This window comes from Pelobates fuscus, chromosome 2 (assembly GCF_036172605.1).
Source record: "Pelobates fuscus isolate aPelFus1 chromosome 2, aPelFus1.pri, whole genome shotgun sequence".
Lineage (NCBI taxonomy): Eukaryota > Metazoa > Chordata > Amphibia > Anura > Pelobatidae > Pelobates > Pelobates fuscus.
In genome coordinates, this window is record NC_086318.1 from 236466274 (window position 1) to 236754631 (window position 288358).

The 288358-nt window shown below is 44.2% G+C and overlaps 1 protein-coding gene across 1 annotated transcript; it reads right to left on the bottom strand.

The window, feature by feature from the left end:
* Positions 1-53812: 53812 nt before the first annotated feature.
* Positions 53813-194617, bottom strand: LOC134585739 (NXPE family member 4-like). The gene is made up of 6 exons (XM_063441200.1): positions 194533-194617; positions 138147-138262; positions 134625-135361; positions 134435-134496; positions 114918-115136; positions 53813-54382 (listed from the first exon to the last, which is right to left on the bottom strand). The coding sequence occupies exons 2-6, from the start codon at positions 138240-138242 to the stop codon at positions 53835-53837; spliced, it is 1662 nt and encodes a 553-aa protein (XP_063297270.1). The 5' UTR covers positions 138243-138262; positions 194533-194617; the 3' UTR covers positions 53813-53834.
* Positions 194618-288358: the final 93741 nt, after the last annotated feature.

The window sequence follows — 288358 nt, forward strand, 5'->3', positions numbered from 1 at the left end:
AAAATATACGTATATATCACTATATATATATACCTATATATAAATAAAAATATTTAAACAAAATTATATATATGTAAAATATTACATATATATATATATATATATATATATGTAATATTTTTACATAATTAGGTATCTTAATTAATTACAATTAGCGGGACCTGGCTGACAACCCATGCCAAAAGTATAGGGAATTTCATTTGCTAGCACTATAATTAACCCTATAACTTTCCAAGACACCATAAAACCTGTACATGGGGGGTACTGTTTTCCTCGGGAGACTTCGCTGAACACAAATATTAGTGTTTCAAAACAGTAAAATGTATTACAACGATGATATCGCCAGTAAAAGTGAAGTTTTTTGCATTTTTCACGCACAAACAGCACTTATACGGACGATATTATTGCTGTGATACTTTTTACTGTTTTGAAACACAAATATTTGTATTCAGCGAAGTCTCCCGAGTACAACAGTACCCCTCATGTACAGGTTTTATGGTGTTTTCAAAAGTTACAGCGTCAAATATAAGGCTTGTGTTTCATTTTTTTCACATTAAAATTTGCCAGATTGGTTACGGTGCCTTTGAGACCCTATGGTAGCCCAAGAATGAAAATTACCCCTATGATGGCATACCATTTGCAAAAGTAGACAACCCAAGGTATTGCAAATGGGGTATGTTCAGTCTTTTTTAGTAGCCACTTAGTCACAAACACTGGCCAAAATTGGCATTCTTTGCATTTTTCACACACAAATACTAACGCTAACTTTGGCCAGTGTTTGTGGTGTCGGTGGGAACAGACAATTAATATGGGAAAATATTTACTTCCTATGATTGTAAGTCATAATAACAAGAGTAAGCATTGCACATTGACACAGGAGTATTGATAGTAAGACTTAGATCATACTACAGGCTTAAGGTAGAGTTAGGATTGGAAAACAAACCACTGGGTGCTCACATATAGAGAGAGCCATTGTGATGAACCGCCTGGCACCCCCGACTGGGTACCTCCATCAATCACTGCTTCCTAGTAATCCTTGAGTACCATAAGCACCGCACCGGACACCATAACCACCGTAAACCCCACGAACCGCCACAGCTTTGTTGGGGGCCACCCACCCAAGACCAGGATCCAGCTTCCAGTGGGTAGTAAAAACACCCCAAAAGTATCCTAAAAATACATAAAACCCCATGTTATATCCCCTGATAGCCCTGATCTGGGTGACCAACATATCAAAAAATCATAGGAAACAACAAATTGGGTTTAGGGAGGTGCAATCAAAATAGGTGATAAACAGATTATACTTATACTTATATTAGGTGAATCTTGCTTTCAACCTAAGATAAAAAAGAAATACATAGCATAATACTGTAACACTTGAAAGCAAATAAAATCGGAGGTAGTGGGTCACTCACGATCTGCAGAGCCTTGGAAAGCAGGCTCTAGCTGTAAAAGCGTGTGAATAATAAGCTTATTCAAGCTATCTCCACCGGTTCCTGGTAATCGGGCACTTTTCCACACCACAAAAAAACACAGCGGAATAAATTAAAATAGAAAAGTTTTACTTGATAAAAAGTAGTATAAACAATATTTATACTACTTTTTATCAAGTAAAACTTTTCTATTTTAATTTATTCTGCTGTGGTTTTTTGTGGTGTGGAAAAGTGCCCGATTACCAGGAACCGGTGGAGATAGCTTGAATAAGCTTATTATTCACACGCTTTTACAAAATCACTACCTCCGATTTTATTTGCTTTCAAGTGTTACAGTATTATGCTATGTATTTCTTTTTTATCTTAGGTTGAAAGCAAGATTCACCTAATATAAGTATAAGTATAATCTGTTTATCACCTATTTTGATTGCACCTCCCTAAACCCAATTTGTTGTTTCCTATGTATGCTCGTTGTGCTTTTTTGGTGATTATATAGCACTTGGGAGTTGTTGCATCTTTTATTAGTAGCGCCAATCCACCCACCTATTTTTTCTGGTTTTCCAGGAAATAATAGTTTTGTCTTTCCACATATCAAAAAATCACTCAGATTAGTTCAGAGGTTCAGGATTTCCTGGAAGTCTTATTCTTTACCCACCGTGTGTCAGGATCGGGACAGGGATCCAACACGCAGAGTACAAACAGTAGCCAGATACGTATACCGGACCTTAGAATGGCCGGACTAACGTAAGTAGTACAGTATAGAATGGTCAAAGACAAGCCGAGGTCGAGGGTAACAGAAGACAGGTAAGCGAGAGACAAGCCGAATCAAGGGTAACAGAGATAAGCAGAGTAAGGTAAACAAGCCGGGTCAAAACCAAAAGGGATAATAGAATACACAAGCACTGAGTGACTAGAACAAGCTAGAACCACGACAGGGCAATGAGCTAATGAAAGAAGCTCTGTTAAATACCCTGTTCAGAGCAGTAACCACGCCTCAGAGGCGTCCTGATTGGTCCTGCAGCAATTGAGTGACAGGTCGTTCCGGAGGAGTGTCCTGATGACAACTTCCTGCCTAGATGCTGTAAAAGGCAGTCACTCCCTCGCGGCCGGCCTTGCATGACCGGATAGACCGTGGGGAAGGGAGCCATCAGGCCGTCTGGATGGAGGAACAGCTAAGTCTCTACCTCTTTCGGAGGTAGAGACCACAGGTACCCTGACAGTACCCCCCCTCTCAGATACGCCCACCGGGCGGAATACACCAGGGCGAGAAGGGAATCGAGAGTGAAACGCCCTGCGGAGACGGGGAGCATGCACCTCCTCCTGAGGTACCCAACTTCTCTCCTCAGGACCATAACCCTTCCAATCGACCAGATATTGCAGTTTCCCCCGGGAGATTCGAGAATCAACGATGGAATTGACCTCATACTCCTCCTGACCCTCCACCTGAACTGAGCGGGGAGGGGCGATCGTGGAGGAGAACCTGTTACATATTAATGGTTTTAGCAAGGAAACATGAAATGAATTAGGAATGCGTAAGGCATTAGGCAACGCTAAACGATACGCAACTGGGTTAATTTGAGACAGTACCCTGTAAGGTCCAATATATCGAGGAGCAAACTTCATGGACGGCACTTTTAACCGAATGTTTCTAGTACTTAACCATACTCTATCGCCTGGAACAAACACCGGTGCTGCCCTTCTACGTTTGTCAGCGTGTTTTTTAACCAGCGTAGAATTGTGCAGAAGGATTTGTCGAGTTTGATCCCACAACTTTCTTAAATTGGCAACATGAACATCCACCGACGGTATCCCTTGAGAAGAAGACTCCGAAGGAAGGATGGAAGGATGAAAGCCATAATTCAAGAAAAAAGGGCTAGAATGCGTAGAATCACAAATGAGATTGTTATGTGCAAACTCCGCCCAAGGAATCAAACCGACCCAATCGTCCTGGTGTTCTGAAACGAAACAACGTAAATATTGTTCAACTTTTTGGTTAGTGCGTTCAGCAGCTCCATTGGACTGAGGATGATAGGCAGAGGAGAAATTCAATTTGATGCCTAGTTGGGAGCAGAATGATCTCCAAAAACGGGAAACAAATTGGGAGCCTCTGTCAGAGACAATCTGGGAAGGTATCCCATGCAAACGGAAAATCTCCCTGGCGAATATCTCCGCTAATTCGGGCGAAGATGGGAGTTTAGGTAAGGGAATGAAGTGAGCCATTTTAGTAAATCTGTCTACCACAGTGAGGATGACAGTCTGCTTTTTAGAGATAGGCAAATCAACAATGAAGTCCATTGCCAGGCAGGACCAAGGCTTTTCAGGAACCTCTAAAGGGTGCAGAAATCCGCATGGAAGCGAATGGGGTAGCTTGGTCTTGGTACAAACTTCACATGCCCCGATGAATTCTTTAATATCCTTGCGTAAGTCAGGCCACCAAAAATCTTTAGAGACCAGCGCATAAGTCTTGCGGATGCCAGGATGCCCAGCCACCTTGCTGTTATGGAGACAGCGTAGCACCTCCAGCTGGAGAGCGGCAGGAACGAAGTGTCGATCCCCAGGGGTCTGTTTGGGTGCCAAATGCTGAAACTTCATGATCTCAGAAAGCAATGGAGAGTGAATCCTGAGATTCGTGTTCGCGATGATATTCCCCTTAGGAACTATGGAGGACAGAAGTGGTTCAGTTATAGTGGATGGTTCATATTGACGAGACAATGCATCGGCTTTAGAGTTCTTAGAACCAGGTCTATACGTAAGTACATAATTAAAGTGAGTGAGGAACAAGGCCCAGCGAGCCTGCCTGGCGGACAAGCGCTTCGCCTCCCCAATATAAGACAAGTTCTTATGATCCGTTAGAATAGTAACAGGGTGTAGTGTCCCTTCCAGTAAATGTCTCCACTGCTTTAAAGCCTTAATGACCGCTAACAGTTCCCTCTCCCCGATGTCATATCTGCTCTCAGGCCCAGAAATTTTTTTAGAAAAGAAACCACAAGGGTGTAACGGTTTATCCACCCCTAACCTTTGAGACAGAACAGCCCCAACTCCTGTCTCAGAAGCATCGACCTCGAGCAAGAAAGGCAGAGTCGTATCAGGATGAACTAGAATGGGAGCTGAGGCAAAAAGTTCCTTGAGAGTCTTAAAAGCACCAAGAGCTTCCTCAGACCAGAACTTAGTATCAGCCCCTTGTTTGGTCATATTGGTAATAGGCGCAATGATAGAGGAGTAACCCTTAATGAAGCGCCTATAGTAGTTGGAAAAACCAATAAACCTTTGGATAGCCTTGAGTCCTTTGGGCAAAGGCCAGTCTAAAATAGATTGGAGTTTACCAGGATCCATTTTAAAACCTTCCCCAGAAATCACGTACCCAAGAAAGTCTACCTGAGACTGATCAAAACTGCACTTCTCCAATTTGCAGTATAGACCATGTTGCACAAGTTTGTGTAACACCTTTCTGACCTGTCTATGGTGAGTCTCAATCTCCTTAGAGTGTATTAGTATGTCGTCCAGGTAAACAATAACACAATCATGCTGAAACTCCCTAAGTACCTCATTAATCAAATCTTGAAATACTGCAGGAGCATTGCATAGTCCAAATGGCATAACAGTGTATTCGTAATGGCCATACCGGGTATTGAATGCCGTCATCCACTCGTGACCTTGCTGGATTCTCACCAAATTGTAAGCCCCTCTGAGATCTAACTTGGTGAAGATTTTGGAGCCCTTAAGACGATCAAATAACTCGGTAATCAGTGGGATAGGATAGGCATTTCTGACAGTTATTTTATTCAAGCCTCGGTAATCGATACAAGGTCTCAGCGTGCCATCCTTCTTCTTAATGAAAAAGAACCCCGCCCCGGCCGGAGAAGAAGACCTCCTGATAAATCCCTTTTCTAAATTCTCCTGAATATACTCCTCTAGAACCGAGTTTTCCTGAACAGACAAAGGATATACATGGCCCCTCGGAGGTATAGTCCCGGGTAGAAGCTTAATTTTACAGTCAAATGACCTGTGTGGCGGCAAAGAATCGGCATTCTTCTTGTCAAACACTGCCCTTAAGTCTAGGTAAAGGTCTGGTATTTGTCTCTCTGTGGACTGAGTAGGATTCTCCTGTATGTTAATATTAGCTAATGGAGAAACCTTGCACAAACACCGATCCTGGCAGCCCTGGCCCCACGAGAGTATCTCCCCTAACTCCCAATCGATAATAGGGTTATGTTCTTTCAACCTTGGGTACCCCAGAACTATGGGAATGGAAGGAGACGAAATGAGCAGAAGAGATAAATTCTCCACGTGTAGGATACCAACATTTAACTCAATGGGTATGGTCTCACGAAAGATAACAGGGTCTAGTAGTGGTCTACCATCTATGGCCTCAACGGCCAAGGGTGTCTCCCTTAGCTGGGATGGGAAATTCTTTTTACTAGCAAAGGCTTGGTCGATAAAATTCTCAGCAGCACCGGAATCTATCAAAGCCATAGCCCTTACTACTTCCCTCCCGCAAGTTAAGGAAACTGGTAGCAGAAGCCTGTGATCTTTATAATTAGGAGTAGAGGACAAAATAGAAACACCCAAGGCCTGTCCTCTAGAGAGACTTAGGTGCGAGCGTTTCCCGGGCGGTTAGAACAGTTCGAGAGTAAATGACCCTTAGCTCCACAATACATACACAAACCCTCTCTTCTCCTGTACTGTCTTTCCTCCTCAGAGAGGCGGGTATACCCTATCTGCATAGGTTCAGGAAGCAAAGATACCGTGGAGTCAGGACTTGGAAAAGCGGGGGCTAACCTAAAAGAAGGTCTCCGGTTCCTCTCTCGAGTGTTCTGTCTCTCTCTTAAACGTTCATCTATACGAGAGACGAACGAAATTAAATCCTCTAAATTCTCAGGGAGTTCTCTGGTAGCAACCTCATCAAGGATTACTTCAGATAAGACATTCAAAAATACATCCATATACGCCTGCTCATTCCACTTGACTTCTGACGCCAGAGACCTGAACTCTAGTGCATAATCCACCAGTGTTTGGTTCTCCTGTTTCAGACGCAACAGTAATCTGGCTGCATTAACCTTTCTACCTGGAGGGTCAAATGTTCTTCTAAAAGCAGTTACAAAGGCGTTATAGTTATAAACTAATGGGTTATCGTTCTCCCATAATGGGTTGGCCCATCTCAGAGCTTTCTCAATAAGTTGGGTGATAATAAATCCTACCTTTGCCCTATCTGTAGGATAAGAGCGAGGTTGCAATTCAAAGTGGATACTAATTTGGTTTAAGAAACCACGACACTTCTCAGGAGCCCCACCATAGCGTACTGGGGGGGTAATGCGAGAAGAAGCACCCACTGTGGCTACCTCTAGACCTGAACCGACAGGAGAAACAGGGGTATTACGTATCTCCTCTGGTGGGTTATTGGCACGAGATAATAGAGCCTGTAGCGCAAGCGCCATCTGATCCATTCTGTGATCCATGGCCTCATACCTAGGATCAGGAGAAGCCAGCCGACTGTTTGTACTTGCAGGATCCATTGGCCCTGTCGTAATGTCAGGATCGGGACAGGGATCCAACACGCAGAGTACAAACAGTAGCCAGATACGTATACCGGACCTTAGAATGGCCGGACTAACGTAAGTAGTACAGTATAGAATGGTCAAAGACAAGCCGAGGTCGAGGGTAACAGAAGACAGGTAAGCGAGAGACAAGCCGAATCAAGGGTAACAGAGATAAGCAGAGTAAGGTAAACAAGCCGGGTCAAAACCAAAAGGGATAATAGAATACACAAGCACTGAGTGACTAGAACAAGCTAGAACCACGACAGGGCAATGAGCTAATGAAATAAGCTCTGTTAAATACCCTGTTCAGAGCAGTAACCACGCCTCCGAGGCGTCCTGATTGGTCCTGCAGCAATTGAGTGACAGGTCGTTCCGGAGGAGTGTCCTGATGACAACTTCCTGCCTAGATGCTGTAAAAGGCAGTCACTCCCTCGCGGCTGGCCTTGCATGACCGGATAGACCGTGGGGAAGGGAGCCATCAGGCCGTCTGGATGGAGGAACAGCTAAGTCTCTACCTCTTTCGGAGGTAGAGACCACAGGTACCCTGACACCGTGCATTTGGTCCCATGCCCAAAACAGTTCCAGAGAATTAGGGCTAACGGTCGGTTTCTCTGTCTGATGTACGAAAGTACATACTTCACATGAACAGAGCCTTTTAAAGTGCATTGGGCAAGGTATATTGCAGAGCCCAAAGTCCTGAGGCAAGAGGCTGTCCAGCAGGCCCTTCCAAGAACCCATTACGAGGTTCAGTTCGTCACAGGGCTATAATCACAGTGTAGGAGGCTGGCAAACAGACCCCCCCAAAAGCCAGTGATGACGTTACTTTCGTCACAGCCACCATATATAGTAAGAAGATAAGCAAGGAGAAGCATAGAAATAAATGCCTTGTAGTCAATGTAATGTGGTAAGTCAGCCAATTCCAACTCAACAAGGTACGCCACAGAAAATAGTGGTAAGTCCAAAAGTCCCCAGCATGTTATTTCACCAGCCTCTGACTGCTCTCTGATCCATACAACCTGTCTCACAGCTCCAGCCATTTCCATCAACTAGAGCAAAAGTCCAGGGTCCTTACTAGGCTGTGAGCTGTGTGAGGGGCACAGACCCCTTGCATATCGTGGTCCAGGAGAAAGGTGGTGCAACCAGGATCCAGTCCTCCAGTAGTCAGTCTCTCCCTCGGTGAAGCATTATGCAACATAAAGCAGACTAAGCCAGGCGGTGCCGTCCTGCAGTCAAGGGTGAGTACGGTAAGGACTGCTTCGGTTTCTGGCTCTCTGTAGCCAAGGTTTGAACTCGTGGGCTGTCCGTAGCTGGAGCAGACGAAGCATAAGTGTGTTAGCGGCAGATCACCCAATGCCAGAACTTGTGGTACAGCTTTTCAAAGTTGGCTTCAAGGCATTCCCTTCCAGTCAGACTTTCAACAGAGTAATGCAGGGTTGGTGTCAGGATTTGCCCGCAAGTATGGAGTGTGTCAGCCTTCTTGCTGAGTATGTCTCTTTTAAGAGAGCAAGTAGAAGCAATTACTAGATGGTATTATAGGTACGTATGTCGGTCCAGTGGGGACGGTATAACCTCTGCCAATCCACATGGGGTTAGGGGTGGAGAAGAACAGAGAATCACATGAGGATGCTGTGCTTCACCGTTCTGGAGAGCATCCATCTCTCCAATCCATGTTCACATGAGGTGGTCTGGGTGCCAGGTCCTTCTAGGGTTAACCCATTTTTTCATAAACATAGCAGTTTCAGAGAAACTGCTATGTTTGTGAATGGGTTAAGCCTTCCCCCTATGTCCTCTAGTGGCTGTCTCATTGACAGCCGCTAGAGGCGCTTGCGTGCTTCTCACTGTGATTTTCACAGTGAGAGCACGCCAGCGTCCATAGGAAAGCATTGAGAATGCTTTCCTATGTGACCGGCTGAATGCGCGCGCAGCTCTTGCCGCGCGTGCGCATTCAGCCGACTGGGAGGAGAAGAGGCGGATCGGAGGAGGAGAGCAGGAGGAGATCTCTCCGCCCAGCGCTGGAAAAAGGTACGTTTTTACCCCTTTCCCCTTTCCAGAGCCGGGCGGGAGGGGGTCCCTGAGGGTGGGGGCACCCTCAGGGCACTCTAGTGCCAGGAAAACGAGTATGTTTTCCTGGCACTAGAGTGGTCCTTTAAGGCCTGTATTTACCAGACAATGCCCTTTAGGTGAGTTTGAAGCAAGCTTGGTGTATTCAATAGGGTACTTTCAGGATGGTTTCCTAGGAGTTCATCCAAGGTGCCTCTAGCCAGCTCGGCAGTCAGGCGCCGAACCCCCTTCATTTAATTTTATACTCCACGACTTTTCATTTGACCAATTATGTATCTTAAAGGGATACTATAGGTACCAAAACAACTTTAGCGTAAGGAAGGGTTTTGGTGTATAGACCTAGGTAAATTTTCTTCATATAGACTGTATCAGTCACAGCCATGGGAGGTATGGCTAGAGCTACATAAAGATAAACAAAAGTGATTTAACTTAAATGGCAGATGGTATAGCAGAGATACTGCATGGGCATTATCTTTGTTCTCAAACTGCTTCATTAAGCTAAAGTTGTTTTGATGCCAACAGTATCCCTTTAATTTCTAATAAACAAGAGGCTACTCACACTGTTTGAGTTGTTATGTATGACATTTCCAATCCTGATCATCTGATATTGTATACTCCAAAACCAAACCAAAGGAATTGTAGCTAAAATTAGAAGACATTTTATGTTGAATGATATGATTGTTCCACCAATTTTCAATAAGTAACACATATCAGATGAGCTACAAACCTTTACAGGGGTATTTACTAAAGTGAGAATTGTTGATAGTTGAAAGATAATTGAAAGTACATTTTAAATTTTAGACCAAAATTTAGTTGTATTCAGGGCCGGCCTTAGGCCATTAGGCGTCCTGTGCGACAAGGCTTCACTGCAAACTCCTCCCCCCCCCCCCACCGCTATCCCTCCTCCCCACCATGTTGCCTGTATACAGTCACACACACAGGCAAAGGCAGACAGTCACACAAACAGTTACAAGCAAACAGTCAGACATGCTCAGTTACAGGCAGACAGTCAGACACGATCAGTTACAGGCAGTCACACACACACACACACACACACACACACACACACACGTACAGGCAGACAGTCACACATGCTCAGTTACAGGCAGACAGTCACAGAGCCAAACACACAGTTAAAGGCAGACAGTCACACACAGTTACAGGCACACAGTCATGAACAGTTACACACAGCAGACAGTCACACATGCAGGGAGGCAGTCACACACACAGGCAGGCAGTCACACACCCCCCCCCCCCCCCACACAGGCAGGCAGTCAGACACACACACACACAGGCAGGCAGTCACACAAACAGGCAAACAGTCACACACAGGCAGGCAGTCACACACACACACAGGCAAATAGTCACACACAGGCAGTCAAGACAGTCACACACAGGCAGGCAGACAGTATCACACACACAGGCAGGCAGGCACACACAGGCAGTCAGACAGACAGTCACACACAAAGGCAGGTAGTCACACAAACAGTCACACATACAGGTAGGCAGGCAGACAGACAGACAGACAGACAGTCACACAGGGAGGCAGTCACACAGACAGACAGTCACACACACACACAGGCATGCAGACACACAGGCAGGCAGTCACATACACACAGGAAGGCAGACAGTCACACACACACAGGCAGGCAGACAGACAGTCACACACAGGAAGGTGGGCAGAAAATCACACACACACACACACACACACACACACACACACAGGCATGCAGACAGTCACACAGACAGACAGTCTCTCACACACACACAGGCATGCAGACACACAGGCAGACAGTCACACAGACAGACAGTCTCTCTCTCACACACACACACACACACACACACAGGCATGCTGTCACATAGACAGACAGTCTCACACACACACACACAGGCATGCAGACACACAGGCATGCAGTCATACAGACAGACAGTCACACACACACACACACACACACAGGCATGCATTTACACAAACAGGCAGACAGGCAGTCACACACACACACACACACACACACACATACATACAGACTTACCTCTTTTCATTTTGGCTAGAACGGGGAGTGGATGCACTTGGTTGTTTTCCTTCCTTCATCCCTCTTCCTGTGCAGGGGCTCCGGGTATGTATTTGCCCCGCCTCTGCCTCGCGATAAGCCCCGCCTCCAACGGCAATTAAGCCCCACCCCCGCTGCTAATAATTAATCCTCCACCAAGGTACCTGTTTTAGCTCCCCTGACACCGGTCATGTGCGAGCGATGTCGGCCACATGGCGCCCCCTGGTCCATGGCGCCCTGTGCGCCCGCACAGCTCGCACACCCCTAAGGTCAGCCCTGGTTGTATTCCTGACAATTCTTAAACTAGTAAATAACCCTGCTGTAGTGAGATCATATTAGACACCTCATAAACTCCACCAGATGTTTAACTTCCTTGAGAGAGTGCTAGAGATTTGGAACCTATCCCAGCATATATCATATATACTGACTTTGCGGCAATGTTCCAAACCATCAGCAATTTTTGGCCATGTCCACAATATTAAGGACTTCTCATTGATACAGGCTCATAAAGAGGCACATCTACTGCATACCCTTATAATAAGAATTAGTATTCTGTAATTAGGGATTATTCTAGCCTCAGTGAGGGAATAATCAAAATTGTATTAAAGACAAGAGGCGGATATTTGCTTTACCTTCTTTACTGAAACCTCCAGCAGCAAAGAAATAGTTAACAGAACTTTTCAAAACAACCAATCAGAACAAAATAACAGCAGTATAAAATCACTTAGGCAGACCCTCCCACTACCACTTTCTTTGATGAGGTAGAGCAGGAGAGCAAGGAAAACCAACAAATCCACCTTGTAGCAGGCACTTTTAGAGAGACAATCGCCAAAACAAGAGGGAAAACAGTTTACACTGCAAGAAAAGAAACATTGTAAAATCAAACTGTCAAAGCAAGATATCATATCCACACAATATTACTTGCACATCATAGTACATGATGAATAAAACGCACACGGACAATCACCACCATATAATAGAAATAATATTTATTATACAAGATATTTTACAAAAAACATTACAATATCCCTAATTAATCATAAGAGAAAAAAAAACAATTCCAGGGAGGGAAACGTAAAAAGGGGGGAAATATTCGCCTCCTGTCTTTAATAAAATTTTGATTATTCCCTCACTGAGGTAAGAATAATCCCTAATTTTATGGCAAGACAGGAGGCTTCATATTTCCAATTTTAACGCCCAAACATAAAAACAGAAGAAACATGAGATTGAGGACCGAAATAAAAGGAACGGAAAGTCGATTTCCTAGACCAATAGGCGTTGCAGAGAAAAATCCAGAAGGGAGCCACCGGCTTCAAGAGCTGCTGAAGCTGCAGCGCCCCAAAACAAATGTGTCCCAAGGGAACTCGCAATGCCAGCCGATGAGAGAAACCACCGAATCCAACGAGCGAGCGAAAGGTGCAGAAACACCTCTAAACGGTCGGACGTAGGAATTCAACAGCTGCCCAAGAGCAGAAGGACAAGGTCTTGAATCTATACGACCGTAGGCTACGTGCCATACAGACACATGGCCTATCTGAAGATTAGGGATACAATAAAGAAGACGAATAGATTTGGTCCTGCTGCGGAATAGAAACAGACACACCGTCCGGTGAGAAGGAAAAAGATTCTACATCAAAAGCACGAACATCAGAAACGTAATGAAAAAATACAAGACCTAACAGGAGAGCCGCCCAAGCGGAAAGCTGGCGCAAAGACAAATCCTCAGCATCGGGCCACTCCTCAAGGAAACGCAGAACAAGTGATAAATCCTAAACTGAGGAATAGCAAGAGCTAGGGGTCCCGAAAGGCGTACCCCTCGAAGTAATCTGCAGTAGTCTTTACCAATGTCAGAATCTTGAAAAGGCACATGAGCCATGACCTAAGACGTAGCTCGGAAAATACAACTTACATTAAGTCCGGCTCATTGTGTAATACATAGTTCTGCGTGTTGGGTCATTTAGTAATCGTGACTAGAGTTGAGTGGACACCTGGATGTTTGGGTTCGCGGGTTCGGCCGAACTTCGGCAAAACGTTTGAGTTTCGGACTCGAACTTGACCCCGAATCCGAACCCCATTGAAGTCAATGGGGACCCGAACTTTTGGGCACTAAAATGGCTCTAAAAAAGTCCTGGAAAGGGCTAGAGGGCTGCAAAAGGAAGTAAAATGTATTGCCTAAGTACTAATATACTTACCCAGTGGAAGAAGAAGAATGTTACACTGTATACAATTTTAAATAAAAAGTATACAAACATAGCCAGGATTCAGCTGTAAGCATTTGCAACACTTACAACAATCAAGTAACACACATTCATATAAAATGTGAGTTACTTGGCCAGTCAATGTAATGACTGAAATGAATAAGTAGATAACTCCCTAATTCCCACGGTATTAAAGAGCTGTCTATTAAAAGGCTGAAAGACCTGAATTGGTCTTTCAGCCAAATTTACTAATACTAAGTAAAGATTACTTAGTATTAGTAAATTATGCCCTTAATCGCTATACCGTGAGTAGGAGCATGTCTATAAAACAGCCTATTGCTGCTCACTGTTAAAAAAAAAAAAAATTCCCCCCTTCTGAGCCTCCAACCCTGAACGGCGGGTGGGATCCCTAAAGTAAAATAAGTGGGGAATCTATTGTCCTCTTCCGGCCCCCACCCATGAGCGGTGGGTGGGGGCCCTAAATTTAAATAAGGGGGGGACCTATAAGCCTTCCCCCGCCCTGCAGAGCTCAGTCTGTGCGGAGCCCTCCATGGGTGAAGGGTTATTATGAATTTTTATTTGCCCTTTTTTGGAAGAAAGAAGACATCAACTGGTAAGTTTATATATTTATTTTTTACAGGTATTTAGATAAGGTTCCCCCCTCATTATTTTTAGGATGAAGGGGGTAGGTAGGAGTTATATTTTTTTGGGAGTGGGGTGACTAGGGGTTTGGGGACCCCTAATCACCTGAGGGGATTACATTTTTATTTAGGGCCCCCACCCACCACTCAAGGGTGGGGGCCGGTGGGGAGGACAATAGGTCCCCCCTTTATTGATATTTAGGGCCCCCACCCGCCGCTCAGGGATGGGGACCGGGGGGAATGACAATAGGTCCTTCCCCCATATTGATATTCAGGGTCCCCACCCACCGCTCAAGGGTGGGGGCTGGGGGGAGGACAATAGGTCCCCCCTTATTGATATTTAGGGCCCCCAACCGCCGCTCAGGGGTGGGGCCAAGGGGGGCAATAGGTCCCCCCTTTAGTTTAAAAGCCCCCCACTCGCGCGTCGCAGGTGGGGGCTCAGAAGGGGGGAATGTTTTTTATTTATTTTTTAACAGTATAGCGAGCAGGGGCATACTTTAATGATACTAAGTAACCAACCTATAAAAAGGCTGGGTCACATGCTGCACTGGCCAATCACAGCCATGCCATTAGTAGGCATGGCTTTGATGGCTTCTAAGGGCACACGAGTCAAGCGCTTGTTGATTGGCTGCCCTACAGCCTTTCAAAACGCGCCATTAACTCGCCGAACACCGAACTCTAACCCGAACATACACTGAAATGTCCGTGTTCAGGTCCGGGGTCCAAAAAACGTAATGTTCGGTACGAACCCGAACTTTGCGGTTCGGGTTCGCTCAACTCTAATAGTAATGTGTCAGAGTTTATAAACTGACCTTTTCAAATATATACATTGTATAAACATGCATATTAAACAACATCATAATAAAAAAAAAACATAAATAGTAATCGATTCTCAGTCTTGTGCAGTCTTTTTTAGTAGTCACTAAGTCACACACCCTGGCTAAGTTAGTGTTCATATTTGTTTTTGCATTATTCACAATAAAACTACCCTTTTACCAATAATATAATCTTTGTTATAGGTGTTACTGCTCTAAAACACTTATATCAATGTTTCAGTCCTGATCTTATATATCTATGTTTCAGTCGCGATCTATATTTTTATTCTAAGTGTATTTTAAAATATGTACAGTCATGAATAAAACTTCTTTGAATTTTAATGTATAACATATCACAACATAATAGCAATCATCTTTACCTTAGGTCTTAAAATTAAGTAAATGTAACCTCAGATGAACAACACATGACATAGTAAACTGTGTCATAATTTATTTAACAAAAATAAAGCCAAAATGGAGAAGCCATGTGTAAAAAAACTAAGTACACCCTTACTGTTTCCATGGGATTTAAGAGGTTAAGTAGCACACAGGTGCTGCTAACCAAATGCCTTTGATTAATTGATCATCAGCAACTATAACCATCTCTATAAAAATCACATATATTAGAGCACAACAGTCTGTCAGACTCCTCCCAAATCCTCTTTCTGATGCAGCTGATCATAAGTGTAGTCAACCGTGTAAACTTGAGTGTTCAATCAACCATGTAAGCCAGAACGCAGCCGATACTAGAGACCAGAGGTGGAGGGGGAGACCCCTGTAGAGGGTCGTTCGCAAAATCTATACAGAAACCAGATACAGTTTGAAGGATCCATGGATCCTGAGTTAATAAAGACCACTGTTGGAATAAAAGGGTTAACCAGCCTGCAATAGGAACTTGAGAATAAGGAAAGTCGATTACCTGTAGCAGTGTGGCTCCGGAGGGAAGCATTGCCTTCCTCTGATGGAACGTCTGCAGGGAAAGAACTGCTTGTGGTACAAACGGGTATTGCCCGAATTCCATGAGTCTGATGGTTGAGGCCTGTAGCCTGTGAAGGCAGCTCTGCCAGACGTTTGGCCCCTGTATCGACCACCTCTCCCAGAAAAACGCTGGGTTCTGAACACCCTGCGAAGGTTCCATTGTGCCTTATTGGGGGAGGTAAACACGGATACGTGTTTATTCAGGTCCCGTATGAACCTGTCCCCAAATAACAGTCCGTTAGCCTCTGGACCAAGTTCTTTGGTGCCTAGTTCTGCTAACTTGGCGTCAATTTTATATAACAAGGCTTTACACCATTCAATGGAAACAGCTACATTGGCGTTGCCCAGCAGGCATAATGCACTTTGTGCCCATTCACGCACCATGTGTGGGTCAAAATTGCCACCTGCTAGCGTCTCGTCAGCGATTATAAAAATCTGGATAAGCGGGCCTGCTATATCCATCAGCTTGTCCTGAGTGGCTCTTAAGCCAACTTCGATTCGTTTGCGGGGATCTTTACCCGTCTTAGTTAGAAAAGTAACCAGGAGTAGGTCAAGTTCAGGGGTGACAGCCACCTTATCAGGGATTATAGGCTGTGGACATTCTGCTCTTATTTGGCTCTTATCTCCTTTTCTAAAGGTTTACAAAGCCATAATCTGCAATATTTGGCAATGTGATCAGGGGGTGTCAATTCCGCTGAACAAGGGTGTCTGCTACAGCATGGGTCAAATAGAGGACAAACATTGGTATCCAGTAGGATATCGTCCTTAGTATTATCTAAATAGTGGACATAGGATCAGTGTAGTGGACATAGGATCAGTGTCCTGAAAGCCTTGGGTCAATACAGGCAAAGTGTATTATTCCCAACAACGGGAATATTATTATTATTATAATTCATAATATAAGCTCATATAGTCACATCGGGAATAATATCTATCCCCTCTTTGGACCAGGGTCTTGGATTACCAGTCCACCCAGTGATCTGGGGCCAGGTCAAAAAACCCAGTGGCAAAAACTCATATTTGAGGAAAAAAGCACATCTGGAAAGACTCTGAGTGAGGGCCATGACTGTGTAGACATGTCATCCCCTCACGTTGACAGCATTAGTGACTTATAAAACCCGCACTTGTAAGTAAATAGCTCGGGTATCGGGATTGGGAAACACTTCTTCATTAGTTTAAAAAGGCCCATTTACATATTAAATCATGAGATAACTTATAATCAGTTTGTAATTCTAACAATAATCCCAATCATGACCTTGCATCCTATGTCTCCTAATCACATCCCTATTTCGACGGTCCAGTCATATCCACACTTAATACATGGGAATCCATCCTTGGTACACTCAACATACATCAATGTCATGTCAGCTTCCACATAATTCTTCTGTTTGCTGGATGTTCACCACAATGCTCTGTGCAACACCCCAATTGTTGAAAGGGTTAATACAGAAATAGCGGCATTAGAAAGCACTGCACCTTCAGGACTTTCCAAGTTAGTTTATGTCCTCATAAGTAAGCATCTCAGTTTCTTCGGCCAGCATGGCAGATTTAATTGCAAAAAAGGTAGGTAGGCAGGTAGGTCAGCCAGAGAGATTAGTGTGTAGTCCCAAATATCAGGCGGCACAAATACTCCAGTACGGTCTCTATAATCATACAAACACAAGGACCAGTACGACATAAATAAATTAATTATCTAGGCTAAACTCAAATTAGAGACTAAAGTTAAACCCTTAACTTGTGTAACATGTACATTTCTCAGTGTTGCTTATAATTCATTGAATTTGTCCTTTATAAAATTTTAATACATAATTTCCCTTTAGAATGCCTTTGCATGGATGGGAGAAGCACTCATTCTATATAAATGCTTGTTGAGTACTAAAACACTAACATATACATACTGGAATAATTCCCACTAAAATACTGTTCTTAAACTTAAACCTTAATTTGATAATCCCAATTAATAGAATTGGAATGCTGAATTCTGTCAAAAATTTTGTGGACCCCCAATTACATTTTTTTGAAACCAAAACAGATCCCGATGTCCAAAAAGCCACCAGTTCTGTATGTGTGTGATCATGTTTAATATTGTAGTTATCCCACTTTTTTTTTCATAACAACTAGGAATGAAATAGGAGAAACAAAGTGAATTACTAGTATTCTAAAGTGCTTTGTTTAATACAGAGTTGTCTTGCTGTGTTAAGGTTGCAAGTGACCTCTGATAAGGAAGGGGCAGCAAACTGTAGACATATGTTATATTAAGTTGCTCTCATTTGTCAGGTCCAGGAAACCCACTTATTTTATTGCAGATGTCTCTGTGATACCACGTTACAAATTGACTAAGCATACTTATTATTATCCTATTTGATTTTAGTTATTTCACATTGCGCAGCCTATGCAAACATTGTCTAGGTCCCAACTTCAGCTTGTACATCCTCTAAGAGCCAGCATTAGTACCTTTTTATCACTCAAAACTATATATAAAGTATTAAAACCATGAACCATCTGTGTATTAGGCTGGGGTTGTTGGGTGTGGGTATAGGTTGGAAGCTGTGGTTGGTATTGAGGAACCTGCCAGGGTGGGTCCTTGAACGCCAGCTGGGCCAGGTTCTCCCTTAGCACTGGGTTCTCCTTTGTTTCCTTGAGCACCAGGTTCACCATTGTTACCCTTAGGTCCAGGGGAACCTCCGGGGCCTTAAGGTCCAGGAGCACCACAGGCACCAGGGAAGCCAGGGGCACCAGCAATACCAAGAGTACCAGTGGGGCCAACTTGACCGGGAGAACCGGGTTCACTATGAGCACCTTGGGGTGAACCCCTGCTATCCACAATTAAAACAGTGCTGAAGTTACCACCTCTACAAAGGTTAGACCCTTTGATCAAATCCTCTACCTCTGCCTCCAAAACGTTTCTGATTCAATCTCCTATCACCTCCCAAATGTCCTTGTCTCGCTTGCTTGAGATCACAATCCTTTGTGACCGATACAACATACTCGTTTCCCTCTTTCTTTATATCAAAACAACTTGCTGTATCTTTCTCATGAATCTTCCCAAGAAAATCAGTTGGGGTCAAAGAGGGCCAGTCACAGACCAACAGTTTAACCAAAAGTGAACAAGGAGGAAGCATATTCCATATGCAGGTCGAGATTACCTAACTCACACCCCCCTCTTGTGTACCACTCTTTGTGTACCACACAGATATAATATTAATAAGCTTTTGAAGATTTATTGTGTATGTATAGCACGGTTGTCTAGGGGTGTATACATAAACAGTGAAAGCAGAGTCTTCATATAGGGTTTGCAATACTGACAGTATGGGTCATAGGATTAATGCAGACATACGGTTAGGTACTTTTCCATTGTCAGAATACATTGAAAACACTAATATATTGCAAATAGTAAAATCATATTGCAGCTGTTTCCTATACCTGCAAGGATATGGTTGTAATACTTCAATTGAGTTTAAATTGAGTATCAAAAGTCTAACCACAAAAACTAAATTTGATATGCTCATAAAAAATGAGTTTAATCCCTTAGCGAGTTAATAGGGTGACCTTTTCCCATAGTATGGTTCCTTTTATAATTATTATATTATTATTATATTATTTATTCTCATTTATTCTCATCTCATGCTTTCAATTTACCAATACAAATATAATACAGTAGTTTAGAATTGCCTCAAAATAAATTATCTGATCTCTATTAAAAATACAATTTCATAATTTTGCTATAATCAATGAGGCATACTAGATGAATCTTAATCTTGAAAAAAACTATCCTATACATCCATTTATTTTTCTTTTTATATAACATAACAATTGTTTATGTTAAAGATAACAAAATGTTTCTTTTACTTTGACTTAAATAATGCAATGCACTTTAAAAGTAGAGTTAACTCTGAATACTCCCCTAATAATACGGAGAAAGAGAGAGAGCCATTTAAAATTGGAAACGTGGATCCACGATTTTGAAAAGCAGATTTTTTTCAGGGGCCCCTTTTTCGTGAGTTGATCAGCATTTAATCTGTTGTAAAAAGACACTAAAGGCTTGCATTAATGACTTGCAAATATTCTTTAAATATTCTTCATACTCATTGTAATATCACACATGTCCTCTTATAACACAGAACACAACAAATGTAGCAGATATCCAGCAGACATGCCAATACAAAAAGCATATTAATGGACAGGCAATTAACTCAATCCAAAATAAATGAATAAACGTCACACTCAAAAGAAACACAGACATAATGTAGGTTCCCATGTTTGTGCATTATGCATTTCTGCAAACTATGCAAGCAGTACTGCTTTAAGATTAGATCAGAGAACCTGGCAACTGGACAGGAAAGTCAAATTTTGGCAAGAAGTCCATTATTGCAACAGAATTTTGGAAATCAGCTAAAACTTACAAAAACAGTGTTTTTTTTCTTCTTATGCTTTAAGGATTACAACTCATATTGCTCTTGGACTAGTATTTAATAATAAGTTATTTAATATATTATTGCGTTGCATTTCCATCTGTATCAATACTGAGACAAACTTATTCAAATATAATTTAAAATAACACAGCAAAATACACATTAACATACATGACAATTAAACTGCATACTTCAAAATGAGTAACCAACACACATTTATCACAATCACCATTTACACAGAATAAACTTATAACAGCTGTATTCAGAACATATTATTGTAAGGTATACCAATTTTAGTTTGTATCAAATTTATTTAAGAGTTCTGGTACCAAAGGTTTACTTTTTTTTTCTTTTTAACCCTTTAAGGACACATGACATGTGTGACATGTCATGATTCCCTTTTATTCCAGAAGTTTGGTCCTTAAGGGGTTAAAGAAGGGATCCCGTACGGCCATATAACGCGTTTGACTTAAACATTTGTATAACACTTGCATTAACCAGTTGCAACATATGTACCCGTCAATAGAATTTCTCTCTTATACGCTTATAGAACATTTGGACCAGATTACCCAGACATGTTATCACCTGCATTTGTCAGAACTCTCAAAGACTCAAAATATTTATACTACTCCATGTTAAAGGCATGGCAAATTTTGACCGGTCAATTTGAGTTCCCAAAAGTCATAACAACACAGGTAAAAACCTTTGCCCATGATTTTCTGATCCTACATTCCATGACCAAAATGTCAAACCCACTTCTGCACAGTTTGGGTCACAATCAATAAAATCTCAGCATCCCCATACAACAATTGTAAATTTTGAAACATCTACATTTACAACATAAATTTTCTGCAACAAACACACAGGGCAGAAAGAATGTGGTGTTTGACGTTTTGAACATAAAGGGCTCATCATAGAAACAATCAAACATCCCACTTCTGACCAATTTGTTGGGATAAAATCAGCCTGTGCCCTGTGTGGATGATGGATATTTGCCAACTCATTCAGAGCTCTGGAAATTGGAAATGAATAGCAGAGACGTGTTCAATAACCAATTCAAATTCCTTTATTACGCAAGTTATATTTATACCCCAGTTTCATAGCAGGATGGGAGGGGGGGAAAAATGACATAGATTGTTTTTCACAAGTTATGAGCAGCTGTTTATGGTTATCCTACGTTATATAACAGATATTTACAAATACCGAAATCTTGGACAATTAACAAGAACATTTCGAAATCAGTACTTTTCCCGTAACTAGGATTTTAGATAAATTGGATCTCCGAGAATCGGAGATACAATTCCAAATTTATTCTTGGTTCAAATTAACCCTTATATGAACAGCTAGGATAGATAGCGAAATGGATATTCGTATCTACAGTATATATATTATTATTATAAATTATAAATAATAAGTATATAAAAATAAATTTAAAAATGTAAAAATAATTTTTAATAATTTAAAACAAATTATATATATATATATATATATATATAGGTAATTTTATTCTAACAGTATTTTGATATTAATGTATATATATATATATATATTTATATCAAAATACACTTAGTATGAAATTATATATATATATATCTTTGTATAAATAAATAAATAAAGAGCGCAAAAACAAGCGACAATAATCGCGCAAACAGACCATCAGCAAAAAAAAGTTACAGGAACTAATTCCCGACACCCGGCGGCACCCGCAGATGCCTTCTTTCAGACATCGGGCACGAAACGCCGCAACAAAGGATCTGGGGCCTACCGCACACGCGACCAATACCAGACCAGGGAGCTGTCGTCGTGGCTCGGGGCAAGCTCCCAATACTCCGAGGAGGATTTCTACACTTCAGAAGAAATGGGACGGAGATCCCTCAAACAGACCTCGAGCGCGCCCAAACCGCACCGGGACATAGGCAGCATGCTTCAATCCCCCCCTCCAACACGGACCCGAGCCGCTGAGGCGGTCTCGCCCGAGAGGTCAGAAACAGGGAACTCCACACATAGCATGGCCGCGGCAGGCACTGACGCCGCACACATACAAACCACTACTGAATCACAACCAGCAACTAAACAGGACATACAGAACATGCTGGCCGGACTCCAACAGAACTTACAACTGATGTGGCAAGCTGACCTGAAGGGGCTAGCAGCGGAGGTACAAGCGGTGTCAGCCCGCACCCAAGCCGCAGAAAAGGAGGTGAGAGAACTACGCCAAGACCTCACTTCCCTTAAAAACACGGTCACTCAGATGCAAATGGCGCAAGCTACCACCAGCAGACACATTTCCATACTAGACGACAGGGGTAGAAGAAAAAACATTAAAATCATGGGAATAGCAGAAGCGGTGCCACTGGACGAATTGCCTCACTTTATAAGGCGCTTAGTGGCCTCATTCCTCCCCAACAAGCAGGCAAAATATTTCACATTTGACGGTGTATACCGCATCTCCAAACCCCAGCAAGCACCAAAGGCAGCCCCACGCGACATCATCTTGAGATGCCAATCCTTGACGGATAAAATTGCCCTAATGACAGCCATCAAAGGAAAATCACCATACGACTTTGAAGTGCACCAACTTACCTTTTTCCAGGACTTGAGCAGAGACACTCTCTTGTGGCGCAAGAGCTTACAACCCCTCACTGCCACCCTGCAAATAACGGGCATCACGTACAAATTGGCAACCCCCAGAACACTGTGGTTGACCAAGAATGACCAACATTACAAGCTCTCCGCTCTGAAAGAAGGCCCAGCCTTATTGACCACGCTGGGAATACCCAACGATGACACAGTGCCAACCACTGCCCACCCGGGGCCCACGCCCTGACACCCATACCAACTATACTACTAGCTTAACAGTAATGTCATTACCATTGTTTATTTTGTTTGGCTTCATTTGTTTACGGCCACGCTAAGTTACTGACGACCTCAAGAAATCTAGTCCCAACCATTCCGGTGGGCATTAGTTACACAGTCACATAGCTATAGGAAAGTTACTTATAGACCAAAATACGGGCCTCTTCTCCCCCCCCCCCCCCCTTAATGCCTGAGGTTAAAAGGCATGGTATACCAAGGAGCACCCCCACAAAATAGCCATTGAGCCCAGCAACCGAAATAGACTAAACCCTATAAAGGCACAGACGCATAAGCTCCGTATCATATTATATTCTCACATAGATGAAACACAGACGCCTAGCCCTTCACTCGCTACTAAACCCAACATAATTCAAGCCATGTACAGGGCCAGACACGGTATGAGTCCACACCCTGTACCAGGGTCCCAACACTGCTTAAGTGTCCCATTGGGACAACACTAGACATACCCGCCTCACTCACCACAGGTACAGCAAGACACCTCACTAGAACTACACATCCCTTGTTTTTAAAAATAAAAAAAATTTGTGCAAAGTTGAACATAGCCCAACAAATACAACAACTAAACTGTGATTGTACCAAATGCATACGCTGTTGTGGCGTCTTTCAACATGTATGTATTACTGCAAAAGCACGAAAAATTAAGATTTACAAAAAAAATAATAATAAATAAATAAAAATAAAATTAAAAATACATTTGTCCATATACATAATTACATAAATAATTTCAGAAATATACACTTAGACTTTAAATATATAAATATGTATATATATTTAAATTCTACGTGCATATTTATGTAATATTATTACATAATTAAGTAATTTTATTGATTGCAATTTGAGGGCAATGCCTGAGAACCCAGGCCGAAAGTATAGAGAATTTAATTTGCTAGCACTGTGTTTAACCCTGTAACTTTCTATGAGACCCTAAAACCTGTACATGGGGGGTACTGTTTTACTCAGGAGACTTCGCTGAACACAAATATTAGTCTTTCAAAACAGTAAAACTTATCACAGCAATGATATTGTCAGTGAAAGTTTTTTGCATTTTTCACATACAAACGGCACTTTCACTGATGATATTATTGCTGTGTTACGTTTTATTGTTCTGAAACACTAATATTTGTGTTCATCGAATTCTCACGAGTATAACAGTACCCCACATGTAGAGGTTTTATAGTGTTTTTGAAAGTTACAGGGTCAAATATAGGGCTTCCTTTTACTTTTTTTTTTTTATTGAAATTTGTCAGATTGGTTATGTTGCCTTTGAGAGCGCATGGTAGCCCAGGAGTGAGAATTACCCCCATGATGGCATACCATTTGCAAAAGAAGACAACCCAAGGTATTGCAAATGGGGTATGTTCAGCCTTTTTTAGTAGCCACTTAGTCACAAACACTGGCCAAAGTTAGCGTTTCTTGCATTTTTAACACGCAAACAAATATAAATGCTAACTTTGGCCAGTGTGTGTGACTAAGTGGCTACTAAAAAATACTGGACATACCCCATATTGAATACCCTGCGTTGTCTACTTTAAGAAAAATATGTACATGTTAGGTGTGTTTCGGGGATTTATGACAGATAATAGTGTTACAATGTCACTATTGATAAAAAAAAAAAGCAAAAAAGCATGTAAACACTGGGTGTTTTTAACCCTTTCAGGACCGCTGACGGTTCAGGACCGTCAGCGGTAAAACATGCGTTTGGACCGCTGACGGTCCTGAACCGTCATAACGGTCTGGGGCTACTTACCTGATCGCCGTCGGTCCCACGGCGGCGATCAGTGCTCCACCCGGTCCAGGGGGGTTGCCTGTCTGCCCGGGCAGTCCCCCCTCGGCAGATCAGGACCCTGCGGCCATGTGATCACTCGATCACATGACCGCAATAGGTGTCTGTGTATCTGCCTGCAGGGGGACTGTCTGTGCTGACAGGCAGTCTCCCTGCAAGTGAAAAATCAAAAAAATAAAGTAAAAAAAAAACAGTGTAAAATCAGTGTAAAAAAAATAATAATAATATGTGTATATATATATATGATATATATACATGTATTATATCTATATATAATATATGTATATGTATCATATATATAATGTCATATTAAGTGTATTTTTATATTTATATATACGCATATTAATATAAAAATACACTTATATTTAAATTACACACGAATATATACAATATATATAATTGCTATATATATGGTATATATATATTATTATAAAATACAAATAATATGTTAATAAAAATAAATAACAAAAAATAAAAATAATTTGTAATAATTATAAAAAAATATTTATATATGCAATTTTATTCTAACAGTATTTTGATATATATATATAAATATATATTTATATCAAAATATACTTAGAATGTAATGATATATATATCTATGTATAAATAAATAAATAAAAACAATACGAAATATACATATGTCCATATACATAATTACATAAATAATTTCATAAATATACACGTAGACATCAAATATATAAATATGTATATATATTAAAATTCTACATGTGTATTTATGTAATATTTTTACCTAATTAAGTAATTTTAATGATTGCAATTTGAGGGACCTGCCTGCCAACCCAGGCCGAAAGTCCAGATAATTTAATTTGCTAGCACTGTGTTTAACCCTGTAACTTTCTATGACACCCTAAAACCTGTACATGGGGGTACTGTTTTACTCGGGAGACTTCGCTGAACACAAATATTAGTGTTTCAAAACAGTAAAACATATCACAGCGATGATATTGTCAGTGAAAGTGAAGTTTTTTGCATTTTTCACACACAAACAGCACTTTCACTGAGGATATTATTGCTGTGATACATTTTACTGTTCTGATACACTAATATTTGTGTTCAGCGAAGTCTCCTGAGTATAACAGTACCCCACATGTAGAGGTTTTATAGTGTTTGTGAAAGTTACAGGGTCAAATATAAGGCTTGATTTTACTTTTTTTTTAATTGAAATTTGTCGGATTGGTTAGGTTGCCTTTGAGAGCGTATGGTAGCCAAGGAATGAGAATTAGCCCCATGATGGCATACCATTTGCAAAAGAAGACAACCCAAGGTATTGCAAATGGGGTATGTTCAGCCTTTTTTAGTAGCCACTTAGCCACAAACACCGGCCAAAGTTAGCGTTTCTTGCATTTTTAACACACAAACAAATATAAATGCTAACTTTGGCCAGTGTTTGTGACTAAGTGGCTACTAAAAAAAACTGGACATACCCAATTTTGAATACCCTGGGTTGTCTACTTTAAAAAAATATGTACATGTTAGGTGTGTTTCAGGGATTTATGACAGATAACGGTGTTACAAGGTCACTATTGATACATTTAAAATATATATATATTGAAACAGCAATTTCCTACTTGTATTTATAGGCCTATAACTTGCAAAAAAAAGCAATAAAGCATGTAAACACTGGGTGTTTTTAAACTCGGGACAAAATTTTGAATCTATTTAGCAGTTTTTTTCATTAGCTTTTGTAGATAAGTAAAATATTTTTCAAGTAAAAGTCCAAAAACATGTTTTTTTTTTTAATTTTTCACCATATTTTATTATTTTTTTTAAATACAATATTGGACATAATACAAATAATGGTATGTAAAGAAAGCCCCTTTTGTCCTGAAAAAAACAATATATAACTTGTATGGGAACCGTAAATGAGAGAGCGGAAAATTACAGCTAAACACAAACACCACAAAAGTGTTAAAACTGCTCTGGTCCTTAACGTACAAACATCGCAAAAACAGGCCGGTCCTGAAGGGGTTAAACTCTGGACAAAATTTTGAATCTATTTAGCAGTTTTTTTCATTAGCTTTCGTAGGTACCGTATATACTCGAGTATAAGCCGACTCGAATATAAGCCGAGGCCCCCAATTTTACCCCAAAAACTGGGAAAACTTATTGACTCGAGTATAAGACTAGGGTGGGAAATGCAGCAGCTACTGGTAAATTTCTAAATAAAATTTGATCCTAAAAAAATTATATTAATTGAATATTTATTTACAGTGTGTGTATGAATGCAGCGTGTGTGTATGAATGCAGCATGTGTGTATGAGTGCAGCGTGTGTGTATGAGTGCAGCGTGTGCAGGGGCGGACTGACCGGTCGGGCACTTCGGACATGGTCCGAGGGCCCGGCCGGGAGGGGGGCCCGCCATCAGGGGGCCCGGCCGCCCCTTTAAATGCTGCAGCCACCTGAGCGCTCTCTTAAGAGCCTCAGGCGGCTGCAGCTTCTCACCTCCCCGCCCCTGTAGCGTGGCCGAGCTGCTCTGCGGTCCGCGGTGCCCGGCCGGAGTGATAGGAAGGTGCACACTGAGTGTGCATCTTCCTGTCAGTCCGGCCGGGTACAGGAAACAGAAACTCCTGTTCCGCGCGGAACAGGAGTTTCTGTTTCCTGTACCCGGCCGGACTGACTGGAAGGTGCACACTCAGTGTGCACCTTCCTATCACTCCGGCCGGGCACCGCGGACCGGAGAGCAGCTCGGCCACGCTACAGCTGGGGGTGGGGGTGGGGGCAAAAAGAGAAAGGGGGGCAAAAAGAGAAAGGGGGGCAAAAAGAGAAAGGGGGGGCAAAAAGAGAAGGGGGGGCAAAAAGAGAAAGGGAGGGGGGCAAAAAGAGAAAAGGAGGGGAGGGGAGGGGGGTCAAAAAGAGAAAGGGAGGGGAGGGGGGGCAAAAAGAGAAAGGGAGGGGAGGGGGGGCAAAAAGAGAAGGGGAGGGGGGGCAAAAAGAGAAGGGGAGGGGGCAAAAAGAGAAAGGGAGGGGGGCAAAAAGAGAAAGGGGGCAAAAAGAGAAAGGGGGCAAAAAGAGAAAGGGAGGGGAGGGGGGCAAAAAGAGAAAGGGAGGGAGGGAGGGGAGGGGGGCAAAAAGAGAAAGGGAGGGAGGGGAGGGGGGCAAAAAGAGAAAGGGAGAGGGGGCAAAAAGAGAAAGGGAGGGGAAGGGAGGGGGGGCAAAAAGAGGGAGGGGGTAAAAAGAGAGGGGAATAAGGGGAGGGCATAAGAAGAGGGAGGGGGGAGTAAGAAGGGGGTAAGAAGAGGGGGTGGGGGAGTAAGAAGAGGGGGAGGGGTAAGAAGAGGGGGGAGTAAGAAGAGGGAGGAGTAAGAAGAGGTGGGAGTAAGAAGAAGGGGAGGGAGAGTAAGAAGAGGGGGAGGGGGTAAGAAGAGGGGGGAGTAAGAAGAGGGAGGAGTAAGAAGAGGTGGGAGTAAGAAGAGGGGGAGGTGGGGTAAGAAGAGGGGTAGGGGGGAGTAAGAGGAGGGCAATTGCCCCCTCCCCTGTCCGCAGGCACCGTGCGGGCAGCCGGCAGGGGAGGGAGGAAGAGAGGACCCGGGAGCTCAGCCTGCAGCTACTCTGGGTCCTTCTTGCGCGAGCACAGATCGTTGCCGCAGTTACCACGGCAACGTTACGGCTCTTGCGAAAGTAAACTCTAGCCCTGGAGCTACAGGCTAGAGTTCACTCTCAACACTGTGACCACCAGGGATTCCTGGTGGTTGCAGTGGTGAGAGTGAACTCTAGCCCCATAAACACACTACCCCCACACACCATACACATTCACACACTGCCCCCCATACACACACACTGCCCCCACACACACCATACACATTTACACACATTGCCTCACACACACACACACATACACTGCCCACCCATACACACACAGCCCCCCATACTAACATTGCCACACACATACACAGCCCCCTCATACACACATTGCCCCACACACCCTACACATTCACACACTACACCCCCTCACACACACTGAACCTTTCACACACACACTGCACCCCTTACACATTGCACCACTGCTCCTATACCCTACAACAGCCTCATATCCCAGCAGACCCCAGGTAAGTTGTCAAACTGTTCTTAAACGGTTTGACTATTTACTCTGGGAGGGGGGCCCGGCCCTCCTGGCACCATAACGACTACACAGAGCAGTAGTGGTTATTGTGCATGTATTATTTCTTTAAATAATCTCCAAGTGCCCCAGTAGCCAGCAAGCCAGCCAGCCCACAGGCCGGCCAGCCAGCCCATAGTCTGGCCAGTAGCCAGCCAGCCAGCCCACAGGCCACCAGTTAGGCTTACAGCCAGCAAGCCCACAGCCTGCCAACCGCAGCCAGCAAGCCACAGCCTGCCAGCCAGCAAGCCACAGCCAGCAAGCCAACAGCCTGCTAGCCGCAGCCAGCAAGCCCACAGCCTGCCGGCAGTAGCCAGCAAGCCCACAGCCTGCCAGCAAGCCCACAGCCTGCCAGCCGCAGCCAGTAAGCCCACAGCCTTCCAGCAAGCCCACAGACTGCCAGCCAACAACAGTAATTAAGGTAAGAGGAGCCAACTTGGCCTAGGTATCAGCGAGCTATGTTGTGTTGCTATATTGTGAATAGGAACCAGAGTGTTGGAGAGACCCCCCTCCAGGCCCCATTAGACTCCATTGTAGTCTCTAATGGGACCTGGAGGAAATTCTTTCTAACACACTCTCTAAAGGACACTGAGATAGCCTCTGCTAGAATACTCCCCCCCCTCCATGGCCCATTAGCCCTCAATTGTAGTCTCTACTGGGGCCTGGAGGCGACTGTTTCCAGCAGGGACACTGAGATGGCCTCTGTTAGAAAGACCCCCTTCCAAGCCTATTAGACTCCATTGTAGTCTCTAATAGGGCCTGGAGGGGATTCTTTCTAACACACTCTCTAAAGGACACTGAGATAGCCTCTGCTAGAAAGACCCCCCTCCATGGCCCATTAGCCCTCAATTGTAGTGTCTACTGGGGCCTCGAAGGGATTATTGCATTTTTGTTCCTTGTGTCTAAAGATTGTGTAGGGTGTGGCTGGAGGCGGTGCATGGAGGCGGGACATGGGTGGCGCTTGCTGCGGAGTATGGGTGGGGCCTGTAAGGGGGCCCTTGATTTATTTTGCCCGGGGGCCCTGAGGGTTCTCAGTCCGCCCCTGAGCGTGTGTGTATGAGTGCAGCGTGTGTGTATGAATGCAGTGTGTGTATGAATGCAGCGTGTGTGTATGAGTGCAGTGTGTGTATGAGTGCAGTGTGTGTATGAATGCAGTGTGTGTATGAGTGCAGTGTGTGTGTGTATGAGTATGTGTGCAGTGTGTGTATGAATGCAGTGTGTGTGTGTGTGTGTGTGTTGCAGAGCCTTGGTGGGGAGTGGGCAATTTTTTTTTATTTTTGTATTATTTTAATTATTTTATTTATTATTTAATTATTATTATTATTTAATTATTTTATTTTATTTAATTGTTTTTATTATTTTAATATTTATTTTTTATTATTTTATTTGTAATATTTTTTATTTTTATTTTTTTTCGCTCCTTCCCTGGTGGTCTAGTGGCATTGGTAGTTCAGTGGGGGGGAGGAGGGGGCTGTCAGAGAGTTTACTTACCTCTCCTGCAGCTCCTGTCAGCTCTCTCCTCCTCTGCGCCGGTCCGTTCAGCACCTCTATCAGCTCACACTGTAAGTCTCGCGAGAGCCGCGGCTCTCGCGAGACTTACAGTGGGAGCTGACCGAGGTGCTGAACGGACGGCGCGGAGGAGGAGGAAGCTGACAGGAGCTGCAGGAGAGGTAAGTAAACTCTCTGCCAGCCCCCACAGCCCCTGTCTGTATTATGGCAATGCAAATTGCCATAATACAGACTATTGACTCGAGTATAAGCCGAGTTGGGGTTATTCAGCGCAAAAAATGTGCTGAAAAACTCGGCTTATACTCGAGTATATACGGTAAGTAAAAGCTTTTTCAAGTAAAAGTCCCCAAACTTCTTTTTTTTTTCAATATTTCACCATATTTATTTATTTATTTTTAAGTAAAATATATGGCATGATACAAATAATGGCATGTAAAGAAAGCCCTTCTTGTCCTGAAAAAACAAAATATAACTTGTATGGGAACCGTAAATGAGAGAGCGGAAAATTACAGCTAAACACAAACACCACAAAAGTGTTGAAACTGCTCTGGTCCTTAACGTACAACATCGCAAAAACAGGCCGGGCCCTAAGGGGTTAACAAACTTGTCACAAACAAAGCAAAAGCAGGGGCTTTCTTAATGGGGTTCACCCAGACAATATGCAGTCACCTTTAATGGGACTCAGTGGGGTCCATCCACATTTATGGCAGTTAAACTGTCAATATAATAATGACAAGGGTAACCTGTGTAATCAATAAAAACATAAGGGGTCACCCTGAGAGATAAGGCACAAGGGGGTCACCCGCAATAAAGAGGCATAAGGGGGTCAACCTCAATAAAAGAGGCAAGAGGGGGTCATCCTCTAATAGGCACAGAGCTGTTTTGTATAGTTTGAGAGCAATCTGAAAATAAAAAAAAACAAAAAAATAGGCTATGATAAGCAAGTGTTCTGTAATAGTTTAACAGTAACAACAAATGTACCAGCAGGGGGCAATGAATACTCACAGTTTAACAGAGCTGCAAATCCAGTAGCAGAGGGCAGTTCCTAAAAAGTGCGCAAACAGGAAATCTAACCACCGACCAGAAGATGGCCGCCGGCAAGAAGGAGGAAAAATTTAGTTGCCAATATTCCCAGGAGTGAACGTCACCTGAAGGTCAGACCGTGCAATAAACAGGAAAATTGCAAAAAAAATAAGAGTTATCTCAGACTCTACAGGCCTCAGTTTATATGTTAAATGTTAAAGTTCATGAAAGTATAATTAGAAAAAGAACAAGTATGGTTTTTTTGGAAGTGTTTCCAGGAAAAAGCCTATTTTCTCTCTAAAAAAAATGGCAACATAGCTTAGGTTTGCAAAGTTGCATCTGAACAATCCTCAATACTTTTGGAATAATGTCTTATGCACAAACAAGGCCAAAGTGGAGATATTTGGCCATATTGCTACATTTGGCAAAAACTAAACACAGCCTATCTGCACAAATACCTCATACCAACTGCCCCTCCAACGTTGTAGGAATTTGACTGTAATAAATAACAGAAAATCATCTATAATTAGTTAATAACAGTGATGAATTCCCATATAAGCAGGGTATTTAAGTATCATCACTTAAAATTACTGCATAAGGATAACTGGGGTGGCTACTGCTAATACAAATTTTAGTGTAATGGCAGTATCCAGACTTGACTTGCCTATAGTGTGCGTATATATCTACATGAGACAAACCTAATAGTAAGACAACGAGTGTGCATTTGTACAAATTATTGTATAAATGTGGGCCGAAACTTAAGTCCGAGTTAAAATGAGACAAGAAACAACTAACCAGATCTGCAGTCCTTCCCCAGAAGTTACAACCATAAGCATAGTATGTATGAGGGCCAATTGAGGACCAAACGTAAACACATTAATAAATAAGCAGTGTGACCGAATGAGGGCCGTATGTACCTCAGTACTTCTATGGCCAAACGTGGGCTGAATACATGCGTGAAGTGTACCAACAGTGAGGCCGAATGAGGGCCAAATGCAATGACTTTAATACGTACAACTGAATATGACTTATGCAAACATGCTAAATGGCCGAATGAGGGCCAACTATGCACAATACCAAACATACTATATGTACAAATGAGGGCTGAATATGTACAATACCAAACATGCCAAATGGCCGAATGAGGGCCGAATATACACAAAACCAAACATACTATATGACTGAATGAGGGCTGAATATGAACTAAGCAAACATACTGTATGGTCAAATGAGGGCCGAATATGAATAATTAAAACATACTTTATGGCAGTGTGAGGGTCAAATCTGAAGCATTAAAAAATACTATATGGCCAAATTAGTGCCGAATATGCAACATTTTAAACCTACTATATGGACAAATGTGGGCTGAGTGTATTACATACCAACCAACTATATGGCCACATAATGACCACCTATGAAAAATGCAACAAGTATTCAAGACGGTAGACTTATTTAAGTGAGCATAAGGAGGAACAACTATAGATGCAAAAAATAGATTGTGATTTTGAGAATTATGTACATAATGAGAAATGATTGTAATTTATTCTGTGGATTGAGAAATAAGTTAGGAGGATCTTGCTGGTTAGTAATGGATTAGCCTTAGTGTTATACCAGAGCAATCCCCTTCAATCTGTAGCAATTAGATTACTAAGCGACAGAAAAATCACCTATAATTAATGCATAATAACAGCTATTAAAACAATTGTAATTAAGGTATGCATTGGTAAATTGTAGGACATTGAACAAGGGTAGTGATGTCGCGAACATAAAATTTTCGGTTCGCGAACGGCGAACGCGAACTTCTGCAAATGTTCGCGAACGGGCGAACCGGGCGAACCGCCATAGACTTCCATGGGCAGGCGAATTTTAAAACCCACAGGAACTCTTTCTGGCCACAATAGTGATGGAAAAAGTTGTTTCAAGGGGACTAACACCTGGACTGTGGCATGCCGGAGGGGGATCCATGGCAAAACTCCCATGGAAAATTACATAGTTGATGCAGAGTCTGGTTTTAATCCATAAATGGCATAAATCAGTTAACATTCCTAAATTGTTTGGAATAACCTGCTTTAAAACATCAGGTATCGATCAGGTAGTGTAAGGGTTACGCCCGCTTCACAGTGACAGACCAAACTCCCCGTTTAACGCACCGCAAACAACCGCAAACAGTCCATTTGCACAACCGCAAACTCCCCATTTGCACAAGGTTGGATACCAAGCTAGCCATGTCCCGTTCCTTGTCCTCACTGATGTAATTGAAGGTCTCTTCCTCCACCCAGCCACGTACAACACCAAGGGTCCCCGAAAGGTGAAAACAAGCCCCCTGGGACGCCTGCTGTGTTTGGTCTTCCACCTCCTCAAAGCCACCTTCCTCTCTGACTCCTCTTCTTCAGACTCCTCTCTCTGCATTGCCTCTCTCTGCGTTATTATAAGGTGTGTTAAGTAGTATTATTCCTATCAGTTTACTCCCTGTTATGTCCCCTATCAGGGGACGTGTATATAAGGCATCGATTTTAGGAAGCGGGAGATGGAAATAGATGCTTGGTCGGTCCTCCTACTTCAAATTTGGGTCACTGCGCGTGCAATCTAATGTGCACCAGATAGAAGAGGTGTGTTAAGTAGTACTATTCCTATCAGTTTAATCCCTGTTACATCCCCTATCATTGGACGTGTATATAAGGCATCGATTTTAGGAAGCGGGAGATGGAAAAACATGCTTGTTCGGTCCTCTTACTTCAAATTTGGGGCACTGCGCGTGCAATCTAATGTGCCACCAGATAGGAGTGGTGTGTTAAGTAGTACTATTCCTATCAGTTTAATCCCTGTTACGTCCCCTATCAGGGGACGTGTATATAAGGCATCGATTTTAGGAAGTGGGAGATGGAAAAAGATGCTTGGTCGGTCCTCCTACTTCAAATTTGGGGCACTGCGCATGCAATCTAATGTGCCACCAGATAGGAGTGGTGTGTTAAGTAGTCCCCCTCATCAGGCCTTTTTTAGTCGAATGTATCGCCCACTGTCAGTCCCTTCGGGATCCATCCCTCATTCATCTTCAGAAAGTTGAGGTAATCTAGACTTTTTTGACTTAGGCGACTCTTCTCAGTGACAATACCTCCTGCTGCACTGAAGGTCCTTTCTGACAGGACACTTGAAGCGGGGCAGGCCAGAAGTTCTATCGCAAATTGGTATAGCTCAGGCCACAGGTCAAGCCTGCACACCCAGTAGTCAAGGGGTACATCGCTCCTCAGAGTGTCGATATCTGCAGTTAAGGCGAGGTAGTCTGCTACCTGTCGGTCGAGTAGTTCTCTGAGGGTGGATCCCGAAGGGCTGTGTCGATGCATAGGACTTAAAATGCTCTGCATGTCCTCCATCAACAACACGTCTGTAAAGCGTCCTGTCCTTCCTGGCGTGGTCGTGGGAGGAGGAGGATTACTTTCACCTCTTCCCCTGTTAGATTCCCGTTGTGCTGTGACATCACCCTTATGCTGTGTAAAGCATACTTTTTAATTGATTTTGGAACTGCTGCATCCTTTCCGACTTGCCGTAATTCGGTAACATTTCAGGCACTTTCTGCTTATACCGGGGGGTCTAGTAGCGTGGACACCAAGCACAGGTCGTTCTCCTTCAGCCTTTTTATACAAGGGTCCCTCAACAGGTACGACAGCATGAAAGACCCCATTTGCACAAGGTTGGGTTATTTCCACCCAGCAGCGTACAACACCATGGGTACCAGATAGGTGACAACGAGCACCATGGGATGCCTGTTGTGGTTGGTCTTCCTCCTCCTCCTCAAAATCCTCTTCCAGCGTTGCCGCAGGTCCAGCAAGCGATGCTGATAAGGCTGTTTCTGGTGGTGATGGTGACCACAACTCTTCCTCTTCACGCTCATCTACGGCCTGATCCAGCACTCTTCGCAGGGCACACTCCAGGAAGAAAACTAAAATGGTATGATGTCGCTGATGGTGCCTTCGGTGCAACTGACTAGGTTTGTCACCTCCTCAAAAGGACGCATGAGCCTACAGGCATTGCGCATGAACGTCCAGTAACGTGGCAAAAAAATTCTCAGCTCCGCAGAGGCTGTCCTAGCACCCCGGTCATACAAATACTCGTTAACGGCTTTTTCTTGTTGGAGCAGGCGGTCAAACATTAGGAGTGTTGAATTCCAACGTGTCGGGCTGTCGCAAATCAAGCGCCTCACTGGCATGTTGTTTCGCCACTGGATATCGGAAAAGTGCGCCATGGCCGTGTAGGAACGCCTGAAATGGCCACACACCTTCCTGGCCTGCATAAGGACGTCCTGTAAGCCTGGGTACTTATGCACAAAGCGTTGTACGATCAGATTACACACATGTGCCATGCACGGCACATGTGTCAACTTGCCCAAATGCAATGCCGCCAACAAATTTCTTCCGTTGTCACAAACCACTTTGCCGATCTCCAGTTGGTGCGGAGTCAGCCACTGATCCACCTGTGCGTTCAGGGTGGACAGGAGTGCTGGTCCGGTGTGACTCTCTGCTTTTAGGCAAGTCAACCCCAAGACAGTGTGACACTGCCGTATCCGGGATGTGGAACAGTACCTGGGGAGCTGGGGGGGTGCCATTGATGTGGAGCAAGACGCAGCAGCAGAAGAGGACTCAGCCGAGGAGGTTATGGAAGAGGATGGAGTAGGAGGAGTAGAGGAGGTGGCAGCAGGCCTGCCTGCAAGTCGTGGCGGTGTCACCAACTCCTCTGCAGAGCCACGCATTCCATGCTTGGCAGCCGTCAGCAGGTTTACCCAATGCGCAGTGTAGGTGATATACTTGCCCTGACCATGCTTTGCAGACCAGGTATCAGTGGTCAGATGGACCCTTGCCCCAACACTGTGTGTCAGACATGCCATTACTTCCTTTTGCACAATCGAGTACAGGTTGGGGATTGCCTTTTGTGCAAAGAAATTTCGTCCGGGTACCTTCCACTGCGGTGTCCCAATAGCTAAAAAATTTTTGAACGCCTCAGACTCCACCAGCTTGTATGGTAAAAGCTGGCGGGCTAAGAGTTTAGTCAAGCCAGCTGTCAGACGCCGGGCAAGCGGGTGAGTTTGTGACATTGGCTTCTTACGCTCAAACATGTCCTTGACAGACACCTGACTGTGGGCAGATGAGCAGGATCTGCTCAAGGCGAGAGAGGGAGGGGTGGATGGTTGAGAGGTGGCAAGGAGGACAGCATTGGTTAACGTGGCTGAAGATGCTGGACCAGGAGGAGGATGGCGGCTTTGAGTTTGTGTGCTGCTTGTACTCATCCCATAGGCGTTTGTGATGTGCGATCATGTGCCTTCGCAAAGCAGTTGTACCTAAGTAGGTGTTGGACTTCCCACGACTCAGTTTCTTTTGGCACAGGTTGCAAATGGCATCGCTGTTGTCAGAGGCAGACACACAAAAAAATTCCACACTTCTGAGCTCTGCAATGACGGCATTCTGGTGGTGGCAACAGCATGCGTTGATTGGCGTGCTGTCTGGCTGACCCCGGGTGCCGATGAATGCTGTCTGACTGTGCCACTAGCTCCTTGCGACGACCTTCCCCCGCTTCCAACTCGTTTCCTCCTCCTCTCTGTCTCCCAATCTGAACTTTCCCCCTGTTCTTCTTCTCTTCTAGCGGGCACCAACGTGACATCCACGGACGTATCGTCATCATCAACCGCTTCACTTGTATCTGACAACTCAGCAAAGGAAGCAGCAGTGGGTACAACATCATCATCATGACACCGTACGTGTGTAATGCTGCCTGACTGAGACATATCCCTGTTATCTACATCCTCTGGCAATAATGGTTGCGCATCACTCATTTCTTCCAACTGATGTGTAAATAACTCCTCTGACATACCAAGTGAAGCGGCTGTTGTGCTAGTGTTGGTGGTGGCAGCAGGCGGGCGAGTGGTAACTTGAGAGGTGCCCGAAGCTAAGCTGGAGGAGGATGGTGCGTTGAGGTTCCGAGCGGAAGCTGTAGAAGATTGGGTGTCCTGTGTTAGCCAGTCAACTATGACCTCACAACTTTTCAAGTTCAGGGTACGTGGCCTCTGAACACTGGGCATTATTCTAGGGCCAAAGGGAATCACAGAGCTACGACCACGACGGCCCCTGCGGGGTGGCCTGCCTCTGCCTGTCATTTTTTTTTCGATTAGTGGTACTATGTGTGCAAGCTACTGTGACAACAGATATGAGTGGCACTGGTGTGACACTGTGCCCTGGCACGCCCTGAAACGCACACTCGTGAAGGAAACTGACTGCTATTATATTTCAGTCCAAAAAGTTTATTTTTTATTAAATGCAAGCTATTGGGACACCAGATATGAGAGGTGGCACTGGGCAAGTGGGCACAGTATACGCTGTGAGCCTGACACACACGCTGGCAGACAACTAACGGCTATTCAATCAATTACAGTCAAATTTTTTTAATTTTTTTTAAATGTACACTACTGTTACACCAGATATGAGTTGCACTGGTGTGACACTGTGCCCTGGCAGACCCTGAAACGCACACTAGTGAAGGAAACTGACTGCTATTATATTACAGTCCAAAAAGTGTTTTTCTTTTTGTTAAATGCAAGCTATTGTGACACCAGTGAGTGAGTGGTGGCACTGGGCAGTGCCCTGGCAGACCCTGAAACGCACACTAGTGAAGGAAACTGACTGCTATTATACTACATTAAAAAACGTTTGTTTTTTTTTAAATGCAAGCTATTGTGACACCAGTGAGTGAGTGGTGGCACTGAGCAAGTAGGCACAGTATATGCTGTGAGCCTGACACACAGGCTGGCTGGCAGGCAGGCAACTGTAATTACATTACACAAAAAAAAAAAGCAGACTGATGTTCTAGCCCTAAAAAGGGCTTTTTGGGGTGCTGTCCTTACAGCAGAGATCAGATGAGTCCTTCAGGACTGTAGTGGACTTTGAATACACTAGCCTAGCTATCAATTTCCCTATCAATTCAGCAGCAGCTACACTGTCCCTACTCTCACTAAGAATGCAGCTTCACAATTAATGTAAAATGGATGCTGTCCAGGAGGTGGGAGGGTCTGGGAGGGAGGGTCTGCTGCTGAATGGCTGGAATGTGTCTGCTGACTGTGAGGTACAGGCCAGGGTCAAAGTTTACTCAATGATGACGAATAGGGGGCGGACCGAACAGCGCATGTGTTCGCTGTCCGTGGCGAACGCGAACAAGCGATGTTTGCCGGGAACTATTCGCCAGCAAACAGTTCGGGACATCACTAGTAGTGATACTTAGCATATGGCTCACACAACATCTGTATTTATCCTATACAGGGAACACAGGACTTATTGTTTTATATCACACCTTATATATGTGTGTCTAAATTAATTTTTTTCTTAATTAGTTAAATGAAGGTTATATTTTAATTTCTCTTCCTCAATCACCTAAGACTCTCACATTAGGAACACACACACATTATTATTTTCTTTTTGTTTTTTTGTACTTTTTGCTATTTCACAGTCTAGATCTAAACTCAACCTTGATATCTGGTGGTAATGCAGCTTAGATACAGCTTCCTGTCTTGTGGTTTGCAAAGTTATGTTTGTGAATCTAGCCCATTTAATAAGAACATCCTCAAAATAACTCAGATGTCAAGTTAATATGTTAAAGTAAAGGAACACAGGAAAAATAAATTTTATATTTGAGCTTTGTCTTGATTCTTGAATTATTTTGTGTGTTTTTGATCTTTATTATTTTGCCTAAATATTTTCAAATAAACAGATTTTATGTCTTTGAGACACACTTTCACTTTTGTCCTGGGTGCTATTTTGTCTAGGAATACATACAAAGAAAACATAAACACAATTTTATTGTAAAGCGCTGCGGAATAAGCTGGCGCTATGTAAATACCAATAATAATAATAATAAAAGACTAATGTGGCACTGTTAGGGTCAAAGTAACAGCTCTCCCTGGAAACCGCGGGCCCTGAGGCCTTGTGTCCAGCACTCACAGACCTGCAGCTCCATGTTGAAGATCTAGATAACAGGAGCCGCAGGCACAACATTAGAGTGAGAGGGCTGCATCAATCGCAAAGCCCAGAAAATTTGCGGGAAACACTTATCCCACTGTTCAACCTGATCCTGGAGAGGCCTCCTGATGCACGCCTGTATATAGATAGAGCACACCGTGCCCTCCACTCGAAACCACCACCATCTGCCCACCGCAAGATGTTATTTGCTACATATAAGACTGTAATGTATATTTGGATTAATATATGGAACACAACTGCAGATAGCTGATGGAGGTTTTTTTTAATGAATTTAATTGGAGAGAATGTACTAAATAGTACAGGTACAGTAGCTTTAAATATTTGGAAGTTGTTAATCGGTTAAACGGAGCAAGCAGCAGCAGATTGGCAATAGAGTAGCAAGAGGCAATTAATTAGTAGGTCCATGATACAATCCGTGGTCGAGGAGAGGAGAAGGTGAGTCAACGATTTCCAGTCCGGGTCCGATACACGTAACAGTAAGATAAATAATTCTAGCCGGGTTTGAGGTTCGAGGGGAAGCCTTTCAATAATCCAGCTTTTTGAATCTGGCGCGGTCTCCCTATGTAGCGTGGGGAGATCGCATCAGAGAAGGGGGCGTGGTGGAGCTCCGTCTACCCGGAAGTGCCATGGTAGCGGTAATGCCAGGAGGTAGGACATAAAAGTACACCCCCTTCATGGAGCACCCTCTGGGTGCTATCGACGTGGTTTGGACGGGTAACGTTTGTGAAATGCGGCAGTTCACCTGTCCTCATGAACAACAGAGGAGTCTTCCCAAGTGTCCTCATCGATTCCGTAACCTTTCCATCTAATCAGGTACTGCAGTGAGCCACGATTGATTTGTGAATCCAGAATCTTTTGGATCTCATATTCTTCTTCACCTTGTACCATAATAGGATCAGGAGAAGTAATTATATCCCTATGAAAGGGGTCGGAGAGGTGAGGTTTCAGTAAGGAAACGTGGAAGACAGGATGAAGTTTTACAGTCGGAGGAAGTTTCAATTTAACAACGTTATTGTTGATGATCGTCAATACTCGAAAAGGAACAAGAAAGAGGGAACTCAGTTTCTTCGAGGGACGGTTGGTGGCTATGTTCTTATAGGAAGGCCATACAAGATCGCCTACCTTGTAATTAGGAGGAGTTTGCCTTTTGGTATCAAAAAACTTCTTCTGGTTATACAATGCGAGTTTAAGATTTTCACGTAATTTGAGAAATAGGGAGGACATAAAAGTGTTTCGATTGGAAACGGTGGGGTTAGAAGAAGGAATGGTGTGGTTGGGAAACGAAGAGGGATGAAACCCATAATTTGAGAAGAAGGGAGTCATTTTACTACTGGTGTGAATGGAGTTGTTGTATGCAAATTCGGCCATAGGCATCCATGTGATCCAATCATCTTGCAGATATGAACAATAACATCGCAGATATTGTTCTACGCATTAATTAACCCTTTCTGTTTGCCCATTGGTTTGGGGATGATAGGCAGAGGACAGTTTGCGTTGAATCTGTAGAGAAGAACACATTTCTTTCCAGAACTTGGAGGTGAACTGAGTCCCTCTATCTGAAATGATTTCATCAGGAAGTCCATGAAGTTTCACAATGTTATCTATGAATGCTTTAGCAAGTTCAGATGATGAGGGCAACTTCTTCAAGGGAATAAAATGGGACATTTCCATGAAGCGGTCTACTACTACGGGAATGGTGGTATAATGTTGAGAAGGAGGGAGTTCTACCAAGAAGTCCATAGAGATGGATTTCCAAGGTCTTTCCGGGATAGGTAGGTTCAATAAAAGACCAAATGGTTGATGATGCTCAGGCTTGGACCTCTGGCAGGTTGACAAGTTTTGACATAGGATTCAATGGTTCTGTCCTGGCGAGGCCACCAATAATGTCTTGTAGATAATTCTAGGGTCTTCTTTATACCAGGATGACCAGCCAAAGGAGAGTCGTGAATCATTCTGAGTAATTTATTCCTAAATAAGGGGGGAATGTAAATCCTGTTTTTGAAATAGAAGATGCAGTTTTTCTTTGTTAATTTAGTTGACTTGGGAAGTTCAAGATCTTCTTCTTTTAGATTTTTTATGTCATCAATTAGGGATGAGATAATCCCAATAATTTTATAGGGAGGAGTATATAGCTCAGGAAGGTCCTTCAGGTTAAGACCTTGGGGGATTCTGGAAAGGGCATCGGCCTTTTTGTTTCTAGATCCAGGTCTATAAACAATTTGAAAATTAAACTGAGTAAAAAAAAGATTCCATCTTACTTGTCTGGCTGAGAGGGTCTTGTTAGTGTAAAGATATTCAAGATTTTTGTGGTCCGTATAGACCACTATAGGGTTTTTTGTTCCTTGAAGAAGATGTCGCCAAGTTTCGAAGGCTGCTTTTATACTCAGTAATTCCTTTTCACCGATAGGGTAGTTTTTTTCAGCGGGAGACATGGAACGTGAAAAGAAGGCGACTGGATGGAGAGGATCTTGAGGTGTTTTGTGTTGAGAAAGGACTGCTCCGATAGCTGTCTCTGAGGCATCCGCTTCCAGAACATAAAGAAATGTAGGGTTAGGCAATTGAAGAACAGGAGCAGTTGTAAATCTTCTTTTTAATTCACTGAAGGCTGATTGAGCTTTTTCATTCCAAATAAATGGACGCTTATTGCTGTTAAGGAGATTAAGCGAATGAGCTATGTCAACTGCTGCAATACTGCATGATCCTGTAAGCAACCTGTATTACATTATTCTGTAATCTATTTACCTGGTTCAACTGCTACAACTCTGCACAATCCTTGAACCCCTTAAGGACCAAACTTCTGGAATAAAAGGGAATCATGACATGTCACACATGTCATGTGTCCTTAAGGGGTTAAGCAACCTGCACTATATTATACTGAAAGTACTTACCAGATCTAACCATTTCAACGCTGTATCATCCTGAACCTGGCTGCAGTGTGACATTCCACAGATGTCAAACCCACTTGTATGTAAAATACTTTATTCATTTACTTTCAAGATATCGTGTTTGTGGCATATTGCCTTTATTCTGTTTTAACTCTCAAAGTATCAGTTTTGTGGCATATTGCCTTAATTCTTTCTTACAAGTAAATTGTTATGTCTAAAAAGACAAAAAGTTTCAACCAATAACCCTGACAATCGTCTCCTCTCTGACCTGCTCAGGAACATGACACCTGCTCTCTCGCTATACACGATCAATGCAATTCCCCGCAGAAATGGGCGGGAGCGCTGAGAGAGCCAAAGGCATTGCACATATCCGTTGTGTTTTTCCAAGAACACATTTTATGATGCATAAGCACCCCAGATTCTCATAGCACTGGAATCCTTCAGTGAAGGCATCCTAATACTAGGAAGCGATTTTAATATACCCCTCGAGCCCAGACTGGATACCACAATGGGTAACTTGACTCTGCCGGGACACGTACTAAAAGGCATGATATCACCCTTATACGAATTTGTCCTGTCCGATTGCTGGCACACACTACATCATACCGAGAAAGACTACACATTCTGCTCCCCACCCCACAATTCCTACTCACGTATTGACTATTTTCCCTTCAACATCGTCACCTGGATGACTTACTCTCAGCCACGATAGCACCAATGTCCTGGTCAGACCACACACCCGTCATCATCACAATCACTTCACCAACCCCCTTCCAGAAACAATGGGTATGGCGACTCAACGAGTCATTAATTAAGTACCCAAAGAAATATACAGACACAGATAGGTGTGGCAAATGGTGGCGCTTTTTTAATCTACTATAGGAATAAGTGATATTTAGCTGCTGTAAACACTCTGTGGGTATTCCCAATATCCCACCACAAACTAGTAAACACCAAAGAACAAATAACTTGGGGTCTGGTTGGTATATCCCACCCAAACTCCCAGTTAGAGTGCAGCGCTGTGTGAGTATGTGCTTATATATGTGCTTATATATGTAAATGCTTATATATATGTATACGTCACTCACCCTCTTTTTAATCTTGTTAGGGGTGTACATAGAAGACAAAAAGAATATACAAAATAATGGCACAGTATTGTATGTTAACAAATGGTACTTATATAGTGTGTGAGTTAAAATTCACTCACATTTATTAGAGCCTTTTCAGCTTTAAGGCTCTAAACTTCCAGGCTTCTGTGTCTTTAAGGGAGACAGCTATGACCCCTTTTCCATAGACCTTTACATATGATCCTCTCCACAGTATATATTTATTATGCGAAATAGTAAAATACCAATTTAAAACACAACTACTATGTAAAATAAAAAAATAATACAATCGTATAAATAATAGTATAAATAATAGCGGTGTTCCACTCTGCCAAGACGCGTTTCGCTCAGTATATCAGCTTCCTCAGTTGGCGTTAGTCTGTGTCCTGCTTGTTCCGGTATTTCTTCATTTGAAAAGCCCGCCTCTTTTCTGGTTAACCAATCCTTGCGGCTTCCGTTCTGACGTGTCTTGCGGCATGACGTCATATCCGCTTTGGCTACCGGGAACTCCAAATCCCATCGTCCTTTGTGCACACTGATACACTTCCGGTCCGCTTTGTATCAACAATGAGTGCGGTATCAATTTATATTACTTATATGTCCATGATTGTCTCTGTATACCAATAACTCAGACCATAAAATAAATTCATACAATTGAGAAAAAAAGAAAAAGAAAAATACGTATCAGTGTTCTTATAATGTTAAGAGGCAAATCTGTTTTTGTAGCTGGTAAGCATCCATCTATTAAAATAATATAATCTTAACTCCTTAATGCCCAGCAGGGAATATGTATACCCATATATCTCTTTCATCTATATGTAAAATAAAAACATCAAATGGTGATACTTCTAAAAGGTTTATATATGATAATTGTAGAAAGTTTAAAAGACGAGTTATTAGATTTTCAGAATATAATTTCAAGGTCTCAATAACATACACATATAATATATTGTGAAAAACATGCTCTTAAAACACATTCAAAAGTGTATAGGTAGAAGTGAAATAAAGTGAATTGTGGTTTCTTGTTTCACAAATACAAAGTGCATTAACATACATCTGTGTGTAGTATATAAGCATGTCGCTGTAATCCAATAGTCAGAATATCAGATCCATATATCCACTTAATAGTATTGTAAAAAAAAATAATATAAAAAAAAGTATTTTTCCTTCCTTTTCCTTCTTTTTTCTCCCTTCCCTTTCCTTCTCCTTTTTTCCCTTTTCTTTTTTTCCCTTCCCTTTTCCCTTCTTTTTTTACATTTTTTTTAAAATTTTTATTTTTATAACAAGAATATATAACTACTACTAAAAATCTAAACAATTATAAAAAATGGCACAACTCGAAATCTGCATTTAATACAAATGGGGCTAGAGTATTTAAGTTGAAAATCCACTCAGTCTCTGCTCTTCCTAATTTCCTGATTTCATCTTCTCCTTACCAATTTAACATTATTTGTTGGATCGCAAAGAATTCTAGAAATTGAGGATCACTTGCATGTGTCTCTTTAAAGTGTACAGAGACACTATGTTTATCATATCCCTTTCTGATGTTGCATATGTGCTCATTTACTCTGACCTGTAGGGGTCTTTTAGTTCTCCCAACGTACAATAAGTTGCAGGAGCATTTTAATATATAAATAACCCATTTTGAAAAGCATGTTAACATATCCTTTATTCTATATTCCTTTTTACTTTTTGGACCCTGAAACATAGTGAACTGTCTTTTCATACTTTTTGTGCTCCTACATGCTAGACAATTCCCGCAGCAAAAGAAGCCTTCTTGGTGGAAGAGCGACCTGTTTTTCTTTTCTTTTATATGGTTGTGGGTTAATTTTTTTTAGGTTGGGTGCCCCTCTATATATGAGCTTGGGTTTGTCTGGCAATATTGCATGTAGCATTGGGTCATTCTTTAAAATTGGCCAATGTTTGTTTATAATTTGTTGAATTTTATGGCTTGATTGTAATTACAGATAAAAGGTACAATATTCTTTTTCGGTTTGTACTTCAGAAGTTGGGATCTATCCATTTTTTCTATCTCTCCCATAGCTGTTACAAGTTGACTTTCCTCATAGCCTTTCTCATTGAATTGTTCCTTGACTCTTATTGCTTGTGCTTGAAAAACATTTGTATCTGTGCAGTTCCTACGAATTCTAAAGAATTGGGACCTAAGGATATTCTTTAACCATTGGGAAAAAATGGCAGCTGTTAAGAAATTGTTCACATCCACAGACTTAAAGTAAGTTTTTGTTTTAATGTGATTCTGATCTATATTTATGGTTAAATCTAAAAAAATGACATTTATATTACTGTATTCTGTGGTTAAAAAAAATCCCGGGGGCGGAGCCTAGCTGCCAAGCCGAGTGGACGTGCCAGAACTGAGCTCCTGCACTCTCTGCCTGTTTTCGGGGAATTTACCCAACAAACTCAGCACAGATCCACTCTAATAGGGCACTATGGAACGGGGATTCTCAAGGGGCACCTTTAGACACCCTACTCGAAGGAATACCTACCAGAGATCCCAAGCTACGGTGACCGAGGCCTGCAGAATGGCTGGTAAGGGGGAGACGGCTGCTCTCCTTTTCTCCTACCTGCTCCACGACCACCTCGACGCTCAAACTTCCTACCCCCCCCCGGGACCAGTGGGGGATATCCCGGTCCAAGCCACGAACCCAGACCGAGCCTATACACATCGTGAGGACACCAGGTCCGGCGACCCTATTCCACAATTTCTGGGAGAAGCTCCAGCAACGCGCACGGTGCGCTAAAGGAACAAGTAAGAAGAGCTCTGGGCGGCCTGGTGAGAGGGGGACTCCCTCGGGCGCAGCACCGGACCGTAAGCCGACACTCACCTACCCGACACTCACCGACCGTAAGCCGACACTCACCACCCGGGCGGAAGGCCAGGAGGGCTAAGACCCGCAAGCGTCGGCCACAAGGGCGGACTCTCAAGCGGCAACCAAACGGCAGACCTACCGCCATCCCCACGAGGGGAAGACACTCGGGCAATAGATGCCACCGAGTCTCAGGCCAGAAGACGCAGGCCTACACACCTGCCTGGGGCAAGAGGGACACCCCCGCCCCCGCCAGAGCGGCAGCACCTTGGCTTACTTCTGCATGCTCCCACACCCAGCGACGCTCAGGAATTGGATGACAAGCACGGAGGGGAGGCAGTGGCAGTCTGGAGATGGAGCCTCACTCAGGAGGACTAAACTGCTTAAGAGTTGCATGGACTTGCTTCTACTTTTTGGGACTATCTGTAATGTATCGCCACACCATACACCAACTCCCATCACACCACTATGCAACACGTTAGCATCTTACTATAATGAACGTGCACTCATCTAGAAACGCACAAGTGCTAATTACCTTCAGTGCACTCATTCCTCCTAAGTCATGCTATTGCTTTACTACAAGGCAACTTAGAGCTCTATGTCTATACACTCTGGCACTCAGTGGCTTTGTACTCCTACTCCTACGACCTACTATAAAGCAATAGGCACACATAAATCTGCCATGTTCATATTTTACCTGTGTATCCTTTAACTGTTTAAACTTGTACTATACATTTGATATGCAACACATTAGGACAGCTCCTAGATAAGCAAGGGTTACGACTAGCATATTTTAGCAAGCCTCGAATGTGCATCCCTGTTTAAAGCTGTTAAACCTAATTAGCTCCTGACTTTAATCACAATGTCTACCATACCCTTACGCAACTGTAAACTTGATTGAAACTAATGTTGGAGACATATTTATTTAGCCTGATTCATTTTAAAAATTGTGCTGTCAATATTCACCATGACACTGTTTATTCTATGTTATGCCATCACCTTATATCTGCTGTCGTGGCGATATAAGAATGTTTGTCAATCTGAGCACTACAAAAATAAAGAATTCAAAAAAAAAAAATTCCCCAATCATTGGTGTTTAAAAACTTTAAAATGGACCTTAAACTTTCTTCCGTGCCTTTCCAAATGAAAAAGATATCATCGATGTACCGTTTGTAGGAGACCAGGTTCGCTCTACAGTGGGTATTGGTTGAAATAAAAGTATGTTCCCAAAATGCCATAAAGAGATTAGCATAACTTGGAGCGTACCTGGTCCCCATCGCCTTGCCAACCTTTTGCAAAGAAAAATCATTATTAAACCAAAAATAGTTGTTAGATAAAATAAGTTCTATACCTTCTAATATAAAATTAACCTGTTCTGGGGGCGGGGCCTGACCGCCGGCGGGATCAGACGTGCTCTGTCTGAGCTCCCGCTTCAGGGCCTGAAGAATCAGAGCCAACTAGGAGCCAAAGGCAACTACAGTTCCATACTGGTGCCCACCGGGACCTCCAGCTGATGGGGTACACGGGGATACCTCTCACAACCTTGACTGGCATTCAAAGTAACCCGACGAGGCCCGAAGCTCGCTGGAGTACAGCACCCTACTTATGCCTACAAGCCCCATTACAACCTCCCACCTTTGCAAAGCGACCACCTACTCACCTGCCCGCAAGCAAATCAGCGCCCGCGCAGCCGCCCAACACCCACACTCACTGGACATGGTGCCAACGCAGACCCACTCACCAGCCTCATTGCGGCTCTACCACATGCTGGTCAGGAATAGACCGACCCCATGCTCCCAAATCAACCTGGCAGAAGAGACACGTGCTACAGCGCCCACTACAGGCACGGAATAGACCCAGGGGAAATGGTCTGAGACAAGAACCTTGCTGCCTGACGGCAGCCATGATGCAGCGGTGTAAAGGACTTTGGGACTTTGAGACCTTGGTGCTCTGGGGTGGTAGCCTACCAGCAGTGGGCATCGAATGAGCCACCCAATACACAAACTGTCAGGGCAGTGCACAATAGTGCAGGGACAGCTAGGCATAAGGCGGCTAACCTTTCAGATTAAGCATCCCCGCTGACGAAACCTGATAGTCCACATTGCCTTATTTTAAGCTCCTACTCACTAACATGCTGTCAATATTAGTATTTACCTGGCCACTGTAGACATGTGCAAACCACACAGTACAGTAGTGCAGTCTAACTTGAGGGTAACTTGCGAAACGATTCTCAGACATTAGACCAACCCTATAGCCTGGAAACCCTTGTTAACCTTGCAGAGTCAATCCAATACCACAACACACTCCTGCGTATATATAACATGTAAATGCACAGTACCCACTTTAGCAAATGCAGGAGTGAATGGGCTAGCATGTAACCTCACATTTATTTTAGACTCCAGCAGTCCCATCCAAGCGTTGCTTATCTTACTTGATTCACAAATGCTATACTACTACTTAACAGCTAAGAGATACCAAATCGTGAACAATCCTACCAAACTGCTTATTACTTATAAAATTGTGCATGCATAAACATACCCCTTATTGTTACAAATGTTTATAAAGAAAAAGCATGAGGATTGCCGTTGGGGTACCCCATGTATGTTGTTAACTCATATGCACTGCAAAAATAAAGAATATATAAAAAAAAAATAACCTGTTCTTTAGGGTACACCCCACTTTCATTTAAAAATAACTTTACCGCTTCTATACCTTTAGAGTGTGCAATAATGGTATACAAGGAAACGTTAACCATGAAATAATTCAGCTCCCACTGTATTTCTTGTAATGTCTGTATACTGCTGAGGGTATCTTTTAAGTAACTTGGAGTCTTCTGAACAATTGGCTGTAAACATTTGTCCAGGTACTCCGATAGTGAACTGGATCTATGCCCGAGACTATCGGTCTACCTGGACGGTTGATTAGATCTTTATGTATCTTAGGAAGATGAGAAAAACAGGTATTTTTGGTGTAATAATGTTCAAACATCTATATTCATTGTCATCCAGTATGTATTCCTCTTTTCCTTTGTCTAACAGATTTTTTAATTTTTTCTTTATATCTTTCGTGGGATCACCCTTTAGTTTTTGAGATGTCTGTGGATCCTCTATTAATCTTCTACCTTCCTGTATGTATTTTGCTGTTTCCATTATTACAATTCCACCCCCTTTATCAGCAGGTTTAATCACCATTTCTGTATTAGTTTGCAATGCTTTTAGGGCTAGCCATTCTTCTTTGCTAAGGTTCTTTCGCTTTTTACTAATAGGTTTTATTTTGTTTATATCTTGCATAACGGACTGTTTGAATGTGTTAATTTCTTTGGAAATGAAATTATGTGGAAAAAAGGTAGATTTTTCTTTGAGATTTGTGTGGACATATCTTGATGTCAGGAAAAGCACCCAAGCCGCTTACACTCCTGGCAATCAGTCTCTAACAGCATACAGTAAATCCCCCCAAAGACGAGACAGAGCTCGTTGAGGGTCAAGCAGTGGTCTGGTTTAATGTGGGCTACCTGCCCGGTATTTATGCAGGTCTTCCACCTGGTGGACACTCCCTTAGGGGACCAGATGGAAGACTGAGACACAAATGGTAAAATGACCAATCACAGGCATACAGGGTTAAAACACTCCCACAGTACATTACAATCCCTCCCCTCTATCCTGGAGATAATTGGGAAGTAATCCAATTATCTCCAAGGACAGAGGCAAAACTCCATTAACCACATGGTTACAATAAAACACTAAAATACAATAAAATACATAATGTTACATTTGTCACATAAACTATATACATGTAACCCATCCCCAGATAGCTAGGATCTGAGCGCACAAAAGTACAGAATAGCGCTTAGATCCTATGCACACAGTCCAATCGCCGTGGAGTTAAACTGTTCACAAAGTCTGTTCTCCATACGAATAGACTCCCTGATGGCTATCTGGGGTAATGCTGTTCATACGGTTTAAACTACCGAATGAACAGGCATCCGGTTAAATGACCGAATGCAGAAGCAAGGAGGCTGACGGCTCAGCGGCGTTCGTGCAAATAAGTGTCAGTGTCCAGTTCCATAGTTTGGGCGCTGAACACAGCTGGCCATTCGGGACTCTAAAATGTCCGGCGCCACGTGTTCAGCAAACGAACAAAGGCCACCCAGCATTTGTCAATTAAGCTGCAGTTAACCGCAGCTTCTGGGAGGTAAATTGCCGACACACTCCCAATACAGGTGGTCCAGTCATTTGGTTATTTGTTCGGTAGATTGAATCTACCGACCGCTGGGCAGAAAGGCACGAACAGTCCTTTGCTGCAGGGGAAAAGAAGGCTTTTTAACATGGGGCCATAGTCCAGGGGCAACAGGCGGGCAACCAGGCTTCTGCAATGCAATGTGGCGAGATTGGTCTTGTCATCACCTCTATGTACGTCTGACAGAATATTAAATCTATTATATGTTGAAGTGTGATTGATTTGAGATTCTTTTCTATTTCTAGTAATTATGAGTGATCTTTCACTTTTCCTTCTTGTTCTCTCATTCCCTTCCGTTGTTTGAGTGGGCCTCATGGGTCTAAAGTCTTGTGTTGAGTGTCTCACTGGTGACACTCTGGTGATCACACTGGTGATCTTGTCTATTTTTAGAGGGTATCCTACCTCTCTTTTGTACATTTACTTTTCTGGCCACATCTGCGTACTTTTCTACTTGTGTGTTCCTCAAGTCATTAAAAATGTGGTTTTGCCTAGGGTACTTTTGACGTTGTGTATCTGAGTGGTTATATTTGGTTATATTTTTTATCATATGTTATGACCTGGTTGTTATCATAATCATACCTGTCTCGTTTATATTTCCTTTTTTTTTACCTCTATGGTTTCTGTCTCAATTTTCTCAATCTGGGGATGTATGGTTCAACAACAAATTCTGTGTTGTATTAATTTCCTCATCTAATTTTTTAAGTGTAATTTTCCTCCTCTTAATTATCATGTTCATAGTTGTAACGGAAAAGGATTCTAACATTTCTTGCCATTCCTCCATAAAATCTTCCTCCCCTTTATCTAAGGTGGGTATTTGTTGTATCTCAATCCCCTTGGGGTGATCTTATCTCTTATGTATTTTTCTAATGTTGCTACCTCCCAAATTATGCGAACCTCCTTGCTCATTGATTGCACAAAGGACTATGGGATTTGGAGTTCCCTGTAGCCAAAGCGGAAATTACGTCATGCCGCAAGACACATCAGAACGGAAGCCGCAAGGATTGGTTAACCGGAAAAGAGGCGGGCTTTTCAAATGAAGAAATACCGGAACAAGCAGGACACAGATTAACGCCAACTGAGGAAGCTGATATACTGAGCGAAACGCGTCTTGGCAGAGTGGAACACCGCTATTCTTTATAGTAGTATTTATACTATTTTATTATTTTTTATTTTACATAGTAGTTGTTTTTTAAATTGGTATTTTACTATTTTGCATCATAAATTCGGTATATATATATGTTTTTTACAACTGCATCCTGCACTTTTTTCCGGTAGGGGAAGTGTCACCCCAAAAATTGACACTAAGCCTGCAAAACTTAGAGCCAGTGACTTAATGCTCTATACAAGATGAGCACTCATTCATTTATTCCTATATATGCTCAACTGGTATTTTAAAATACTGCACCCAGAGTTCTTTCTCTCTTCTATTCCTGTCTTCCATATATACTGTGGAGAGGATCATATGTAAAGGTCTATGGAAAAGGGGTCATAGTTGTCTACCTTAAAGAGACGGAAGCCTGGAAGTTTAGAGCCTTAAAGCTGAAAAAGCTCTAATACATGTGAGTGAATTTTAACTCACACACTATATAAGTACCTTTTGTTAACATACAATACTGTGCCATTATTTTGTATATTCTTTTTGTCTTCTATGTACACCCCCCAACAAGATTAAAAAGAGGGTGAGTGACGTATACATATATATAAGCATATACATATATAAGCACATATATAAGCACATACTCACACAGCGCTGCACTCTAACTGGGAGTTTGGGAGGGATATACCAACCAGACCCCAAGTTATTTGTTCTTTGGTGTTTACTAGTTTGTGGTGGGATATTGGGAATACCCACAGAGTGTTTACAGCAGCTAAATATCACTTATTCCTATAGTAGATTAAAAAAGTGTAGATTAATAGATTAATCCCACCTGAATCACGGCCAGCCTTGGACTACCATCACCCTGCAGACTACAGCATGTGCTTGCAAATGGGAACATCATCCCAATCTCAGAACTGCCTATATCTGTACCTCCAGATTTGATGACAAGGTTCAGACATCACCAGCTAGTCCGTCTGCTCAAACAAATATTGAACCTAACATCAGCAACGAGAGCACTTAAGGGGTTAAAGAGCCTTTATTAACTCATTGACTGCATTCATTGGTACATTCACTTTGTATTTTTAGGACTGCAAATAAACTGTTCCAAACTGTTCCAACACTGAAAACTATGAAGTACAAGCAGAGATTTTGAAAGAAAATTTAGAAAAAAAATCTTGATCAAGAAACTAGTAAAATTAAGAGCTAAGAAAGGAACTTGTTAGAGTATAAACTCAAACCTGTTAAAAATAATGAATGATTTCCGTTATATATGTAATATGAATTATTGAATTATAAGACTATAAAAAAAATATTTTATACAAATTGGCATATTTTATCACAGAACAATGAAAACAGTGTTTACTGAATGAAGCCTGCAGGGACTGATTATACTCACCAAAACAAATGCAATAAACTGTAGTTATTCTGGTGACTATAGTTTCCCTTTAAGCAGGAATTAAATTCAATTATTTTTTGATTAGGATACCTTGTCCCCCATGAATTAAATGTTGATTTTGAAATGAGTATTTTCATTTAGTTGTTTTAACTTGTAACTCTTATTTTTTCAGCTCTAATTTCCTATTTTATACCCTTGGAGTTATTATGGTCTGGTTTTGTGAATAAAATGTTTTTATATATATATTTTTTTACATCACATGGGTTTATAAATATTATTATTTTGTTATTTATATATCCATCCATATATTATCCATAGCACTGTACAATGGGTGGAGTAACAGATACGTAATTGTAACCAGACAAATGGACACACAGAAAAAGAGGGGTTGAGGGCCCTGCTCAATGAACATACATGCTAGGGGGAGTGGGGTATAGTGACACAAAGGGTATAAGTAGTAGTAATAATAAAATAGGTTGGTAGAAAAGTATTCACTGGGAACTTAGTAGGTTATTTTTGACAGTTACAGGAGAAGAGTCATGGGGGGGGGATGGGGGGGGGGGATGAAAAACCGCAAACAGTTTAAATTATATGCTTTCCTGAAGAAGTGTGTTTTCAAGGATTTTTTGAAGTAGTGGAGACTGGGTGAAAGTCTAACGGAGAAGCGAAAGGGAGTTCCAAAGAAAAGGTGCAGCCCTGGAGAAGTTTTGAAGGCGAGCATCAGATGTGGGAGTATGGACAGAGGATAGACTCTCATTATAAAACATATTAAAAAATGAATAAAATGAAAACAACCAAATATCCCTCAAGTATTTTATGTAGTTATGCATTTTTAATAACAAGCAAATGTGAAAGTCAAGCTCATGATACCCTGAAGTGTATATCCTGGTGGGTGAACATTTGATGTTGCTGATGAAACTGACATGTCCCAGGCATCAACAAAGCCAACATTAATTCCATGAAAAACCTCTTTCATTACCAGATATTGTGTGTACCCATGAAAGTCCCCAATTCTTTCTACTGGAGCAGTCATCTCTCTAGTGTTCTCTGTTTTAATGATGACTTTAGTGTCTGGACTTCTCAGTAAAAGACGTTCTATGGCTCGACGAATGTTCAGAGCCCTTCTAATATAGAGTTGAAGAGGGAATTGTCTGAAGTGCTGTCCCATGGTAATTGCAATTATGGTGTCTTTTCCTCCAGCTTTATGATCAATCTGACGACTAGTGTACCTGTCCTCTTTAAAATAATAGAAATCAAAACATTCCAGAGGGAATCCATGCCTTTTATATGAGACATATATATCATGTTCCATATTCAGAGCTGTTAGGGTCTTCTGCCAATGGGCCCATTGCCTCTCGTGGTAAGTAAAATAATTTATGACTAAAAGAAGATAAAAAAAACAAGTGAATGTTAGTAACATATACTTGAATAAGCATACCAACCAAATACCCATGTGCAAGTGATGGTATTTTACTGCAATAATTCACCTCCTTCCAGTCTTGTTTTTTTAGCATCCCAACTCTCCCACCTTGAAACTTTCTCTCTCCCAGTCTATTCTTTTGGTGTTTTCCTATTTTTCTCTCATGTTACACTTGTCCGTTTCTCAGGCCCAACTAAACTATTTTTTAAACCTCTGTCTTTACTCATTCTCTGCTTCCCAGATTTATATCTTTCCTTCTCACTATTTCTGAGTACCTCATTCCTCTCTACATCAGATTTTGTATTTTATTTTCACTCCTAAAGTATTTCAAAATAAAATGTCAATGCTTAGTGGATAAACCCCTATTGTATATAGGATATTAGTGCCACTAGGTACATAAATCAAATGCAAGGTTAAAATAAATCTTCACAGAAGTAAAAAAAAACAACAAAAAAACACCACACTCCAGACAATAATACAACTTTAATGCATTTGCTAAATTATTTTTTGCATGGTCAAATCATTGTAATTTTTTTTACAAAATATATAAAATGTTTTACAGAATGCTGCACCATAAGACTGCCTCCTTAGCCACAACCCATCATGCTATAAAGACTGCTTTATGAAAGGCCCCAACAGCACTGAGTGAACTTATTCTGGAACGGCTACAAAGGCTATGAATGTGGTTTTCAGGAGCACATGGCGCTCATTGCCCTGATGAGATTATTCATTCCAAATCACCTTCCCAGATAGTTTACTCAGTCACAACTCACATGAAAGAAGATCTGGCGATGTTTATCCGTCGTATGATCTGTATAATGTGCAGTTACAACAGGTAAAAGAACGATTCTTCCATACAGGTAGGAGAGATATAAGTCACATATGAATGTACAGCATAGAAAAACACTAATACAGGAAAGGGCGAGGGGAGTACCTGAAGCAGCATGCAAACTATAGAGTGGCCCAAGAGACAAACTTAAGATGAACATTAAAGAAACAGTACATTTTAATAAAACAATATCATGTAACATGACAGACCTGCCTTTAATTCACAACTTGGTTTAAGACAGAAAAACTAACAAGTAGTGATATACTTACTATATGTCTCACGGGGTGTCCGCTCCTAATGCAGGTTGTGTTGTTGTTCAGAGCTGTTAGTGGCTGAGCTTTTTGATAAGGAAGTATTTTTCTCAAGTGACGGGGTGTGACTATTATTATTATCGCCATTTATAAAGCATTTTACAATATTATTAGAGGGGGGATTTAACTATAAATAGGACGGGGGCGGGGTCTGACCGCCAAGCAGAATGGCCGCATGAACCGCGCGCTCCGACCAAGAACCAGCTGAGGGCGACAATCTTGTTACCTTTCCCACGACAACTAGGCAGATCTAACTCAGCGGAGGACAGGCGACACCCCGGTACACGAAACGGGCGGACTTTGAGCTTGATTGGACAAGCTAAGCCCGATGGTGAAATGCGGCCTACAGTCGGGGTGAGTGTGGGAGACGCTGCCGATCTCCCGGCTACCAGACCGGCTGGAAATGCCAAAGAGCCTGAACACCCCGTTCCCCCCCCCCCAGCCGGAGGGGGACATCCCGGTACACACAAGCTGCATGCGGAATTTAATCATTAACCAGCCCCTGATGCAAACACATAGCAGAGTCAATGAAGCCAAAATGGCGGCGGCTGACTTAGTAGCAGTACCATACAGCCTGCAAATGCCACTGGAACAGCGCCTGGACAAACTCTTTTGCAGCTTCTGGCAAAAGCTGCAGAGCAGAAGGGATCGCAACCTAGCAGCGACACAGGGACAAGTGGAGCACAGAAACTCACACCCGGTCAAGCTAAACCACACCGTGGGCGACCAACGGAAACCACCAAGAGCAACCAAAAAGGCAAAGCCAGCAAAGGAAAAGCCAGGTCTGGTTAAACCCAAAGCCCATTGCCAACTTCCCAGGCTGAGAACCCGGAGGGGGAACATCAAGCCTCTAAAATCACCCACCCAGAAGCATACACATGCGAGGCAAGGAATGACAGTCAGAGCTGGCGAACCGCAACGACAACCTCGATATCCCCAAAATGGCGGTTCGGGAGCCTCTTGGGGAACAGACCCAGATGGAACCAGGCAGAACCATGGCAAAGCATGGAGATCACCCACACTAGCCCAGAGCAGATGGAGTGCGGTAAAGAGGGACTTGGGACTGTGTTGCTACACTCACCCGTTGTCAGGCATAGGCTAAGCAATCTGCCTTTTTGACAAGCCTACTCCATGACTAAAGAGCAAGGACTAGAATGACATTCGTAAACACTAACTTTTGCTAGAGGTTTATCTCTATCCCCCATGTTAATTTCCCTGCCTCCCTCAATCTAGATGCATGCTAGCATAATTACACTCTGCAAGTTCCCATGTATACCGGCGTAGCTGACACCTCAGATAAGCAATTAGAGGGAAGTACTACAGTACTGCCAAAACTAGAAGCAGTCATTCAGTGCAGATCAGAACGCCCCACATGCTATAATAAACATGTTGGCATGGACTAGGTCCAGGAATACCACTAACACCTGCAATTAGCTGTACATACCCACTTAAAATGAGCCTTAGCACACTACTAAGTCTTAACCCAACCTATCAAGACCCTCAACAGCAGGTATGTTACACATACAGATCGGTCTACTGGTCTGGCCAACACCGCTAGACACACACACTATGTGCCTCTTATGTTTTATATGTTATTGTTTACCTTCCCTACCTATCTAACATGTTTCATATGTTCCGATTACATATTCAAAGGGCTAATAGGCACCCACTATAGACACCGGGAATAACCCGGGCAACTGGCTCCAATATACCACCTAACCCCCCCAGCTCCAAACAGCTCCTCACCGAAACCCTCTATCTTAACTGACGTGTTTTGTTTGTACACCAGGTTTCGTTGTGTTCACCTTCTTTTTATTGTTTTTCTTTTCTCTTGCAGGCCTACGCAACTCTGGGCCATACTCTCGCCCCCACTACATGCACATTAACTGACCACACCAGTTGGCATACTTACGTTGTTTCCCCACACCTTAACAGCATAGGTACACCAGTCCCAACTAAAGAAAGCAGGCCAGGCAAAAGCCGTACCTTAAGACACACAAGGGATGCCCACTAGGCCCACTACCACTGGCCTACGGTATTAACCACCGAAAGCCACTGCCCACACGGAAACTAACTTGCTTCTAAGATAATAAGCTGTTGTTATACGCTTTTTTTTTTTCATGTTCTCATTTTAAAAATGTGCAGTAACTCTTATGCCATGATAATTTTTTCAACTGTTACAATGGAGCTTGATATGGCTGTCGTGGCTACTCAAGTATGATGTAATGCTCGCACAACAAAAATAAAGAATTACAAATAAAAAAAATAAAAAATAAAAATAAATAAAAAAATAACTATAAATAGGCAATTACAAGAAAACTTACAGGAATGATAGGTTGAAGAGGGCCCTGCTCAAACGAGCTTACAGTCTATAGGAGGTGGGGTATAAAACTCATGAGGACAGGAAATAGCAATCAAATAAGGTGGGAGTGAAGCAGAGCTGGAGGAGAGAGTGTGCTGCCCTTTAGGAGAGAGCAAGAGACAACTATGTGAGGTAGAGGTTAGTCTGGGAGGCCATAAGCTTTCCTAAAGAGATGCAGAAAAAAGCTTTATGCAGAAAAAAGCTTATATCTGATAAACCCTCCATCCTGAACATTTTCCTTTTGATGAAAGCGTCCAGAGACCTCACGTTTAGGACCGGTCTCCAGGAACCGTCTGATTTTGGGATTGGGAACAATGGTTTGACCCATCCTGTAATAGACATGTCTGCCAACTCTATCTTCCCTTGACTTAAAGCTAAGGAAAGGGAGGCATCTAGCACTGGGTTCACCTCTCTGTGGGGTGCACATTTCTGGACTGGGAACCTTAAAAGGGGAGTTGTAAACCTCTGAAAAATCTTTAGAACCCATTTGTCTGAGGAAATATCCTTCCAATTTAGTGGCATATGAGGAGGCACACTTACTTGAATGCATGGGTTTTCTATAGGGGCGACCCTCTGTCCGAAAGGGTTTTTTGTAGCCAGTGACGGACTTCTTGAGTTCTGAAAAGGATCTCCTTGCCTTGTAACGGCCTTTAACCTCCTGAGTAAACGCGGGACCGAATAGGTAAGAATCCTCCAAATTTGGGAACTCATGCGATTTGGGGGCTAGGTCGGACAGACCTGCTGCATGGAGCCAGCGGGATCTGCTGATGTTTGATATGCAATTAAAGGATTGGCCAATAATTAGCACTGCCCTGCCAGACGCTTTTAAAAGAGCCATCTTAGATGCCAACAGAGATGAAGCGGAAGGTTTCTGAGCATTGCCTTCTTTTTCTGCCTTATCCAGCATCAGTAATAGTGGGCCCACAGCATCAGCAATTTTGAACTGTATATTGTGAAAAGTCTGGTCTGTGGGATCAGAGGATACGCTGCTCCCTGTGATAGATAACAGAGCAGGATCTACCTCTGGGGCCATTAAAGCCTGAATGTCCGGGATACCAATGTGGTTCCTGAGGAGAAGGCCATCCTCCTTAACCAAGGGGGATCTGAAGGCTAGTTTAGCGAAATCTCTAACCTCAGAATCGTGCTCCATAGCCCATCTGGAGTGAAATAATTTTGATGGGAGAGTCTTTCCTAAGAGACTTACTCTGGCCATCTGAACATTGCTTAGCTTCCCTCGCTCAGTGGAAGCTGCTAAACGTACCACTTCCTCGGATTCCCAGTCTATTTCTGGAGAGCCGTATCTGGAACTGGAACGGCTTTGGGAGGAAGAGTGAGCAAACGCTCTAGAAGAGGAAGGAGAAGGACTATCTAACCTCCAACGAGATTTGTCCTTTTTCTCTGGAAGGTGTTTCTGGTGCTCAAACGAGGGAAACACGCTATTCCTTTTTTGGGGTCCTGTCTCCTTAATTTTACGCTTACTCAAACGAGTATGAGGGGAAGGAGGAGCAGAGAAGTTTTCCTCAGACGAGGAACTGGCGGATGAGACCAGCCGCCTTCCTTTATTCTTTTTACTTAAAACTGGGACCAAATCCTCCTCAGAAGATGAAGAGGATAGATCCCTGGCAAGTAAAGCTCTCTTATGGAGCTTTCTAACATTAATGGGGCTGCCTTTAAGAGAGGCATCCAATAAATCTGTGGCAGACACAGAAATAGAGTCCTCCTTCAATGATGCCATTTTAAAAATCTGAGGCAATCAGGATTCCCGCGCTCAGCACGGCTCTCCTGATTACCTGATTGGCTGAAAGGCTGTTGCTGTGCAGATGCACAGCACAAGCATTTTAAGCTCTGGCATTTCACTCCGGGACAAATAAAGCTATTTATTATCACATAGTTTTTTGGCTCCTTTTTAAATCATAATGATAACAGAAATCACCCAAATGGCCCTGATCAAAAGTTTACCAACCCTTGAATGTTTGGCCTTGTTACAGACATATAAGGTGACACTCATAGGTTCAAATGGCATTTAAAGATTAATTCCCCACACCTGTGGCTTTGTAAATTGCAATTAGTGGCTGTGTATATATAGTCTATGAGTTTGTTAGCTTTCATCTAGATGCACTGAGCAGGCTAAATAGTGAGCCATGGGAGCCTAAAAGAACTGCCAAAGGACCTGCATAAGTTAAGGTAATGGAACTTTACAAAGATTAAAAATGATATGAAAAGATATCCAAAGCCTTGAAAATGCCGGTCAGTACTGTTCAATCACATATTAAAAAGTGTAAAATGCGGGGATCTCTTCATACCAAACCAAGGTCAGGTAGACCAAGAAAGATTTCAGCCACAACTGCCAGAAGAATTGTTCGGGATACAAAGAAAAACCAACTGGTAACCTCAGGAGAAATACATATTGTTCTGGAAAAAAACGGTGTGGTTGTTTCAAGGAGCACACTACGACGATACTTGAACAAAAATGAGCTGCATGGTCAAGTTGCCAGATAGAAGCCTTTACTGCGCAGATGCCACAAAAACAAAACAAAAAAAAACATGTTTGACAACACCTTGACACGCCTCATAACTTCTGGCACACTGACATTTGGAGTCACGAGACCAAAATAGAGCTTTATAGTCACAACCATAAAAACTATGTTTGGAGAGGGTAAACAAGACCTATAGTGAAAAGAATACCATACCATGATTTACTATGGTTTTGTAAACAGTACCATATTGAGATATGGTACCATAAAATACATGTTGTTAATGATTGTCAAATGTTGTTAACAATTCACTTTTGTGTTGTGTAGGAATTGAAAAATTTGAGATTAGGTGTTCGTAAATAAAATATTCACTTGCACCAGCATCAATGACTGCTTCTAATGATATACTAATAAATTAGACATTTGACTCTTGAGTTCAGTCAGAAAGGGTCCTACAAAATGTGTGATTTCACTGTTTTAGTATAAGAAGGTTTTTTCCATTTAGATAAGGGACAATTTACAAGTAAGTGTTCTGGAGAAGCACAATAAAAACTATTTTTATCAAAAGCCTTAGAACTGTATTGTGTGTTGAAGGAGAAATCGAATGTAGAATTCCTGAGAGCATCTTTTCTTTTGTCTATAAGGAGATCATTACGATCAATCCTTCCCACCCTGTTAATTTCTGCATCAAGAAGCTCTGAGTTATAACCTTTCTCTAAAAAGCGACCTTTTAGGACCTTAGCTTGAGTAAAAAATGAGTCCAAATCGCTGCAGTTTCTCCGCATCCTAATGAACTGGCTTTTGGGGACCCCCTTTAGAGTTTTTATTGTTTAGATTAGGCTGTTTTATTATTTTTATTTTCATCACTTTTGACCGGGTAAATTTGATCCTGAAAATCATCACTTGATCCTGAGACCGGTTGATTTTATATGCCTGTTTGCCACTTCAACACTGTAAGTGTGCCTTATTATTAAAGTGTAATTTTTTACCAAGATACTCTGAACTATTTTGCTTTCTTATTCCCTTCTATGTATCCTATGATGGTCCACCAACCTTGAGATTTACATCGCTTTATAAGATATGCCTACAATCAATTTTGGTTTGTGAGTGTGAACTACTATCTATACTTCCACTCTTTCTTATAAGTCAACAGTATTATGCTATGTCTGTTATTATTGTATTGTAGATTCATTTTTTCCCATATCTATTGAGGACCTGGAGGAGTCCTTATCTACTATACATTTAGTGCAAGGGTAATTGTTTTTTGCTGTCCACTATTACCCACTAAGAGTGTGTTCTATCCACTAGGAGGTGAATCTACACTTTCTATATTTGGGTTATATTTGCTTAAGTGTCTCTTTACTAGAACTCCACAGCAGTACATTAACATAGAGAGCCAACAACCAATCAGAAAAAAGTAAGGAATCCATAAAAGGCCCCTCCCAACCAACTACTTCCTCTTTCTTTGCTGCTCCACACCAAGCACAAGTCAGAGTACCACTGCCTCCTGTTCCATATGGGTGGGGAATTATTTACATACTATTGATTGCTGTATTTTATATTGCATTGTTTTGGTTGTGGGGGTTTAGATTTGCTTTACCTTTGTGTGCATTGGCTGGTCTGTCCTGCTCCCTCTTGGAGCTTTGGGGGTCTATTGCTTTCCTCCCCTGTCTCCGACCCTCCCTCGCTCCCTCCCACAGTCCCAGCCGCAAGTGTCGGATTCACGGCTTGCGGGTGGCGTGGGCGGAGGGAAGAGCCGGCCACGTGGGAGCGACGACTCCAGGCCTCGTTTCGGTCCCCCTTCGGTTTCTGCACTTGGGAGGTATTAGATTTTGTAGGAACACTTTACATGTTGTTCTGTGCAGGGGGGCAGGGCTTAGGTTTGTCTGCCTGTACATAGTCCCTTTCTTTCTCTCTGCACCATTGTATTGTATACACATTTTTATATATAGTATTTGATTGGGTTTTATATTACCTTTTCTGGGGTGCCTGTATTGTATGTTGTGGAAAGCCCATCCAGGGAGTGCACATTTCCCCTACTATTTGGGCCTTCCTTTGCCTAATAGTTTTCTCGAGCATACCTACACCTGGACTACCCTCTATTACCTGTATTCTCTACTGGCCTGCTATACCTGGCAATTACCTGCATGCACCGATTGGCCTGCTTTGTCTGTGCCCACTGATTGGCCTGCTTTGTCTGTGCCCACTGATTGGCCTGCTTTGTCTGTGCCCCCTGGTTTGGCCTGCTTTATCTGTGCCCCTTGATTTGGCCTGCGCTGTCTATGCCATTGCCTCTGATTGCCTGGCCTAGCCGCTACATACTCACGCTTGTGACTTGCATGCACTGTCCAACTTGCCTCTGCCATTATATGGGGTGCTGCTCCGATTATTCTGCTGGTGACACTTGTCCTCTATACTCCCAGGTGTCACATTACCTATACCCTCTACCCAAGAGCAGAATTTGCAGGCGATGATTAATGCGGCGGTGGCTGCCTCTGTTTAAAAGGCCCTGGCTAGGGCCCTCCCTCAAGTTTAACTAGAGTGGGGCACTACAAATGGCAGACTCTCCTAGATGAGAGCAGGGGGTATGCAGAGGGGTGGGTAAGGCTCTGGCGAAGCATCAAGGACCGATGCTGTCGGCCTCACCGGCCAGACGCCGCAGACTATCAGGCACAGAGGAGGAGGTCTCCATACCCCTCCCACCCATGGCCATCCCATATGAGTGGCAGGCGGACCAGTTCCCCTCGGATGAGGAGTAAGATTGGGGCGAGGACTATGAAGACGACCCCAAGTGGCACCCTGAGACTGAGGATGCGTCCGCGCCAGGGTCGACGAATACCGTAGTGGAAAACGTCTTCCTGGACGCCACGGGCAAACCCCTGTTCGACCCTCAGTCCATTTGACACCCCAGGTCCTCTGAATGGTTGTTACCCGACCACTTAGCACAATTCGTGCATTACTGGGTCCGCAGACCTCTGGATTGGGAAGTTCACAGAAAACTTTGGGCGTAATGCCCCAGGCAGGTACTGGACGACAGCGGGGTTGTATCTACCAACTCAGGTTCGACTGCCGCCGGTTCCCGTCTCCTCAAGGGTGCAACAGTCCCTGATACATACAGAGATTTGGGCCCTGTTCGACAATTGTGCGGTCCAGTGGTCTCCGGACACGCAGGGTTTCTTCAGCTCGATTTTTCTGGTAAGGAAAAAGTCTGGAGATTTCCGCCTGGTGATCAACCTGAGAAGCCTAAACGCCTTCATGGTCTACCATCATTTCAAGATGGAGGGCATACATCTCCTATGAGACCTCCTCCGGCCTTGGTTCACAAGACTGGATCTGAAGGACGCCTACCTTTCAGTCCCGGTGGACACCGAGTGCCGTAGATTCCTCTGTTTCCTCTTGAAGGGCAGACCTTGCGAGTTCACCTGTCTCCCTTTCGGCCTCAGCTCAGATCCATGGTGCTTCACCAAGCTCCTGAAACTGGTGATTGCACGCTTCCGATTAGAAGGCGTCCGTTGTATTGTCTACCTGACAATCTGCTGATCTTCTGCGAGGAGCCCTCCAAACTGAAGTGTCAGATGCGCTCTGCAGTTTCCTCATTCAAATCCCTGGGTTTCGTGGTCAACCAGGAGAAGTTTGCTCTCCCTCCATCCCAGGTGGTCAAGTGTTTGGGTTTTGAAATAGACATGAGAGAATGTGTACTGCGTCTCCCTCTATCCAAGATAGTGACCATTCGAAAGGAAATAAGGAGGATTCTACGTCAAGACCGGATCCCACTATGATTGTTGGCATGAGTGGTGGGTCTCCTCTCTGCCTTAAACCAGGCGATCTATGCGGGCCCCCTCCATTACAGGGCCATGTGGCATTTGAAAACCTGCTTTCAATGCAAGAGACCTTCCTACGACCAAGTGATTGCCCTCTCTCCGGACGTGAAGACCGGACTACGCTGGTGGCTCCTTCACATGTTGGCCTTGAACGGCAAAGCGATTTTCGACCCGACTCCGGATTTTGTGCTAGAGTCAGACGTGAGTCTTTGGGGTTGGGGAACCACCTGCGCAACCAGCTCCACAGGGGGACCATGGTCGGAGATGGAGTCGGAGTTCCACATCAACTGCCTGGAATGGATTGCAGGATTGTTCATGATTCAGAGTCTGGCGAGCCACCTTTCAGATTGCTGCGTCGACAATGTCTCAGTGCAATGCAATCAACCGCCTGGGAGGAGCCCACTGGACGACAGCGGGGTTGTATCTACCAACTCAGGTTCGACTGCCGCCGGTTCCCGTCTCCTCAAGGGTGCAACAGTCCCTGATACATACAGAGATTTGGGCCCTGTTCGACAATTGTGCGGTCCAGTGGTCTCCGGACACGCAGGGTTTCTTCAGCTCGATTTTTCTGGTAAGGAAAAAGTCTGGAGATTTCCGCCTGGTGATCAACCTGAGAAGCCTAAACGCCTTCATGGTCTACCATCATTTCAAGATGGAGGGCATACATCTCCTATGAGACCTCCTCCGGCCTTGGTTCACAAGACTGGATCTGAAGGACGCCTACCTTTCAGTCCCGGTGGACACCGAGTGCCGTAGATTCCTCTGTTTCCTCTTGAAGGGCAGACCTTGCGAGTTCACCTGTCTCCCTTTCGGCCTCAGCTCAGATCCATGGTGCTTCACCAAGCTCCTGAAACTGGTGATTGCACGCTTCCGATTAGAAGGCGTCCGTTGTATTGTCTACCTGACAATCTGCTGATCTTCTGCGAGGAGCCCTCCAAACTGAAGTGTCAGATGCGCTCTGCAGTTTCCTCATTCAAATCCCTGGGTTTCGTGGTCAACCAGGAGAAGTTTGCTCTCCCTCCATCCCAGGTGGTCAAGTGTTTGGGTTTTGAAATAGACATGAGAGAATGTGTACTGCGTCTCCCTCTATCCAAGATAGTGACCATTCGAAAGGAAATAAGGAGGATTCTACGTCAAGACCGGATCCCACTATGATTGTTGGCATGAGTGGTGGGTCTCCTCTCTGCCTTAAACCAGGCGATCTATGCGGGCCCCCTCCATTACAGGGCCATGTGGCATTTGAAAACCTGCTTTCAATGCAAGAGACCTTCCTACGACCAAGTGATTGCCCTCTCTCCGGACGTGAAGACCGGACTACGCTGGTGGCTCCTTCACATGTTGGCCTTGAACGGCAAAGCGATTTTCGACCCGACTCCGGATTTTGTGCTAGAGTCAGACGTGAGTCTTTGGGGTTGGGGAACCACCTGCGCAACCAGCTCCACAGGGGGACCATGGTCGGAGAGGGAGTCGGAGTTCCACATCAACTGCCTGGAATGGATTGCAGGATTGTTCATGATTCAGAGTCTGGCGAGCCACCTTTCAGATTGCTGCGTCGACAATGTCTCAGTGCAATGCAATCAACCGCCTGGGAGGAGCCCACTCTCGGATTCTCTCGGAGGTGACGAAGGAGATTTACAGCTTCTGCTTCCAATGCAACATCACCCTCCAGGCGGAATACCTGCCGGGGGAATCAAACCTGATGGCGGATTGGTTCTCCAGACATTGGAGGGATGCCAGCGATTGGAGGCTCTTTCGGCGCATCTTCCTCGAGATCGCAGACCAGAGGAGTTCATTCACGGTGGACCTTTTCGCCTCCCAGATGAACTATCAGGTCCCGATCTACTTCAGCTAGCTCCCGGCTTGCTCAGCGGTGGACGCTTTCCTTAGAGTGTGGCCGTCACGGGAAGCTTATGCATTTCCTCCTTTTGCTATGATACCCAGGTACTTGTGGCAAGTTCAACATCAACGTGTGTCTTTGGTATTACTGACTCCGCTATGGCAGAGTCAAGCCTGGTTTACGGAGCTCCTGGATCTGTCCCATCAGGATCCACTGCTCCTGCCATCCCCTATGATGCTTCTCTCGGACTCCCAGGGCAATCCTTATCCCCTTGTGATAGATGGCCACCTGCACTTAGTGGCCTGGACTCTTTCAGGGGAGCCTGGAATGTTGAGGCGTTATCGCAGTTGGCTAAGGACCTCCTCTGGGACTCCTGGGCCCCTGGTACTAGAAGATATTATTTGTCAGCATGGAGCTCCTGGTGTCGTTGATGCCTGGGACGGGATACCGATCCCTTGCGGGCCCTGTAACCAGCATTCTGAACTTTCTGTCACACTTGTTTGACCTGGGGGCGCTCGTATCGTTCGGTTAATGTTGCAAGATCGACGATTTTGGCGGCCCACGAACCGCTTAGAGGTCTTCCCCACTGGGTTGCAGACTTCTGAGGTATGAGACTGTCGCGGCCTCCGATGCCTAAGTATTCTTCTCTCTGGGATGTAAGCGTGGTTTTGTCGTTCCTCCAGGATTGACCTGATAATCAAGACCTTTCCCTTCGTCAACATTCGGCTAAATTTTCCCTCTTACTATGCCTTATTTCTTTCAGGCTTGTTTCGGACGTCCGGGCCTTTGATGTCGACGCCTTTTCTTTCTCTTTCGGAGGGGGTCACCTTCAGGGTGTCTAGACATACTACGTCGGATTCGACTGCTATTTGCTATCCATATTTCCGCGAATTGCCTAAACTCTGTGTAGTGACGGCACTGTCTAGCTATGTGGCGATTACCTCTCCTCTTCGTCCTTCTCGTTTTGGTCAGTTATTGATTTTTTATGTCTCTCCAGGATATCATGTCTCTCCAGGATATCTCTCCAGGATATCACGCATTCAGCCAACTGGTCCCAAGAAGATACATTTTGCCAATTTTATTTTAGACCGGCGGATAATGCTTCTTTTGCTTTGCTGTCTGAGCATTAAAACAGCAAATATGATGCCTCCTGTCATGTTATAAAATTGTAGATTATACTAGCTTTAGTGTAACTATAATCTTAATTTTATTAATGACAGGAGGCGAATATTTCCCTCCCGGTTTGTTTATTTGACCTCCTCTAGTTGATAGTCTGTTCTCCCGGGCTGTTATTAGAGAGGTCATGTATTTCTCTTCCATGGGGAAGTCAGGGTGTGATTTCAGGGATGTTGTACTGTCTGTGATTGATTATGGGCATTCATGTTTTTCACAGTACATTTCATTCACTAATCCGAGTTTTTGACTCTGCTTATCTCGTTTTCAGTTTTTTGTATATACATTTATTTTGGCGAAGAATGGATCCATCAGGACTGTGCACTAATAATTGCTATGCATAGCTTTAGATGTGGGGATAGGAGTGTCATATTTATGAATTTGATTATGGACTGACCTTTATGCATTTTTCAGCATTATTACAGTGATTTCACTCTAATGAATTCCAGGAATTGATTTCTAGACCATATTCTTAACAATTAAATGTTTGATTATTCAGTGCAGTGGATGAGCTTTCCAATAATGAATGAAATCATCGGAGCTTTTTGTGTGTATATATATGAATTTTGATTAGGACTGACCTTTATGCATTCTTTAGCAGTATTACAGTGATTACACTCTAAGGAATTCCAGGAATTGATTTCTAGACTATATTTCTGAAATTAAATGATTTATTATTCAGTGCAGTAGATTGCTTGTGTGTACATATATGAATTTTGATTATAAGTATATATTCTATTAAATTATTATTTTTTGCATACCAAATTATACCTAACTTATCGATTTACTTCTGATACTACAATTTTTTTTTTTTTAAATTCTTTATTTTTTTGTGCACATATTAAACAAGGTAGCAGACAATGCCACAACAGCTCTCGCCCACTGAAATGTCAACAATCAATAACACAGGTAGCATCAGTAAACAATACACATTTTATAGTTATATACAGTTAAACAGTCGTGACGGTCAACGCTTTTACCCTATGTGAGTATGTGGTCTCGGCTATGTTTCTCGTGAGCTTATGACACCTAGGGTGTCTCCCCCTACCAGTCAGGTAGATGTGTGAGCGTGGAAGTAAGGCTGTCTGTATAATTGCATGGGGGGAGATGGGTGTATAATAGGTGTGCGAGGTAAGTTACAATCTAGAGTTTGTCTCGTAGTGTGGAGGCCCCTATCTTTGCAGTAGTGTTCTCCGTGTTTTGTGAGTGCGGTTATCAGAGTGTGTTTGGTATTGATGTAGAATTATTAAAAAAATCTTATTGTATTTATATTGAATTGCTGCTCTAACTCTGTATTAACCTGATACTGTGACAAATCCTCCATTTTGTCCTCATAACCTGACTTCTCCATATGAAAACTACATTACATGACAGTATTTCTCAGCACATCTAATACAATAGACAAAGACTGTATTCTCCATAAGGATATGACTAACCCAGGAACTGTTGAATTTCCCCTAACTCGCAACATAGTATAATTTAAAGGCCATGAGAACACAGTAGTAATGAAATGTTCTATTCATAAGAGACCTTGCACCTAACCACGAGATTTGACATCACCGACCGAGTAAAATGACGCTCAAGACCCCTTGTCCCCACCCGTGTCCGAAAAAGTACCACCTCTTGGTGGGTGGACACGGAACTAACCACTTAGTTTTTGATCCAATTAATTATATTGATAGGTGGACACTAACCCAGACACTTAACAATTAATCCAATTAATGATGTTTATTCACTGATATCTTGATAATCAATGATGACGAAAATGTCTCTTAAAAGGGCCTGCGCGCCCTTTGATTTTGCACTTGCCAATAAATTTCCTCGAAGTTATTTTAACCTGAACTCCGTGTGTCAGACTGAATTACTTCAGCGTATATACGCAATTCAATTCTCTTTAATTTGGACAGGAACAGATAGACACTTAAACATTTTGGTTTACTGAAAAAGTACCATAACAACTTTGGCGCCCGAACAGGGACTCCGGGCTATGTCTGGCCGGTGAGCCGTCCTAAGGAAGACAAGGGTGGACGGAGGAATCCAGGGGGAAGGAAAGGAGACTGATCACCTCCAGGTACACGGTAGAGACTTCTGCAGAGCCACCGGTATGTTCCGGCCCCTTTGATTGACCCGTCCACGTGTCTGTGACTGCTTCCCGGGAGGACATCAAAGACAGGTAATATCTTGCCCGGAGTCTTATTACCCATTTGTTACCTGCATTTAGTCTATCTGTTGCCTGGGTGTGTCTAGTTTGGTTGCCCGGGCTGAATGTTTATTTGTTTCCCCTTTTGGGGATAAAGGGGGGGGGGTGGACCAGTGGTAGTTTGCTTGAGGGTCCTGTGTTTGTCTGTTTTCCCCTTTTTGGGATAAAGGGGGGGTGGACCCGGGGGATTTGCCTGGAGTCCTGTTGCCTGTTTTACTCCTTTTAGGAGCCACGTGTTTGTGGCTGTAGGGAAAAAGGGGGGTTGACCTGTGGAAGTTCCTGGGGGTCTTCTTTGCCTGTTTACTTCTTTTAGGAGCCTCGTGGCTGTGGCTGTAAGGAAAAAGAAGTTTGTGGAATTGTGGGATCTGTGTAGAATCATAGTTTCCTGTGATCCAATTTTGTGTCACTTTGATAGCCTAGCTAGCTTCACTGTGCGCTTTCGGACCATCCAGCTCTAGTTGAGTTGGGGACGTCCTGACCCGGACCATCCAGCTCTAGTTGAGTTGGGGACGTCCTGACCCGGACCCTTCGGCTCTAGTTGAGTTGAAGGTCCACTGATTATTTTAATTGTGGTAGGAGACTTAGCCTTGTGGCAGGGGACTCAGTTTCCTGGGGGGATTCAGGCAGGCATTGCTTGTTTTCCGCATCACGTGGTAGTGAGACTTATAGAGTGGGTTTTATAAGGGCACTATGGGAGTGAGGGTGGCGTGGCCACTTTAAGTGGACTGCTGTAACGAGGGAGGCTAGAAAGGATTTCGGACCGGTGTTAGCTGTTATCCTTGGCCGCTGGTAGTGAGACTTGAGGAAGTCATTCTCCGAGCGGGGACACTACGAGGTTGAGAAAGGTGACTTTGGAGTAAGCACATGTAGAAGGAAAGGGATTACTGTTGATTTCATTTGAACTGTGATGCATGCACTGTATTTCAACTGTACTGTTGTCTTGTTTGTTTAATGTGGAGTCATTTAAACTCCTGTATCTGTCTCTAAGGATTTTTTTCCTTACTCTTTACCTTTTCTACACTTCCTGTACTATTATACTATCCACTCCCATTCCTCTTAATAGAGAAGTGATTGGTCACACACTTCTCACCTCGCTCCAATCCGTGTCTACCACCCCGGGTAGGCGGATTCAGTGACTAGTCTACGTTTTGGGAAGACGCACTTGAGAAAGACCCACGATTCTCAGGTGGCAGTCGAGCATTGTAGACGTTCCGGTTCAATTTTCCTTGTCTTTCCCTATATCTGGGACGCTGGTGTAGGGGAAAAGGGATTATGGGGCAGGATTTAAGTAAGCCCAGTAAGGGCTGGTTAGCATGTGATTTAGTTGATGACAGAGAGGGTGAGGAGATGGTTAAAGGTGTTGAAAAGATTGCAAAAGTTTGTAAAATAGCTGTGCCGACATGTGGTAGATTACAACCAGAAAGTTGGCGTAGATTGTTGATGGAAAAGAAAGGCAAGCTTGCAAATTATGATTTATTAAAAACAGCTGAAGCATGGTACAGAGTAGCAAAGGCTATTCAGCAAGAAGGTTGGGTTGAAGAAGAAATAATTCACAAGGGTGTGAAAATGTTTGTGTACCATAATAATTGTGTTGCTGGGGATCTTCCTCAGCCAGCGCCCCAAAATGGCGCCCGGGGGATGTCTATCCCAAAGATCCAGTCAGTAATGGGAGATTGCCAGCTGACTATGTATCCCACTCCCAATCCTCCCAATCCCCATCCCGTCACCTCTCCCGTTTGCCCGGTCCTAAATTCTGATGGATCCTACTTTTCCCCTTCTCCCTCCCTAACATTCCCATCATCCTCATCCATCCCCAAGCCACCTTCTGAGTCTAATGCTAACATCTCATCTGCCATTCCTTCCTCACACTTTGTCTCCATAGATAATCCTACCCTCCCATCTGCATCTGCCCAGTTCACTAACCCCTCCTCTCCTGCCACTGTCAATCTTGCTGATCCCACTCCGGCTCCTCCTCCTTCAGGCACCTTTACTGACTCTTCCCCACCCTCTCCCTCGCCCGCCCCGACCACAGCCCAGTTTCCCACCCCCTCTGCTAATCCCTCCCCAACCTCACTGCCCACTCCAGGTTCCGCCCCAACTCCCACCCAAATGGCCTGGCCATACCCCTTCCCATACTCCTATCCTCACTGGCCATACCCCTTTCCCCAAGTCACTCCCCAGGTTCCGGTCATGCCCAGTCCGGTTCAGTCTGCCCCGGATGTGCCCACATCCAACATGGCCGCCACGTCTTCCCTTAACCCCAATGCAACTTCCTTCCCCGCCTCCAATATGGCGGCCCCCAGCCATTCAGCACCCCTGATGCCGGTGCTTCCCGGTGATTACCGGTCCCAAGGTTATGACCCAATGGCAACTCCCGCCTCCGGAGCTCCCTCCTATCCCCCGGCCCTGTCTCCTCAGGTGTTCCCCTCACGCAGAAGGTCCCAGATAATAGAGCTAGATGAGGAAGAGGATGACAGGCTGTCCCAGGGTTCAATGGAGGCTGCGAGAGCCCACCGTTCTATTGAAGATCCCTTCGGCCATCAGGGTCGGGGAGAACAGGCCCCTCCTAAATATGTCGCTTTTAACCCCACACAAGCTAGTGCTTTAATGAAATCTCTCCCTGACCCAGAGAAGCAGCCTATGCCTTTTTACCGAGGGATAGTTCAGATACAAAAGACTTATTCCGCCACCTGGCGTGACCTACTGAGCATTTGTGCTATTAAAGCAGGGGATGCATATTGGCCCAGCATGGCCCGCCACCTCAGTACAGATCTGCTTACAAGTGATGTTGATTACCCCTCCGGAGTAACCTTTTGCAATCAATTAAGAGATTGGGCTAAGGATAAACTTGCAGATCAAGCTGCTGGCCTTACTGATGTTGTGCAAGACAAAGGAGAATCAGTGGAAAGGTTTCATGCAAGATTATATCAAATGTTTACAGATTTGGGATTTGATCTCACTGACAAAATTCATTCACAAATGCTATCAGGTGCGTTTGTCCAAGGTGTTAAAGATTCCATACGCAAGGGAATCATTGCTGCACGCCCTGAATACAAGGTTGTTCCCCTAGATACGTTACTCCTAGTTGCTAGAGGTTTGGAATCTGCCCAAACCCCCAGAAGACCCAATTCAGCTCCTCACATGGTGGCCCGTGCCACCCCCATCACCCCTGGCACCAAGGGTGTCAAGTTAGAGGACGTAACATGTTTTAATTGTGGGGCTAAGGGACACTACAGAAGTGACTGTCCAGAACCCAAAAGGGAACCGGGGGAGCCCAAAAGGTTTCCCACAGGGGAGCCCAAAAAGTTTCCCAAGCCTGCCCCGGCCCCTAAGGCCGTGAAAACGGTTCCAATTGTTGAGGAACCAGATGATGATTAGGAAATTGGCAAACCTGTGTCATTAACCCCTGTCATGGCAGTGTTTACAGGGGATAAGGGGGGGGGGGGCACTTGCCACAGTGACTTTACCCATTGAAGGCCAACCTACCACATTTCTTATCGACACAGGCGCAGCCCGAAGTGTTCTCAGAGAACAAGACCTGCCAGACCCATCTTTCTTGTCAAGTATTGATGTCTCCTGTGTTGGAGTGGATGGCCAACCGAGACACAGTCCTCTAACAACCCCTCTGCGGGTTGGCACAAGCTTACTTGCTCGTTTTGTAGTTTCCTCCACATGCCCAATTAACCTGTTAGGCGCTGATGTCCTTTCACGCCTGCAGGCGTCTATAACCTTCACTCCAGATGGACAGGTAGAAATGTTTACACCTCTATCTGTTTCTGACACTTCAGCCCTGTGCTCCTTACCTTTGATGCTGCAATTAGATATACCCAATGAGCAAGCAGCAGAACCTAGGTCCAATTTCCCAGATGAGTTAAAAACTCAGGTGCCTGCTAAGTTATGGTCCTCAGGCCCAGAGGATATAGGTCATCTAAATGTCCCACCTGTGGTGGTTAAGCTTATCCCAGGAGCTAAGTTACCAAGGAAACCACAATATCCTCTAAAACCAGCACAGGCTGCAGCCATTTCTATTCACATCAAAGCGCTCCTGGAAAAGGGTGCTTTAGTGGAGTGTAAATCAGAATGTAATACTCCATTATTTCCTGTGAAGAAGAAGACTCTAAAAGGTGAGCCAGTAAAGTACAGGATGGTTCAGGATCTCCGTGCGGTCAATGAAGCCACTGTCCTGGACACCCCTCTTGTACCAAACCCCCATACCCTGCTCTCTGGCGTCCCACCTTCTGCAAAGTATTTCACAGTCATTGATCTAGCTAATGCCTTTTTCAGTGTTCCACTAGATCCATCCTGTCAATACCTGTTCGCTTTCACCCATGAAATGCAACAATATACATGGACTGTCATGCCCCAAGGGGCACAAAATTCTCCAAGTCAATTTGCCAAAGCCATGTGTACTATTCTTGACCCATGGCAAGCTGAACACCCAGAAGTTGTTTTACTCCAGTATGTGGATGATTTGTTGCTCTGTGGAGATGATATACCCACTACTGAAAAGTGTTCAATTAGTCTGCTTTGCTATTTGGCAGAACAAGGATGTAAAGCTTCGCTTCTCAAGCTGCAATTCTGTCAACCTTCTGTGATTTTCCTTGGACATTGCCTATCTCAAGGTACCAGACATCTCACTCGGGACCGAGTCAGAACAATTCTGGACATTCAACCCCCAAGGACTTCAAAATCTCTTCATGCCTTCTTAGGCCTCATTTCCTACTGCAGAGCATGGATCCCAGAGGCCTCTCTGCTTATGCAACCTCTCTACGATGCACTCAAGTCAGATCCATTCGGCCTGACCAACGAAGCTCTGGACAATTTCAAATCTCTTAAACGTGCCATTGTCTCTGCTCCTGCCTTGGGCCTACCAGACTATACCAAGCCTTTCAAATTATTTGTCTCTGAAAGACTAGGTCATGCTACAGGAGTTCTTACCCAAACTAATGACTTAAAAGGCCGCCAGAGGCCTATTGGATACTTTTCATGCCAACTGGACATTGTGGCTAGAGGGACCCCTTCCTGCCTTAGGGCTGTTTTTGCTGCAAGAGAACTCATTGAAAGAACTTCAGACCTGGTCCTTGGCCACCCGTTGGTTGTTTTGGCCCCTCATGACATCTCTGCCATTATCAACCAAGTCCAGCTCAAGCACGTGTCTCCCGCTAGACACCTACGTCTGCAATGTCATCTTCTTCTGCCTGACAACATTTCTATACAAAGGTGTCAAGTTCTTAACCCATCCACTCTTCTTCCACTCCCTGAGGGGGGTATCTACTATGGGTTTGTCACAGATGAAACCTACATCTACCTTCTCTGTGGATGTATCAAGAAAATGCATCCACATTTAACTTTTCACGAGGACAAGACACCTCTCTGTGAAGGTCCAGATTACGCCTTCTGTACCATGTGGTACAAGCCAGACATTACTCCTGAACCTTGCTATGAAGATGAGCTCTACCACTGGTTTGAAGTAAAGCTCACTGCCCAAGATTTCTATTGTGACTCGGAAGGCAACAGCATGGTCCTGATCCAACTGCCCCCAGAACTCAATTACCTATACCATCATTGGGATACTGCTATTCCACATATTCCTGTTACCAAGTTGAAGACAAGATCATGGAATGACCTTGGGCCCATGGCAAAATTATGGGCCACCATGGATGAATCACAACTACAGGAAAATGGCATTGCCAAATACCCAGCAACTGACCTTCTTGAAGCATGGCCACGACATTTCCTGGAAAAGGAATTTAAAGACCTAGTTATAACAAATGACTATGACCCAGAAACTCCTCATGACTGTTTCGAACAGATGAAAATGGAAACAGTACACTTACCAACTGTGCATGAGAATCCATTACCGGATCCGGATTTTACTCTGTTTGTGGACGGTTCAAGGTATGCTGATGAAGAAGGAAAATACCATACAGGATATGCCGTAACCACAACAGAGGAAGTTCTCAAGTCATCACCTCTACCGCCAGCAATGTCTGCGCAAGAAGCTGAATTGCAAGCCCTGACTTCAGCATGCAAGATTTCCAAGGGAAAGCGTGCCAACATCTATACAGATTCAAGATATGCTCTGGGTGTGGCACATGACTTCGGCCTCATTTGGAAGACAAGAGGATTTCTTACCACTGCCGGTACACCAGTCAAACACAGCTCTGCAATCAAGGAACTAATGGATGCCCTCCTACTCCCTGAAGAAGTGGCCGTTTTGAAAGTAAAGGCACATGGGAAATTGGATTCAGATGAAGCAAAGGGCAACCATTTGGCTGATCAGGCTGCTAAGCAAGCAGCCAGAGATTTGCAGGAAGTGGATGAAGAAGTGTCCGGTCAAGAAGAAGAAGTTCCTATCTTTACCTTACAAACTCTTCCTACTGACCTAAGAATTCTACGAGAACAACAAGCTATAATTACCCCTGAAGAAATCCAGAAATGGAAGAAGAAAGGAGCTGTCCTAAAGGACGGAATTTACTACAACAATTCTAAATTTTGCCTTCCAAGAAACTTATACCCAGCAGTTGTCCAATGGGCCCATGGGCCTGCACATCTGTCAAAAGACCTAATGGCCGCCCTCATTCAAAAATATTATGAAGCACCTGGAATCACAACCCTGATCAACAGCTTCTGCAGGGCCTGTGTCATTTGTGCAAAATGTAATCCAGGAAGACCAATCAAGGTGCCTGCAAAGCACCTAGCAAAACCCATGTACCCATTCCAGAGAATTCAAATTGATCATATCCAAATGCCCAAGAGTGGGTCTCATGAATATGCACTAGTAATGGTGGATATGTTCTCAGGCTGGCCAGAAGCCTACCCTGTAGCCAATATCACTGCAAAAACAACCGCAAGACGCCTACTTACAGACATTGTATGTAGATTTGGACTTCCAGAAGTCATTGAAAGTGATCAAGGCCCAGCCTTTACAGCAACAGTGACTAAAGAAATTTGGACTGCTCTGGGAGTGACCCTAGCCTTCCACACCCCTTACCACCCACAAAGTAGTGGTAAAGTAGAGCGCATGAATGGCACTCTAAAAGCCAGAATGTTAAAAATGTCACAAGAAACAAAAATGCCCTGGCCAGAAAGTCTGTCAATAGCTTTGTTCAGCGTTAGGCACACACCTAGAGGGAAACACTCGTTATCCCCATATGAAATTCTATTTGGGACAGCACCCAGGCTAGGTTGTTATTATCCACAGCAGTTACAGCTTCAATCAGATGTTTTAGTAGACTATGTAACTGAACTTGCAAGTGCCTTGAACAAAATACATGCCCAAGTTTTCTCTTCAATTCCAGATCCTGATCTGAACACAGGTACCCATAACCTGCTTCCCGGAGATTGGGTTCTGGTTAAGAAGTTCGTGCGGAAAAGCACCCTGGAACCAAGATTTGACGGGCCATTCCAAGTTCTCCTGATCACCGCAACTTCCGTCAAATTGGCCGGCAGGCCACATTGGATCCACGCTTCCCACTGCAAGAAGTCTCCTGCCCCAGAGGAAGCAGATACCGCACAACCATGTACCTCTGGTACATTGTCTCCTTAATTAGTTTAATTAAGGCCCAGCAAGTAGCCATCACTAAAGATGCTAGTGGGTACACCTTCTGGTATAATTCATCATGTACCCGTGTGGCTACCTATACCTTTGATTATTGTGACATCGTAGAATGCCCATTCACTACAACACAAATCCAGAATATCTATAGAGATATCCCTCATGTAAAAGATCCATATGTTTGTGTAGTTGACAAACAATGGGGGCACAATTGTGGCCATTGGGGGGCGGCGGGATGGAATGCCGGGCCTTCCTGGGGCTACAAGCCAAAAAGTGCCTTATCTAAAGTAGATGATCATGGTAGGTCCCTCCTTCAAAGAATGACTCTGAGAAAGCCTGGAGGAGGCACACCAATGAAATTAATTCTTAATGTTGAGCATCCAAGCCCAACAGATGCAGACCAGTATGTATTGGGAATGTACTGGAAAAAGGGTTCCTATACTAAATTAGGGCATTTCTACCTTAAAGATATGTGTAATTCCCCTGAGTGGCAAGGAGCTACTCACATGGTCACAAACCCATTAAAACCACACATCCAGTCCTTTAAGGACATGATGGCCATTGCTAACCCCACCTTTGAAGATACCATGGCCGCTGAAACAGGTTTTAATGATGTTAACCTATGGTTAGAATGGATGAAATATAATGCCAACAAACATAACCGAACCGCATGCTATGTGTGTGGTGGTGCCCGGCCTCATCTGGGCACTGTACCTTTAACCCTGCCAGTAGATGAAGAAAATTGCATTTTAAGTCTTTTTGCCTACCAATATAATTTCAACAGGTCTCTATGTCAAGCATGGACAGCGGAGTATCCTCTTATAGCCAAAAATGTAAGACCTCCTCATGGTGTTACCGTATATAAAGGTAATTACACTTGCTATGTCAAACATGATGGGATTGGTAAATTTGTGGGTAACTTTCCCGCAGGTTATTGTACTACATATAGAACTGTTCCTGTACGTTTGCTGCAGCAGCACATTAGGTCACTGGGAGATATTTACTGGTTGTGTGGGGATTTACAGCTAAGATCCAGAATGGACACAGAGTGGTGGGGGGAGTGTACATTGGCCAAGGCCATTATGCCTATACACATTATTTCTGACACACACACCAACACCCATGAGTCCAGCCACACTAAGGCTAAGCGTGAAGCCCCAGTAAAAGGAAGTTTTGACCCTCACATTTACATTGATGCCATTGGGGTGCCTAGGGGGGTACCCAATGAATTTAAAGCAAGAGATGAAGTTGCTGCAGGATTTGAATCAATTTTTACCATAGTTACTGCAAACAAGAACTTAAATTGGATAAACTACATTTATTACAATCAACAGCGTTTCGTTAATTACACCAGAGATGCCCTCCAGGGATTAGCCGAACAATTGCAGGCAACATCCCAAATGGCCTTCCAAAATAGAATAGCCCTGGATATGATCCTAGCCAAAAAAGGAGGGGTATGTAAAATTTTGCCCGACACCATGACATGTTGTACCTACATCCCAGAAAACACAGGTCCTAATGGTAAAGTTACATTAGCCATAGCAAAATTAAATGACCTCTCAGAGGAATTAAAAAGGAATTCTGGGATAAAAGATCCCTGGGACAGATGGTTTGGTTGGATGACGGGTTGGAAAAAGGCTTTAATGCATATTGGTATGGCAATACTAATTTCTCTTTTTATCTTTGCTCTTCTCTTTTGTTGTGTCTTCCCCTGTCTGAGGAAAGCTCTCACGAAGACTATTGACCAAGCGGCACCCACTTTCACACTTCTTGATGTTGATGACCAAGATTTCCAGGATCTCAACTCACCCTGTTTGCCGCTGCAATCTATCCCTTTTGATGATAAAGTGCGAGAGTTCTAGGAAGGGACCACCTTAGGGACAGCATCTGTCAGTGAATGGTAAAGGCCCCGTGTGGAGAAGCGGTGGGTTAGCTGCCGTGGGACACCCATGGGTGTGAAGTGTTCGAGAGCCATACTGACAGATGAGTTAGCCTAGTAGGGTCAGAAAATAGGGACAGACTTGCACTTTGCATTAACACCTAGCTAGCGGCCACGGGGTTTCTGTGCCTTTGGGCTAACACGTCTTCTGGTATTAACAAATAAAGTTTTTATCTCTTAGAATCTAACATTTCATAGGGGGGACTGATGTAGAATTATTAAAAAAATCTTATTGTATTTATATTGAATTGCTGCTCTAACTCTGTATTAACCTGATACTGTGACAAATCCTCCATTTTGTCCTCATAACCTGACTTCTCCATATGAAAACTACATTACATGACAGTATTTCTCAGCACATCTAATACAATAGACAAAGACTGTATTCTCCATAAGGATATGACTAACCCAGGAACTGTTGAATTTCCCCTAACTCGCAACATAGTATAATTTAAAGGCCATGAGAACACAGTAGTAATGAAATGTTCTATTCATAAGAGACCTTGCACCTAACCACGAGATTTGACATCCCCGACCGAGTAAAATGACGCTCAAGACCCCTTGTCCCCCACCCGTGTCCGAAAAAGTACCACCTCTTGGTGGGTGGACACGGAACTAACCACTTAGTTTTTGATCCAATTAATTATATTGATAGGTGGACACTAACCCAGACACTTAACAATTAATCCAATTAATGATGTTTATTCACTGATATCTTGATAATCAATGATGACGAAAATGTCTCTTAAAAGGGCCTGCGCGCCCTTTGATTTTGCACTTGCCAATAAATTTCCTCGAAGTTATTTTAACCTGAACTCCGTGTGTCAGACTGAATTACTTCAGCGTATATACGCAATTCAATTCTCTTTAATTTGGACAGGAACAGATAGACACTTAAACATTTTGGTTTACTGAAAAAGTACCATAACAGTATTACCGTCTAGGTGTCAGTAGGGCCCCTTCGGGGGGAGGCCATCGTCTTTTAGTAGAGTAAGCATTTGCATCAAAAAGGTAAAAGGAAAAAAACGAGTAAAAAAAACATCAGTCTCAGTGTGGAGTATAGCAGTCCCAAGGTGTGCTGGCTACGTTCATCATGGGCAACGGAGCAGGTTGTTCTCCCGGGTCGGGTGCCCTATCTCGCTTCAGGTTGTGCCCTTGGCAGGCGGTGTTCTCCGAGACTCCCTCGGAATGAATTCCGGTATGGTTGCAGGGTTCAGCCTGGACAGTCCAGCTCTGGGTAGCGGTGCTGTGTGTGTGATTCCTGCTGCCGCCAGGATGGATTCTAACTCTTCATAGCTGTGAGCCTTGTGGGTGGTCCCATCATGAGTGAAGGACACTGCTTGCGGTGTTCCCCAGCGGTAGGGGGTCTCTCTGGCCCGGAGGTGTTGTAGAAGCGGCTGCAATGATTTCCTCCAGGTAAGTGTACTCCTGGTGAGGTCCGGGAAGAGTTTCAGCTCTGTTCCCTCAAACATTAAGGGAGATTTCCCTTTTGTAGCGGTCAGGAGGGAAGTTTTATCAGACATTGACTGGAAGCGGAGTATTAAATCCGCCGTTGCGTCTACCGGAGCCCGTGCCGGCTTCGGTATGCGGAAGAGTCCATCCAGCGTTATGGATTTGACCTGCTTAAGGGGTAATAAGGTCCCGAGGAAGCATCTGATATAATGGGGTAGTTCCGGAAGAGTTACCGTGTCTGGTATTCCCCTGATTTTAACATTATATCTCCTTCTCAGGTCTTTGAAGGCGTCCAGCCGGTCAGCAGTGGTGCTTTGTCGTGTTTCTAGGTCCAGCACTTTTTGTTCGATCTTGGAGAGCCTGGAGTCTTGTGTACTCGAGCGGGCTTCAAGTTGGGTAATTTTTGCCGCGGCTCCTTCTATGGCCTCTTTAAAGTAGGCCATGTCCGCCGCCAGGTCCTTGCGTAGCTCTGCCAGCATGATTTTTATTTGGTCCGCGGTGACCGGGTCCCCGGATGGTTTTTTGTAGCGGTCCGGTTCAGGTCTGAAGGCGGCACCTTCCATTAGCTCTGCGGTGTAGTCCTCCGAGGAATAGGAGGAGAAGTCATCTGGCGGCGCCATTTTGGGCCATGCGGCCTGTTGCGCGTTACGCAGCATGTCTCCAATATCCCTTCCAGGAGGGCCTTTATCCGCCTTTACTTTTTTATTCTTTCGGCCCATGGTCAGCCTGTTATCAACAGTGTAGTGTGTGGGTTTTATAAGACCCGATTCCCCGGTATAGGGTATATTCTCGGTTTGTGTGAGTCGGAGCTTCAGGAGATGCGACTGCTCCGTTGCGCTGCTAGCTCCGCCCCCCCGATACTACAATTTTGAGTGCGGTATTTTATTTATTTTTTGGATTTTTACAATTTTTGAGGTTATAGAAGAGGGAATACCTCTAAATACCGGCACCACCTAGTAATTGAGTGCAAACACTACCCATGTTTTTGTATGCTTGATTAAGTTTACTCATGAATGATACGCAATGAAACAGAGAAACAGGGGACACCAATAGTCTAATAAAATTTAAACTATTAGTAGTGTAAGTGCTAAAAATAAATAAAACCACACTCACATACAGATAACTTCCCCATTAAAAACGAGAAAGAGCATCCACTGTAACATTAGCAACCTTGGGCACATGTACAGCCCTGCAGTATACATTCAAAAGCAAACAGTGCAGCACCAAGCGCCGCCGAAGACGCACCAGGAGGTGATGAAGCAGACAAATTGTTGATGGCCTGCACAACCCCCATATAATCACAGTGGAAGACCACCCTACGATCCCTGAGAAGATCACCTTAGATCTCCACAGCCATCACAATAGGAAAGAGCTCAGAAAAAGCCAAGTTCTTAGTTAACCCTGACGAATGCCAAGAATCCGGCCAAGGCTCAGCACACCAGTGGGCCTCAAAACCCACCGCACCTGCAGTGTCGGTGAACAAATGGAGCTCAGCATTGGACACCTCAGGCCCCTGTCAGTATGACCGACCATTAAACCCATCCAAGAAGACCGACCAAACCCCCAAATCCTCGCACAATGGGCGAGTGATATGCACATAATGATGTGGGTGATCCACCCCTGAAGTAGTGATTGAACACCCTCCCCATAGGTATAATATGGCACACAAACTGTAGTTTACCCAAGACCAACTGCAGGTGTGGCAACTGGATTTTCTTAAGTGACCTCATGGCAGAGACCAAGCCGCACAGGTCCAATACCTTATCTTCCGGCAAACGACATTCCCCCGCCACCGAATCAATCTCAATCCCCAAGAAACTCAAGCAGGTGGAAGGACCCACCATCTTGTCAGGGGTGAGCGAGAGACCGATTCCCTCCCCCCTTGACCCATACTGGCAGGCCCACCCCAGAGGGATGGAGAAGGCAAGGGTTGCCTGGAAGATCCAGGCGGCACGCCCGTGTAGGGAAGAGGACTAGCAGAGCTAACAAGGGAGGAGGTAGGAGAAGTCCACCTTACACTACTCCCAGCCACCACCCCCGGGTTAGGAAGAGGGACCTCTCCCCCCGGGAAACACCCTTAAGCCTACTTACCCGCCTGGTGGCCCATTCACCGTTTTGTCCGCCTGGACAGCGGGAACCACGTGGTCAGTCCGCCGATGGAGACAAGGCTGCTGGAAAACCCTCAGCAACTGTAGAAAGGGATTCAGCCTGCAACAGAGCACTGTCAGTCTGCGTATTTGTGGACCAGCCGGCTGGGAAGAAGGACTGAGGCTCTTGCTACCTGGGGCCGGAGAAGGGGAAGACAAGCTGGTGCGGACCACCGCAGACCACCCCGCTCCCCGAGTAGTGACAGCAGCCCGCAAGTGAGGTGAAGCGAGCCTTGCAGCCGTAGGCCAGCTGATCCGCAAAGCCAGGCCTGCACTCCCTCTCCCAGGAGGGCCCGTAGCTTCCCCTTGAGGTGCAAAATGTTCTGGAGGCCGAGCTAGCCTCCGGGGACCTTTTCTACCGCCAGGAAGGGAGGCGGCAACAGCCACAGATGGCCTGAAGACGAGCCAGCTGAGCCTGCAGGTGCAGACCCCCATCTTGTAAGGCCTAGGCAGAGGGCAGAGAGGACAGCTTCGATATCCATACCCTGGCCACAAACAGCACTTGGAAATCAGGTATATCGAATGCAACAGTAAAAATATAAAAAATAAAAATAGGTAAAATACAGAATAGTTGGTAAGTTCCAATGGGTGTCTGGAGATAAGATAGGTATAGTCACTAATTCAGCTGTGGGGGTAGGTTCTCTTGTCGTAGTAGTTCCCACCGTCTCGTAATATGGAAGACACAAGGTGAAAGGACTGATCGTGCGGAGTGTATATACTTAATGTGACAATATTGAAAATATATATGTTACACTCACATTTGGGTGAGCTATAGCCAGCTCAGGGTTTGTAGGCATATAGCGGTATAATCCCCGCTTATGGGATATATTGGTGCTTGTCCTCCAAGGGGTACGTCCAACTCTCAGGAGAAGAGGGAGATAAAAACAGCAGATAGTGCTCTCCGATGATATTAAAAGGTGGTGAATAAAATAAGATAAAATATACTCACAAGTAAAGTGCAGGTCACACTGCACTTTGGAAATAGCGTTAGTGGTATAATCCCCACTTCAGGATATGTAGAATAAAAATGCCAGGAAAAAATAAAATAAGATAAATAATGATAATAGTGTATATAAAATGATAGTGGTACAATTGTCTAACCAAAAATCTTTTATTTTAAAATAACACAATATAAATAACCATTTAACGCGTTTCACCGCTGGGGCTTTATCAAAAATGGAATAACATATTACCTGGCACATAAAGAATTTATATAGGTACACTAGTACTTTAAAAAATGGCGCCAAGATGACATCATTACTTGGCAGCCAGTCAGAATCATACAGTTTGCATTTTACAAAAGACAAATAAAAACTTTAAATAAAAGTATGCATCTTAATCTATAGTATACCCTATCCTTGTGGGTTGAATTATGCTTTAAAACAAAGTTTTAAAACATAGTTATAATTAATTAAAAAATTGCGCGTCACGTGACTCGCACAGCATCTTGGGGAATGTAGTGTGCGAGTCACGTGATCGGCGTGAGGTAGCTGATGAGGTAGTGCAGCCGTCCTATTGGTGGGCGGCATGCACTCCTCTATGGGTGGAACGAAGATCATCACGTGACCCGCGGCCAATAGGGAAGTAGTGTGCGGGTCACGTGGTCGGCAGATCGGCGAAAGGGCGCATGGGAAATGTAGTTTTAAGCGCCCTTTCGTCTGTAGATCGGAATACATGAAGGGAAAATTCATAATATCTATGAGTATAGATAGACATAATGTTTAGATTAGTTTATCACTAGGCAGAAACACTATGGTTAGACATGTTGTATATACATATATAAAATAAATTGATTATAGTGGTATAAATATATAAACAAATATATAACAAATATAACAAATAGTGTATATATAATCATTGGAGTACATAAAACAATTTAAAATCTGATAACACATTTTAGGAACCATTTTAAAAGGAATATTTTTAAAATAAATATTTTTAAAATAACTTTAACTTATTTGCAGCATATATATATATATATATATATATATATATATATATATATATATATATATATGTTAAAACGCATCTAATGTATGCATTACAGTTGCAGTATGTACATATGATTCCCACTATCATCACTTTTCTATATAGCTTTCCTATGTTTTTATTTATTACTATGAATTATCCCTATTAATACCATTTTATCATATAATGGCTCTCAAAATGTTTTTCTATACCTAAAGTTATTTTAAAAATATTTATTTTAAAAATATTCCTTTTAAAATGGTTCTTAAAATGTGTTATCAGATTTTAAATTGTTTTATGTACTCCAATGATTATATATACACTATTTGTTATATATTTGTTATACATTTGATTTCTTATACATATGCCCCAAATTAATTTCCCCCCTATTTATACCACTATAATAAATTTATTTTATATATGTATATACAACATGTCTAACCATAGTGTTTCTGCCTAGTGACCAACTAATCTAAACATTATGTCTATCTATACTCATAGATATTATGAATTTTCCCTTCATGTATTCCGATCTACAGACGAAAGGGCGCTTAAAACTACATTTCCCTTGCGCCCTTTCGCCAATCTGCCGACCACGTGACCCCCACACTACTTCCCTATTGGCCGCGGGTCACGTGATGATCTTCGTTCCACCCATAGAGGAGTGCATGCCGCCCACCAATAGGACGGCTGCACTACCTCATCAGCTACCTCACGCCGATCACGTGACTCGCACACTACATTCCCCAAGATGCTGTGCGAGTCACGTGACGCGCAATTTTTAAATTAATTATAACTATGTTTTAAAACTTCGTTTTAAAGCATAATTCAACCCACAAGGATAGGGTATACTATAGATTAAGATGCATACTTTTATTTAAAGTTTTTATTTGTCTTTTGTAAAATGCAAACTGTATGATTCTGACTGGCTGCCAAGTAATGATGTCATCTTGGCGCCATTTTTTAAAGTACTAGTGTACCTATATAAATTCTTTATGTGCCAGGTAATATGTTATTCCATTTTTGATAAAGCCCCAGCGGTGAAACGCGTTAAATGGTTATTTATATTGTGTTATTTTAAAATAAATGATTTTTGGTTAGACAATAGTACCACTATCATTTTATATACACTATTATCATTATTTATCTTATTTTATTTTTCCTGGCATTTTTATTCTACATATCCTGAAGTGGGGATTATACCACTAACGCTATTTCCAAAGTGCAGTGTGACCTGCACTTTACTTGTGAGTATATTTTATCTTATTTTATTCACCACCTTTTAATATCATCGGAGAGCACTATCTGCTGTTTTTATCTCCCTCTTCTCCTGAGAGTTGGACGTACCCCTTGGAGGACAAGCACCAATATATCCCATAAGCGGGGATTATACCGCTATATGCCTACAAACCCTGAGCTGGCTATAGCTCACCCAAATGTGAGTGTAACATATATATTTTCAATACAGTCACATTAAGTATATACACTCCGCACGATTAGTCCTTTCACCTTGTGTCTTCCATATTACGAGACGGTGGGAACTACTACAACAAGAGAACCTACCCCCACAGCGGAATTAGTGACTATACCTATCTTATCTCCAGACACCCATTGGAACTTACCAACTATTCTGTATTTTACCTATTTTTATTTTTTATATTTTTATTGTTGTTTTAATTTTTATCTTTATTTATTTATTTTATTCTTGGCGCAACCTTTTTTCTTTCTTTACTGTGTATCTCTTATATAGAGGGTTAGAGGGTTACCCTCTAAAGGTCGCTGCCTGTTCAATATATTATTAGCGCTAACCTTACCCCCTTTTTTTATATCGAATGCAACAACCAGTAATTACCAAGCTGTTTCAAACTGATAATTAAGATGGCTGCTATACTGTAAGATGGCAACCTATTTATACTAGCCCACCCATCCAACCCTACTACTCCACCCACATCCCAGAATAACTTTACCACATTCCTCTGTAAACAATCCCCTCACACTCACAGCTTGCCTGGCTCCTCTGGGTCTAGTATAGAGTTAGTACATAGATTGGTCTAACAATTGGACAGTTAAAACTAAACATGCCTCGCCCATGAACAAGTCGTACGTTAAAAAAAAAACGTAACTTTGCCGCTCGGGGCTGCTGCACGGGGGTATATACCTGTATCATAGATAAGTTATTGCCAGGGGGATAACGACAGTGGTGCGTGTTTGTGTGTGTGTGACGGTGCAATTTGTTTGTGTGAGGGGTGCAGTGTGCATGTGTTATAGGTGCAGTGTGTGTGTATTGGGGGCAGGGTGTTTGTCAGGGGTGCAGTATGTGTGTATATGGGGCAGTGTGTATATGTGTGAGGGATGCAGTGTGGGTTTGGGGCATTGTGTGTATGTGGGTGCAGTGGGGCAGTACGTGTATGGGGGAGCAATGTGTATATGGGGGAGCGGTGAGTATATGGTGGGCAGTGTGTGTTTATGGAGTTAGTGTGTGTATAGGGCAGTGTGTGTATTGGGGGCAGTGTGTGAATGTGAATGTGTAGGGAGTTATTGCGTGCTGGGGGCTGATTAAAACAAATAAGTATTTTTTTAAAATTAAAGTAAATATAGTTTATATTCCCCCCCTCCCTTCTTACCATTGCCCAGGAAGGGGGATATCAATTGTGAAGCAATGGTGGAGAATCACTGGCAGGAGCGGACTGACTGGTCGGGCACTTCGGGCATGGTCCGAGGACCCGGCCGGGAGGGGGGCCTGCCATCAGGGGGCCCGGCGGCACACTCTGAGGGGGCCGGCCGCGTTCAGGGCCGGCCTTTTAAATGCTGCAGCCGCCTGAGCGCTCTGTTAAGAGCGCTCAGGCGGCTGCAATTGCTTCTCACCTCCCCTGTAGCGTGGCCGAGCTGCTCTGCTGTCCGCGGTGCCCGGCCGGAGTGATGGGAAGGTGCACGCTCAGTGTGCACTTCCTGTGAGTCCGGCCGGGTACAGGAAACAGAAACTCCTATTCCGCACGGAGTTTCTGTTTCCTGTACCCAGCCGGACTCACAGGAAGTGCACACTCAGTGTGCACCTTCCTATCACTCCGGCCGGGCACAGCGGACAGCAGAGCAGCTCGGCCATGCTACAGTGGAGGGGGGAGTAAGAAGATAGGGGGGGTAAGAAGATAGGGAGGGGGGTAAGAATAGAGGGGGTAAGAAGAGAGGGAGGGGGGGTAAGAAGAGAGGGAGGGGGGAGTAAGAAGAGGGTAATAAGAGGGGGAGGGGGGAGTAAGAAGAGGGGTAAGAAGAGAGGGAGGGGGAGTAAGAAGAGAGGGAGGGGAGGAGTAAGAAGGGAGTAAGAAGAGAGGGAGGGGAAGTAAGAAGAGGGGGAGGGGGGATAAGAAGAAGGGGGTAAGAAGAGAGGGAGGGGGGTAAGAAGAGAGGGAGGGGGGAGTAAGAAGAGAGGGAGGGGGGAGTTGAAAGAGAGGGAGGGGGGAGTAAGAAGAGAGGGAGGGGGGAGTAAGAAGGGGGTAAGAAGAGAGGGATGGGGAGAGTAAGAAGAGAGGGGGGGGAGTAAGAAGGGAGTAAGAAGAGAGGGACGGGAAGTAAGAAGAGGGGGAGGGGGTAAGAAGAAGGGGGGGTAAGAAGAGAGGGAGGGGGGTAAGAAGAGAGGGAGGGGGGAGTAAGAAGAGAGGGAGGGGGGAGTAAGAAGAGAGGGAGGGGGAATAAGAAGGGGGTAAGAAGAGGGGGGAGTAAGAAGAGGAGGAGGGAGGAGTAAGAAGAGGGGGGATGAGGGAGTAAGAAGAGGGAGGAGTCAGAAGAGGTGGGAGTAAGAAGAGGGGGAGGTGGGAGTAAGAAGAGGGGGAGGGGGGAGTAAGAAGAGGGGGAGGGGGGAGTAAGAAGAGAGGGAGGGAGGAGTAAGAAGAGGGGGGAATAAGAAGGGGGGTAAGAAGAGAGGGAGGGAGGAGTAAGAAGAGGGGTAAGAAGAGGGGCAGCGGGGTAAGAAAAGAGGAGGGGGGGAATAAGAAGAGGGGGTAAGAAGAGGGGGGGAGGGGGGAAGAAGAGAGGGAGGGGGGAGTAAGAAGGGGGTAAGAAGAGGGGCAGGGGGGTAAGAAAAGAGGAGGGGGGAATAAGAAGAGGGGGTAAGAAGAGGGGGGAAGGAGGTAAGAAGAGAGGGAGGGGGGAGGGAGGGGGGAGTAAGAAGGGGGTAAGAAGAGGGGGAGGGGGTAAGAAAAGAGGAGGGGGGAGGGGAATAAGAAGAGGGGGAAGAAGAGGGGGGAAGGGGGTAAGAAGAGGGGGGAGGGGGTAAGAAGAGGGGGAGTAAGAAGAGGGGGAGGGGGGAGTAAGAAGCGGGGAAAAAGAGAGGGAGGGGGGAGTAAGAAGGGGGGTAAGAAAGGGGGAGGGGGAGTAAGACAAGGGCAATTGCCCCCCCTCCCCTCCTCTCCCCTGTCCGCAGGCACCATGCGAGCAGCCGGCAGGGGAGGGAGGAAGAGAGGACCTCAGCCTGCAGCTCCTCTGGGTCCTTCTTGCGCGAGCACAGATCGTTGCCGCAGTTACCACGGCAACTTTACGGCTCTTGCGAGAGTAAACTCTAGCCCTGGAGCTACGGGCTAGAGTTCACTCTCAACACTGTGACCACCAGGGATTCCTGGTGATCGCAGTGGTGAGAGTGAACTCTAGCCCCATAAACACACTGCACCCACACACACACCATACACATTCACACACTGCCCCCACACACCATACACATTCACACACTGCCCCCATACACACACACTGCCCCCACACACACCATACACATTTACACACATTGCCTCACACACACACACATACACTGCCCACCCATACACACACAGCCCCCCATACTAACATTGCCACACACATACACAGCCCCCTCATACACACATTGCCCCACGCACCCTACACATTCACACACTACACCCCCTCACACACACTGAACCTTTCACACACACTGCACCCCTCACACATTGCACCACTGCTCCTATACCCTACTACAGCCTCATATCCCAGCAGACCCCAGGTAAGTTGTCAAACTGTTCTTAAACGGTTTGACTACTTACTCTGGGAGGGGAGCCCAGCCCTCCTGGCACCATAACCACTACACAGAGCAGTAGTGGTTATTGTGCATGGATTATTTCTTTAAATAATCTACAAGTGCCCCAGTAGCCAGCAAGCCAGCCAGCCCACAAGCCAGCCAGCCAGCCCACAGGCCGACCAGCCAGCCCACAGGCTGGCCAGTAGCCAGCCAGCCAGCCCACAGGCCACCAGTTAGCCCACAGGCCAGTAGCCAGCCCACAGGCCTGCAACAAGCCACAGGCTTACAGCCAGCAAGCCCACAGCATGCCAGCCGCAGCCAGCAAGCTACAGCCTGCCAGCCAGCAAGCCACAGCCTGCCAGCCAGCAAGCCACAGCCTGCCAGCCAGCAAGCCACAGCCAGCGAGCCACAGCCTGCCAGCCGAAGCCAGCAAGCCCACAGCCTGCCGGCAGTAGCCAGCAAGCCCACAGCCTGCCAGCAAGCCCACAGCCTGCCAGCCGCAGCCAGTAAGCCCACAGCCTTCCAGCAAGCCCACAGACTGCCAGCAACAGTAATTAAGGTAAGAGGAGCCAACTTGGCCTAGGTATCAGCGAGCTATGTTGTGTTGCTATATTGTGAATAGGAACCAGAGTGTTGGAGAGACCCCCCTCCAGGCCCCATTAGACTCCATTGTAGTCTCTAATAGGACCTGGAGGAAATTCTTTCTAACACACTCTCTAAAGGACAATGAGATAGTCTCTGCTAGAATGACCCCCCCCCCCCCTTCATGGCCCTTTAGCCCTCAATTGTAGTCTCTACTGGGGCCTGGAGGCGACTGTTTCCAGGGCCGCTGAGATGGCCTCTGTTAGAAAGACCCCCTTCCAAGCCTATTAGACTCCATTGTAGTCTCTAATGGGGCCTGGAGGGGATTCTTTCTAACACACTCTCTAAAGGACACTGAGATAGCCTCTGCTAGAAAGACCCCCCCCCCATGGCCCATTAGCCCTCAATTGTAGTGTCTACTGGGGCCTCGAAGGGATTATTGCACTTTTGTTCCTTTTGTCTAAAGATTGTGTAGGGTGTGGCTGGAGGCGGTGCATGGAGGCGGGACAAGAGTGGCGCTTGCTGCGGAGTATGGGTGGGGCCTGTAAGGGGGCCCTTGATTTATTTTGCCCGGGGGCCCTGAGGGTTCTCAGTCTGCCCCTGATCACTGGTGATCCTAGTGGTGAGAGTGAACTCTAGTATGCGGCTCCTAGGGATAGTGTTCACTCTCCCACAAATGGAGCACTGCCATGGTAACCACAGCAAAGCTCCGAGATCACAAGAGGAGACCCGTCGGAGTAGCAGGCTAGAGCTCCAGGGTCCTCTCTGCTTCTCCTGACTGCTGCTATATCTCTGATCTCCCCTCTCGTCCGTGGAGGCACAAAGCAGGGCTGGTGCTCAGATCATGCCGGCCCTGCATGAACCGGCAGGGGATAGCCCTCGGCACTGTAATTTTGTCGGTGGGCAATTGCACCATTGCTCCCCCCGGATCAGACACTGGCGTGGAGTCACATTACTGTGAATTTTATTGCTATGGGTCTCACAAACCACACATTATTATGTGAAAGCATTTCTTGTACCTGCCATAAATGGTAACGTTTTCTTCCTTGCACAAGTTGCAACAGAATTGCCTATTCAAGCTCTGACAATGGATTAATGGCTTAAAAAAAACACAGGACACCCGCGTGAATAAGGAATGTGCCAGTAGTAGCAATGAACCACCAAAAAAGAAGACATGAGCATGGGAAGTAGAAAATTGCAAAATCAAAGAAGAGACAATTTATTTTTTGTGTTATAAAAAGGGATTGCAAGCCACATTATCTCTTTGCAACAAAACACTTCTTATCGGTAAAATAAACAATGTGAAAGTCACAATGAAATAGTGAAGAGATTTCCGCCCAAATCTGAGTAAAGAAAGCAGTTAAAAAGGGAACTGACTGTGCTCAGATTTCCACATTCAGATGCACTTGGATTTTGGTAAGATGGGAGAAATCTTTTGCAGATGCAGAAATGCTGAAATAAACTCTGCTAACAGCACTGGAAGCAGTAACTTCTGACTTAGCAGAAAAGAAAAGAAAAACTGTCTAAAAGAATCAAGATGATGCTGTAAAGCCAACAAAAGACAGCTAAACAAGATGCCAAATTGTCTGAGAAATTTGAAGATCACCTGAAAAAAGAACCAAATTCCTGTATATGATTCAGTATTGTACTTGATGAATCCATTCATATGAGACATAATGCACAACTGTGCATTTGGATAAAACTGGTCACTGAAAATTTTCAACTACTGAATTAAACATGCAAAAACTGACTTCACTTGCGCCTTCAATGAAAGGAAAAAATGAAGGTTTCAGCAGTATGTTCCAATCAAAGAATAGGGTTTGTGTTCCCAGCTTCCACTGCATTATACATCAGTAGAGTTTGTGTTGTGAACTGTGTAAGTCGGGCGCATTGCAAGAGGTGATGGAAGAAGTAACAAAGATTGTACATTTTATCAGTGCTCGTGCCTTCAACTATTGGCAATTTATGAGATATCTGGAAGAATTTGAAGAAGAGTACGAAGATTTAATATACACTGAACAAAATTATAAACGCAACACTTTAGTTTTTGCCCCCATTTTTCATGAGCAGCACTCAGAGATCTAAGAATTTTTCTAAGTATGCTAAAGCCCTATTAGATAAATCTGTCTAAATCAGTGTTAGTGGGCACTTCTCCTTTGCCGAGATAATCCATCCACTTCACAGGTGTGGCATATCAAGATGCTGATTAGACAGCATGCTTATTGCATAGGTGTGCCTTAGGCTGGCCACAATAAAAGGCCACTCTAAAATGTGCAGTTTTACCACACAGCACAATGCCACAGATGTCACAATTTTTGAGGGAGCGTGCAATTGGCATGCTAACTGCAGAAATGTCCACCAGAGCTGTTGCCTGTGAATTAAATGTTAATTTATCTACCATAAGCCGTCCCCAAAGGTGTTTCAGAGAATTTGCTAGTACATCCAACCGGCCTCACAACTGTAGACCACCCAGCCCGGGACCTCCACATCTAGCATCTTCACCTCCAAGATCGTCTGAGACTAGCCACTCAGACAGCTGCTGCAACAATCGTCGTTTTTTGCACAAACTGTCAGAAACCATCTCAGGGAAGCTTACCTGCATGCTTGTCGTCCTCATCAGGGTCTCGACCTGACTGCAGTTCGTCGCTGTAACCGACTTGAGTGGGCAAATGCTCACATTCGATGGCATCTGGCATTTTGGAGAGGTGTTCTCTTCACGGATGAATCCTGGTTTTCACTGTACAGGGCAGGTGGCAGACAGCACAGTGTATGGCATCATGTGGGTGAGTGGTTTACTGATGTCAACGTTGTGGATTGAGTGGCCCATGGTGGAAGTGGAGTTATGGTATGGGCAGGCGTATGTTATGGACAATGAACACAGGTGCATTTTATTGATGGCATTTTGAATGCACAGAGATACCGTGACGAGATCCTGGGGCCCATTGTTGTGCCATTCATCCACGACCATCACCTCATGTTGCAGCATGATAATGCTCAGCCCCATGTTGCAAGGATCTGTACACAATTCCTGGAAGCTGAAAACACCCCAGTTCTTGCATGACCAGCATACTCACCAGACATGTCACCCATTGAGCATGTTTAGGATGCTCTGGATTAGCGTATGCGACAGCGTGTTCAAGGTCCTGCCAAAATCCAGCAACTTCACACAGCCATTGAAGAGGAGTGGACCAACATTGCACAGGCCACAATTAACAACCTGATCAACTCTATGCGAAGGACATGTGTTGCACTGCGTGAGGCTAATGGTGGTTACACCAGATACTGACTGGTTTTCGGCCTCCCCCCCTGGCCTCCCACAATACAGTAAAACTGCACATTTTAGAGTGGCCTTTTATTGTGACCAGCCTAAGGCACACCTGTGCAATAATTATTATTATTACTATTATGATATTTATAGAGCGCCGTCAAATTCCGCAGCGCTTTACAATGGGTGGATGAACGGACATGTAGTTGTAACCAGACAAGTTGGATACACAGGAACAGAGGGGTTGAGGGCCCTGCTCAATGAGCTTACATGCTAGAGGGAGTGGGGTAAAATGACACAAAAAGGTAAGGATAGTATTAGACTAGTGACAGTTGCAGAAGAGGAATCAGTTGGGAGCTATTAACAGTTTAATTGATACGCTTTTATGAAGAAGTGTTTTTTTAACGATTTTTTGAAGGAGTGAAGACTTGGTGAGCATCTAACGGAGGAGGGAAGAGAGTTCCACAGGAACGGTGCAGCCCTCGAGAAATCTTGAAGGCGAGCATCAGAGGTGGGAGTACGGACAGAAGATAGACGTAAGTCTTCAGCAGATCATAAGGGCCTAGACGGGACATACTTGTGTATAAGGGAGGATAGATAGGTGGGAGCAGCATTATGTAGAGATTTGAAAGCAAGAACCAGAATTTTAAATTGAGCTCTATATTTTATAGGAAGCCAATGTAGGGACTGACAGAAGGGTGAGGCATGGGAGGTGCGGGCGGACAGGAAGATAAGCCTCGACGCCGCATTCATTATGGACTGTAACAGCGCAAGTTATCATGATGTCTAATCAGCATCTTGATATGCCACACCTGTGAGGTAGATGAATTATCTCAGCAAAGGAGAAGTGTTCACTAACACAGATTTAGACAGATTTGTGAACAGGGCCGGCCTTAGGCATTTAGACGCCCTGTGCGAAAAATCTTCACAGCGCCCGCTCCCCCCCCCCCCATCATCCATGTATGCTGTAATGTTTGTGTTGTCTGTGTATGTGATAGTAGGTGTGATGACTGTGTGTGATATGTATGCTATGTGTGATATTTGTAATGGGTGTATTAACAGTGTGTGATATGCGTGTATTGGTTGTATGTGACACACACACACAGTCAGACGGCCATACACACACACAGGAAGACATCCACACACACAGACAGTCTCACACACACACACACACAGACACACAAAGGCAGACAGTCTCACACACACACACACACACACAGACACACACAGGCAGACAGTCAGTCATACACACAGACACAGACAGTAATACACACAGACACACACACAGAGGCAGACAGTCATCCACACACACACACGCAGACAAACACGCAGACAGTCATACACACAGACACACAGAGGCAGACAGCCATGCACACAGAGGCAGACAGACATACACACAATCACACACACAGAGGCAGACAGTAATACACACAGACACACACACAGAGGCAGACAGTAATACACACAGACACACAGTGACAGACAGTCATACACACACACACAAACACACACATGCAGATAGTCATACACACAGACACACAGAGGCAGACAGTCATACAGTCATACACACAGAGGCAGACAGTCATACACACAGAGGCAGACAGTCATACACACAGACACACACACAGAGGCAGACAGTAATACACACAGACACACAGTGGCATACAGTCATATACACACACACACACACACAGGCAGACAGTCTCACACACACAGACACACACAGGCAGACAGTCAGTCATACACATAGACACAGACAGTAATACACTCAGACACACACAGAGGCAGACAGTCATACACACACACACAGACACACACACACACACAGGCAGACAGTAATACTCACAGACACACAGAGGCAGACAGTCATATACACACACACAGACAGTAATACACACATACACACACAGAGGCAGACAGTCATACACACAGAGGCAGACAGTCATACACACAGAGGCAGACAGTCATACACACAGACACACACACAGAGGCAGACAGTAATACACACAGACACACAGTGGCAGACAGTCACACACACACACACACACACACACACACACAGTCATACACACAGACACACACAGGCAGACAGTCATACACACAGACACACAGAGGCAGACAGCCATACACACAGACACACACACAGAGGCAGACAGTAATACACACAGAGACACACAGAGAGTCACACTCACCTGACAATCACACAGTTACCTGTGGAGTTCATTGTGGAGGCAGTGCAGCTCCTGGTGACTGTTTGGTGGGGAAGCAGGGACTCCTTCCTGCTTCCCCTGCAGCAGTTTTCCGGCGCTTTTAGCTCCGCCCCCGCCGCACGGTAAGATCAACCCCCGCTGCAAATTTGGAAAAAAAAAATACAATTTTTTTTTTTTAAATCCCTGCCGGCTGTGCGGCCGCACGGCGCCCCCTGCTACATAGCGCCCTGTGCGGCCGCACAGCTCGCACACCCCTAAGGCCGGCCCTGTTTGTGAACAATATTTGAGAGAAATAGGCCTTTTGTGCACATAGAAAAAGTCTTAGATCTTTGAGAGCAGCTCATGAAAAATGGGGGCAAAAACAAAAGTGTTGCGTTTATAATTTTGTTCAGTGTATTTTAATGTAATGTAGATAGATGGCCAAATCGCGGAAATGTGTTGAGATGGTTTATGGAGCTGCTTCTATAGATAACAATTTTTTTTTGGACTTAAAAGGCTCCCAGAGACCCAACTTGTCAGATCCTCAGTGGCTGACAAAGTTGTACTTCCATACAGAATTGACAAGACACCTGAACTTGAAATTGCAGGGATGAAACAAAGGCATTGCAGATTTGTACAAATATGACATTCAGACTGAATCTGAACATATGGATTGAGCAAATGGCAATGAGAGTTTGCACTGGTTTCCCATTGCTAATCTCCCCTGAGCTTAGTGGAATCCCAGATTTTATACAACTGTACAAGTATTTGCTTGAACCAAAATCACAATTTAAAAAAAATATCCAAGGTCTTTTCAGAGTTTAACTCTGTCAGGGTTTCTTTGCTGTTTTAAACAGCAACCCTTCCTTTTTCAGTGACTGAGTTTTCAGCTGTATAATTACTATCAGCTCCTTCAGTGTGTTGCCACGGTTACTCACCTGAGAGTAGTAATCAACCCTGCTGCTAATCAGTTCAGCCTATTTAAGCAGCAAAACCCAGAACGTCCTTGCCCTTGCGTGGTTTCCTATTCCCCAGTAGTCTCCTTGTTCTTGTGTTTCCTGTTTGCAGGGCCGGCCTTAGGGGTGTGCGAGCTGTGCGAGCTGTGCGGCCGCACAGGGCGCCATGGAGCAGGGGGCACCGTGCGGCCGCACAGCCGGCCGGGATTAAAAAAAATAAATACAAAATTTGCGGAGGGGGTGGAGCTTACCGTGCGGCGGGGGCAGAGCTTACGTGCGGCAGGGGCGGAGCAAAAAGCGCCGGAAAACTGCTGCAGGGGAAGCAGGAAGTAGTCCCTGCTTCCCCACCAAACAGTCACCAGGAGCTGCACTGCCTCCACAATGAACTCCACAGGTAACTGTGTGATTGTCAGGTGAGTGTGACTCTCTGCCTGTGTGTCTGTGTGTATTACTGTCTGTGTGTGTGTATGACTGTCTGCCTCTGTGTGTATGACTGTCTGCCTGTGTGTGTCTGTGTGTGTGTATGACTGTCTGCATGTGTGTGTGTGTGTGTGTGTGTATGACTGTCTGCCACTGTGTGTCTGTGTGTATTACTGTCTGCCTCTGTGTGTGTGTCTGTGTGTATGACTGTCTGCCTGTGTGTATGACTGTGTGTGTGTGTGTGTCTGTGTGTATGACTGAGTGTGTGTGTGTGTGTCTGTGTGTATGACTGAGTGTGTGTGTGTGTGTGTATTACTGTCTGCCTCTGTGTGTGTATGTGGGTATGACTGTGTGTCTGTGTGTATGACTGTCTGCCTGTGTGTGTGTGTGTGTGTGTGTGTGTGTGTGTGTGACTGTCTGCCTGTCTGCATTTGTGTGTCTGTGTGTGTGTGTGACTGTCTGCCTGTGTGTGTGCATGTGTGTGTATGACTGTCTGCTTGTGTGTGTGGATGTCTTCCTGTGTGTGTGTATGGCCGTCTGACTCTGTGTGTGTGTGTGTGTGTGTGTCACATACAACCAATACACGCATATCACACACTGTTAATACACCCATTACAAATGTCACACATTGCATACATATCACACACAGTCATCACACCTCCTATAACATACACAAACAACACAAGCATTACATCATACATGGATGACGGGGGGGGGGGGGCGCTGTGAAGATTTTTTGCACAGGGCGTCTAAATGACTAAGGCCGGCCCTGCCTGTTTGTTCCTGGTTCCTGACTCTGGCCTTGTTCCTGATCCTGGCTTGTCTGACTACCCACTCTGGTGACTGACCTCTGCTTGCCTCCTGGACTTTGCTTTTGGTTATTTCTTTGTTATTTATTAATAGAAACATAGAATGTGACGGCAGATAAGAACCATTCGGCCCATCTAGTCTGCCCAATTTTCTAAATACTTTCATTAGTCTCTGGCCTTATCTTATAGTTAGGATAGCCTTATGCCTATCCCACGCATGCTTAAACTCCTTTACTGTGTTAACCTCTACTACTTCAGCTGGAAGGCTATTCCATGCATCCACTACCCTCTCGGTAAAGTAATACTTCCTGATATTATTTTTAAACCGTTGTCCCTCTAATTTAAGACTGTCCTCTTGTTGTGGTAGTTTTTCTTCTTTTAATAAAAAAATAAAGGTGTTTTTGCATCTGGTTCCTGGTCCCTAACATTACGCAAGGGCCATGAATACAGATGGTACAGGCAATACACCTATACCTAACCCATTTACCCGGTGGGACCAGCAGAACCACCATTTGGACCAGTATGCCCATCTGGATCCAGCACCCGGCCAGCCTGCGATTGCGGCCGCCTCTGCCTCACTTCCTGTTCTAGCACCGGTTGTAGACTCCAAACCTGTTGCGGCTAGAGGAATGACTGGGTCTGTCCCGCTCCCTCAGTATTTTGGGGGCAACCCAGCTCAGTGCAAAGAATTTATAATTGAGGTTAAAGGATACCTTGAAATGATGCCCCAGGCATTTCCTACAGACAGCGACAAAGTCCAGTTCATGATTTCTTTGCTGTCTGAAAAAGCCCTAGCTTGGGCAAAACCTCTCTGGGAGGCAGAGAGGCCTATCATTTTCAATTACCCTGAATTTGTTGCGTCCTTTAAAAGGGTTTTTGATATTCCAGCTCGCTCCACCCCTACTGCCAAACAACTCATGCCTAATGCTCAGGGCACGAAAACTATTGTCGAGTATGCCAGTGAATTCCGTACCATGCCAGCAGAGGGTGGCTGTAAACAACGAGACTCTCGTGGCTGCCTTTGCACAGGGGCTCTCCGATGTTATTAAAAATGAGATTGCAGCCAGAGAATTACCTAAAGATCTCGAGGAACTGATATAATTTGTCACCCTCATTGACATCAGACTCCGATAGAGATCCTCATCCAGGGAGCGTCTGCGGAGGCCTCCTGTATATTTGGCACCGAGCTTTTCTTGCCCACCCAAACCTCCCTCACCTCCCATGCCTTCTGGTCCTGAGCCCTCTGTCGGTGTGGAGCCACGGTGGTTAGGCTTCCCACGCCTCTCTGTCAAGGAGAGAGCCTTAATGAGGAGGGAGGGCCTGTGCCTATACTGCGGACACCACCAAGTTTTGCCCGATTCGTCCGGTAAAGGGCAGATCTTGGGTGGTCTTTCTGCAGACCCAGAGATTTATGAGGACAAACCCTTGGTGCCTATTATCCTCTCCTGGCCTGATTCATCCATTAAAACCCGGGCATTGCTTGATTCTGGGGCCGCAGGCTTGTTTATAGATTGTGCATTTGCATCGAAGCACTCTATACCCTTACAGCCTCGCAACTCTCCCCTAGCTTTCGAAGCCATCGATGGCAAACCAATACAGCCAACCCACGTGACCCAGGAAACTGTGCCCATATCTCTGGTTGTTGGGGCTCTACATCATGAGACGATCCAATTCCAGGTAATTTCCTCTCCATATTACTAGGTTATTTTGGAATACCCTTGGCTACAGAAGCATAACCCCACAATTGATTGGCGCAAATCTGAGATATTATCTTCCCAGCAATGCACATTTTCCTGTCTCCAGAAACCGGTCAAAGTTTTGGGCACATGTTCTGCCTCTTCCTTACCCGCTGAGTACCAAGAATTCCAAGATGTATTTGACAAAGGTCAAGCCAGCGTTCTGCCGCCACACCGTCCGTATGACTGTGGTATCGAACTCCAACCTGGTGCCATTCCTCCCCGTAGCCGGATTTACCCGCTGTCTGTAGCAGAGAATCGAGCCATGGAGGAGTATGTTACCGATGCGTTGTCTAAGGGATTCATTCGGAAGTCATCTTCTCCTGCCGGGGCCGGTTTTTTCTTTGTGAAAAAGAAAAGTGGCGAGTTGAGACCCTGTATCGATTATAGGGGTCTCAATCGCATTACTATTAAGAATGCCTACCCCATTCCGTTGATCACAGAGTTATTTGACCGCCTCAAGGGAGCAACGGTCTTCACTAAACTTAATCTGAAAGGGGCATATAATCTCATCCGGATAAAAGAGGACCACGAATGGAAAACCGCATTTAACACCAGGAGCGGGCATTATGAATACCTGGTAATGCCCTTTTGGTCTTTGCAATGCTCCGGCGGTTTTCCAAGAATTTATAAATGACGTCCTGCAAGATATGCTGCAGCAATGTGTGGTGGTTTATCTTGATGATATTCTGATCCATTCCACATCTCTCGAGAACCATCACGCAGACGTTTCTCGTGTTCTACAGAGACTTAGAGAAAATAATCTGTTCTGCAAATTGGAGAAATGTGAGTTTCACTGCAAACAGGTCACATTCTTGGGATATGTTATCTCAGATGCTAAATTCTCTATGGATCCGGAGAAATTTTCGGCTGTACTAAAATGGCCTCGACCTACGGGTCTTCGCTCTATACAACGTTTTCTGGGCTTCGCCAATTATTATCGGAAGTTCATACGCAACTTTTCTTCCTTGGTTAAACCTCTCACGGACATGACCAGGAGAGATGCTGATCCACAGCATTGGTCACAGGAAGCCATTACTGCCTTTGAGTCTCTCAAAGTCGCCTTTGCTGCTGCTCCTATACTGGCACACCCTAACCCTGCCTTACCATTCATTCTTGAGGTCGATGCGTCTGAGACAGGAGTGGGCGCCCTCCTGTCTCAACGTCCTAACCCAGAGAGCTCCAGGCATCCGTGCGGGTATTTCTCGAGGAAATTGAACCCGGCGGAATGCAATTACCAGATTGGTGATAGAGAACTTCTAGCCATAATTTTAGCTCTCAAAGAATGGAGGCACCTTCTTGAGGGTACTTCAGTGCCAATCCTCATACTCACAGACCACAAGAATCTAACATGTCTTTCTGAAGCTAAGCGACTTTCCCCCCGGCAAGCTAGATGGGCTCTCTTCCTATCAAGATTCAATTATGTGGTTTCTTACTTGCCCGGTACTAAAAACATTCGGGCTGATGCCTTGTCTCGACAGTTCTCCCCTCCATCTAGAGAGGAGATAACCCCTACTCCTGTGATTCCTCCGGACCATATACTGGCAACCATCCGTACTAACCTCACCTCACCCCTAGGCGAGGAGATTCTGGCTGCACAAAGTAATGCTCCTCCAGAGAAACCTAATGGCCGTTGTTTTGTACCTATTAACCTCCGTACGAAACTATTGAGTACATACCTCGACCCCAAAGCAGCTGGACATCCAGGCAAAAAACAGTTAATCTGGTCCGTCTCCCGGCAATTTTGGTGGCCTAGTCTCCGTTCGGATGTCACCGCTTTTGTAGCTGCCTGTCCTGTGTGCGACCCTGGACCCACTTGTCCATGGATTTTATCGTAGATCTTCCGGTCTCCCGTGGCAATACAGTCGTTCTCATGGTTGTTGACCGATTCTCGAAGATGTCGCATTGCATTCCCTTGAAAAAACTACCAACTTCCCAGGAACTTGCAACAATTTTTGGTCGGGAGATCTTTCGTTTGCATGGGTTACCCAAAGTGATAGTCTCAGATAGGGGTAGCCAGTTCGTGTCCAGATTTTGGAGAGCTTTTTGTACGCAAATGGGAATTCAGCTTTCCTTCTCCTCGGCCTACCACCCGCAATCCAATGGTGCAGCGGAACGAGCTAACCAAACACTGGAACAGTTTCTGCGTTGCTACATTTCTGACCACCAGAACAACTTGTCTGATCTGCTACCCTGGGCGGAGTTTGCCCACAATAGTGCGATTAATGCCTATCCCCATTCCTGGCAAACTATGGGTTTCAACCGTCCATGTTGCCTGATACGTTCTTGCCACAAAGGGATACCGGCATTGGAGGAACATCTCAGGGAACTCCGTTCAACTTGGGTGCAGGTTCAGAATTCTTTGCAACGCGCAATGCAGAACTACAAACTCCAGGCCGACCGCAGACGCCTTCCTGCACCTACCTATCAGGTCGGAGAGAGGGTCTGGCTGTCTTCCCGCAACCTACGCCTCCGTGTTCCCTCACAAAAAATGGCACCCCGATACGTTGGGCCATTTCGTATACTTCGAAGGGTTAACCCTGTAGCTTACGCACTTGACCTTCCTGCTAACATGCGCATCTCAAATGTTTTCCATGTTTCCCTCTTGAAACCGTTGGTTTGTAATCGCTACACCACCTAAGTGCCACGTCCACGTCCTGTTCTGATTGACAATCATGAGGAATATGAAATATGCAGCATCATTGACTCACGGGTCTTCAGAGGACAGATCCAATACTTGGTGCACTGGAAAGGGTACGGTCCAGAGAAACGCTCCTGGGTTCTAGCCTCTGATGTCCATGCACCATCCCTCCTTCGTTCCTATCACGCCCGCTTCCCCATGAAGCCCGGACCGACCAGCAGAGATGGGGGGAGTCGTTGAGGGGGAGGTACTGTCAGGGTTTCTTTGCTGTTTTAAACAGCAACCCTTCCTTTTTCAGTGACTGAGTTTTCAGCTGTAATTACTATCCGCTCCTTCAGTATGTTGCCACGGTTACTCACATGAGAGTAGTAATCAACCCTGCTGCTAATCAGTTCAGCCTATTTTTTTTTTTTTTTTTATACTTTAGTTTTTTTGTGCATAGATTGACAACAAGCGTGTAGAGCCACAACAGCATCTACAAGCATTTCCATAACATTTCACAGTGTGGCAGCTTAGACGGCACATTTTTTTAGTATATGAAGATATCAAGCCCTTAAACATAATTTTTGTGGTATAACAGGCTAAGCTAGACATGCATAAAACAGAGCTACTTACGCTTAAGAGTATAGGTGTGTAGCTTGGGTGTAGTGTGACATATAGGCATTAACCCCTTAAGGACACATGACATGTGTGACATGTCATGATTCCCTTTTATTCCAGAAGTTTGGTCCTTAAGGCGTTAAGGGTCCAATGATTAGATTAACCATATGTGACGCTAGCAAAGGTAGCAGTATATTATATGAAGCAGGCTAGTTGGTTACATAAATGCCTTTGTAGCGCATTACAAATCATTGAAAATAAAAATAATAGTAAATGCTGGACGATATGCTTGTTATATACCTGACATGTCTTATGGAAAACAGCATGAGTTGTCAGTTCAGCCTATTTAAGCAGCAACTCCCAGAACCTCCTTGCCCTTGCGTGGTTTCCTGTTCCCCAGAAGTCTCCTTGTTCCTGTGTTTCCTGTTTGTTCCTGGTTCCTGACTCTGGCCTTGTTCCTGACTCTGCTGCTCTCCGTGCTCCTGATCCTGGCTCGTCTGACTACCCGCTCTGGTGACTGACCCCTGCTTGCCTCCTGGACTTTGCTTTTGGTTATTTCTTTGTTATTTATTAATAAAGGTATTTTTGCATCTAGTTCTGTCTCTGTCTGGTTCCTGGTCCCTAACAAACTCATGCTTTCACTTTACTTGCCTCCCTTTGGAATGCAAGCCTCAGGATGTGTCTGAATTGTCACAATCAGCATGGCAAAATTACAAGAGGAACTGATTGAACTTAAATCAAACCTTGACATGGCAGGTGATCTTACAACTAATGTCCATTGGAGTGAAATAGAAAACCTCAATTTGTCTAAATATGCATAAGGATTTGGGGTAGTATGCAGGTAACTTTTTTTTTTTTAAAACAAACTATATCCAGTAAGAAGATCCAGTATCTCTGGACTTTTTGGAGACAAATAAATAAAAGTGAAAACTAGTAAAGATAGGCGGTGTAGCACTTTTTAAAAAATAGTTAAAACAATACCTCAAATAAATACAGACAATCCAAGTAACCTAAAAGTATAAATAATATATCATAGTGCAGACCTTCAGAAAAATAAGAGGATATTTGGCATATCCTCTAACTATAATGAAAGTGTAAAACTAGTTTTACTTACCTTCCAGGACCTTGCTGTGGAGGAGTATCAGGAGTGCTAGCACGCATGTGCAGCACAGGATCCAGCTGATTTCCTTCACCAGAAGTGACAAGGGTAGGGGATTTTCACAGGGTAGGGGATTTTGATGGAACACCATCATGTTGCAAGCCTCTCTTTCATTATTGCAGACTTCACAATGTTTCCCTGTAGTTCAGGCCTCGCTTTCGTATATTGCAGACATTACACATTTTCCTTGTGGTTCTGACCTCGCTTTCATTTGGTGGACATCCAAGATTTATCCCATTGTTTCCTTTTTCTTGCCAAAGTGGTAGATTAATAGAGTCTCTCACACCTCCCAGCAACCCCAATTAAACATATAATTTGTGTTCCACCATATGCAATAATGCAGTTGGCGCTTGCATAAATTCCAGATTTTATATGCATATAAAAAGAGAGGGAAGCAAAAGGACATTTATTTAAAAAAATTTAAAACTCTAATTATTACACACATTAAATCAATCACTAAAACAATAAAAGAAAAGTGCAGAATAAGAAAAGAGAAAAAGGGAAAAGAGAAAGATAACCTCTAAAAACACATATATTTTTCTTATATTAATAGTGTAAATTACGCATTTTAAAAATACTATTAATATGAAAATAAATCCATCAATCCTGCCTATTTGAAGGCATGCTTTAGACTACGTATAGCTAGGGGGTCTCAGATCTTATGAAATAATAAGAAGGGAGTTATATACTGTGATACTGAAGTCATCCATTAGATGTTTTCATCACTTTTTGCTCTAACCTCTCTAAGTAGGGGGGCCGATATATTTAACACATTTACATCATTTTCAAATTCTTTTCAAATAATTTTCAAATTCTCTAGGGGCCAGGAGACTAGAAAAAGCCAGGGATTAAGGTAAAAGGACCAGTGGAAAACAGCAGTCAGGAGCTCTCTAACCTGAGATGCAGGATATAGAGAGTGTAAAGGGTCATTGTCATATGCCGCTATCTTAAAAGCTTCCTGTTTTACTGTTATGCCTTTAACAAATGCATTTTCCCTCACCTGCTGAAGGAAAGGCTACAAGGAAAGGGCAAACCGTAAAGGGGAAAGAGGACACCCATTTTTCGTTCCATTGGAGATTGTAAATGGAGACGGACCCGCTCCTGTGAGAGTTATATGCGTCCTCAGACCTGTGTTAAGGAAAGCCTACACCCTGTTTCAAATTATTATGCAAATGATATTTTTCTCATTTACCTAAATAATTGATGTAAATAACAGTCAGCATAATTCTCATGTTATCAACTATTAAGAGTACAATTCAAATTTTATTGAACAAACATAAAAATCTTACAATGCACTGTTCCAAATTATTACGCACAGTAAGTTTCAAAACACTTTATAGGTTGCGAAGAACTGAAAATTGTCATTTGTTGTGTTTGCAGCATATTTACTGAAATCAAATGCTATTTCAATCAAACTTATAACAACATTTTAACAGGTCACGTTACATTTTAACATAGGACCCTTTATTTGATAGCAGCTTCACAAGTCTTGCATCCATTGAACTTGTGAGTTTTCGGACAGTTTCTGCTTGAATTTGTTTGCAAAATGTCAGAATAGCCTCCCAGAGCTGCTGTTTGGATGTAAACTGCCTCCCATCCTCATGGATCTTTACTTGAGGATGCTCCAAAGGTTCTCAATATGATTGAGGTCAGGGGAGGATGGAGGCCACACCATGACTTTCTCTCCCTTTATCCCCATAGCAGCCATTGATACAGAGGTATTCTTTGCAGCATGAGATGGTACATTGTCATGCATGAAGATGATTTTATTACGGAAGCATAGTTCTTCCTTCTGTACCAGGGAAAAAAGTGGTCAGTCAGAAACTCCACATACTTTGCAGAGGTCATCTTTACACCTTCGGGGACCCTAAAGGGGCCGGCCAGCTCTCTTTCCATGATTCCGGACCAAAACATGACTCCACCACCGCCTTGCTGATGTTGCAGCCTTGTTGGAACAGGGTGGTCGTCCACCAACCATCCACTACTCCATCCATCTGGACCATCCAGGGTTGCACGGCACTCATCAGTGAACAGGTCTGTTTGAAAATTAGTCTTCATGTATTTTTCTGCCCAATGCAGCCATTTCTGCTTATGAGCATTGGTTAGTGGTGGCCGAATAGAAGGTTTATGCACAGTTTCAAGACTCTGGAGGACTCTACACCTTGATGTCCGTGGGAATCCAGAGGCACCAGCAGCTTCAAATATCTGTTTGCTGCTATGTAATGGTGTTTTGGCAGCTGCTCTCTTGATCCGATGCATGGATCCGGCAGAAACCTTCCTCAATCTGCACGAACCCATCTGTGCTCTGAATCAGCCACAAATCTCTTAATAGTGCGATGATCACGTTTAAGTTTTCATTAAATATCTAATGTTTTCATACCTCGTCCAAGGCATTGAACTATTTCACTCTTTTCGGCAGCAGAGAGATCCTTTTTCTTCCCCATATTGCATGAAAATGGTGCTCTGCTTAATAATGTGGAACACCCTCCTTTAGTAGTTTTTCCTTAAATTGGGCTCACCTGGCAATCTATTTATCACAGGTGTCCAAGGTTGTTTTCAGTGATCAAAAGAGCCCTGAGACACAATGTCATCCATGAGTTAAACGAAAAACAAAATATTTAATCTTTGTGACACTTAAATAGAATTTGCATAATAATTTGGAACAGGGTGTAAATGCTCCAGCAATCTAAAGAAGTACGCCACTCTACTCGGTCTAAAGAAAGAAGAGCTCGGGGATAAACTCCTTCTGATCTGGGTGTATCAGTTTTGTGAGTAAGCGGTTTAATCTAGCAGTTAGAACTTTTACAAATATCTTAGCATCTGTATTAATTAAGGAAATGGGTCTATAATTACCTACTCTGATGGGGTCTTTTGGTAACAGAATACTATTGGTTGTAAATTGTTCATAGCAGCATTAAACAAGTTGACCATATGCGGGATTAGCACCTTACAGAATGTTTTATAGTATGTGCAACTAAAGTCATCTGTGCCTGGGGCCTTATTTCACTTCCGTGTAAAGATCGCCCTGTGTTAGATATGCTAATAGGTCTTTACAGGCATCATTTAGGACTTGCCTACGAGTGGCAAGTCTGATCAAGTTACCTCTAACCACTGCCTTATTAAGATGGAGAGCACTTCTGGAGTGGCATTGATTGTAAAATATCCCAAATTATATGTAATATTTCTTGCATTAGATCCTGGTCCTTCAGCAAAAATGAGTTAACCCTCCAGGATCATGGAGTTGGAGGTAAACGGTATTTAATGTTTATGGCTATATCTGCATGGTCAGACCAGGAGATATTTTTTTTTTTTTTCAAGTTGTATTTTATTGAGTTTTCACCCACAAAACACACTTTAACAATTTATGAGAGAAATATTATGTTAAACAAAACAGTTCAACGGTTTCTTGTTCCAGTCTATCCGTGTAGGTTTACATCTTTATAGTACAACATTTGGGGTTGCCTCTTGTGGGGACCTTCTCGTGGGCTAATGTGTGTGAACACTGCCTTGGACTTGGGGTCGCCCTTCTATCATAGGTTAACTAGGTGCTAGTGCCCACCCGTGCAGCGGTGGTAAATTAGGGGCTATATAGTAACTATATACAGAACCTCTAAGCGTTAACTGTTTTTAGGCTGTAGGGGAGTGTATCATGGACTTGCTCTCCGGTCATAAGAGGTCTTAACTTCCCCTGTCTGGGCTAACTTCGCAATGTCGTGCGTTGGGTATTCTCCCTGGGGCTTGCGTGGTCACAGTGACAACCGTGCGATGGCCTTAAGTAAGCAGTGTGTGGGGGGTTTAGCGGTGTGCGCCAGTTTTGGCTTTAGCTTTATGGGCCCGCTTTGGATCCCTCCCGGTTACCTGCAGGCTTCTGAGAAACACTGCTTGATTTTCCTAGGGGGGTTAATGTAAATGTTTCCCCTTCCCTCTGGGCCACTAAGTATCCCTCGACACCCAACCTGTATTTGATGTCTGCCTCCCTCAGTTTTTTTGCCACTGGCGTGAGATGCCTCTTTGCCGTTTGCACGGCAAACAGGAGGTCCCCGTATATAGCTATTACTGCGCCCTCAAATCTGATGCTTTTAATCTCTCTAGAACGGGACATTATGGTGGACCTAGCTGTAATGTCCTTGGTGACAGCAATAATATCTCTTGGTGCTTCCTCTGGAGCAGCTGCCATCTTTCGGATCCAGAACGCTGCAGTCACTAATTCCATGCTAGCACCCCTCGTGGCTCCGATGTGGTGCAGTAAGGAAGGGCAGGAGGTCTTCTCCCGAGATTCTTTCTGGCACTCCTCGAAGGCATATGTTCTTCCTTCTGTCTGGACTCCATCACCGTCACACTTCTGGCAAGTGCCTGGACTTAGTGGGTAAGGTCCTAGATCTCTTTTCAGTGCGGTTTGTAGCTTTTGGTCCTTGGCTCCTTCTCTGGCTTCCCCGTCTGCAATCCGTGTGCGCAGGATTCTCAGCTTGGCTTGGGTTACACGTAGGTCCGCCTTCCATATTTGTCTCATTTCCAGCAACAGGTACTTTATGTCCCTTTTGGTTGCCGGTGAGGAGTCCTCGTCAGATCCGGACTCGCTGTTGTTACCGCTTGCAGAGTCCGTCTCGGTATGCTGCTCCGTCTCATGTGTTTCTTCAGAGGCTTCACTATCACTTAGCTCTGCCAGCGCCATTTTAGGAGTGGCCCGCGGGTTAGGCCTTTCAAATGAGAGCCTGATATCGGGCATTTTACGGGTCTCCGGCATTTTTTTTTTTTTTCATTTTTATGCCCCATTGTGTCGTCTGGGTGAGAATTTCCATTTTTCTTTGCTTTTGGAGCACTTTTAAAGGTGGTTAAACAGCTTTTTTATGGTTTCTATGGGAGAGCTCCTTTCAAGCACATCTTGCTTGCAACTCGGTCAGCCACGCCCCCCAGACCAGGAGATATTAATTTCCACTAGAGGAATAATACTGCGGGTAATTTAAAAATATGTCTGTAGAGAAGAGGAGAGAATAATGTGTAGTGTGTCCAAATGCTGTGCTCTCTAGATGTTAACAAGGCCACATGAGCCTATAAATCTTTGCAACCACCTATCCTGGTTCCATGCACAATGAGATCGGACAATTCCTGGAGTAGTCAGCAGCCAAACACATTGCAGCCCCCTCCCCATCTCTCATAAGCATCAGTCTTACCCATGACCTGGATCCCACTCCTCACATGTAGAATGATCCCCTCTCCGTTGTGTTTGCAAAATGATCTGGAGGTGTATACCCTATCATAGTTGCAATACTTAAGAGCAATGGAAGATAACTTAAGTAAATGTGTTTCTTGGATGAAGGCAATATCCGCCTTCTTTTTAGTTCTCAAGTGTCTCTTTTTGTGCAAATTAGAACACTTTAAATTTAGTGATCCACCATGAGGATAAACATTTGATCTTTGTGTCAAACATTAGGCAATAATGCATATATGGGAAGAAGTTGACATCTCCAAAGCCAGTGGCGGAACTATCGTCAGTGCAACTGCACCAGGGCTCTTCCGCTTAGTGGTCATGATGTCAGTCCTGGGAGGAAGTGACAGCCAGTCACTTCCTCCCAGCTAACAGATCGGGCTGCGCGTTAGGGAGGAGAATAGGAGCAGCACAGAATGGGAGAGTTTCTGACTCCAGCCAACTGGAACCCAGGGAAGTCACCCACATGTACCCAAATGGTCAGAAACAGAAGGGTTCTTAAAAAATAATGATTACATCATGAGATGTTTACATTACCATACCCCAAGGTACATGGTGTGAATGTCTCACAATAAAAGCACAGTAGTATGCACCCAAGGGTAATACCCACAGAAAAAAAAATGAATGAAAATATGAAATAAGTGCACATTTATTTGTATAAAATCCATGAATTTATGGCATCAAACTGTCATGGAAGCCCTTATGAGTGCTGAAGGATAAGCAGGCATAATATATCATATAAACGACATGATGTATCAACAATAGTTTCCAGGCAAAACTTTGCAAAAATAGGACAAATTGATGGAAGGAATAACAAGTTGTCATAATACCTGCTACTGCAAGACAAGGGAGAGACCACCCACACCACTACCTGAAAAAAATTGATGTTTGAGCCCTGGACGCGTTTCACAACTTTCTGGTGCTTTCTCAACATGGGCTATCATATGAAATTCCAAAAATATATAGGTGTTCACACAAAGCGAGGCTCCTGACCTGTATGTGATTGTGATATGCAGGTTTAAGACCCTTAGTATGCCTGCATGTAAATTACTAGGGCAATCCCTCTATATAGGTAAGAATTTGATAACCTCTCTTAATGAAATAAACCCCAATACCTGATCAAACTCCATAATGAAGTACCTCAATTACACTCATACTGCAAATCCTTATCGGCGCATTGCTTCAGCATTCAACCGATGCTGAGGACTGAAAGTCTGCTGCTAACAGAATGGACTAAACAAGTCACTACTTAGGAGACAAGACCAAAAATTGACAAAAAATAGTTGGAATGGAGATAGAGAAACTCTGTTGTGTGTTGTCGTCATAATAAAGTGGATTCTACCAATTAGGTACATCCGTGCAGGCATTAATCCAATATTTCAGCATATCCATAATTTCACAACTCCTAACTACAAATATCAACTGCACTCACTAGATGTTATGAGGATATCGAGTATAATTTCACAACTCCTAACTACAAATATCAACTGCACTTATCACATGCATTCACTATATGTTATGAGAATACCGAGTATGTAATTAGGGTCCCAAAAAGTTCTAATGCTTGGGGTTAGAAAAATTGTATTGAGGTAATAGAGAGTATAAGGGACTAGCCACAGAATGACATACCAGCCTTTCCAAGACCTTTATGCAGGAATAGGAAATAGAGAGTCACAGGCCCATTGATATTCCACCCCAGATCTCCAAAACTGCTACTAAGGGTATAATAAGAATAACTTGCCAATGGGTATTCCAACCTCTTAATCTTATTATCCATAGAATTATTTAAAGGAATACTATTACCCTCTGATAAAAAGTGAAAAAAACTAAACAAAACATCAACTGAAAAGTTAATATGAATAACAAAAAAGAGATATACAAAGGACAAAATTAGAAGTGAGGGATGGAAAGAAAGAAAAGAATAGTGTAGACCAAGTGGAAGATAATAGTGCCTATCTCATTTTACCATATGGAAACCAACGGTATCCAATATATATAGGCATGTCACATATCAGCTCTAATAGAAAATTAGAAAAATAAATACTATTATATGTACATAGTAGCAAACTTACATGGTTGGACATCATACGTGATCATAAGTAATAAACATACACTTGCCAAAAAATTAGGTATAAAGAATAGACATGAATAAAAAGGGACATAAAAAACACAGGAAATTCTCATAGCTGATTAAGGGTGGATAATATGTTAGATCATTTATGGATAAAGGGGTAAAACCTATTAAACACAATATAATTTAGTATATAGAAATATAATTAGTGTCCCATTCCACATTTAGACCCTGTGGAAATCTCGTCTGTAAGGTAAGTATCCAGAACATTTCATTCTTGAGAAGAGAATTTTCCAAACTACCCCCTCTTGGACCCAGAACTACATTTCAGAATTCCTTGGAATGAAAAGCTGGACAAATTGGCCTCAGTACAAGATTTGAAATGTCTCGATAATGAAGTTTGTTTTATTGCATCAATTTTGATACTTTGGATATGCTCAGCTATCCTGATCTTTTCATTTAGTTTGTCCCACATACTGTTTGTTACAATTTCTACAGGTGATGAGGTAGATAACTCCCTCAGTAGAGCAATTGATAAAATCTCTGATCTCATTTTTGGTATTGATAACAGAGGAAACAAAATGTGTGGTTTTATTGGCCAGTACACAGTAGTTGCATCTCTTTTGGCCGCACCTAACCATGCCCTTGCAGGTTAGCCAGGTTTAAATTTTGTGAGGTATATTCCAAAGGAAAAGGCTTGGGGATAGGATGGACTCCCCTACATGGTGTGAAGAGTAACCAAAGCTTGGTTAGGATATCTTCAGGTGGGGTGAGCCAAAGTTGAGGTCAATTGAAGTACCATTCCCTTGATAGGAGTGGCAAGGCCATAGCAGGCCCCAGAAATGGATCCTCCAGTCCCCGATAGCTGGAGGACCACAGATTGCGTACCTTTAATTTAGAACAGGGCATTAGTGTGGTCCTCCAGGTTATCATGGTTCTCAACCACCAATTCCACCCAAGTCTCCAGCTACGCAACTCAGACCTCAATTACTAAATATACCCGATTTGAGCTTCTTTCAATTTCTTTGACCTGATATACCCAGATTGATTGCATTTGCTGGAGAATGCGGACAGTATAATCTGACCTTGGGAATGAGGAATACGATGTTGCTCCTCCATTGAGCCAAACGGGCTTGTGCATCCATCATCTTGGGTGGTTTGCAAACCTTTGTGGGCTGATGAGAACAAGTAAAAAGCAAACTGAAGGATCAGCGCTGTACAACTAAAAAGAAAAGAAAAGGCAGCAGCAAACCTAAAAAATAGGGCTCCCTCAAAGACCAAATAAAATCCTCAAAGAAATAGAATAATGGAGCAAAAAAAGGGAAAGGTTGCACCAATTATGAACAAATGTGTTTGGAATATAAAAACAGTAAAACAAGCCCAACAATGACAAAAAAATTACAACAAAAGTGCTCACTGTGTACACTAAACCAGGAGTAATAAATACAAATAAATTTACTCACATTTAATTGAGCAGACTCAATGAATAATGCATGAGTGGTGTAATCCCCACCTAGGATTCTTTTGTGAGATCCTGTCTGTGTAATGACAGGAACGGGTGCTGCCCTGAGACAGCACTATCCCTTTAAACATGGGAACCCAATATGCAAAGAATAAATGCCAAGACACAATGAAGAGAAAAAAATCAAGATATGTATTATAAAGAGAACCAAAAGGGTAACAAAAACAATATATATAAATATATGCAATGCCACAGAAGATTAAAACTATAACTTAGAATTAGCATGACTAGTGCAGGCAGAATATACTAAACAGTCCTTTGGTATAAGGTATATACTTGGGCAGGATTGTGCAGCCACCACGAGAAATCGGTAGGACACAGATCCAGAGCCAAGAGACAAAAATACTGACACCGGGAAGCAAGGCCAGAAGCAAGAGAAATGGACAAGGTTGCAGGGTCAGGATCCCTGGTAATAAGTCAGAGAACAGGAACACTGAACCAGAACACAGGACCAGGAGGACACGGGAACGCAGGACCAGGAGGACACGGGAACACAAGACCAAGAAGACAGGACCAGGAAACACAGAAAACAGGATCAAGGAGTGAGAGTCAGAATCACAGGAATCAGGAAGCAATGATCTGACAAGGAGTGAGGGGTGAAACCAAACTATAAAGGTGTTAAACAAGGACCAGGTGAAGTGCTAAATGAAAAGAAATTAGGAACAGAGCCAAACAGTGATATGTGGTACTGCACGGAAGCATATCAACTAAGGACTGAACCGTGGCAGTCTGGAGTGATGAACAGGATGCCAGGCAAAAATAAAATCATTATTTATATATTCTATAAATTTACACATGTATGTCCAAAACAAAAGGCCACTTGGAATGTATCAAGTGGAAAATATAATAATTTCAGGACAAAACAATTCAGCTAAACCAAATTTGTGCACAGGCCCATGGATAAATAACATATGGGTACTGAGTTTTAGCTACCTTAATTTGATTTATTCTGTTTAACCAAATCATATGTTTGCTGTAATATTTTAGCAACAGTGATTTCCATAGCCCTGACTGAACTATCCAGTGATTTACTGCTGCAAAATATAGTTTTCACTATTTTATACTAATTCACCTTAACCTTTCTGCCGCTTTAGATACTGTTGAACATCAACAACTTCTTTTCATCATCCTTAATCTCAGTCTGCAAGATACTGGTCTCTTCTCATGCACCTCCTACATATATCAGCGCTCTTACAGTGTTTCTTTTTCAGGCTCTTCCTCTTCTTCGCAACACCTCTCCTTGTTGTGTTCCCAAAGGTTCTGTCCTTTGTCCCATATTGTTCTCGACCTACACTGCCTCTCTTGGCAAACTCATCAGATCCTTTACCTTTTAATAGGACTTCTTTGCAGATGCAAATCTATCTCAGCTGCTGTGGCCCAAGTTCCTGCCAGGTAATTAGCCGAAATAACATAGGGCAAGTGGGCCCCACTGGGCTCTTGTCATATATAAGTTAAACTATAAAAGTTTTCCAGGTGCACAGCATTTCCCAATTATGTTTACAGTGCCGCAAGACCAATAATTCAAGGAGCAATCAGTGTATGGGCTGTGCTTTAAAGGAACACTCTAATTGAAATGTGTTCCTCTATCAGTTTAGCTTAGCGGGCCCACAATAAAAAAAATGATAGGTGTCCAATCCAATTTTTACTCATAGAGAAGCATTGCACATATATGGATCATACTCTGCAATAGCTGCAATCACTAATCCAATGCTTCTGCATGAGAAGTAATTCAATTTAGTGCATGTCATAGAAAAGCATTTGGTGTACATCCAGCATGCATGCTTTGCATGCTGACATTAGATCTAAAATGGATTCGATAACTGAATCTATTTAAATTTGAAGCCCCTTGTAGTTTGTTTAACAGTCATTAGAGAGATGGGAATTTCAAAATATAAAGTGTACCATTAATTAGAAAATGCATTGTTTTCATTTGGAAGACTGCAGGGGCATCACCTATACCCCATGATGATGTGAATTTGTTGCATAAAGTGTATAAAGATTTTTTTTCCATAGTCAAAATTCACATTCCACCTTACATGATATTTAAAGACATAACAGTCAGTTGTATAGTAAAGAAATTAGCTATATTTTGTATTTTTTCACCTTTTGCATTGGAAACCGTTTAGGAACACTTTAAAACTTGAATTTTTTTTTCCAATTATGAATTCTATATTGTCATATGTCTTAATTAAATACAACTAATTTCAGATATAATCCTACATGTTTAAAAATAACAAGAAATCAAACCTACTTTTGATGCCTTCTGTAAAATGCATGATGTATTGACGAAGGGTAGAATCCCCAATGAGAAACAATTTCTTTCCTTTAAGACACTTTGTATAATTGTCCGCTGTTGTATAAAGGGTCATGTTACAATAAACAGGGTACCAGATATTTTTGTAAAAATATCCACTTGGGAAAGGAGAGGTCATTCCTGTTGCACATTTTGCCTTGTTAGTGGTAGTGCTTCCTGAAGAAAAATAAAAATGAATAATTAGTAAATTAATTGAAATGATTTAAAGTCGATTTCTATATGCCATCATGATTTAAATCTCTGTAGGCCTTTTTATTTTGTAAAACAAATGGCTGCTCTTGTTTCTGCAGTAATCCTACAGCAGGAGCAAGTTTACAAAATGATAATGTATTAACTACTAAAAGTGTGGAGGCCATTTTTCAAAATATACAATGGCTAAACAAACACTCAGACACCAAAGCCACTTCATCCTAATGAAGTGGTTTTGATAAGGGAATCTTTTAAGCAAACAAAGAAGTTTGAATGACTATCTGTTCCTGTTCAAATTAGAGATGTTTAAATTGCGTATACGCAGAAGTAAATTCACACTGACACAGAGTTCAGATTAGATGAAAGAACTTCAGGAAATGTATTGGCTTCTGTTAAAAAGCGGGCTTGCAAGCCCTTTTAAAGGCAGAATTACATCATTATAAAAATCAAGATATGAGCAAGAAAACATTGTCAATTGGCTCAAGTGCAAAGTGGTTAGTCAAATGCCCTCCTTACGTCTTATGTCATAACTGACGTCATAAAGTTCTCCTCCAGATTTCAGCGCCATCTTGCTAGCACGAGGAGTTCACTCGATGGGAGGGGGGCTTTGGCAGCTATCCATAAGGAGTAGCTGGTACCTTAGTCTTTCAAGTTAGCATCTCAAGGCCTCTTTAGCAATTATACATTCTATCAAGACTATCTGCTACAGTGTTTCATTTAATCAGAAGATTCTAGCATTTTCTGCTGACATGCTGTTTCTACGAACAAAGGAATCTTGTAAAGCTTAAACTATGAGGCCTGAGAGCTGAATATGAGAATATAGTTTATAAGGGGCCTAATAATGGTTATAGGTTATAAGGGGTCTAATAATTCTACAACAGTTTAAGTGTATAGATATTGTCCTTTTATGACAATGTAATCCATTACATAGGCTACAATATTCATAGAGAGGTACACACCATATCATATTTCAAGATTGTATCTATGTAAAAAACACTAGTCATTATATATAACAGATTTTTTTTTAATCAAACTTAATTCCTAAAGACTAGTTTGTATGAATCCAAATTAATTAGAGAAAATTAGACTCAAGAAACACAAAATCCTATAGTGAACCAAAAAAACCATCTAAATAAGTGAAAAAAATAAGTGAAGTGTATTCGAATACAGGGGTGAAAAAAAAGGACCTAAAGAAAAGACTTATTTTAAGGCTCAGAAAGATAATGTATTGTTAACTTCATGTAGATGTTAGACTGTAGAATTACTCCTACTTTAAAATGTCTAGTAAAAAAGCCCCAATCCATTTGACAGTTAATCAAAGTAACCATTTTTTGTTTAACCCGTTTTTATTGAGTATTGCAAAACCAACATATATTTCCAAATAAAAGAACATGAAAATTAAATTAATGACAGAGCACCAAGCAACCTTGCGGAAGGCAGAACAGTGACATAAAACAAACCATATGCAAGACAATGAAAAGAATTGACAAGTCCTGAGACACTCACTTGAAGACTTGTTTCTGGAAGATGTAGCTCGCTCGGTAAACTGGTCGAAGAGATTGTTATATGAGAAGTCCAATAAAATGGACAAGCTTTGCATAAACCAATCACCACTTTAAAGGTTGCCACAGGTCACAGTGGTCACAACTCCAGAAGGAATAAATAAGATTTCTACACAGTATTATTTGGCTCTGGATAATCACTCCCCACATCATAACTGTTAAAATATATTTTCTATATATATGTTCTCTGCTGATATTCAATTGTATTTCTATGGCTTGAACTCCTCTAATATTTTCGCAGCAACCGTCACCGAGACAGGGACCTGATGGCTCACACTCAGGGGCGGACTGACAGGCCGGGCAGTTCGGTCATGGACCGAGGGCCCGAGTCAGTCAGGGGGCCCGGCAGCACAGCCATGCTTCTGCTGTGGAGATCAAAGATCTCCACAGCAGAAGGAAGTTAAACAAAGAAAGTGCTGTAAGAAGGTTGCAGGGGGCCCATAATGACTCGAAGGGCCCCTGCAACCCATCAATCTGCTAATAACCCATCCCATATCCAGTGAGAGACCTGGCAGCATACCTCTCACTGCCAGGTCTCCTCTCTCTCCCTGCAGCACTCAGAGCTCCGTGTGAGGATGGGAGGCGGGGCAGGAAGTGACATAACACCCCCTGCTTCCCTCTCACACGGAGCGCACATACAGCATGGATGGAGGGTGAGAAGGAGCCTATCTGCCCCACTGCTGCTGGAAGAAGATGGAGGGAGGAAACCATCACATTGTACAGGTAAGCAGCCCATACACACCCTGCCCCCCCCATACACACACTTCCCCCCATATACCTACACTGCCCCCCCATATACCTACACTGGCCCCCATATACCTACACTGCCCACCCCATATACCTACACTGCCCACCCCATATACCTACACTGCCCACCCCATATACATACACTGCCCCCATACACACACTGCCCCCCATACACACACTGCCCACCCATATACACACACTGCCCACCCCATATACACACACTGCCCCCCCATACACACACTGCCCCCATACACACACTGCCCCCCCATACACACACTGCCCACCCATATACACACACTGCCCCACCCCATATACACACTGCCCCATACACACACTGCCCCCCCATATACACACACTGCCCACCCCATATACACACTGCTCCCATACACACACTGCCCCCATACACACACTGCCCACCCATATGCACACACTGCCAACCCCATATACACACGACCCCCATATACACACTGCCCCCATATACACACTGCCCCCATATACACATTGCCCATCCCATACACACACTGCCCCACATATACACACTGCCCACCTATATACACACACTGCCCACCCATATACACACACTGCCCACACATATATATATATATACACTGCCCAACCATATACATACACTGCCCACCCATATACATACACTGCCCATCCATACACACACTGCCCCCCATATACACACTGCCCCCCCACACACTGCCCCCCAATACACACACTGCCCACTTATATACACACACTGCCCACCCATATACACACACTGCCCACCCATATATATACACTGCCCCCCATACACACACTGCCCCCCCACACACACACTGCCCCCACACACACACTGCCCCCCCCCACACACTGCCCCCCATATACACACTGCCCCCCACACACACTGCCCCCAATACACACACTGCCCACTTATATACACACACTGCACACCCATATACACACACTGCCCACCCATATACATACACTGCCCACCTATATACACACACTGCCCACCCATATACACACACTGCCCACCCATATGCATTCACTGCCCACCCATATGCATTCACTGCCCCCCATACACACACTGCTCCCCATACACACACTGCCCCCATACACACTACCCCCCATACACACTGCCCCCCATACGCACACTGCCCACCTATATACACACACTGCCCAACCATATACACACACTGCCCACCCATATGCATTCACTGCCCATCCATATGCATTCACTGCCCCCAATACACACACTGCTCCCTATACACACACTGCCCCCCATACACACTGCCCCCCATACACACACTGCCCACCTATATACACACACTGCCCACCCATATGTATACACTGCCCATATATATATATATATATATATATATATATATATATACTGCCCACCCATTTATATACACTGCCCACCCATATACAAACACTGCCCGCACACACACATACACACTGCCCACCCATATATGCACACACTTCCCTCACACACATACACTGCACACCCATATATACACACATTGCCCCACCCATATATATACATTGCCCACCCATATACACTGCACACACTGCCCCCCACCCATATATATGCACACACTGCATACACTGCCCACCCATACACACACACACACACACACACACACTGCAGACACTGCCCACCTTTAGATATACACACACACTACATACACTGCCCACCAATATATACACACACACACTACATACACTGCCCACCGATAGATACACACAGACTGCATACACTGCCCACCCATAGATACACACACACACACTACATACACTGCCCACCAATATGAACACACACACACTACATACACTGCCCACCGACAGATACACACATACTGCATACACTGCCCACCCATAGATACACACACAGACTGCATACACTGCCCACCCATAGATACACACACACACACACACTACATACACTGCCCACCGATAGATACACACTGACTGCATACACTGCCCACCCATAGATACACATACACTGCCCACACATATACACACACTGCATACACTGCCCACACATATACACACACTGCATGCACTACCCACCCATATATGCACACACACACTGCATACACTGCCCACCTATATATATACACACTGCCCACCCATATATATATATATATATATACACACACACACTGCCCACCCATATACACACACACACACTGCCCCCCACACACACACTGCCCACCCACATATACACATACACTTCCCACCCATATATACACATACACTGCCCACCCATATACACACACACACTGCCCACCAATATATATTCACACACTGCCCACCAATATATATTCACACACTGCCCACCCATATATACACACACACTGCATACACTGCCCACCCATATTTATACACACACTGTGGCGGAACCCGCCTCGCCACTGGACATTGGAGAGGCCTGGCTGCCCGTCTCCTACCTGCTGACTATGGTCCCTGGTAAATTTGTACTTTTGAATGCAATATTTGGGCATGTGGTATTTTATATCGCTGCTACTGGCCCTTTAAGGGCCATTCGTGGACATATTATGACTTTTAGGAACAATGCCCCTTTAAGACTGTGTAGCAGATTGTATTCAGGCTGTCTTAAATATTATGTATGTTATTATGTGTTCGGTAAATTGTATATGTGTATGCAGCATTCTGCTGATTGTTCGGTAGAATCACTCCATTCATTATATTGAGTGAAACTACCGAACAACCAGCTCACCCAGGAATAAGTGTGCCTCCAATTACCGTTTGCAACAATGTTGCAAACGGGTAATTGGCCATTTATGTAATGTGTTCTTCGTCCTCTGGGTGGCGGCCATTCGGGAAACAAACACGTGGCGGCGGCCATCTTAAACTCCCGAACAGCGGTGTTTTGCCGTCGAGTGTCTGGAACTAAAATCGGACACTCGACTAGGCAAACACCGCTGAGACCTCCAGACTTCCAGCCGTTCGGTAGAAAGAACCCCACAAACAAGGGGATTCATTCGAATCCTCCCCAGGCTCCATAACCCAGGCAATTCAGGTGTTTTCATTCCCTTTTCTGTGACCGACTGCAGGGCCAAAGTACAAGGAACTATTTTCAGATACATTTGCCATGCGGTCCGTGAAAACTTTAACCCCTTAAGGACACATGACATGTGTGACATGTCATGATTCCCTTTTGCAAGAAAAATAAGGTGCGCTATGACTTTAAATAACTCAATAGTGTACAATACAATAATAATACTTAATATTATTGTTAAAAGTGCATGTGCAATGTGCAACACGTGAAGAGAAATGGGGTAGCAAGTCCACACTCACAATTTTAACGCCACTGGCGTGGATCACCCCTCAGGGCTATGCAAATATGTAAAACAAACACAAAAAGACAAAGATCATAGGGTAATATATCTTAAAAACTTCAAGTGTATGTAAGGGGAAATATTCACACTTACAAAAAATAGAGCAGTAAAAGTCTGCTCTAACTATGATGGCAGAAGTCCTCTTATCTCAGGACTCAGAGACCTTTAGTATTCAGGACAGCAGACAAATCCTTCTGAAGCACTTTATTTGAAAAGAATTTAAAAGTAATTCACACAAAGTGATAAAATGTAAAATAGCTTCCAAGTCACCAGTCCAAATGATTCTCCTCGTCCAGCGGTCACGATATGTGCTGTTTGTATCCGCCGGTTAGCAGGTAGTATCACCTCGAGTCAATACTTCCGGGTTTCGGAGCGATCACGTGGTGACGTCGTGCGTGATGACGCGTTTCGCCAGGTTGGCTTCCTCAGATCACATGTTGGATCCTGCTGTCCTGTCGGTTTTATGACGATCTTTCTGGGCGTGGATTTCTTAAGAGAAAAAGTCTATTGGTTCTGGGTCACCTGATGACTCCATAATTTAAACGTCCAGTCTCTATTGTTTTAGGCATATCGCCTAAACGGCACTTTTAGGTTAAAAAATGAAGGCATATAAAAGCTAATACTAGCACTTTCACTTTTGCCTATATAGGAAATTAAAAACATTTCAATATGCAAGAATATTATAAACACAAGCTAAATATAAGTAAATGTAAAATAACCACATATATTGTTATTTTGTATATAATACCATAAAAAATGTCATACCAGATGTAGTAGCAGCTATATTATAATATCCCACATCCTACTAAATAGAGTAAAATAGATTAAAATCATTATAGATAGAAGAAGTACAGGTAACTTCTGCCATCATAGTTAGAGCAGACTTTTACTGCTCTATTTTTTGTAAGTGTGAATATTTCCCCTTACATACACTTGAAGTTTTTAAGATATATTACCCTATGATCTTTGTCTTTTTGTGTTTGTTTTACATATTTGCATAGCCCTGAGGGGTGATCCACGCCAGTGGCGTTAAAATTGTGAGTGTGGACTTGCTACCCCATTTCTCTTCACGTGTTGCACATTGCACATGCACTTTTAACAATAATATTAAGTATTATTATTGTATTGTACACTATTGAGTTATTTAAAGTCATAGCGCACCTTATTTTTCTTGCAATTGTATAGTGGTGTTTTTCTGAGCTATTTTACACTTTAAGGTGCAGCTTTTTTAAGATTGTTTCACTTGGAATAAATAAATATTTGTACTCACTATCACCAAATATATAGCGCCTACTATTTGCCTGTAGATATTTCTTTTATATTATGATTCCCTTTTATTCCAGAAGTTTGGTCCTTAAAGGTTTAAACAGCCATAACTCCCGAACCCCTGGTCTGATCTGGGTGATTTTTGGATATGTGTCTCACCCAGATCAGGGCTACCAGGGGATGCAACATTTAAAGGGGTAACCCTATGTTTAGGGGTACATCCAGAAACCCAGGGATTTTTTTTCTGGAATAATGGGATTATGTGTCACACTAAGAGGAGGAGATGTGTGGGAGGTAACTGGTACATTATTGGCTGTGGTACTAATTGTTGTGGATCCCTCCCTTGCATGGGAGAATGTCTTAAAAGGAGGTTGTGTGAATAAATCTGCAGTTCCTGCTTAACCCTCAAAGTGAAGTGTCGTCTCATTATTATTTATTTCATGCTGTTCCAGTTTGACTGCTAGGAGTGGAAACGTATTCGCATGGTTTGTCCTAGTCGGCTGTATACAGCATTCATATGCTTGAGAGGATTTACATGTTTCTCTGGTTCGGTGGTTGTGGTGTCTGCTGCAGTGCTTGGAGTCCTCAGGAAGCGCTAGGAGCATCCTTCAATGGAGGTACCCAGTCGGGGTGCCAGTCGATCCATTACACACACACACACACATACTGCCCCCCCCACACACATACACTGCCCCCCATACACACACTGCCCCCACACACACCATACCCACACACGGCCCGCCCACACATACACTGCCGCCCCTACACACACCATACACATACATACATTGCCCCCACACACTGCCCTCCCCATATACACATTGCCCCCCACACACATACACTGCCCCCACACCATACACATATACACACATACACTGCCAACACACACATACATTGCCCCACACACCCTACACATTCACTCACTACACCCCCCCACACACACACTGAACCTTTCACACACACACACACACACACACACACACACACACACACACCACTGCTCCTATGCCCTACTACAGCCTCATGTCCCAGCAGACCCCAGGTAAGTTGTCAAACTGTTCTCAAACGGTTTGACTACTTACTTTAAAATTCTTTTTAACATTTACATAGGCACCCAGACCATTTCAGCTCAATTAAGTGGTCTGGGTGCCAGGTCCCTCTAGTTTTAACCCTGCAGATGAACACATAGCAGTTTCATAGAAACTGCTATGTTTCACTAAGGGTTAATCCATCTTCTAGTGGCGGTCTCACTGACAGCAGCTAGAGGCGCTTCTGCGATTCTCACTGTGAAAATCACAGCGAGAAGACAAGCTGGACGTCTATAGGAAAGCATTTAGTAATGCTTTCCTATGGGCGGTTTGAATGCGTGCGCGTCTCTTGCCGCGAATGCGCATTCGAATCTGACGTCGGCAGAGGAAGGAGAATTCCCCAGAACCGAGGGAGCCCGGTGCAGGAGAAAGGTAAGTGGGGTATTAACACCTTCAGCCCAGCGGGAGGGGGGCCCTGAGGGTGGGGGGGGGGGGGGACATAATGACCCTAGAGTGCCAGAAAAACGAGTTTGTTTTCCTGGCACTATAGTGCTCCTTTAATATTTTGTCTTCGAAGGGCCCTGGATCTAATTTTGTCCGGGGGCCCAGAAGGCTGTCAGTCCATCCCTGCTCACACTCATCAATGTGGATATGAAAATATTCACCAAAGTGTTAGCGGTAAGACTTACACCGTTTCTAGACTCCCTAGTCCATCTTGATCAAGTGGGCTTTATGACTGTGAGGCAGGTATACAAAAACAACAGGCATAGTGTCAATCTGGTATGGTGGATTGGGGATAGGGAAATGCCTTCTCTGACTTTGTCACTCAATGCAGAGAAATAATTTAATAGAGTGAAACTGACATATCTTTTTGGTCTTTGTCGCTTTTTAGGGTCTCCAAACCAATACAACATGGCAGTACAGGCTCTTTACTCAAACTTAAAGGGACTCTCCAGTGCCAAGAAAACAATCTGTTTTCCTGGCACTGCAGGTCCCCTCTCCCTCCCACCCAGGGCCGGCCTTAGGCCTTTAGGCGCCCTGTGCGAAAAACCTTCCCAGCGCCCCCCCTTCCCATCCTCCCTCCCCCACTCTCCTTCCCCCTTCCCACACACCCTGACACACGCACACACACAAACACATGCAGGCAGTCACACACAGACAGCCACACACAAACACACAGACATAGAATGTGACGGCAGATAAGAACCAATCGGCCCATCTAGTCTGCCCAGTCAGTCACACACACATACACAGGCAGACAGCCACACACACACACAGGCAGACAGCCACACACACACACACAAACACACACAGGCAGGCAGTCACACACAGAAAGCCACACACAAACACACAGGCAGACAGACACACACACACACACACACACAGACAGTGTCGCACACTGGCAGACAGCCACGCACACACACACACACAGGCAGACAGCCACAAACAGACAGTCACACACACACACATACAGTCACACACACACAGGCAGACAGTCACACACACAGACCGTCACACACACAGGCAGACAGTCACACACACACACAGGCAGACAGTCACACACACACAGGCAGACAGCCACACACACACACAGGCAGACAGCCACACACACACAGGCAGACAGTCACACACACACACACACAGAGACAGTCACACACACAGACAGTCACACACACAGACAGTCACACACACAGACAGTCACACACACAGACAGTCACACACACAGACAGTCACACACACACAGGCAGACAGTCACACACACAGGCAGACAGTCACACACACAGGCAGACAGTCACACACACAGGCAGACAGTCACACACACAGGCAGACAGTCACACACACAGGCAGACAGTCACACACACAGGCAGACAGTCACAAACACAGGCAGTCACACACACACACACACACACACACACACACAGAGACAGTCACACACACAGACAGTCACACACACACAGGCAGACAGTCACACACACAGGCAGACAGTCACACACACAGGCAGACAGTCACACACACAGGCAGACAGTCACAAACACAGGCAGTCACACACACACACACACACACACACACACACACAGAGACAGTCACACACACAGACAGTCACACACACAGACAGTCACACACACACAGGCAGACAGTCACACACACAGGCAGACAGTCACACACACAGGCAGACAGTCACAAACACAGGCAGTCACACACACACACACAGACAGTCACACACACAGACAGTCACATACAGGCAGACAGCCACACACACAGGCAGACAGCCACACACACACAGGCAGACAGTCACACACACACACAGACAGTCACACACACAGACAGTCACACACACACAGACAGTCACACACACACAGACAGTCACACACAGACAGTCACACACAGACAGTCACACACAGACAGTCACATACAGGCAGACAGTCACACACAGGCAGAAAGTCACACACACACAGTCACACACACAGACAGTCAAACACACAGACATTCACACACACACACAGACAGTCACACACACACAGACAGTCACACACACAGAGTCACACACAGGCAGACAGTCACACACACACACAGTCACACACACAGGCAGACAGTCACACACACAGGCAGACAGTCACATGCACAGACACACACAAGCAGACAATCACATAGTTACCTCTGTTCCTTGTGGAGGCAGACAGGCCGTGCAGCTCCTGGATTCTGGTTGTTGGGGGAAGTAGGGACTCATTCCTGCTTCCCCTGCAGCAATTAGACAGCATTTTAGCTCTGCCCCCACCACACGCTAAGCCCCGCCTCCACCGCACGCTAAGCTCCGCCCCCCCTTTTTTTTCTGCCATGTGTGAGCTGTGCGGCCGCAGGGCGCCCCCTGCTCCATGGCGCCCTGTGCAGCCGCACATCTCGCACACCCCTAAGGCCGGCTCTGCTCCCACCACCCATCCCCGGTTGCTGAAGAGGTGAAAACCCCTTCAGTGACTTACCTGAGACCCCTGCTGATGTCCCTCGGCGCTGGTTTCGAGTTGCCGCCACTCCTTCCCTTCATCACGTCAGCCGGCGGGGGAGACTGATCCCGCACGCCGGCTGAGGAGACCTAATGCGCATTGCGCATTAGAGCTCTCCATAGGAAAGCATTGAAAATGCTTTTCAATGCTTTCCTATGGGGAATTGAGCGATGCTGGAGGTCCTCACACAGCGTGAGGACGTCCAGCGACGCTCTAGCACAGAAAGCCTGTGCTATGAAGCAGGAAGTGCCCTCTAGTTGCTGTCTAGTAGACAGCCACTAGAGGAGGAGTTAACCATGCAAGGTAATTATTGAAGTTTATGAAAACTGCAATAATTACAGTTGCAGGGTTAACGGGAAGTGGGAGTTGGCACCCAGACCACTCCAATGGGCAGAAGTGGTCTGGGTGCCTGGAGTGTCCCTTTAATGGTCCAGACAGGTATCACAAGTGCTAGACAAATTCTATTTTGATTGGGATATGGAACAAAACTGTTCTTTTATTGGCTCTGTCCCTGAAGCTCCTGTTACACAATATTAGACAGGACCAACAAATAGGAAATCAGTTTACGGTATCGGCATTTGCAGACAATATCGTTCTCACGTCTTTGAGCCACTACATTCGCTAGATCACCTAAGCAGAATGCTTACAGCATTTGCTGATTTGTCTGGCTACAGAGTCATGAAGGAGAAATTGGTGGCAATGCTGACGAAACTATCAGAGGTTGAAGTGATACAAACACAATTCCAATTGCATATTGAACATGTTGCTCTTTTGTGGATTAGGATCACTGCAGATCCAGTCCTTCTTTTTCAAACACAAATATACTCCACTATTACACACACTAGCTAATTATATGGATCACTGGACAGATACGTCTTTGCCTTGGATAGGTGTATACATTCAGTGAAGATGAACCTGTTGCCACAACTGCTGATTTTGATCCAGGCCTTTCCGATCAGGGTCACTAAAAGAGACCTGGCAGGACTACAGAAGGCAATAAACAAGTTCAACACCGCAAACACAGATGAGTGGCATGTAATATCCTCTACAAGTCAAAATCAGCATGGGGCCTGGGGATGTTTTAGCTTTATTTTTACTATCTAGCAGCACAATTGACCCAAATCATCCACTGGTACTCTCCTCCAGATCGCAGGGGATGGGTAGACCTAGAGTCCCTAATCATGGGAGCCCCAATTTTAGGTGTGGGTTCCCAAGTCACAGAGGGCTCTACTGTGAATCAATTGTCCAGCCATACTTAATTGCCCACAAATATGGAATAACGTTACCACCAAATATTCCTTAAACTCATTTCACTCCCCAATAACACCCCTGCTGCATAACAGAGCATTTATACCAGGCATTGGGGCTTTCAACATTAGGTGGATGGAGGGTACAGGGCTACAGAGGTATATTCACTTATAGGTTGACAAGGAGGTCATATCATTTCCAGGGGCTCCAGAATCTGTCCAGATTGACCCAGAGAGAGTACTTCCGCTACCTTTATATCCATGATTTTGCCAGGGATAGAGAGATCCTTCGGATGACTAGTGCTCACCTTACTTTTTTTGAGAAACTCTGTCTAGAGGAATCCTCTCAGACAAAATTGATTACCATCCTATATTCACATTTTAGTTCAGAGTCCAATTACTGGGGAAAATCCCTATGGAAGCAGTAAGGGTGTATTTAGTTTTTCACACATAGCTTCTTCATTATCGCTTTATATTTGTTAAAAGAAACAAAAATTACACAATGGCCTGCTAATAAACAAATAATGGTTATTATGTCTTGCAAAAAAAAAAAAAACCATAGTATTCAAAGAGGCTGTACTTTCTTTTTATTGGTACAGGTTGACTTATATACAATTCCTCAGGCCAGAGGCACACCCCTGGACCTGATGGAGCACAGGCACACAAAGGACAGAAACCAATCAGAACAAACATACAGTCTGTGACATGCCTATGTACAGCACACAATCCCTCCCCTCTGCTTGGGAGATAATTGAGTAAATTCCTGTAAGTAACTCAATTATCCCCAGGCAGAAAAAACAAATTTTTCCCAAAGTTCAGAAAGTACCCCAAAACATAACCTATCCCCATAAAAGTCACATGCCCTGATAGCCCTGAACAACATATCCAAAAATCACCCAGATCAGAGCAGGGGTTCAAAGGTTTTATGGAAGACTCTTTTGACCGACCGCAAGCATATTTTCATGGCCAAAACAGTTCCAGAGAATTATGCTGTGTGACCAGTCTATTTCCAATAGTTCAAATACCGTTCGAATTATCGAATTACTGGTGAATGGCCATAGTCTATGTGTGTCCCTGGTTCGTGGGCTTCAATGTACCGAACGCCACTGCGTTCATATGAAAATGAAACGAATGGCTGGAAGTCCCAGCAGTGTTAGTGCGGTCGAGTGTCCGAAAACAGTTCAATACGTTTGACGACAAAACACAGCTGGACGTTCGACAGTTTAGGTATACGACAGTGTATACGAATGCCGACCCCCCAGTCGTTCATCAATTAAGCTGCAGTTAACCCCAGCTTCTGGGAGGTTAACGAGCAGCAAACTCCACTTGCGGGTGGTCTGGTTGTTCGGCAGTTTGTTCAGTAAATGAACACCATTATCACAATCCATTCTGCAAGCCCTATTCACTGAACCGTTGCAGGAAAAGACACTAACCAAAGTCTTTCCACAAATGGATAATAAAGAAAAATATTTTGGTGATCAATACTGATCATGAAGATACTATTAGAAAAAATGGGAACATTTAATAAAAACTATATATATATATATATATATATATATATATATATATATATATATATATATATATATATATATATATATATATATAAAAGAAATTACATGTGTATGTAAAAAAAATTGTCCAGGTCGTGATTAGGAACCCTGTACACACAGATGAATTAAAATACATAAATACATAAATAAAATGAAAAATATATAATAAAATACAACAAAAGAAAATTCAAATGCCTTCCACTCGATAGAATATCTCATCAAATTGTTCTGAAACTAGAAATGAGAATTAGAAAACATCCTAATAACATATATATTAATACGTTTAAGTAGAGGTGATGAAAAAATGAAAAAAGTGGTTCTAATCCAGAAGGGTACTCTAAAACCAATAGATTAAAATGAATAGATCCCTCATAGGAAAATGTATTAGATTCTATTTCTGAATTTTGGTTAGTGACATATCAGATTAGTCCTGCAAGGTCAATATCAATACTAAGGCCCTGTTTGAGGGTTTCAAGATTGTAAATCCATTGTGCTTCCTTTTTATTGAGCTCCATGGACCTATTTCCTCCTCTCCAATTTTTTTCCACTCTATCAATTTCCAATTTCTATAAAGTTGTCCCACATAAAATGCGGGCATGGATTGCAATGTTTTGAATCACTGTGCTCTGTTCTTTTATTCCTAATGTTGTAGAAGTGTTCTGCTAACCTTGTGTGTAATTTACGTGTGATGCAGCCGACATACTGGGCTCCACACCCACATTGTAATAGGTATATGACAAATGTCGTGGAACATTGAATAGACTTCTTAATGTCATATTTTTTGTTTGTATATGTACCTTCAAAAGTATGTGTCGTTCTTTTCCGAAATTTACAAGTTGAACACTTCCCACAACTAAAAAATCCTTGTAAATTAAAAAATGTTTAATGTTTTTTTATTATTACGTAGTAAACTGGGCGCTAATTGATTTTTAGATTGTCTGCTTTTTTGTTGGTCGTTCTGGGATGACTTTTCCCAATATATCCTTTTTCAATATATGCCAGTGTCTTTTTAAAATATGTTCTATTATTTTGGCATGAGAGTTAAATTTGGTAATGAAAGCATATTCAAACTTTTTGCTATCCTTACTATTTTTTTGGTACCAAGATTAGGTAGTAAAAATTGACTTTCTAGAAGTTTAACCTGCTCTTCATCTCTATTCATTCTAATTGGGTCATATCTCTTATTATAATATATTTTTTTAAATAATTGATGCTTGCTCTTTAAAGATCTTTGGGTCTGAGTAGTTTCGTTTAAGGTGCATCATTTGTCCTTTAGGGAGATTTGTGAGCCATGATGTAGACTAGTTTTATCTATGGCTGTATTACAATCCGTGCTCTTAAAGAACGTTTTACTTTTGAGTTGTTCTTCTTAGACATAATTCAAAGAATCGGAGTGATAACTCCCAAGGTGTAATTAATAAAATGACAATACAACCTTGTAAGAAGACTCCTATACATCGAAGACCCTAATTCCATACCTGACTTAGGATGATGTGCCTGATATTCCTTCATCTCTTGTGAGTTATCCTTATAACATGATGTGTCTCTTTCTCAGTATGCACTGATCACTCTATGTTCAGTCTGTATTTTTTATAGATACCACAGACCACGATTTCTTTGAGCAAGGTTGTATTATCATTTTACTGTTTACACCTTTAGAGTTATCACTCAGATTCTTTGCATTCCTACTCATTTGTATGTTTAGCTGTTTTTTGGTGTTCTAGATGGCACACTATTCATTTAGGTTTGCTGCACATCTGCCTTTAGTGGTCATACTTTATATGCTATATTATAGTGGATGTATAACCTGTGCTTGGATTAAATATATAATTTCTACTTACACTTGTTGGATACTGTCAGGGTATTTACCGTATTTTTCGCTCCATAAGGCGCACCTCACCATAAGACGCACCTAGTTTTTAGAGGAAGAAACCCAGAAAAAAAATATTCTGAACAAACTGTCCCATAGTGTTTCTTACTATGGGACAGTTTGTACAGAATATTTTTTTCTCCCCTGTCCCATAGTGTCCCCCCCTCCCATAGACTTCATCCACCCCCTCCCCATAGACTTCATCCACCCCCTCCCCATAGACTTCATCCACCCCCTCCCCATAGACTTCATCTCCCCCTCCCCATAGACTTCATCTCCCCCCTCCCCATAGACTTCATCTCCCCCCTCCCCATAGACTTCATCTCCCCCCCTCCCCATAGACTTCATCTCCCCCCCTCCCCATAGACTTCATCTCCCCCCTCCCCATAGTCTTCATCCACCCCCTCCCCATAGTCTTCATCCACCCCCTCCCCATAGACTTCATCCACCCCCTCCCCATAGACTTCATCCACCCCCTCCCCATACCCATAGACTTCATCTCCCCCCCTCCCCATAGACTTCATCTCCCCCCCTCCCCATAGACTTCATCTCCCCCCCTCCCCATAGACTTCATCTCCCCCCCCATAGACTTTATCTCCCCCCCCATAGACTTCATCTCCCCCCCCTCCCCATAGACTTCATCTCCCCCCCTCCCCATAGACTTCATCTCCCCCCCTCCCCATAGACTTCATCCCCCTCCCCATAGACTTCTCTCCCATACTGTCCCCCTCCCCTTTTCCCATAATTACTTACCTGTCTTGCAGCGTTGGCCGGCAGCACAGGGCGCACCGCGGTAGTGGAACTTGAATTTCATGTTCCGGTTTCCAGCGGGACTGAAAGGAAGTGCGCACTCAGCTTGTGCACACTTCCTTTCAGTCCCGACTTCATCCACCCCCTCCCCATAGACTTCATCCACCCCCTCCCCATAGACTTCATCCACCCCCTCCCCATAGACTTCATCCACCCCCTCCCCATAGACTTCATCTCCCCCCTCCCCATAGACTTCATCTCCCCCCTCCCCATAGACTTCATCTCCCCCCCTCCCCATAGACTTCATCTCCCCCCCTCCCCATAGACTTCATCTCCCCCCCTCCCCATAGACTTCATCTCCCCCCTCTCCATAGACTTCATCTCCCCCCCTCCCCATAGTCTTCATCCACCCCCTCCCCATAGTCTTCATCCACCCCCTCCCCATAGACTTCATCCACCCCCTCCCCATACCCATAGACTTCATCTCCCCCCCTCCCCATAGACTTCATCTCCCCCCCCTCCCCATAGACTTCATCTCCCCCCCTCCCCATAGACTTCATCTCCCCCCCCCATAGACTTCATCTCCCCCCCCTCCCCATAGACTTCATCTCCCCCCCCTCCCCATAGACTTCATCTCCCCCCCTCCCCATAGACTTCATCTCCCCCCCTCCCCATAGACTTCATCCCCCTCCCCATAGACTTCTCTCCCATACTGTCCCCCTCCCCTTGTCCCATAATTACTTACCTGTCTTGCAGCGTTGGCCGGCAGCACAGGGCGCACCGCGGTAGTGGAACTTGAATTTCATGTTCCGGTTTCCAGCGGGACTGAAAGGAAGTGCGCACTCAGCTTGTGCACACTTCCTTTCAGTCCCGCCGGAAACCGGAACATGAAATTCAAGTTCCACTACCGTGGTGCGCCCTGTGCTGCCGGCCAACGCTGCAAGACAGGTAAGTAAAGCTTCATATTCGCTCCATAAGACGCACAGACATTTCCCCTCACTTTTGAGGGGAAAAAAGTGCGTCTTATGGAGCGAAAAATACGGTATATCGGCAGACATTTTGTGCTCTGATAGAAATACAAAGTGTATATTCTGAAGCCATTGTTGAACAGACCAGACTCCATTTTGTTAGTTTCAAGCCAACAAAGAGACACAGAATTTCTATCCTTTCTCTAAAACTGACCGCTTTGCCCGAGCTGAATGGAATGTCTTGTATAAACAAACCAAGTGATAAAAAACTGTCTAGGTACTAATGGAATAAGAATAAATTCTATTCCCAGACGTAGGTGACAGAGGAGATTAAATAATTAAATTTTACTTTCTATACCAACAGATTCTCATTGTATTTTTGAGTTCATCTATAGTGTTATAAGCTGTCATATTAGGAATTACTACAGAAAATGGAGACGCATAGTCTGAAGAAATCCTCTTGATCTGACAGAAAATATAAAGTTATAGCCACCATATAGATAACGAAAATGACGTCAAAAATAGCCACCAGGAAAAGTTAACTCTTTCCTGGATAGGTATGTTTAGTGGGACAATACTGCCCCCTTGAGTCCAAATACTAAAATGGTTACCTAGAAAATAACCACACCCCACATTTGTGATTGGCTATCACTTAGAGGAATTTCCCCTTTAAAAAGTTAAGACAAGGGAAGAGAGAGAGATTCAGGAATTCAAAGATTGTAGAGAGAGACATTACAACACTCTCGGGAGATTCAGAGAGATCCAGGCAGAATCGGGCGATCAGAGTAACCAAGAAACTCTTACACTCCATGCAGAGAAAGATACCCATGACATTTAGCTACCTGAGAACATCTGATGAGAAAATATCTACTTAACTGGTAAATATACAGGCATTTAATTAATTAATTTAAATTAATTAAAATTAATAGCATGATATATGACTGGATAAATCGTGATTAGATTTCATATTTAGAAATCTTAATTATTAAATAATATATATATGGTTATAGCATCCCATCTGCAGCTGGGATTAATATAGCCATTAATGTATTTGTGGGATTAATATCACGTTAGCATATCATGACCATTTATCCAGCTGTATTGATTGGCTCTAAAATAAGATAAAATATCTATTTAGACAAATTAATTAAAATATCAGCTTATGTAACATGTAGATTTCTCATTGGATGGATCAAGGAGTGGTTACTGACTATTTAAATATTATTTTTATTTAAAATCACACAAGAGTAGATCTTAAATCCCTAGAAGAGGTCTAGCCAGCACTGAAAGGGTTATTTCTAACTGCCAGCTGAAAGCTAAGTTTTTTTTACTGCAGCTCTAAGGAATACTCTGTCTCCGTAAAACTTTGTTTCCTTCTCTGTGAAGAAAGGGTCGTAAATCAATCCTGACGGCCTAATGTGTAGAATTAACCAGGAAATGTATTGACACTTTGTATTGCATATTCATGTTATACTCGAATTTCATTGATTATTATCATGCATGTTACTCATCATTATTAATTTAAATTGTTAAAAATAAAATTATATTTTTATAACAATTTGTGAATTAATTATATGGTATAAATTTCATTTAACACGATTAACGTTCTTAGGGATCTGAGAATTTAAATAGTGGGAAATTCTCAAACTGTTACAATTATTATCCCATAAATATCCCCACAATACACTTGTTGGATTCAATATGTACAAATACATGTACAACACAGCATGTGGAGGAGTGTGGAGCGAGTATATTTACATAATTTGCTAATAATATGCTCCTTAATAAAATGTATAACAAGATTTTTATTTGATGAACAGATATCAAGGCCTTTGTTCTATGCTTCTGATATGTGTGTGACAATTGTATAAATAAAATTTAGCAGTGCATGAAAAATAGAAAAAGGAGGATAAAAATTGTCTTACCTTGACAAGTTGCAACATCTATGTACTTGAAATTTTGGGGTATTTCAACAGCAATATTAGACCTTTAAAAATAGGAAACAATTATACAATAATCATTGTTTCTGGCTTGCTTACAAACATAAATATGAATTCAACTAAATAATAGTTTTATAATTATAGATAGAATAAGACAATACATTGTGTACTGTACCTTTGAAATATATTTTTTTCCTCATTTGTTAAATATGACACACCAAGATCTATTGCCCTCATGTCAGTCAAACAATCACATGGTAGACCAGGAGGTTTAATGCAGTAGAATGCTTCTTCGTCCTCTGGGTCCAAATATTCACAAACCTCTTCATCTGTGTTAAGCATAAAGCCACATTGTGTGCTGGCAACCTTATCCAAATATACAAATTTTCCTTGAAACCCTAAAACACCTAAACTAGAATGTCTTGATCTCCATAGAGCTGATATCCCTTCACTTGGGTGAAATAACATAGCAGAAACTTGCACCTTGCCTTCCCAATGCAAGGGGAAATGGATGTGGTAGCTTCCATTGTTTAAATCGTCCACTCTTCCAGACACAGAGGCTCCAAGATCTGGAGAAAAGAGTCTTGGTCTAATAAAGTCTCCTCCATATGTTTTCCTGTTGCCCAAGTGATCATACATATCAAGCTGAACAACAAGGTCTTCCCCTGTGCAATACTGTGTACGGGGGTCTCTAATAAAAGCTATACTTTTCTTCCCACTTGTGGTTCTATTAAAAAATGTGCATGTGGAATTGGGGATAAGATTCTGGATTTTGATGAAAATTTCATTTATTTTAATTTTAAATTCATTTCGAGCTTTTTCTTTCTTTAATGCTAGTTCTTCATTCACAGAGAGCGTCTTCATTTGCATGTCTGGTTGAGAGCAGGTTTGGAACACATTCATCAGATGATTCTGAAAAGTTCAGGCAGACAGAGGTTAAATGTTGCTGTAATGAGTTTATTTGAAATGCATTTGATTTCCCTGCTGTAGACTATACAAATCTTCCATAAGTAAAAAGTTATTTATTTAAGGACCAAATTCCGACTGCACTGGCAATTCTTATATTTACTAAAGCCAAGTGAGGACAGAAGGATTCACAGAGCAGTTTAAATAAAGTTCAGGACCAAATGCATCCATAAGATGCAGAAGGGAATGGTAACCAGTCATAGTACTCTTACAGCCAAGTTTCAATTCTCTTGAGACTTGGCTGTCAGAGCACTCTGATTGTATGACTTACTAGCCAACCAGAGCACTCTCACTCATATTGCACAGCATGGGAAATCTTTTATAAGGGCTTTCCTTGCTATCAGAGCTCAGTCTCTGATGCAATCTCTATGTTTGAAGATGGATTAATTTTATTGTGTTTATTGGTTTAAAAAAGAAGACAAAATAGATATTAGATTAATTGACCCCCCTCATTATTATTATTATAAATGATTATGTTAGGGGGATAGTGGATAATAGCATGTCTACCCACTGACCCTTATTTAATGAGTTGCCCCAACTAAAACTCCCATGGGTGGGGTGGGACACTAGGTCCTAACCCCTGAATATTATAATACTCCCACCCACTAACCAAAGTGGGGACAGGGGAGTGGACAGTAATCTATCCAACCCCCCTTGACTCATTTAAAAGTCCTTCACCTGATGCCCACAGGTGAGAGCACAGGGAAGACTGTCCCTTCTTTTTATTTACCTGCCCCATCCCCATGGACAATAGGCAGCAATGACCACCCAGTCAATGTTTAGTAGATGGTTAGGGCATAGGGAGGTTTACAACCTCCCTTACAGTAATATAGGGGTCTTAGAGACCCCCATAGAATTTTTATTTATTTATATTTTAATGTGTCAACTGGCTAGCAAGCGCTGGCCAGCTGCCACATAATTAACACACGTCCAGGGGCTACTTAACTATTTGGAATTTTTAAAAAAATTTTTACATCTAAACCTGGATTTGATGCAACCAGGCACAAATGTAAATCATTTGGTAGGGATTTCAGCCAATTCAGGGCAAGAACGTCAACATCCAGACATTGTTACAATGTCCAGATCATGTCTGAATGGCCCTGTACGCAGCCTGATGGTTTTGCTTCTTTTGGTATGGGGCCATTCAGACTCTCATGAATCACCCAGAATCATTAGCATGTCATATATATTTGGTATTAACAAAGGCTTAAGATAGCAATAAAACACACATGTCAAATTTACTACTGCAGGTACTCAAACTTCTGAGATTGCACACATGGTTTGCCTGTAAGAAAGTCATCAATACCTACATATGCATGCATTACCTCATATTTATTTCAATATCCATACACTATTTTGGGGTTACTGCATACCTGCATAATACCGCACGCAATTTTTACTATGAGATTTTATGTTTAACTATTGTATTTTATGTTCACTGGAATTCATGTGACCTCAAAGCTCAAACCCATCCTCCTTGGCTTAGATAAAAAATGTATATCCATATTTTTTTCCCATTATGGTACAATATTCTGCAGTGCTTTGTAATCATAGAATAGGGACAGAGATGATAACAGAGATATGATGTTATGTCATGTTCCCATGCCGTGTCCCCATTTTCTCCCCAAAAGGTTGCTTTACATGGACAGGGGCCTACTTCAGACATTGGGTGGTATGGAATTGTGATGAATGGGCAAACTTTTAAGGGGCATCATCAGTGATGCAAGTTGCATCACTGAAGACTTCCATACAGGAATTGAATGTGCCCACCCACTGAACGAGCATGTTAGGGTAAAAGAGCCTCCTGGCCAGCTCACAACCTGCAGGCTCATGCAGAGAGTGCTGCTAAAGCTTTGCTGTCATAGTAACCACGAAAGACAGAGTAATAGTGTAACTAGCCTAAGGTCAAGGGATTCCAGAAAGCATGTCAACAAGAAAACTAAGCTGGGTGAAGGCCAACAGAGGTCAGAAAGGTCAAGAGGATGGAGGGCTCAAAAAGCACTTTACGGAACACTAGGAAGGCACTAAAGGGATCAAGGAACCACAAGGAGCTTGGAATTGGTGCCAATTTAATGTTTCGGCATAGCCACATACCCAAAATGTAAGGGGTTGGCGAGAATAATGTAGATGTGTCATTTACTACATGACGTCGGGGCAGGAGCTCTCCATCATAAGAAGGGACCGAAGTGTTTGGCGTCTGAAACACAGGAAAGAGGTGAAGGGAAAGAAACCGAATTGGTGCACAGTGTGATCGGCTGGAGTTAAAGAAAGCTGTCGTCATCCTCATCTGCATTGTCTTAATGTTTGTTGCACAGAGTGAGCACATATAATGATGCACTCTCGTTATGTCACGTGGGGACATTTACAAGTCATCCCTGAATGCGGAACAGTAGGGAACTAAATTGGGATGGTGGGACAGAATCTCAAAATTGGGATTGTTGCGACCACAAGAGGAAGTGTTGGAAGGCCTGCATTTCTAGAGCTTACAGGGGAATTTTATATAGTTGTTTTGGCCACAGGCATATTTCTGTAAATTGGCAGTGCTTACGTATGCATCTATTTTTGCATATGGGAATGTACTGATGTACACAAAGTTTACTTCACAGTGCAAATATCAAAACATTTATTTATGGTTAGAAATATAGCCCTGATAAAGGATTTATATACATTTGTGAAATCTTATTTATGTGAACAAAACAATACATTTGATATACCTAGGGTTAAATCTTACCTGTACTATATTATAGTGCCACAGAAAGCCTAAGACAAATGCAGCAGCTAGCAGTAATGGAACATGGAAGGAGGTCTTGCGTCCTATCCCACCCATGAGAGTTACACAAGAAGATCCTGTTTAAAAAAAAGATATGATTATATTAGATCTTAATTATTAGTTCAAAGAGTGTGAAAGCAATTTGTAACAGATAATTTACTTGGAGTCAAAAATATGAATGCAACTACATTGGTCTAATGGTTCTTAACTTTTTGACATAGACATAGACCAAAATTCCAAAATGACCTGTGTGTAATTAGTTCAGTGACCCATTTTTCAACTGTAAAATAATACTATAACACTACAATATCACTGTTCTTTAGAAGGCAGTGCTGCTACAGTTGAGGTGACTGGCGCTTGCTGAATACAGCGAGTATGTCCAACCTTTAACCCCTTAAGGACACATGACATGTCTGACACGTCATAATTCCCTTTTATTCCAGAAGTTTGGTCCTTAAGGGGTTAAGGAGCCTTCGGAATAGCATGCATATCCATTGATTATGGTCTACTACATTATAAAATATTCAAAATATGGTGTAAATCCAATCACAATAGGTTAATTCCAGCTGGAGAATAAAATTAAGCCAGACCAGCTATTGCCAAAAAATGGTTAACGTTAATCCAAAGATTATCGATATTAATCTGTAAGCTCTGAGCACTGAATGTATACACTTAATTGCAGATCCTAAGGAGGCGGGCTGAAAGATATCCGGATAAGAGGCATGTGTGGGTGTGAGGAAGTGTAGGTGTAATATAAGGGAGTGGTAAAAAAAAAGGGAATAAGGGGCAGCCTTCTGGCTTCAGCCATCTTAGAATAACGGTTTGGTAACAGTTTCCAGTGTTCCTTGTTCCTGGGATTGTGTTACCAGTGCTTTCCAGGTGGCCAGGGCATTGATATTGAGGGTTTTCTTGCTGCCCTTAGGGCTGAGGCCCTCTGTGACAGTGGGCGGCACCTGAAGGCCCAGCTGGAGCATCTGCAGGGAGCTGTCATGGTTGCTGCCTCCCCCTCCGGCAGTTACGGCATACCGCGCCGCCGGGCACGGACCCCCTGCCCGTTTTAGTCCCTCTCAAGAGGACTGGGCTAGGAGGCAGTGCAGGCTCGCGAGCCATGGGACGGCTACCCGTGGTGTGCCGGCCTCCCCAGCTCCCACTCTCACCAGTGCCTTGCGGCCGTGAATACTCCTGGGGACAGGGGGCGGAGCAGGACCCCATTATCTGGCTCGCCGGGCAGGTGTTATGCAGCCGCAAGTCTGGGAGTCGTGCCCCTTCCTGCTCCGAGTGGCCAGCAGGCCGGTTACCTTGCGGCCATGAGAGTCCCACATCCATGAATTCTCGGGCTGCATGGCAGCATGCGCTACATCCACAGGGTCCCCAGCTGTCCTGGGCTTTTGCGGCCTGCACAGAAGACCGCAGGAGTGCGACCTCCATCCCTAACATCCCCATCCAGGCCGTCCACTGGAGGGTGAGTAGGCTGCAGGTAGGCAGGAGGGCTAATGCTATATCTAAGGGGTTGGGGGGTTACGATGTTGGCTACTGAGCAGCCTGAGGTGGCGGTGTCAGCCTCCTCCTTTTCGGGAGCCGCCTCTTCCCCACCTCAAGGTCACACAAACAGGGGAAGTTTAGATTGATTCATCATTTATTACATCCTCGTGGGGGTTCGGTAAATGAGGATATCGTGGCGGAGCTGTGTGGTGTCATATGCTTCGTTTGATGTGGCGGTACAGATTGTGCAGGCAGCAGGTTCGGGGGCATTAATGACAAAAACAGACATGGAATCAGCTTTTCGGCTCCTCCCGGTTCACCCAGAGTGTCATCACCTCCTGGGTTGTGCTTTCGAGGGGCAATTCTATGTGGATATGTGTTTCCCAATGGGGTGCGCAATTTCGTGTTTTTACTTTGAATGCTTCAGTTCCTTTTTGGAATGGATGGTGCGGGAAGAGTCAGGGCACGACTCTATCCTTCGTTACCTTGATGATTTTTTGTGGGTCCCGCCCATTCTCCAGTGTGTGCTAAACTCCTTCAGTCAGTCGCCGATGTTGCCTGTTCCTTATGGGTCCCGCAGGCCTCTGACAAGACAGTGGGCCCCACGATGTGTTTGAGCTTTCTCTAGATCGAGATTGATTCCATTGCAGGGGAATGCCGTTTACCCATGGACAAGGTGGGGGATATGTGGGGGGCAGTTGAGGCCGCACGGGGCCTCCGGAAAATTACCTTGCTGCACCTACAGTCGCTTCTAGGAAAATTGAATTTTGCATGTCGAATCATGCCCATGGGCAGAGTATTCAATCAGAATTTGGCGGCGGCAACGTCTGGGGTTGGGAAGCCACACAACTTTGTGCGCCTTACCAGGCTGCTTAGGGAGGATCTGGCGGTGCGGAGCACCTTTCGCAACGAGTACAATGGCAGATCCTACTGGCAGCAGCCAGAGGTTCCTATTTGCTTGCTCCATCTGTTTACGGATGCAGCAGGGTCAGTGGGGTTTGGTGCCATACTTGGGACACATTAGTGTGCGGAGTCCTGACCGGAGTCGTGGCATTCGGCAGGTCTGACTCAGAACCCAGCGTTCCTGGAGCTGTTCCCAATTGTAGTGGCGGTTCATCTGTGGGGGTCCTTCCTTCGGGATCAGCCGGTCGTGTTTCACCTGGGGGTGGTCTTTGCCATTAACAGCTTGACAGCTTCCTCCCCCCCAGTGGGGTGGCTTTTGAGGCATCTGGTGTTGCGCTTCTTGTCCTTAATTGTTACTTATCGAGCTGTGCACATTCAGGGCATCAAGAATATAACAGCGGATGCTCTTTCTCATTCGCAGTGGCAGGGTTTCGGGTGGCTGCACCAGGAGCGAATGCAGAGGGTCCCCCTTGCCCGGCAGAATTGTGGTACCTGGGCCTGAACGAGTGAGGGCGTCGATTCGGTCTTTGGAGGCCACGTGGACTCAAAATGGAAAGGCATGGGGGGAATGGTTAGCCTTGAAATGAGACGATAACGATCGGGTCCGGGGTCTCTTGCAACTTCTGTGGTTTTGGGAAGCTATGGGGTGTTCGCTGGCGGTGGTCTCCAGGAAATTATCAGGTCTCAGTTTTTGGTTTAAATTAACCAGGGTTCCCGACATCACCAAGGACTACCTAGTCACCTTGGAAATGAGGGGTTGGAGGAAAGAGCCTAGGGTTCTGGACTCCCATAGGCTGGTCTTCGGGGCGTTACTATTGGGGATTGTATCAGTCCTCCCTCAGATTTGTTTTTCTGATTTCCAGTTGCGGTTGTTCCGGTGGCATCAACGTTAGCCTTCTTTGGGGCTCTGCGGGTCGGAGAGCTAGTGAATTCCAATAAACAGGCGCCAGGTGGGATTATCTTTCCGGGCGTATCGTGCGGATGGGGTGTTCCAATTCTCGTGCGGCGCTCAAAAAACGATGTTAGCGGTCGTGGGGTTTAGGTCACCATTCAAGCGATTAGAGGGTCTAAGGTGTGCCCCGTATCAAACTTTCAGAGTTATTGTTCTGTTCGCCTGCAGTCTATGGGCCCTTTGTTGATCCATGGGGATGGGAGGTATTTGTCCAGGTTTCAATTTATTAGGATGGCGCTGGAGCTGCTTGGCATATCAGGGAAGGAATTCGGAGGTCACGCCTTCCGAATCGGGGCAGTGACAGAAGTTCCTCGTTTCTCTGGACAGGCTATCCAGAGGATTGGTAGATGGGAGTCTAGGAGGTTTCGGTCCTATGTACTGATTGCGTTTTCCACTGTTTTTTCTCTGCAGGGTCCAGCCGACTGGTCTGGTTAGTCGGACATTCTTATGTTTATTGGGCCCAACTTCGTGCGGGGGTTGCTGCACTCGACTGAGAGAACTTCTGGCAGTCAGGCTTGAAGGGGACCCTCTCTTACTGGGAATCAGCAGAACCAGCAACACGCATCCGTATTACAGATGGGTAGTACTCCAAGCGAGTGCCAAGTTTTCTCGTCTTTTATAACATTCATACCAATGGGATAGATAGTCTGTACTTTTCCATCAAGTCTCCAAAGACCTTGCAAAAGTATTGGATTGGACTGGCAGCTGGTCAGGCCCACCTGCAATGCCATGCCAGGTCTGTGAGGTTAATTATCTCTTATCTTAAAAGCTAGCTATGTTCTCCTAATATTCTCATGATGGTATGCATGAGTCATTCTGGTGCTGTGTTTTATGGTTTTATTAACATTTTCAGTACTGTGTACCGGCGCCATCTTAACTATCTATGAAAGTTTGATTTGCTCAATAGTGATCAATCAGTCATTCTTATTTAATATGGAATATTATTATCACAAACAGGAGTTTGTCACAATGAATAATCCAAAATAGTCCAAAATAGAGATACAAAGGAGTTGGTAGAAAGCTTCCAGTAAGTGAAACAATGAACTGACAATGAAGCTGATGAGAGGCATGACAGTTAATGAGACATAAATTAGGCAAATAACTGCAGGTGAGGCAGCAGGAGTTTACCCCACTTCCCATCCAGAGATGCAGGCTAACCTGTAAAACAATATCACAGGTGTCATACTGCAGTGGCTCCCAGGTAGAGAAAATGACAGGAAATAATAAGGATCAAGTCTAGCCAGATCTCCGAAAGGGACGGCTATGCCTTGCAGTTTGCAGAGATGGGGGCAAACCATAACATTTATATTGTTAAAATATCTCACATAGGGATGAATGATAAAATGCCCGCCAATAAAAGTGACACTTAAAAGTTTTCTAAAGTGCTCCGGGTAGTACTAGCTGCTACTTACAGCATAAAACTAAACCTATTCTCACACTAGAATAAAATACCCAGGCTATCTCCCACTGCAACACAGCACATTCAAGGTAAACTCACTGCTAGTCTGTCAATCATTGAATTAAAAAAAGTATAGAAGAATCCTGCAAGGAGGCACAGTAGTTTTATTGCATCCCCCATCTATTTGTCACATCACCTAATATCTTGAATATCATCAACATTTTAGATATGTAACCTAACCTTCAATCATCTCTTTTTTGCTATCTCTTGGTTGGGCAGGAGATCCAGCACACGTAATTGGGCAGACCTCTTGTCCATCATGGGAAACTAAGCTGTTTGTTACCCCCTGTCCTTCAAGAAAAATAAACAAAATAAAACAGTCTCTTCTTCTTCCAATCCAATCCATCTTTTTTTCTGGTGGTAGGAACAGCAGTTAGAATAAAGTACTGAACTAAACATTTCCAAGCTCACGCAAATCTTTTCACCTGATATTCTGCCACATGGCAATTCTAAAATCATAGATTTTTCTCCACAATGCAGCCGAATTGCAGTTCAGTCTGAAACTATTCTCCAAGTCTAGAACTGACCCTTACCCTGTCTCAAACCCTAACCCTATTTTTTTTTAAAAAAATACAGTGCCTTGCAAAAGTATTCACCCCCTTGGCATTTTCCGTGTTTTGTTGCCTCACAACCTGGAATTAACATGGATTGTTTGAGGATTTGCATCATTTAATTTACAGAACATGCTCACTACTTTAACCCCTTAACGCCGTTACGACGTGCTATGCCGTCACGGGTTAAGTGGGCTTTAAAGCCGCTATGACGGCATAGCACGCCGTAACGGCTTCCAGCCCCTGGAGGTAAGATGTACTTACCTCCGCCGCGATCCGCTTCGGGAGGACTGCCTCACAGCCCAGGCAGCCCTCCCACGGCAAATCAGGCCGCCGGGGGCCATGTGATCGCTCTCAAAGAGCGATCACATGGCCCTCTATAGCTGGCTGTGGATCTGCCAGCAGGGGGACTGTTTGAAATATCAGACAGTCCCCCTGCTGGTGTGAAGTATAAAAAAATAAATAAAAGACAAGTGTAAAAATAAATTAAATATATTTGTATATATATATAATATGTATATATATTATATATATAATATATATACATATTATATATATGTAACGTCCTACAAAGTGTATTTTAATATTAATATAAGTATATATATTAATATTAAAATACACTTAGAATGACGTTACATATATATAATATGTATATATATATATAATAGATGTACATATATATATTATATATAAATACGTATAATTAAAATAATAAATAAATAAAATAATAAAATAAATAAATAAAATATTGAAACAAAATGTAATATAAATTATATATGCATATGTAATTTCATTCTAACTGTATTTTGTTATTAATATATATATATATCGGTAACAAAATACACTTAGAATGACATTCTATATATATCTATCTATATATAAAATACAAATAACCGCAAATATATATATATAGATAAATACATATAATTACATAAAAGACTACATTAGTATACACATAGAATTTAAATACCTATAAATGCATATATATTAAAATTCTACATGTATATTTAAATAACCTTTTAACGTAATTATGTGATTTGATTAATTAAAATTTGATTGACATGCCTGACAACACAGGGAGAAAGTGCAGAGAATTTAATTCGCAAGCACTATATTTGACCCTGTACCTCTCCAAGACACCATAAAACCTGTACATAGGGGGTACTGTTTTACTCGGGAGACTTCGCTGAACTCAAATATTTGTGTTTCAAACTGGTAAATTGTATTACAACGATGATATTTTAAGTAAAAGTGACGTTTTTTGCATTTTTTACAAGCGAACTGCACTTTTATGGTCTATATTATTGTTGTAATAAACACTAATATTTGTGTTTAGTGAAGTCTCCCGAGAATAACAGTACCCCCCATGTACAGGTTTTATGGTGTTTTGGAAAGTTAGAGAGTCACATATAAGGCTTGCATTTCATTTTTTTCACATTGAAATTTGCCAGATTGGTTATGTTGCCTTTGAGAGCGTATGGTAGCCCAGGAATGAGAATTACCCCCCATGATGGCATACCATTTGCAAAAGAAGACAACCCGAGGTATTGCAAGTGGGGTATGTCCAGTCTTTCTTAGTAGCCACTTAGTCACAAACACTGGCCAAATATTAGTTTTTTGCTTTTTTCACACAAAAACAAATATGAACGCTAACTTTGGCCAATGTTTGTGACTAAGTGGCTACTAAAAAAGACTAAACATACCCCACTTTCAATATCTTGGCTTGTCTACTTTTTCAAATGGTATGCCATTATGGGGGTAATTCTCATTCCTGGGCTACCACACCGTCTCAAAGGTAACATTACCAATCTGGCAAATTTCAATTTGAAAATGGAATGTTCTATATTTGAACCTGTAACTTTCCAAAACAACATAAAACCTCTTAATGGGGGGTACTGTTGTACTCGTGAGACATCGCTGATTACAAATATGTGCATTTTTTTTGCAGTAAAACCTAACAGTATTATGACATTCACAGTTAAAATGTCAGACGGAAATGCAAATTTAAAAAAAAATCTTATTTTCTCACATTTTTTTTACTTTTATTCATAATAAATGATGTTCCATATATGAATAGTTGATAGATTAAAGCCCTGTTTCTCCTGAACAAAATGATATATAATAAGTGTGGGTGCATATAATTTGAAAGAGGGGAACTACGGGTGAACAGACATATAGCGCAAATTCCAGTTTTTGTTTACGTTTTGTTTTGATCAGAACGTGCACTATTGACTCCGTCCTGAAGGGGTTAAAGATTTGTATTTATTTATTTTTTAATGTGAAGCAAACAAAAAATAGGACAAAATAACAGAAAAAAATCAATGTGCATAACTATTCACGTCCCTAAAGTCAATACTTTGTAGAGCCACCTTTTGCGGCAATCACAGCTCCAAGTCGCTTTGGGGAGGGTTTTTTGTAGAAGGTTTGCCTGGGCGAGATGTGGCAGCTCGGGACGGCTTGCTTGGGGAATGCATAAGGAAGTAGGTGGCGCCAAACACATGGTCCGCTTACGTGAAGGTTTTGAAAGTGTGGGACGAGCCGGTCGAACAGGTTGGTAGCGTCATCTCGGAGGGTCAGCGGTTGGATGCGTTATTGTGGTTGCTTTGCCGTTTGTTTGCAAAGCAGGAATCACCTGCCATGGTTGACAGACACCTGTTCGCCTTGGCTTTCCTATTTAAGTTCAATGGTTGGGAAGATAGCACGAAACATTTCCTGGTCCGGCAGGCAGTGAAGGGTTTCCGGAGAGGGAAGAAGACAGTGGATACGAGGAGACCAGTGTCGGAGCACTGTCCGAAATTTGTAGCTCCCCATTTGAGGTAGCTCTGTTCACAGGGGGCCTTTTTTGGGGGTTTTAGGATCGGGGAGTTGGTCAGTGCAAACAAGATGGGAGTAGGAGGGTTACAGCTCGAGGACGTGGCAGTACGCGGGGACAGATTACAGATCAGGCTGGGCAGATCCAAGACAGACATCTTTGGAAAAGGTTGCTCGGTGGTATTGTTTGAGTTGCCTGGGTTGGGGGTATGCCCGGTAGAGCGGGGTACTTGGCGATACGCCCGGCCGTGAAAGGTTGTTTCTTCTTACACGCGGACGGCACGGCATTGTCACGTTTTCAGTTTGCAAGGGTATTCCGTCTGGGAGTAAAGAAGCTGGGCTTGGAGCCCGGACAGTTCGGGAAACACTTGTTTCGTATTGGGGCTGCGACGGAGGCAGCCAGGTTGGATCTGGCGGATGAGAGGATCATAGGGAAATGGGAATCTTTACATTTCCAATCATACGTGAGACCCGACAGGTTGGTGTAAAGGGGGCAGAGGTATGTGCGGTATAGTAATGAATGTCCGGTACCATGGCACTAACATTTGTTTCTTTTCAGGTTGGAAGGTGTGGATAATTGGGCACATATATGTCTATTGGACTCTGAAAAGGGCTGCAGTTCGAAGAAACGGAACACAGCTGGGCTTTCTTCGGGAGAGAGTGGCGATTTCATGGTTTGGCTTTAGGGGGTTTAGTTGGCAGAGCCTTAGTAGCGTGTTGTTTAGCAAAGTGGCGGGGGGGTCCGTACCGGACGTAGTACTGGTTCATGGCAGGGGGAATGACCTGGGCCTGATCCCACAACGGGAGCTGGTCAGGAGAATGAAGAGGGACATGGATCGACTGCTGGAGCTGGTACCTGGCGTGGTGGTGGTCTGGTCGGAAATGGTGCCCCGTTTCACGTGGTGTCACGCCAGGGATCCAGCTGTAGTGGCCCGATGCAAGGGCAAGGTCAACAGGACTATGGCGATTTTTATTCGACGTTTGGGTGGCGTCGTGGTACAGTACCGGGAGTTGGAGGGCATGTTGCCCGGATACTTTAGGAAAGACGGGGTGCATTTGTCAGACATAGGGAGCGACTTGCTTAATCTTGGTTTTCAGGAAGGGATTAGCCAGGCCCTGTTTCAGGGTGGGGGGGACTTACATATCCTTAAGGGATCAAGTCATGTGCTATGGCGGAACAGGGCGTGGTAAAGTCAGAATTTGGCTGGAATTGGAAATGGACAGGCCAAGGCCTAGGCTGGAGTAGGCCAGATGGAAGTGAGTGTTGGTAGGTTCAAGCTCTTCGGTGGCTATGAACCTAGGGGGTAGGCGTGTCTGGGTACACCCCTACAGTCATCCTCATGGATATGGGGCCTCTTTGGTAGGCCATGTGTTACAAGTTAAATGTTGTTTGAATGTGAATTGTAGATTATGCTAGCTTTAGTGTACCTATAATCTTAATTTTATTAATGACAGGAGGCGAGTATTTGCTTAAGTCTCTCTTTACTAGAACTCCACAGCAGCACAGAAAACAACCAATCAGAAAAAAGTTAGGTACTATAAAACTCCCCTCCCGATGCATCATTTCCTCTTTCAAGCTGCGACAAAACATAATAAAAGGCAGAGAAACATCATGGGGAAGAAAAGAAGTCCTAGATACGATCAAAATAACGATGTCCATCATCCGAGAGTAACCGTCCTACTAGATAGTGTTGATGGACTGTAAACTGAAACGAGAGAAAAACAGAATCGAACAGGTTGATTATCCAATGAAATGTACTCTGAATAAGCATGTAGGTACCCAATGTAGCAACCAAAATGAACCTTAATATGTAGATATCCCAACCATACTTATGAAAAAAACACAGACATAAGGAATAAGCGACAGGTAGCAGAGACAACAAACAGAGTTGCATACGTACCTGATAATCTAAACTAAAACAAGGGAGAGACAAGAATGGGTGGGAAATACTCGCCTCCTGTCATTAATAAAATTAAGATTATAGGTACACTAAAGCTAGCATAATTTACAATTTTATAACATGACAGGAGGCTTCGTATTTGCTGTTTCAACGCTCAGTTCACCAATCCAACGCTGTTTGTGTCGCTGGTATCTATTCCAGGAAATTTCAGGGTAATCCTAATCAGACATTCCAAGAACAATAAACGACAGCAGACGGATCAAAGAAGATGCCAGTCGACGAAGCATCTCCAATACAGAAAAAAGCACCATCCGCTGATAAATCCATTGTACGCGGTGTTGCGACCTGTTTCCTAGCAGTTGGCCCATGAGCTGGCAAGCCGACTTATTAGCCATATTCCTGTAGTGGCATAATATTGACGGTCAAGCTCGGACACACGATCCGTAAGGCGGCTCCTCCGATCGTGCCAGGGTCCTTCGGTGAAGCGGCCTTGCAGGTAGATCTCCAATCTCGAGGAAGTCCCCCACCAAAATCGCAACAGAAAAACTGAGGAAGATCTTCCGTTCCTTCCTGTCCTACCCGGTGGGATGTCTCATCCGAGGATAAAATCATAATGCAGGCAAGAGTGTGGCCAAACCAGCCCTACTCTAAGTGATACCAATATACCAAATGGACTGTGAAAACCTCGGACGTAGTAGAGAAAAGACTCCAAAGGACGTCCATTCAGGGTTCCGAACTGAACTTGTGTGGAGGAAATGGTGGTCGACTACTCCGGGGATAGTGAATCCCAGAAATCTTCAAAGGAATGGGAAAAGCAAACTGGAACGCAGATTTCCATCCAGAAATGCCCTCTTCCAAGAGTGAAAGATGTCTGTGTAGGAGTCGGGGCACACCAGGAACCTCCATGAAGTCTCGTAGGTCTCCTTGACGGTAGTTGAAAAGTAGGATAGCGCGAATCCAACAAAATGGCTCTCGTGAGGAGACGGGGCAGTCCAGCCGTCTTATCCCAAGATCATAAAGACCGGGGAACTCAAGACAACCGGGTTTCCGGTCTTACCCTGCGATACATATGTACTGTTTTACCTTCAGGCCGGGAAATAGGCCTTCCATAATCTTGTTACCCGAGCAAGGCAGTGCCCATTTGCTCCATGAAGGTCTCCACATCTCGACATGGGAGAAACTGTCTGCGCAGTTTGTTTGTAATGGTCTGGATATCCAAAACAGAAGGCAATCTCTGTATTACATGGTGTAGACTATGCCAAAAAACCTGCACACTCCTAGTACTGGAGGGCCATCCGTTAGCCGTACCATCTCCAGGAGTGTGTGCAAATAAGTGGGAGACTCCCCCCATTATACCTCTGAGTATTTCTTGCGCGTTTTACAGCGGTCCGGATCCAGGGATCTAGTCTAAACATGTAATTCTTGCCTGACCAGGCAGACCTCTAGAACGAAGTCAGTAGCGTGGATGTCAGCTCTAATTGAATGCAGGAGGGACACCCCTCTATGTAGTCATCGATGTTTTGCACAGGTACAAGCCTGTGTGATGAACAAATGGCCGGTACAGTGTCCGAGCGTCGAGTGTATGAGAGAGCCGCGCTCTCTACTACTGTGATCGCATACCGTGAGAGCGTCCGGCTGCTAGCCTGAGCGGGCCGCACCCGTTAGTAACCAACAGCAGAGTCTACATCCGTGACCGGTTCTCTCTATGCAAGTGGGTCCTCCCAACCTGTCCTCTGAATCCAGCCCAGTATCTGGTAGAGAACGAGAGAGGGGTTGCGCCTTCTAATAACAAATCAGTATCCGGTTCTGTATGAGAGGGATCACCCTCTGTTCCTGAAAGTAAATATACTCGGATCGAGGTGATGGAGGGCCGCACCCTCCCGTGGTGCAAATTAGAGTCCCTAGAGATTCAGGGTAACCAAACTTTAGGGCACACCAATTATTAATGTCAGCATAAGGCTGAGGGTAATATTCGGAAACAACGATGGAAAAACTATCAACCGACTATCCGGATCCCGTGCGTGCGCGCGGGGTCCAGGTAGACCATTGGTAGTCTGAGGAAAGCTGGAGACGTTCTCCTGCGATCCACGAGTGCTTGGGAGGTCGGAGGAGGTCAAGTCGACCTCACGAGGACCCGAGCGAAAAGGAAAGGAAGTCAAGAAAAAAACAAAAAAGCAACAATTAACCTAGATAAGAAAAAATACGCCAATTCTATCTCTGGTAGAAGGTAAACAGCAGGCCGGAAGGTAGGAAAAGTAAGCCTCGCTGGACAGGGCCGGGAGCTAACCTAAGGCAGGAAAAAACTACTGAACCTATATGGATTCCGGGAGGCAGATACGGAGTAGCTGGTAAAGACAAGGAAAAACACCACTTTCTCCTGTAGGAGTCTGAGTACCGGTCCTTGCTTGTGCGAAGTTCTCCTTGGAGATGTGCCGACGCCGGTTTGGAGTAACCGTGGATGAGTCCGGGGTCTTCATAAGAAAACTTTGCCCTTCAGGCAGGAGGTTTAGGGCCGTCACCCTTCCCACCGTATTCAGATGGCTGTATACTGTTGTCTTCTTGAACACTATGGCAATGGTGTTTGTCTGGACACCTGCCTATCTCCCTGTCAGTGGTGGGCACTGGGTTTTCCTCCGTGATATTACCCCAGGCCTGCGGCCAAAAGAGGCTCATACCAATAATGTAGGCCCGCCAGTAGGGCACAGGCCCAGCAGGCCAAACGAACGGACACAGAAAGGATAGCCAAGCAAATAGTCACAGACATAGCAGGCTATTCAATGGGCACAGACATAGCAGGCCAATCAATGGCTGTTTTAACGGGCACAGACATAGCAGGCCGTTCTTATGGGCACAGACATAGCAGGCCATTCTTATGGCACAGACATAGCAGGCCAATCTTATGGGCACAGACATAGCAGGCCAATCTTATGGGCACAGACATAGCAGGCCAATCTTATGGGCACAGACATAGCAGGCCAATCTTATGGGCACAGACATAGCAAGCCAATCTGATGGGCACAGACATAGCAGGCCAATCTTATGGGCACAGACATAGCAGGCCAATCTTATGGGCACAGACATAGCAGACCAATCTTAAGGGCACAGACATAGCAGGCCAATCTTATGGGCACAGACATAGCAGGCCAATCTTATGGGCACAGACATAGCAGACCAATCAATGGGGCACAGACATAGCAGGCCAATCAATATAGAAACATAGAAACATAGAATGTGACGGCAGATGAGAACCATTCGGCCCATCTAGTCTGCCCAGTTTTCTAAATACTTTCATTAGTCCCTGGCCTTATCTTATAGTTAGGATAGCCTTATGCCTATCCCACGCATGCTTAAACTCCTTTACTGTGTTAACCTCTACCACTTCAGCTGGAAGGCTATTCCATGCATCCACTACCCTCTCAGTAAAGTAATACTTCCTGATATTATTTTTAAACCTTTGTCCCTCTAATTTAAGACTATGTCCTCTTGTTGTGGTAGTTTTTCTTCTTTTAAATATATTCTCCTCCTTTACTGTGTTGATTCCCTTTATGTATTTAAATGTTTCTATCATATCCCCCCTGTCTCGTCTTTCCTCCATGCTATACATGTTAAGATCCTTTAACCTTTCCTGGTAAGTTTTATCCTGCAATCCATGAACCAGTTTAGTAGCCCTTCTTTGAACTCTCTCTAAGGTATCAATATCCTTCTGAAGATAGGGTCTCCAGTACTGTGTACAGTACTCCAAGTGAGGTCTCACCAGTGTTCTGTACAATGGCATGAGCACTTCCCTCTTTCTACTGCTAATACCTCTCCCTATACAACCAAGCATTCTGCTAGCATTTCCTGCTGCTCTATTACATTGTCTGCCTACCTTTAAGTCATCAGAAATAATCACCCCTAAATCCCTTTCCTCAGATGTTGAGGTTAGGACTCTATCAAATATTCTGTACTCTGCCCTTGGGTTTTTACGTCCAAGATGCATTATCTTGCACTTATCCACATTAAATGTCAGTTGCCACAACTCTGACCATTTTTCTAGTTTACCTAAATCATTTTCCATTTGGCTTATCCCTCCTGGAACATCAACCCTGTTACATATCTTAGTATCATCCGCAAAAAGACACACCTTACCATCAAGACCTTCTGCAATATCACTAATAAAAATATTAAAGAGAATGGGTCCAAGTACAGATCCCTGAGGTACCCCACTGGTGACAAGCCCAAGCTTCGAATGTACTCCATTGACTACAACCCTCTGTTGCCTGTCACTCAGCCACTGCCTTACCCATTCAACAATATTGGAATCCAAACTCAAAGATTGTAGTTTGTTGATAAGCCTTCTATGTGCAACAGTGTCAAAAGCCTTACTGAAATCGAGGTAAGCAATGTCTACTGCACCACCCTGATCTATAATTTTAGTTACCCAATCAAAAAAATCAATAAGATTAGTTTGGCATGATCTCCCTGAAGTAAACCCACGTTGTCTCTGATCTTGAAATCCATGTGTTTTTAGATGTTCAACAATCCTATCCTTTAACATGGTTTCCATCACTTTCCCCACTACTGAAGTTAGGCTTACTGGCCTATAGTTGCCCGACTCCTCCCTATTACCTTTCTTGTGAATGGGCACAACATTCGCTAACTTCCAATCTTCTGGGACTACTCCGGTTATCAATGATTGGTTAAATACATCTGTTAATGGTTTTGCTAGTACACCACTAAGCTCTTTTAATAGCTTTGGGTGTATTCCATCAGGTCCCATTGACTTATTTGTCTTTACTTTTGACAGTTGAAATAGAACCTCTTCCTCTGTAAACTCACGTGTAATAAATGACTAATTTATCTTTTTTCTTAACTGAGGTCCCTTTCCTTCATTTTCATCTGTAAATACCGAACAAAAATATTCATTGAGGCAGTCAGCTAGACCTTTATCCTCATCTACATACCTTCCTTCTTTTGTTTTTAATCTAACTAATCCTTGTTTTACTTTTCTTTTCTCATTTATGTATCTAAAAAAGGTTTTGTCCCCCTTTTTTACTGACTGTGCTATTTTCTCTTCTGTGTGTGATTTGGAAGTTCTTATAACTTGCTTAGCCTCTTTCTGCCTAATCTTATAGGTCATTCTGTCTTCCTCACTCTGGTTTTTTTTATAATTACTAAATGCTAACTTTTTGTTTTTTACTATTTTGGCTACATCTGTGGAGTACCACAGTGGTTTCTTGAATTTTTTGCTTTTACTGACAAGCCTAATGCAATTTTCTGTTGCCTTCAGTAGTGCAACTTTTAAATAATCCCATTTCTTTTGGACTCCATTTAAATTGCTCCAGTCTGATAATGACTCCTTTACACATATTCTAATTTTGGAAAAGTCTGTATTTCTAAAGTCTAAAACTTTTGTTTTTGTGTGGTGTGACTCGGTCACTGTTCTTATATTAAACCACACTAACTGATGATCACTGGATCCTAAACTTTCACCTACAGTAATATCTGATACCAAATCTCCATTTGTTAACACTAAATCTAGTATGGCCTCTTTACGAGTTGGCTCCTCAACGACTTGTTTTAGAGACAATCCCAGTAGGGAGTTTAGAATATGTGTGCTCCTGGCACAAGTAGCTATTTTTGTTTTCCAATTTACATCAGGAAGATTAAAGTCACCCATGATGATAACTTCCCCCTTCATTGTCATTTTAGCTATTTCTTCAACTAGTAGATTATCTAACTCTTCAATTTGTCCTGGGGGCCTATAAATCACACCTACACGAGTTACTGTGTGATTAACAAATTCTAACGTAACCCAAACTGACTCTATGTTCGCCTCACTAACCTTTATTAGGCTAGATTTTATGCTATTCTTTACATACAGGGCCACCCCTCCCCCTTTCTTGCCTTCCCTGTCTTTTCTATATAAAGAGTACCCTGGTATTGCTATGTCCCAGTCATTTTTCTCATTATACCATGTCTCAGTAACAGCGACTAAATCTACACTATCAGTTGCCATTATTGCCACAAGTTCATGGATCTTATTCCCTAAACTGCGAGCATTTGTAGACATGACTCTAAGCTTATCATTTTTTAACACACTTGCTACAGGCACCTTCTGTCCTTGTTTTGGGGGACAATTGGATTGATGTTTTATCACCCTTTTGCCCCCCCCCTCCTAGTTTAAATACATCCTAGCAAAACCTCTGAACTGCTCACTGAGAACATTTGTTCCCTTTTGAGAAAGATGCAAACCATCTTTTTTGTACAGTTTATTTCCATTCCAAACAGAGCTACCATGAGCAATAAAGCCAAATCCTTGCTCCCGACACCATTCACCAAGCCACAAGTTAAAGTCCCTAATACGCATCCGCCTGTCATTCTGAGTGTTATGCACAGGCAGAACTTCAGAGAAGACAATGTGGAAGCAACCTGCCGTATATCATTGGCAAAAACACTAAAAACTTCCTTAACCTCTGAAACCTCATTGCAAGCCAAGTCATTTGTCCCTAAATGGACAAGTACATCCAATTCCCCTTCCTGCTTTGCTTGCTTAACAATATTACAGATACGTCTCCTGTCTCTGTGAGCAGTAGCCCCGGGAAGACACCTCACAAGACCACCATTGTCCATCTCCACACCTCTTATGATGGAATCCCCCACCAACAACTGCTTTCTATTAGGCCTCACCATAGTCTTCAAGCCTCTCTGCACAACACCACTAGCCTCAGTGCCTCTCTGCACAACACCACTAGCCTCAGTGCCTCTCTGCACAACACCACTAGCCTCAGTGCCTCTCTGCACAACACCACTAGCCTCAGTGCCTCTCTTCACAACACCACTAGCCTCAGTGCCTCTCTGCACAACACCACTAGCCTCAGTGCCTCTCTGCACAAAACCACTAGTCTCAGTGCCTCTCTGCACAACACCACTAGCCTCAGTGCCTCTCTGCACAACACCACTAGCCTCAGTGCCTCTCTGCACAACACCACTAGCCTCAGTGCCTCTCTGCACAACACCACTAGCCTCAGTGCCTCTCTGCACAACACCACTAGCCTCAGTGCCTCTCAATCAATGGGGCACAGACATAGCAGGCCAATCAATGGGTTGTGTATTGCCATAATGTTATTAATAACGTGTATTTATATATAGTGCCTTCCAATTCCGTAGCGCTTTACAGTGGGTATCGAATGAGAAACGAGGACCTCTGAGTTCGGGTAGAGGTCCCTAAAATGTAGATCCACAGGGCATCTTGTGACATAGGACCCTTAGCCAATCAACCCTTTTTGACAGCGTAATGCTGCGTGAGTAACTTGAAACCGGGACCGGCAGTCCCTAAATGCCCAGCAGGTAAATAGTGGTATTCCATCTGTATTGGGTATAAGGGGAAGTTGCTCCAGAGACTATCACGTCCATGCATGTAAGATACACTAGCGATACTGTCCTTGAACTGCGAATAGGTATGCATATGTTCACACAGATCTGTTTGAAATTTCTCAGTATTCTATAGATACCATCATCATACCGCTTGAAGGGTATTGTAACCATGGACTCTTCCCGGAGTAGGGCTAGGCCTGTATAACTGAGTTCATATAAACCTGTAACACATAGAAACTGTGATGAACCCTGACAGAGAATGCACAGTAGTCAGCAATATGCACTGCCCGCAAAACTCTCAGCAAAACTCACGTCAGTAAATCTCACAGTAGTCTGTGATGTACACTTTCAGGAAAACTAAAACTAAATCTGTGATATACACTGTCAGTAAAGCACACAGTAAAAGTGTAAACTTAAGCTGTGATATACACTGTCAGAAAAAAACAACAGCAGTCTGTGAAATACACTGTCGGCATAGAACCCACAGTAATCTGTGATACCCCTTGTCAGCAAGATTCACAGCAATAGGAATATAAAGTCAAGAAAACTCACAGCAGTCTATATGAAGTCTGCTATCTAAAAGGAAAAAGATAAGCTATATATGTAAGATCACACAATGCATATAAAATATGTGGACTATAGGAACATAAAGATAGAAACACAAGTCTTAATGTGGAATGGCAGTACAGTAAACGTTTCCCATAATAACTAAAAATGCCCCGTGTGGTTTGCAGACTCTGCCAGATAGGGGAAGACTATGTAAGCTGATCTGCGCTCAAATCAGCATTGACACGTGGCAGAAGTTGCATGGGAATAGAATTTGCAACTTGTATGCTACTGTGCCTTTAACTATAGTCCGCTATATACACACACTGAAATAAAAAAACAATATTCACATAAGGGAAGGTGAAGGCAAACCTGACAGCACTCCGCCGGCCAGCAGGGCGACAAAACCGAGAACCGACCACCGTGGGACGGAGGAGGGGCCGCAGGTAGGCGCACTCTCCTCCACCCGGTCGGCTGCCCGCGGCTCCGAGAGGGAGCTTCGTGCGGCGGCGGCCACGTGGGAGAGCGGAGCGGTCGCCGGTAGATACAAAGGGTTTCGGGGAAATCAGGAGACAGCCAGAGGCTAGTCTCCTGAAACCCCGACGCAGTACATACAGCCCGCGGATAGGAAAGGCATGAGAAAGAGAGTGGGGTAGCGAGGGGAGGGGGAGGAACCCTTCAAACCCCCTACAGAAATGGAAAAAGGTCTCCCTAAAGTGACAGGGGGAGCAACAATCTGAAGGAAAAGGATTTCAAATAAAATCAAAATATCTACCTGCTATACAACCTACAAGCAGGAAGAAGAAAACATATATTATAAATAAATATAACTAAACACAAAAATATATAGCATAAATATACAGAAGAAGAAGATAAAAGATGTCAAATATTAATTAGGAACAGTATAACAAAAACGTAAATACACTAAGATGGCAAATATTAATCCCAATAAAACAAAATAAAACCCAAAGCCACCCACTATAAGCAGGAGGCAGTGGTACTCTGACCTGTACTGATGCGGAGCAGCAAAGAAAGAGGAAATGATGCATGGGGAGGGGAGTTTTATAGTACCTAACTTTTTTCTGATTGGTTGTTTTCTGTGCTGCTGTGGAGTTCTAGTAAAGAGAGACTTAAGCAAATACGAAGCCTCCTGTCATGTTATAAAATTATTGGATAAGTGATAGGGTCATTGTCAGGGGTATTGTGCGGGGGGGATAGTAATATAATGTCAGTTCTGACAATGACCCTAAATGTAAATTTATTTATAGTTAATAATTATTAAAGCTGTGGACATTATACTCCAACAAGCTAAACGGTGTCCGTGTTTTATTTAAGTTAAGTTAAGATAGCACCTGCCGAATAACGACGGTGCATATGTCATGGAGCCCACGGAGTAGTGAAGCAGGGGAGTGGGCCTTGACAAGGCCAGGTAGTGGGCAGGTGGAAAAGATTAAGGGGTGGGCTTAGGGCAGTACAACGTGAGGGTGGAGTAAAGGCAGTTTAAATAGCGTCCATCTTAAAGAGTGGCCATTTTAATCTGAGCTTCACTAACCTGTCACTTGTCCCTCCCACCCTCCATGTGTGTTGTGGTCAGTTCACAGCAGCGGGAACAGGGCGTGGTAAAGTCGCTTTAGTAGGCCAGGTGGAAGTAAGTGTTGGTAGGTTCAAGCTCTTCGGTGGCTACGAACCTAGGGGGTGTCTGGGTACACCCCTACAGTCAACATTATGGATATGGCCAGGGGGGTGGCGATCCTCATAAACTCCCGCCTCCCATTTACATATAAAGACCACAGCGCTGACGACAAGGGTCGTTATATATTTTTAAAAGGTAATATAGGTAACACTATGACCACCTTTACCTATGTATATCTACCTAACAAAAAGCAACTTCCAGAACTCAGAAAGATACTCACAAAATTGGAGACGTTTGCAGAGGGCCTTTCGATATTTTGTGGGGATTTCAACCTGTCAATGGACAGTGCACTAGACACCACATCCACAACACACTCCTATCAAATAGCCACCAGAACACAAACACAACAACTTTTAGACACTCACCGCCTGTATGACTGCTGGAGGACAACCCACCCCACACAGAGAGACTACTCTTTCTACTCACACACAACGGGAAACTACTCCAGGATCAACATGCTTTTCCTGCCACACAGATTCCTGAACCTCATCACGTCATGCTCTTATGGACCAATAACCTGGTCAGACCATGCACCCTTAACTATGTCAGTACAAATACCATCCCTACACGCAGCGAGGTCCCAATGGAAGTTAAATGACACCCTACTTAATGACCCTGAGGTACTGGATCGGATCTCTACAGATCTGAAACACTACTTCTCAGAGAATGTACGTCCTGACACTCCATACACAATCATCTGGGAAGCTCATAAATGCGCGATCAGAGGCACCCTTATCCTAATTGCATCTTTACACAAAAAAAGAACGAAACGGGTGGCACAACTAACACAAGAAATTCGAAACCTAGAAACGACACACAAAGATAACTTAAGTCTGGACACATACAAAACATTGATAGAAAAGAGAACAGAGCTCAATATCCACCTAAATGTCCAAACCAAACGCAAAATGACCCTCATGAAAAGTTTATACTATGCCCAGGGTGGCAAAAGCGGCCGTCTGCTCGCACCTGCCCTGAAAAAAAAAGGGAGGCCACGTTCATAGCATCCATCAAAGACAAAACGGGTAAAACATCCAATCTCATGCCAGACATCACTAAGGCATTCCACAAGTTTTACTCGTCCCTTCACAACCTTCGAGCAGCTCCACCTCCCATAACAGAGATACTAGATTTCCTCTCACAAAGGATTTCAGCCACCATACCTGCCAATATCAGACGATCCTTAGACGAACCCATCTCATTACAAAAGTACCATATGGCGACCAAACACACACCACTAGGGAAAAGCCCCGGCCCAGACAGTCTAACAGCAAAATACTATAGACTACTAGCAACACCACTAGCCCCACACTTCCTCAACACATTTAACTCGATACTCCAACGCACAGACCTCCCACCCCAAGCCCTAAACGCCACCATCACACTCCTGCCCAAACAGGGGAAGGATCTTACAAATTGTGGGAGCTACAGACCGATCTCCCTGATAAATTTAGATCTTAAACTTTTCACCAAAATACTAGCAAACAGATTGCGACCTATTCTCCACGACCTGGTACACCTGGACCAATCCGGATTCATACCAAACAGAGAGGCTAAACATAATACCACAAAAATACTCAACCTAATTCACCACGCGAAACGATCCAAAGATAACAGTCTGCTACTGTCAATAGACGCCGAAAAGGCATTTGACAGGGTAGACTGGACCATGATGAGACATACACTACAAATCATGGGCTTTGGACCCAACTGGATGAAGTGGCTGGAGGCTCTATACTCCAACCCATCTGCAAAACTACGCATAAATGGTCAACTATCTGAATCTGTTCCCATATCCAACGGTACAATGCAGGGATGTCCCCTGTCGCCTCTGTTATTCGTCCTAGTGATGGAACCATTCCTTCAGGGGATTAGGGACAACCCCATGATACACCGGATCAGGGTAGGAGAAACGGAACATAAAATCGCTGCATTTGCAGATGACATAATGTTCACAATAGCACACCCCACCACCACACTAAATGTCGGAGATGTCCTCATATAGCGCCATCTCCAATTTCCAAGCCAACCTCAGCAAATGTGAAATTCTACCGATACAACTCCCACCCGCCACCAGGGAGCTGCTGAAACGAACATACCCCTTCACATGGGTGCCAGAATCCCTCAAATACACATCACAACTGATCCCACACAGCTCTATAATAGCAACTTCCCCAAACTCCTACAAACTATAGCAACAGACCTGAACTCATGGAACCTTCCACATTTCAGCTGGTTCAGTAGACTAAACATTCTGAAGATGAATATACTGCCCCGTCTCCTCTACCTGCTACAGGTGCTACCAATAACACTACCAAAAAAACTATTCGACACAATACGCAAGATATTTACAACCTTTATATAGGCTCACAAGAAACCCTGTATACCATACACGCTACTCAAGAGGCCCAAAGAAGAAGGGGGGGCTAGGCCTGCCAGATACAGAACTATACTACAAAGCCGTACATCTCTTGAGGGTGTATGACTGGTCCACGCACTACTACACTAAACAATGGGTACAACTAGAGAACACATGCTTTAGAGCACCGATATATACTATTCCCTGGCACAAGACAGGAATGTCACTACTGGCCCATTAGGCACACCCTACCATAACTCCCACGCTGAGAATATGGGCGCACGTACGTAATCACCAAAACGTTTCCCTATTCCCATCACCATTATACCCAATCACGCACAGCCCACTATTCCCTCCAGGGCTTGACGGGAAGGCATTCACATCCTACCACAACTGTCCGTACCTGACACTGGGAGATATCAGGCAGGACTCAGGCCTTAAGCCCCTCCATGACATTATTCCTGGAGTAGGAGTCACAGCACTACACAAACTACACCACAACCAACTCACGTACTTTATACAAACAGGCCCCGCAGCCAGGGGCGTATTAGCCGCGAGGCAAACAAGGCATTTGCCTTGGGCGGCATTTTCCAGGGGGCGGCAAAAAACGCCGCCCCCAAATGCCCAAGGCAAATGTCTTGTTAGCCTTGCGGCTAACAGACATGCTGGGCTGGTTGCTGGTTGCTGGATGGCCGGCGAGGGAGCTCTTCCCCTGAGCTCTCTGCTCAGCTCCCTCGCGCGCCGCCCGCAGAGTGAGACTGGGAGCCGGAATATGACGTCATATTCCGGCTCCGCCTCCCAGCCTCACTCTGCGGGCGGCGCGCGAGGGAGCTGAGCAGAGAGCTCAGGGGAAGAGCTCCCTCGCCGACCGCCCAGCCTGCCCGCCAGTGCCGTCCTGCAGCCACTGGACCACCAGGGAATGGGAGAACCCCCCACCCCCAGCATTCCCAAAGGTCTCTGACTGTGTGTGTCTGATAGTGTGTGTGTGTGTCTGTGACTGTGTGTGTTAGTGTGTGTGTGTCTGTTAGTGTGTGTGTCTGTTAGTGTGTGTGTCTGTTAGTGTGTGTGTCTGTTAGTGTGTGTGTGTGTCCGACTGTGTGTGTTTGTTAGTGTGTGTGTCTCACTGTGTGTGTTTGTTAGTGTGTGTGTCCGACTGTGTGTGTTTGTTAGTGTGTGTGTCTCACTGTGTGTGTTTGTTAGTGTGTGTGTCCGACTGTGTGTGTTTGTTAGTGTGTGTGTCTCACTGTGTGTGTCTGTTAGTGTGTGTGTGTCCGACTGTGTGTGTTTGTTAGTGTGTGTGTGTCCGACTGTGTGTGTTTGTTAGTGTGTGTCTCACTGTGTGTGTCTTTTAGTGTGTGTGTGTCCGACTGTGTGTGTTTGTTAGTGTGTGTGTGTCCGACTGTGTGTGTCCGACTGTGTGTGTCTGTTAGCTAGTGTATGCGTATCTGTCAGTGAATGTGTGTGTATTTAGAAGGCGGGGCAGGGGGGAAGGGTTGGGTGGGGGTGGCGCGCGCGCGCGGGGGGGGGGGGGTGTCTGAGTTTTGTCCTGCCTAGGGCAGCACAAAACCAAGATACACCACTGCCCGCAGCACATAAACCACACAGAGACCTAACTACTTTTGAACAACACTGCAAACACAGTGATATAAAAAAGAAGATGATATCAATAATGTATAAATTACTATTGACCACACTACCAAACCCTCTCCCAACGTATACCGTAACATGGGAAAAAGAACTGAATATTACTATACCCCCAGAGACATGGCGCAAAATATTTCAAAACATACACAAATCATCCAGAAACACGACTACCCATGAGAGCAATTACAAACGCGTAGCCCGCTGGTACTACACGCCAGCATGTCTACACACTATATTCCCACAATCGACTAATCAATGCTGGTGATGCCACCAACCACACAGTACAGCCTCCCACATATGGTGGACTTGCCCTAAAATACAAAAGTATTGGAAATGCATAGCCGATCTGATACAAGACATCCTGGAAGTACCACTAATTTTATCACCAGACACTTTGCTTTTCCTCCTCCCACCTAAACACATTCCGAAAGAGCGAACCCCACTACTGCTACACCTAATCACGGCCGCAAATCGACTGATTCCAACTTTCTGGAAGCAAATCAATACTCCCACTGTCAGAGACTGGATACGTACAGTCGAATCCACGAGAGAAATGGAAGAAATATGCTTCTCTTTCACCAATGACTACCAAACTTACACTTACACTTGGTTCAAATGGTGCCACTATCTTTCAGATGCCTCCCAGACATCCATACCATAGACTCGACTCAACACCGACATCCCTACCGCAGGACCCAACAGGTGATGTTATCTTACACTGTACACTTTATCGACGTAGTGTCCACCCACCCACATAGATGGAGGGCACTACACAAAACTCAGCAACATACGCAGCGATGCTAGCCAGGACCAAATCAGTTAAAGAGCCTATGCATCAATGTAACGATATAGTCACGTAGAATTATATCTCATAGCTGCGACAGACACTATAGACCAAATCACTGAACCGTATGGGTCACATGAATGTGTTAAAGTCCTATCTTAGCCATGTTACCACGACCTACTAAACCCTACCAAGAATCTAAAGTGTAGAATCATCTAACAAAATGTGAATCAGAACTGTGAATTGTAACTTTATATGGTGAACTGAATGATTTTCTTTTATACTATGTACCGTTCCATTTGTACACAATAAAAAACTTAAAAAAAATAAAAATAAATAAAAACATTATGGATATGGGGCCTCTTTTGTAGGCCATGTGTTACAAGTTAAATGTTGTTTGAATGTGAATTATTGGTCAAGTAATAGGGTCATTGTCAGGAGTATTGTGCCGGGGGACACGGACGTATTAGCCGCGAGGCAAACAAGGCATTTGCCTTGGGCGTCATTTTCCAGGGGGCGGCAAAAAACGCCGTCCCCAAATGCCCAGGCAAATACCTTGTTAGCCTTGCGGCTAACTGACAATCCGGGCGGGCTGCTGATCGGGCGGCGCCGGCGAGGGAGCACTTCCCCTGAGCTCTCTGCTCAGCTCCCTTGCACGCTGCCTGCAGAGTGATACCGGGAGCCGGAAGATGACGTCATCTTCCGGCTCCCGGTAACACTCTGCAGGCGGCGCGCGAGGGAGCTGAGCAGAGAGCTCAGGGGAAGTGCTCCCTCGCCAGCGCCGCCCGACTGACTGACCAGCAGCCACTGGACCCTCAGGGAAAAGGAGACCCCCCAGCATTCCCAAAGGTAAGGAGGCTGGGGGGGTTGAATTTTTAAAAGAAAAAGTGTGTGTGTTAGTGTGTGTGTCTGTTAGTGTGTGTGTCTGTTAATGTGTGTGTCTGTTAGTGTGTGTGTATGTTAGTGTGTGTGTATGTTAGTGTGAGTGTGTGTGTATGTTAGTGGTTTGTCTGTTAGTGTGAGTGTATGTTAGTGTGTGTGTGTGTCTGTGTCTGTTAGTGTGTTGTTTAGTGTGTCTGTTAGTGTGTGTGTGTCTGTTAGTGTGTCTGTGTGTGTGTGTTAGTGTGAGTGTGTGTCTGTATGTCTGTTAGTGTGAGTGTGTGTCTGTTAGACACACACACACACTCACACTAACAGACATACAGACACACACTCACACTAACATACACACACAGACACACACTCACACAGACACACTAACAGACACACACACTCACTCACAGACACACACACAGACACACTAACAGATACACACACTGTTAGTGTGTGTCTGTTAGTGAGTGAGTGTGTGTCTGTTAGCTAGTGTATGCGTATCTGTCAGTGAATGTGTGTATTTGGAAGGTGGGGGAGGGGTTGGGGTGGCGGGGAGGGGGGTCGGTGGCGGGGGGGGGTGTCTGAGTTTTGTCCTGCCTAGGGCAGCACAAAACCAGGATACACCACTGCCGGGGGATAGTAATATAATGTCAGTTCTGACAATGACCCTAAATGTTAATTTATTTATATTTAATAATTAATAAAGCTGTGGACGTTATACTCCAACAGGTTAAACGGTGTCCGTGTTTTATTTAAGTTAAGTTAAGATAGCACCTGCCGAATAACGACGGTGCATATGTCAGGAGGTGTGGATTAACCACAGGATCATATAAGCATATTTGGTGGGACTGTAAAAATTTTAAAAAATTATGGGAAGCAATACATCAATTTATTTCAATAAATCTAAATTTTGCATTGAAAATATCCTCAGAAGTAGTTTTACTTCACCTAAACTGGCCTCCTATGCCCTCGGAGATCAAATTTATAATAACTCTATTCTTAGCCACCAAAATAGTTATATCAATGGAAATTTTATCCCCTGGGAACAAGTTAAAAACAACTTAAATTCCAGATTTAAATGGAACAAATGTTAATTAAACAAAATTTGTGTAAGAAGTAATTTCTCTGGAACACCTGTTGGGAACTTATAGATGACAGGGGAAGAAGAGTCTATTAGGTAACTTTAAGTAGATTGGTGTTATTACAAACCTCTACTACATGGTTCATATCCATGGACAGACGTTTATCACCTCCTCTCTTTGGCATTTTAAAGAATTTAGCATGTTTTGTCCTGTCTCTGTAAGTAAATGTATTGTATTTGTATAAGTATGTTTGTTATTACATGGATGGCTTATATTTATTCTATACTAAAACGAATATTTAGTACAACTGGTTATGGGGCATTTGCTCCTTTCTTAGTTTTATAAAAAGTATTGTACATATGTACACAAGTGAAGCCCATTTATTGTACAGTTTGTGTTATGTTATTTGTTGTATATAAACTAAAATGCTTTATAAAGAAAAAAAAAAGAATAAAATAACATATATTTGTAGTCGGGGACAAAAAAAACGTACTTATAACAGGTTAGAAATGAATGAATGAAATTCACTTTATTACATATCTTTACATGGCAAGATTCTTAAAAGCTTGTCTCCATTCTAGCTCTGATTGTGGTATGTATGTGGAATACACTGCGGACTTCCAGCGTCCTAATCTTTTGATGATGTGAGCTGGGACGTTTTGTCTTGATCCGGCAGAGGCTGCCCCTTTTCTGAATGAGTGCCCTGTTAAGTCACAGCCTAGTTAAGAGGGTTCTGATATATGAAATTAACTTGGCTGTGGCGAGTAGTTTGCCCTGTATTGTGAATAGGGCCTTGATAGGATTTATGTCAATGAGTGTTGCTACATACTGGTCTAGTATTACCACCGGGCACCATTTGTTGGCGGTCAGATAGTAATTTATTTCTGTAGGTGGTCCTGATTGGTTGGTTTTAGTGTGACTGATGATGAGAACATAATAATCTGAATTTTTATTTAGGTCAGATACTTTCAGGTAACTTTTACAGGATGTGACATTGTCAGCAGTAAATTTGTTGGGTCGGAAGAACCCATAGCATGCCAGGTAAATTGCAGTTTTGATGGTGAGGTTCGTATTTGGTTTGAATATTTTGGTGTCTAGTAGGTCGGATAGTGCCCGGAATGTGGGGCCATCTATTGGTTGTCTTTTAGTTGTAGTGGGGTTATCTAGACGCTGTATGCCTCTGAGTATATTCTTCACAGGGTAAGAGAACATGAATGGTTTGGTGCTAGAATAGGCACTTAATATATGGTATTGTATGCCTGTGATGTACAGCTTTATGGTGTTTAGGAGAGTTTTAGGTTAAGGTGGCAAAAGGATATAAATGCCACTGTGGAATCCAGAGAATGTACGTCTGTAACTTGGTATTCAGATGTAAATTTGCTATAGACTGTAAAGGCTCTATTGTATGACTTGGAGATGTTGACTGAAAGGGCTGCGCTAGCAAGGAACCTGCTGTGCGCCATTAAGCGGGTCAGTCCAGGTCTAGATCTTCGAACGAGGGGTTTGGCACTGGCGTTTTGTCGGCAAACGGGTGGGCTTCGAAGAATATCTGAAATTGAGAGCGAGACAGGACGTCAGCTGCTATCTTTGTGTGTCCTGGTATGTGGAAGCAAGTGACATGAAAGTGTAAAGTGGCTGTAAGCCACGTGAGACGTCTGACTAGCCTCATGATTACGAGGTAGGAAGATCTGCCTTTGTTTAGGATGTCACTTGCAGCTTTGTTGTCCGTAAAGCATTTAACTGCTTTACCTTCCCATAGGTGCCCACAGACTTTGGCAGCTGCCACTATGGGATATATTTCAAACAAAGCTGAAGTCGTAAGGAATGAGGGCAGATTCGTAGTCTCCAGTGGCCAAGAGTCTCCAATCCATGCATTGTTGTAAATAGCGGCAAACCCAGTATGTGCTGCAGCGTCAGTCCAGATTGCGGGAGAATGTTCTGAAATGAACATCGCTTTTAAAGTTCCAGTGAGACAGAAACCTGAACCACATGCGGAGGTCGGCTATGGCGTGTTCATCTAGTATTATGGTTCTGTTGTAACTGGTCATTCGAGGGAGAAGACTCAGGAGCCTCGAGATGAATGCTCTGCCTTGTGGTATGACCCTCATTGCAAAGTTTAATGTAAAGATTGCAGCTCGGTTCCGGTGCACATGACTCCACTGATTGTATTATTCTGATGACTTTCTCCTGAGGCAGGCTAGCTTGTAGTTCAACGGAATCTAGCTGAATTCCTAGGAAGACCAAATTGGTGGTAGGCCCTACTGTCTTCTCCTGGGAGAGTGGTACCCCTAATGTTGCGAAAAGCGCCCTTGTTTTGTTAATACTGGTGGGTGTTGTGAGTGGGGCTTCTATTTTGAGAAAGTCGTCCAGGTAGTGGATTACATAGTTAGATAGCTGAAAAGAGACTTGCGTCCATCAAGTTCAGCCTTCCTCACACCTGTTTTTTGCTGTTGATCCAAAAGAGAAAAAAAAAAAACCCCAGTTTGAAGCACAATTTTGCAACAAGCTAGGACAAAAAATTCCTTATTGACCCCAGAATGGCAGTCAGATTTATCCTTGAATCAAGCAGTTATTACCCTACATTGAAAGATTATATCCTTGAATATTCTGTCTTTGCAAGTATGCATCTAGTAGCTGTTTGAACATCTGTATGGACTCTGATAAAACCACTTCTTCAGGCAGAGAATTCCACATCCTGATTGTTCTTACAGTAAAAAAACCTTTCCTTTGCCTTAGACGAAATCTTCTTTCTTCCAGTCTAAACGCATGGCCTCGTGTCCTATGTAAAGTCCGGTTTGTGAATAGATTTCCACACAATGGTTTGTATTGGCCCCGAATATATTTGTATAATGTTATCATATCCCCTCTCAGGCGACGTTTTTCTAAACTAAATAGGTTTAAATTTGTTAACCTTTCTTCATAGCTGATCTGTTCCATTCCTTTTATTAATTTTGTAGCCCGCCTCTGCACTTTTTCTAGTGCCATGATATCCTTCTTTAGAACAGGTGCCCAAAATTGCACAGCATATTCAATATGTGGTCTTACCAGTGATTTATAGAGAGGCAAAATGATATTCTCGTCCCGAGAATGAATGCCCTTTTTCATGCATGACAATACCTTACTGGCCTTGGCCACTGCTGATTGACATTGCACATTGTTGCATAGTTTGTTGTCTATAACAATTCCCAAGTCCTTTTCGTGTGTTGTTATCCCTAATTCGCTTCCATTAAGGGTATACGTTGCTTGTGTATTCTTTACGCCGAAGTGCATAACTTTGCATTTTTCAACATTAAATTTCATCTGCCATTTGAGTGCCCAGTCCTCCAGTCTATCTAAATCCTTCTGCAGCAAAGTAATATCTTGCTCACATTGTATTATTTTACAAAGTTTTGTGTCATCTGCAAACACTGAAACATGACTTTCAATGCTGTCTTCAAGATCATTTATAAAAATGTTAAATAGAAGGGGTCCCAGAACAGACCCCTGAGGGACACCACTTGCCACCTCTGTCCAGCTTGAAAATTTACCATTAACGACAACTCTTTGTATTCTGTTTTTAAGCCAATGTTCTACCCAAGAACAAGCATTTTCATCGAGACCGATTTCCTTGAGTTTGAACACTAATCTTTTGTGTGGAACTGTATCAAATGCCTTGGCAAAATCCAAATAGATCACATCCACTGCAACACCCTGATCTATACTTCTACTTACTTCTTCGTAGAACGCAATCAAGTTAGTTTGACATGACCTGTGCTTCATAAAACCGTGCTGATTTTTGCTGATAACCATATTCTTCTCAAGGAATTCTTGAATATTATCCCTTAATAACCTTTCAAATATTTTACCAGCCACAGAAGTTAAGCTCACAGGTCTATAATTTCCAGGCAAGGATTTTGAACCCTTTTTGAATATAGGAACCACATCTGCCTTCCTCCAATCCTCCGGAACACTTCCTGAAAGAAAAGAATCTTGAAAGATTAAAAACAGAGGTTCACTTATTTCTACACTTAGTTCCTTAAGTACACGTGGATGGATACCGTCAGGCCCTGGAGCTTTGTTTATATTAACTTTCTTTAGTTGCTGCAGCACATTGTCTTGAGTTAACCAATTACAATTATTCTGCAAGTTTTTAGTAGCAATCATTTGCACATCTATTGCCATGGGTTCTTCTTTAATATATACGGAGGAGAAATAGTTATTTAGAATTCCTGCCTTTTCTTGGTCTTCATTAACTAACACCCCCGTTTCAGTTTTAAGTGTACCTATACTTTCATTTTTGGTTTTTTTGGAATTTATGTACTTACAGATTACAGATTACAGATGGACAATCACATATGTTGAGAAGGAGCCAACCTAGTGTGTCTTCAAACACGTCAAATAGTTTCGGACTGCTTTTTGCTCCGAATGTCAGTCATGTGGCAAAGTAGTATTTCCCCCCCCCCCCCCCCCCCACTTAATGCCATGCATGTGCCAAAGGGACGGGTGTATAGGTAAGAGTTTGAAGGCGTTGGAGATGTCTGTTTTCCCTAGCCACGCACCTACCCCAGCCCTTAATATGGCATGTAGAGCGTTGTCCACTGTGGCATAGGATAATGAAAACTCTGGAGAGGGGATTAATGAGTTGATACTCAAAGGAGACAAGGAATGTGTAAATCGATAATGAGACGTAGTTTATTGGAGAATTTACCCATGGCTATGCCTATTGGGTTGGTGCGGCAACAGGAAAATGGAGGGTGAGTGAAAGGTCCCAGTATGAAGCCGTTGTCTAGCTCTTTTTTGATCAAAGCTTTGGTGTTCTGGGGGTCAAGTAAAGCTGACTGTAGGTTGGGACATTCGTGGATGCAAGTAGGGAGTGCAATTATGCCTGTGTGGAAACCTACGGAGAAACCTTGTATCAAAAAGTCTACTAAAGGGGGTGCAGGGTGTGCCTGGAGATAGTATGCCAGGTTGTCTATATTTACTTTGATCAGTGCTTAGGATACAGACAGTAGCCTGCACGAGCTAAATCCGCAACTGCCAGAATTGAAATTGTTGCAGATCTGCGCCTTCCCTAGGAATATGATAGGTCTGCCCAATTTGTCTTTGAGACCTCTGTGTTCTGTAGCTGCCGAAGGTGGTACGGCTGGTGGTAGGGAGATTTGGGTCTACTGGACACAAGTTGGTGGAGTGGGACCCAGAGGCGCATATGGCGCAAGAGGGGGGCTTCAGTCCCGCGAAGTGGCGACAGAATAATTCAGTGTCAAGTTCGTGTGGATGTTAAATTGTGCTAGGGATGCTGCTGCTTTGGCCGAAAAAGATTTATGGTAGTCGTAGAATGCGAAACCACCATACTTGTGTCCCAGGTCCACCAATTTGTGCAGGTATAAGTCCAACTCTTCCCTACGGTGAGGTGAAGTGGAGCAAATTATGTCACGTATAGTCCAAAGTGAGGTGAGGTGAAGTGGAGCAAATTATGTCACGTATAGTCCAAAGGCGAGCACGAATTCAGGGATAGTGAGTTTACGATTGAGTCTGGCGTCTCTGGCTTTCAGTACGACTGACAGGTCTCCATAGTTGTATAATTTGTTCTCCATGACATCCTGGGAGGCTATTAGCAGGGAAATCAGATTGACATCCTTGCCCTCCAGGATGTCCTTTAGAGCGGTCGGGAGTACTAGGTGCGTGTGGTGTATTTTGTAGGTGGAAGTGACGGGAGTGGGGTAAAAAAAAGATGGGATTACCGTGTGCTGGAGAGGGGGTGGGGAGCTCTGTGGCGGAGGAAGGTTTTCTAGTCTGACACTGACAGTATTGATGGAAGTGAGTAGGGTCACCATCATGTTCTTCACTGCGTTGGACAGTGGCACGGTGGCACAATACCTGGGAGTGCAGGAACTAGAAGTTAGGAGGCGGTAAAGTTCAGCTTTGCTGGCAGTGGCAGGAAAGGGATTCCTAAGCGTTTCAGCTCGCTGGCGAGTTTTGGGATAGTCCAGGAGCGGAGGGAGCATAACAGTTTGTTATGCTGTCAATGCTGACAGCGGTAGGGGTGGGTTTCGTGGAAGGATGGGATGCGGGCTTACTTGCCCTGGGTTTAAGGCAGACTTACCTAGGTCGTATGGAACTGCTGGATACGCAAAAGAAAAGGGGGTTGTCTGAACTTTAGGGAGTACCTAAAGAGAATATGGGATGAAATGGACGGACCCGGTCATATGCATATAGGGGTGGCAACTATTGGGTAACAGGTAAGGTAAGGCTTGAGAGTGTTACTAAGAACGAGCGGCCCTCTGAGGAGAGAATAAAGATGTCCTAGTAAGATCTGGGGCCCCCCACAACGTGAGTTAATTCTAAATCTGAATCGTGGTACCAGGTGGATCATGTTGCAGAGAGGATGGGAGGATAATTTGCAACTTAGTTATTACCTAGTTTGGTATAGATATATATTCATTATAGTGGCTTAGGAGACATGAATATACGAAAGTACGTATGGCAATGGTAGGTTACTTGAGAATAGAGCATCATTATGATTGTGACATAACATAAAATTAGGGGACTTACGTTTTACGGTTTTGAGGGGAAGATATTGGGTTGTCTGACAGTAGATATTGGCCGTATTAGGCTGCTGAAAATATCAGCACGGATACAATGGTTTACCTAGTTATGAGGAAATAAGTGACTTTTTAGCATACTTAAGGTGAGATAGATAGTGACAACAGTACAGAGGCATACTGACGGGGGGAGTTCTGTGAGGCTGCGTATCGTATGTGCATTTACAATTTTAAAACAGTATAGGTCTGAGAAGCAGTTTTTTTAAACAAAAGTGATTGGACCGAATTTCTATGCATAGGGAATTTATAGTGAACGGTGTAGTACACGTATTTGGCCATTAGATGGTAGTGTGGCTGTGATTGACCTGAGTGTTCGAGTAATTGGTCGGTTGCCGAACAGGTGCATTTACTGAGACAGTGGAAAAGGTGTGGGAACAAATGGTTCGTGAGGTAAGTTCTAACGAACGGTGACAGGCTGTTATGTATTTGCCCATTTGGGCAGACTCACTGTTCGATGAACTGGATGCCGGAGGAGCGACCCGGAAGTGCAAGAGGTAATAGGTCGACCGTGTGACCTGCAGGGGCTGTGGAGCCAGCTGAGCGGTGGCTGGAGGAGCTGATGCCTGGGCTGGAGCGGATTACCAGTATCAAAGTGGGTGCCAGATGCCGGAGGGTCCCTGGAGATGCTGTGGCAGGTCCGGTGAGCAGGCTGGAAGGTAAGTAAATACCGGCAGGACCGATCATTTGTAGAGATGCTGTCAGCGAGGCATCAGGTATACAGGTAAGGAAAACCGGAACCGGACGTCAGGGGTTCTCAATGAACCCAGAGGCATCAGCCCTGTGGAGTAGGGGGCCTGGGCTTATATAGCCGATAACCCCTCCTACAACTTCAGGGTCTGCCTTCTAATATATATATATATATATATATATATATATATATATATATATATATATATATATATATATATATATATATATATATATATATAAACAACGTGATTCCTGCACTCACGCTAATGCATCCCTTAATAACCGGGTGCCAGCCATATGTAGCTAGTGTATCCAGAAAATCCAAGTAGATGGCTGCAGTCACGGTTTTGTAAAAGTCCAAAGTTTATTGTAGTAGCATAAAAATATCTGCGATCAACGTTTCAGTCCTACCAGGAGGACTTTCATCAGGATTATAAAAAACTTTTATGATCTTTTTTATGATCCTGATGAAAGTCCTCCTGGTAGGACTGAAACATTGATCGCAGATATTTTTATGCTACTACAATAAACTTTGGACTTTTACAAAACCGTGAGTGCAGCCATCTACTTGTATTATATATATATATAAAGTTACATCAAATCATCAAATCGACGTTTCGACCCCTTAGGGTCTTTGTCAAGTGATCTTGAAAAAGACCCTAAGGGGTCGAAACGTCGATTTGATGATTTGATGTAACTTTTGTCACAGTAAACACTGAATAAGAAGTCCTTTTGGAGTGCTCTGATTTTTTCGTTTGTGTATATATATCTTGGACGCCGGTAGCACCAAAGGCAGGAATTTTTCACAGTCATTTAAGGGTGAGTGCCCAATTCATATTTTTTCTATATATATATATATATATATATATATATATATATATATATATATATATATATATATATACAATTAAAAAATTGTTTTTTATTTTAATTTATTATTATTTATATTTTTAATAATATATATATATATATATATATATATATATATATATTTGTGCTCGGAATTTAAATACGTAATGGATAGTAACTGTGAGCAAAGTTGGTTGTGGTGCGCCGAAACCAACGTACGAGTGGGCCTGTAAATAAAAGAGGGCCCACCAAGGAGAATGTAATTATAACAGGGTGTAGGTGGGTGGGAACAATCAGCTGAAAGGCAGAGGTGAGTAGGGGCTGGGAGTTTAAGTAGGGGACTTACTCCTCCCACAAATTCAGGCCTCCACAAGTTCAGGCCTTTTAACTTGTGCTCGGAATTTAAATACGTAATGGATAGTAACTGTGAGCAAAGTTGGTTGTGGTGCGCCGAAACCAACGTACGAGTGGGCCTGTAAATAAAAGAGGGCAAAAAGATAAATTCGAGAAATACACACTTTATTGCATTTTTTACAAAACCAAGTTGCTGAAAGCTTGGCGAAGCTCTTTCTCCGGCTGTGGAATATATGCAGTATATATGGAGGATTTCCACCGCCCCAGTCTCTTGATGATATGGACCGGTGTGTTAGTGCTAGAGGCTGCAGAGGCGGCTCTTATACGGAAGGAGTGCCTAGAGAATGCAATCGGGTTGTGTCCGAGCTTAGATAACAGAATTCTGATATGAACCATCAATTTTGCTGTGGTTAACGGGTGCCCTTGTAGTGTTAAGAGCGGAGAGTCCAGTAGGTGACCGTGCAGAGTTGACCGTAGGTGGTCTAGTACTTTTACCGGACACCAGGCATTATCAGTAGGGAAGAGAGGAATTATAGTAGGGTGTAGTGACCGGTTGGTTTTAGTTGTAGGGATCGAAAGTTGGTAGTGATCCTCTATTTTAGTGAGGTGTGATATTTTAAGTCTTAGCTTCGTATCTCCTTGAAAAATTACGGTGAACTCTCTAGGTCTGAGAAAACCGTAGAAAGCGAGATATAAAGCAGATTTGATCACCGTATTTGTGCCGATGTCGAATGGGGCTGTGTCAAGGAGATTGCTAAGTGACCTGAAGATAGGCCCATCTATAGGTAATCTAATGGTAGAGAGTGGAGGTGAAACCTTTGATATTCCTTTCAAAACCTTTTTGACGGGGTATGAAGACAGGAAAGGTGTGTTAGGAAAAAAAGGTGAGGCTGTGGTGCTGGACCCCCGTGAGATATAGTTTAATGGTGTTGTGAGATAGTTTAAGGTGAAGGTGGAAAAAAGAGGCAAAAGCCACCATGGTTTGAATAGAGAAGTCACCTTGTAAACCGAACTCTGCTGTGAATTTATTAAATATATTAAGAGCCCTATTGCAAGTGATAGCCGTGTTTGGTGATAATGCTTGGTGAGTGAGTGCTCTAGCGTGGTTCAAGAGTGTGCTTAATCCAGGATTAGATCGTGGAACCGTGGTGTCCTGGATGGTTGTAGGTGAGCCGTTGGGAGTGCCTGAGAAAATGCCTGAAATTGAGAACGAGAAAGAGCGTCAGCGGCCGTGTTGTGAATACCCGGGATGTGAAAACAAACTAAGTGAAACTGGCCGGATGCTGCCAACCAGGTCAGCTTGCGAATCAGCCGCATGATGGTCAGGGAAGATGATCGCCCTTTGTTCACGATTTCGCAAGCTGCCGAGTTATCAGAGTAGCATTTGACTGCCTTGCCAGACCAGAGATGACCCCAGGTGTGTGCGGCCGCCACAATGGGATAAATTTCAAATAGTGCTGAGGTCTCTCTGAATCCTGGCAAGGCATCCGTATCAGTGGGCCAATGGCCCCTGAACCAGTGGTTCCCAAAAATGGCTGCAAAACCGGTATTGGCTGCTGCTTCTGTGTGGATGATGGGTGAAGAGGTGGAGAGAGGGGGAATAAACATGGAGATTCCATTCCAGTCCTTCAAAAACTTCCCCCACATAGCTAAGTCAGCCTTGGCGTGGGGGTCCAAAGAAACTGTGCCAGAGTCCGGAACTCCGTGCAGCAGGCAAAGGAGTCTGGATATGAAAGACCTTCCCTACGGAATGATGCGCATCGCAAAGTTCAGGGATCCGAGAAGGGACTGAAGTTCTTTTCTAGTGCAAACATCATTCCGCAGGAACAAGTCATCTCCCCTCTCAAACGTGACAGTTTGTCGTGGGGGAGGCTAGCTCTGAGGTTAACCGAGTCCAGTTCTATCCCCAGAAAGGTCAATTTAGTTGTGGGGCCTATAGTTTTGGCTGTGGACAAAGGGACTCCAAGTGTGGAAAATAGTGCAGTAGTGCTTCTGATTGCTGTGGGTGAAGGTGACCCTGGCTCTATTAGTAAAAAGTCATCGAGGTAGTGGATAACGGAGTGACACCTGGTGACGTTCAGAAGCAGCCAGCATAGTGACTCTGTGAAAATGTCGAACAGTTTGGGGCTGCTTCGAGAACCGAAAGTGAGTCGTGTAGAGAAGTAATATTTCCCTCGCCATTTAACACTGTGTAAGTGCCAGAGTGAGGGGTGCATGGGTAGTAATTTAAACGCGTTTGTGATGTCCGTTTTGCTAAGCCAGGGTCGATTACCAGATGATATGATGGACTGTATGGCGTCGTCGATGGTTACGTACTGAAGTGAGAATTTGTCTGCTGGAATGAGTGCGTTTATGCTTGGAACAAAAGAGGAGTGCGGTGCCGATAAATCAATAATTAGACTTTTTTTTATTTTTTTTTATTATAATATTTGTGAATAGCAATACCAATGGGGTTAGTGTGCCAGGAGGAGAATGGTGAAGAGGTGAAGGGGCCGATCATGAAACCGTTGGTGATTTCAGAGGCAATGAGAGTGTCTATGGAGACTGGGTCTAAACGTGCTGACTGGAGATTAGGGCATTCTAGTGTACCTGGGGGAATGGCTACAATACCCATGAGAAACCCTTTAGTGAACCCTGTGGTGAGATAATCCACCAGATGATTAAGCCTGGGATCCCTTGTCTTGAGCACCACAGAGATATCACCATAATTGAATGCCTTGTTCTCAAGTACATCCTGTGAGGCTATGAGCAAGGACACCAGACACACATCCTTCCCGTCTAGGATATCTTTCCTGATAGAGTCAGGGACGGAGTGTGCTGGTGACTCAAATGGTGTAATGGCTGTGCCCGGTGCTGGAGGGGGGAGTATAGGAGGGCATGTTGGTATAGTAGGTACAGCCGTGAAAGCGACTGGGACTACCGTGGTAGTACCTGGGGAGGAGATGGCGCTTTCCACCTTAGATAGCCTGCTATTGAGGGTCTGTAGATTGGCCAAGATCTCTGCCAGGGTATCCTGGGTGGCCGTGCTGTTGCTTGGTGGTTGTCCTTGAGAGCTAGTCCCTGGCCTGGGCTCGGGGGCTTGGTGAGTAAGTAGCCTATAAAGTTCAGCCTTCCTAGCTGTGGCCGGAAAGGGGATTCCCCTGAGCCTAAGCTCGGCCGTAATTTTGGGACTAGTCCATGCTCTCAAGGACGTGGGGGTTGAAAGAGTGAGTGATTTGCCTGGAGACCCGGGTCTGGTAGGCGTGAATGGAGTTTCTTCTGTCAATTCTTTGGTTGGAATAGGTTCTTGGGACATTCTAAAAGGAATGATTATGTGAAAGATATATTAGAAGGGGCGTAAGGTAAGTAGGCGGGGTATGTGGGGTGGTGTATATGGAAGAACTGGACTGTAATGCTAGATGCCAAAGCGAAAAACTTAACTGTTGAATGTTTGGATAGGTGAGGCCCTGCTAATGCCAAGTGGCGGTGAGAGGCTCTACCTATGATTTGGCTTATGACGTAGTTGCCACAGATGTGGTGGCGGGATGTTGGCCTCTCGGTGACAGTAGAGAGAAATCAAAACGTGTGGCCGTGACAGGTGAGGCCCTGACTAGCACCCTGTAGTAGGGCATGCGAGGCTTGTAACTATGATTTGGGCATGGGGCCGTACCTCCGTGTTGAGGTGGGGGGGGATGGAAGGCCTCGCTGGGACGAGTTTTCTGATAGGGTGCGCTAAGGCATTAGCCTAGACCCTGTAGCCAGTTCGATTGTATATTTAAGGATAAGGTGAGAGGACTGGAATGTTGTGTAGATACTAACCTTGACTTCTTGCGAATGGTATCTGGAACCTTCTGGTGGTAATAAGTGTGGTAAGTCTCGTCTTATGCGGTCCTTGAGGAAGAGTCCTGAGGCTTTAAGACAGATGTTGACGTATTTATGCGTATCGTGGTGGCGTATGATTTGAATTGGGAGTAGGTTGTTTGTTAGGGGCGCAACGTGAGATCCTGCATTGAGGGATCTGGAAGGTTTAAGTGTGTGACTGGGCTGAAATAGATATTTGTGAGAAGGCTGGATGAGGCCTTGGGGTGACGATTGGACGTATTTGGGTATAGACGTAAGTACCTGAAGGTATGGCTGAGTACCGGGTCAGGTTTTGGTGTTTTCCGGAGCCTGATGGCTGTATGACCGTATGTCTGAGTAGAAATAATAGTAAAGACTTAACGTACCGTGGGCGTAAGCCTGTGGAAAAGTAGTAATGAACTTGAGACCGTGATAGGTTTTATATGAGGTGTAGTAACAAACGAGTTGTGAACTATACCTTGGTTTGACATAAAGAAATTACGTTATGCGAAACGGTTTAACTGTGTAGAACCGGGGGAATTCTAGAATAATACTGGAGCTAAGGGTTAACCGAAGAAAAATTCCATAGTTAACGACAGGTGTGGAGGTAAGTAATAAAACCCAATATGTAAACATTTTAGGCCTATGGCTTTATAATGCAAAGTGATAAAATACAATACCTGTTCCTGTAATAAAAGACCTTGAAATAAACAACTTTAGCGCAGAAAAAGCGAGAAACCGATGCAGTCTGTAAAGCCAAAAATATGTGACAGCGTGATTATATGGAAAATGAATAGTACAGACGTTTATGTGCCGGATATTGTGTTTATAAACAGTATTTATTAGTATATGTGACAAAATGAAGTGTTTAATAGGTAAATATGTGTTGTGGAAAGGTCATAGAGGCTTTCTATGTTAGCAATAGATTGGAGTGCTCTATTCCCAGCATGATGGGGTTAATTGGTGGGAGTCACCCCTTGAATGTTATATACCAGGTGAATGTAATTAACCAGCACTAGGGTTTTAAAAGGTTAGCCTCTGAAGATATCAGAGAGTCTAACAGCTGGGAGAGAGGAGGCAGTTAAGCCTGCGACAAAGGTACTGTGTGAAACCTGCTTAAAGTGCTGTATTTCATTTTGTTTAAAACTGGGAACTAGATTAGCTGGCCAGTTGGATAGTTAGTAACACTGTTGTTTAGTAAGTCTCCAAGTTGGAGTAGGATTTATTTTCTTTTTGTTTTATTTTGTGGGAGAGCACAACCTTGTATATATTGTGGAAAGTGACAATAAACTGCAGTACTATTTTATCCTGACTGTTGCATTTGAAGTTTGTGACGAGCCTGGCCATCCTGCCACAGTGTATAGAAACCGTACATTTATGATAGACGTGGATATTTTAAAAAGTAGTAAAACAAATTAACTGGTTAACATAGAAAGAAAATCACAAGGCAGATTTTTAAACAAGCTAATTATATCCCCAAACTGACAAAAAAGGTATCGGTAGCAATATGACCGAACAGGGAATATACGTAAAGAAAAGTAGAATTCGTGAAATAGAACTTAGTGCATACTGTAGCCTATTTGAATAAGAACTAGCCGAATATGGATTTAGAGCAAGGTGTTTGTGTTTTAATCGTACGAAATAGATTGGTCCTGGGTGACCAAACGGAAATAAGAGAATGCCCGTAATAATATTACTGTGTATATAAATAATAATAGATTCGGTAGTTTCCGTACGAATATGTAAAAGCAGTGATAAAGTGCCGAGCGTTCGTCTGTTTTGGCGTGAACACTGAAATCGGTTAAAAAAGCGTGTATTTGTACGAATATGATAGAGGGAGCCTACCCCTACGTTTTTAGGCCCGAACGGCGGGAAATAGCGGGGCGCTATTTCCTACGCCTAACTTACGTGAACGTGCCGGTCTCGTGACCGGAAACCGGGTACCTTGACCGGGAACCGAGTGGAAGGCCTCAAACGGACGGAGGACTGGTCAGGACGTCTGACTGCTGGAAACAGGAAAAAATTCTGGAGGGAAGCTGGACAGGAAGTGCTGGTTGCTATGGGGACAAAACAATCAGCTGAAAGGCAGAGGTGAGTAGGGGCTGGGAGTTTAAGTAGGGGACTTACTCCTCCCACAAATTCAGGCCTCCACAAGTTCAGGCCTTTTAACATATATATATATATATATATATACAGTGTATATAGTTATTATATATATATATATATATATATATTTATATATATATATATATATATATATTATATAAGTGTGTATTTAGTATGACATTATTTACATAAGATATATATATATACATATTACATATAGATAATGAGATAGATCTCATATATAAATATACATATATTATTTTTTTATTTTGTTTACTAATATAGTTTTATTTTATTTTACAGCAGCAGGGAGACTGCCTGACAGTCCAGGCAGTCCCCCTGCAGGCAGGGGCGGCGCTACCTGTTAGGCGGACTAGGCAGCCGCCTAGGGCGCCCATTGGGAAGGGGCGCCGCCAGGGGCGCCAGCCCCCCTCATGCTGCAGCCGCCCGAGCGCTCTGTAGAGAGCCTCAGGCAGCTGCAGCTTTGTCCGGGCTGGTGCGTCCATGAGGGCGCACCGCCCGGGCGCCGCATGAGGAGAGGGGCTGACAGGAGGGAAGCGCTCAGCGCTCCCTCCTGTCACTCCCTCACTGTAGCGTGGCCGAGCGCTGTATGGTCCGCGGGTACAGGGAGCATCTGTCTCCTGTACCCGGCCGGACTAACAGGAAGTGCATACTGAGTGTGCACTTCCTGTTAGTCCGGCCGGGTACAGGAAACAAAAGATTCCTGTACCCGTGGACCATACAGAGCTCGGCCATGCTACAATAGAGGTGGGGGAGAAAGAGAGTGGGGAGGAGGGAGAAAGAGAGTGGGGAGGGAGGGGGAGAAAGAGAGTGGGGAGGGAGGGGGAGAAAGAGAGTGGGGAGGAGGGAGGGGGAGAAAGAGAGATGGGAGGAGGGAGGAGGGAGAAAGAGAGTGGGGAGGGAGGGAGGGGGAGAAAGAGAGTGACAAGGGAGGGATGGGGGAAAGAGAGTGACAAGGGAGGGATGGGGGAAAGAGAGTGACAAGGGAGGGATGGGGGAAAGAGAGTGACAAGGGAGGGAGGGGGGAAAGAGAGTGACAAGGGAGGGAGGGGAGAAAGAGAGTGACAAGGGAGGGAGGGGGGAGAAAGTGAGTGACAAGGGAGGGAGGGGGGAGAAAGAGAGTGGGGAGGGAGGGAGGGGGGAGAAAGAGAGTGGGGAGGGAGGGAGGGGGGAGAAAGAGAGTGGGGAGGGAGGGAGGGGGGAGAAAAAGAGTGGGGAGGGAGGGGGGAGAAAGAGAGTGACAAGGGAGGTGGGGGAGAGAGTGACAAGGGAGGTGGGGGAGAGAGTGACAAGGGAGGTGGGGGAGAGAGTGACAAGGGAGGGAGGGGGGGAAAGAGAGTGACAAGGGAGGGAGGGGGAGAAAGAGAGTGACAAGGGAGGGGGAGAAAGAGAGTGACAAGGGAGGTAGGGGGAGAAAGAGAGTGACAAGGGAGGGAGGGGGGAGAAAGAGAGTGACAAGGGAGGGAGGGGGGAGAAAGAGATTGACATCCATCACACACACACACACACACACACACACAATCATGCAACCCTTACACACACATAAACACACAATGCATTCCTTACACACACTCAATGCACCCCTTACAGACGCACACACTGCATCCCGTACATACACAGAAACACACCTTGCAGCCCTTACACATACAAACACAGATTCACACAATGCATTCCTTACACACATATCAGGACATCCCCTACACACTCCACCCCCTGTGAACAAACTCATTGGTGGAACATGAAGGTGGACCCTGAGCTGTGTAAAGGGCCCCCAAAAAAGGGAGCTGCTTCCCGTTCTCCCAGAACATTGATTTTTGTGACCACAGTTACAAACAGCCTCCAGAGATCCTGTTCTACACCAGACCAGTGGTGCCAGACTGCAGCTAGAGCCCATCATCATCCTCATCTGGTTGTAAGTAGGCAATCTAGTATATTATTCGTGGCACTAATCTCTAATTTACCTCACATTAAACAAACACTATAGTCCCCAGAACCACTGCAGCTTAATGTAGTGGTTCTGGTGTCTATAGCCTGTCCCTGCAGGCCTTTTAATGTAAACACGGCGGCACTGCAGCACTGGCGTTAGTTAACATGGCAGATCATATGGGTGGGGCATTGTGATGTCACATGGGGGCAGTGGCGTACTAAGGGGGGGGCGGGGGGGCGGTCCGCCCCGGGTGCCATCCAGTAGGGGGGTGCCACACTCTGTCCCTCCTGCTGGTCGTCCTCTCCCTCGCGGCTCAGGCGCTCAGTGAGTGAGTCAGAGTACAGGGAGGGGATTCCCAGCCTGTGTTCTGAGTCATCACTGAGCACCAGGGATGCTGTTATGGAGTGTGCCAGCAGGGGGCGCAGAGCGTGTATTCTGCCAGGTTTCTCCACTGCGGCCACTCTGCCTGCACATCCTGCACTGCCTTAGCTGGGATGGAGAGAGACAGCCCCTGAATCATGGTAAGTTAATATTTGTAAATTCACCCTCTCACCCCTCCCTCAGTCACCCTGTCACCCCCCCATCAGTCACCCTGTCACCCCCCCTCACCCTCTCACCCTGTCACCCCCTCCCTCAGTCACCCTGTCACCCCCCTCAATCACCCTGTCACCCCCTCCCTCAGTCACCCTCTCACCCCCTCCCTCAGTCACCCTGTCACCCCCTCCCTCAGTCACCCTGTCACCCCCCCACTCAGTCACCCTGTCACCCCCCCTCAGTCACCCTGTCACCCCCCTCACCCTGTCACCCCCTTCCTCAGTCACCCTGTCACCCCCCTCAATCACCCTGTCACCCCCTCCCTCAGTCACCCTCTCACCCCCTCCCTCAGTCACCCTCTCACCCCCTCCCTCAGTCACCCTCTCACCCCCTCCCTCAGTCACCCTCTCACCCCCTCCCTCAGTCACCCTGTCACCCCCCCTCAGTCACCCTCTCACCCCCTCCCTCAGTCACCCTCTCACCCCCTCCCTCAGTCACCCTCTCACCCCCTCCCTCAGTCACCCTGTCACCTCCCCTCAGTCACCCTCTCACCCCCTCCCTCAGTCACCCTGTCACCACCCTCAGTCACCAGTCACCCCCCCTCAGTCACCCTGTCACCCCCCTCAGTCCCCCTGTCACCCCCCCTCAGTCCCCCTGTCACCCCCCCTCAGTCACCCTGTCACCCCCCCTCAGTCACCCTGTCATCCCCCCTCAGCACTCAGTCACCCTGTCACCCCCTCAGTCACCCTGTCACCCCCCTCAGTCACTCTGACACCAGTCACCCCCTCCCCAGTCACCCTGTCACCAGTCACCCCCTCCCTCAGTCACCCTGTCACCCCGTCACTCTGTCACCAGTCACCCCCCCAGTCACCCCCCCCTGTCACCAGTCACCCCCTCCCTCAGTCACCCCCCCTCAGTCACTCTGTCACCAGTCACCCCCTCCCTCAGTCACCCTGTCACCCCCTCCCTCAGTCACCAGTCAACCCCTCTTTCCCTCACTCTGCTACCTGTCACTCCCTCCCACGCTCTGTCAGCCCCTCCCTCCTACGCTCTGCCACCTGTCCCCTCCTCACTCTGCCAACCCTATCCCACAGCACACTATGTGCCTTACATTGCCCTACACACACTACATCCCACCCCCACACTATGTGTCTTACCCATACTACATCCCTATCACCCCTACACCAGGTCTGTCTCCTAAATTACTATCAATACAGATTTGTATCAGGACAAGTAGATTGTCACGGCAGACAAGTAGATTGGGCAAACACTTTAGTCCCTGGACAAGTAGTTTTTTTTTTATTATTATTTCAACACCCCTGCCCTCTCTGCCATATACACCCCCGCCATATACACCCCTGCCTTGTCATAATATCCTCCCTGCTATAAACCCACTACCTGGTCATAATTCCCACCCTGGCATATACCCCTTTAACATGTCATATAATACCCACACTGCCATAATCCCCTCCCTGCTATATACCTCCACTGTATCATAATACACACCCTGCCATACACCCTGGCCCTGCCTTGACATAATATCCTCTCTTCCATATAACACCCAATCCCATTGTTCCCACCCGTGACATAAAACACCATATACTCACCACCTCACCTGCAGTCACCTTCAATCCACTGTGTGCAATGGCACACACTGTCATAGTATCCACCACACTGTCCCACCCTGCCATATACCTTTCTCCTGATAGTAATACTCACCCACTTACATATACATCCACGTTGTCACATTCCCCCAGACAGATATATACTGGAAGGCAGTGAGATTAAACATGTTTACGGACCTTTTAGGAGTTTGTGTACGCCCTGCAGTAAGCCGGCAGCCGGGGTATGACGTCATTCTGGCATCGGCATCACTACTGGTCGTGCAAGTGAGCTGTGAAGGAAGAGAACAGAGATCCCAGCCCAGCAGCAACCGCTTGTCACTCCCAGAGTAAGGTAGGGAGGTTGGTTGGACCTCTTAATAACTAAATGCGTTTGTATATCTGTGGTTGTGTATATGTTTAGTAGATAGCTCCCTAATTTGGTGTCCTTAAATATGTCAATCCCACATAAGGATAACAAATAAGTGAGTTATCTACTAAACAACCTAAAGATTAAAATTAAGAAAAAGGCTTTTTAAATTTTGATCTTTTAGCTATTTAGTAGAGAATTCCCTAAATTGGTGCCCTTATGTGAGATTCCATATGTAAAGATACCAAATTAGGGTGCTGTTTAGCAGATAGCTCCCTTATTTGGTGTCCTTAAATATGGCAATCCCACATCTCAGCATCTTGCCAACACTACACACAACGCATTCCAGTGCAAACACTACATACAAACACACCTCTGTATTAAAACATCACCATTATATATAACCACACCACTGCATCTCGCCAACACTACACACAAAAGCATGCCTGCATTAAAATGCCAACACTACATACAAACACACCCATTCATTCACTCACACTTACTCCATACAAAAATCTCTAATTTACCTCACATTAAACAAACACTATAGTCCCCAGAACCACTGCAGCTTAATGTAGTGGTTCTGGTGTCTATAGCCTGTCCCTGCAGGCCTTTTAATGTAAACACGGCGGCACTGCAGCACTGGCGTTAGTTAACATGGCAGATCATATGGGTGGGGCATTGTGATGTCACATGGGGGGGCGGCAAAAATCCTTGCACAGATACATGGATGCCTATTGTGGCCATATGACCACTCTTTCAGAGCGATTATATTGCCCGCAGGGACCTAAGTTGCCAAGGGGACTGTCAGGGCTGTCAGGCAGTCCCCCCAGACTGGGAGCATCGCCGATCGCCGGCGGGGGAACATCAGCGATCGGGTAAGTAATAAGGATGGTGTGGACATTCTATGACATCCGCCAGCGTTTAGAGCCACCCTAAAAAGGATGGCAGAGAGTGCCTGCCATCCTTAAGGGGTTAATAAGTGGTTAATAAAGATTAGCACAGAACAGACCGAGGTCAGGCAAACATAAACGATCGGAAAGTCAAGGGATACAGAAGTCATAAAAGTCAAATAACAAGACGAAGTCAAAATACACACAAAAAAAAATAACACGCTCTTGATTAACCGAACTGGAAACCTTGACAGGGCAATGAAAACTAGCTAAATTGAGTTTATATAAATATAAGCTCTGATCTGCCCATAGAGGTCTTGTGGCGCTGGAACATGCGTGACATCGGCATGACGATGCACACACATTCTCGATCGTCAATGATCAATTGACGAAAGAATTCGAAAGCCTATAAAAGGCATTGGTGCACAGCAGCTGGCATCTGTAATTCTGCAGACCCAGCTGCTGCTTGTGTGAGTATACCTTGGTGGCGTTCCCATAGCCTTGTGGCCAGGGCCGGCCTTAGGCATTTAGACGCCCTGTGCGAAAAATCTTCACAGCCCCCCCCCCCCCCCCCCGTCATCCATGTATGCCGTTATGTTTGTGTTGTCTGTGTATGTAATAGTACGTGTGATGACTGTGTGTGACATGTATGCTATGTGTGATATTTGTAATGGGTATATTAACAGTGTGTGATATGCGTGTATTGGTTGTATGTGACACACACACAGTCAGACGGCCATACACACACAGGAAGACATCCACACACGCACAAGCAGACAGTCATACACACACGCACAGGCAGACAGTCAAACACACACACACACACACACGCAGACAGTCATACACACAGACACACACAGACACACAGGCAGACAGTCATACACACAGAGGCAGACAGTCATACACACAGAGGCAGACAGTCATACACACAGAGGCAGACAGTCATACACACAGAGGCAGTCATACACACAGAGGCAGTCATACACAGTCACAGACACAGAGGCAGACAGTAATACACACAGACAAACACACAGAGGCATACAGTAATACACACAGACACACAGTGGCAGACAGTAATACACACAGACACACAGTGGCAGACAGTCATATACACACACACGCAGACAGTCATACACACACACACACGCAGACAGTCATATACACACACACACAGACAAACACACAGGCAGATAGTCACACACACAGAGGCAGACAGTAATACACACAGACAAACACACAGAGGCAGACAGTAATACACACAGAGGCAGACAGTTATACACACACACACACACGCAGACAGTCATACACACACACACACACACACACACAGACACACACAGGCAGATAGTCATACACACAGACACACACACAGAGGCAGACAGTCATACACACAGACACACAGAGGCAGACAGTCATACACACACACACACACACAGACAGTAACACACACACACACACACACACACACAGAGGCAGACAGTCATACACATAGGCAGAGAGTCACACTCACATGACAATCACACAGTTACCTGTGGAGTTAATTGTGGAGGCAGTGCAGCTCCTGGTGACTGGTGGGGAAGCAGGGACTCCTTCCTGCTTCCCCTGCAGCAGTTTTCCGGCGCTTTTAGCTCCGCCCCCGCCGCACGGTAAGCTCCGCCCCCGCTGCAAATGTAAAAAAAAAAAAATAATTTTTTTTTTTTTTTTAAATCGGCTGTGCGGCCGCACGGCGCCCCCTGCTACATGGCGCCCTGTGCGGCCGCACAGCTCGCACACCCCTAAGGCCGGCCCTGCTTGTGGCAATGCACCCTCTTGGTCTGACACCACCCAATGACACAAACTCTCTTTAAAATACTTTTTTCAGGAGTTGTACGAGAGGATTGGAGAAAAGCAGATGTAGTGTCTATATCTAAACATCGTTAAAAAACGACAGAAACCAGTGATTGACCTACCGCGGTTGCAAGGGTCGCAGCTGCAACTGGGCCTGTCACTCCAGGGGGTCTGGCCTCTCCCTGCGACCAGGGTGCCCGCTGGCCATGTGTTGCAATCCCAGCCCATGTGGAACAACCGCCGGGGCCGCTTGTTCAGGGGTCCAACGGGTGGTCCATGCTGTTAGGGCCACCCGATGAAATGTATTTCCAGAGGGCCCGGTCAGCGCTGCAGAGCTTTAATAGTGCGACCGGGCCCCCTGTGATGATGTCAGAGCTGAGAGGAAGGTCAGGACGAGGAGGAGAGTGCTGCATGGGAGGAGGAGGGGTGGGGAGGGGAGGGGAAGGAGTTAGAGTAGAAACTCTATATAAACCCTCTCTAGCCAGGTGTATGTTTTTCCTCCATTTGAAAAAGCCATACTGGTGAAAATGCGTTAATGGATGTTACTACTTTGTATTTTAATTATTAAAGGATTTTGGTCACTACACTTGTTTTTCGTTTGCCAATTGTCTTTTTTAGTTTTAATACTGTTTTAATACTTCCTGGCATATTTTATCTCTACTCCAAAGCAATCCTAGGTGGGGATCAAACCACCTACACTGTCATTATAGAGCAGTTAGTCTGCTCTATATTTGTGAGTATATTTTAACAATTTTTACAATATACACTTGTTTTATTGAGAGCACTATCTGTCGCCTTATCTATTTCTCCCTGAGTTCCTGTCATCGTGAAGCAAATGGACACCTCCAATATATCTTATGAGTGGGGATTATACCACCGCTTGCTATACACATTAGAGCCAGCTCTAGAGCACGCTAGAGCTGGCTCTATAAAATGTGAGTTTGATACTGTAATTTTTTTTATCACAAAACTAGATTTGACGTATAACACTATTTCTGCTCTTTTTGCTTTTGTCTTTCTATATACATCAACAAGAAAATAAAGACAGCTGCCCTACCCAAAGAAAAGTCCTTTCTGTACTTAAGACTAAAATATCTATTATCAAGAGACTTTTATTTGTAAAGACTATTACATTGACTTATTTGTTGTTTGTTCCAAAAATATATTTATTTTTTTATATTGTTTATTGGCATAGCACTTTTTAAAAATAGTTTTATCCCATCAGCCTAAGCCAGCCACTGGACTATGGGGAAGTCACCCTCCTGCATCCAAAAGGTAGGAAACCAGAGGGTGATGGGATAAAACTATTTTTTACATTTTGCATGTATGTGTATTTGTGTATGTATGTGTGTCTTTTTCTGTGTGTGTATATATATATGTGTCTGTACGTGAATCTGTGTCTGTATGTGTATCTGTATGTTTGTCTGCATGTGTGTCTGTTTGTCTGCATGTGTGTCTGTATAGATGTGTGTCTGTGTGTGCCCCTATGTATCTGTATGTGTGTCTGTCTGCATGTGTGCCTGTTTGTCTGCATGTGTGTCTGTACAGATGTGTGTCAGTGTGTGCCCCTATGTACCTTTATGTGTGTCACTGTTTGTATCTGTACAAGTGTCATTCTGTGTATCTGAATTTTTGACATTAAGTATGTCTATGTATCTGCATGTGTGTCTGTGTATCTGTATGTGTGTTTGTGTGTCTGTGTATTTGAATGTGTGTCAGTGTGTGTATCTGTGCGTCTTTATCTGTATGTGTGTCTGTGTATCAGCAAGTGTGTCCGTATATGTATCTGTATGTGTTATATTGTGTGTACCTGCATGTATGTCAGTGTGTTTGTCTGTTTATCTGCATGAGGGTCAGTGTATGCACAAGGGTCAGTGTATGCACCTGTGTGTCTGTCACTCCCAGACACACACTGTCACCCCCTTCACTCTGCCACACTTACAATAACTCCCCCAATTCTGTCACTGCCATACTCACCTCCCATTGCTCTACCCAGGGCCGGTGCATCCTATAGGCGACTAAGGCAGTCACCTAGGGCGCACTGACCTGGGTGGGTGACAGATTTCAGTGACCGGCAGGAGGGAAGCCCACAGCGCTCCTTCCTGCCGGTCACTCAATGTAGCGTGGCCTGGCGGCACGGACCGCGGTACAGGAACTTCTTTTTCACAAAATATGGATCATGGTGTCTCAGTGGATTTTGCTAAGGCATTTGAACCATTCCACACAAAAGATTATTTTTAAAACTGAAATTAGTCTGTTTAGATGAAAAATCATGTTCCTGGGGGGCGGGGCCTGACCGCCAAGCTGGACGGACGTGGAGCACCTCGGCTCCCTGACGAATCCTGCATAAGCAGCATTAAAATCAAATTTTCTTACCTGACAAACATCCAGCTAAGGCAGGACAGTAGAGGAGATCCGAACGACTACCTTAGTGAAACAGCCAGCTCCCGTCCTGCTGGCGATGCCAACCGATCGGCGAGTGGGATTGCGGCCTGCTGTGAGGCTCTGGCGGGGGAAACGGCCGATCCCCTGGGCTTAGTCCGGCGGGACCCCCCACGCGCCTAACGAGGGCCCTGTACTCCCCCCCTGTGGGCCGGGGGGGTTATCCCGGACCCCACCGGAGACGCAGCGAGCATTTAAGGCATATGTGCGGTGGAAAGATAATCCTGAGACCGCATGGCAAAACACAAGACGGCCGCCGCGCCTACTATAAGCTGAAGAACAGAGGCGGTAAAAGCGGAGCATCGGCTGGGCAGTCTAGCCTGGAGGTAGCAACTTGAAGCGAAGTCATGAGTGCACTTTTCACAACCCTGCTAAGCCAACGGACCCACTACAGCTCTAAACCGTAGCAGACCATCAACCTCTGTTGGGGGCTGAAGCCTGACAGGCACTCACATCTCTTGCCCACTAACGATCACACCAGCGAACCCAGCTCCTCACTTGATTTCTGAGCTGAGGGCCCGCAAGGAGGGACATTCAGGCAGCCAACCATATACCCCTGGGAGAAACCGAGCCACAGAGATCCAGTGGGCTCAAGATTTAGCCTCTTGGAAAAGGCAGGTCAATGGACACAAAGCACAAGCCCTCATTAAGGCCCGGAGCTGGAGTTGCGAAGTAACTCAGAAAGAAGACATACCCCACCTAATGCAGTATGTTGGTAAACAGATTCGGTACAGCAGTCTGGTGGAGGGGTCATATGGCAGTCCTGACGAGACTCTGACAAAATTTGCTCTACCACAGGGACACCTCACGCATGTTCTGTGTTAACTTCTATTGATTAAGAGCTCTTTCTAAAATGTGTGCCTTATGCTTTAATGTTATTTGCCTCACGATCTCTCTCACACTGTTATCTACCCGGTGGTGTTAACATACTCATATTGTCAGCTAGAGCAGCCTGCTGATTGATTTATGTTACTCTCTCTTCCATGACAAATCTACACTTTATCTTATCCTATCATTTCATTTTTTGTTATTATAAACAGTGCAGTATTTCTCAACCTTATTATGCCTACTCTTGTATACTCCCATGTGTAAAGTCACTGTAAGCTTGTCTGTTAAACTCTGCACTCACAAAATCTTGTGACTAAACTAGTATAAATGCGGACTAACCATAAAAACCATAAAAATGTGCAAGTACTAACATACTCCTGAATGCTGAAAAATGTTACGTAAAAGCATGTGGATTGCCTTTGGGGTACCCTATGCGTGTTATCTCTTTTGCACTCAAAAATAAAGAATATAAAAAAAAAATCATGTTCCTATTACTTGTTGTTTATTTCTGTATAGTTTAATGCTTTAAGATTTCTGAATACACTTAGTGGGTACTATCTTAATGTTTTTGTTATAGGCAACTGATGATTTTTAAATGAGTCTAAATAAAGATGTTTGAATTTCACTATTGTGTATACCCTGCACATTATTTTTCAAATGCAATGACTTTAAATCCCTTGGTTGTATGGACAACCTGAATATACTCTTATGGATAAAACACAAGCTTAAACGATAGAGTGCAGAGAGTAGTTGTAAACCTATTTTTTTCCAAGATTGGGCAAAAATGGTAAGTGGAGTGCCCCAGGGTTCTGTCCAATGGCCCACTCATAAATCATCTTGAAGTGAACGTATAAAGCCATTTGTCAATGTTTGCAGATGACACATAACTAGGTCAGATAATACCATCTGAACATGATATAACTTCATTACAGATGAATTTGGGTAAATTGGGGGACTAGACAGGCAAGTAGCAGATTAGATTCAGTACAGATAAATGTAAAGTAATGCATTTCGGAATAGGGAAACCACAAACCCCTTATACATTAAATTGTGTTGAGTTAGGGATAACATTAAAGGGACACTCAAGGCACCCAGATCACTTCTGCCCATTGGTGCCAACTCCCACTTCCAGTTAACCCTGCAAATGTAATTGTTGCAGTTTTCATAAACTACAATAATTACCTTGCTGGGTTAAGTCCTCCTCTAGTGGCTGCCTACCATACAGCCACTAGAGGGACTTCCGTGTTCTTAGAACACGAAAAGTGTGTTATATGATGCTGGACATCCTCACGCTATGTGAGGACCTCCAGCGTCGCCGAAATCCTCATAGGAAAGCATTGAATATGCGATAATCTGTTCATTAACAGGAATATACAACAAACAAGCGGTCACTCATTGAGACTACAAGAAAGGCATTTTCGCATACACCAGAGGAAAGAGATCATTACAATAAGAACATACAAGATGTGTAATTCACTATCTAAATAGGGTGTCAACATTTCCTATAGATATTTTAAAAAGGCTTGGATAATTTTTGCAAAGACAGAATATTCAAGCATATAATTAATGTTTGTGAACAGGCTGCTGATCCAAGTAGAAATCCAATTGCCATTATGGAGTTTGGAGGATGTTTTCCTTTTTTGTGGCATAATTGAAAATTGCTGCAATTTGGGGGTGGGGAGATTGCCTTCTTTTCGATTAACAGCATAAAGGAATTGATTTTAAAGACTTAGCTTGATGGACTTAAGTCTTTCTTTAACCTAGATTACTATGTAACTACGTAACTCATTTCATAATGTTATATTTTTGTATAACACGCAACACATATTTTAAACATCAGACATGTCTTCATTTGTTGGTCCAGTACCAACAAATAAAATATTACCTGTTCTTCTATTCTATTTCTAGCATAAAATAAGTATTTGGATATTGAAGTGATCACGTTGCTTGGAGTATTCCTTTCTTAGTACAATGCATGTGTAAAATAGGCTTCTGCACAAATCCTTTTCATTCGTTGAATGAATAAAATATCTGTCAATATGTGGAGGAACAAATCAATTTGTTTGGTGATTCATGAACAAATTGATTCATCTATCCATAAATTGACAGGTATTTGATTCGTTCAACGCAGATGAAAGCATTTGTGCACAGGTCTAATGTAAATTGGTAATTTACCCAATGCAGCCAACTCACGCAGAGTATTGACCAACATAGCACTGAGCAAATTCCTTGACAGGGTCTTCTATTGATAGTAGCTGCCATAATAATGTAGGTCACCATCACAAACACTAGCATGCTTCTCTGCTCCTCTGACATGTTTCACTGCACTTGTCATTTCATTGCTTGAGATTTAGTAGATACCATAGACGTAGTTCAAATAAATTTACATTTGAATATTCATGTTAAAACAAATCAAAGTGGATTTAGCTACTTCTTTGCATAATATGTAAAGTGTATGACTATAGCATTGTTGTACAGTTGTTCTCATACACCCATACTGTCCACCCACACTGGATTGACCCACTTTATTATTATTATTTTTAAGCTGCACACAAATTCATCAACACAATCGCTTAAAGAAAAATGAATGTGCATTCAGCAGGCTTTGAAAGTGAAGCATTTAAAAAAAAAGATACTTGAAAAATGTGGGGTGATGCATATATGTTATGTATAAAGGGAGGTTGCTGTGTGTGTCTTGTTACACTGTATCATATCCATTGATACCTAACTAATCCTACATTTATGTTTCTGATCCCAATGTTCAGGGCACTGCAGGACATAACTGACAGCTTAATAAACTAATCATCGCAAAGGACCAGCGCTAACTGACCAATTAGGATCAACAGCAAAAAACATATGTGAGGAAGGCTGAACTTGATGGACGCAAGTCTCTTTTCAGCTATGTAACTATGTAATTACAGGCCTGCATTTAGTCAAGCACTCAATCTCAGCAACCCTGCCAGGATCCAGCTAGGGGACTTTAGTGTCACAACACTCAGTAGATTATTGAATTTCAAGATCTGAAACCCCTGGGTCCTAGACTTACACTCAAAAATAAAACTGTAACTGTTGCCCAATCAAAATAAGTGCACCTGCAAAATCACTATTAAAAATACCACTACAAAGCATATGGTATGCACCTCTGGTGGGTCATGACCACTATAAATGCTCCACTGTGTTTCGGGTGCTCAGTAAATGAGACAATTAATGCTAATGGGTTACCTTGGCAACACACTAAATAACTTCGATGAACGCCACACAGAATATGGTTTGCTGTGGTCTGCACCTGCAGGAGGTGAAGGCCACATGCTCTCTTACTGGACTTGCAGTAATTCTATAAGAGCATACGCTGGACCACCATAGATCACAGCCCTGTGAGACCATCAGGTAATAGTCCCCCTCTCTTAGAAAGGTAAGTAGGAGGGGTTAAATATTTATTATTATTATTATTATTATTATTATTATATTAAATAACTAACAAAAAGTGTACATTCTCCCACAGCATCCCCACATCCATGTCATCACACACATATTACATTCAAGAAACTCCCACACACTCTGATCACACTGAGCCAACCGCATACACAGTCAATCCCACGCACATCTTTCCACAGTATCTCAACACAATTCAGACTACAACCAAACTCATGCCACATACAAAACTACATTCAGTCAAAAACACACACGTCACACTTGGTACTTGTGGCAATAAGTAGCCCCGTTTCCAAATAAACTTTGTGTGTAAGAGCCAGTGTGTGAGTGTGTGTGTAAGCGCCAATGTGTGTGTGTGAGTTTGATGGTGTATGTGAGTCAGTCTGTTTGTGTGTGTTCTTTGTGTGTCTGCAAATATGTGTGAGCCAATATGTGTGTGTCTATGACCCAGTCTGTTTGTTTATGCCTATATATAGATATAGTAAAACGTTGTCAATGGGAGTGAGTGTTGGTAAGTGAGTGATAGTGTGTGTCAAAGAGTGTTTCCATTCCTGTATATTGATTTTTTTCCATTTAAAAAAAGATTACATATATATATATATATATATATATATATATATATATATATGACATGCTACAGAAAGGAGTAGGAAAATCAAAGGGGGGGGGAGGTTCACAAAGGTAGGTAAGAGACAAAAGGAGCAAAATAGATAAGATACATTAAAGGGGGAAAGACATTAAGTACAGGGATAAAAGACACAAGGGAATTAAGAGGCCACAAAATAATAAATAACAAACAGGGATACAATATGCAAAAAAGGAAAAGAGACACAGAAAGGTGGCAAGATGAACAAAATGGGCAACAAGATGGGTAAGATGGAAAAAAAGGGGAGCTAGTAGATACACAGCTGTATGTGTCTTCGTCTGTGTGGACAAAAATACTTGCACTGGCCCTTGTGAGACTTCATGATCTATACACCCAAAATGCTTCATTAAGCTAAAGTTGTTTTGGTGACTACAGTGTCCCTTTAACCCCAGTTATCTTTCCCGGGGCAGGCTTTTACTTGTGTCCACATGCAGCCATTTTTTATAGTGTGAAATAATTTGTAGGAAGCAACATTTGTACCACGTCATCAGGTGCCACATTTGATTAGTTTCATTCATCTATTAGTGTTATAAATATTGCTTAATTTCTATAGTAATGGTCATGTCTGACTTATAGCAAGATAACAGATACTATTCAATCTCTTTAAATGTCACAAAAATGCAAAGCATATAAATAAATGTAAAATGTGATAAATGTATATCATGAGATTTTTTTTTTAGGTATTCATGAACAACTTTCTATAGAGGAATTGCTGTTTTACCCCTAGTTTTCTTCAAAAGCTATTGATTTTCTGCATCAAACAATTCTGCTATGCAAAAGCCATTTGTAGTAGAGACTGATATAATCAATTTAGAGAAAAAAAAGACAGGCACTTGCATGCCATCTATATCAGGGGTGTTCAAAAGGTAGATCCAAAAAGATGCAATGTATCTGGTGTCACAAATGCTAAATTACAAACATTGAATTAAACAAATAAAAACAATGAACATTTACTTAACTGATATTATCTCTCCATTGTCCAGACAGCTAACCTGATATCTGGTATTAAACAAACTGCTAACATATCTAACCTTTTTGAGATGCAAATTCAATGCAGTGCAGCAGTCAGATTCTGTTCCAGAAACAATTTACGGCTTCAGAGCTCATACAATCTAGAATTAGGAAGACACACCTACATACATGGGTAGACGTTATAAGGAAATGCAAATGTTTCTCATAAAACTATACAAACCAACAGGATTGTCTTCATGTTCTCTCACATTTAAGAGGTGCTTCTCCATGCATATAATTACTATTAAAATTTTACACAACCTTATAAAATTGGAGGTTCTTGAAATGTACAGATTTAAATAACAACAATGTAAATGTCAGACTTTTTCCAAACAAAACAAAAAACAAAAAAACAGAGAAAAAACAATAGGAACATGTTAAGTACAAAGCAGACAGCGTCCTGCACACCCAAACAAATGCTTTGCAACTTTTGCACTTATTACAGCAGCAAATCTATGTGAATAAGTCTCTATTACTTTTATATCTATATACTTTAGAATATTTTCCACTCTTCTCTGACTCCCTGAATGAGCATTTGTCGGGAATACAGGGGTTTGAAGAATACTTTTTATCAATGGTATTGATGTGCAGAGATTTAATATCAGTGAAGTAAAAAGGAAACAAGAAGAGATGTAAAGACAGAATGAATAATAGAGTTAGAGAGAAAAATGCATAAAAAGAGTGTAGAGTGAAGCAGGGAACTAAAACCTCACACCTCTTTAACCTTTCCGCTCAAATAATACCTCATGTGGCTGCCTTTCTACATCTAGCAATCTTGTACTCCTTTTTTTCTGATCTTCTCTGAGACATTTACACACTCTGCTCTCCCCCAGCATGCATCCGCAGGGGAAGCAGCGAAGGTCGGAAGGCATATTTATATTAACTTCCTAAACCACATTCACGTATCCTTATTTACACACTTTGCCCATTCAATCTTTATTAGTGTAAGCCATAAAACTGTCACAGCTAACATGTACTGCAATTGCTGCCGAGGAATTGCATGTCTGCTTTATGCACAGACAGCCAGTACACACTGGCTGTGATTAATGGGAAATGTAGTCCATCCAGTGGTGTATCCTGGTTTTGTGCTGCCCTAGGCATGACAAAACTCAGGCACCCCCCCTGCCTTCTAAATACACATACACACTCGCTGATAGACACATATACACTCAGTGTCAATCACACACATTCACTGACAGACACACATACCCTAGCTAACAGACATACACAGTCACTGACAGACACACATACACACTCACTAGCAGACAACATACACACTCACTAACAGACACACACACTCTCATTAGCAGGCACACACACAATCACTAACAGACACATACAGTCACTAACAGACACACACTCAATAACAGACACACATACACTCTCTCTAACAGACATGCATACACACTCATTAACAGACACACATACTAACACACTCACTAACAGACACATGCACACTAACAAACACACTCACTAACAGACACACACAGTTACTAACAGACATGCATACACACTCACTAACAGACATGCATACACACTAACAGACACACACACTAACACACTCTCTAACAGACACACACACACACACTAACAGGCACACACACACACACACACTAACAGACACACACTAACAGACACACACATAGTAACACACCCACTAACAGACACACACACTAATAGACACACACAAAGTAACACACTTTAACAGACACAAACACTAACAGACACACACTAACAGACACATACACACTCACTAACAGACAGACACACTCACATTTATTTTTAAATTCAACCCCCCAGCCTCCCTACCTTTGGGGGTGCTGGAGTGGATTCTCGCTTTCCCCGAGGGTCAATGGGGCTGCTGGGCGGCCGGCCATGTCTTTCTCAACTTCATGTGAACCTTGGCTCTCTGTCAGTTGGATGCAACTTGAAATGGTCAAGCAAATCCTATTGTAACAGTTGGCTTTGATCTGAGTTTACTCAGAATTAGGCATGTGCATGGGGAAAATTTTCGATTCGGTTCGGCATTCCGAAATTCAGGATTTTCGCTATGCGGGACTTCGGCAATTCGGCACTTCGGAACTTCGGCAACTTCGGAACTTTGGCACTTCAGCACTTCGGAACTTTGGCACTTCAGCACTTCGGAACTTCGGCACTTCGACACTTTGAAAATTCGGCAAGTTCGGCACTTCAGCACTTCAGAACTTCAGCTCTTCGACACTTCGGAATTTCAGAACTTCGGCATTTCGGGACTTCGGCACCTCGGGACTTCTCTTGCAGCCGCTTGGTAGATAACTCCCTAATTCCCACGGTATTAGGGAGTTATCTACCAAAAGACTGAAAGACCTAAATTGGCCTTTCATCCAAATTTACTAATACTAAGTAAAAATTGGTAAATTTTGCCCCTACTCGCTATACCGCGAAATAGGGGCATGCGTAGTAAACAGTGAGCAGCATGTGAGCGGCGGGTAGGGGCCCTAATGTAAAATGATTGGGGGGGGACCTATTGTCCTCCCCCTGGCCCCCACCCCTGAGTGGCGGGTGGGGGCCCTAAATCAGAATAAGGGGGGGGGAACCTAATGTCCTCCCCCCTTGCCCCCACCCCTGAGCGGTGGGTGGGGGCCCTAAATTATAATAAGGGGGACCTAATGTCCTCCCCCTGGCCCCTGAGCGGTGGGAGGGGGCCCTACAGTAAAATAAGGGGGGGAACCTAATGTCCCCCCATGGCCCCCACCCCTGAGCAGTGGGTGGGGGCCCTACAGTAAAATAAGGGGGGGACCTAAGGTACACTGCGCGGCGCGTGGGGGCCCTAAATTGTAATAAGGGTGGGGACCCGGGGGGAGGACAATAGGTCCCCCCATTATTTTACATTAGTTCCCCCACCCACCACATTAGGGCCCCCACCCACCGCGGTATAGCGAGTAGGGGCATAATTTACTAATACTAAGTAATCTTTACTTAGTATTAGTAAATTTGGCTGAAAGACTGTAATGGAACTGCTGGCACCCCGACCGGGTACCTTCCGCTGACGGATGCTCCTAGCGCTTCCTGAGGTCTTCAATCACTGCAGCAGACACCACAACCACCGAATCTGAGAAGCATGTGGGGACTTGGGGGGCAGAGGTCAACTGCGCTCTGCCCCGACGCCAGCGCTTCTGCTGGGTAGCCTGGACGCAACTTGGTTGGGGAGGAGAGACATCGCTTACCTCTTCCGCCCGGTGTTCTTGTGAGGGTAGTTGGGGATCTGGATAGACCGTCCAGCATCCCTGTATGTCGGGTGCATAGACTACGGTCTCATCTGCACCTTCTGGGGGATTAGGGTCTCCCCTTTGTGGGGTAAGTTGCCACTAGGAAGGAAGACCGGTTGCCTCCTCCCCCTGGAACTCACTCTGCCGCTGGGGAGTAAGGACAATACTTTCGGCTCCCTGGAACTTACACTGCTGCTGGGGAGGATGGACGGCACCTTCGGCTCTCTGGAACTCACAACTCACACGGGCGCTGGAGAGGAAGGACGACACCCTCTGCTCTCTGGGACACACACTGCCGTTGGGGAGGAAGGACGGTACCTTCAGCTCCCTGGGATACACACTGCCGCTGGGGAGGAAGGACGGCACCTTCTGCTCCCTGGGATACACACTGCCGCTGGGGAGGAAGGACGGCACCTTTTGCTCCCTGGGTTACACACTGCCACTTGGGAGGAAGGACGGCACCTTCTGATCCCTGGGGTACACACTGCCGCTGGGGAGGAAGGAGGGCACCTTCAGCTCCCTGGGACACACACTGCCGCTGGGGAGGAAGGACGACACCTTCTGCTCCCTGGGATACACACTGCTGCTGGGGAGGAAGGACGGCACCTTCTGCTCCTTGGGTTACACACTGCCGCTGGGGAGGAAGGAGGGCACCTTCAGCTCCCTGGGACACACACTGCCGCTGGGGTGGAAGGACGACACCTTCTGCTCCCTGGGGTACACACTGCCGCTGGGGAGGAAGGATGGCACCTTCTGCTATCTGGGACTCACACTGCCGCTGGAGAGGAAGGACGACACCTTCTGCTCTCTGGGACTCACACTGCCGCTGTGGCTTGGGTGTCCCCCACCCAGCTCGTTCTGCTTGGTATTGCAGATCCTCGGCCACATGAGCCTCAAGTATCTGGGCAACTCTGTCCGGGACATCCGTGCTAAAACACGCCCGTCGCCATCGCATTTCCCGAATGAATGCCTCCTCGTAGGTGAGCGCTGCCCGGGTGCTAACTCTCTCCATTCTGTTGTGAACAGGGCCGCTGTATGAATACAAACGTTGCCCTCAATTATAACTCCAAACGAACTGTGTCTCTGAGCTGCTTTACCTCGCACGAGGACGCCATCCCACCGCTGCCACCACTGTAACGGAACCGCTTGCACCCCTACCAGGTACCTTCCGCTGACGGATGCTCCTAGTGCTTCCTGAGGTCTCCAAGCACTGCAGAAGACACCACAACCACCGAATCTGAGAAGCATAGGAATCCTCTCTAGCATATGAATGCTGTAAACAGCCGAATAGGAAAAACCATGCGAATAGGTTTACACTCCTAGCAGTCAAACTGGAACAGCATACAATAAATCCTCCCCCAATAATGAGACGACACTTCACTTTGATGGGTAAAACAGGAACTCAAGATTTATTCACACAACCTCCTTTTAAGACATTCTCCCATGCAAGGGAGGGATTTACAATAATTATTACAATAACCCATCCCATAGAGGTTACCTCCCACACATCTCCTCCCCTTAGATTAACACTTAACATAATTATACAGTACACACTTTTCCCCAATTCTTGGATGTACCCCAAATATATCTGATATACCCTGATCTGGGTGAGCAACATACTCAAAAATCACCCAGATCGGACCAGGGGTTCGGGAGTTATGGGCAGGCAAAGATTTGACCGACCGCATGGGTAAAGTATCCGAATATAGTTCCATGTATTTTGGCCCTGCAGTCGGTCACAGAAAAGGGAATGAAAACATACGAATTGCCTGGGTTATAGAGCCTGGGAGGGTTTGAATGAATTCCCTTGTTCGTGGGGTTCTTTCTACCGAATGACGGGTCATTCGGTAGTTTCTAAACGAATTCATGGAAGTCTGTAGGTCTCAGCAGTGTTTGCCTAGTCGAGTGTCCGATTTTAGTTCCAGACACTCATCGGCAAAACACCGCTGTTCGGGAGTTTAAGATGGCCGCCGCCACGTGTTCGTTTCCGAAATGACGGCCACCTAGAGGACAAAACCAGACATTACACACATAGCCAATTACCCGTTTGTAACATTGTTGCAAACGGTAATTGGAGGCACACAATTCCTGGGTGGTCTGGTTGTTCGGTAGTTTCACTCAATATAATGAATGGAGTGATTCTACCGAACAATCAGGTGAATGCTGCATACATATAACCCAGTTTAACCGAACACATAAATACATACATAATATTTAAGACAGTATTACTGCAATATGCTACAAAGTCTTAAAGGGACATTATTCCCAAAAGTCCCAATATGTCCACGGATGATTCTTAAAGGGCCAGCAGCAGCAATATAAAATACAACATGCACACATATTGTACTTGAAGGGCCAAATAACCCAGGGACCATAGTCAACAGATAAGAGGCTGGCAATCAGGCTCCTCCAACATCCAGGGGTAAAGGGCAGCTTGTCACCAATAAACTCAGTGACAAAAGGCATTTTGTCACAAAGACCAATTTAGGTCTTTCAGCCTTTTAGTAGATAGCTAAAATATAGAGACAAAAAGGAAATTCCCCTTAGTCTTGGATCAACAAAGTTAAACCCAAGGTTTAGGGGAATGGGTCAGAATGGGTGGTATCAGCTCCACCGAATATGGGCATGAACCCTTGGTTAGGAATAATGGAGAAAATACACATGAGATGCTAAGGTGGTACCCTTTTGGAGAGAGCAACTACCCAGCTGGCTGATAAGTTGTTGGTACAGTATAATTAATGCCTAAATGAATCTTAGGGTCTGGAGCCCCGTAGACAGACAGGAGGGGATAGGGGGAACGAAGTAAGGTAAGGTTCCTTCCGAGCAAATACTTAAATGCTATATGAAGAAAGTGCCAAAAAGTATCTTTGTATCAATGAAAAAAATATATAAAGCTTTATTAATCTATTGTAAGATAGAAAGAATACAGAGGCACTTATCTCTCGGCAAATTGGCTCTGTTATCTATATTAGCCTTAAGTATCAAACCTAAGTAAATACTACTGCTCACAAGCCTCCTTAAGTTGGGGCTTGTATCGTGGAGGTTTGGGGCTAATATTCCCCTGCAACAGCACGTAGCCTTAAAGAACTTATCAAAAGGTCAATCAGTTAGATGATCAATCCACCCAGTATAAACAAAGTATATGAATGAGTAGAAAGTAGCAGATAATTGTAACAAAAAGATAGTTGTACAGTAATAATGAGGGGAACAGAGTGGTCACAGCATACCTTGAAAGCAAGTTGAAGTCTAATGTGACAGAGACCTTACACTGTTCTCCTGCTATAGCTATTCCCTAGCTTCTGCTAATAAACACCTTCGTGGGTGTTCTAAACTGAAAGGCTAAATTCAAATGCTGCAATGCTGTCTTATAAAGTTAGACTCCAGAGAAAATCATAAGGATAAAGTGATTAACGAAAATAAATAACCATTACAAACTGAGTGAAGGGAGGGATTCCCTTTGTGCTTCTTGGTGTAGTGCCCAGTGAGGTGCCGATATGTGGTGCTTGGGGATCCCTCCAGAGACCCGACGCGCGTTTCGGAGTTTAAACAACTCCTTCGTCAGGGGTAAGGATTGCCGCCCGAGGTCTCCCAGTATTTAAATGCCCGTTGTCCAATCATGGGCAGGATAGTCGCAGCGTCATCAATGACGTGCTGTTCGGATCCTCTCCGTGTGTGGGTAGCTGTCAGCCAATCACAAGGGGGATCGTTGCAGCGTCATCGATGACGTGCGATGTTGCCTCCACGTGGGAGAAAGGGGTGGGGTGTTTAGCTGTTCTAACTACCCGATTGGTGGGGCATCCTATGTTGCGGTTTGATACAGTAAGAATAGATAGCGATGAATTACTGAACATAAGGCTGGCGGTTAAGTGATATGGACGCTGTCAAGTGTGTCTAGACTTGTGGAAGTCAGACTGACAGAGCGTTCCGAAAGTCAAACATAACAAAGTGGCAAAGTACAAAATAATGCATCTGTTATAGTGAGCTATTAAATATAAAGCTGTCACTGTGATGCCTTGACATTCAATTTAGATATGGAGTTACTTGAGTTTTAAAGAGAGCAAAACCCATATATGAATGTTGATGAAGATAAAATCAATCTGCCTAAGTGTGTTAAGTTAGATTTCTTAAATCATTTAACTATAATGCCGCTAAACTGTATGTGTGTGCATGTATTTATTATCCCCATAGATGTAACAGAGGGGAGGGGGGAGGGGGGTAGAGGAAGGGACGGTCAATCCTGGGACAGTTAATGTCCCTGCTTTTAAATGAAAATAATAATAAGCTAAAGTGAAAGAACTATATGTAGTGAGTAAATACCCTTGGATTGGTCAAAAAAGGTAATTAAGAAACATAAAATAGGCTATTTACAAATATACAGGATGAAAAAGTTTCTAGAGAGACTTCTAGATATATGGGGAATATGAAAAACCCTCATTGAGACCTTTGGGTGATAGAGTTTTGAGTCGGTAGATCCAGTAGCACTCGCGCTTTCTTAGGCGTTGATCCCAGTTGCCCTTCCTCTGGTCCTGTTTGATTAATTCAATACCTTGAAATTTGAGGACATTGGGGTCTCCATTATGGACTGTTTTAACATGTCTGGAGATCGACGTTTCTATGTGCCTGGCAGACTTGACAGAATTAATGTGTTCAAGAATGCGTCTCTTGAACGGTCTGAAGGTTTTGCCAATGTACATGGCATGGTAATGGCAGGTTATTAGATAAATCACTCCCTTTGAGTTACAATTAAAGAATGACAGTGACTTAAAATTTTCCGTATTAGAGCTATTATTGAAGTTTTTTGAATTAGTCTCTATATATCTGCAAGCTTTGCACCTACCACATTTATAGGTGCCTTTGATTTTGCTCGACAGCCAGTGTGTAGGTGGTTTGCTAGTTTGAAAATGACTGTGCACCAGCAAATCTTTCAGATTACTTCCCCTTCTGGCTGTCAAGGTAGCGTAGGGGGGTAGAACGTCCCTGAGGTGACTGTCTTGTTTTAATAGAGGCCAGAAGCGATTCATGATTATTTTGACTTGGTCCCAACCCCCATCAAAGGTGGCAACACACCTGAGTTGTTTTTGTTCGGGTTTTTGTGTTGAGGCGGGAACGCTTTCTTCTCTTAGAAGGTCTTGTTGTTCGGTTAGGAGGGCCCTGTGGTATGCCCTCTTGAGGCATTTATTGGGGTACCCCTTTGACCTAAACATGTGACGCAATTCTTTAGCCTGTGTTTTAAAATCCTCTAAGTCAGAGCAATTACGCCTTAGACGTAAGTATTGGCCCGTCGGTATTCCCCGTTTCTGCTGGATAGGGTGGTGACTCTTCCAGTTCAGAAGATTATTGGTGGCTGTACTTTTTCTGAATAAATTTGTTTTTATGCTGCCCTGTTGTTGTGGGGACACCATTAGGTCAAGAAAGCTTAAAGACGGAGTGCCAATTTCAGCGGTGAACTTTAAGTTCAATTCATTTGTGTTGAGGCTGTGTGTGAATTGTCTGAATTGTTCCCCTGACCCAGTCCAGACGATTATTATGTCATCTATATATCTTTTCCAGAGATAGATGTACTGGGTCAGGGGATTATTTGGAGGAGATGTGAAGATTATTTGTTCCTCCCACCATCCCAGGTGCAGGTTCGCATATGAGGGTGCGCAAGACGTCCCCATAGCAGTCCCCTGCACCTGGTGGTAGTACACTCCATCGAACAGGAAGAAGTTGTGTGTTAGAACAAACTTTAAAAGATCTAATACCAGATCGCTGTGTTTATCGAGGGATGTCCCTCTCCTCCTTAGGAAAAGTTCGGTGTGTTTTATTCCCAGATTATGTGGTATTGAACTGTATAGAGATTCGACATCCAAACTGCAGATGATGGAGTTGTGTGGTAATTTAGTTTGAGTTAAAACTGCTAAGGTTTGTTTGGTGTCTCTTAGGTATGATGGGAGTTGTGTGACTAATGGTTTCAGAATGTGGTCTAAATAGACACTAACATTCTGGGTAATGTTGTTATTGCCTGAGACAATAGGTCTGCCTGTCAAGATCGTTTGCTGTTTATGGATCTTGGGTAGGCTGTAAAAGGTTGAGATGCGAGGGTTATTAATGGCCATGAAATTATATTCGTCTTTTGAAATCAGGTTATCATCAAGACCTTGTTGTAGTATGCTTCTCAGCCTCTCAGTGAATGCTTTAGAGGGATCTTGTTTCAAGATTTTATAAGTCAGTTGATCTGTGAGTATTCTTTTACTCATTTCCATATATTTTTGAGTGTCCATTATAACTATATTGCCCCCTTTGTCCGAGGGTTTTATAGTTATAGTCTGATTCTCTTTTAATGTCTTAACCGCTATATACTCTGAAGCTGTTAGATTTGAGTTTGGTTTATGACTTATTTCATTGAACTTTATTTTCTCAATCTCCTCGCATACTAATTCCACAAAAGTCTCTACGTACTTTGAATCTCCCAGTTTAGGGCAGTAGTGACTTTTATTTCTTAGGTTAGTCAGAGGGTATTTTGGTCCTGCTGAATCGTCATTCTCTTCTAACAATTCCGCTAGGATCATGGTCATGCGATAGTCTCTGAGTTCTAGACCTAAATTTTTGGCTTTTTTCTCTTCATTAAGGAGATAGTTTTTGTGTAGGATGAGCTTTCTCGCAAAAAGATGGATATCCTTAACCCAGGTAAATTTGTCAAAGCGTGGTGTGGGGATAAAAGACAAACCTTTTGTCAACAGATCTAATTCTGACTGTGTGGGAATATAGTCAGATAGGTTGACAATTTGTTTGTTTTTCAGTATCGGTTCTTTCTGTTGTATTGTTTTTTGGGTCTTGGTCTCAGGAAGGGGCGGTTGTCCCCCTGTGTATGGTCTAAAAAAGTGACCCCTCTCTTTAGAATCCCTCTATTATTGTCGCTTGAGGTGGAGGGAGTCGCTGTTACGTCAGTGTCTGATCCACTGGACTCATATTCAGAGGTAGAAGCCTGATCGCTGTCAACCCTTCTCTTTCTATTATACTTTTTATAGATGTTACCGGTTTTGAAATCTTTATGATCCCGTAGAAATTTTTGGTGTTTCCTTTGTTTTATAATGCTTTGATATTTTTCTAGGTTAGTTTGTAATTTGTTTTCATTAGTGCTGAATATTGGATCAGTTTTGTGTTGTTGAATTTTTTCAACTTCATTCTCAATCTTTTTTTCTATCTCTATTAGTTTTTTATTCTCAAATTTACATAGAATCTGCATAAAGCGTATGGAACATTGGCCAGCGGCTTCCTCCCATTCTTTGATGAACTCTTCTTCATCAATGTGGGAGCTGGGGGTAGTAGGTATTCTTAAACCCCTCGGTATCAAATTCTTTTTTAAGTAATTTTCTAAGGAGGATATCTCCCAGCTAGATCTGATTTGTTGTCTGTATAATTGATAATTTAGTTTGAGTTAAAACTGCTAAGGTTTGTTTGGTGTCTCTTAGGTATGATGGGAGTTGTGTGACTAATGGTTTCAGAATGTGGTCTAAATAGACACTAACATTCTGGGTAATGTTGTTATTGCCTGAGACAATAGGTCTGCCTGTCAAGATCGTTTGCTGTTTATGGATCTTGGGTAGGCTGTAAAAGGTTGAGATGCGAGGGTTATTAATGGCCATGAAATTATATTCGTCTTTTGAAATCAGGTTATCATCAAGACCTTGTTGTAGTATGCTTCTCAGCCTCTCAGTGAATGCTTTAGAGGGATCTTGTTTCAAGATTTTATAAGTCAGTTGATCTGTGAGTATTCTTTTACTCATTTCCATATATTTTTGAGTGTCCATTATAACTATATTGCCCCCTTTGTCCGAGGGTTTTATAGTTATAGTCTGATTCTCTTTTAATGTCTTAACCGCTATATACTCTGAAGCTGTTAGATTTGAGTTTGGTTTATGACTTATTTCATTGAACTTTATTTTCTCAATCTCCTCGCATACTAATTCCACAAAAGTCTCTACGTACTTTGAATCTCCCAGTTTAGGGCAGTAGTGACTTTTATTTCTTAGGTTAGTCAGAGGGTATTTTGGTCCTGCTGAATCGTCATTCTCTTCTAACAATTCCGCTAGGATCATGGTCATGCGATAGTCTCTGAGTTCTAGACCTAAATTTTTGGCTTTTTTCTCTTCATTAAGGAGATAGTTTTTGTGTAGGATGAGCTTTCTCGCAAAAAGATGGATATCCTTAACCCAGGTAAATTTGTCAAAGCGTGGTGTGGGGATAAAAGACAAACCTTTTGTCAACAGATCTAATTCTGACTGTGTGGGAATATAGTCAGATAGGTTGACAATTTGTTTGTTTTTCAGTATCGGTTCTTTCTGTTGTATTGTTTTTTGGGTCTTGGTCTCAGGAAGGGGCGGTTGTCCCCCTGTGTATGGTCTAAAAAAGTGACCCCTCTCTTTAGAATCCCTCTATTATTGTCGCTTGAGGTGGAGGGAGTCGCTGTTACGTCAGTGTCTGATCCACTGGACTCATATTCAGAGGTAGAAGCCTGATCGCTGTCAACCCTTCTCTTTCTATTATACTTTTTATAGATGTTACCGGTTTTGAAATCTTTATGATCCCGTAGAAATTTTTGGTGTTTCCTTTGTTTTATAATGCTTTGATATTTTTCTAGGTTAGTTTGTAATTTGTTTTCATTAGTGCTGAATATTGGATCAGTTTTGTGTTGTTGAATTTTTTCAACTTCATTCTCAATCTTTTTTTCTATCTCTATTAGTTTTTTATTCTCAAATTTACATAGAATCTGCATAAAGCGTATGGAACATTGGCCAGCGGCTTCCTCCCATTCTTTGATGAACTCTTCTTCATCAATGTGGGAGCTGGGGGTAGTAGGTATTCTTAAACCCCTCGGTATCAAATTCTTTTTTAAGTAATTTTCTAAGGAGGATATCTCCCAGCTAGATCTGATTTGTTGTCTGTATAATTGTGTGAGGGAATTGAAACCAGATGTCATAGAGTAGTTTAGATTATCTGGCTGTAGGTCTGATTCGGAAAAGATTAAATCAGCGTCTTGACACCATTTTGTGGCATTAGGTTTGTTTGCTAAAAAGCCCGCCATAAATCAATTGTATATCGAGAAGTCTCTGTTCTGACCACTAAAGATGGGTCTTGAACCCTTTAATAGTAAAATATAGAGACAAAAAGGAAATTCCCCTTAGTCTTGGATCAACAAAGTTAAACCCAAGGTTTAGGGGAATGGGTCAGAATGGGTGGTATCAGCTCCACCGAATATGGGCATGAACCCTTGGTTAGGAATAATGGAGAAAATACACATGAGATGCTAAGGTGGTACCCTTTTGGAGAGAGCAACTACCCAGCTGGCTGATAAGTTGTTGGTACAGTATAATTAATGCCTAAATGAATCTTAGGGTCTGGAGCCCCGTAGACAGACAGGAGGGGATAGGGGGAACGAAGTAAGGTAAGGTTCCTTCCGAGCAAATACTTAAATGCTATATGAAGAAAGTGCCAAAAAGTATCTTTGTATCAATGAAAAAAATATATAAAGCTTTATTAATCTATTGTAAGATAGAAAGAATACAGAGGCACTTATCTCTCGGCAAATTGGCTCTGTTATCTATATTAGCCTTAAGTATCAAACCTAAGTAAATACTACTGCTCACAAGCCTCCTTAAGTTGGGGCTTGTATCGTGGAGGTTTGGGGCTAATATTCCCCTGCAACAGCACGTAGCCTTAAAGAACTTATCAAAAGGTCAATCAGTTAGATGATCAATCCACCCAGTATAAACAAAGTATATGAATGAGTAGAAAGTAGCAGATAATTGTAACAAAAAGATAGTTGTACAGTAATAATGAGGGGAACAGAGTGGTCACAGCATACCTTGAAAGCAAGTTGAAGTCTAATGTGACAGAGACCTTACACTGTTCTCCTGCTATAGCTATTCCCTAGCTTCTGCTAATAAACACCTTCGTGGGTGTTCTAAACTGAAAGGCTAAATTCAAATGCTGCAATGCTGTCTTATAAAGTTAGACTCCAGAGAAAATCATAAGGATAAAGTGATTAACGAAAATAAATAACCATTACAAACTGAGTGAAGGGAGGGATTCCCTTTGTGCTTCTTGGTGTAGTGCCCAGTGAGGTGCCGATATGTGGTGCTTGGGGATCCCTCCAGAGACCCGACGCGCGTTTCGGAGTTTAAACAACTCCTTCGTCAGGGGTAAGGATTGCCGCCCGAGGTCTCCCAGTATTTAAATGCCCGTTGTCCAATCATGGGCAGGATAGTCGCAGCGTCATCAATGACGTGCTGTTCGGATCCTCTCCGTGTGTGGGTAGCTGTCAGCCAATCACAAGGGGGATCGTTGCAGCGTCATCGATGACGTGCGATGTTGCCTCCACGTGGGAGAAAGGGGTGGGGTGTTTAGCTGTTCTAACTACCCGATTGGTGGGGCATCCTATGTTGCGGTTTGATACAGTAAGAATAGATAGCGATGAATTACTGAACATAAGGCTGGCGGTTAAGTGATATGGACGCTGTCAAGTGTGTCTAGACTTGTGGAAGTCAGACTGACAGAGCGTTCCGAAAGTCAAACATAACAAAGTGGCAAAGTACAAAATAATGCATCTGTTATAGTGAGCTATTAAATATAAAGCTGTCACTGTGATGCCTTGACATTCAATTTAGATATGGAGTTACTTGAGTTTTAAAGAGAGCAAAACCCATATATGAATGTTGATGAAGATAAAATCAATCTGCCTAAGTGTGTTAAGTTAGATTTCTTAAATCATTTAACTATAATGCCGCTAAACTGTATGTGTGTGCATGTATTTATTATCCCCATAGATGTAACAGAGGGGAGGGGGGAGGGGGGTAGAGGAAGGGACGGTCAATCCTGGGACAGTTAATGTCCCTGCTTTTAAATGAAAATAATAATAAGCTAAAGTGAAAGAACTATATGTAGTGAGTAAATACCCTTGGATTGGTCAAAAAAGGTAATTAAGAAACATAAAATAGGCTATTTACAAATATACAGGATGAAAAAGTTTCTAGAGAGACTTCTAGATATATGGGGAATATGAAAAACCCTCATTGAGACCTTTGGGTGATAGAGTTTTGAGTCGGTAGATCCAGTAGCACTCGCGCTTTCTTAGGCGTTGATCCCAGTTGCCCTTCCTCTGGTCCTGTTTGATTAATTCAATACCTTGAAATTTGAGGACATTGGGGTCTCCATTATGGACTGTTTTAACATGTCTGGAGATCGACGTTTCTATGTGCCTGGCAGACTTGACAGAATTAATGTGTTCAAGAATGCGTCTCTTGAACGGTCTGAAGGTTTTGCCAATGTACATGGCATGGCAATGGCAGGTTATTAGATAAATCACTCCCTTTGAGTTACAATTAAAGAATGACAGTGACTTAAAATTTTCCGTATTAGAGCTATTATTGAAGTTTTTTGAATTAGTCTCTATATATCTGCAAGCTTTGCACCTACCACATTTATAGGTGCCTTTGATTTTGCTCGACAGCCAGTGTGTAGGTGGTTTGCTAGTTTGAAAATGACTGTGCACCAGCAAATCTTTCAGATTACTTCCCCTTCTGGCTGTCAAGGTAGCGTAGGGGGGTAGAACGTCCCTGAGGTGACTGTCTTGTTTTAATAGAGGCCAGAAGCGATTCATGATTATTTTGACTTGGTCCCAACCCCCATCAAAGGTGGCAACACACCTGAGTTGTTTTTGTTCGGGTTTAACTGATTGACCTTTTGATAAGTTCTTTAAGGCTACGTGCTGTTGCAGGGGAATATTAGCCCCAAACCTCCACGATACAAGCCCCAACTTAAGGAGGCTTGTGAGCAGTAGTATTTACTTAGGTTTGATACTTAAGGCTAATATAGATAACAGAGCCAATTTGCCGAGAGATAAGTGCCTCTGTATTCTTTCTATCTTACAATAGATTAATAAAGCTTTATATATTTTTTTCATTGATACAAAGATACTTTTTGGCACTTTCTTCATATAGCATTTAAGTATTTGCTCGGAAGGAACCTTACCTTACTTCGTTCCCCCTATCCCCTCCTGTCTGTCTACGGGGCTCCAGACCCTAAGATTCATTTAGGCATTAATTATACTGTACCAACAACTTATCAGCCAGCTGGGTAGTTGCTCTCTCCAAAAGGGTACCACCTTAGCATCTCATGTGTATTTTCTCTTTTAGTAGATAGCTCCCTAATACCGTGGGAATTAGGGAGTTATCTACTTATTCATTCCTGTCATTACATTGACAGGCTAAGTAACTTACATTTTATATGCAAATGCAAATGCTTACAGCTGAATCCTGGCTTTGTTTGTATACTTTTTATTTAAAATTATTTACAATGTAACATTCTTCTTCTTTCACTGGGTAAGTATATTAGTACTTAGGCAATACTGTGGTTCGGAACTTCGGCACTTCGGCACTTTGACACTTTGGCACTTTGACACTTTGGAACTTTGGCAACTTCGGCACTTCAGCACTTCGGAACTTCGGTACGTCGGCACTTCGACACTTCGGAAATTTGGTAATTTCGGAACTTTGGGACTTCAGCAATTCGGCACTTCGGTAATTCGGACATTCAGAAGTAGCCGAATGTCCGAATTGTCCGAAATTTGTCCAAATACATATTTGGACCGAAACGAATTGCACATGTCTACTCAGAATCACTTTTATTGATGGCAGGTGTAGGCTATATAGATACAGACATGATTTAGAATGTGATTGGTTGGATTGTGAAAACAGGTTGAAGGTTCCTGTAACAGATAACCTGTTACTGCCATTTAAAAAACTCTATTTGTGCCTATTGTATTTTGGACCACTGTTTTTGCCCCTTTAAATTGTACTGGAACAGTTCTGCACCTTTGAAATGGAACTTCGGATGTAGCCGAAGTGCCAAAGTAGTCGAAGTGGTCATTTTAATTCAGTCGAACGCGTTCAGCGGTGTTTGGTCGTCAAGTTTATGGAACTCAAATCGGATATGCGACGGCACGAACACTGCTGAACTTTACCTTCTCCTGACTTCGACACTTCGATGGAAATCAAAGTACGTTCGACAATTCGAACGCCACTTTAACTTTGAGCCTACTGTCCACTTTAACCTACTGTCCTCCCCCCCGGCCCCCACCCCTGGGCGGCGGGTGGGGACCATAATGATAACGGGGGGACACCTACTGTCCTCCCCCCTGGCCCCCACCCCTGGGTGGCGGATGGGGGCCCTAAATCAAATAACCCCCCTCCATCAAAGGTGACTAGGGGTCCCCAAGACCCTAGTCACCCACCCCCCACCCAAATAAAAAAGCCCCTACCTACCCCCCTCACCCTAAAAAATAGTGAGGGGGGAATAAAATGACTACCCTGTAAAGTAAAATTAAACTTATCATTCGACGTCTTCTTTTTTCTGAAATCTTCATTTTTCAGCCCCAAAAAAGGCCAAATAAAAATCCATTATACCCGTCGAATAAAAAACCCGAGCGCAAAAAAAAAAAACCTGATGAAAAAGAAAAATCCTGAGCGCAAAAAAAATAATCCATCTTCACCCATGGAGGGCTCCGCGCAGACTGAGCTCCGCAGGGCTGGGGAAGGCTTATAAGGCCTTGCCCCGCCCTGCAATTAGGCTAAAAACACTCTGATTGGTTGGTTTAAGCCAATCAGAGTGCTCTTTGTCATTTTACACAGCGTTGGAAAATTCCAAAGAACTTTCCCATGCTGTGTAAAATGACACAGAGCACTGTGATTGGATGGGGAGAGATGGGGAGAAGAGTAGAGATGGGGAGATTGGATGGGGAGAGATTGGATGGCCCCCACCCAACACGCAGGGGTGGGTGCTGGGGGGAGGACAATATGTCCCCCCCTTATTTTACTTTAGGGCCCCCACCCTTCATTTAGGGGTGGGGGTCAATAGGTTTTTATTTTTTTTACAGTGAGCAGCCACAGGCTGCTCACTGTTTACTAGACATGCTCCTAATTGCGGTATAGCGAGTAGGGACATAATTTACTAATACTAAGTAATCTTTACTTAAAATTTAGGTCTTTCAGCCTTTTAGTAGATAGCTCCCTGATACTGTGGGAATTAGGGAGTTATCTACTAAGCGGCTGCAAGATGCAGCCGCGGCAATGAATAGGATCGGAATTTCATTCATTCGAATGAAATTGCGATCCGAACAAAGTGCCGAATTGCCTTCTAAAACAAACGAACATACTGTTCTCATTCACTTAGAACGCAATTCGGCAGTTTTGGCTAAAATGACAGGAAGCATCGTGAGAACAGGGAGGAAAGGTAAGGATCGTGTGAAAATTGCTCTGACCAGCGGAAATGAAGCACACATTGCTCCTCCTGTGGTCAGAGCTGGTCAATTGGAGGAATCCTCCATAAGGCAAAGTGTCCCTACTTTGTCTTATGATTTTAAAGAAAACTATAGCAAACAGGAAGAAAAGAAGAACAGATCCTGAGAGAGGGGGAGAAGAGGAAGAGATCGAGGAAAGGTAAGTTCAGCATGACAGTGCCGCTTTAATACGTAGCCTTGTCTCGTTATTGTAGGGAAACTGCATCCAGCTAATCACTAGCTCTTGTAAGAGCTCTGCTATTCTCTCTCTCCACTGGTTTGGCTGATAGGACATCTGGAACACAATGCAACACAGCCTCTACCCAGGGAAAAGGACGTCTCCAATGGCATACACCCCTCTGACACACAGGGTGGCAGTTACGTTGGTGGCAGCGGCGTGATGGTCCTTTTATCCACAGAGCAAGTGCTGACCAAATGCAGAACCAGTATGCAAAGCTGAAACAACCAACTTTAAAAGACTTGCTGGAGAGTCGGGGACGGATTGCCAGCAACCGACCGTGGAGAGAATTAATCGCTAACCTATTGGAATTAGACAAACTGGAGCAGTCAATGGAAATGGCTGAACCGAAGGTCCCGCACACAGAGGAGGATGACGTCATACGCATCATTCGGACAAGGCTGGAAATGTATGGGCCAAACCCGTCGGAGGAACAAATTGATCAGATGTACCTTATAGTGAAAGCAGAGATTCGGGAAAGGAAGGAATACGAGCTACAACTAGAAAGGGTAAGACAACCTGTTGTATCCGCAGTTACTACCCCTCCCCGGGCAGCAGAACGGAGGAAAGTCCCTTTTGCAGCATTTAAGACTCTTGAGGAGAATGAGGACGAAATTGACGGGTAATTGGCTGACTTCCAGAGGCAATGCGACTTGCACCAGGCACCCCCAGATACATGGGTCACCATAATTTCAGGAAAGCTGGCTGGGAAAGCCAACAAAACCTTCTGAGCCCTCTCCCAGGAGGACATCCAACGGTATCAGCTGGTCAAGGAAGCCCTCCTCACACGTTATGCAGTAACTCCTGAGACTTATCGCTGCCGCTTCCGGGAATCCAAGAAAAATACAGGGGATTCCCACATGGAATGGGCCTGCCAGTTGCATCGAGTGGTGTCCCACTGGATTAAGGGTTGCCATACCAATACTGGAAAGGAGTTCTGCAGCTATTCCTGATGGGAAAAAAATTTGCCGAATTATCCACCGGGCTGCAAGAATGGGTACAAGACTGGCGTCCCCTAACCTTAAAAGACGCTGCCCGGTTAGCGGACGAGTATGCCGAGACCAGGAGGGTGAGTCAAACTACCCCATGACCACCCCATGACCACCTGCCCACCTGGAAACTCAGGCTCTTGCTCCTGCCCCTCGCCCTGAGTTCCATGCTCCTGTACCCCCTGCCCCCTCTCGATACCAATGGTCACCAAATGACCCCAGGGACTATTCCAAGACCCAATGTCATTGGTGCCCCAGTTGGGGGCACATAATTAAGAACTGTCCACTAGGGCCCCTTCACTCCAGCTTGGAGGTGACTCTAACCCGCAACGGATGCTGCACCACCTCGTACCCCAGCGGTGCATTGTATAGAAACCGAGCTTGGTACAAAGGCAAGCTGCACCCCGGACAACCGACAGCAGCACCAGGTATGAGTGAACAAGAGGTATGAGTGAATGCACAAGTAGCTCAAGGACTGCAGGACACAGGCGCTATCATCACTCTGGTAAAACGACATCTGGACAAACGAGAAAATTTGTCCAAGCACACTGTGGCTGTACGAGTCGCCGGAGAAGCTGTCTTTCGTCTTCCTACTGCCCGTGTACACCTTGAGGAGTCGGGTCTGGCAAGACCACAGTAGGAATTATGGACAACCTGCTGGCTGAAGTTCTTTTATGGCAATGACATTGGGCCCTTAGCTTCAGCCTACTTACCTACTCCAGCCGTTACAGCTGGCCCCATAACCACTCGTTCCCAGGCTCACCTCGCAGACAACGCTTCACCAGGATGGGAGACCCAGGTAAACACCCCACCGACCCCTACCCTGACCATAGCCATTAAACCCTCAGCTTGGGATACCCCCGAGGAGTTTGGGAGGGAAGCCAGAGAGGACCCATCCCTGCAGACATACAGAGAGAAAGCTGAGACCAGGGGGGATGAGCACAAGAGGTTTATCTGGGCCAAATATAGACTATACCGGTTAACTGAAGGTAGAAAGAGAGGATGCGCTCCATCCCAGAAGCCCCAACTGGTAGTACCTAGGAAGTACCGGTTGGAGCTTCTCTGAATTGGGCATGACATCCCTTTGGCAGGACATCTAGGTGGTAACTGCACGACCTACAGGATCACCCAGACATTATTTTGGCCAGGGGTCTCTAAGGACATGTGACACTACTGCAGTACATGCAATGTTTGCAAAGAGTAGGAAAAAGGGGGTATCGAGTACTACCCATGCTTATCATTGATGAATCTTTCAGCAGGGTGGCTGTCAATCTAGTAGGGGCCCCTACCTAATCCCAGTCCATCCGGTAAGAAATACATACTTACCGTGGTGGACTACGCTACCCGCTACCCGGAAGCCATCGCTCTGTTGAATATCCAGGCCAACACTGTTGCCAGTGCCTTGGTTGGGATTTTCACCAGAGTGGGGTTTCCGAACGAAATCCTATCTCATAGGGGAACTCAGTTTACTGCAGACCTCACCCAGCAGTTATGGGAGGCCTTTGGTATCAAACCCTTACTCAGCTCCCCATACCACCCCCAGACTAACGGTCTCTGTGAGCGTTTCAATGTTACCCTGAAACAGTTACTACGGACCTTTACAAATGAGTACAGAGACTGGAAGCGATTCCTACAGCACCTCTTATTCACCCCTATCTAATCCCAGTCCACCCGGTAAGAAATACATACTTACCGTGGTGGACTACGCTACCCGCTACCCGGAAGCCATCGCTCTGTTGAATATCCAGGCCAACACTGTTGCCAGTGCCTTGGTTGGGATTTTCACCAGAGTGGGGTTTCCAAACGAAATCCTATCTCATATGGGAACTCAGTTTACTGCAGACCTCACCCAGCAGTTATGGGAGGCCTTTGGTATCAAACCCTTACTCAGCTCCCCATACCACTCCCAGACTAACGGTCTCTGTGCGCGTTACAATGTTACCCTGAAACAGTTACTACCGACCTTTACAAACGAGTACAGTGACTGGAAGCGATTCCTACAGCACCTCTTATTCGCATATCAAGAGGTGTCCCAGGAATCTACTGGGTTTCCCCCCTTTGAACTGCTCTATGGGAGGAGGGTGCGAGCACTGGGAGGGAGAAACGGAACATGAGTGGGTCCCTATCGTGCCATATGTTCTGGAACTTCGAGATCAGCAGTTGGCCCGGATGGCAAGGGACCATCTCCATTCGGCCCAGGGCAGACAGAAACTATGGAATGATTGGGGCGGCTGCCAGAGGTCGTTCCAGGTGGGACAAAAAATCCTCGTGCTTAGGCCAGTAAAGGGGAATAAACTCCAAGCATCCTGGCAGGGCCCTTACAAGGTGGTAGCGCAGATCTGCGATACCACCTATGTAATTGCCAGTAGCGAGGACAAAAGGGTACGCAAATCTTTTCATGTAAATCTGCTAAAGGAATGTCGTGAAAGACCTGAGGACATAGCAGCTATATGCATTCCCGCTACTGAAGATCCCGGCAGTCTGCCCATACCAGATTTACTAGCCAACCCTTCCCCAGGCAGTACAATACAGCTAGGGGAGCGACTAAACCCCACAGAAAAGGGCCAACTCCGACAGTTGCTCACCAAGAAGGAGTTGACCTTTTCCCAAGAGCCCGGGTACACTACCTTAGCGACCCACCATGTAGAAACCCCTGGACAACCCCCCTACCAAACCCTGAGGCAGATAAAGAGGGGATGAGAAAATAAATCCAAGAAATGCTTAAACTAGGGGTTATAGAGCTCTCAGACAGCCCCTGGGCCTCCCCCCGTAGTACTAGTACCCAAAAAGGATGGGACCACACGGTTTTGACCGGACAGTGACTGATACCTACCCAATTCCCGGGTAGATGAACTTCTAGATGGTATCGACAGGGAACGTTATCTGACCACCCTCGATCTGTGCAAAGGCTATTGGCAGATTCCCCTGGCCATGGAGGCTATCCCCAAGTTTGTCACCCCATTTGGCCTATACCAGTTTAAGATTATGCCATTCGGGATGAAGAATGTCCCAGCCACATGTCAGTACTTGGTGGATAGGCTCCTTGATGGCTTCCAGGACTTCGCTTGTGCTTACCTGGATGACATAGAGATATATAGTAAATCATGGGGAGAACACTTAAAACATGTAGGGGCCATATTAGATCAGATTTGGTCTGCAGGCCAGACCCTGAAACCTGATAAATGCCATCTGGGCATGGCCGAAGTCCAGTATTTGGGACACCGGGTTGGGTGTGGGAAGCAACGACCAGAACTTGCCAAAATTGAGGCGGTCGCCAATTGGTCCACACCTCGCACCAAGACTCAAGTGCTGGCCTTCTTAGGGACAGCAGGGTACTATAGAACATTTGTACCCAACTACAGCACTATCGCTAAGCCCCTAAAGGACTTGACCAAGAAAATCCTACCCAGACTGGTCCTGTGGTCTCCCTCCTGTGAAACTGCACCAAGCCCAAAATAATGCTTTGAAACACGCTCCTGTATCTGCTGCCCCCGTCCCTAACAAATGCTTTGTTGTCCACACAGATGCTTCCATGTACGAACTGGGGCCAGTTCTGACACAGGTCGGAGAGGATGGAGGGGAGCACCCTGTTGCGTATCTTAGCCGAAAACTGTTACCCAGGGAAGTGAGTTAAGCGGCAGTGGAAAAAGAATGCCTGGCCCTGGTTCGGGCTCTAAAGAAATTGACACCCTATTTATATGGCCAAGAGTTTACTCTCATACCGACCACAATCCCCTAGTCAGACTGAACCGGGTTGCAGGGGACAACGGCCAGCTTTTGCGGTGGAGCTTGGCACTACAACCCTACAATTTCTCTATCCAATACCAGCCCGGCAAACAGAACAGCAATGCCTCTGACACAGGGTTGCCGTTACAGTTCCGACCATGAAGTTAGCGCCCAGGTTCACCAGCCCATATGTGATCTCCGGAAAAATTAATCCTGTGTCTTATGCTTTGGCGCTACCTCCAGCCTTGCATACCCCCAATGTTTTTCATGTATCCCTGCTTAAGCCCTTGTTGTGCCATTGTTACACTAAGCGCTCAATTGTCCTTCTCCTGTGTTAGTTGATGGCCGAGACAAGTATGAGATTCAGTTGATTGTAGACTCCAGGTGGTTGTGGGGTCTACCCTTCATTAGAAGGGTTATGGGCCAAAGGAGCGTTTGTGGGTTCCTACCTCCGACGTTCATGCGGCTCGTTTGCTGCACACTTTTCATGTCTGGTTTCCCAATAAGTCGGCCCCTTCCCGCATGGTGGGTGGTTTTTTGGGGGGGGGGTGGTTCTGTCACACCACCCACCATGTCCGCTCCTGAGAGCGGCATGAGTCCTGGCGCGCGCGCATCGTTGCGGTGGAATTCCCACACACTAAGGGGAATGCCGCCGATCTCCTACCTCTCAGGTTTCCGCCCGCCGGGTCCGCTCTTACACGGCAGACACGTCTCGGTCCGGCGGCATTCCCACATGGTTGTGGGAATGCCACCCAACCCTCACCCCTTGTGGTGGCTCCTCCTCCTCTCACAGCGGCCAGCTTTTTAAACATTAGAGACGCTGGCCCCTGCAGCTTTGAAGAATATAAGGGATTCCCTGTTTAACCATTAAAGGGCCAGATCTGTATTAATCATGAAGGTGTCTCACATACACGCCCATGATCACATGCTTCCCTGCAGCCAATCAGGGAGCACTTTAGACTATATAAGCCTGTTTTTTCCATTTTTCTGTGCCCTGTCGTGGTTTCCATATTGGTTATCCGAGAGCGCGTCCCTTGTATTGATTCTTGTGTATTTGTCCTTGGCTTCCCTTTTTGACTATCCGATCTGTATTCCTTGACCTTTGGCTTGGCTCCGGACTATTCTGATTTCTCCGTTCCTTGACCCGTGGCTTGTTCATCGTTTACATTATTTTTATGTCTTGTCTTTACCCTGTCTTGTGATTTTTTGCCTTTATACGTTAAATCCGGCCATTCTAAGGCCCGGTAATACTTTTTAGGTATTTTCTTATTATCTACTTAAGTTCTGCATATACAGTAATCCTGAAACATGCATATGCACAGACACACATGTACAAACACTAACATACATGCAGATACACCGACACATACAAACACTGACACACATACAGATACACACACACAGAAAAAAACACTGACACACATCTGGATACACGGATACACACACTGACAGATACACAGACACACAGATGCAAACACTGCCATACGTCCAGATGCACAGACACACAAATACAAACACTAACACCCATGCAGATACACAGACACACAGATAAAAACATTGACACCCATGCAAATGCACCAATGGATGCAAACACTGACTCACATACAGATGTACAGGCACACAGATACAAACAATGACATACATATAGATAAGCACACTGACACAGAGAGAACCAACAACCCTCTGCCAAACATTCCACCGGAAAATTGGCGGCTTTAACCAAGATTTTCCAAGACAACGCTGACCTTCATCATGGAGCTGCAGGCCCCAATATGGCACCGGAATCCTCCGTCGACGGCTCAGCTCCATCCAGCCCCAAGGGCTCGGAACACTTTGCAGGGTGACATCAGAGAAGCTCTCCATAATCTGCCCTCCCAAAGTGATATAATCAACATGCTCCGGAAGCTCGAGGTGTCCTTCCAGAACACCTCGAGCTTCCCGGGCATGTTGGCTATATCACACAACTACAACAGCCACAAGCAAATATCGAAGCTAACAATGCTTACCTCTCCGCATTACACAGATCATTGGATAACATTGACAATCACAGATGCCGCAGCAACCTTTGCATCAAAAGCCTACTTGAGAAAGAACAAGAAAATTTAGTGAGTACTCTGACAGAACTGTTCAACCTAATATTAGACAGATTTCAGGGAGAACAGGTGGTTTTTGACAGAGCTCACCGGGCACTAAGACCAAGGGGGACCCCCAGTGACATACCTAGAGATATAGTATGCAGGCTTCACTACCATACATTCAAAGAAGATATCCTAAAAGCCTTGCACCACACTACGCAACCCCTGCTATATCACAATGCCCCAGTACAAATCTACCTTTACCTCTCATGGAGTACTCTTCAAGCAATGAGAGCTCTACGACCAATAACAGACTTACTACGATCCCATAACATCAAATCTCAATAGGGCTTCCCCTTTGCACTGACAACCTCCTATAAGGGCTCATCAAACTCCATTACCTCAGCATAGGAAATGGCAACATTCACCAACGCCCTGGACCTGCCTGAAGTCCACATCCAGGATTGGATGTCCCTTTTCCCCTTCACGCAAGCACCACAGACGAAACGCTGGCAAACACCTTCCAAAAGGCGTGAACAAGACCCCAGGGATTCCGGAGGGAGATCACAGGTGCCAAGGAGTTCACATAAACTACTTAAATTGACTGCTCCTGCTATGATATCACCAGGATTGGGCACTCTAAGCAGTATTCAGTAGATCCGGCTCAAGACACTGTGATGCACTCTCAGACTTGCTCACCTTCACTGCCCCTGGTTCACAATACCGACACACTAGACAAAACTGTACACCTGCGAACAACGGACTATGTGACACAACAGACACCAAGCACCATGCACAGGAGAGGGATAGACCTGAACTAAACCATCCCACTATACACATCAAGACACTAAGTCCCACTACCCACAAAGACCGTTCAAGCAATCTGACCGACCGGTGGGAGCTCCTGCTATCTACACTCAAAGAGTGATGAACCTTTGCAATATGATGTATACCTATCGTATATCAAATGTGACTCAGATTACCACCAAGAGAGTGATGCCCCAATGCTTCGAAACCACAGGTACCCCCTGGGATTCTTTGGCAACTACCCACTGGCAAAGGATAGGGGAGTAGCAATACTCATTGCATTCCATATCTCTTTCATATATAAAGCACACTCTTCTGATGAGGCAGGAAGACTAGGTCATGGTTAAAGGACAATTAGGGCAAAACATGGTGACCTTTGATAACCTCTATCTACCTAATAGGACACAGGGTAAAGCTCTTAGGAATAGCCTGAGAATCATAGAGTCCTTCCAAGAAGGACTTCTAGTCATACGAGGAGACTTTAACATATCCCTAGACACTGATATGGACACAATGTCCATAGCCACCTCATACCAATCACCTGCTAGGAAACTCATTATCTCTCTCTTAGATGCAGCAAGACTATTTGATCACAAAGTACCAGGGACTACACTAAATTTGAAACCTTCTGTGTCAACCACATCATCAAAACTAAACACATCTCCAACTTTTACCAGCTTCTACTAAATTACGCACACTCATCACGCCCTCACTATCTAGACCAATGGGCCACGGAATTGAACATTGTGTTCTCAGACACTGACTTCAGACACCTTTTCTATAACATTTTCCACACATCCATAAGTTCATGAAAAGCAACTACAAGAGGATTGCCAGATGGCACTATACAGCAGTTCACCTTCATCACCTTGTCCCTGACTCTTCGACCACCTGCTGGAGATGTGGACACACAGAGGGCACCACAGGTTACCTCTGGTGGTCTTGCCCTAACATACATGATTACTGGGCGAAAATTATAAAGTTGATATACACGATTACAGGCCTTCATCTACCATCTTTGCCAACAATTACTCTTTTCTTCATTTTTCCTCCATTAATCCCCAAGATGGCACGTAGACTCCTGTACGACCTCCTCACAGCAGCTAACCTACTGATACCTGCACATTGGAAACAACACACATCACCATCAATTTGAGAATGGATAGCTAAAGTGGAATCTATACAGACAATAGATGAAATCCACTCGTCCATGTCCCACAAATACCCCAGATGCCTCCACAGCTGGTAACCCTGACTAGACTTTATGACAAACTCCCCCTACTGATGTGTAATCAATTATATCAGCCTCTGTAACCAAGGAAGACCAATCTGAGATATTAGTTAAAATGACAACATCAGAATAATGTTATACCTAATCCGCATAACACTGTCTAAAGCACACTGTCTAAAGTGTGGACAAAGTTTGTACTTGTATTACATGCACAATAAAAAATTGAACAGAAAAAAAAAATGATTAGAATAATAATAATGTCCTGATATGTAAAACCATAAAATTCAAAGAGGATGTACTTTCTTTTTGCCATGGCTGTATATACTGAGATGTATTTAGATATGTAAGTATGGTATTCCATTATGTTCATGTGATCAAAGTTGTGAACATTTGACCATAACATAATCAAAGCTCCATTTTCTTATTTTGTGCTTCCCTTATTTATGTGTGCATGCCAGGCAACCTACTTCCTACATGAAAAAGTCTTATTAGTGAAACGTGTTGTTGGATTCTTTCATTATTGGTTTTATATTCTTATTATCAATAAAGTAAAGTACTGAGGTACTTGAACCTGCTAGCCTTTATTGTTATTTTTATTTATTTTACTTTCTCATTGTCCCTGGTCCCTGGCATAACCTGAAGCCTTTCTTCCTGGACTGCTACTTTCAAATCTTTGTTGGGGATTGTTCTACCCATTGTGGTGTATCACCAAATTAATATAAATATTACACAAGGTTCGTCTACATTAAAAGGTATTTATTTAGAAGGCAACAACACAATACTATAAATGTATCACAAACACACAGCCCAGACCCACGGAGCAACAACCCTTTTAAATCTATCTATCTATATAGTAATCCCCTTCCCCACACGTTTGATCTCACCCACGGTTAGGCCTTCACATCTAGTAATGGCTCACTGCTGCAAGTCCAACATCACATCCACCAAGGAAGAAAAGGAAGCAACAGAGTGTAACATGGTTCACCAAGATAGCACATGGCGTCTGCACATCTGCTTAGTAGCACAGCCAAGAAGGAACAGAGAGGAATGAGGATAGAGGGGGAGTGGTTATCTCTTTCCTGACTTGTAAATTACCATATCAATTACCATATCAAAGTAAAGCTTATGCCCCTGTAAGAAAGATCTACATGAACTTGATCACATGACCCCTGGTCACCATGCTAGTTTGATGACAGAATGTCACCACATTCCCTCACTTTTTCTTCTCTTATGTTGAGCACATTTAAAAATAATAATATATCCCTCTTATCTATGTAAACTATGAGATCTGAAGTAAGAAAGGGAGCACAGGAATTAGTGTGAGTGAGATGAGTAAGGTAAAAGAAAACAGTCAAATAGGGGTTGCATCACCCCACATTCCCCCACTTTTTCTTCATCTATGTTGCTCCGTTATCTAGTTATCCCTCTAGTACAAGAGAACCTAGTGGGAGCAAAAACCTGATATACAGGAGAAATTCAACCCACCGTCCCTCCGGAATAGTTCCCTCAGCGACATAAGTTCTCCTGTACTTTCCTATGGCTGTCAATTCACATTTTATACAAATTTGTCAAAAAAACAAAACAAAACAAAAAAAAGAAATGTAGGTGAATGTGTGTGTGTGTGTGTGTGTGTTAAATATGTATGTATGTGCAATGTATGAGAGAGAGAGAAACAAAAACAAAACAAAAAAACATTTCAAATATATCCCCCTTTTCAAGTTTCTTCCTCATCTATATCATTGCCACACAAAAGTATAGTGTAATTATGAGAATGAGTACTAGTGGCAGAGTTTGTAGAGTGTGTAGGACTGGATGTGATATTTGCGGAATTCCATATTCTTAATCCAGTTCCGACTTCTCCCAGAAGGGCTGCAAATATGTCCAGTTTTTCCTGACTCCCTGCTTTGCCTAAACCACTGCCGCCGTTGTTCCGGACACCTTGGAAGAATAGAAGGATTATTAAAATGTAGACTAATCTTTTTAAACTGACTCCCTTATTTGGAGTATCTTCTGCCCGCATTGCCTGTCTCCCATCCCTACTGTAATACAGCTTATACTTATCCATCCTGTAACAAGGATCCACCACAATCTTCTGTTGACACACATCATCATCCTAATGCAGCTTTGCCTTGCTCTGTGGGAACACTAGATCTCATCATTAGAAATGTATAGCTATATGGGAGACTGGAAAACTCAGAGAAAGAATCAAAACAAAAGAAAACCAAACATAAAGAATCAAAACAAAAGAAAAACAAACATACATACATACAGATGTAGAGAGATACAAAAATTATGAGAGTTATTGATTGCTGGGACCCCCCAATTGATCAATCTTTACCTCCTCTCTCATCTGTTCCCTCAGTGCTTTCACATCTGCCTCCAATCTTTCAGTCTGTCTCTTTAGGTCCCAGTAGTCTCTATTCCCTTCTTTATTCCTCCAATTATCCCAGTCCCGTCTATTGGTCTGATGCTCATCCCATCTATGGTTCCTTCTCCAATTATTCTTCCAATAACTGTTCCTGTTGTTTCTCCGTTTTTCTACCCAATTGTGATTATCTGTCCTTTTTAGCCTCTCCCAGGTATTTTTATTATTCCAATTATTATTGATTACCTTAGGCCCCTCCCATCTATTTCTCCAATTCTCTCCCATTACATTACTTCCTTTAGCACTGTCCCTATTCCTATGGTCCCTCTGTGGATCTCTCCATCTTTTGTCAAAGTCCTGTTTTGGTCTCCAGTTCTCATTATCCCTCTTGTTCTGGGGTACATCCCACCTCGGGCTTCTCCATTTACCATCTATATCTCTACCAACCTTGAATGTTCTTATGGCTGAAACAGAGAAGACCTGTTCTGAGGAAGGATGCTTGATCCACCAATTGTCAAAAGTTAGTACCATTTCTAAGTCTGCTGGTGTTGGATCAAAAAGCCTCACAAATTCTTGACATTCCCAGGGAAGGGCTTCCATTACTTTAGCAATGTGTTCTGGTGAGCCCAAGACCAGAGGCTGTTGAGGTTGGCGTAGCGTATACCAGAACAATATCCTTTGAGCTACCTCTCTAGGACCATCTGCTGGCCTCATCTTAATATTAGCTATTTCTTTATCAATGCTAAGTAAATAGAAATTTGTTGCAGCAATTCTTCCTGCCTGATCAGACACACTGTTATTAAATCCAAATAGTCTGCTAGCCAAAGGACCCATAGCATATTCTAACAGTTCTGTCCAACATTGTTGCAAACGGTAATTGAAGGCACACTTTACACAGGGTGGTCTGGTTGTTCGGTAGTTTCATTCCCTTGTTTCATTCAAATGATTCTACCGAACAACCAGAGGAATACAGTACTTTACACACATTCAACTGCCAATATACCTGGATACAATGATTTCTATGCATGTTCACACACATTAAACTAGCAATATGACCAAATACAATTATCCCCATACATGTTGTAGGACAGCCCGGTACCAATCCGCTACAAGGGGGTTTAATTTTTACAGAAAGGATTGGATGCTAATGACAAGAGGTCAAAACGTCACCAAATCACATTTGTACTGCTGTAATAAAAAAGGCATATTAATACAATTTACAGACTTGGACATTAAATTATTTCTGAGCAGTATATCATTCTAAAAAAGAAATAATTAAGACATATACAGTGGGACCTCGGTTTACGAATTTAATGCGTTCTCCGGGATGTTTCTTATTGCGAAACATTTGTAAACCGAAACGCGGTTTCCCATAGGAATGCATTGAAAACCAATTAATCCGTTCTGGAGGTCTGAAATAAGTCAAAATGAGCTGGCATGGAAACCAACCCACAATGCAGAACACACAATAAAAGGCATGCAAACGACGAAGCTCAGCTCCCTACCTTTCCACAGCTTGAGAAATGCACCAAAAAAGTTCCAAAAAGTCCCAAAACCACTGCAAACAATTTCCACAATGGCACCAAAACTCGATGCAAAAGCCGCTCCAACACCTCCACACTCGATGCCACGTGCTACCCACAGGCTCCAGCATGCAGGGGGCGGTGCTATAAACCTCCCAGGTGCAATTGTGTATTGCGAAACAAATTTGTAAACCGAGGCATTATTTTCAATGGATTTTCATTTGTAAACCGAAAATTATGTTAACCGAGGCGTTTGTAAACCGAGGTCCCACTGTATATCTCAACATTTTAGTCCTATGATGGACTTTTACCGAGATACCAAGATAATATGTGCATGCGTATGGTGTCCTTATTTAATATGCTAATTAATACATGTAAAAACGTTTCACGAACACCATTCAGCTAGAAGATTAACGAATTGCACTGCAGAGAGAATTGCAAAGTACTTAACGCAGTATGAACTGTTAATAACTTTGTTTAGGAACCTGGCCTGTACTTGAGCTCATTGTTCATAGTTTGTAATAGATATATTCAGTAACAGGTGAATAGGTGTACAGATAAACACAAATGTTTCATGCCTTCTGTAAAATGCATAATGAACTGACTGTTACAAGGACTCAATATTTTACTGCAACCTAAACCCTTTCGTTAAAAACCCAATTCTACCGTCATTCAGACCATATGAACGGATTACATGAACTCTTATAAAGGCCAATTCATCGGTATGAACAAGGGACCCCCCAGCCTTTGGCATGTGCCGCCACTTAACCTCGTCACCTCTCGAAGTGCCGAATGGCCGACCATCCTGCGAGTGGAGTGTGCCACTCATTAACCGCACAAGGTGTTGCGGTCTGCGGTTAACCACAAACTAATTGACGGCCCCAAGGGACCCCCCATTCGTATACAATTCCCCGGAGGGAAACTGCCGAAAGACTCACGAATGGGGAACCACCTACATTCTGGCGTGTGGCATCGATTAGAACGTTGATCTTGTGGTTAACCGCAGGTTAAGTACCCCTTCCGGGCGGTCTCCATTTGTATCCCGAGCGGTCGGGACAATCAGACTGATAGCGGGGATTCGTGTGACTATGTATCCGATCTCCGCTCCATAAGTACGGAGTCGAGGTCCCGCTGTCCATTGACCAACCTAAAAACATGGCCGCCATCAGGGGTTCACAATCAAACTGCCGAACAAGACTTTATATGGCAGAAAACTCCCGTTCTGTTCGTGGGATCTGGGCGCAATTGGTATGTTTGATGTACCCAGATCTGAGCTACCGAACGATTCGTGGGAATGAACTATATTGTCTATAAAATGCCAAAGTTATGTATTTTTACACTGTTTTCTCGGATACAATAAAGCATGGTCTTTTGGGCGCTTGGAGATAATTAGATTGTATAACCGTTGGCCTCATTATCTCCAAGCTGGGCGGGTACTAGTTTGAAAGATACATTGTATTGTGATTATTTGACTAGTTGCATTTTACCTGTATCCCATCAGGTCCATAGGGGGTTGTCCCTGGACCTGGGGACTTGAATAAATTGCCATGCTTGTGTGCCATTAAATTCAGTTCGTTTTACCCTCAACTCGCAGCCTTGACTCGTGTTGTAGGGATCCGGGAATCCTAGCTTTACTATAGCTAGTGGGATATTCTACATTTACAGGTTTCTACCGATTGGAACCTCGTTCGACTCTCTGACTTTGGGAACCAGGACATCCAAGCGATCCAACCTCCTGCTAGACCGGAGGCAATCGTAACATGACGAAGGGTTGAATCCCCAATCAGAAACAGTTTCTTCCTTTGTAGGCATTTAGTAAAGAGCTCCTTTGTTGTGTAGAGGGTCATGTTGCAATAAACAGGGTTCCAGATGTTCTTATAAAAATATCCACTTTGAAAAGGAAAGGCCATTCCTGTCTCATACTTTGGCTAAAAATAAACAGAAACCTTGTTTTAATAGCAAACCAAAAGAGTATAATTGTGAAACGTATATTATAGTGTACCTATAATCTTAATTTTAATAATGACAGGAGGCGAGTATTTTGCATAACTTTCTTTACTTATGCCTCCAGCAGCACAAGTCAATCATTAAACTTTAAACCAATCATAACATGTATCATATCCATATATAAATCCCTGACCGTCACATTACTTCCTCTTTCTTTGGTGCGAAACTAGTCTACAATAATGTCAGGGAATAAAAACTAGAGTTCGTAATAATATAACAATTCAAACTTGCTCCATGAAAGTCCAACTTCTATTTTGTCCAACGTCAGAACGAATAACGAAGATCAGAAATGAAACTTGATCCGTAAGATCCAATACCAATGTGTCCAATCCGGAGCCAATAACGACAACCACACTGAAAGAACAGAAACAAGTGTAAGGAGATGGAAATAGACTTATGTCTACATGATATCAGTGATACTATATATCCATATTCTATACAAATAATAACCTATCGTTTAAATACTGGCATTAAACAATAATATCACTAAGTATTCGTATATTACCATAAAACATCATATCCATATATAATATAGATAAACTATACAAATTATGATTGAGCAAAAGAAACGGTGAAATAAGATAACCCATAGAAAAAAGGGAAGGAAAGGGAGGGAAAATACTCGCCTCCTGTCATTATTAAAATTAAGATTATAGGTACACTACGTTAGCATAATCGACAATTTTATCACATGACAGGAGGCTTCCTATTTTGCATTTTTAAAGCTGAGGTAATAACGAGAAAGATGCGTGAGTGGTCTAACGAAAATAAAATAACCGGAAAGTGTCTTCTCGTGTCCAATCTGCGGAACGTAAGATATCAGCTAGAGAAGCTCCCGCCGAGAACGCTCTAGAAGCGGCCGCCCCCTAACCGAGTAAGCCCTGAAACGCGTCTCCACTCCTGCTAGGGATAAGATCCAACTAACCCAGCTAGCCAGAGTAGTAGTGGTAACCGGCTAATAGGGTTTGGTATAAGACACCAGCAGTTGTCCAATACTAGAAGCTCGAAGATTTGCAGTGGCCTCTACATATCGAGTAAGTGTGGAAACTATACATAAACGGGGAACCGTAGGGAAAAAGGGGTAGGATATAGATGCTGAATTCATTTTATTTCTACGAGACACCGTGAAGGTAACTCCTTCTGGTGAAATCGAGAATCCATCCATGTCGAACGCTCGCACATCCGAAACTCGTCGAAAGGACACTAAACATAAAAGCAAGTTGAGTTTGGCCGACAGCTGGCGCAGAGATAAATCTGGGTTGTCCGGCCAATTCCAAAGAAAATGGAGAACCACCTCTACATCCCACAAATGAATATACTTTGGTGCCGGTGGTCTGGACAATTTGATACCTCGCAACAGGCGACATACCAAAGGGTCTTGACCAACCGGGGAGCCTTGTACTGGAACGTGTGCCTCCGAAATCGCAGAGCATGACACATCGATGGAGCGATAGGATCTTCCTTCCATGAAAAGATGGGACAAAAAATATACCACCGTGGTGTTAGGTGCTGTAAAGGGATCACAATTCCTTCCCACCTTTCCATGAATTCCATGCTGATAAGTAACTCCTTCGGGTACCTGGTGCCCATGAATCCCATAAAAGATCTTTAGCTGGTTGCGATAGTCCCTCAACGGACCAGGCTCCCCTGAAAGATTCCAGACCACAAGTTCCAGATTCTCCTGTACCACTAGTGGATGTGGTTCCCCTTTCGGGTCTGTCAGCAGGAAGGGGAACGATGGAAGAAGTAGCGGATGGTCTTGTGTTAGAGCCAATAAATCCGGAAACCACACCTGACTTTTCCACAATGGTGTGACGAGAAGCATGGAAATCTTGGTCGCTCTGATGCGATGGATTACTCTCGCTGTTATCGAGAATGGTGGGAATGCGTACGCTCCCTACAGAGGCCACAGTTGTAGAAAGGCATCTATCGCCTCGCATTGAGGGTCTGGAAGCCAGCTGTAATATCTCGGTAACTGCGTGTTCGTCCAAGACGCAAACAGGTACACGACCAATATGCCCCTGAGGTCCTTTACCACTGAGAATACCGATGTGTCCAGTCGCCAGTCGCTGCCGTCTCGCCATTGTCGGGAAAACCAATCTGCCGGGAGGTTGTTGATTCCCGGTAAATATTCCGCCTTGATCGTAATGTTGCGGGGGAGACAGAATTGATAGATGTCCCTCGTCGCCTCTGTCAAGGCTCTTGATCGGGCTCCTCCCAAGCGATTTATGTATTGAACAGCGGAAATATTGTCCATGCACAGAAGAATGCAGCAGTTCAACATGTCCTGGGCTAGACTGCGAATCGCAAATGATGCCGCAATCAGTTCCAGACAGTTGATGTAAAGACCCTGTTCCTCTTCTGACCATGGACCTCCCGTGGATGCGTGGGCTCTGTTACGGTTGCCTCCAGGCTGGCTGGAAGTTGGACCATAGAAAAGGATGCTCCTAGCGCTCACCAAAGGACCATCAGCACCGTAGACACCATAACTACATCGTACTCCACGAACCACCGCTGCTGGGCTGGTATCTCGCCGTCTGCTCTGTGCCCTGGACCTACGACCAGGCTCCAGTAGGTGAACCTCTTCCTTCTGTCGAGCGAAGCAGGATCAGGAACAAGAGCTCTTACAAGAGCTCAGTAGCTAAGGGAGTATGACGAGCATAGCAATCCCTGTAGTGATTATAGCTGTCCCCTACAAACATGAGTCAAGGCTGCAAGTTAGAGGGTCAGAAGAGGTCTCAGGTGCTGGAACACCCAGCCTGGCTTTTATTGAGGTTACATGCAAACAGGACACTCCCAGGGGGAGGCATAAAATCACCAATCACACATCTGGTGCAGCCCACACATCCCCTCCCCTCAGATAAACCAATTATTGCATACAGTAAAAATACAGTTTTCACACACACACTGTAACTTTAAAACCATACATTCAATTTCCATAAAAGTTACATATTCAGACTCAGCATACATCAAACATAAACACTTCCAAAAATCAGCCAAATCCCTCCAGTGGATCAAAAGTTAGCTGGAGGTCCCTTTATGACGGACCGCAAGCATAATTTCCTGCCCAAAACAGTTCCATAGATTTGGGCTGTGCGGTCGGTCAATTTCATGCAGAAAAAACGACTAAGTCCCATTTAGAACGGGACTTAGTCTCTGGAGCTGCAAGTTCCGTATGGGAGAAGGTAAGGGTCAGCGGTGTTCGCGGATTTGCGCATCCGATTTTAGTTCCACAGAATCTTTAGCATACACCGCTGACCGCATTCGAATGACCTAAGATGGCCGCCGCCACGTGTTCGGCTGTCGAATGGCGGCCACCCAGCGCTCGGCAATTAACCGGCAGTAACCTCACAGCCTGGGAGGTAAATTGCCTGCACACTTTAACTTCTGGGTTGTCCGCCTGTGTGGTACTTGGTTCAGTAAGCCCTATTTACTGAACCAAGTGGGAGAAAGCCAGGGGCAAGTTATTTTACAGGTCTGGGGACATAGTCTTAAAGGGGCATTGTTCAGCAAAGTCACAACATGTCCCCAGACGGTTCTTAAAGGGCCATACACACCCAATACAAGTTAATACGTTTTCAGGGGCACAATCTTCCAGGGGCCATAGACATGAGGAAGGAGGCTGGCAAATAGGCTTCTCCACAATCCAGGGAAGCAGGGCAATTTCCCATTTAAAGGGCCAGTTACAAATAGCAGTTTATAACAGGCTCCCTAGCCCCAAAGGCTCGCGTCTGACTCTAATACAAAGTCTGGGTTCATCACGAAAATAGCCTTGCCGTTCCAGGTTCCATGTGAAGTAGCCACCATCGAAGTTCCGTCCGTGCTTCTGCGGAGACAGGAATCCAGTGGTCGTACGTGTGTCCGGCTCGTAGGTATTGAGCTTTCAATCTCTGCATGGCCCGGTAGTGGAGCGGGCCTGGAAAAATCGCCTGTATTGATGAGGAGAGTAGACCTACTATCCTCGCTAGTAGTCAGAGAGGTATGGTGTCTCTTCTGAGTATCCGTCGGATTTCCTTCCGAATGGCCGCTATCTTTGATGCGGGGAGACATAGTACGCAAGAGTTGGAGTCTATCTCGAACCCGAGGAATTGAGCTATTCGGGATAGAGTCAACAATGATTTTTCTCTGTTCACTACAAACCCCAATGATTCCAGAAAGTGAATGATAAATCTCGTCTGAGATCGAATTCTGGAGTTGCAGAAAATCAACAAATCGTCCAGATACACCAGGCAGCGTATACCCCTTTCTCTCAAATGGGCCATGACTGGTTTGAGGAGTTTCGTAAAACACCATGGGGCCGAGCTGAGGTCGAATGGCAGACATGTGAATTGGCAGGGGCGATCCTTCCAGGTGAAATGAAGGAAGGAGCGGCTTTCTTGTGCCACGGGGACCAACAGGTATGCGTCTTTTAAGTCTAGACATGTGAACCAGTCGCATTCGTTCAGTAAGTCTCTCAGAAGGTTAATACCTTCCATCTTGAAGTGGCGATAAGCCACAAATCCATTGAGTTCTCGTAAATTGATGACCGGACGGTAGTCTCCTGTCTTTTTTCTGACCACGAACATGTTGCTGAAGTAACCTTGATCGTCTGGAACGAATTCCACAGCTCCCTTTGCGAACAGAGCTCATATCTCCTTGTCTATGAGGTGTATAGGGCTCTTTGCCGCCCGGAGAGGCGGTGGTCGTGTGGTCTGAATTGGAGTATGGGCAAATCCTATCACGTACCCTCGCACAGTCTGGAGGATCCAGGCGTCTGCTGAGATGCGTTCCCACTCCTGTGGAAAGAGGGACAGGTTGCCAGCAGTTATACTTGAGTGACATAACGGAAGACAGTTCATGCTCACCTGAATTTAATCGTCCTCGTCCTCTGCCTCGAGTGCCCCTTGTATGGAAGGATCCCCTTGTGAAGGAGGCTCTTGCGGATGGGAAGAACTGCTGTGGAGCATTTGGACGCCTGGGGCCGGATGGCCAGAAGCGGCTGGTGGCTCGACCCCTCTGCCGACCAGCCCTGCCAAAAACACCTTGAGTTGTTTGTGGGTTCCGGAAGACTTGTCTAATGGATGATTGGGCCTTGTTCAGTGTAGTGAATAGGCCAACGTGTTTTTTCAGTTCCGCCAGAAACGGTTCACTAAATAGCAGACCGTTCGCCAAAGGGCCTAGCTCCTTCTTTCCCAGGTCCAACAGTTTGGAGTCTATCTTCAATAGGGCCACTTTATGTCGTTCTGCACACATGGCAGCGTTAGAGTTACCTAAAAGGCACATCGCTCGCTGTGCCCATTCTCTAATATCATGTGCCTCAAGGGTCGTCCCTTGAGAAAGTACCAAATCTGCGATCTAGGATCTTCGCTAGTGGGCCTATGTCCAACATTTTGTCCAGGACCGATTTCATGCCCTTCTGTGGGTCCCTGCCCGAGTGGGACATAAACACCACCACCGTGGTGTCAAACTCTGGAGTGATGGCGATCTTGTCCGGAAGCAAGGGACGTGGGCACTCTGCTCTGAGCTTGTCCCGAACCTCCTTGTCCATCGGCTTCTTCAGCCAGACCCGGACTGGCCATCGGGCATACCGGGCAAATGCCCGGTGGGCCGCGATGGCCGTGGGGCAGAGGCCGGCAGGGGAGATCACAGAATCTCCCCGGCCGGCCGCTGCAGGGCCAGCGCTATCCGAGCGCCGGCCCTGCTGTGTGTCTCCATGGGCCGGTGGGGAGATCAAAGATCTCCCTCACTGGCCCAGAGACACTGTTAAAGGTGGCCAGCTGTGGGGTGTGAGGGAGGCAGGCAGGAGGAGAGGACCGGCGGAGCTCTAGCCAGCAGCTCCGCCGGGTCCTCTCGCGAGGTCTGAGCGTTGCCGCGGTTACCGGTTACCGCGGCAACGCTCAGATCTCGCGAGAGTGAACTCTAGCCGGCAGGTTAGAGTTCACTCTCACCACTGGACCACCAGGGAAGGAAGCATGGTCCCCCCAGGCAGAACGGATCCTCCCCCCCTCCCAGGCAGAACGGCTCCTCGCAGGCAGAACGGCTCCGCCCCTCCCAGGCTAGAGGTAAGAAGGGAGGGGGGATATAACTTTTTTTTTTTATTATTAATACAAAAAATATTTAAATTTAAATTAAAAAATCACACTAACAGCCCCCTCACACACACATCACCCCCAGACACACACATCACCCCCAGACACACACCTCACCCCCAGACACACACATCACCCCCAGACACACACATCACCCCCAGACACACACATCACCCCCAGACACACACAGCACCCCCAGACACACACAGCACCCAAACACTGACAGCGCATCCAGACACACAGCACCCCCAGGCACACACAGCACCCAAACACACACAGCACCCCCAGGCACACACAGCACCCCCAGACACGCACAGCACCCCCAGACACACACAGCACCCCCAGACACACACAGCACCCCTAGACACACACAGCACCCCCAGACACACACAGCGCATCCAGACACTCACAGCGCATCCAGACACTCACAGCGCATCCAGACACTCACAGCGCATCCAGACACTCACAGCGCACCCAGACACTCACGGCGCACCCAGACACTCACGGCGCACCCAGACACTCACGGCGCACCCAGACACTCACAGCGCACCCAGACACTCACAGCGCACCCAGACACTCACAGCGCACCCAGACACTCTCAGCGCACCCAGACACTCAGCGCACCCAGACACTCAGCGCACCCAGATACTCAGCGCACCCAGACACTCAGCGCACCCAGACAATCAGCACCCTCAGACACTCAGCACCCTCAGACACTCAGCACCCTGAGACACACAGCACCCTCAGACACACAGCACCCTCAGACACACAGCACCCTCAGACACACAGCACCCTCAGACACACAGCTCACATCACCTTCAGACACACACATCACCTTCAGACACACACAGCACCCTCACTCACACACAGCACCCTCACTCACACACAGCACCCTCACTCACACACAGCACCCTCAGACAGACCACACCCTCGCTCACACACACACACACACACACATATATATATATATATATATATATATATATATATATATATATATATATATATATATATATATATATATAATATATAAAATAACCCTCAGTGAGTTAACCGACAAAGAGAATTAGAAACCTAGAATGTGACGGCAGATAAAAACACCCTCACACACAGCACCCCTCTTACATACACACACACTGCGCCCCTCACACATACAATACGTCCAAATATATATATATATTTATATATATATATATACACACACACACACTACAGAACCCTTTACACTGCACCACTACACACATAACGCTCCAGATACATGCTAGATCCCTTACCCTATATGCACTCTTAATCCTCTATACACACACACACACACACACACAATCTCCTATACACACTCTGGGTCCTTTACACACTACATCTCCTACACACCCTCTCTACAACCCCTACACACACTACGTCACCTATACACACACACTACAGCCTGTATGCACACACTCGCTACATCCCCTATAACACTATGCCCCCTATACGCACACTCTCTACAGCCCCTAGCCACACATATTACACCACAAACACAAATGAAATTGACCTATTTACACAATACCACACCACACTCTACACACACGCAATCCCACAAGCAGGCTCCAAACACATGCACCATACACTTTCCTGGCCCTTTTGTCCTCTGGTATCCCACTTGTGGAGACACCAGAGACAATTTAAAAGCAAACACAGCGCAAGCATGTTATTAAATTTGCTTGCGCTGCGCAGAACAAATACAGGGCCTTTTTCTAATGCCAGAGCTCTTCAGCAGGGCTCTGCGCATTGAACCAACTTGCTCACTTTGAGAGGGGGCGTGCTTGTCATTAGTGATGACAAAACACACCCTCTCTGGCCCCGCCCCCTTCTTAGGGGGCCGCTCTGATTGAAAAATGCCCGGGCCTAATTTTTTTCCCAGTCCGGCCCTGTCTTCAGCTAAAAATGTATAAATTGAGTCAGATGGTCCGGCAGGTTCCATTCCGACGATCTTGGGTGGCGTATCTTACACGGATCGAACATGGGGTTGCCTGTCTCGACCAGGAACATCCCGTCTTCATACACGTCCGCATTCATTTTACGCAGGCCCTTTCTGCCTGAGCAGCTTGCCCATTCGGGGCCTTGACTGAAGTCTCCGCCTTCCTGAGGTAGGTCTTGCCATTCCTCCTCCTTCGAGGGAGAATCCTCTGCTCTGCATTCGTCCATAACTTCCAGTGAAGGTGGGGATAAGGATTCCTTGTCCCCTGATGAAGGGGGTTGTGGAGGGGAGCGATCCAGTCACCCCGATTGGCGGCTTCACTTCAGCAGGGTCTTCCCCTGGCACCTTGGAAGGGCCGTGTTGGATCCCTTCCAATGCCGCTTAGACAACCCAGCCTCTGCCCTGAAATTGGCAGGGTCCTTAGCATCTGGCCAAGTCGGAGTCGTGGCGCCCGCCACGTCAGGTGGTGTTTGTGTCATCATTTTGGCCAAAGCCTTTTGAACGGAAGCCGACACCGTGGCATTGATCATAGTTTGAAAATCCATCGTTGGTGATGGAGGAGCGTCTGACATAATGGCAGATAATTCTTCTCATCTGTGGGGAGATAGAGTATACGTCAGTGCGTATGTAGTTACACAGTGGCTTCCACGTACAACTGGGGGTCACTCAGGTATCATATAATCAGTACCACTAGGAGTCTGAATAGTGGTCTGGGGAGGGGCTCACCCTCGTATCGACTGGGATGAGCAGTCAGTAAGGTTGGGAAAAAGCCCGGTAATGGTCGGGACGAAGCCCGTTAATGGTCGGGACGAAAGCCCGGTAATGGGAGGTATCAAAACCTCAGTACACTTTTTTAAGGGGGTCACCCTTGTATATGAAATTTTGTGGAAGTTTAGCAACACTGTTGCGTGGATCACCCCAGTTGTAGCATGGAGGTGCCACATACAATAAAAGCGTACTTCGTTATAAGCCCCTGATTGGGCGCGGGGCTCACTCCGATTGAGAGGGGGGTCACACCTATGTAAATACGTCACTAGGACCGGTGTCAGACTCGTCTGGGATTTTTTCCAGTGAAGGGGGGTTACCCCTGTAATGCTAATAATCCTGCAAGGCCTCCACTTGTGTGGGTTGAGCACTTATAAACTCTGTGAGAGATAACCAACTGGGTAGTGCAGCCTGAACAGGATGGGAGTTGTTCCAACAAACAGTGTAATTTCCCTTTAAGAGCAGTGTGAGCAATTACAAAACCATGTTGTAAAACAGTCCAGTTGTCCAGTTACAGTGATGCTAAACATTATTGCTGGTATACTACAGAAAGTAACTGTTGGTTGATATCTTATTATCAATCAAGGTGGAAACTGGGAGAAAGGTGGAATAAATTATATTCCTGATATATTTAAGATGCAAACCCAAACTACATATGTGGGTAACAGCACTGTTATACAACCTTTTGCAACCATCTCACAAAATCTACCCGCTAACCAACGCAGAACAGCTTTGCTATGGAAGAGATCTCCAATAGGTTTGAATTAGAGCCAGATAAAGACAGTCTCAAATCTCACAAATAGATGTGTTCTTTCAAAACAATTTACCCTTATAGATTATGGGATATTTATACAGCAATTTGCTAAATATAAAGAGAAAACAGTATAGTGTAGTATTATAGATGTTCAGGTGTGTGTATTGATATATGTATCATACACTCACATGGATTAGAGCCAGATAAGGACAGTCTCAAATCTCACAAATAGATGTGTTCTTAGGTAACACAAGCCCTCTTCTGTCTTTCTCCACAATTACTCAAAAGGAAACACAAAACAAAAGCAAGCAGCTTCTGGTAATGTACAGTAAAAATGGAGGTGACCAATACTTTTTTTTTTTTTTTTTCAGACAGTACCTGCCGATAATTTTCTGCTGCCGTTCATGTAGTTCGGACCATGGTACTTAAGTCATCATTAATATTTTCCGTTATCAAAAACAAAAACATAAAGACAATACAATACAAACACATAGATGGTGACAAAGGTCCTCAGTAATGTTCCCATAGTAATAATTAGAGTAACTAGCTGATTATCTTAACATTTATTCTTACTTTTCTTTTTTTTTCCCAATTTCTTTATCAAATTAGAATACGCACAACTTATTTAGCCATTTATCTATATCCATCTTTTTTTTTTTTTTCAGGTTTATATTTAAGCCTCCTTCCATTTTTAGCTGAAAGGTTAACTGATTTTTTATGGTTTTCCCAATTTGGTATACTATTAGTTCTCCATCTTCTAGCTATAGAAATCTTTGCCGCTATTAGCGCATGAGTAAAAAAGTATTGGAAATCCGTATTATATTGGCTAAGATTGAAGTGTAGTATGAATAATTCTGGAGACAAGGGTATTTTAGTACCGATTATTTCTTGGATTTTACCTATAAACATTTTCCAAAATTCTATTATCAGGGGACAGCTCCACCAGATATGTAACATGTCTCCCGTCGCTCTATCACACCTCCAGCAGGTAGCTGATATGTTATGATCCATTTTATTCATGCGACTAGGGACCAGATAAAGTCTATTTATAATCTTGAAATGTAACTCAACTAAATTTAAGCATTTAATATGTTTAGCCACAGACACCCAAGCTTTTTTCCGATCGCTTTTTTCCAATTTTTTCTTTATTTTCAAATCTTTCTCCCATTTCTCAATGGCCGGAAAAATAAGATCTTCTTCCCCGAGTCTTAGTATCGAATTACACTTTTTTAATAGATTTTTCGTGTCATTCGCCTTCAACAAATGACATAATTTACATTTAACTTCTGAATGTTCTTTATCCAGTGCTTTGCTTAAGTAGCTATTAATCCTTATGAAGTTATATTTTTCTTTTTCTGGAAGAGCGAATTCTGTACTTAATTGTTCAAATGATTTAAGATTTGATCCTATCATTAGGTCTTCTATATTTTGAATGCCTGCTTTGGCCCAATTTTTTAAATTTAGATCTTCTATATTGTTTTCCAGAATTAGAATTGGTAAAATGTTAATGATACGATTATTAAGACCCATATTTTTTCTTATTTTTGTTCCATGCTTCTCCAATATTTTGTAACACTATACTTTCAGAACATGGTTGGCAGTTATCTTTCTTTTTTTGCGTCAACCAAAAAAGGGTAGACAGATCTGTATTATTTGACATTTTTTTTCTATTGCATACCATCTCTCAAGTTTAGCCTCTGTATGTTGTGAAATAATACAATGAGAGAGAGTACTCGCTTGATAATATTGTTGGATCAGCGCAAGTCCTACGCCTCCATTTGCTTGTTTAATCGCCAAGAATTTTCTTGCCAGCCTAGGTTTCTTTGATTGCCATATAAATTTAGAGAAGGATTGTTGGATAAGTGATAGCCAACTATCGGGTACCTTCAAAGGAAGCATTCTAAATAGGTATAACCACTTTGGTAGTATATAGGATTTAATTATATTTATGCGGCCCCACCAGGAGAATTCCAAATTTCTCCAATCTTTTAATAGCTTGTTCATTTTTAGAAGTAATGGGAGGAAATTGATCTCAACAATTTTCCTTGGATCTGTACAGATGTTAATTCCCAAATAATTAAATGATTTTTCAATCCAAATAAAATCAAACCTCTTTTTTATCTCTTTTTTTTCTTCCATATTTACATTACTCGCTAGAATAGTTGATTTATCTGTATTTAATCTGTAACCAGAAACCTGTGAAAACTTTTCTATAATTGTCATGAGCTGTGTTATTGATTGTAACGGATTTTCTAAAGTTATAATCACATCATCTGCGTAGAGGTTTATTTTTATGTTTTCTTTCTTGTGGTCAAAACCAAAGATGTTTTCTTCTTGTCTAATGGCAGATGCCAGAGGTTCTAATGAAATTATATAGAGTAAGGGGGATAACGGACACCCCTGTCGTGTTCCGTTAGATAATGGGAACCACTCTGAGCTAAAGCCATTCCCCATTATTCTTGCTGTTGGGCCAGTGTATAGGGCAAAAATATTCTCAAGAAGTCTTCCCTCCAATCCAAATCGCTGCAGTGTTTGTCTCATGAACTCCCAGTTGACCCTGTCGAATGCTTTCTCAGCATCCAAGGACAGGGTCAACATGGGAGTTCCAGTGGTCCAAGCGAAATCCAATATGTCAATCAATCTTCTGATGTTATGGGTTGAAGACCTCCCCGGAACAAACCCGACTTGGTCTCTGTTTATCATTTCTGATATAATTTTTTTTAAGCGTTCTGCTATCATAGCAGAGTATATTTTAATGTCGGTATTCAACAGTGAGATTGGACGATAATTCTTTATCTTCTCTGCATCCTTTTCTTGTTTAAGGATAGGCACTATATTTGCTTGTAACAGTTCTGCCGGTATGCTATTAGGTGTAACAAAGGAATTGAAAACTTCAATTAGGTCCGTTTTAATATTATTTCCTAATAATTTGTAAAAAAAGGTTATCAAATCCATCTGGACCAGAGGATTTATTCTTTTTTAATTTGTTGATACAGAAAATCAGTTCTTCTTCTTGAAAAGTTTTATTAAGCTCCTGCAGTTGCATTTGTGAGATTTCTGGACTCTTTATATTCTCGAGAAATGCACTAATGTTCGCCGTTTCGATAGGATCTTTAATATTATATAGATCTTGATAGTAATTTTTGAAGGCTTCTGCTATTTTTTCAGGTCTCAAGAGAGTCTCTCCATTATGAATAATTTTGGTAATGATTCTTTTCGATTTTTCTTTTTTTATTCTGTTCGTCATTAGTTTTTCTGCTCTATTTCCAGTGTAGTACCATTTCTGTTTTAAGTAAAGCAACGCATTATTAGCCTTTGTCATAAGATGTTCATTAATTAATTTTTCAGTGTCTATAATTTCGTTAGTAATACTCCGAGATGGTTTATTTTTATTTTGTTCAAGTAAGTTGTTTAGTTTTATGTACAATTCAGCTAAATTTGCCTTTTTTTTATTTAGTTTATTATCTTTTGCTGCTAAACTTATGAAAAGGCCCCTTATTACTGATTTATAAGCGCACCAAGTCATTGCTGGAGAAACATCTTTATTTCTGTTTTCTTTGAAAAAATGGTCTGTTGTGTCTTTAATTTGTTTGAGATTATCTTCATTTTTGAGTAACCAGTCTTTCATTTTCCAGTCAGCTCTTGTTCTTTGATGTTGTTCTTTTATATCTAGGATGACCGGATTATGGTCTGACCATGTGGTGGCTATTATGAAAACCTTTTTAATTTGGCTCGCTAAATTTCTATCCCCCAAGAAGAGATCAATTCTAGAATATGAACAGAAAGCTTTTGAGAAACAGGAAAAATCCTTTTCCTTCGTATGAAATATCCTCCAATAATCTAAAAGTTGAGCTTGTTTAATTAATTCTGAGAATTTTTTAGCAGTCACCTTCAGGTTTCCATAGTTACTAGTTTTTGTTGTTGAACTTCAGTCTATCTCAATATCGGGTACGCAGTTAATATCTCCCATAACAATAACTCGGCCCATTTTCACACGTTCAGTTTTATTAAGCACTTTTTTAATAAATGCAATTTGTGATTGATTTGGTGCGTATATATTAACTAACGTATATTTTTGATTATTAATTTCTGCTACTAATATAATGTATCTGCCTTCCAAATCAATTTCTTGGTGTATAATTTTTAATGAAATATTCCTAGAAAATAAAAAGGCTACTCCTCTTTTCTTTTTTTGGCTCATAGAGGCACTGATTATAGTAGGAAAAAATTTAGATTTAAGATTGTTTTTATCTTGCGTTCTCCAGTGGGTTTCCTGTAGGGCTGCAATCTGGATTTGTTCTTTTTTGAGAAACTCAAGGATTGTATATCTTTTGAATTGTGAGTTTATCCCCTGTGCGTTAATCGTCGCTAGTCTCATATTATTTTATGTATCCTATTTCTTTTCCTTCGAGGACTGATAGGTTCACCATCTGTACTAACAAACATATAAAACATAACATAAAACGTACAATGTCTGCCTTTTACTAGGCGAAGAACTATGTATCTATTCCCTCCCTTGTATTCCTCCCTACCTGGGCCACCCATAGCCTTCGGGGGGAAGCCCTGCCATATACACAGGGAGAGAAAACAACAACCCAAAAACGACACCGACTCTCTAATCAGTGACGTCGAAAATGTCCCCATACTCTAAGCTCGCAGGAAGGTAAAGTGTTGAGATCTGCGAGCTAGAGTTTCTCCTTGGCCGGACGGGTATAATAGTTATTATTATACCAGAAGGGGAGAAAAAAAAAAAATAAATTATTCCCATTTCATATTTTTTTTTTATTTTACCAAAATAACCCTTTCATTAAATTAAAGTTTTAGTGTATCTATAAAGTTACTTCTAATATTTATTCCCATTTCATTAGTTTTTTTTGTTTAGTCTAAATAGCCATTTAATTGAACCAAAAAATTTTTTTAGTGTATTTAGTGTATTTTTTAGTGTATCTTTAAGTCCGGGGTATTACATTTATTTTGTGTCATAATCTTTCTATCAAATTACCTCTAATATATAGTGTATTTACTTATTATTATTGTGGTTAGTATAAACTCTCCTGTTCTTTTGTCTATTTTAGTCTTTTTTTTTTTCCTTCCCCTTCTTTCCCCCTTTTTTCTTAAGTTTCAGGAGAGATTTAGCTTAATAGTGTGGGACCACCCTTTACCTTTCTATGGCCTCAAGTGTAGCTTTAATCCTAATTTATTTGTTTTATGTTGTGTTTTATATGTGAAGAAAAAAAAAAAAAAAAAAAAAAGGAGGTGACCAATACTTAAAAATTATTATATGTGTCACTAAAGGGAACACACTCCTTCTTGAATTCAGGAAGCAGAGGAAATTGAACTTACCAGACAAGCTATCTTGAGATTAATAGTACATTTATTAACCCCTTAAGGACACGTGACATGTCATGATTCCCTTTTAGTCCAGAAGTTTGGTCCTTAAGGGGTTAAACATAAAAAACAATTAAAATAAATCAATAAAATCAATACTATGCAAAAAGTCTGTAAAGTGCTTTAATATGCAGAAAAGTGTTTCATCACGCTCTGTGGCTTTCTTAATGGGTGCTTGCTTTCTTGCCTGCTGGTCTTTTTAAATTGTGAGACTGTTCTCTGATTGGTTAATCTATAAGGGTAAATTGTTTTGAAAGCGCTCCACTATTTGCCCTTGTGATAACTTTAACCCTTCAGTTTACATGTTCATATCTATTAAATTATTTATTGGCAGCAATAGTAATTCCCTAACTCAGAGGGGGAAAACAGGTACTATGTTGGGTGCAAAGTGCTGCATGCTGTGGCAAATCCAGCCACTATTCATTGTCCTTTATGTATATGTAATGTTATGCATACGTGTATATACCTTTAAGAACCAAGCGTATGTATTCTGTGTAACATGGTTCAAAGGAATCCTAGCGTTCATATGCTGCCGGCATACGAAAACCGCCAGCATTCATGTAATCGTTTCACGAACGGTGAATTTCAACACCCTTCGTGAAACGAACAAACTACCGAATGGAGACCACACACAGGAGGTCGTGTGGCGCCCATTAAGGATTGCAACATTGTTGCAATCGGCAATTAAGAGGATTCAGGTTGGCCGTCGTTCGGCTACCGACTACGCGGCGGTCGGCCATTTTGGATCCTTTGTTAAGTTCAGCGGTATTTGGCCGTTGAGCGCCTGGAACTAAAATCGGCTACTCGACGGCACGAATACCGCTGGACTTCCAAGCCGTTCGGGAGCCCCGGTCCTTCGGTAATGTGTTTCTACATAGTCATTCGGTAGTTTGAAGGTAACTTAGAAAATATATGTATTTCGTGCGGCGTTCGGTTATTTAAGCTGGGATATGAGCGGCACTTTCACGAAACGTGTGCTCAGACCCCAGCTATCTACCGAACGTCCATTCATTGAAATCAGACGAATATTGCGGAAATTGTATATTTTTATGTGAAATATTGTTTCTGCTGCATGAGGGGATAATCCACTTAACTGTATATTCTGGTGGGAGTGTCCCTCTCGTGCAGCAGTGTATTGTGGGAGAAATGTCCAGGTTGCTAAGTTCCCCATGTAGTCCCCTACTGTACAACCCCTGCAATGTCAGTAGGGAAACCCCTTGCATGGGGAATTTCATAAATACTGTGACCTGTGAATAAAGCACTCAGTTGACTCCCAGCCTATGTTTCGTCTAGTTCTTGGGAGGGAAGGATTCTTATTACGCTACCTGGAATATTGTATGCTGTACCTGACTATGCTGATTATTGCCTGTGTTCCTGTCTACCAGCGGAGATCTTGTGGATTATACGGCCTCTCCGCTACTATTGGTGGCAAGCGACGGGATTTAAACTACCCAGCAAAGCAGCGTTCGGCAGAATCCTAAACAAACAGTGAAAAGAAAGCAACAATTCGTGAGTTTATTCATTCGGTGGAAACCGGATCCCGGGAACACAGGGAATCTCACGAACGGCTGTTAAATGAACAAGGATTACACCGTCTTAAAGAGAAGTACTTTGAAAGAGTTGCTGGAGGCAAGAGGAGCAACAGCCAGCAGCAAGACAAAGGCTGTATTAATAGCAGAGCTAATGGAAGGGGACAGAGCCGCAGCTGCTGCAGCACCTCCAAGGGAGGAGCAAACAGAATTTGCAAAAGAGTACAAGAGCAGGATGGCTTTGTTCCCACCAGCACTAGCTGACCAGATGGCTGACAGGATTTATAACGATGTGCAGGAATACATCATGCTTCGAAGGTCGCAGATGACCCCCCAAACGGGAGCCACATCGCCTGTCCATATCTTGCCAGGGAAAGCAAAAATTCCCTACCAAACTTTCAAAAGCTATTCCGAAGCAGATGGAGAGGTAGACGACTACCTACAGGATTTTGAAAGGCTATGCCATTTGCACAATATCAGTGCGGAGGATCAGGTGCCCCTACTGGCAGGGAAACTATCTGGTCGCGCTGCAGAGGCATATCGTGCTGTACCAGACGAGGACAGCACAGACTATGCCAAGGTAAAACAGGCCATTCTAGCCAGGTATGCAATTACCTCAGAGGCCTACCGGCTAAAATTCAGAGACCTTAAAAACCTCCCAAGGGACACTCACACAGAATGGGCACACCGCTTACAACAGGCAGCAAAGGGTTGGTTGGAAGCCACCCAAGTCACCACCCTAGAAGAACTGTTCCAACTCATGGTAATAGAACAGTTCTTTGGGGGGCTATCACCACATTTACAAGTTTGGGTGCGAGATCGGAAGCCACGCACCCTACAAGATGCAGCCCAGCTGGCAGATGAGTTCCAGGACGTCAGGAGGGAGCAGCGGGCCCAAACCAAAACCACCTATGGGCCTATCACACCAGTACCAGCCGTAACCACAGCGGTACCAGCACGCCACACCTGCAACCAACAGGGACATATGCAGCGGTATTGCCCCCGCAACCGACCACTTCCCAGCTGGAATTCCCCGGCACCCAACCAACGAGCAGCGGTGCACTGTGCCCAAGCCGAGCCCTACCAACTACCCGAGGTCCTAGCTTCCACCGAGGAACCTCTGGGTACGTTGCATGAGGTGAACCCGGTCAAAGCCGCCTCTGACAACCGACAAGGGCACAGGCAAGAGGTACAGATGGAGGGAAGGAAGGTGCAGGGGTTGCGAGACTCTGGAGCCACTATAACGCTGGTCCGCAACCACCTGGTACCCAAAAGTCACCTCACAGGGGAATGTGTGGCAGTACGTGCAGCAGGGGGAGCGATCTACAAGATCCCCACTGCCAAAATACACCTGAATTGGGGAGCGGGGAATGGAAATGTGGAGGTGGGCCTAATGCAGGATTTACCCGCGGATGTTATTTTGGGCAACGACCTAGGGGAGCTGACTTCAGCTTTTGTTCCCCAATCTACTATACGAGAGGCTTATCCGGTTGTAACCCGACAACAGGCTCCCACCACAGCACCACCTAACCACTCTGAGGCTCAGGTAAGCAATGTACCCCCCATGCCTAATGTCACCCCCTGGGCTTCCCCCTTAGAATTTGGGTCAGAAGTGGCCCTAGATCATTCCTTAAAACTGTACAAGGACCGGATAGACAAAAATCAGGCAGGGTTCGAGGGAGAAAGGTACATCTGGGATAAGGGACTCCTATACCGCCAAGCCGAGAAAGTGATAGCCAGAGCGATCCCCATACCCATTAACCAATTAATTGTCCCCCGAAAATATAGATTGGAACTGCTGCGCATCGCGCATGATATACCCCTGTCCGGGCACTTAGGGATTAGCCGGACTAAACATAGGCTAACCCAGAATTTCTTTTGGCCAGGTATCTCCCAGGATGTACGGCAGTATTGCCAGACCTGTGATACCTGCCAAAGGGTAGGGAAGAGAGGTGACTGATACAAGGCCCGGCTACGATCCCTGCCCATAATTGAAGAACCCTTTAGCAGGGTCGCTGTCGATATAATAGGGCCCCTAGCTAAACCTAGCCCCTCCGGCAAGAGATATATTTTAACGGTGGTGGACTACGCCACCAGATACCCTGAGGCAGTGGCCCTGACCAATGTGCACGCAGAAACGGTAGCTGATGCTCTAATGCGAATCTTCTCCATGTCACGTTTACATAGATTGATATGGAGCGCAACTGCAGATTTCTTGGGATTTAGTTTGATGATTAGAAAATTAGAGAACAAATTAGGAAATGTCTATTCAATATAGGAAAATACAGGTACTGTATCTTTAAATATTTCGCTGTTGGTTTAATTGGAGTAGGCAGCTTCCTATATACATGCAATCTAGCACATTTGGTGGTTGCCATCTTTTAAACTCAGCAATGTAATCTTCAACAGGTCTATGTTTTTGCTGTAGGGTTCTGATGGTTAAATCAGCTGTAGACTGTTTGTTAGGATCTTCATAAAGAAGAGACATAGCTTCAAAAAATTCATCCAATGAGTCTAAGATGGGTTCGTCATTTTCCAAGAAGGAGTGGGCCCAGGCCATAGGTTCACCTCTTAGGAAGGAGATAACCGAACAAACCTTAGATCTTTCAGTGGGATAAGATCTAGGTTTTAGAGCAATTAATAACTTGCAGGAATTAAGAAACTCCCTGTATTTGGATCTATCTCCAGAAAACTTTTCGGGATTACAGACAGCAGGGTCGCTAGCTGAGTGCATAACAGTATGAGGAGTATGGGTTTGTAAGTCTCTGACATAAGTAAGAATCCGTTCATTTGTAACCTGGAGGTCTTGCATGCCTTGGGCAAGTGTATCAACTCTTTGATTCCGCATAGTAAATTTTGAATCAAAATCTGCTGGATCCATTACAGAGACTGGATTAATCTGTCACGTTTACATAGATTGATATGGAGCGCAACTGCAGATTTCTTGGGATTTAATTTGATGATTAGAAAATTAGAGAACAAATTAGGAAATGTCTATTCAATATAGGAAAATACAGGTACTGTATCTTTAAATACTTCGCTGTTGGTTTAATTGGAGTAGGCAGCTTCCTATATACATGCAATCTAGCACATTTGGTGGTTGCAATTTTTAGGGTGTTGAAGAAAGCTATAACTGAAGTTGTAACAGCAGAGATTCGTTTTGGTTTTAGAGATAACAGGTCAGGGAGCAGCTGGTGCCTGAATGCTTAGTGGGCTTGAGAGCAGGCTGTAGCAGAAATGCTTGGAGAAACTTGAGAGCAGACTATGGAAGGAATGCTCAGCAGGCTTGAGAGAAGGAAGTTCTTATCACAGATGAAACAAATGACTTAGCTTCCAGAGGGTGAAATTCAGGTTCCGGAGTTCTCCTCCGGGGAGGTTGTTCCTGAGACAGGATGAGAGAAGTCCAGATACTAGCCGTGGTCGATGAGAGGAGAAGGAGGTTAGTTCGAGTTCCAGTCCGGTTCGGTACACAGGTAGGTTGCAGAGAAACTTTCAGCCGGTTTGATATCGCGGTAACGCTGTTCATTAATCCAGCGTCTTGTATCTGGCGCGGTCGCATTATGTAGCGTGGCGAGACCGCGTCAGAGAGGGGGTGTGGCTAAACTCCGTCAACCCGGAAGAGACAAGGAATTACTGGTAGCTGGGGCATGACAGTACCCTCCTTGTAAGAAGCACCCACCGGGTGCTATCCACGTGGTTTAGAAGGATAACGTTTGTGGAATGCGGTAATTAACCTATTGGCATGGATCACAGAGGAGTTTTCCCATGTATCTTCATCAACTCCGTAACCCTTCCCTCTAATGAGGTACTATAGAGAGCCACGATGGATCCTTGAATCCAGAATCTTTTGGACCTCGTATTCTTCTTCACCTTGTACCAAAATAGGATCAAGAGTAGTGTTTACATCTCTATGGAAAGGGTCAGGAAGATGGGGTTTGAGCAAGGAAACATGGAAGACTGGATGAAGTCTTAAAGTAGGTGGAAGCTTCAATTTCACAACGTTACGGTAGATAATAGACAATATTTGAAAAGGACCAAGAAAAAGGGAGCTTAGTTTCTTTGAAGGACGGTTGGTGGATATGTTTTTTGAGGAGAGCCAGACAAGATCACCAATTTTATAAGCGGGAGGAGGTTGTCTCTTAGTATCAAAAAACTTATTTTGGTTGGAGGATGCTAATTCAAGATTTTCATGTAATTTTCGAAATAGGGAGGACATGTGAGAGATTTGATTTGAAACGGTGGGGTTAGATGAAGGAATTATATGAGCAGGAAACGAAGAGGGATGAAACCCATAATTGGAGAAGAAGGGAGTCATTTTGCTGCTTGTATGAACTGAGTTGTTGTAAGCAAATTCGGCCACGGGCAACCATGTCATCCAATCATCCTGTACAGGGCCGTCTTTAACAAGGGGCAAACAGGGCAGCTGCCCCGGGCCCAATTGCTCCTGGGGGGCCCAAAGCAGCTGCCCTGTGGGCCCCCTGCCCGCAGCCAGGTCTGAACAGCCCACCAGGATACTGAGAAATATCCCAGTGGGCTGCAGCAGGTGATGTATTCAGGGGCCCCAGGCCCTTTAAGAGAGCTCCTGACCGAGCCCCTGTCTTCTGGCCTGCTGGGAGGAAGTGTTGTGAGGTCACTTCCTCCGATTTAACAGAGTTCTGCTGGGGAGGAGGAGACATACATGGAGAGAAGGAGGAGGTACAGACGAAGAAGAAGACTCCCATCAGTCTTAGCCATCCAGCTCCCACTGGACTACAGGGAAGCCACACTTCTGTAAAGGTAAGGAGGGTGGCTAAACTATGTGAATTCATATGACTGTGTGTGTGTGTGTGTGTGTGTGTGTATCTGGCTGTATGTGTGTGTATCTGACTGTGTGTGTGTATCTGTGTGTGTGTGTATCTGTGTATCTGTGTGTGTGTATCTGACTGTGTGTGTATCTGACTGTGTGTGTGTGTATCTGACTGTGTGTGTATATCTCATTGTGTGTGTATATCTGACTCTGTGTGTGTGTATGTATGTTTATCTGACTGTGTGTGTATATCTGAGTGTGTGTGTGTGTGTGTGTGTGTGTGTGTATCGGACTGTGTGTGTGTATCTGACTGTGTGTGTATCTAACTGTGTGTGTGTGTGTGTGTGTATCTGACTGTGTGTGTGTATATCTGACTGTGTGTGTATCTGACTGTGTGTGTGTGTATCTGACTGTCTGTGTGTATGTGTATCTGAGTGTGTGTGTGTATCTGACTGTGTGTGTGTATATCTGACTGTGTGTGTATCTGACTGTGTGTGTGTGTATCTGACTGTCTGTGTGTATGTGTATCTGAGTGTGTGTGTATCTGACTGTGTGTGTATCTGACTGTGTATCTCACTGTGTGTGTATCTCACTGTGTGTGTGTGTATCTCACTGTGTGTGTGTGTATCTGGCTGTGTTTGTGTCAGTGTTTGTATCTGACTGTGTGTGTGTATCTGACACTGTGTGTGTAAGTGTGTATCGGGCTGTGTGTCAGTGTGTGTTTATCTGGTTGTGTTTGTGTCAGTGTACATGTACCTTTGTGTCAGTGTGTATATGTACCTGTGTGTGTATGAGTGTCAGTATGTGTAAGTGTGTATCTGTGCATGTGGCAATGCATACATCCCATCTAACATTGCACACAAATACAACCCTGCATTCCAACATTAACAATGCACCCAAATGCACCGCTGCATGTGTATCTGTGTTCCTGTGTGTATCACTGTTTGTGTGAGAGTGCATCTGTGTGACAATGCATACATCTCAGCATTCCTACATATGTATTTGTGTATATATCTGTGTCAGTGTGTGTAAGTGTGTATCTCTGTGTGTGGATGTGTATTTATGTATGTGGCTGTGTGTGTATACGCCAGTCGTTGTCAGTGTGTGCATGTGTCCAGATGTTTGCATGTATCAGTGTGCTAATGTGTATGTATATCTGTGAATGTATATCATTCATCAAGGCAATCAAACACAACATGCAACCACACCCCTGCAAACATTACATACAAACACACCCCTGAATTCAAACTCAAAAAGTATATAGAAACACATCACTACACTTAAACACCAATGCTACACCCTACATGCACACACATACTGTATACAACAACATGCTCACATTCAAATGCACAAACACTGCTCATAAATACAGCCCTGCAAGAATGGTCAAATGGTAGATCCCCAGCTGGCATAGCATTGTGGGAATTGTACAACAGATGAGGATCTATCTTTTCTCTGCTCTTGCGCTAGAGGGGAGGCTCAAAACAATGTCTTGCACCAGGGCCCTGTCTACATTAGTTCTGCCACTGTGTTGGGGTGGAGGGCGTGATTGCATGCCAGAGAGTGAAAGTTTCGGGGGAGGGCGAGGGATGGCAGGATCCAGGGGGCCCAAACAAATGCTTGTCCAGGGTCCAATCAATGTTAAAGATGGCCCTGATCCTGTAGGTGGGAACAATAGCATCGTAAATATTGCTATAAACATTGGTTAACTCTTTCAGTTTGCCCATTGGTTTGGGGATGATAAGCGGAAGATAGTTTACGTTGAATACGAAGAGAAGCACACAATGCGTTCCAGAATTTGGAGGTAAACTGGGTTCCACGGTCTGATATGATTTAGTCTGGAAGTCCATGAAGTTTCACTATATTATCGAGGAATACTTTTGAAAGTTCAGATGATGAGGGTAATTTCTTCAAAGGGATAAAATGGGACATTTTTGTGAAGCGGTCCACTACTACTAAAATGGTGGTATGATGTTGAGAAGGGGGAAGTTCCACCAAGAAGTCCATGGAAATGGATTGCCTAGGTCTTTCTGGAATCGGTAGATTCAATAATTGACCAAAGGGGTGATGATGTTTAGATTTGGATCTTTGGGAGGTTGAACAGGTTTTGACATAGGATTCGATGGTGGTGTCCTGGCGAGGCCACCATTAATATCTTTTGGATAATTCTAGGGTCTTTTTTATACCAGGATGACCAGCCAGAGGAGAATCATGAATGAATTTGAGTATTTTATTTCTGAATGCGGGAGGAATGTAAATCCTGTCATTCAAATAATAGAGACCATCTTTCTGTGATAACTTAATTGATTTAGGAAGTTCAAGAGCATCCGGACTTAGGCCTTTTATGTCATCTATAAGGGACGTTAAGACTCCGATGACTGTATGTGGAGGTTCCAATTCAAGGTCTTGGTGAATTCTGGAAAGAGCATCCGCTTTTTTGTTCCTAGATCCGGGTCGAAAAACAATTTGAAAATTAAACCGGGAGAAGAAAAGATTCCATCTTACTTGCCTAGCAGAGAGAGTTTTGTTGGAGTGAAGATATTCAAGGTTTTTATGGTCAGTATAAACTATTATAGGAGCTTGTGTTCCTTCAAGAAGATGTCGCCAGGTTTCTAAGGCTGCTTTTATACTCAATAATTCTTTTTCTCCTATAGGGTAATTTTTTTCGGCAGGAGACATTGAACGTGAGAAAAAGGCAACTGGATGAAGAGGATCTTGAGGAGTTTTGTGTTGGGAGAGGACAGCTCCGATGGCTGTTTCTGAAGCATCTGTTTCAAGGACATAGAGACATGTGGGGTTTGGAAGTTGAAGAATAGGAGCAGTTGTAAATCTTCTTTTTAATTCATCGAAAGCTTTTTGAGCCTTTTCATTCCAATGGAAAGGATGTTTTTTGCTGTTAAGTGAATTAAGTGAATGAGCTACGTCAGAGTAATTTTTAATACATTTTCTGTAGAAGTTGGCAAACCCCAGAAAACGTTGTAATTCTTTTACATTAGAAGGAATGGGCCAGTTGAGGATACAATTGATTTTAGAACTATCCATGCTTATCGAATGAGAAGTAATAACGTAACCTAAAAAGGTTATTTCATTGACGTTAAAAAGACATTTTTCTGGTTTAGCGTATAATTTATGAATTCTAAGTCTGGACAACACCCATCTAACGTGTTTTTTGTGTTCCTCAGGAGTATTAGCATATATAAGAATGTCATCTAAATAAATGATAACACAGACGTCTAGAAGATCCCTGAAGATGTCATTTATAAAATGTTGAAAGGTTGCAGGGGCGTTGCAGAGGCCGAAAGGCATCACAAGATACTTGTAGAGGCCATATCTTGTTCGGAAAGCAGTTTTCCATTCATCGTTAGCCTTGATTCTAATGAGGTTATATGCCCCACGGAGGTCAAGCTTGGTGTAGATAGTAGCAGTTTTTAACCGTTCAATCAATTCATTTATCAGGGGAAGAGGGTAATGATTTTTAACTGTTATTTTGTTTAAAGCTCTGTAATCTATGATGGGACGTATAGTCTGGTCTTTATTTCTCACAAAAAACATACTGGAGGCAGGAGGTGAGCTGGAAGGTCTAATGAACCCCTTACGGAGGTTTTCATCCAAGTATTCCTTGAGGATTTTTAATTCAGATTCAGAGAGAGGATAGATGTGCCCAAAAGGTATGGGGGCACCAGGTATGAGGTCTATGGGACAGTCGTAGGGACGATGAGGTGGGAGTGTTTCAGCTTCCTTTTTACTGAAAACATCTGAGAACTCAGAATAACAGGAAGGTATAGTTGGTTCTTCAATAGTCCTTACAATACACAGAGTTAAAGGTGAGAGAGAAGGGAGACCAAGTAATTTGTGGGTTGTGGTCCCTTAACCAGTTGATTCCTAGTATGACCGGATAAAGAGGAGAAGAGATAATATCGAATATAAGATATTCGGTATGAGTATGATGGGTGGTTGTTCTTACAGGAATAGTTTCATTTATTATAGGGCCCAAGGATATGAGGGAGCCGTCAATCACTCTGACAGAAACAGAAGTGCTTTTGCGAACACAAGGAATTTTATTTTTTGTTACAAAGGATGAATCGATGAACACCCCGTTTGCCCCAGAATCAATGATGGCTTCAGTCGTAATTCTTTCTTTGTCCCACTGTAATATGAGAGAAATAGAGGAGAATTGAGTGGTTGATTTAGAGGGAAGTGCACTTAGTATAGAAGTGGTATGAGCATGCTTACCGCCCTTTGGCCATTTCAATAAGCGGAAATCTTGAATCAAGTGATCTTGCGAGGCACAATACATGCAGAGGTTTAGTAGACATCTTCTAGTTTTTTCTTCTAGTGTGAGAGGACTTCTTATAGTGCCTATTTCCATAGGTTCATTTGGTAATGATGGTTTTTCAGTTGTTTTTGAAGGACCAAATGTTTTTTTCCATGATGAACCCGAGAGAGCTTTTTCGGCCTTTCTTTCTCTAAGCCTTCTGTCAATACTGATTGTTAGTTGAATCAGAGCGTTTAATGTAGTAGGAAGTTCAGTTTTAGAAAGTTCATCCTTTACTGCTTCGGATAACCCAATTCGAAACTGGTTGCGCAGGGTTATGTCATTCCATTGAGTTTCTATTGCCCATCTTTTAAACTCAGCAATGTAATCTTCGACAGGTCTATGTTTTTGCTGTAGGGTTCTGATGGTTAAATCAGCTGTAGACTGTTTGTTAGGATCTTCATAAAGAAGAGACATAGCTTCAAAAAATTCATCCAATGAGTCTAAGATGGGATCGTCATTTTCCAAGAAGGAGTGGGCCCAGGCCACAGGTTCACCTCTTAGGAAGGAGATAACCGAACAAACCTTAGATCTTTCAGTGGGATAAGATCTAGGTTTTAGAGCAATTAATAACTTGCAGGAATTAAGAAACTCCCTGTATTTGGATCTATCTCCAGAAAACTTTTCGGGATTACAGACAGCAGGGTCGATAGCTGAGTGCATAACAGTATGAGGAGTATGGGTTTGTAAGTCTCTGACATAAGTAAGAATCCGTTCATTTGTAACCTGGAGGTCTTGCATGCCTTGGGCAAGTGTATCGACTCTTTGATTCAGCATAGTAAAATTTGAATCAAAATCAGCTGAATCCATTACAGAGGCTGGATTAATCTGTCACGTTTACATAGATTGATATGGAGCGCAACTGCAGATTTCTTGGGATTTAATTTGATGATTAGAAAATTAGAGAACAAATTAGGAAATGTCTATTCCATATAGGAAAATACAGGTACTGTATCTTTAAATACTTCGCTGTTAATTTAATTGGAGTAGGCAGCTTCCTATATACATGCAATCTAGCACATTTGGTGGTTGCAATTTTTAGGGTGTTGAAGAAAGCTATAACTGAAGTTGCAACAGCAGAGATTCGTTTTGGTTTTAGAGATAGCAGGTCAGGGAGCAGCTGGTGCCTGAATGCTTAACGGGCTTGAGAGCAGGCTGTAGCAGAAATGCTTGGAGAAACTTGAGAGCAGACTATGGAAGGAATGCTCAGCAGGCTTGAGAGAAGGAAGTTCTTATCACAGATGAAACAAATGACTTAGCTTCCAGAGGGTGAAATTCAGGTTCCGGAGTTCTCCTCCGGGGAGGTTGTTCCTGAGACAGGATGAGAGAAGTCCAGATACTAGCCGTGGTCGATGAGAGGAGAAGGAGGTTAGTTCGATTTCCAGTCCGGTTCGGTACACAGGTAGGTTGCAGAGAAACTTTCAGCCGGTTTGATATCGCGGTAACGCTGTTCATTAATCCAGCGTCTTGTATCTGGCGCGGTCGCATTATGTAGCGTGGCGAGACTGCGTCAGAGAGGGGGTGTGGCTAAACTCCGTCAACCCGGAAGAGACAAGGAATTACTGGTAGCTGGGGCATGACAGTACCCTCCCTGTAAGAAGCACCCACCGGGTGCTATCCACGTGGTTTAGAAGGATAACGTTTGTGGAATGCGGTAATTAACCTATTGGCATGGATCACAGAGGAGTTTTCCCATGTATCTTCATCAACTCCGTAACCCTTCCCTCTAATGAGGTACTGTAGAGAGCCACGATGGATCCTTGAATCCAGAATCTTTTGGACCTCGTATTCTTCTTCACCTTGTACCAAAATAGGATCAGGAGTAGTGATTACATCTCTATGGAAAGGGTCAGGAAGATGGGGTTTGAGCAAGGAAACATGGAAGACTGGATGAAGTCTTAAAGTAGGTGGAAGCTTCAATTTCACAATGTTACGGTTGATAATAGACAATATTTGAAAAGGACCAAGAAAAAGGGAACTTAGTTTCTTTGAAGGACGGTTGGTGGATATTAGTGATGTACCGAACTGTCTGCCGGCGAACAGTTCCCGGCGAACTTAGCGTGTTCGCGTTCGCCGCGGCGGGCGGACACATGCGCAGTTCGATCCGCCCCCTATTCATCATCATTGGGCAAACTTTGACCCTGTGCCTCTCGGTCAGCAGACACATTCCAGCCAATCAGCAGCACTCCCTCCCTTCCACACCCTCCAACCTCCCTCCCAGCATCCATTTTCGATTCATTCTGAAGCTGCATGCTTAGTGAGAGGAGGGAAAGTTTAGCTGCTGCTGATTAGATAGGGAAATTGATAGCTAGGCTAGGGTATTCAGTGTCCACTACAATCCTGAAGGACTCATCTGATCTCTGCTGTAAGGACAGCACCCCAAAAAGCCCTTTTTAGGGCTATAACATCAGGCTGCTTTTTTTTTTTTTTTCCTGTGTAATGTAATTGCAGGTGCCTGCCTGCCAGCTTCTGTGTGAGGTTCACATTGGATACTGTGCCCACTTGCCCAGTGCCACCACTCATATCTGTTTTAACAATTGGTTAAGCTTTAGATTTAAAATAAATAATTTGTTTTCACTGTAATAGAAGAGCAGTTGCCTGCCTGCCAGCTTCTGTGTCAGGTTGGATGCCTTGCCCATTTGCACAGTCAGTGCCAACACTCATATCTGTTTTAACAATTGGTTAAGCTTTAGATTTTAAATAAATACTTTTTTTTCACTGTAATAGAAGAGCAGTTGCCTGTCTGCCAGCTTCTGTGTCAGGTTGGATGCCTTGCCCATTTGCACAGTCAGTGCCACCACTCATATCTGTTTTAACAATAGCTTAAGCTTTAGATTTTAAAGAAATCATTTTTTTTCACTGTAATAGAAGATCAGTTAGTTGTCTGCAAGCGTCTGGGTGTCAGGCCTACTTCAGCGTGTGCTCTGCAGACCTGTGCCAGCGTGCTTTGACAGTTGCCAATCATATCTGGTGTCTCTTTAGCGTGCTTTTACAAAGAAAAATGGTTTCTAGTGTAAGCTAATAGCAGCCAGTCAGTGTCCTTCAAGCGGCTCTGTCAGTCCTTCCTTCAGCGTGTGCTCTCCAGAACTGTTCCAGTGCACATTGCCAATCATATCTGGTGTCTCTATAGCGTGCTTTTAAAACCAAAATTAGTTTTTCACTGTTATAGATTGAATAGCAGTTACTTGTCTTCAAGCGGGTGTCTCAGGCCTACAGTGTGTGCTCTGCAGAACTGTTCCAGTGCACATTGCCAATCATATCTGGTGTCTCTATAGCGTGCTTTTAAAAACAAAATTTGTTTTTCACTGTTATAGATTGAATAGCAGTTACTTGTCTTCAAGCGGGTGTCTCAGGCCTACAGTGTGTGCTCTGCAGAACTGTTCCAGTGCACATTGCCAATCATATCTGGTGTCTCTATAGCGTGCTTTTAAAACCAAAATTTATTTTTCACTGTTATAGATTGAATAGCAGTTACTTGTCTTCAAGCGGGTGTGTCAGGCCTACAGTGTGTGCTCTGCAGAACTGTTACAGTTCACATTGCCAATCATATCTGGTCTCACAGTAGCTTGCATGCATAGTACCACTAATTCCAAAAAAAATGACAGGCAGAGGCAGGCCACCCCGCAGGGCCCGTCGTGGTCGTGGTGCTGTGATTCCCTTTTGCCCTAGAATAATGCCCAGTTTTCAGAAGCCACGTACCCTGAACTTGAAAAGTTCTGAGGACATAGTTGACTGGCTAACACAGGACACCCAATCTTGTACAGCCTCCGCTCGGAACCTTGACGCACCATCCTCCTCCAGCTTAGCTTCAGGCACCTCTCAAGATACCACTCACCCGCCTGCCGCCACCACCAAAACTAGCACCACAGCCGCTTTACTTGGTATGTCAGAGGAGTTATTCACACACCCGTTTGAAGAAATGAGTGATGCGCAACCATTATTGCTAGAGGATGTAGATAACAGGGATATGTCTCAGGCAGGCAGCATTAAACACATGGAGGTACGGTGTGATGATGATGATGTTGTACCCGCTGCTGCTTCCTTTTCTGAGTTGTCAGATACAAGCGAAGCGGTTGATGATGACGATGCGTCCATGGATGTCACGTGGGTGCCCGCTCGGCAAGAAGAAGAACAGGGCGAAAGTTCAGATGGGGAGACAGAGAGGAGGAGGAGACGAGTTGGAAGCAGGGGGGGTCGTCGCAAGGAGCTAGTGGCACAGTCAGACAGCATGCATCGGCACCCGGGGTCAGCCCGACAGCACGCCAATCAACGCATGCTGTGTCCACCACCAGAATGCCGTCATTGCAGAGCTCAACAGTGTGGCATTTTTTTGTGTGTCTGCCTCTGACAACAGCGATGCCATTTGCAACCTGTGCCAAAGGAAACTGAGTCGTGGGAGGTCCAACACCCACCTAGGTACAACTGCTTTGCGTAGGCACATGATCTCACATCACAAACGCCTATGGGATCAACACATGAGTACAAGCAGCACGCCTACTCTAAGCCGCCATCCTCCTCCTGGTCCAGCATCTTCAGCCACGTCAACCACTGCTGTCCTTCTTGCCCCCTCTCAACCATCTGCCACTCCGTCTCCTGCCTTGAGCAGTTCCCGCTCAAATGCCCACAGTCATGTGTCTGTCAAGGACATGTTTGAGCGTAAGAAGCCAATGTCATCAAGTCACCCCCTTGCCCAGCGTCTGACAGCTGGCTTGTCCGAACTATTAGCCCGCCAGCTTTTACCATACAATCTGGTTGAGTCTGAGGCGTTCAAAAAATGTGTAGCTATTGGGACACCGCAGTGGAAGGTACCCGGCCGGAATTTCTTTTCACAAAAGGCAATCCCCAACTTGTACTCGATTGTGCAAAAGGAAGTCATGGCATGTCTGGCACACAGTGTTGGGGCAAGGGTCCATCTGACCACTGATACCTGGTCTGCAAAGCATGGTCAGGGCAGGTATATCACCTACACTGCGCATTGGGTAAACCTGCTGACGGCTGACAAGCAAGGAATGTGTGGCATTGCAGAGGAGTTGGTGACACCGCCACGAATTGCAGGCAGTCCTGCTGCCACCTCCTCTACTCCTCCTACTCCATCCTCTTCCATAACCTCCTCGGCTGAGTCCTCTTGTGCCGCTGCTTCTTGCTCCACATCAGCTCCCCAGGTACTATTCCACATCCCGGATACGGCAGTGTCACGCCGTCTTGGGTTTGACTTGCTTGAAAGAGGAGAGTCACACCGGACAAGCACTCCTGTCCGCCCTGAACGCACAGGTGGAAAAGTGGCTGACTCCGCAGCAACTGGATATCGGCAAAGTGGTGTGTGACAACGGAAAAAAATTTGATAGCGGCATTGAAGTTGGCACATGTGTGTAATCTGATCGTACAACGCTTTGTGCATAAGTACACAGGCTTACAGGACGTCCTGAAGCAGGCCAGGAAGGTGTGTGGCCATTTCAGGCGTTCCTACACGGCCATGGCTCACTTTGACGATATCCCGCGCGCAAAACAACATGCCAGTGAGGCGCTTGATTTGCGACAGCCCTACACGTTGGAATTCAACACTCCTAATGTTCGACCGCCTGCTCCAACAAGAAAAAGCTGTTAATGAATATTTGTATGACCGGGGTGCTAGGACAGCCTCTGAGGAGCTGGGAATTTTTTTGCCACGTTACTGGACGCTCATGCGCAATGCCTGTAGACTCATGCGTCCTTTTGAGGAGGTGACAAACCTAGTCAGTCGCAACGAAGGCACCATCAGCGACATCATACCATTTGTTTTCTTCCTGGAGCGTGCCCTGCGAAGAGTGCTGGATCAGGCTGTAGATGAGTGTGAAGAGGAAGAGGAAGAGTTGTGGTCACCATCACCACCAGAAACAGCCTTATCAGCATCGCTTGCTGGACCTGCGGCAACGCTGGAAGAGGATTTTGAGGAAGAGGAGTCAGAGGAGGATTGTAGCTTTGAGGAGGAGGAGGAGGAGCAAGACCAAACACAACAGGCATCCCAGGGTGCTCGTTGTCACCTATCTGGTACCCGTGGTGTTGTACGTGGTTGGGGGGAAGAACATACCTTCAATGACATCAGTGAGGAGGAGGAACGGGAAATGAGTAGCTCGGCATCCAACCTTGTGCAAATGGGGTCTTTCATGCTGTCCTGCCTGTTGAGGGACCCTCGTATAAAAAGGCTGAAGGAGAACGACCTGTACTGGGTGTCCACGCTACTAGACCCCTGGTATAAGCAGAAAGTGGCGGAAATGTTACCGAATTACAACAAGTCGGAAAGGATGCAGCATTTGCAAAATAAATTAAAAAGTATGCTTTACACAGCGTATAAGGGTGATGTAACAGCACAACGGGAATCTAACAGGGGGAGAGGTGGAAGTCATCCTCCTCCTCCTCCTCCCACGACCACGCCGGCAAGGACAGGACGCTTTAAAGACGTGTTGTTGATGGAGGACATGCGGACCTTTTTAAGTCCTATGCATCGCCACAGCCCTTCGGGATCCACCCTCAGAGAACGACTCGACCGACAGGTAGCAGACTACCTCGCCTTAACTGCAGATATCGACACTCTGAGGAGCGATGAACCCCTTGACTACTGGGTGTGCAGGCTTGACCTGTGGCCTGAGCTATCCTAATTTGTGATAGAACTTCTGGCCTGCTCCGCTTCAAGTGTCCTGTCAGAAAGGACCTTCAGTGCAGCAGGAGGTATTGTCACTGAGAAGAGAAGTCGCCTAGGTCAAAAAAGTCTAGATTACCTCACCTTTATTAAGATGAATGAGGCATGGATCCCGAAGGGACTGACACTGGGCGATACATTCGCTTAAAAAAGGCCTGATGAGATGAGCTGCCTTGGGCTAAAAATGGTCCACACGCTGCTGTATTTTAGCTCTGAATAACGTTTGACTTGCGTGACTTATCCGCCACCAACTAGGGTTCAAGCCGCCATGTTTTAGGGCACTTTCTGCCTGTGAAACAAACATCAATTTTTCTGGCCGCTGCTACAGCAGCGGCTGCAACAATACCAAATTTTTCAGGCATGTGTACATGCCTAATTTTTAGGCCCACTGGTGCAGCACTGTGGCTTCAAAAACCAAACAAAAAAAAATCCTCCAAGATGGCACCAATATACCAGTGGTCTAAGCATCTTCCCACCTTGGCCTAAAAAGGGGAGGTGATTCAACAATTAAAAATCTCTGCCATTTACACGTCCACTGATAGGAGACGGGGAAGGTATTAAACTGATATGAACAATACTCCACTCCTATCAGTAGGTCCGTCCCATTGTGATTTATGCCCCCCACCCACCGCGCAGGGATGGGGGCCGGGGGGAGGAAAGTAGGCCCCCCCATTGTGATTTATGGCCCCCACCCACCGCGCAGGGGTGGGGGCCGAGGGGGGGAGGACAGTAGGTCCCCCCATTGTGATTTATGGCCCCCACCCACCGCGCAGGGGTTGGGGAGGACAGTAGCTCCCCCCAGTGTGTATCATGGGCTTTGAGGACAGGTGTCAATCCATACCTGCCAAGTGACCCTATGTAGGGGTAACAGTCCCTATTCTGCTCTGTGTCAGTGTGTATCATGGTCTCTGTGGACGGGGAACAGTCTCTATTCTGCTCTGTGTCAGTGTGTATCAGGGGTTTTGAGGACAGGTGTCAATCCATATCTGCCCAGTGACCCTATGTAGGAGGAACAGTCCCTATTCTGCTCTGTGTCAGTGTGTATCAGGGGTTTTGAGGACAGGTGTCAATCCATATCTGCCAAGTGACCCTATGTAGGGGGAACAGTCCCTATTCTGCTCTGTGTCAGTGTGTATCATGGTCTCTGTGGACGGTGAACAGTCTCTATTCTGCTCTGTGTCAGTGTGTATCATGGTCTCTGTGGACAGGGAACAGTCTCTATTCTGCTCTGTGTCAGTGTGTATCAGGGGTTTTGAGGACAGGTGTCAATCCATATCTGCCAAGTGACCCTATGTAGGGGGAACAGTCCCTATTCTGCTCTGTGTCAGTGTGTATCAGGGGTTTTGAGGACAGGTGTCAATCCATATCTGCCAAGTGACCCTATGTAGGGGGAACAGTCCCTATTCTGCTCTGTGTCAGTGTGTATCAGGGGTTTTGAGGACAGGTGTCAATCCATATCTGCCAAGTGACCCTATGTAGGAGGAACAGTCCCTATTCTGCTTTGTGTCAGTGTGTATCAGGGGTTTTGAGGACAGGTGTCAATCCATATCTGCCAAGTGACCCTATGTAGGGGGAACAGTCCCTATTCTGCTCTGTGTCAGTGTGTATCAGGGGTTTTGAGGACAGGTGTCAATCCATACCTGCCAAGTGACCCTATGTAGGGGTAACAGTCCCTATTCTGCTCTGTGTCAGTGTGTATCATGGTCTCTGTGGACGGGGAACAGTCTCTATTCTGCTCTGTGTCAGTGTGTATCAGGGGTTTTGAGGACAGGTGTCAATCCATATCTGCCCAGTGACCCTATGTAGGAGGAACAGTCCCTATTCTGCTCTGTGTCAGTGTGTATCAGGGGTTTTGAGGACAGGTGTCAATCCATATCTGCCAAGTGACCCTATGTAGGGGGAACAGTCCCTATTCTGCTCTGTGTCAGTGTGTATCATGGTCTCTGTGGACGGTGAACAGTCTCTATTCTGCTCTGTGTCAGTGTGTATCATGGTCTCTGTGGACAGGGAACAGTCTCTATTCTGCTCTGTGTCAGTGTGTATCAGGGGTTTTGAGGACAGGTGTCAATCCATATCTGCCAAGTGACCCTATGTAGGGGGAACAGTCCCTATTCTGCTCTGTGTCAGTGTGTATCAGGGGTTTTGAGGACAGGTGTCAATCCATATCTGCCAAGTGACCCTATGTAGGGGGAACAGTCCCTATTCTGCTCTGTGTCAGTGTGTATCAGGGGTTTTGAGGACAGGTGTCAATCCATATCTGCCAAGTGACCCTATGTAGGAGGAACAGTCCCTATTCTGCTTTGTGTCAGTGTGTATCAGGGGTTTTGAGGACAGGTGTCAATCCATATCTGCCAAGTGACCCTATGTAGGGGGAACAGTCCCTATTCTGCACTGTGTCAGTGTGTATCATGGTCTCTGTGGACGGTGAACAGTCTCTATTCTGCTCTGTGTCAGTGTGTATCATGGTCTCTGTGGACGGTGAACAGTCTCTATTCTGCTCTGTGTCAGTGTGTATCATGGTCTCTGTGGACGGGGAACAGTCTCTATTCTGCTCTGTGTCAGTGTGTATCAGGGGTTTTGAGGACAGGTGTCAATCCATATCTGCCCAGTGACCCTATGTAGGAGGAACAGTCCCTATTCTGCTCTGTGTCAGTGTGTATCAGGGGTTTTGAGGACAGGTGTCAATCCATATCTGCCAAGTGACCCTATGTAGGGGGAACAGTCCCTATTCTGCTCTGTGTCAGTGTGTATCATGGTCTCTGTGGACGGTGAACAGTCTCTATTCTGCTCTGTGTCAGTGTGTATCATGGTCTCTGTGGACAGGGAACAGTCTCTATTCTGCTCTGTGTCAGTGTGTATCAGGGGTTTTGAGGACAGGTGTCAATCCATATCTGCCAAGTGACCCTATGTAGGGGGAACAGTCCCTATTCTGCTCTGTGTCAGTGTGTATCAGGGGTTTTGAGGACAGGTGTCAATCCATATCTGCCAAGTGACCCTATGTAGGGGGAACAGTCCCTATTCTGCTCTGTGTCAGTGTGTATCAGGGGTTTTGAGGACAGGTGTCAATCCATATCTGCCAAGTGACCCTATGTAGGAGGAACAGTCCCTATTCTGCTTTGTGTCAGTGTGTATCAGGGGTTTTGAGGACAGGTGTCAATCCATATCTGCCAAGTGACCCTATGTAGGGGGAACAGTCCCTATTCTGCTCTGTGTCAGTGTGTATCATGGTCTCTGTGGACGGTGAACAGTCTCTATTCTGCTCTGTGTCAGTGTGTATCATGGTCTCTGTGGACGGTGAACAGTCTCTATTCTGCTCTGTGTCAGTGTGTATCATGGTCTCTGTGGACAGGGAACAGTCTCTATTCTGCTCTGTGTCAGTGTGTATCAGGGGTTTTTAGGACAGGTGTCAATCCATATCTGCTAAGTGACCCTATGTAGGAGGAACAGTCCCTATTCTGCTCTGTGTCAGTGTGTATCAGGGGTTTTGAGGACAGGTGTCAATCCATATCTGCCAAGTGACCCTATGTAGGAGGAACAGTCCCTATTCTGCTCTGTGTCAGTGTGTATCAGGGGTTTTGAGGACAGGTGTCAATCCATATCTGCCAAGTGACCCTATGTAGGGGGAACAGTCCCTATTCTGCTCTGTGTCAGTGTGTATCAGGGGTTTTGAGGACAGGTGTCAATCCATATCTGCCAAGTGACCCTATGTAGGGGGAACAGTCTCTATTCTGCTCTGTGTCAGTGTGTATCAGGGATCATTAGGATAGGTGTCAATCCATATCTGCCAAGTGACCCTATGTAGGGGGAACAGTCCCTATTCTGCTCTGTGTCAGTGTGTATCAGGGATTTGACTATCTTTATTCAGATTGAAAAATTACAATTCCAGGAAAAATTTAACAAACATTTACAAGAACATGTTATGCACATCATAGAAACAACGTAAACCTCTTTAAAGCCACAAACTTAAGACAAAAAATACGTACACACAATGTGTAAGGGTTTGAAAGAATATTCTGAATCCTTACACGTTTACTTTATCGTTTGTTTGATTTTTGTGAACCATATATAAACTACAAGCAGCGTGAAAACTATAAAAACTCAAGTGGCCATGCTGATCAAATTAAATAGTATGCTTTACACAGCGTATAAGGGTGATGTCACAGCACAACGGGAATCTAACAGGGGAAGAGGTGAAAGTCATCCTCCCCCTCCCACGACCCCGCCATATCTGCCAAGTGACCCTATGTAGGGGTAACAGTCTCTATTCTGCTCTGTGTCAGTGTGTATCATGGTCTCTGAGGACGGGGAACAGTCTCTATTCTGCTCTGTGTCAGTGTGTATCAGGGCAGGGCTTTGAGGAAAGGTGTCAATGTTAGGTGATTTCTGCCCTTTATGGATTAAAAGCAGACTCTGCATCAACTGTGCAATTTTCCATGGGAGTTTTGCCATGGATCCCCCTCCGGCATGCCACAGTCCAGGTGTTAGTCCCCTTGAAACAACTTTTCCATCACTTTTGTGGCCAGAAAGAATCCCTGTTGGTTTTAAAATTCGCCTGCCCATTGAAGTCAATGGCGGTTCGCGCGGTTCGCCGGTTCGCGAACATTTGCGGAAGTTCGCGTTCGCCGTTCGCGAACCGAAAATTTCGGGTTCGCGACAACACTAGTGGATATGTTTTTTGAGGAGAGCCAGACAAGATCACCAATTTTATAAGCGGGAGGAGGTTGTCTCTTAGTATCATTATTTTGGTTGGAGGATGCTAATTCAAGATTTTCATGTAATTTTCGAAATAGGGAGGACATGTGAGAGATTTGATTTGAAACGGTGGGGTTAGATGAAGGAATTATATGAGCAGGAAACGAAGAGGGATGAAACCCATAATTGGAGAAGAAGGGAGTCATTTTGCTGCTTGTATGAACTGAGTTGTTATATGCAAATTCGGCCACGGGCAACCATGTCATCCAATCATCCTGTATGTGGGAACAATAGCATCGTAAATATTGCTATAAACATTGGTTAACTCTTTCAGTTTGCCCATTGGTTTGGGGATGATAAGTGGAAGATAGTTTACGTTGAATACGAAGAGAAGCACACAATGCGTTCCAGAATTTGGAGGTAAACTGGGTTCCACGGTCTGATATGATTTAGTCTGGAAGTCCATGAAGTTTCACTATATTATCGAGGAATACTTTTGAAAGTTCAGATGATGAGGGTAATTTCTTCAAAGGGATAAAATGGGACATTTTTGTGAAGCGGTCCACTACTACTAAAATGGTGGTATGATGTTGAGAAGAGGGAAGTTCCACTAAGAAGTCCATGGAAATGGATTGCCATGGTCTTTCCGGAATCGGTAGATTCAATATTTGACCAAAGGGGTGATGATGTTCAGATTTGGATCTTTGGCAGGTTGAACAGGTTTTGACATAGGATTCGATGGTGGTGTCCTGGCGAGGCCACCATTAATATCTTTTGGATAATTCTAGGGTCTTTTTTATACCAGGATGACCAGCCAGAGGAGAATCATGAATGAATTTGAGTATTTTATTTCTGAATGCGGGAGGAATGTAAATCCTGTCATTGAAATAAAAGAGACCATCTTTCTGTGATAACTTAATTGATTTAGGAAGTTCAAGAGCATCCGGACTTAGGCCTTTTATGACATCTATAAGGGACGTTAAGAATCCGATGACTGTATGTGGAGGTTCCAATTCAAGGTCTTGGTGAATTCTGGAAAGGGCATCCGCTTTTTTGTTCCTAGATCCGGGTCGAAAAACAATTTGAAAATTAAACCGGGAGAAGAAAAGATTCCATCTTACTTGCCTAGCAGAGAGAGTTTTGTTGGAGTGAAGATATTCAAGGTTTTTATGGTCAGTATAAACTATTATAGGAGCTTGTGTTCCTTCAAGAAGATGTCGCCAGGTTTCTAAGGCTGCTTTTATACTCAATAATTCTTTTTCTCCTATAGGGTAATTTTTTTCGTCAGGAGACATTGAACGTGAGAAAAAGGCAACTGGATGAAGAGGATCTTGAGGAGTTTTGTGTTGGGAGAGGACAGCTCCGATGGCTGTTTCTGAAGCATCTGTTTCAAGGACATAGAGACATGTGGGGTTTGGAAGTTGAAGAATAGGAGCAGTTGTAAATCTTCTTTTTAATTCATCGAAAGCTTTTTGAGCCTTTTTATTCCAATGGAAAGGATGTTTTTTGCTGTTAAGTGAATTAAGTGAATGAGCTACGTCAGAGTAATTTTTAATACATTTTCTGTAGAAGTTGGCAAATCCCAGAAAACGTTGTAATTCTTTTACATTAGAAGGAATGGGCCAGTTGAGGATACAATTGATTTTAGAACTATCCACGCTTATCGAATGAGGAGTAAAAACGTAACCTAAAAAGGTTATTTCATTGACGTCAAAAATACATTTTTCTGGTTTAGCGTATAATTTATGAGTTCTAAGTCTGGACAACACCCATCTCACGTGTTTTTTGTGTTCCTCAGGAGTATTAGCATATATAAGAATGTCATCTAAATAAATGATAACACAGACGTCTAGAAGATCCCTGAAGATGTCATTTATAAAATGTTGAAAGGTTGCAGGGGCGTTGCAGAGGCCGAAAGGCATCACAAGATACTCGTAGAGGCCATATCTTGTTCGGAAAGCAGTTTTCCATTCATCGTTAGCCTTGATTCTAATGAGGTTATATGCCCCACGGAGGTCAAGCTTGGTGTAGATAGTAGCAGTTTTTAACCGTTCAATCAATTCATTTATCAGGGGAAGAGGGTAATGATTTTTAACTGTTATTTTGATTAAAGCTCTGTAATCTATGATGGGACGTATAGTCTGGTCTTTATTTCTCACAAAAAACATACTGGAGGCAGCAGGTGAGCTGGAAGGTCTAATGAACCCCTTACGGAGGTTTTCATCAAAGTATTCCTTGAGGATTTTTAATTCAGATTCAGAGAGAGGATAAATGTGCCCAAAAGGTATGGGGGCACCACGTATGAGGTCTATGGGACAGTCGTAGGGACGATGAGGTGGGAGTGTTTCAGCTTCCTTTTTACTGAAAACGTCTGAGAACTCAGAATAACAGGAAGGTATAGTTGGTTCTTCAATAGTCTGAAAAATTGGAATATGTTGTAAGCATGTCTCCTTACAATACGCAGAGTTAAAGGTGAGAGAGAAGGGAGACCAAGTCATTTGTGGGTTGTGGTCCCTTAACCCCTTAAGGACCAAAGTTCTGGAATAAAAGGGAGTCATGACATGTCACACATGTCATGTGTCCTTAACGGGTTAACCAGTTGATTTCTAGTATGACCGGATAAAGAGGAGAAGAGATAATATCGAATATAAGATATTCGGTATGAGTATGATGGGTGGTTGTTCTTACAGGAATAGTTTCATTTATTATAGGGCCCAAGGATATGAGGGAGCCGTCAATCACTCTGACAGAAACAGAAGTGCTTTTGCGAACACAAGGAATTTTATTTTCTGTTACAAAGGATGAATCGATGAACACCCCGTTTGCCCCAGAATCAATGATGGCTTCAGTCGTAATTCTTTCTTTGTCCCACTGTAATATGAGAGAAATAGAGGAGAATTGAGTGGTTGATTTAGAGGGAAGTGCACTTAGTATAGAAGTGGTATGAGCATGCTCACTGCCCTTTGGCTGTTTCAATAAGGGGCAATCTGGAATCAAGTGATCTTGCGAGGCACAATACATGCAGAGGTTTAGTAGACGTCTTCTAGTTTTTTCTTCTAGTGTGAGAGGACTTCTTATAGTGCCTATTTCCATAGGTTCATTTGGTAATGATGGTTTTTCAGTTGTTTTTGAAGGACCAAATGTTTTTTTTCCATGATGAACCCGAGAGAGCTTTTTCGGCCTTTCTTTCTCTAAGCCTTCTGTCAATACTGATTGTTAGTTGAATCAGAGCGTTTAATGTAGTAGGAAGTTCAGTTCTAGAAAGTTCATCCTTTACTGCTTCGGATAACCCAATTTGAAACTAGTTGCGCAGGGTTATGTAATTCCATTGAGTTTCTATTGCCCATCTTTTAAACTCAGCAATGTAATCTTCGACAGGTCTATGTTTTTGCTGTAGGGTTCTGATGGTTAAATCAGCTGTAGTCTGTTTGTTAGGATCTTCATAAAGAAGAGACATAGCTTCAAAAAATTCATCCAATGAGTCTAAGATGGGATCGTCATTTTCCAAGAAGGAGTGGGCCCAGGCCATAGGTTCACCTCTTAGGAAGGAGATAACCGAACAAACCTTAGATCTTTCAGTGGGATAAGATCTAGGTTTTAGAGCAATTAATAACTTGCAGGAATTAAGAAACTCCCTGTATTTGGATCTATCTCCAGAAAACTTTTCGGGATTACAGACAGCAGGGTCGCTAGCTGAGTGCATAACAGTATGAGGAGTATGGGTTTGTAAGTCTCTGACATAAGTAAGAATCTGTTCATTTGTAACCTGGAGATCTTGCATGCCTTGGGCAAGTGTATCGACTCTTTGATTCAGCATAGTAAAATTTGAATCAAAATCTGCTGGATCCATTACAGAGGCTGGATTAATCTGTTACGTCTACATAGATTGATATGGAGCGCAACTGCAGATTTCTTGGGATTTAATTTGATGATTAGAAAATTAGAGAACAAATTAGGAAATGTCTATTCAATATAGGAAAATACAGGTACTGTATCTTTAAATACTTTGCTGTTGGTTTAATTGGAGTAGGCAGCTTCCTATATACATGCAATCTAGCACATTTGGTGGTTGCAATTTTTAGGGTGTTGAAGAAAGCTATAACTGTAGTTGTAACAGCAGAGATTCGTTTTGGTTTTAGAGATAGCAGGTCAGGGAGCAGCTGGTGCCTGAATGCTTAACGGGCTTGAGAGCAGGCTGTAGCAGAAATGCTTGGAGAAACTTGAGAGCAGACTATGGAAGGAATGCTCAGCAGGCTTGAGAGAAGGAAGTTCTTATCACAGATGAAACAAATGACTTAGCTTCCAGAGGGTGAAATTCAGGTTCCGGAGTTCTCCTCCAGGGAGGTTCTTCCTGAGACAGGATGAGAGAAGTCCAGATACTAGCCGTGGTCGAGGAGAGGAGAAGGAGGTTAGTTCGAGTTCCAGTCCAGTTCGGTACACAGGTAGGTTGCAGAGAAACTTTCAGCCGGTTAACGCTGTTCATTAATCCAGCGTCTTGTATCTGGCGCGGTCGCATTATGTAGCGTGGCGAGACCGCGTCAAAGAGGGGGTGTGGCTAAACTCCATCAACCCGGAAGAGACAAGGAATTACCGGTAGCTGGGGCATGACACTCCACCTCCTGCCCTAGGCACCCCTGTACTGCCCTCACAACAATGTGAAGAGTATAGAGGAAGCAAAAGTAACAAACTAAAAAAATAAAAAAAAAACACTATCTGAAGTCTTGATTGAAGATAATTTTATTCTTTAGTTTCTCTAATCTTTGTTCAAAGCCCCAGAATTCCAAATTTTATGACAAGACAGGAGGCTTCATATTTGCTTAAATTTATTTACTAAAACCTACCAGAAGAAAAGAAACAGTTAAATATAAATTAATAAAAATACAACCAATCAAAATGCATATCAGATGAACTATAGGACAATGAACTCCTTGTAACATGTTCAGCCTCACCTAGCGGTATTTGCCTTCCTGACAAATGTGGAATTGCCGTTCAGCGGTCATGCGGCAATGTAGCTGACTCCTGAGACATCTTGGTGTAACCCCACGTCCGCCCACGTTAATGACGAAGTGTACATGCATGTGACGTCATGTAAAGGACTTGCATGCACATTCTGGGGTCAAAGGCCGGGTACGGCCAATCGGATCTGAAGGAGGCTTATTTAAACTCCTTTTTTTCCTTTTACTCATTGCCCTGTCATGGTTTCCCTTAGTGGTTGTCTGAGAGTGTGTTCCTGAGCATTTAATTCTGGTTATTGACTTTGGCCTCATTATGACTTCCCTGTATTCTGGTATCCCTGACTTTTGGCTTTCCCTCATCGTTGTGTCTCTTCCTGTGTCCCGGACCTCGGCAAGTATTCTGACTATTCTCTGGTACGTTAAGTCCGGACATTCTAAGGCCCGGTAAGACGTTACCTTTAGTCCTAGGTGTGATACAGTTCTGCGTGCTGGATCAACTAGTAATCCTGACATTCCTCCCAACTCCTCTTTCCTTGCTGCTTGCCTCTCAGGTGAGTCTATTACAATTATATTCTGTATATTGTCTACGTAAATTATTTCTCATTTAAGTTATTAAGTTTCCTAATTTTTTTTCTTTACTTTATATTCATTACCCCATCAATGTACTTTGGGATGGACTGTTTCCCAGCAGGCCTGCATTTTCTTTACTTTCTTTTTCTTTCTTTCAGACTAATAAGATGTTTGGCTAAAGTTCAGGCCTAGTACATTTTGATTCTCTTCTTCTGTCAAAGGTGGTCACGGTCAGCCCTAATTCGACTCACCTCATTCTCATGATGTAAATTTCTGCCCTAGCTCTCTGTCTCAATGGCCATCTTGTAACAAGCGAGTCTCGTCAGCTGTTGGCTTTCCTGCTCATTCTGTTGGTACCACATTTTGGTTGATGTGGATTTATTGACACTCTCCGTTCCAGTATTTTATCTCCACAAGTGTCCTGGACTCTTAGATATAAACTTTTTTTGTCTCTAAGCCAGGTGAGTCTCTCTTTATCTTTATCTGGTATTTATCTCTAGTCTTACTTTATTTTCACACAGAGCCATTACAACTGCATTTTTCTTTTCATTTCTGTTACAGGTTTTGTTCAACTGCAATTTCTTTGCCTTTCTAGTAGCCCAGGCCCCATGCTGAGTGTGACACCTAAAATAGAGGGTTACCCCCTCGGGCCAAATTTTCTGTACAGGTGTTTTATGTGTGGGTAACCCCACTTATAACTTACTGTGAGTAATAATTCAACTTATACAGTGGGTGACCGCCACAAATATTTTGAGTGACAGCTTTTTACCAAGTTATCGGGCACCAAGTTACCGGGCTGCTCTCTGCTGCAGGATTGAAATAATTAATTTGACTAGTTCTCGCCTGGTCTTATTAGGCGTAGCCTTAAAGGACATTTTTGAAACCCTAAAACCATGGTGCCACTTAGTGAATACCAAATTGTGTTGTAGTTTCTATTTTTTCATATGTAGTGCTGTCTAACTGAATTCCTCAATGGAACATGTCAAACTATTGATTTTGTTCACATGCATTTATCTGCTTGTTCCAGCAAGAGACGCAGCTAATAAACATCTGCATTAGTTTTACTCTTAAACAAAATGATTCGTTTTAAACATAATCAACCAGCTTAAAAAATAATCAAGAGGGTTTCTATGCTGGATGAATTGATTCATTGTCAAAATAAATGAATTAGTTTGAGGATGTGTTTAATAAATGCACATGTCTACTGGTAACCACCCCAGCTGAGGACCCATAGCTGAATTGTTGTGGGCCAGCCATTGTGGACAAGGCACTATTGGCACACATTTGTACATATACCATTACACTAATATTTATTTTCTTGTCTCTCTCATTTTACATATGTTTGAGTAACTTTGTGAATATCATTTATATTAATTTGCTCATTTTCAAATTTAAATTAATATTTTATACTCTTTAAGACTGTTTCCATATACACTGATCAACCACAACATTCAAAAAACACCTTGTCTTCCTCGTCCGGAACAATTTTTCAGTGTGGCTGAGTACTTTATCCTGCTGAAAAAGGCCACCATCATCAGAGAACACCATTTCCATGAAGGGATGCAGGTACATGTCAAAGTAACATCCAGATGAATGTCAGGTTTCCCTGCAGAATATTTTTCTGCAATTTGTTCTACAGTAGCTCTGATCAGACCATATGGGCTAGCCTATGCTCCCCACGTGCATCAATGTGCATCAGGCACCCCTGACGCCAGTTCATCATTTGTTCTTCCTTGCACCACTTTTGTTAGGCACTAACCACTGCATACCGAGAACATTGACAAGATTTGCCATTTCACAAGACTTGCCAGATTTTTTTCCTTGCCCATTTTGACTGCTTCCAACAGGTAAAATTCAAGAACTGGCTGTTCACTTGCTAACTCATATATAGCACTCCTTGGTAAGTGCCACTGTAACGATATAATCAATGTTATTTTCTTCACCTGTCAGTGGTTTTAATGTTGTGGCTGTTCATTGAATGTATTACATTGCACACAATTTAATTTTTGCGCTTGAGACACTTTTAGGTTATTTTTCATGTTTAGAAGCAATCCAGTCTAGTAGGCAGCACTTTAATTTAAATACACTTTTGTAAGTAGATACCGTATATACTTGAGTATAAGCCGACCCGAATATAAGCCGAGGCCCCTAATTTTACCCCCAAAAACTGGGAAAACTTATTGACTCGAGTATAAGACTAGGGTGGGAAATGCAGCAGCTACTGGTAAATATCTAAATAAAATTAGATCCTAAAAAAAATATATTAATTGAATATTTATTTTACAGTGTGTGTATGAATGCAGTGTGTGTATGAATGCAGCGTGTGTGCATGAATGCAGCGTGTGTGTATGAGTGCAGCGTGTGTGTATGAGTGCAGTGTGTGTATGAGTGCAGTGTGTGTATGAGTGCAGTGTGTGTATGAGTGCAGTGTGTGTATGAGTGCAGCGTGTGTGTATGAGTGCAGTGTGTGTGTATGAATGCAGTGTGTGTATGTATGAGTGCAGTGTGTGTATGAGTGCAGAGTGTGTGTATATGAGTGCAGTGTGTGTGTATGAGTGCAGTGTCTGTATGAATGCAGTGTGTGTGTATGAGTGCAGTGTGTGTATGAGTTCAGTGTGTGCATATGAATGCAGTGTGTGTATGAGTGCAGTGTGTGTATGAGTGCAGCGTGTATGTATATGAGTGCAGTGTGTGTGTATGAGTGCAGTGTCTGTATGAATGCAGTGTGTGTGTGTATGAGTGCAGTGTGTGTATGAATGCAGTGTGTGTATGAATGCAGTGTGTGTGTATGAGTGCAGTGTGTGTGTATGAGTGCAGTGTCTGTATGAATGCAGTGTGTGTGTATGAGTGCAGTGTCTGTATGAATGCAGTGTGTGTGTATGAGTGCAGTGTGTTCATGAATGCAGTGTGTGTATGAATGCATTATGTGTGTATGAGTGCAGTGTGTGTGTATGAGTGCAGTGTCTGTATGAATGCAGTGTGTGTATGAGTGCAGTGTCTGTATGAATGCATTGTGTGTGTGTATGAGTGCAGTGTGTGTATGAATGCAGTGTGTGTGTATGAATGCAGTGTGTGTGTGTATGAGTGCAGTGTGTGTGTATGAGTGCAGTGTGTGTGTATGAGTGCAGTGTCCCCTTCCCCAACCACAACCAGAGGTACCCGAGGCAGCAGACCTCATAGACTGGTCCCAGCAGGCAGGTGGAGATGGGACCGCAGTCTCTCTACCGGCCCTACAGAGATGCTGGGCAGGCGGCCCAGATCCACAGTGGCAGACCCAGCTACAGGGAGGGGAGAGCATCGACCTCCCTCCCCAGCCGGAGTGTGCCTTCCAGGGAGAGGAGACAACCCCCCCTTATTGTTAAGTTTAGGACCCCCACCCACCGCTCAGGGGTGGGGGCTGGGGGGGACAATAGGTCCCCCCTAATTGTTATTTGTAGGGCCCCCACCCGCCGCTCAGGGGTGGGGGCCGGGGGGGGACAATAGGTCCCCCCTTATTGTTAATTTTAGGGCCCCCACCCGCCGCTCAGGGGTGGGGGCCGGGGGGGGACAATAGGTCCCCCCTAATTGTTATTTTTAGGGCCCCCACCCGCCGCTTAGGGGTGGGGGCCAGGGGGGGACAATAGGTCCCCCCTAATTGTTATTTGTAGGGCCCCCACACGCCGCTCAGGGGTGGGGGCCGGGGGGGACAATAGGTCCCCCCTTATTGTTCATTTTAGGGCCCCCACACGCCGCTCAGGGGTGGGGGCCGGGGGGGACAATAGGTCCCCCCTTATTGTTAATTTAAGGGCCCCCACCCGCCGCTCAGGGGTGGGGGCCGGGGGGGGACAATAGGTCCCCCCCTAATTATTTGTAGGGCCCCCACCCGCCGCTCAGGGGTGGGGGCCGGGGGGGGACAATAGGTCCCCCCCTTATTGTTAATTTTAGGGCCCCCACCCGCCGCTCAGGGGTGGGGGCCGGGGGGGGGACAATAGGTCCCCCCTAATTGTTATTTTTAGGGCCCCCACCCGCCGCTCAGGGGTGGGGGCCAGGGGGGGACAATAGGTCCCCCCTAATTGTTATTTGTAGGGCCCCCACACGCCGCTCAGGGTTGGGGGCCGGGGGGGGACAATAGGTCCCCCCTAATTGTTATTTTTAGGGCCCCCACCCGCCGCTCAGGGGTGGGGGCCAGGGGGGGACAATAGGTCCCCCCTAATTGTTATTTGTAGGGCCCCATCACGCCGCTCAGGGGTGGGGGCCGGGGGGGACCATAGGTCCCCCCCTTATTGTTCATTTTAGGGCCCCCACACGCCGCTCACGGGTGGGGGCCGGGGGGACAATAGGTCCCCCCCTTATTGTTAATTTTAGGGCCCCCACCCGCCGCTCAGGGGTGGGGGCCGGGGGGGGGGACAATAGGTCCCCCCTAATTGTTATTTTTAGGGCCCCCACCCGCCGCTTAGGGGTGGGGGCCAGGGGGGGCCAATAGGTCCCCCCTAATTGTTATTTGTAGGGACCCCACACGCCGCTCAGGGGTGGGGGCCGGGGGGGACAATAGGTCCCCCCCTTATTGTTCATTTTAGGGCCCCCACACGCCGCTCAGGGGTGGGGGCCGGGGGGGACAATAGGTCCCCCCTTATTGTTAATTTAAGGGCCCCCACCCGCCGCTCAGGGGTGGGGGCCGGGGGGGGACAATAGGTCCCCCCCTAATTATTTGTAGGGCCCCCACCCGCCGCTCAGGGGTGGGGGCCGGGGGGGGACAATAGGTCCCCCCCTTATTGTTAATTTTAGGGCCCCCACCCGCCGCTCAGGGGTGGGGGCCGGGGGGTGGACAATAGGTCCCCCCTAATTGTTATTTTTAGGGCCCCCACCCGCCGCTCAGGGGTGGGGGCCAGGGGGGGACAATAGGTCCCCCCTAATTGTTATTTGTAGGGCCCCCACACGCCGCTCAGGGGTGGGGGCCGGGGGGGGACAATAGGTCCCCCCTAATTGTTATTTTTAGGGCCCCCACCCGCCGCTCAGGGGTGGGGGCCAGGGGGGGACAATAGGTCCCCCCTAATTGTTATTTGTAGGGCCCCAACACGCCGCTCAGGGGTGGGGGCCGGGGGGGACAATAGGTCCCCCCCTTATTGTTCATTTTAGGGCCCCCACACGCCGCTCACGGGTGGGGTCCGGGGGGACAATAGGTCCCCCCCTTATTGTTAATTTTAGGGCCCCCACCCGCCGCTCAGGGGTGGGGGCCGGGGGGGGACAATAGGTCCCCCTTAATTATTTGTAGGGCCCCCACCCGCCGCTCAGGGGTGGGGGCCGGGGGGGGACAATAGGTCCCCCCCTTATTGTTAATTTTAGGGCCCCCACCCGCCGCTCAGGGGTGGGGGCCGGGGGGCGGACAATAGGTCCCCCCTAATTGTTATTTTTAGGGCTCCCACCCGCCGCTCAGGGGTGGGGGCCAGGGGGGGACAATAGGTCCCCCCTAATTGTTATTTGTAGGGCCCCCACACGCCGCTCAGGGGTGGGGGCCGGGGGGGACAATAGGTCCCCCCCTTATTGTTCATTTTAGGGCCCCCACCCGCTGCTCAGGGGTGGGGGCCGGGGGAACAATAGGTCCCCCTCTTATTGCGATTTTTAGGTCCCCCACCGTTTTTGTTTTTTTTAACAGTGAGCAGCCACAGGCTGCTCACTGTTTAATAGACATGCCCCTACTCGCGGTATTGCGAGTAGGGGCACAATTTACTAATACTAAGTAATTTTTACTTAGTATTAGTAAAGTAATAGGGGGCGGACCGAACATCGCATATGTTCGCCCGCCGTGGCGAACGCGAACACACTAAGTTCGCCGGGAACTATTCGCCAGCGAACAGTTCGGTACATCACTAGTCATAGGCCATGGCAGCACAACAATGGTTTAGCTCCTCCCTATCCCTAATTAGACAGGAACAGAATTAAAATCAGGGGTATAAACACCCCCTCCCACCAATGATCCCTTAGTCTTGTTAACAGCAATATCCCAGGGTGGGATCTAAGTGCTGCCATGGCCTATGACCAGGAAAGAAAAATTACGGTAAGTATGGATACATTTTCATCTTTCCTGGCCATATCCATGGCAGCACAACAATGTGTAATACCCAAGCAATAACCAAGGGAGGGAATAAAGAAAAAACACAGACTCAAATTTTTTTTTAAATGCTGGTGTATTAGAGATCACACGTGCAATAGAAATCAATCAAGAAGAGTTGACTGCGGATAAGACTGATTTGCCAAAAGAGTCTGATTGGCTGGCTTTATCGTCAATCTGGTAATGTTTTATAAACGTGTTTGGAGAAGACCAAGTGGCTGCTTTGCAAATCAGATCAGGTGACAAATTAGCTGCTGCTGCCCAAGATGAGGAAAGGGACCTCGTGGAGTGAGCCTTGAGCCCATCAGGAATTTTCATCTTTGAAGCTTGGTAAGCCTGAATGATGGTGGCAACAATCCATCTACTGATGGCCATCTTAGAAGCCTGAAGCCCTCTTCTGTGACCATTGGGGATGACGAATAGCCTTTGAGAGATCCGCCAGGCTGAATATCTTTGTAGGTAGAGGGACAGACATCGAACAAGATCTAACGGAGAAGGCAGAGGTACAGCATCCTCAGTAGCAGACTCCGAATGAAGACCCGGGAGTACTATTTCTTTGTTGATGTAAAAAGCTGACACCACTTTAGGACGAAATTCGGGAACAGTCCGTAAAATAACTCTGTCCTTATGAAAACTGTAAAGGGCTCTTTAGTTGATAAGGCATGGAGTTCAGACACTCGTCTACCTGAGGCTAAGGCCACCAATAGAACTGTCTTAATGGTGAGTAACTGAGGAGAGATGGATTCAAGAGGCTCAAAAGGAGAATTGCTCAGAGCTTTTAACACCAAGGGAAGATCCCATGGTGGGGCGAAGGGCTTGATAGGAGGCTTGATTTTCAAAACTGCTGCCATAAATCTGATCACGTCCGTGTTCAAGGCCCATCTTTGATCCGTAAGGGCCGAAAGAGCTGAAATATGTACCTTCAGGGTATTGTAGCTTTAAACCCTTATCAAGACCGGATTGTAGAAATTCAAGGATCTCCTTGGTGGAGATAAACTGAATATTCCTGTGGTTGGATGCAGCCCAGGAGGAAAAAACGTCCCAGATTCGGTAGTAAGTGGAAGATGTAGAGCGTTTCCTTGCTTGCAGTAGAGTTTCAATGACAGTATGAGAAAATCCCTTGCAGTTCAATCTTTCCCTTTCAATTTCCATGCCATCAGCTTGAGGGAGGCAGGGTCTGGGTGGAGGACAGGACCCTGATGTAGAAGGGAAGGAATATTTGGAAGCTGCCAGGGGTCTGCACTGCAGAGGCTCAACAACAGAGGAAACCATGGCCTGCGAGGCCAAAATGGGGCTATGAGGATGATGGATACCTTCTCCTGCCTCAATCGTCTCAGAAGAGGAAAGATGAGGGGTGTAGGAGGAAATGCGTAACCTAGGTGAAATTTCCAATCGATTGAAAGAGCATCCCTTCCTGATGCTTGGGGATCGATGTTTTTTGAAAAGAAGCGCTTCACCTTCCTGTTCTTGTGTGTTGCCATAAGGTCAACTTGTGGCAAGCCCCATACTTGAGAGATGTCTTCGAACACCTTGTTTGACAGACTCCATTCCCCTGGATCTAATTCCACTCTGCTCAGGTAATCTGCTATGGAATTCTGGACTCCCGGAAGATGAATCGCTGATAGGCCCGCTAGATGTTTCTGGGAGAAGGACATTAGAGGCCTCACAATGGACATCATTTTTTGACTCCTTGTTCCCCCTTGATGGTTTATGTAGGCAACTACAGTGGAATTGTCTGATCTGATCTTGATCCACTTGAAGCGTATGAGGGGAAGGAGCACTTCTAGAGCTTTTAGAACTGCCAAAAGCTCTAATTGGTTGGAGGGAGTCTCTGTTACTGGAAAGTCCATGGGAGTCGCTTGGATAAACTGATCTTGTAGGTGAGCACCCCATCCCCACTGGCTTGCGTCTGTGGTAATAACTGTCCATGTGACGTTCCCCAATGGAAACCCTCGGAACAGGGATTTCTTCTGTAACCACCAAATCAGAGATTGATGGACCTGAGGGGGAATCTTGATAGGCTGAAGTGGATTTCTCGTTCTGAATTGTAGGATGAAATTCTTCTGGAAAATCTTCATCCTCCATTGGGCCCATCTTGTCAGTCCGATGGTGGAGGACATTGTTCCTAACAGGCTCATGCATCTTTCTGCTGAGGTCACATCGGATGCCAACATGTCTTTGACCTTGTTCATCAACTTCGTACCTCTTTCTGGAGACAGTCGCACTGTGCCTGCTAGTGTGTTGAATATAACCCCCAAATATTTCATCTCCTGAGCCGGCTGTAATTGGCTCTTGTTCTCGTTTATCTTCCAACCATGCTGGCGTAGGAAACATAGACAAACCTGCCCATGGGTCTGAAGGTTACTTGAGTCTTCTGCCAAGATGAGGATGTCGTCTAAGTAATGGTAAATGGCTATGCCCATTTTCCTGAGCTCCGCAATTAAAACAACCAAGACCTTGGAGAATGTTCTTGGAGCCGTGCTGAGACCAAACGGCAGGGCTCCGAATTGAAAATGCCCTTCTTCCACCGCGAACCGAAGGAATTTCTGATGTTCTGGAGCAATGGGGATGTGGAAATAAGCGTCTGCCAAGTCTATGGAAATCATCCATTGGTGTGGAAAAACGACCTTTATGATGGATTGAATAGACTCCATCTTGAACTTCCGGATGAGGAGATGCTGATTTAGTCTGCTTAAGTCTAAGATAGGTCTCCAACCACCTGAAGCTTTTCTGGTGAGAAATAGGTGAGAGTAAAACCCTTGACCTTGCTGTCGCTGAGGAACTGGAATGATGACATTTCATTCCTGGAGTGTCGAGATGAAATCTTTTAAGGCCTGTCTTTTTTCTGCTTCTCCTGGCCATTTGGTCGTTTGAAAGGAGTAAGCTGGAGGGGGTCTGAAGAATTCTAAACGATATCCTCTTCTTATGATATCCAACACCCATTTGTCTGTGGTGGATAGTTCCCATACGTCTTGGAAGAGTAACAGACGTGCCCCCACACCTATTTACTGGGGGGGGGGGGGGACCAGTCATAAAGATCTGGGGTTCTTGTGGAAAGAGGCGCCTCTAGATTTACCGCCTCTGGTAGATGACTGTCCACCTCTCCAAGGCTGGGGTCTTCCATGCTCTCTTCCTGGCTTGTAAGATCTGGCATCTCGAAAGGAAAAATAGTCTGGATATCGTTTGGATCGAAAGGAACCTCTGGGTTTACGATCCTGCGGGAGAAAAGCTCTTTTGCCTTCGGCTGCTCTTTTAATACATTCATCCAAGTTTTTCCCAAACAACATGTCGCAGTGGAAAGGTAAGGCACATAAACTAGATTTAGAAGAGGTATCTGCTATCCAGGACCTTAACCATAAAACCCTTCTGGCTGAAACAGAGAGGGCCATATTTATGGCAAAGGCCTTAACCAGATCCACCGAAGCGTCAGAAGTAAAGTCTACTGCAAGCTTTATATCTTTTAGACTGTCCAGAAGACTGGATCTGCTCCTGCCTCTTTGGATGTCTGCTTCTAGATTTTCCATCCAGATCTTTAAAGCTCTGGAAACTGAAGTGAGAGCGACTGCTGGATGGAGGCCTGTGCCAGCAGCCACGTAAGCCTTGGCGAGGTTCAGATCCATTTTTCTGTCCATGGGATCTCTAAATGAGCCTGCGTCGTCAACCGGTAGAGTAGTGTGTTTGGCCAGTCTTACTACGGCCGCATCTACCTTAGGAGCCGAATCCCAACAGCTGGAGTCTTTTCTCTCGAATGGATAAAGACGAGCAACTCTGCCTTGAGATGTCAGTTTTCTACGAGTATTAGACCATTCATCTTGAATCAGCTCCTTGATTGTCTCATGAGCTGGAAATGTGGCTCTCTTTTTCTTCAGATCAGCAAAATATCTACTGGAAGTAGAAGGTTGCTCCGAGGATATTTCCTTGAGACTCAAGGATTTGCGAACTCTGGATATTAAATGATCAACTTGAGCAGGCTCCATGAATTCCGGGGCATAAGATTTTTCTTCTGAAGAGGACAGCCCGTCCCTGTAGGAATCCATGGACTCATCTGAGGATTCCTCCTGAGAAAATCCAAAGGGTTCAGCGAAGCTGGGCCTCTTGTGGGACTTCCCAGCTTCTCTGATGCCCTGGGAGACCGCCTGCTTAATAAACTCCATCATATCTGGAGTAGGGGCAGCAGTAGAAGCGCCAGCGGCTGTAGACAGGCATTCTGCGCAGAGACGTTTGCCTTCTAGTGGTTTATTGCTGCAGGCTTCGCATCTCTTCTTCATAGGCGACTTGCCTTTGGAAGTTCTGGATGCTTTAATTCCCGTAGAGCTGTCATAATAGGGAAATATAATTAAACCAGGCACTCTTTTGTTTGGTATAGATAGAGAGAGAGAAAAAAAATAATGGCTTACCTATAACCTTTGGATTGTGACCTTTGTTTATGAACGGATGCCTCAGAGTCTGATGAGAAAGATTTGTCCATCTTCCTTGCTATAATATAGGAAGGAATTGAAATATTTATACCCAAAAAAGTATAAAAATTCAATTTGTGAAAAAGGGGATGTGCCTTTAAGAAATAAAACCATACCTGAGTTACAGAAAACTGGAGGCTTGAAAATAAACGAACAAAACTGGAACAAAAGATGCTGCAAGAGCTCCCCGGTGTCCAGGCAACCTGAAACAGGTAAAGAAATTCAAATTTGGCGCCTTTTTAAAGGTGGCGAATGACATCACCGATGACGTCACCGCGAACCCGGAAGAACGCCCCGCGCATGCGCGCAATTACTCCGCGCATGCGCGGAAGTCCGCATGACGCGCCCCCCTGATCCGCGCATGCGCGGAAACGTCTACAGACGCAGCCACCGTTCCACGCATGCGTGGAAGAAGCCATGATCTGGCCGCCGGACCGCGCATGCGTGGATACCGGGAATCGCAGGCGTAGAGCACCAAGAGGACGCCGCCAAGATGGCGGCAAGCCGGAAAAAAGCCCGGTAAAATTAAAATCTTTAAAGGGAAAGGGGAAAGAGAAAAAAATAAATAAATACAAAATCCATATTTGGAAGGAGACTAAATGGCACATACACAAAGAGGTGGAAGGGGGAAACCTGACAGCCATTAGTAATTTAATACATAAAAAATGCATTTAAACTTACTGTGCCTGCCAGGTAGAGGTTAGAAGAATCTTCTGAAGATGAGGTTCTTCTGCCACTTCCTGCTACCGCTTGGTTACTGCAGGGAATGTTCCTTATTGGCAATTTTTTCCTTGCTACCCCTAGGGTCACTGCAAGTGGCTCCCGGTCACTAAAGGAGCATCTCCAGGGGGTTATCCTTTGCGCAGGGCCACGTACTGGAGACTTCCCAAGGAAGAGAGGCTGAACTCCCTTGAGGCCGAAGGTAAAGACCCTCAGGTAAGCCAAAGAAAAAAGTAAGTTCACAGTCTATAATGACTGGAGTCCTATAGGGATAGGACAGGAAAAAAAGACTAAGGGATCATTGGTGGGAGGGGGTATTTATACCCCTGATTTTAATTCTGTTCCTGTCTAATTAGGGATAGGGAGAAGCTAACCCATTGTTGTGCTGCCATGGATATATATAAAACCCATAAAAAGTGTATTTTATAGTGAGATATATATAAATATAAAGCTATCAAAATATACATACACTTATTATGCAGTTACATATATATATATATATATATATACATACATTAATTTTATATATATATATATATATATATATATATATATATATATATATATATAGTTTAATAAAATTAAAATAATAAATACATTAAAAATAAATACATTAAATAATAATAATATATATATATATATATATATATGAAATTTCATTCTAAAATATTTTGATATTAATATATGTAATAAGTGGGGGGATGTGATTAACAGCCAAACTGTATGCCAATGAAGTGTTATTGTGTTCTAATACCGGGATTCAAGCCCCCATTCTACCCTTAGGCAATAATAGAGTCCTCTGTGAAGCACATGGCCTTTCACCAGGCAAAATCAGTTGGGTTGTTGATAAACTCCTCCTCCATTCCCTTCCAATGCAATCCCCCTTCCCCCAGGAGGCACTCTGGTTCTGTTACATCCTAAGGGATTGACTAAGGGAGGTGTGTCCAGCAGAAGGAGGGGCTAACCTGTTTAAAGCCTCTTTTTTGAATTACCTCTCTTTGAATTCACCCTCCTCACCTTCTCTCTCTCCCCTCTCCCCACTATACACACTCTCTTTCTCTCTTACTCTCAGCTGACGATCAATGGAGTGGTAACTGTATCATGTGTCTATGCCTGTTTATGTTAATTTAGCCTACTTTCCATTCAGTCGATGATTAGTTTTAGTAGCAACATATACTAGCCTATTTCAAATGTATATGTATTGTTTATTTGTTTAATTAGCCTCTCTTAATAAATATTATTGAATTGCCGAAAGCAAGGAGTGTGGACTCTGACTTTACACTCAGTTTTTAAGTTATTATTTTAAGTTATTATTTTTAGTTATTAATGTTATTATTAATTCCAAGTTTATTCCAACTTGCGAGTTAAACGTTTATTACATTTGGCGAGCCATGTTATTATTTTCTACCACCTTTTAAGCTCACTTGCAAGGAGGGAACAATCCAGTCTTCTCCAGATACATGTGAGCTATAAAAGGGGACAAAATAGCCGAACCAATTTTTGTTCTATTTTTTTGTGAGCGTTTTCGGCAATCCGTCCAGGGCCAGGACGTGCGGGATCCTACAGAGGCAACCAGAGTGAGACGCAGTTTGTAAGCCGGCCATCACTTCTGGAGGATCGGAGATAGCCAGACCAAGGATTCAAAGTGGGGTGCACACCATTTGGGCCCATTAATCGGGATCAAGACTGGTTCAAAGAGGACAAATGGGGGACAGAAGGAGACAGGCTTAGAGCGATCTCCAAATTGATTATCGGAGAAAGAGATTTAGACAGTCATTCACTCGCTGAAATGAAGGTACACTTACAGGATGATCCTTGGGTTTTTGCTTCTAAATTTGAACAAGTGTACAGACTAACCCACCGTATACCACAAGACCAAAACCCTCCTGATTTACTGCAATACCTGATTAAAAAATTCACTTATTTAGATCCCGGAGTACAAATGATAGCAGAGGAAAAAGACACTCTGGAAGGAGTTCTAACTATTATAGGAAAAGTTAGACAAAATTTAATTAGGAAAGGTGTTACATTACGCCACAAGGTGGCCATTGTGGCTACTAATGAAGGGAGGCAAGCTCTTCCAGAGATTCCATTCAGAGGGACTTGTTATTATTGCAACAGAAGTGGTCACAGACAGAGTGATTGTAGAAAGGCAAGAGAGATCAAAGGATAACTGAGGGATGGCAGGATAATCCCGTTCCCTCAAGGCCTTTTAAACATAGAATTGATCCAAAAAAGTATGAAAAGACTGACCGAAATAACCCCCCGGTCCTGCACAGGAGGCTCTGAGAATTATGACTGTACAGGGAACAATGACTGCCAATTCCAACATGAATCCAGAGAAGGAAGTTTCTCTGATTTCATTTTCAGAATGACTATCACTGGACGACATGGTTCCTATTTGTAACACATTTAGGGACCATGCAGGATGCCCCTATGTGAACGGAATTATTGCAGGACATCATACAAAGATTCTCATTGATACAGGAGCTTCAGTGACACTTACTGACCTACCACTAAGTCCCCCTTCTGGGGCAAAACAGACTTTTCTTGTAGGACTTGGGGGATCCCAGTCTCAGGCTTTTCTTATACCAAAAGATACTCACTTTTGGTATAAGAAAAGCCTGAGACTGGGATCCCCCAAGACTTTAAGTGCTCAGTGGAATAGGAAAATACCAATATGGCAAAATAAAAACACTGAAGGTACTATACTAGGTACAGACGTAATGAGAACAGAAGGAATGCTGGTAGACCTTTGTAATAATGTTTTGTGGAGAGATACAAGAGGGAGAAAGCCTGTTATCTTAGATGATGCTTATTTAAGCCCTGTGGCATCCATTGCCTATGTTCCTTCAGACAAAGTGTGGCCAGATGTTAGTGTTAACTCTGATCTATGTAAATTGATTTTGGATTTCCCTGAAATTTGGGCTCAGCATAAAAATGATTGTGGCATTCTAAAAGCTAGTGAAATAACCATTGTGGGACCTAATGCTCCTCCACAGAGGCAATACAGGTTTCCAACAGAAGCCATTGAACCCGTGGCACAAATAATTGATTAATTGGAGAAACAGGGTATCATTAGGAAATGTTCTTCCTCCAATAACTCACCCTTGTGGCCAGTACATAAGAAAAAATGGCACTTGGAGATTGACGGTAGATTTTCGTATGGTAAACAAATTTCTTCCTCCAGTAACAAATTTGGTTGCTTCCATACCTGAGGTGACATCTAAACTAAATGCCGCCTGTGAATGGTATTCGGTATTAGATATTAGCAATGGTTTCTGGAGTATTAAGCTAGACCCGGAATGCCAGTACAAATTTGCCTTCACTTTTAAAAATACTCAATATACATTTACAACACTACCACATGTCAGGATCGGGACAGGGATCCAACACGCAGAGTACAAACAGTAGCCAGATACGTATACCGGACCTTAGAATGTCCGGACTAACGTAAGTAGTACAGTATAGAATGGTCAAAGACAAGCCGAGGTCGAGGGTAACAGAAGACAGGTAAGCGAGAGACAAGCCGAATAAAGGGTAACAGAGATAAGCAGAGTAAGGTAAACAAGCCGGGTCAAAACCAAAAGGGATAATAGAATACACAAGCACTGAGTGACTAGAACAAGCTATAACCACGACAGGGCAATGAGCTAATGAAAGAAGCTCTGTTAAATACCCTGTTCAGAGCAGTAACCACGCCTCCGAGGCGTCCTTATTGGTCCTGCAGCAATTGACTGACAGGTTGTTCCGGGGGAGTGTCCTGATGACTACTTCCTGCCTAGATGCTGTAAAAGGCAGTCACTCCCTCGCGGCCGGCCTAGCATGACCGGATAGACCGCGGGGAAGAGAGCCATCAGACCGTCTGGATGGAGGAACAGCTAAGTCTCTACCTCTTTCGGAGGTAGAGACCACAGGTACCCTGACAGTACCCCCCCTCTCAGATACGCCCACCGGGCGGAATGAACCGGGACGAGATGGGAAGCGAGAGTGATATGCCCTGCGGAGACGGGGAGCATGAACATCCTCCTGAGGTACCCAACTCCTCTCCTCAGGACCATATCCCTTCCAATCAACCAGATATTGTACTCTCCCCCGGGAGATTCGAGAATCAATAATAGAGTTAACCTCATACTCCTCCTGACCCTCCACCTGAACGGAGCGAGGAGGGGCTATTGTGGAGGAAAATCTGTTACATATGAGTGGTTTCAGCAATAAAACGTGAAACGAGTTCGGGATGCGTAAGGTATTAGGAAGAGCTAAACGATACGCAACTGGATTGATACGGGTCAGCACCCTGTAGGGTCCAATATAACGAGGAGCGAACTTCATGGAGGGCACTTTTAAATGGATGTTCCTCGTGCTCAGCCATACCCTATCACCTGGAACAAAGACCGGAGCCGCCCTTCTACGTTTATCAGCGTGTTTCTTGACCAACATAGAGTTGTGCACAAGGATTTGTCGAGTTTGATCCCACAACTTCCTCAAATTGGCAACATGAACATCAACCGACGGCACCCCCTGGGAAGGAGAATCCGAAGGAAGAATAGACGGATGAAAACCATAATTCATGAAGAAGGGGCTTGAATGAGTAGAATCGCAAACGAGATTGTTGTGTGCAAACTCCGCCCAAGGAATCAAACCGACCCAATCATCCTGGTGTTCAGAAACAAAGCATCGTAAATATTGTTCAATTTTCTGGTTGGTACGTTCAGCAGCTCCGTTAGACTGAGGATGATAGGCAGAAGAAAAGTTTAATTTAATACCAAGTTGAGAGCAGAAGGACCTCCAAAAGCGGGAAACAAATTGGGAGCCTCTGTCCGATACAATTTGAGAGGGTATCCCATGTAGGCGAAAAATCTCCTTAGCGAATATCTCTGCCAATTCGGGAGAAGACGGGAGTTTAGGCAGGGGAATGAAGTGTGCCATCTTAGTAAACCTGTCAACCACGGTGAGGATAACAGTCTGTCTTTTAGAGATAGGTAGATCGACAATAAAGTCCATGGCCAAACAGGACCATGGTTTTTCTGGAACCTCCAAGGGGTGCAGGAATCCACATGGAAGCGTATGGGGTTGTTTGGTTTTAGTACAAACTTCACATGCAGCGATGAACTCCTCAATATCCCTCCGTAAAGCAGGCCACCAGAAGTCCTTAGAGATCAACGCTTAAGTTTTGCGAATACCAGGATGTCCCGCCATCTTGCTATTATGTAAACACTGTAAAAGTTCCAGTTGAAGAGCAGGAGGAACGAAATGATGGCCCGCAGGAGTCTGTTTAGGTGCTAGATGTTGCAACTTAATGATCTCGGCCAGTAATGGAGAATGAATCCTGAGATTCGTATTAGCAATGATATTGCATTTCGGAACTATAGAAGAAAGAACTGGTTCAGGTACAGTAGAAGGTTCATATTGGCGAGATAATGCATCGGCTTTAGAGTTTTTAGAACCAGGTCTGTAAGTCAGTACATAATTAAAGTGAGTCAGGAATAAGGACAACAAGCTTGTCTAGAGGATAAGCGCTTAGCCTCCCCAATATAGGACAAGTTTTTGTGGTCCGTCAAAATCGTAATAGGGTGTAGGGTCCCCTCCAACAAATGTCTCCACTCCTTTAAGGCTTTAATGACTGCTAACAGTTCCCTTTCCCCGATGTCATATCTGCTCTCAGGCCCAGAAAATTTCTTAGAGAAGAAACCACAAGGGTGTAACGGTTTATCCACCCCTAACCTTTGAGACAGAACAGCCCCAACTGCTGTCTCAGAGGCATCGACCTCGAGCAAGAAAGGCAGAGTCGTATCAGGATGGACTAGAATGGGAGCCGAGGCAAAAAGTTCCTTGAGAGTCTTGAAAGCACCAAGACCTTCCTTAGACCAGAACTTAGTATCAGCCCCTTGTTTGGTCATATTGGTAATAGGCGCAATGATAGAGGAGTATCCTTTAATGAAGCGCCTATAGTAGTTGGAAAAACCAATAAACCTTTGGATAGCCTTGAGTCCTTTGGGCAAGGGCCAGTCTAAAATAGATTGGAGTTTTACAGGATCCATTTTAAAACCTTCCCCAGAAGTCACGTATCCAAGAAAGTCTACCTGAGACTGATCAAAACTGCACTTCTCCAATTTGCAATATAGACCATGTTGCAGCAGCTTGTGTAATACCTTTCTGACCTGTCTATGGTGAGTCTCAATCTCCTTAGAGTGTATTAGTATGTCGTCCAGGTAAACAATAACACAATCATGCTGAAACTCCCTAAGTACCTCATTAATCAAATCTTGAAATACTGCAGGAGCATTGCATAGTCCAAATGGCATAACAGTGTATTCGTAATGGCCATACCGGGTATTGAATGCCGTCATCCACTCGTGACCTTGCTGGATTCTCACCAAATTGTAAGCCCCTCTGAGATCTAACTTGGTGAAGATTTTGGAGCCCTTAAGACGATCAAATAACTCGGTAATCAGTGGGATAGGATAGGCATTTCTGACAGTTATTTTATTCAAGCCTCGGTAATCGATACAAGGTCTCAGCGTGCCATCCTTCTTCTTAATGAAAAAGAACCCAGCCCCGGCCGGAGAAGAAGACCTCCTGATGAATCCCTTTTCTAAATTCTCCCGAATATACTCCTCTAGAACCGAGTTTTCCTGAACAGACAAAGGATATACATGGCCCCTCGGAGGCATAGTGCCGGGTAGAAGCTTAATCTTACAGTCAAATGACCTGTGTGGAGGCAAAGAAACGGCATTCTTCTTGTCAAACACTGCCCTTAAGTCTAGGTAAAGGTCTGGTATTTGTCTTTCTGTGAACTGAGTAGGATTCTCCGGTATGTTAATATTAGCTAATGGAGAAACCTTGCACAAACACCGATCCTGGCAGCCCTGGCCCCCACGAGAGTATCTCTCCTAACTCCCAATCGATAATAGGGTTATGTTTTTTCAACCATGGGTACCCCAGAACTATGGGAACGGAAGGAGACGAAATGAGCATAAGAGATAAATTCTCCACGTGTAGGATACCAACATTTAAATCAATGGGTATGGTCTCACGAAAGATAACAGGGTCTAGTAGTGGTCTACCATCTATGGCCTCAACGGCCAAAGGTGTCTCCCTTAGAAACACCTTTGAAATTGTTCTTACTAGCAAAGGCTTGGTCGATAAAATTCTCAGCAGCACCGGAATCTATCAATGCCATAGCCCTTACTACTTCCTTCCCCCAAGTTAAGGAAACTGGTAGCAGAAGCCTGTGATCTTTATAATTAGGAGTAGAGGACAAAATAGAAACACCCAAGGCCCGTCCTCTAGAGAGACTTAGGTGCGAGCGTTTCCCGGGCGTTTAGAACAGTTCGAGAGTAAATGACCCCTGGCTCCACAATACATACACAAACCTTCTCTTCTCCTGTGCTGTCTTTCCTCCTCAGAGAGGCGGGTATACCCTATCTGCATAGGTTCAGTAAGCAAAGATATCGTGGAGTCAGGACTTGGAAAAGCGGGAGCTAACCTAAAAGAAGGTCTCCGGTTCCTCTCTCGAGTGTTCTGTCTCTCTCTTAGACGTTCATCTATACGAGAGATGAATGAAATTAAATCCTCTAAATTCTCAGGGAGTTCTCTG

What these genes read in the sequence shown, in the direction of transcription:
- LOC134585739 (XM_063441200.1), bottom strand. Translation starts at nt 138,242, where the DNA reads ATGGGTGGGATAGGACGCAAGACCTCCTTCCATGTTCCATTACTGCTA. An exon ending in GAAAAAAATATATTTCAAAG is followed by an intron (nt 134,497 to 134,624) that starts GTACAGTACACA and finishes CTATTTTTAAAG; the next exon opens with GTCTAATATTGCTGTTGAAA. An exon ending in AGATGTTGCAACTTGTCAAG is followed by an intron (nt 115,137 to 134,434) that starts GTAAGACAATTT and finishes ATTTTTCTTCAG; the next exon opens with GAAGCACTACCACTAACAAG.